This window comes from Ochotona curzoniae, unplaced genomic scaffold, assembly GCF_017591425.1.
Source record: "Ochotona curzoniae isolate NIBS_2020 unplaced genomic scaffold, NIBS_Ocur_1.0 contig_1302, whole genome shotgun sequence".
NCBI lineage: Eukaryota > Metazoa > Chordata > Mammalia > Lagomorpha > Ochotonidae > Ochotona > Ochotona curzoniae.
In genome coordinates, this window is record NW_024465035.1 from 8,699,554 (window position 1) to 8,987,911 (window position 288,358).

Genomic DNA, 288,358 nt, shown 5'->3' on the forward strand with positions numbered 1-288,358 from the left:
CTCAAAATCAGGCTTTAAAATCTTAGTTTAAAAATGCTTGCATTTTTTCCAATGTAAACTATTTTTGCTTCCAAACACTTTTAGAAACTGCTACACATCCAGCAACTTAGTATTATGCATGTACGTGTGTGTGCCTCTGAATAGAAAATGTACTGAGATCATAGCAGCTACAAATAAAAAGCTCGCAATACCTACGCAAAAGATACAGAAGAAGGAATCCAAGCATTACAGAGTGGTTTTGACAGCAAGGACAGGGCACTGGTATAGAACAGTCAATGGATCAGAAATCTCAGCCATAACAACACAAATATGTCATCAATCAATATGCAGTGACAGTGATGAGAATACAATGTGGAATGGACAATCTCTTCAAGAACGGTGTTGGGAAAGCTGGAGACCAGTGGAAAGAGACAAGCCACCATACCATTATCTCACATTGCATAGAAAAGTTAAAGTAGATTAAGGATTTCTATATCAGACTCAGGTTGAAGATCTATTGGATGACTGGAAATCCTAAACAAATAGAGGAAAATATGAGAAACCTTCCTGAGAGTGAACTTGGCAATGACTTTTTGGATATGACTTCCAAATCACCACAAAGATGAGCAACCACAAACAATTGTGACAGCATTGAAATAAAGCATTTTGCAAAGCAAATCAAATAATTAACTAAGTGAAGCATCAACTTACAGAATGAGAGAAAATGTTAGCTGATAAAGAGTAAATATATAAGGCAAATTAATAACTTGATAGCATGAAAAATTATCTGATTGAAAAATGAACAAAATACCTATAAAAATTTCTGAATACAAGTAACAGTTAACAAATATATGAAAAGAAAACATTACTAAATCCTAGGGAAATGCAAATTAGAAAATAATGAAATATTGCTTCACATCTATCAGGAAAGCCATTTTTAAAAAGACAAATGATATGTTGGCATGGATATAAAAAAAAGTCAGGAGGTAATTTGGTGTGGTCCCTACTAAAATATAGATAGATAGATATAGATATAGTTATAGATGGGAATAATTAGGTGAAGATGAATATACAAAATAAATGTTACTGAAATAAAGGGTCTTCAGATTTCAGACCAAGGTTTTGTGCAAGCTTGTTAAACGCACGGGGATTTTAGGATTTCAAATATGAAAATGTCCCTCAAAGCTGACTTCAGCCATGTGGTTTTGTATTTGTATTTCCTAATATTAGATTTTGCCAGCCGACCTTCCTCTACTCGTTTGAGCAAGTCTCCATTCCTTCCAGTCAACCTGATCATCCAACGCAATGCAGACGAAGGCAGGGCTAAATTCTAGGAACTCCATCCAGGGGAAACTCAGGGACTTTGACCATGTTCAAAGGCAAAGTTAGAAATGGCTCTGTCATGAGAGAGGAAAATCAGTATTTCTGTCTAGACGATTCAAATTCCAAGAATGTGTTCACAGCATTGTCTTTTACTTACCTACAGTAAGGATGGCTACGGTGATAAAAGCAAACCATCCATTTGAGGGCCTCTATGGCCCAAGTTGTGAGCCCCTGCTATCCTCATTTTCTCATTCTCAGTATGTCTATTAAAGTGATTAAGTAACACTAAAATAATAAACGTATTTTCTAAATAGATAGCTATTGATTTGGTATTGATTTGGTATCCTAATACTAGTGATGCAAATGGGTGAGAGGATGAGGCATTTAAGCTGGCCGGCTTTCATACAGCCACGTTCTTTCCCTGGTCAAATAAAAGTTAATTATCTTCTAAAGTCTTCTAATGAGTAAGCACATTTTAAGATGATACTGATAACTTCTATTTTAAAAGAGAAATAGTGCTTTAGCTGAAGTGAGGGGGATTTAGGATAGACATAATTAAGAATTTTTGTTTTTTAATTAGTCAGATATACTGAGAGGAGTAGAGACAGAAAGGAAGATCTTCTGTCTGGTAATCCATTCCCCAAGCAGCCACAATGGCCGGAGCTGCGCAGATCTGAAGCCAAGAGCCAGGAGTTCCTCTGGGTCTCACATGCTGGTGCAGGATCCCAAGGCTTTGGGTCTTCCTCAACTGCTTTCCCAGACCACAAGCAGGGAGTTTAATGGGAAGCTGGGCAGCTGGGAGCTGGGATTGGAACCAGCGCCCATATGGGATCCCAGCACATGCAAGATGAGGACTTAAGCCACCAGGCTACTGCACTGGGCCCAAGAAATTCTTATCAAAATATAATTTAACACTGAGATGGGACTCTTAGTCAATAAGTACATGATTTAAATAAAGTCTGCCTCTTTGAATCCCTCCTGTTTACACATTTGCTTATCTCTGGATTTAGATATTGGCATAATTGTCGATGGAAGATTTGTCTTTCAAGGAGTGGTTTAGCCAGTCCAAAAGACACACAGTGTCTCGTGAATTAAGATTCTCCTGTAAACTTTAACACCCAGTATCCGGAGCTGACTCACAATAGGAGAGATATCTCACTCTGGAGGTCAGTTGGGGTGTTTTAAAACCCTTGTGTTGAATGATATCTGCTAGCAGAAATTTACTGGGCATAGGACTAGAATGATAGACACCTTAACAATTCTAGCATTCATTGACAGAATAAAGAAATGCATTGAATTGTGTAAAACTTTCTAAAGGAATTCACTAGTCAGGGAAATTTTTTAAAAGCCAATTATTATGTCTCTGTATCCACTTTTGGTAATAAATGCAAAGTATTTAATACACATGACAAGCTAATAATTGCCCTAGAAATCTTACTAATGTGTTTACAAAGTGAATGCCAGGAGTTTTGTGTAGAGGTGTTTTCCATTTCCGGAACCCACATCCCTGTAGCAATGCTCACGAGAATCGGGCTGCTGTATGTGCCCCGGAGTCGATCTGCATGCGTAGCTGTCACAGGTCAAGAAGATCCTACAACCTGCTGGAGACTGCTATTGAACGTTATTGAGTGCAAAGCTACCACAGGTGCTGTACGTTAGAAATCTATTGTTTTGCTGTTAATTACGTTGTTCTAATTTTGCATTATCATGTAGGCATCACATTGATGTTAATGTGAAGAGAGCTGAGCGAACTGAATGTCCTTCAGGTTAGTGAAGCCACGTCACACAATACTCATTCTCAAAATGGGAGAGCACAGGGTGAGCAAGTGACATTGAATGGAGCGTTGTAGATGTTCCTCACATTACTTGCATCCCACCTCGGAATTAACTGGATTCAATCCCTGCTCCCGCTCCTAATTCCAGCTTCCTGCTAAAGCAAGGCTCAGGTAGTCAGGGTCCTATCATTGACTTAAGAGACATTGATTCAATTTCTGGTTTCTGATTCTGCCTATAGCTCCAATTTTGTCAATCAATGGCTTTTGGGAGTGGCTCAGCAGATGGGAGAAAGTTCCTACCCCCCTCCTTTCCTGATATGGAAATTTAAAAAGAGGGCAGATAACGGGGCTGCTATTCTAGATGATGTTTGAGTTAGTTGAAAACTTTCAGATCAGGACACAAGAACCAATGGGATTTGGGATTTCTTAATCAATTCCAGGGGCTTTGTTACGTCCATGAACAATTGAAAACATATCATTAAAATTGGGACACTCAAAAGTTATTTTTATGTAGCATTATATGTAAGTATTTTATATTTAGTCACTTAAAATTATGTAAAATAAATGTCGATTGTCTAGAACCCAGTTTGGTGGAAAGTCCTGAGAGACTGAGAGAGACTAGATGGTGAAAACAGTTTCTGAGATCTGGAAGGTAGAGAAGAGACCCCGTCTGGTTTGGGACAGAGTGTGATTTGTCTCTGAAGACCATGGTAAAAGACAAAAATATAAAGATATCCTTTATAAATCCAATATAATGGGAGCCGCATTGTGACACATTGGGTTTAAACCACTGTCTGAGAGCAACGTTTCCGATGGGCACTGGTTCGTGTCCTGGTTGGAGACTCAGATGAATCTCCTAGCTCCTGGTTCTGGATGGGGCCAGCCCCAGCTCCAGGGTCATTTGATGGGTGAAGATGGAAGATGGAGGTCTCTCTATTTCTTCATAACTCTCATCTTTTAAAAAGACCAATATAAATTAGTACCAGAATATTCTAGAAACTTCTCATATTAAAAAGGAAAAAACAAAGGGTCAAAGTATAGTTACAGAGATAAATACACAGTCCAGGAAGCAGAAGATGTAGTTGAAATTTGTGGAGTTGACATTCTGTCTGAATTGCTGGTATCTCGTATGAGTTCGGTTTGCAGTCCTGACTGCTCCATGCTGATCCATCTCCGTGCTAATGTATATAGGAAGACAGTGAAAGATGAAACTTCTTGAGTCTCTACCACCCTATGGATCACCAGGATGCAGTTCCTAGTCCCTGGCTTATGCTTGACTCAGCCTGAAGCCATTGTGGCAATTTGCAAAATGATCCACAAATGGAAGATCTCTCTCCCCTCCTTTCTCTCTGGATCTCTTCAACTTTCATGTACAGTGAAAATAAATTATTATTTTTAATGACACAACCATTCTGAGAATATATTTTGGAAATGAACAGTTTTTAATTTCTGCCTTTTTTCTGTAAGTCTGAGTTCTTAGGCAACTTTATTCTGCCTAACTGATGCTATGTCTTTTAGAATTAATACAAATAAACTTTTACCACAGCACAATCTTCTGTGATAGATACTATCTTTGTTCTCATAGCACTACCTGTCACCCACCGTGTTGAGTGGAATACGTGAACTCTTTCTAGGCTTCTGGATCCAAAATAGGGATTGGTGCTTTGTTAGGTGCTCATTGAAATTTGGGAGTGGCATGGTCCTATGGATTTCCCAAGATACTGGAGGCATATTTGCCTCTGAGTTTCTAAATAAAGTATCCCTCAATCTTGCGTTGTTAATCCAGAGCTCATTCAGAACCTTTTGCTTTTGCTTCTTCTGTGATTAACACATACAAATTATATCCTACTTTGTGCAAAGTACAGGTATTCCAGGTCACTTGAGTTCCACAAACTTCGGCTAAGTGCTGCTAGTGTGCACGAGTTGGGAACACAATTCCCACTGATCTCACAAGGTGCAAGTTTTTCTCAACTCCCCAATCTAAAGAATTTTCATTACCACTCCTTATAAAAACTCAGAATTATGACTTGTCTTTGAATCAAATAGCTGAAGCACATAAGGAACCTTTATGACTTAGTATACATTCAAGAGGTAACCCCCCCCACCCAGCTTGACTTTCACAAAAAGATTGATTTTTCATAGATACTGAGTAGACAAAATCAGAACTCTTTCACTGACTGTCATGTCAAAAAGAAACTTCTCATTAGGACACTAAACAAATAAACAAAAAAAAAAATGGAGGGGGGAAGGAAAAAGGAAGAAAGGAAAGAAATACATGCGCCTTGTATGTATTTATAGATCTTAAACTACCACATAATTTGGACTTTGAATATCACCAGGATGTACCTGTCTTTGACTTAAGCTTTTGCATTATGTATTTATGCAAAATACATTTAGCCAAAAGGAGCCTTTGAAATTCATATTACTATTCCATAGGGAGAAATGATAAACTTTCTCATACAAACTCAGAGAGAGTCGTGTGAGATCCCCTGCAAGTTAATTACATATTCTGAATCTTACCGTATACATGTCTGTTCCCTGTCTTGCCACCTGATTGATTGACATAAAATGATCTTCAGTTGTTGTAATTAATGGCTTTGGATCCCATGTTCTCCTTTGATTGTGCCACCACGGGATTTTAAATGCAGTCCGTGTGAATGGTTTAATTCTTAATATACTGTAGCAGAGTTTACCACCCTCAGAATTATCGGAGGTATTTTAGTCTCTCTCTCTTCCTTGTTCCTCCTCTCTCCTCTCCCTCACTTCTCTCTGTGTATTGCTGACTTTAAAATAAATAAATCCGAATGTTTGACTATGTGTGTGTGTGTGTGTATAACCTGAATCCAATGTGTTTACTTGAGCACATTGTTTTTGAGAATACTCATTTTTAAAGATTTTTTTTTTTAGTTGAAAGGTATGTTTTACACAGAGAGAAAAGAGATAGAGAGAGGGATCCTCCACCCAATGGTTCATTCCTCAACAGCCGCAACGGCCAGAGTTGAGCCAATCTGAATTCAGGATCCAGGAGATTCTTTGAGGTCTCTCCTATGAGTACAGAGTCCCAAGGACTTGTGTCATTCTCTGCTGCTTGTCCAGGCATATACAGGGAGCTCGATGGGAAGTGAAGCAGCTAGGACTCAAACCAGTTTCCATGCCAACACTGCTAGGCAGAGGATTAGTCTGTTGAGCCACCATACCAGTCTCATTATTTATTTAGTTCCTAAAAAAGCCAGTAGGTATATCCATGGAAAAGGGCTTGAGTCTTTTACGTGAGGGAGATGTGACTTTTTTCCCCCCTCCAACAATGAGGTAGTTTATCATAAAATAAAATACCAGTGACTTATTATCTTCCAACAAGAGTCCCACAGTCCTTAGCTTGCATACTCCTTATTAGTCTCCTTGGCAACGGGTAATCTCTTGTTTCCCTGAAATAGATGAGATGCCAACAAATATGTAATAGTGGTTTGATACATCAGCAAAGAAAAGCGCAGTAACGACAGCATAATAAATCTGAACATGAAAAGTTAATAGCCACATTAGTGACAACCTAACTATAGTGTGTGCAGTGCGTGAAGCCTGAAGTCTCTGCTTCCGCTTCATTCTCTCCGTGATAGTCAGTCCTCGCTAGACACACTTCCCTCCCTCCTCCTTCTGCAAAGGGAAAGTTTTCAAAATGAAAATAGACCTGTTAATAATTCCTTCTTTTCCTCTGAAAAGAGAGAGTCTAAGATTTATCTAGCTTCAGAAAAAGAGAGCGATACAGAGGGAGAGAGGGTTTTTTGTTTGTTTGTTTGTTTTATCATTTTTAGTCTCAAGCTAAAAAGGTAAGACTAGAAAATAAACAGATTGGGGAAGTAAAACAATTCAAGTAAGTGGGCCTGGCACAATAGCCTGGTGGCAAAAATCCTCAGCTTGCACTCGCTGGGATGCCATATGAGCACCAGTTCATGTCCCAGCTGCTCCACTTCCCATCCAGCTCCCTGCTTGTGACCTGGGAAAGCAGTGGAGGATGACCCAAAACCTTGGGACCCTGCACTGGCATGAGAGATTCAGGAGAAGCCCCTGGCTCCTGCCTTCTGATTGGCTTAGCTCCGGCCACTGTGGTCACTAAGGAAGTAAATCAATGAATGGAAGATCTTCCTCTCTGTCTCTCCTCTTCTCCATATATCTGACTTTCCAATATAAATAAAAACAGATTTTTAAAAAAAAAATTCTAAACGTATAAATACTAAGCAATATTAGCAATCATGGTATTATCAGAAATTTACTTGCCTTTTGTCAATTCGTGGTATACATTTTATATACTATTCCCAACAGATTTATACAAAATAGTTATAATTATCTTGATTTCACGGACATTTGGAGTTCCCACAAATGTTAAGCATCTTGTCCAGAGTCAGATAATCAGAATGTGGCAAAATCAGGGTTTAAGTGCTTTAGCTTGTTTCCACAACCAATATAAGGTTAAAAGGAACAATTTAAGCCAGTGAAAATTTTATTACAAAGTGTAGTCATCCTCCATGCAAAATATCTGGCTATTTCAAACTCCTGTCTTTCAAAACATATACCCTATCATCAAGAGGGAAAAAATAATTACTACCCGCATTACACTTGCACTGAAGTCAGACAATCTAGGTATGAACTGTCACTCCAGCATTTGTGTGCCTTACCATATTAGCTAGCTTATTTATATGGTGAGAAAAATAATAATACACATAATATGCAATTATGAGAACTAGATGATGCAATGTAGATATTTCTGGAGCGTATGAGAGCGCACAGGAGCTAGTCAACAAGTGTTAATTAGAGTCTTAGTTGTTTTTAGTGCAGTCAATGTGCTAAGCGGTCTACATATTTACATCATTTCCTTGTGTTGGTAAATGTATGAAGTGTGTGCACTAGGCGTCCTTAACTTGCTTAGCATGGGCATTGTAACTCAAAAAATTGCCTGCTCAGCAGATTCTGTGTCCTTGTCTGGTCAGAAAACAGGCTTCCATTTGTAAGGCAATCTCAGATATTGATTGCACATATTCATGGCTTACTTACATCACTAATCCATGAGGATATTCTTTCTTTTATCCACCGTCTACATTCTCCATCTCTTCTTATGTATCCCTGACCTAGAAATTCTTTTCATTAAAATTTATTAGAGACAATTGAGGTTGGGGAATGTACAAAGAAAATATTTGTAACCCAAAGGAAGCTGGCTTTTCATTACACATTTGTCCAAAAGCATATCTCGGACTTGGACAAATGCACATCTGTTTAGACCAACGCTTTCTTCTTGACGCTAAACAGTTTCCAAGAGGAAACAGATTGATTGTGGGAATTTCTCAGGAAATTATTAGAGAGAAGTGAGTTTTGTATTCCTCCTTGCCATTACAAAAAGAGATATAGGTCTCCAGATTTTACTTATTGGAGACTTTGAAGTGTTTTAGCCCGATGCTGCAAGGTACCATACAAACACAATACATGAAGACTACCTTTCAGGAGTCTGCGACTTAGAAAAGTTATGTCCTGTTGCAAATTTGTATCGTAGCAGCTTGCATATCTTTGGTAAATAAATGGTTTTCCAAATAACTTTATTCACTGAGGAGAGATATCAGGTTCTTGTCTGACAGTCTGAATAGCACTCAATGCTCTGTTCTTCCTGTGTTGAATCTAAAAACCACACCAATTTTCTTCCCCTCTGTAAATTATTATTGCAAGTGGAAAATGCTTTACTTTCCTGGGGATAGTGAAACATGGATTTTCACATTTCTCCAGGGTTATTAGAAAAACAATGTCAGAGGTGAGAGTTCGATTTAAAAGGATGGATGTTTGTCAGATACCATTTCTTCATCTCCTGCTAGGACATTGAATTGGCTAAGGATAGGTTCTGATTCAGTTTCCTGGCAACTCAGAGTTTGAATATTCTTCAGAATCTTGCAACCAAGTAGAAGAGGCTGATGGTGCATAGGAAAAATAAAAACACGATAGGGTATTGCACAAATTTTTGTCACATATTCTCCCGGCTGTGTTTTCTAGGCTCTATAATAAACAGGTCAAGATGGTCCAGGCTCATCTTACACTTTTTTCTCTATTTTCCTGGAAAACCTTTCCCCAGCCTCTATATGCAGATCTTCACCTTTCAGAAACATGGCGTTCTATTGCATATGATGACAAAAATCATCTCACTTTTTCACTGTTTGAATTGTTCCCTCATAGGACAAGTGTTCCCTGTCTTCCTTTCTCTCATTCCATCTAGAAATTAGAAAATCTGTTTTTTTTTTTTTTTTTAGCTCTCATAACATCTTGGTCATCTTCCTAGTACAATCTATATTTATTTATTTGTATCCATTTATGTTCTAAACTATGAGTGTCTTAAGAGACATATAACCTTAATTTTCTTAATTTTTATTTGCCAGCTTTTTAGTATCAATTGGTGGGCAATATGCTGCTCTAAGAATTGGTGGATTAACCACCATATTGACTAAACCAACATTCACTAACTAAAGAGATTACTAAATGGTGTGGAAATAGCAATTGGCTTCGAGGCAAGAAGACAGGGAATTAAACACCTGCTGTACTACTCAGTTATTCTTGGTTGGTATTTCTCTGATTGTTAAAATAATTAACTATGAGCTATCTTTTTCATACATTGGATCTAAAGTACTTGCCTCCAAGGAATTTCATAAACAGGTAAGATTGAATACATAATAGCTCTGTCCAATTACAAGTTCTCAAAATGACACTATTATTGTTTCTAAGAACCTCTTTATATTTTAACCTGTGTTCTTATTTCTAAGGAAGAATTCCTCCTTCCCAGCATACATAAATCCACACATCGCCGTTTCCATCTTAGCATTTTAAGACAATAGATGGCACAGCTGACCTACTTACATACACACATGCCCAGAATAATAAATACTGATATTTCCCTGAAAATATCAAAATTGGTCTATTTGTAGGAAGCATGAAAAAGAATAACGATTATAGACACATACTGGCATTTACATAGTACTGAATGCCAGATACTGGCTTAAGTAGTTTAGTTTCATTACGATAGTAAATTAACACCAGAGCATTATGCCGTAAGTATTCCCTCATTTAACAGATAAGGAAAAAGAGCCATGGGGTAATTAAATAAAAAGACTCAAGCCCATACAATTAGCAAGTATTATAAGAAATGGACTTGATCATTAAAAAGCTGTGACTGGAAGTTCCCAGTAATGAAGTAGGTGGCTTGAAAAGAGCTACTTGATATATGCAGAACAGAACATGCCCAACGGTATGTGATAAACATCGTGAGATAGAAAGCTGATTTATAGAAGCATACCCTGTTAGACAGAGATGTGCATGGCTGAAGCGGGAGTCATTATATTCCATCAAATGAAGGGTGTCGTTTTATTGCTTGAGTCTGGTGCTATGCGGCATACAAGTCTTCCAAACATGTTGGGTGGGAGACAGGGCCTCAGTAGAGACACTCAGAGTGACATTTGAATTTGCCCTCACAATTCCTTGTGTGCCATTTGACCCTGAAGTGGAATGCAGAGATCTCCAGGTCATATAAAGTTCCCAGAGCTGACCTCAGTTATATAATCTTATAAACTTCCATCTAAATCTGCTCATTTTGATTTATTGCTGCATGATTCTTCTATCTATGAAACACTATATATGAGTCCTTTGTTATGGAGACCTATGGAGGCATCAATGAAAATATATGAATGGATGTATAGTCCTGTATACATCCATTTGTACTCCAAATTCTTTGCTATCTGTGGAAGATGAATGATATAAAGGAATATAAAATTTCAGAGTAAAGCATTATCTCTTAAATAATCTATCCATTATAGAAGGCTTAAGCCAGAAACCCCCTTTTGCAAGAAAGGTAATACTCATGACAGTATCTTAGCTTTGTGTATCATGTGATATGTTATGAAAAATCAGGACTAGCATCTCTTTTAGGCAATTGGCTTATGTACACTACAATCACCAGGAGATGGAAACAGAAAAATTCCTTGGCACTAAAGAGCTTGATTTATCTCCAAAGCTCACATATTGTTTATCTTCCAGCAGCTGCTTCAATTCTGAGGTATTATTAATTTAATATTTGAAATAGAGGATAGACATGCTCTTGTCATCATTGAGAAAATGAAATGAAATGTTCACTTGCCTTAGAAGGCAAGGCACTGAATATAGCTTAGTCTTTCCCTCATTTAGTTACTGTAACAAAGGATGTATTATAGCTTCATTCTAATAAAGGATGTATGGTTAGGTAGATGGAGACAGCAACTTCATTTGTCATTGACATATCAACCTCTGATTCTGGAATAACAGCTGTCATAGCCCCACCTTAGCTCTTCAAAATGCAATATATTTTATTAAATACATGCACTATACAGAAAATTTCATCATTGGAAAGGACGCTACCATTATCTATTGTAACCTACTCATTTTACAAATTGGGAAAATGAGAGTACAAACTAAAGTGATACACTCTTTACCAATCACACTGTTCATAGTACTCTTTGAAATGCAACACCATGCAACAGGTGCGCATTGCAAGGATTACAGAGAAATCAGGATGACTGGTTGGCCTGCCTAACGAAGAACAGTGGCTTTCCAGTGGTCCCAAGACTGCTACCACATGTTGTCTACTGGAAAGCTAAGAGAAAGACATTAAAAAAAGTCTCATTCAGTGTCCCTAAGAAAGAACTGATCCTGCCAATGTCATGATTTTGGATTTCAGAATTGAGAGAGAATTCAGTTTTGTTGCATTAAGCCATCAACCTTCTGATCATTTGTTCTAGCAGTCCTAGTACAAAGAGTACACACTGGAGATAAACTGGACTTTTCGTCATAAATCACACTGTGTCTGCTCCTGTGTTCCTGCCCTCTGTGTATCTTACCCAGAGAGAACCCAGAGAAAACGTGACAGTGGCCAATATAAACTTACTTGTCTTCTGTTCAGCAAAGTGTGTGTTTCCCCTGAGTTTTGCATCTTTGGTTAAATAAATCACGGTTTTGAAAGGTTATGTTTTCTAGTCTTTCCCATCATAGACTAAGGCACTAGAAGTGTCCCGGAACTTTTGAAAACAATTCCAGTTGATAGACTGATAATTAGGTTTTGAAGGTGAGCTCTTGAACAGGAAATTAATGCAATAATATTGAAATTAATTGTTTCTCCAGGATCAGACCTTAAACGTCATTTGGATTTGGCTTCAGCAGAATGATTCCCAGGCATGTGTAGAAAGTTCACGAACAATTTCCTAGGCCTTATCCAGAAATTATTTACAATGCCTAGAACAAAGACTTTGAAAAATGTGAAATTTCGTATTATTAAAATCTAGCTCTGGCATGGGCTCCTGGCTTGGAACACTCAACAAACAAACAAAACCTTACAAACAGCCCTGGTTCATAGCAAAACAATGTGAAAAGAGATATTTGCTGTTTGAAAATCAGCAATTTGAAAACTTTGCATGCTAATAGTATTGGCAATTGGGTCAATGCACTGGCCAAGGCAGACAAAAATGATAGCTATTAAGCCTGCAATGGACAATCTTGTATTTTAAATGATGTTTCTAAATGTGAGTTGTAATGGGCTATTTCAGAAGTCAATAAGATATTTTTACACAAATTTTATTTAAATATATAAATAAGCTGTTATGTTCTACCACATTTTGGAAAAACCGGTTAAAACTGAAAAAACATTTAACAAATGAATGTTCGTAAACATTATTCCTGAATTTTTATTCGTATTTTATTTACTGAAAGAAAAAAGAGAATAGAACTTGTTTCATTTGAATTAAAGTTTGTTATTCTGAAAATGTAATCGGTGCTACTAGCAGAAGTCTGTTTGTATAGAAAATCTCAAACAAAATGAAAGGATCCCATTCTTGATGTCTGAACTAAGGATTTCCTGAGTGTTGACTTCAATCAAGTTCACATAAACCCCAGCCATCAGCTTATCACCCGTAAGTTCCTCAGGAAGAAAAACTAGCAAAGATCATGTTATAAAACATTTCAACTGAGTGAATCGACTTTCTAACACAAAGTCAAAGTCATGGTAAAATGAATCCAGCAATAATGAATTGGCAGAAGAGCATGTGAGACTTAAGAATACACAAGTCATGTTAGAGATTGCAGAACCAAATGCTTACAAAGACCTGACAGACCGCAGCACCTTGAGGCTCAACAACACAGACTTTAGAAAATGGCCAAACTTGGCATTGTCCAATGGGGAACCAAGGGTGATAATCACTTTGTGAATGTAATATAGAATACTCACTTTTTAAAAAGAGAAATAAGAGATTCTTATTTAGAAAACGTTTAGAAATATTTGAGTTACTTGGACCCAGAGCAGTAGCCTAGAAGCTAAAGCTCTCACCTTACATGTACCAGGATCTCATATGGGCACTGGTTCTAATCCCGGACGCCCTCCTTCTCACCCAGCTCCCTGCTTGTGGCCTGGGAAAGCAGTAGAGAATCGCCCAAGGCCATTGAGGCTGCTTGGGGATTGAATGGGTAGATGGAAGATCTTCCTCTCTGTCTACAAGATGGCATCACTGTGGTTGAGTAATCAGAGTCCCACTGGTAAAAAGTGACTCTATAAAGTCAATTGCATTAGCCTTCAGTTTTGTAGCTTCTTTTTTTTTTTAATTGAAAAGGTAGAAATACAGAGAGAAGAAGAGAGAGAGAAAGATCTTCCGTTTGCTGGTCCGCTCCCTAAGTGGCCCCAACGGCTGGAACTGAGCCAATCTGAAGCCAGGAGCCAGGAGCTTCTTCGAGGTCTCTCAAATGGATGCAGGTCCCAAGGATTTGGGCCATCCTCAACTGCTTTCTCAGGCCACAAGCAGGGAGCTGGATGGGAAGTGGAGCAGCCAGGACATGAACTGGCGCTCATATGGGATCCTGGTACCTACATACCAAGGACTTTTGCCACAAGGTTTCCATGCTGCATCCTATAAGTTTCTTTCTTTAAATCAAAATACTCATGTTTATTGTACCTCACTCCAATATCTTTGTAATATTCTTTCAAACATAAAACAGTATAATTTTCTGCTAAATCTTTATAAAACTTTTTGTCAAGAAGTTTGATACTGAACAAAAATATTGGACAAAGAAATAAGAGAAAAAAACACATGAATATTTCCTCTTGCTTTTTGCAGGGTTCAAAATGTGTGGGAAAATCTATTTTTTATTTAAAAATAGTGTTGATTTTTGATCCTTGTGTGCTAATGCCAATATTGCCAATAAAAAATATTTGATTCCCAAAAAATGGAAAAAAATTCAGATTAGGATCATTAAATGGATTTGTTCAAATATTTCTAGACTTTGAGACTAAAGTACAAATTGGTTAATTGTCAATGCACATACATAGTTTGTATTCATTTAATTTGATAAGATTTGTTGCTAGCTCCATTGGCCAAACATCCAGTTCTCTTGAGAGCGAACTATTTCATCATACTTTGGTTGATGCTAAATTTTCTTCAAACTGACACCTTTTGGAATAATCGTTAAGTTCCTTAAATTAAGTATTACCAAAAGAAATGACTGCTACAAATAAATGGGGATCTATTAGATCAGACTAATCTTTGATTACAACTCATAAAAGAAAGAGAAAAATATGATTACTATACTCTCCAGAAAAATCATTTCCTTCATGTATAACTAAAGGAAGATTTATCCCATGAGGTTTCCTCTTAGGAGAACACAGAATGCCTAATGTAGCTACAGAAGGCCTGGCTGGGACCCCAGACCGATCCCCTTTGAAGCATGCAGGCGTCTGGGCACTGTAAGAACACGCTGTGCTTTAAAAGGATTATGAAAACTTACAGAAGAATTGCCTATCTTTTGAAACTTTTCTAAGTTTAGCTCTCTAATAGCATATTTCTATATTATAATCAAACATTAGTTCAATTCTTTTTTATAGATTTATTTATTTTTATTGTAAAGTCAGATATACAGAGAGGAGGAGAGACAGAGGAAGATCTTTTGTCTGCTGGTTCACCCGACAAGGGGCCGTAATAGCCCGAGCTGAACTGAGCTGAAATCAGGAGCCAGAAGCTTCTTCCAAGTTTCCCACATAGGTACAGGGTCCCTAGGCTATAGATTGTGCGTAGCTGCTTTCTCAGGCCACAAACAGGAAAGCAGAGCAGCAGGGATATAGACCAGACCAATATCCATGTGGGATCTTGGTGCATGCAAAGCTAGGACTTTATCCACTGGGCTCTCATGCTGGGCCCAGTTCATGAAGAATCTTTACCCAAAAGTAGCCCTGTTGTCTTTAGAACTAGTATCCATTAATACAATTGTTTCTACAGCAATGTTTTAGTTTGGTTGACAAATGCTAAATAAACCTCCCTTTGTTATTTTCCCTTGATTGCTTAAACTTTCACTATGGATTTAAGAAAATAAATACTTCATTTCTCAATAAATGCTAAAGCTGAGACTTCAAAAATTGTTTATTGGAAAAATGCATTCTGGGCTTGTAGTACAGAATGAGCTTTTTGTTAAGTGTCTTTAGTCTTATTTTATCACGTCCTGCACATAACCTTAACTTAAAGAAAATGAGATAAAGGCTCAAATTCTTTCCTCAAATTTCTTAGCTTGAATGAAATTACACAATTGTAGCAATCAACGCAAACCGCTGGCATACTAATCTTGCTAGAGTATATTGTATTTTGGCATATTTACTTTCAATCTTTCCCACGTCTTTGAATAATAAAGATTTTCAAGTATGAAATTAGATGCTCTCTTCTTAAAGTAAAACCAACCTTAAAGTCAAACCAAAGTCATGGTTTAGATGACTTTGTAGAAACAAAAGTTAGAGACTACTTTGAGTCCAAAGTATTTTAATTCTGCATGCACACACACACACTTAACATTAGAATTTGTCACTGTGGATTTATTTTAGTTGAACACTGCTTATGGATTATTTTAGCACTTCTCTTGGAAAAATTACCCTTAGAATGGGCTTGATGTTTATGAAAAACATTTGACCCTATTCCTTATAATCTTGATAAACTTGCTCAATCAGATTATACATATGCATGATAAGATTCGACTTCACATGGATTTTGGCAGCTTCTAGGGTGAACCCTGTCTCTGAGAAGGACAGGCTTTCACCACCGCAAAAGGGGGAAGACTCTTACATTCAAGAGATTTCTGAGTGCTTTCACAAGGGAACTTTGATGATCCCGCCAAAGAATTCCGTGAACTCCGTGACTCGCATGACCTCCACTGACTAAGTGCCACATACAGGTTTTTCCCAGTGCAGAAACTATCTTCCGCACTGAGGTGTTTGTCACTCCATTCCTGGGAGAGCTTCAAAAATGCATATGAAAATGAGACATCACTGTATCATTTTTCTCAGGAAGCCGTGCTAGTACCCACAGCAGTAGTAACAAGGAAGGGACACATCACATCAATGACTGATCTCACTTCATTACAGCAACTTCTGCAGCCATGGAAGCACATCGTTCAAGTGTCAGAGAAGATCCTTTCAAGATGAATCCCCACACTCAACAACAACAACCAAGAGTGATAACGTGTGGGGGAAAAATCAATGTCGACAATCAGTGCAAATAATGTTTTGTAACAACGGCAACACCCCCGTGAGCAATATTCTTGGCTGTAGACTATCTAAAAAAGTGAGGTGGGAAGCAACTAAAATAAACGCAGACTCAGGGCAGAGATGACCAGTCCATTCTGCTGACCAGGGAAAGCACAGCAAAAGGCATATAGACGATGTAATGAGTGGAATGTTGCTCCATTGCACTCGTATTGCCAACTCTACTGATCCTTTTGAGATATTTTTTTTTTTCAGAACATCTTATGTTCTACACTGGAAGAAGAAAGACAGCGTATTGTTCATGACTTTGCCCCAAGTCTGGAAATAATAAATGAACTAGCAATGCTGTTGTTATTAATTGGTGAAGCTTACATTCTTTTTTTGAGTAGAAGAATGTGTAGGATACACTCAAGATAGACAGTGTGGAAAATGTTTCTGGACATACATAGGTTTTGGGTAGCTGTTTTGTTCATGAAAACAATCGTCTTCCTGACAGGTTGAGAGAGTTGTACTTTCAGTGATGAGATATTTAAATGTCTCAGTGTTTAATCCCCTTAACCATTTTACTGTTGAAGATATTAAGGGCAGGGAATTCATTGACTATTGAAATTTACCCTGCTTGTCATAGAGAAAAAAAAAATAAAAACGTCTACAAAGGATTCTAGTTTCTTGTAGGTACATTGCTCTCTCCATCACCCCATGACGGTTTCTTGTATATGTGTAGTTAATAACACAACCTCTTCTATGCCTGTGTACAGAAGGAGACTTTCATCCCTCAACTCAGATTTATAGGGAGAGGTTTCTAGGTCATTTCAGTCATCCGGTTTATCGGACTGGCTCTTTCCCTGCAGCGAGAACATCACATGTGTGCATGGGCAAACATGCTAATTTAAAATCTAACTGTGACCAAGTGAAAGCTAATACCCAAATCTACCATGCATTTGTTCCGTGCCTTAGGACTTCACAAGGAGACATATATAATATACTTTGATCTTTATTTTTAGAATGCTGTCACCTTTTAATCCTTAATCCATCATTTTATCATTCCCTATTAAGTTCCAAAAGAACACTCTCTGATAAATAATTCCATGCAACACCTTTCAAAAATGGAATTATGTCCCTGATGACAAGAGTAGTGAATTAACATGATAGACAAGGAGAATTTCTATAGTACCCAGACATATCAGTGGTTTCAGATGAGGCAGTGGGGATATAAATTGCCCAAAGCTAACTGGGTTGTCTGTGTGAATACAACCACTCTTCAAAGGTTAGGATCAGTTAGAGGAGAAATTCTTCATGAGTAATCACCTGTTTTCTCAGAGGAGGAATACAATATCTCCCCAAAGACTGTTTCTCATTTGTCTGGATGATGTGAGTAAGGTGCAACAGTGTGCTTTTTTTTCTGAGACATTTGGCTATTGCAATGCATTTATATTTGTTCCAAATGAAATCAAAGGTGCATTTTCAGTCATCTTCCTTGCCATAGATGTGATGCATGGGGATGGATATACAACCAGAAAGTCAGATCACCCTTGGGCAATTTCACAACAGTGCTGCTGACCAATGTGAACTGTCAATCTTCATTAATGAAAAAGGCTCCCTAGGGGAAAGGTTAGAGCTGACAGCAGTCCAAACTATAATAGATGCTGATAAATACACGGAGTGGGAGGAGAACAACTCACAGAGAATGACTCTCCAGTTCTGTGGTTAGGCTTCATCCTTTATTAGGTAGTGAGTAAAAGACAACTGATGCTTACAGCTCCAATTGAAGAGACCATTTAAACAAAAATGGTTCCATAGCGAAGTGAGGCAGAAGGGATCCAGATATTTCTGAGTTTCTCATATGGCTGATGGAGAAAATATGGCTGATTTGTTTGTTCCCAGCAAATCATTACAGTTATTAATGCCTGGTGACCCAGGAATCTGTGTGTACACAGGCCCTGGCTTCTAGTGGACTGGCTCATTCACTTTGGTGGAAATGGGGAAGAAGAGCAGAAGCACATGGCAAGAAGACTGCATCAACAAACATTTTCCAACAGAAAGAAGTTCATTGGGCACAGAGGTTAGGATAGGGATTGGGGATGACTACAGTAACAGATCGAAGTAGTTGACAGAGCAGAAAAACAGAAATGTAAAGTTCAAGATGGTTAGACACTGGTCACATGGAAAACAGCCAAGTTATGGGTAACTGTCCAACCAACTGAAGTAGAATTCATAGGCATATAAACGCAACACTTGCTAGAATCACAGATATTGACAATACAAGCTCATGGAGTACCTTCAAAACAAATTTCAGTGTTAACTAGTGTGTTTAACCAGAGAAGCATGGTTTGAAATCTACTAAAAGATGGATGAAATACATTTTCTTTTCTTCTTTGTTCCCTCCTTTGTTCCCCTCCTTTTCTTCCTTCCTTCATTTGTCCATTCATTCCATCCTTCCTCAGTCTTTTTCCTCCTTCCTTCCTTCCTTTCTTTTCCTGTTTTGTTTAGTTGTTTAACAAAAGATAAATAAATCAATGGCCTTAAATATATATATACATATATATATATATTTATATGACAAATTTCTACAGCTAGATGGTGGAGATGTACTCCAAAGACCATATTTCATGTTGAGCACCAAGCACGCTATGGTAGTTTCATAAATAGAAAATGAAAAATTCTAAGTATCTATCTCTCAAATGGTTTCATTTTGATTTTTCATATCTCTCTAAAGTTTACTACCATTTAGATAAGAGCATTTTCAGGAAGGCCACCCCTAGCCTTTCCTATATATTTTAAATTATCTTTACAAAACATTTTCAAAAATATTTTTTTTTTTCCTCTAAACCTAAATCATGTAGGGCTGATTTGTACAGGGTTTGTCATTGCTCTAAGTTTGAATGTTGTTGTTCTTACGAATGCAACAGACTGGCTGCATCAAACCCCACTGTACTGCCAAGTACACATTAGCTTTCTACGGGAAAAAGCAGATTGCCTTTATCAGAAATTAAAGGCACAGCTAATTTTGCCGTTTGTTACCAACTTCATGATAACGTGTAACACTGGATGGTTATAGAATAATTTTATATAGATTTCTTTTATAAGTTATTCTCTTAATCTTTCTAACATATATACAATATACATATATTTATATATACCCCTGATAAATCTTGTTTTAAAGGTAAAACATCAACTCCATTCAGCCTTCCGGTGCCCACAAAAGGCTTTGTTTCACAGCTCCATTGGAGAAGTGATGGTCCAGTGGACCTTACCAGCATTTTTTTTTTAATATTATATCATTGTTGTGCAATTAACTCAGTTTCAGTTTTTTTTTCTTGTTGTTATTATCATTTAAGTAGATATTAATTGTTTATATCATGTCAGTAGGAAATCTAAATACAACAATAAACCCACATCAATAGCTAATGCTTGATCCTACCATCACGCTTAAAGCAGTGATCTTTGCCTAAGAGACAACCCTACTGGTATGATATAAAGCGGCTATTACAGAGACACAAAATATTCTCTGTAGTTATTTGATATGTACTAACATGTAAGATCTTTAGTTTGCATTCTCAGTCAACGTGATGATTGTTCCTCATCCTGCAAACAGGACTTGCTCTGATTTCTCGCCAAATGCCCATGGCAAACGGGTTTATCTGTCTTCGGGTATAGGTTTATTATGAGCTCTTCCCTGTATTCAGCTACTTTTCAGAGTGGGACATCAGGATTCAGTGGTAAGTCACCTGATGAGTGCCTCTCCTGCCTCTGAGAGTAAACCCTACCCAGTCTTCAAGGTCAACGGGAGGAGCATGCTGACCAGGGACACCTCACTGATAGTATCCGATGTTATTTATTTATTTTTTTTTTTTGCCTGCTTACTGGTATGAAAGTTGTTCGTTCTACCTTTTGCAAATTTGTAAAACCTAATGGCATAGATTGAGACACAGCACTATTGTTTAACAAGACATCTACTGTATCTACTTTTGTTGGGATAAATACCCAATAACTGCTGTCATAGCAAGAGGACCAGCACGGGTACTACTACTCACAGTGTTGCTTTTGTTTTGTTTTTTTTTTTCTTTTTTCACATTATTTTAATCTACAGAGTAAATTGTCATATATACATTGGAACCAGTTAATGCCCTTAGACAATGTATAGTTGTTTTGTAGAGCAGGAAAGACAATGCAAGGGGGAACAGGTGCCCAAAAGCACAGTCACAAAGGCTTCAGGAGTTCTAGGTAACACTACAGGTCAATACTGGGGATCACTTCTAAAACAATCAATATTCAAGAGGAATGCTTTAATTTGGGGAAAATGCCACTCCCTCCCTCCTGTCCCTATGCCTCCCCCATCCCTCCCCCCCCCCTTTTTTTTGTAATAATCTTCTCAATTCACTATCAAAATCCTGGCTCTTCAGATAGACTTTGAAACTATAAATAAACACTGCATAGTTCTCTTTGTGTTTTTTGTTTGTTTCATGAAAAATTATTGCAGTACAACGATTCTCATTTGGGATTTAGTACGGAGCAAACAGCACAGGCGTGTGGGCCGTCCGAATGGGTCCAGGAGCTGGCCGCAGGAGCGCGGGGGGCAGAGCGGAGGTCTGGAAGAGCGTTGCTGCCGGGGCAGTTCGCAGGCTGAAGGGAGAGTTGGCTGCCACCGCAGCAGCGGCTGCAGCAGCTGCCAGCGGGTTTGGTAGAATTCGCGGAGCCAATGGCTTTGAAGGTTCTTTTGAAAATACCAATTTTACCTGAAGGGAAGAGGAAAATGTCGGCATTTGTTCTTAAAATTCAACATGGTGGGCAGCTTTAAAACAGAGCAGTAGGGCCCCACGATGAGGAGTAAGTACCAGGATAAGTTCCTGACTGCAATGCTGGCATTTCATAGACGCATCAGTCAGAGGCTGGCGTCTCATACAGGCACTGGGTTGAGTGCTGGCTAATCCCCTTCCAACCCAGGTCTCCACTAATACATCTAGAAAAGCAGTGGAAGGGAGACCAGGAAGAAGCTCCCGGAGCCCAACCAGGCCTGCCTTAGTTCTGACCATTGTAGCCATTTGGAAGAATAAACCAGCAGATGGAAGCTATCTCTCTTGCTCCCTGTGTAATTCTGACTTTCAAACAAATGAAAACTTTTAAAAATATATATAAAATTATAGCAATGAAAATTTAAAAAATAAATTGCCAGTTGGGAACTGCCCCCCCTCAAAAAAAAAACATCAGTGAAGAATATATTCCTGCAGAAAGAAATAAAAGGTGTCTGAAAATGTTGTACCAGGGATATTGAAAAGAATTCCAGAAAAATACTCAGTGAGAGTCTTCTGTTTTGTTTTGGTTGAAATTTATACTTTCAGTAGAAAGCATTCATCTTGGGAAAAAAAATGAAAGATCTTATACCAGTTTTTACATTGACTATCAAAGAGGAGGTTTTTAAAGATCACATTTATTATTATTGTTTTAAATTTGAAAGGCAAAAAGAGAGATGAGGCAAGGGCAGGGCTGGGCTTGAGAGTCAGAGCGGAGTACTGAACACACGGCTTTGGCTAGAGACCAGCAGCTCATCGGAAGTAGATTCTTAAAGAGACTTTCAAACTTACGCTACCAAGGTGCACAAACTGGGTAGCCAAAAAAAAAAAAAAAAAAAAAAAAGCTTTTTCCAGCTAATGATGCCCTACCTGAGTGAAATGAAAGTGACAAAGTCCACTTTCAATATCTTTACTGATATGTTTCAATTTTTCTTTGTGTAAGTGAAAACCATGTTCTCCCTGTCTTATTCTACAAATCCAGTTCATTCCCTGGCTAGTATGTATTCCTAACATATCTACTCATAGGGTATACTCATAACGTATATACTCAGAGGGAAAGCCATCAGCTGTGTTACAAATGACCTAGGAAGCAGAGATAGTTAAACAGGGGCGTTAGATGCTGCTACTAAAGGAGTTTCCACTGCTTGGTTTGTTTAGCAAATATTCACTAAATGGTTGAGGCTGTACCTATGCAGGCCAGGATAGCGCTCATGTTTAAGACAGGAATACAAGGTTTGCACAGAATTCACAGCCACCCTGTACAGCTGAAATTGTTCAATACAAGAGTAAAGTGTCCCTTTTTCTTTATTTTTATGCAATTTCTTTTAAATAAATATTTTTTTAAAGTCAAAAATTACAGAAATAAGTTTTGAGAAGGTAACGTATTGGTGTAACAGAGAGCAACCCCTGCATCCCTTGCTTGGCATTTCCTAGCTACATCCCACTTTTTCAATCTAGTAAATGACCAAATTAAAGGAAAAACAAACAAACAAAACCCTGGCGGAGCAGAATGAGGTTCATCAAAGAGAGTGTCCTGTGTGACGGAAAGCCCCCCAGACACTTACCCCCAGCGGATGTGCTGCTTTCTGCAGTTTGTTGTAAGGGCTGTACTTAGGTTTGGGGGGCTTCCCAGCAGCTCTGTCTTTGTGCCTTCGACTGCTGATGTGCTATTAAATGCAATTAAAATGACAGCTTAAAAAAAAGTCATACCAAAAAAACACACTTTCGTAAATATTGTTGTGACCCAGGGCAAGGAGAGCCAGCACCGCATGCGAGTCTCAGAAAGGCAACCTTGAAGAGCATGCACCTCTGTCCTTTCATCTGGGTGCCCTGAGGAAGTATATTTTTATGCAACCCATTTTAGTGTATTTTGAACAATCAGAAGAACCTTCTTTTTTTTTCTCTCTCCTAGTTTTTCCCCTTATCACTGCACACATCTCCTTTTTTAGAAGAGCATTTATAAAAGAAAGGAATGTCTGAAGGAATTTTATGGGCAAATAAACAAACATACCCAGGCAGGCATGAATTTATTTCCATACTAATATTTATCCTCGCGTTGGTACAGCCAAAGGTCAAGCCTTAAAATTCTAAAGATAAATAACTGAGGTGCATAAAATCAGCAAAATGTTGTACAATATACAAATAAAACACAATACGAAGGGCTGTGCCTTTGGGAGGAAATGCAGAACTGGTCTCTGAGGAAGGTTATTCAGGATAAAAATGAATGCAACCTGATTAGTCATCCCTTTAGCAGGTGCTGCAGCATTCAGAAACGCAGTGCAATAACACACAATAAAGTACCGAAGATAAAGGCAAAGCACAGAATAAAATTGGTTCTGGCGTGTTGTATCTAAATGAGTGGACATGACACAATGAGGTTGACCTTTACAGAATACCAACACACTGCAGTGGAAACTGCTGGAGGGAACAAAGATCGGATACCCCATCTCCTTCCAGTCTACATGTACGAACTCGTAGCCAACCATTTGTACAGCAACCTTACAATACAACCTTGTACAGATGTACAAGGCAGACAGATGAAATCGGGTGGAGGCACAGACAGATGCGTGGGAGGATGGAGACGGTAGTGAGAAGCGGGAAGGGACCCTGACACACCAGTTGCCAGGGTTGTTCTGCACCCCTTTTCCGTGTCAGCACGTGCTCTGCCCACCTGTTTAAGCTGTGTTTCTGAGTTGACGTGCACGTCGCAGATTTCACAGTGAAACGTTTTGTTTTGCAGGCCCGTGTTTGCCTTGTTGACGGGCCCTTTGCCTTTGACTCCTGCCCTAGGAAAGGCTTTGATAGTCCCACTTCCGTTCCGGGCTTCTAGCATTGTTTTGTGCTTTGTACCTGCCAGGAGTATTTAGAAAACAGGAAGAAAAAGAGGTAAAGAGAGAGAGGGAAAAAAAAAAAGAGCTTAGCTAGAATATACCTTCAGGAAACAATACAGTAATACAGTTTGACCCCTCATTACAGTACAGTTCTCTTAGACATGATGATTGGGATATGTTTACGCCCTACCAGGCTGAAACGTCATGCTGCCATCAACTTATATAACACTATTAAATTATCTGATTTTGTCAAGTGTTACACACTATCAACAAGCACCATCAATACAGTGACTAAACCTCAAAGTCCTACAGCTAAATGAAATGGGCGTGACTTGATTTCATTTCCTCCTGATGCTAATAAGACATAAATGATAGCTGATGAGGAAGAGTGATTTAGTTGCTAAAGGTATAGTTGGAGGTGATGTGTGACAAATGTCATCAATTTAAGCATGGTGTGTTTATAGAAGTGACACTAATTAAATACTTCCTAAACAGCATGTAAACATGTTTCCATGGTTATATAATTTAGGCTCAAAGAAGATTAATAGTGTATATATATATATACACTATTAATATATATATGTATATATACATATGTATATATGTGTATATATATACATATGTATATATATGTATATATATATGATTTATTTTCTTTTTATTGCAAAGACAGATATACAGAGAGGAGGAGAGACAGAGAGGAAGATCTTTTGTCTGATCATTCATTCCCCAAGTGATCACAACTGCCAGAGCTGTACCTATCCAAAGCCAGGAGCCAGGAACCTCCTCTAGGTCTCCCATGTGGGTGCAAAGTCCCAAGGCTTGGGCCATCCTCGACTGCTTTCCCAGGCCACAAGCAGGGAGCTGGATGGGAAGTGGAGCAGCTGGGATTAGAACCGGCACCTATATGGGATCCTGGCGCGTTCAAGGCGAGGACTTTAGCCTCTAGTTTTCTATAGCCGTCAGGACTAAGGTGACAGACACTGATCCAATCCCCACCCATCAATTTCATTAGCATGCATTCCTTTTCAAATAATCTACATACTATCTACAACAAATCAGGACAAAATAGATTTCATATTTGGATGACTGAAAGGAATAAATATTAGGAAGTTAAGGCCCATATGGAAGGCTTATACAATCTGAAATGTAGACAAATAACCATGAAAGTGATGGGTGGACTTAAAATAGAGTAAAACATAATGCTTATTTTAATGAACAATAACGTTTGTGGGATTTACACATGCTTTATGTGATAACAGCGTTTGTTTTTGTAAAATCACTATAGTTACATACATTTCATGATCCTCCATTCCCCCCAAATTTTGCTCAAAATTTCCTTTTTCTTAAAAGTTCATAAGTACATTTATTTTTTTCAGAGTCATGGGTTTTGCTGTGCAATTGTCTTTCATAATCATTTGTCTCGTTTCTGCCTTGCTTATTTTTGGCAAATCCTTTCTTGTAGTTAATCCATCCTAATTGCATTTATTAGATTACTTTTCAGTTCTGCAAGCATAAAAAATATTCATAAAGTCGGAACCATCGGCCAGAATTCCAGAATAACCGAGTACCAAGAGGATATCATGCTGGGGACACTGTGTTAAAAAAAAGAAAACAAACACAAAATCCAGGTATATAACCATATGTTTCATTCAAAGTGGTTATAGATTTGCTGAGTTTAACATTTCAAAACGGCAGACTCTTATAACTTAGAATATCCACTTTAAATATTCATATTGTTATTCAAAGCTGTTAAATGTGCGTATTTCAGCACGCTGGAAAGTCAACATCTTGGAGGAGGATGCGAGGACCTGAGCATGAAGCCTCACACTGTCACTGAGAGTGTCTAGGCCTCATTGAAACGTGCACTCCCTCTTCTTGTGACAGAGGAAGCCCAACCGCCTTGCTCTTCATTTGAAAGCATAGGGTGGAGACACGGGGGAAATAGTCTCAGAGAGTAAGAAGTGCTCATGTAGGTTCTTTCCAACTTCTTTATCTCAGCAGATGATTTTATCAAAACCATGAAGTCCCTTCAGCCAATCTAAGAAGGCAGCAGGAGATTAATTCTCATCCTGACTTCCTTGAGCAGTTTCTGATTGACATTGGGTTCATATCTTCTCTAATTCTGAAATGGGACTTGATAGGTGAGACAGAGATGGGTCAGAACACTGTGTTAATCTACTCAGCAATATTTACATAATCAATCTTGCCTGGGAAGTATATAAAAGAGGTCAGACATGGATTACACGACCTAGCATCGAGCTTCATATAAATTATGGAGATGAGAGGAAATCTGAAAAATGTGGCCCTAGCAGCAGGCTTCTAAATAGCACGAGAAGTCAGAAGAAGTGCTCCCCAGAACATATTTGGCAAGTTAAGCCATGCCTACGTCATTTCTTTAGAGAAATAGTGGAGGTACTCTTTAAGAAATTGGAGAAAAGCCTTCCTCTCTGGAAATCACTGGATTGTTGGAGCCATGATTTCAGGGTAGTCTCTCCACAGAGGTCAGGGAAAAAAAAAAGAAAAAGAAATGTATTAATCCATTCACATCTTATACAAAGACACACATGTGTGTGAACACACACATGCTTCAAGCATGGCACAATTGGGGGAGAAGTTCAACTATCACACTGGATTCTGGGATTATCCTTAATCATCATACAGTGTGCAATTTTTTTACTTCATTTAGTAACAGATTGTCAATCATTGTTAGCATTTAGAAACTTCTGCAAGATCTTGGGATTTGAATGTTAAGTAGCTGTATTTCCTCCAAATCCAGTTAAAAATTAGAATTTTAAGCCGTTTTCACTTTTGAGAATTGAGACATGCATTAATAATTTACATATACTGAGTTTTAGAGATCATATTGATCAATCTTCAGTAGACATAAAGTGGTTAACGTTTCAACTGCTCAGGGCTGATGTATGAATGAGGAGCTCTGATTCTTCCAACTTAGGGACAACAAACTAAGGTTTATAAAGATTGAGTTGCCATGGTCACAAGGCAGGAACCACTTGAAGTACTTGTCAAACAGAACACAGATTTTTACCTAAGTCACTAGAATATACTAAAGATTTCTCATCTGCATTCAGTTGCACACAACACCTTTAACTCCCTAGTTTATTAATATAGTCTTTTCTAAAGTTGGGTTTTCACTTAAGTCTTTAAATTCCCCATGTGCCTTTCTTTCCCCTCCTAATGTTCTTTTGTGCTTATCAGAGGCCCATGACTCATGATGTTCAGAAAAGCTCTCTAATGGCCAATGATGTCACCTCTGGTTCCAGCACCCTATAAGCATTGTGAAAGGCTCTTGCTTTCCTCTGTAACTGCTCAGCAAGTACTCACAAGTCGGACTCTTTTCTTCCAAGGAAGAGTCCATATGGAGCATCTACATGGAGCTAAGTGGACCATTTTCTTTTCAACGCTTCTGAAAGTTTCATGATTTCATAACAGTGAAAAATATTCCAACAAATTTACACTCTGCAGATTCATAAGGGTCTAGGAAATCCTGGAAATCATTCTTTAGGAATAATAACCTTTAGGTCATCAGCGAAATTGAGGAAACCAATAAAAACAAGAATCATGATTTCATCACAAAAGGTATATAAAATAATAACGGTTATTGCTAGTTCCCTACTTACATTGTTTTTTTTTACATGTATATGAACGCTTAATTTTTAATTTTAAAAAATGTATATGTGTTGAGAGACAGAGAAAGACAGAGAGAAAGGTGAAAGATAGAGAGAGAGTAAAAAATGAAAGATGGAGAGAGAGAGACTTTTTGCATTGAATCACTCCCCAAATGCCTGAAAGAGTCAGGGTTGGGCCAGGCTGAAACTTGGAGCCAGGAAACAAATCTACATCTCCTGCATGGAGAGCACAAACTATTTGAGTCATCAACTGTTGACTCTGGGTATGTCCTAGCAGGAACAGGAAATCAGAAGGGCCGTGACTCCAATCTAAGCATCAGGATATGGGAGCAGGCATCAAAAGCGATGTCTTATATAACAGACCAAACGCCAACCCCACTACCTACTTTTTAAAAGTTTGAATAACTTAGCTGAGGTGACTTTGCCTGAAGTCCTGAGAAATTATATACTTCCAGAAATGTGCATTGTATTCAATGACAGTATAGACTATCAATATGGATATATTTAACTGTTAACTTAATATTGGACATTTGCATAGTTTTTCTTTTTTATATAATTAGCTTGAAATGACCTTGCTACTCATTGTATCTTTCATCAGTTATTTGGTTTCTTCCTTAAAATAGATTTTCTTTCTTTTTCAGAGATTTACTTATTTTTATTGGAAAGGCATATTTACAGAACAAAGAGATGTAGAGACAAAGATTCTCCAGCAACTGGTCACACCCCAAACGGCCGCAATGGCCAGAGCTAAACCAATCAGAAGCAAGGAGCCTCTTCCGGGTCTCCCAAGCAGGTGCAGGATCCCACGGCTTTGGGCTGTCCTAGACTGCTTTTCCAGGCCACAAGCAGGGAGCTGGATGGGAAGTGGAACTGCCAGGTCCAGAACCAGCACCATATGGGATCTTGGTGCATGCAAGGCAAGGATTTAACCACTGAGCCATCGCACCAGGCCTAGCATCGATTTCTCATAAGTAATATTACCAGGACAAAAAATAAGACCACTTTTAAGCATCTCAATTCAAACTGCTAAATAACCTTATAAGCTTGACAAACAAAATCACAGAACTAATTTCATACAGAAATTCTATCTTGGAAAAGCCCGCAGAATTTGCCCCTACATAAAATGAATTCCAATGCCTTGAAATTTAATTTCGAGAAGGTCCATTAAATGATAATAGAGACCTCAAAATTTTTATGGAAAAAAAAGTGAAATTAAAAAGTAATGTATATTTTTTCAGGAACTTTTTCAAGAATTATCATACTGACTAAAGTTTGACAAACTCCTACAACTTCCAGTAATAACTTGTTCTCTTCTCATTAAATGATTTAGCTTATGAAAAAACCAAGTAGTCAGTCTTCATAAAAATAGCCAAGTGAAAAGATAACTCTTATATTCTTATTTTGTTATTTAGTATAATCACATTATATGGAAACTTTTTTGTCTCAAAAAAGAGTTCCCTTGATCTATGTACTAGCAGAGACCACCCACATGTATGACTACTTACCCTTTCTGCTGTATGTGTTTCTCATGTTAATTCAATGTGCATTTAGTCTTATATAACAACACTTTGAATTATTATTTTTTAAAGATTTATTGCATTTTTACTGGAAAGTCAGATATATAGAGAGCAGGAGAGACAAAGAGGAAGATCTTCTGTTCGCTGATTGACTCCACAGGCGGCTGCAACAGCTGGAGCTGCGCCAATTGGAAACCAGGAGTCCGGAGCCCAGAGACTGGAGCCCAGAATCTCTTCCAGGTCTCCCACACAGGTTCAGGATCCCAAGGCTTTGGGTTGACTTGACTGCTTTCTCAGCCCACAAGCAGCAAACCGGATGGGAAGTGGGGATGCCAGGATTAAAACCAACACCCATACCGGATCCTAGCACTTGCCAGGTGAGGACTTTAGTCACTAGGCTACTGTGCTGGGCCCAACATTTTGAGTTGTTTTATCTGTGTATCAGCATACTTAACGGCACCCAGAATGGTACCAACTTCCCCAGTGATTTTCCAAAGGAACAAAAATTGTGGCTGTGCCAGTCATGTCCCTAAGGTCCAATTTGCAGAGGAACGGAAAGAGGAAACAAAGACCAAGATAAATAGAAAAGGAGGATTTCATTGTTAAATCAGAAAAGGCCTCAAGGGGAAGGCCATGAAGTAGTGATGGGGTGCAAGACCAGTTTTAAAACACACCCAGTGATTACAGGAAACCCAGAGACTAGCTCTGCACGCTGGGGGCCCTGGTAGGCACAAGGCTGGCCATGGTGGGGCGATACATGTGTGGAATCCATACAGAGTTGAATTTTGCAATCCCAGCATATGGGGAGGAATATAGGCCATGTAGATAGTTTGATCAATATCCATCACACCTGGTGATAACTTCCCTGTGTTACTTTACACACACATTGGACAATAATTTTGAGCACTCATTACCTTAGAAGCAATTCCCATAATGGTCTGTGGCCCACAGCCTTTGGGACTGTATCATAAAATAATAAAATAAAAAATTGAAAAGGGCATGGGACACGCCATGTGACTTTTCCTTCTATGCTCCAAGACTTTTAGAAAAAAAAATGATCACATAATTAACACCTAATAACCAACAAGTGGACAAATGATTCATACTTCCATGGTGTAATTAGTGCATGATACTTAATTATTTATAAAATCTGTGGTTTTCTCTTTGCTAACGAATTTTACTTCCTTAAATTTAAAATGAAACAGGTGCTCCTTAAAAATATTTTATTTTTATTGTAAAGGCAGATTTACAGAGAAGGAGAGATAGAGAGCGAAGCTCTTCCATCCACTTGCCACTCCCCAAATGGACAACAATGGCCAGGGCAGAACTGATCAGAAGCCAGGAGTCAGAAGCCTCTTTCATGTTCCCAGGATTAGGGCCATCCTCCACTGCTTTCCTGGGCCATAAGCAGGGCTCTGGATGGAAAATGGAGTAGCTGGGACATGGAACTGCAGGCAGAAAATTAGGCAACTGAACCATTGCTTCAGGTCCAAGACAGAAGTTTTTAGCAGAAAATTCAAAGAACCCAAAATAAGTATAAAATGAAGAACACACGACTACCGTAAACCTGAAGCACTATAGCCTCCGTGGTAACACATTCCCATGTTTCAGTGTCTAAATATATTCTGAACACAAACGACTTTGCATGAAGTATTCTCTGAAAAAAAATAGCATAAGGAGAGCATCTCACTGGGTTAAAAATGAAACCACTAGAAGAGTCCTGCCAGGCCGGGTGGTTGGCACGTCTCTGAAGTCACTTTCTGTGTTGGCTAACAAATGAGACATAACTCAGTGTGAAATAACCCTGAATACTCCAGGAGGTGTAAGCATCCTTTTCTTTTGATAAGGTAACCCAAATCATGTAGTGTCACAACCCCACAAACATTTTACTTGTAAAGTAAAGCCCTAGTACAGTAGACTCCTGGTTAACAAGGTAGCCATTAGCCATGGGCCCCTTTTGAGCCACTGGCATGCGATACACATGAGAAATTGACTTGATCTTTATCCGAACATAAATATCTAGGCTAGCGCAGCTGTAGTGCTCAAGCATGCTCCACAGCAGGTGGAATTAGGCTCATGAGGGTTAACTGACACTGTATCATTTGCAGAAAACGTAAACAAGGCACAAGCAGAAAACTGGAATAGGACGACTTCTTTGTTTATTCCCAAACTGAATACTTAGCACTGAGAGTGCAGGGCAGGAGTGGTTGATAGTTTTGGAGTCTTAATAATGATGTCGTAAACACCTACTACACCTGACTGAAGTGTTTCTCTTGTTTCCGTTCCTAAGCACAGCTGGGATTCTTGAAGAGCATTACCTGGGTCTTGCTGAGAGGTGGACTCTCGGTGTGAAACATATAGTAGATGAACAATGAAAACCAGTAGAGGTGTTACACATCAATGAAAATCAACACACAAATGCTGGACTTTTTTTTTCATTTGTAAAAAGAGTTTCTAACTGAGCCTATGGACTGGTATGTCAGAACTGTCTCCACTAACTACGTAAGTCCAAGTTGCTTTTTCTGAGTTATGGAAAAGGAAATTCTTTATTTGATGCAATGGCTATGTTCAATGCATTAGTCATTTCCAGCATTTTTCCTTGACTGTTCTTTGTGCGCACTATAGCTATTGCCTGTCTTCTCTTTTTCCTTGCAATAATGTCTTGTTTAGAAATCTCCAACCATTTCAAAATTTAGTATAAAGTACCCTTTGCTAGTGTTTTGTATACTAGAGCTCAGTGAGGGATGGAATAAACTGTGCCTAGGGATTGAAGAACTGGAATGAATTGAATGAACAACATCAAATGTTAATACTCATGACCAGAAAAATCTGTCCAAGTTTGTATTGAGCTTCAACCATGAAGTACTTAGAAGCTTTTTAAACCATCAGAATTAGCAAAACCAAGAAGTATCTACTTGGATCTTTACAATGGGCGAGGGAATTCCATTAAAGAAAAGACAAAACACATCTTTTGTGACATCTGTTGTCTATAGCACGCAAATTCCAACGGGACTTCCAGATGCCTTGAAAAGAATATGTCTTCCCAAGGCATCTTAAACACTCTTGGATTGCTTTGTGCATGCCACCAGTCTGTTCAGAGGAGGTACTTGGCTTCCCAAACACTACCAAAAAAAAAAAAAAAATCCAACCAAGACTGTCTAATTTGCCATTTCGGAGTTACGTAGCGAATATTATTTATTTGTTGCCTCAAATGGTTACACCTTAGTAAAAAAAAAATAGAGAAAAAGCAAGTGAAATAATATTGTTGACTCCTAATTCTAGCAGCTGTAGTCATACTAATTAATCTGGCATCATTTTGGATCCTTACATATCGTCATGTGGCTTGATAACTCATCTGAAGACAGATGGAGGTCAGGGGGCGAGAGGAAGCTAGAAATGATAATCCCCTTGCCGAATTCACATAAAAAAACTTGTTTGCATTTCTAATTATCCTTTATTAATTAAGTTTTCAACTAATTTGAAAATCAGGTTTGGTCTCTTGTAATTCTCCTATTGGATCATAACATAAATAGTGACAAATGGAAATTGTATTCTCCAAATCTGCTTGTAGCCAGTTGTTTATAATTAAGATGTGTTTTCTAAGATTTAAAAAATTAAAAGTTTTGAAAGACTGCTGGCTCCCCAGGAGCAGGCCCTAAATGCTTCATTCTATACTCCATGGTACAGGTGTTATTTCAGGTCTCTACCTAACACGCTTCTGAGGAGCAGGGGAAAAGCGCCTGGGGAGTTATTACTCGGATGTAAGATGACTATCTTTCCGCCTGCAGACTGGCTGATTCCATCAGAATTGGCCTTTAAGCAGGTTCCTTGAAAAACACAACTCAGCATTCTCGGAGTTTCCTAATCTCTGACTCAGGAAGATAGTGTGCAATCCTAAGGAGTCATTTGGAAGGGCAGTGGTTCCTGCACAGGACAGTGAGGCAGAGACTGTGGTCTCCCATGAGTGCAGACAATAGGAGGGTGCTTTAAAGTGAGTTTAGAAAATAACAATTAGGGCCTGGCGGCGTGGCCTAGCGGCTAAAGTCCTCACCTTGAATTCGCCGGGATCCCATATGGGCGCCGGTTCTAATCCCGGCAGGTTCCACTTCCCATCCAGCTCCCTGCCTGTGGCCTGGGAAAGCAGCCTAGGATGACCCAAAGCTTTGGGACCCTGCACCCATGTGGGAGAGGTTCCTGGATCCCGGCTTCGGATTAGCACAGTACCAGCTGTTGCGCTCACTTAGGGAGTGAATCATCGGACAGAAAATCTTCCTCTCTGTCTCTCCTCTCTGTATATCTGACTTTGTAATAAAAATAAATAAATCTTAAAAAATAACGATTAAATGGACTAGGCAACCTGTTCTCCACTAGCTCACGAGTTGGACTCTTCAAATGATCTTACAGAAAGAACTCCATAAAAACCACTGTTGGGCTATATCCTAATGACTGGTGTGGGGACTAGTGAGATTACATTTTTATTATGTATCCTGTAATAGCTCAGGATACCTGTGTATTCAACCACAAGTTTTGTTTCATTGTAAGGTGCAGAGAATTCCTAATTCTCTGGGCTTGCACATTGTGCCCCTGTGGTCCTTCCTACATTTTTGTAAAATTATAAACAGTAGACTATACATACATGATGGTAGCACAATGATTGTAAAAGTGAAGAAAAAAAATCATAGTTGATTCAACTTTGGCATTGCGTGAAGCCAGCTGCAGTTTCTGTTTGAAACAGTGCAACATTGGAGCCCATATTGTGGGGCAGGTATATTTGTGCAATTGTTCAAGTTCCACCTGCTCCAATTCCAACCCAGCTCACTACTAACGTGCCTGGGAAAGTGACAGAAGATTGCATAACAACACGAGTTTCTGCACCCATGTGGCAGATCCAGAAGGAGTTGCAGGATCCTGGCTGTAGCCTGGTTCAGTCTCGGCCCTAGCAGCCATTTGGAGAGTAAAGTGACAGATGAAAGAACAATATCTCTATTTTTTTTCCCCTCCTGTCGCTTTGCCTTTCAAATAACAAACAAATCTATATAAAACAGAAGGGTTAAACTGCTTGGGCCATGAAGTTCAATGTTTTGTTGGTAGGCTCTGGTTGGGCACTGGCTAAATGATGCATCTCTTATCAGTTGCTGTTCTGTATGCTTCACCTTTTTGAAAGCGAAACAAACAAACAAACAAAAAACTCTTTGCCATTCAGTCTTGGTCTCAGAGCCTGCTTCTGTAGGAATCTCAGAAACAACCTGGCACCGTAATCCTTGTATGATTCGGGCCACTTCTGCCATGCTCCTGGCAGGAGAGAAGACACATATGGAGCCTCTCTCATCACACATAGCTCAGACGAAGCCAGTCTGCAAACAATACTTATTTGGATGCAGGCAAGATTGTATCTCATTCATCTGCAGCCAGAGGAAGTCCCCAACATAATGGATCTCCCAACACTACTGCAGCTACAAATAGTAGAGCTGACTCAAGCAGGCAAAAGTAGCACACACCGGGAGCCTGTGTGTCTTCATTTTCCACTTGCCACCTCTAGACCTGACACAACTTGCTAGTCATTAGGTCCCCAGCATGGCAGTGGGTGCTTTTTGACATTACGTACAAAGATCAAGAATTCTTGAGAGAAGAATGGGCTTCCAGTGATGCCCACATTTGCACAAATCTCTTGCATTCAGGATGAAATGGATTTGTACAAATAAACATGTGACCAATTTGCAAGGTGCAGAGTTTGACTTGGGACAAGATTATTTTCCATTTCTCAGCCTTTCCCTATTTGCAACCTGATGTTATATGCGAGGGAAAGATACATGCTGAAGGAATGGTTTTCTATCTGTAATGACTCCCTGGAGTCTCAAGGTCAATACTTGAATATTACCAGTGCAGCAAAAGGTTGGTTAGTGACTCAACATACAGCTGCACTGTTCACTCAGGACATAGTTCACAAATGATTCATCTTCTATCATAGCTCTGACAGTATCATGGCAATGAACTCAGTCTTTCAGAGGAAAATCCATCTTGGCAATGACATTGGTTTTAAGAGAAAATCTGTGTGTGCTTGTGTGTGCGAGCGAGCATGTATATATTTGAGTATTTAGGGAGAGGGAGGTGTGTCATATTTTGTACATTATACATATACACACATATATCCATATATGGATATACAGAGTATGTTTTGGTAAAAGACAAATGGACAGTCACACAGACACACACACACACACACACACACACACACACACACACACACACACCACAACAAAGAACTGCACAGAACAAAAGTACATTGGGAAAACATTTTGCCCTAACTTGTTTGAATTTCAGTATATTATGCTATTAAAATTTAGAGCTTAAGAGAGACTGAATTTGAATCACCATGATTCAATTAAGTGACCAATTAAGTGGTCACATTTTTTTTCTTATTTGAGCATCAATCAAGTGAAAAATAATGACTTCAAGCTGCTGGGAACAGCAAATTAAAAAGTTGGTGAAAAGTGAAATTAAAAGATACATTTAAATCAACACAGAAAAATTCAGAAATCCATGTAATATAGGAGATACCCAAAAATCACACAAAATGTATATCATGGAAAACTTCTGTATGGATTAAAAATTTCTTGTATCAGACTAACCCTATCTTTTAATTCCATTTTCCAAAAGCTTTTTGAAGCACCCTCAAATTACATAAAAAACCAGGCATCAACGGCTGTTCATAACATAAAGTTCCTTAAGTCGTGATCACAATTTGGAGCTAGAAAACATTACTTGTTTTGCAAACCGTAATAGAGGGGTTTTAATTACAAGTGTCTGCAAATGTTCAGTTACACATCTCAACACTATCATGGTTCAGTTCTAGGCAAATTCCTGTAGAAGCAAATGCACAAAACACATAAACAACAAAGAGGTTGTGTGAATGTAACATGTACTTTAGAATTTTATTTACTCTATCTTCTAATGTTAAGAAACACACACACACACACACACACACACACACACACACACACACACACACACCATGGCTTGAAAGTCCTGGAACTCTCTTACTGGTTATATATAAATGGCTCTTCGCTCATCAGTTTTATTTTTTAATAATCAATGTATTCCATGTAATAATTGTCCATCCCTCCCCACATTCCCTGCTGTAACATATCTGATCTATTCAGAGGAAGATAATTGCGGAGCTGTGGAGACAGAAATCTGTGTGTCTCACCACTGTTGTGCGCCTCCAGCTGTGAGGTGGAGTTGACAGCGACCTTGCATAGCGAACAGTAAAGGAGCCGTTTGGCCTTCTCCTCCTCCGTCTCCGTGGAAGGACATGAGCTGTTGCCAGTGGCTGTTGTGGGGCTTTTTTCCACTTTCGAGGTGATCTCAGTTGTCATAACACTGCTCTTGCGGGTTTCCACAGTTGTCGTCGTTGATATTGCTGGTGTCCCTGCGGTACTCTCTGCATTCAAAACAGCATAAGAAGGAAGGAAGGACAATGACATTACCTTTTCCTATATGGAAATGCATCACTAAAATTGCATTTTGCGAATAATACTGAGAACTACTAGTAATCGCTGCTTGTCAACTAGGCATCAGTCACCTTAAGGAGAAATGTTTCCAGGTAACCACACAAAATTCCATACCGGAACAAAATGTTCAAACGATTCTTCAAAATATGCACAAAAGACAATTAAAAAATGTTGTGCAGGGTAAATAAATATACACACAAATTTATTTGCTGACATATGGTCTTAGTAAAAGAAGGATTACAGTATGCTATACTTTACATGTGTTTATTTCCATACAGATGGCATTTAAAAATCAAAATAAGGAATAAATGCTTTTAATATACTTTTGTTTTTGCTTACTGCTGGTCTGTTGTATTTGTTAATTCCATCTGTTAATTAAAACACAAATGCAGACTCCTTCATATTTAATTTATGCAAAAACACATGGAATTCTGATGCCACAATTGTTTTGTCTAGATCAGCAGTTCAGAAAATCACTTCTCTATTTACCAAGAGTTACAATTCAATATCATGCATAAAAATCATCAATATCAAGTAAGAAGAATTTGAGTAGGATATGGTAATTAAAAGCATGTCGTGCTCAAATTCTTCTTACTTTGATATTAATGATTTTTGTGCCTGGATATTGAATGTGGTAATCTGTTGGCACAAATATCCAGGCATCCATAGCCACTATGTACCAGGAATCTGCAGACTGATCACATCATGTTTATGTCACATCATTTCAAGAATTTGATGACCGGGAAATGGTGCTGTAATCTTACACCACTCCAGCTCCAAAGTCTGAAACCAAATGTGAAGAGATTAGCCTTCAAAGTGAAACCACTCCTACTCCGACCTAACTTAATTTGGGTGCATATGGCTCTCTGCCCAAGGATGCCCATCACCATGTAGGATTTTTGCCCACTCCGGTAGTGCATTTTAAACAAGCTCTCCACTCAGACCTTGCCTACTCCTTTGATTTCATATCATCCGATCCAAACCATTTCCAAGCTGCCTTTCTAACTTCAGCTGCTTTTGGAAGTTTCATCCCACATGCCATTCTGTGTGCTATTATTGGTCACTCTTTAAGGACACACTGAAAAGTGGATGATGCAGGGATTTGCCAGTTGGTTTAAAGAATAGTGTGGTATTATGCCTGCACGAAGTTGGGGTCTGCCTAAATTCTTGCTTTGTATTAGCTGATACTATGAGCTGCAGGTACGGAATTCTTTTATATTTTGGGTATTCCCTTTAGAACTATGTTAGGGTGGTAAAGTGGGAAGGAGATCACTGCTTGCTACTTTCCTAGCTCTAAGAAACAGGAGGAGGAATGGGTCCCTGTGAGGGACTGGTGTATAAAAGGATTCACCTGGATCTTGCTTTCGTCGCGTGACACTTCACACACTTTGAATCATGCACTTAACTGAGAAGACAAGTAAGTCTCTTTCAGTGTCATGAAAACTGCTCACCAATAACAATGAAAATCAGAGTCTCATCAACAGAAAAATAACCAACACTATTTAACAGCAAGTACTGCCATTGTTGTGCAGTTACTCCCTTGACAATGGGAAAGCCCCCTTTCTGCTCAGTTTATACTTGCCTGACAAATTTCCAATAAACATCTGATAGCATCCAAATAACTAGAAAAAAGTCTAGAGATGTTAGACAGCATTACAACTTTAAGATAGTTTTGTAGTTAATTGTCCCCAGTAAATCAAATGATTGAAAGAATGTGTAGGGGCCGGTATGACGGTTCAGTTGGTTAATTCTCCATCTGCAAATGGCAGCATTCTATGTGGCCACAGCTGTTCCACTTATGATCCAGCTCCCTGCTTATTCCCTAGCAAAGAAGAGGCTCAGGACGTATATGCACGTGGGAGATCTGGAAGAATATCATGGCTCCTGGCTTCAGATCAGTTCAGCTCTAGTCATTGTGATCATTTGATTGAGTGAACTAGCAGATAGAGGATTTTTCCCTCTGTAAATCTGCTTTCCCAATAAAAGCAAGTAAATCATTTTTTAAAAAAGTGTATGTGCATGTGTGTCTATGAAAGATCATCATATGATCAGCAATAGCAAATTTAACATCATTGAGTATGCTTATAGTTTAATTGATCCTTCAACACACCGCTGTAAAAATGAGAAAATTCTAGACAGAAAATTTTCCCAAGATAAATGGCACACATGAAGTTTTTAAAACGTTGAAAGAAACTGCATGTGCACAAACTGCACAGATCTCAAAGTGATTTTACAGCAAAATAAACTTATCTTTTAATTTCATTTTTTTATGAACTTTTGGGAGACATCCTTGTAGGTCGAGTCAGGGTAGAATATTTTGTAAAATAAGTTTTGGGGAGAAAAAAATGCTATGCGTTACGCTCTTGGCCATAACTGATTCTCCGTAGTCAGGTGAGAAGTCACAGTAGGCTAAAATCACTGAAGTGGTCTTTAACTGCGTGTGACAAGCGTAAACAGACATCACCTCTAATCTTGCGATGGCCACATGCTGAAGCCAGAGTGTGATGCAGTGGATGTTTATTTCACTGCAAGCGACCGTGATAATACCCTGCTTGGAATAACCCTTCTTCTCAATTGACATGTTCATTTTTTATGCCTTGATGTGAAACTAGCACAGAGCATAGATCGCAGTCATCTTAAGTGAACTTTCCTATTTCTGGTAAATTTGGTAACATAAGTATAGAATAAATGAAACTATGGATCTTCTAATGTCTGTGACAGCTTTATTAGTGTTTCTCTGACCCCAGAGAATAACATACATTTATATCAAAGGTGCCATAAGATTAGAAGACATTAGATTCACCCTGCCTACGGCTTAGTCAAACACAAATATTCCTCCAGGCAAGTCCCTTGAATGACAGATTTGCAGGGATTAATATAAAAATGATTAACTTTCTACACTTCTACTTTGTAGTATGTTCCTGAACCTATAGTGGTATAGAAATGCTATTTTCTAAGCTTGCAGTTAAGTTTTAAAGAAGTTCAAAGTTACAGTTTTCATTTCAAATTTAATATACAGACATTGACTCCATAAAGGTAGGATTACAAAAGCTTATAACCCAATACATTTTTCATGTATTTCTCTGATGCGTGATAAAGCAGACTTTTTTAAACCAAAAGATAAGGCAAATACATTTTAACAGTATGCCTTACTTAAGGAAAGAAAAACTGTTCTAAATATTTCATGCAAAATTACATATAGCAGATCTTTCTTAATATGGCATATAAAATTACCAAGTATATATCACGCTTATCCATAAAACAGCATCTTAAATGAATGATTATGTTAATGACATGCCCCACTGATGTGAGGTGATGAGCATTTTCTCTGTGGTTTCCCTTAGTTCCAAGTCCTCACCTGTCTCATCTTGAAAAAAAATAAGCAAACCTAAATCTAAATACATTATAACAAGTTCCTGACCATTGCTCCTTAAAACTGTCCAGGCAGTCAAAACTGCTGAAGGCTGAGAGAGTGTCACAATTTAGGGAAGCCTAAAAAGATATGACAGTTAAGTGTGATGTGGGAATCTGGATCAAATTCTGGAGACAAAAAAGGGTCTTTGGAAATTTAGGAATTTTGAACCAAGTATGAAGTTTAGTCAGTAACAACACTGCTTATTTGTTCATCAGTTACAACAAACGTACCACAGTAAGGTGACATATTAACAATAAAGCCACTAGATAGAGAGTATGGGTTATATTGCACTTATTCTGTAAGTATGAAGTTTTAAAATTATGGTGCAATAAGTTTCAGAAAAATATAGTCAATCAGCAGATAGTGGACTATCAGTGGGATGGTTGTGATTTTGTTGCATAGTTTTCTTGATTCTTAGAGAAGTTCAGTAAATTTGTTAAGCTCGGGAAATGCTTTTAAGTAGAAATTTATACTTGATATTATAGATGCTAATTCCAACTCAAGTATCTGCTTTCCTAAAATGCAATGGCTCAAGCACTCGAAAGTTCATTCTGTCAGATTTATGAATCAGCTATTTTGTGGTAAGTCTTATGCCAAACCATTCAGGATAACAAAGCCAGTAAACACAGATTATGCATTCAGTGGGAAAAACATTTATGAGATACCTTATGATGACCTGAAATAATAATGCAGATCAATAAGTCTTCATCTGTTTTTTTTTTCTTCGCGTTTATATTGGACATGGAATGGACACTCAATACATATTTGTTGAAAGAAAACTATTAAAATACTAATAGGTTTTAAGGGAGACACCTCTCCTAAAACTCAATAAATGCATATTATTTTTATCCCACCTAACAAGAAATTGAGAGATGGAGAAAGTTGGAAACTTGCTCAATGCCGTTGCTGTCTGCAGACAACACAATGATTTCAAAAACAGAGAGAATCTAGCTCAGCCACACTTGATCTTTATTTAAATTTTATTACTAAAATTCAGGTTTTTCCTGATTAAAAAAACCAGAGTTTAAATTAGTCATGTTTCTTTATGCATTCTGAAAATTAACAACCTGAACACTGACATTCAAAAAAGCTAAACACCGTCCAACTTAGAGTTAATCATGCAGACTTGATCACCCATTTGTGCAACTATTATCGTTACCAAATTCCTTAAAGAAAAAGAGAAAATTCACAGTTCTTAAGAAACCTCTTGTGTAAAATAGTAAAAATAAGACATAGCTTCCTTCATTGCACCTTTCCCGTCTCCCAAAAACGTGAGAAAGATGAAGATAATGATGCATTTTTCTTCATCTTTCTCAAAGGCTGATTCTGATTTCAATGCTGTATTCAACCAGTGACTCCAGGCACAATATATGTGACAGGGAGTTGAAAATAATAATAGGAAGAAAAAGGATTGAGATGGTTTGGTGTTTGTATTTCTGTGCAATTTTTCTGCCAGCACCCTGTAGCAAATATTCATTATTGCAACTGTCAGTATTTGGCTTTGGCATCAAAACAGACTGCTAATACTTTCTGGAATGGTTCTTTCGTGGAGGATGAAAGGAAACATGCCATTATTCCAAGTAGCCCATTTGTGCCCCTCACTTGTATAAAAATAGTGTAAATACCTTTTTTAAAAAATAAAATTTACAAAGCTTAAGAAAACACTCCAGAAACTATCAACAACTTGAATTCTGGATAATAAAAGAACAAATTACAAAGCTCGAGTACAATGTGTATTCTTCTTGGTACTGAATCCACACTCCCAGGGAGAAGCCATAGGTGAATTATTTAAGTTTTCTCCCAGGTAATGGCAGTTAATGCTATGACTCCACATGCTTATCATGTTTCCCTGAGAACTAGAGATTCAAGATTGCATTGAATTTTTCTTTCCCTGTATGAACTAAAGTTTCATTCAAACTTGATACCAAGTAAGCAGAACAGCTGCTTCCTCTTAATATGCTGACATTCTGAAGTCTAGAAAGATGTTTCATGATCAAAAAAAAAAAAAAAAACCCACATATCTTTAGAAACTATTACTGGTAGTTTGTTTTTTTAAAAAAATCAATTCTACTTAATTTAACTGACATTTACTGAGCACAGTACCACATGCTCGGGCCTGACTGTGCAGTGGGCTCTGTTTAGTACTATTTTTTTTTTTTTTAAGAAGAGAAAGGAGGGGCCCGGCGCATTGACGCAAGTGGTTAAGTCCGTGCCTTGCAAGCCCGCGATCCCATATGGGCGCCGGTTCTATCCCCGGCAGCCCCGCTTCCCTTTCAGCTCCCTGCCTGTGGCCCGGGAAAGCAGTTGAGGACGGCCCAAAGCTTTGGGACCCTGCACCCGCGTGGGAGACCCGGAAGAGGCTCCTGGCTTCGGATCGGCATAGCATCGGCTGTTGCGCTCACTTGGGGAGTGAATCATCGGACGGAAGATCTTCCTCTCTGTATATCCGCCTTTCCAATAAAAACATAATAAAAATAAATCTTAAAAAAAAAAAAAGAAGAGAAAGGAGATGGAGAGGGAGGGAAATGGAGGAGAGACAAAGGAATAAAAAGAGTATGGGGGAGAGAGGAAAGAATGCTTTACTAACTGAATGTTTGCTGGAAGCCAGGAAACCTAATATACAGATCTCCCTTGTGGCAGCTGTCTGCACAGCCTCACAGGATCTGCTCCAATGGAAAGATGGAGTTAGAAGCTAAAGGTGCTAACCAAACACAGGTACCCTGGTTGGGACGGGGCCTGTACAATGAGAACTGAACCTACTAAACACCTGCTTCATCTTTCTGCTGTTGAGAGTTACATATCACTTCCCAACTCAATGAAATAAAAATCCCCTTCTCGTTTAGGATATTTTTGGTTCTGCAAGGACATATTTTGATAAGATTCAGGAACCAATGAAGCAAATGGGAATTATAGACAGAGGAGGAGGAGGAAGCTGAAGTGTCCTAAAGACCAGAGTAACAAGTTGAGAGTTCATGCGTTTGTGTGTGCATGTGTGTGTGTGAATGAGAGAGAGAGAGAGAGAGAGAGAGGGGGGGGGAGAGAGGGAGAGAGTGAATGAGAGCGAGAGAGATTGAGAGAGAGAGAGACAAGAGGGAACTTAGGTACTGAGGAGACAGAAATCACACATTCTACCTGAAGTCCACAGACCGAGCATTTTCTCATGCATGCATGTGGTTACCTGAAATCTTTAAGTGTTATGTCCAGGAAATATCCCCGAATTATGTCCCATCCCCCATTCCTATAGGTTTTAGTAAGTCCTTTGCTCTGGTTGGAAATACTTAGTCCACAAATTGGGAAGAATTCTAGGATCCCTTTCTACTTGGGAGCTGTTTGGTTTGGGTATGTAGAGTCACTCCTCAGAAGCCCTGACTGTGACCACAGCTTCTGCTCTGTTTCTGCAGAAGTTTTACTGCTCAGTGCAGCTCAGGGTTGAGTCAGGTGAAGGGACTCTATTTTCTGGGTCATCAGGCAATCCTAGCGAACAGATTGCAGGGCTGCGGATGAAACTTGACAAACACTTTAGACACATACATCTAGAAGCCCATGGACTCTAATTATACTCTTCCTCTGGCCCTGAGGAAATTAAAGGTGTGTTTCATAGATTTCTTCCAGTATGTCAAACCCTAGGTTAATTACTAGGGGTAAAGAAATAATGAGGCTATCGTAAGATTAGAGCAGAGCCTTATTTTCCAAAAGGCAATGGTGATTATAATTCTTAATCCTACAGTGAGTAAACATACTCCACAACACAATGAGAGAAGCACCTTCTAGACAATTGTTCACCTTTCAAAATACACAATTTTACCCAATTTGGTCTGTTAGGCATTTACCAGTTTTTCAAACTTTCGGGTTATGGTTATGTAAGGGCTAAAGTAAAAATTGTTACAGCAACGGCATAAGTTAGACTATCTAGTTTTTTTTCATCCTTAATCATTTTCTCCACCTCATTTTAAAATCACTGTTTTCTGTTCCACAGATTCTCCTATGATCCAAATATGAAGAGGCTTAGATTATGGGAATACCACAAGTCCACAGTACCCATGTTGTTCTACACCTGCTTCCCAGGGTGCATGTTAGCAGGAAACTAGAATCCAGAGCCGAGCTGAAGCTCAAACTCAGTCATTCTAATATGCAGTGTGTTTAAGTGGTATCCTAACTACTTCACCCAATGGCTAACATGGAATTTACAGGGAATTCACTTTCTAATCTGCTCACAGGCATTCATTATAAATCACAGTTTGTCCTGTTCAAACATAAATTAATCCAAAATATGTGGGTGAGCGAGTGCCAGGATGGATGTTGGCATGCTTAGCCTATGCAAGGGGCAGTGAGAGCAAGGTTTCAGTACATGTCTAGACATTCAGGACTCCCATCCCCGATGACCCCACACTTGGTTTCAGAGCTCGCCCATCCTGGCACTCAATGTGGGGCTTGAACCCATGACTCTGGGATTAAGAATCCCATGCTCTATTGACTGAGCTAGTAAGTTAGTTTAAGTCTAATTCATTGGAAGGCAACATTTCCAGGCCTTGCTCTGGTTACTTTTGTGCATATACAACTGATAAGTACCAAGATGAATGTGTGGGTTTTGCAGGGATGAATGATCATCCCAATAAGCAGCACAAAAGACAAAGAAACAAAGAGAATACCAAAGAAAGTCAACTTATTGTAAACTGTTTTAAGGGATGTGGAGTAGCAAGTTGCCTTTTCAGGCTTCTAATAGAGCCCTTTATGCTTCACAATAAGGCAGAAGAGAAAAAAATCATTCTTCACAGTCCAGGAAAGTACTGAACACCACAGTCACAGATCCTATTTCATCAGTGAGAGGATCTGTACATTGAAAACCTCGATTTACAATGTAGAAAAAGAATTGAAGCCTGGTCTTCCAGAGATTGCCATTGGCTGTGTATGTGTCGAATACATAGAAATAGCCTTCTTCTGACATTGTGCTTTGGATAAGAGTAAGGATTTGCTGGTGTCCTCTCTCCCTTATCTGCTAACTAAATTTGTGATGTGGAGGGGTGGCCCAGATACTGGCACAGTGCATAGGACACGGCTTAAGATGTGCACATTGCTTGTCAAAGTGCCTGGTTTAAATATTTATTGTAAAACATGTATTTATTTGAAAGAGTTATACATAAAGAATCAAGGACAAAAAGGAACAGAGAGAAGAGAGAGAGAAAGAGAGAGAGAGAGAGAGAGAGAGAGAGAGAATCTCATATCTGCTGATTGACTCCCCAAACGGCAACCATAGGCCAGGCTGAACCAGGACTCTTACATGGGTAGCTTCTGGTGCTGTTCCAAGGGACAATAGCAGAAAACTGGATCAGAAATGGAACAGCCAGAATATGAACCAGCCCCCAAAGGAGATGCCTGCATCAGAGGATGTAGCTGTACTCATTACATCACAACTTTGGTCCCCTGCTTCTACTTCTGATTCTAGCATCGTGCTAACAAGCATGCCTATTAGCAGGTGATGACTCTGGTATTTAGGTCCCTGCCACTTACATGGGAGATTTGGAATAAACTGCAGGCAAAATGAGGATTAATCTTAAACTGGTATCATTCTTGAGCTTTTCAGTAGTGGTAGTGTGACCCTAAAGAATGATAAATATCTTGAATCTGCAAAAGGTGAGACATCCCAGCCTTTGCATTTTTGTACAATTTCATCAGTCAAATAATGAGTCAACTCGGAAATTCATATTACAACTCATTTGCTGTGAGCACAAGCTCTGAAATTTTGCCATCCATTTTCTACACATATCATTTCAAATACAACTCTTAACCAGACTTTAGAAAAGAGCTATTGTTTTATTTAGGGTAGACATGAAAGGCTGTTGTTAACCATCAGTGTTCCTATAACTTTGATCAAAAGATTCCACTGTGAATATTCATGTTAAAAGTCTGCATCCTGAGCAGTTAAATAACTTTTGTCTAACAGATTTGTGGAATAGGTTCATTTTCTCGGTATACTGCATTGCTTGTTTTCTGCAAACCTTTTTAGAAGCCAAAGCAGGTTCCTTTGAAGATGTGTCTCTGGCAAGGCAAAGCTTCACCACACACATGTGACTAATTTTGTTCAAGTCTTTCCTGGCAGGCTCCTCTGCCTTGGGATGAAGCCAAACCAATAAGGCGAAACGGGCCAGGACTAGGGATGTGGAGTCCAAAGTCTGAGTGGACAGGGAGTGTGTGAAGCAGAAATCACATCCAAGGTTGGTTCTTGAAAGGCTGTTGCCAAGTAGTGAAGATCACAGCCAGGTCACAGCAGCCAATTCACAGGACTGGGCAGTAATGTCAGAGCCAGAAGCAAGCTGGGTGATGAAAAAAAAAATCCAAGGGTATTTGAGGACGAGGCTGAGAAACAGGGCAGGCAGACAACGGTGACCTTGTCAGGCTATTTTTAGCATGAAGTCCTTCCTTCTTGGCCAGCCGAGCTATGATTTTCTTAAGAAGGTTCATGGCCACTGTCCACACCTCTGAGAAGTGGAGAGGATGCACGGAAATGGATGAAGCTGGGAGTGTGGAGACCTGAAATATTGCCATCCATTTCAGGTGCTTTCGGATAGCAATGGGATACCTAGCTGAAGAGGCAATGAGGGCTAATCTTTTTTTTTTTCCTCTTTAGCTCCACGTATTCCCTATCTCAGAAAATGGGAATTAACAATATCAACAGATAAACAGCACATGGATGTATGCATTTCTCCCTGAGATTTTAATTTGTTCCCATAAATTGCACCCTCATTGAAACTATTTTTAGAGAAAGTGAATCCAAATCTTTCTCCATTTGCAGAGGAAAAATTAAAAAGTGACCACGGATCTGGCAGGTCAGTTAATGACATTGAGCCGTGTGATCTGATTTGGCGCAAACATCTTTTTTTCTCTGAAGGTCATCCAGAGAACACTGCTGCTTATGGCTTTGTTTTAGAAGCGTTCAATGCCTCTTGCCAAAATAAAGTCCAAATAAATACATCTAGATCATTCAAGCTCACAGATATGCTTCATGTGGGAGGACTTCTTCAAGAACGCTTAGGTATTTAAAATTGTTTTCATTTTCGTACAACATTGCCTAATTGCAGTACTTATTTACTTAGCACTTCATGAAAAACAACAGAAAACTGCACTCTGACCTAAGCAGAAAAAAGATTCCAAAGCCAATAGCAATCGCCTTTCTGCCCGACCTGTCGATCTGGAATAATAAATGTTTCTTCAATCTGGAATTTTAATTACCTTAAGTGAAAAAGATCTGAATGAGACAGAAGTTTTTGTATTTGCTTGCCATCATTTCTGTCTTTGCAAGATAAAGTAAAACTAGAAAATAAAGTAGAAAGAAAAGGCAGAGACACACGTTTCTCACACGGTATCCTAAAGCAGACACTTTATAGGGAGACAGTTTTCGAAAACTTTCAACAGATTTTATCAGTCTATTCAGATGGATTGATTTGAAGAACTACCACATGGGATTTGGATGAAAATCTTCTCTCAGTCTTGAAGCCCCATCACCCAGACACTCTGTTTCTACTGAAGGATGTATCCTGTTAGAGTTTCTGAGATGCTAACACAAAAGGTGCCACCAGGAATTGTGTGAATGAAAGCTGATGTGACTATCACCAAGACAAGCAAACGAATGGCACATGCCAAAGAAATCTACAGCCAATCTTGCAAGCTGTATTATTAAGTACATACCAGATGAGATTCTGAATCACTCAAAATGAGCTAAAAATGATTTCATCCCCACTTTTATCCCTCATTTCTCTCTCTCTTGTTGTTTTAAACGTTGCATGATGCTCTAGTTTCTCAGTGACTGAGTTGTCTAATTGTATGTGGCCTTATTCTAAATGCCAGCGTTATTACATGAACCAGTTACCAGGTGTAACAGTGCATTCTCAAAAAAAAAAAGTAGATGCAAATCAATACTAAGTTAAACAAGTGTGTGACAAATTGAAACTTAAGAACACAGATAGGGCTAGTATTCTACATGAACTTGGTCTCTTTTAGCTTCAAATACATTTTGTAGCTATTTTCGCCTTTTAAATATTTACTTTATTTACTTGAAAAACAAAATTAAAGAGAGAGCAGGATAAAGGAAGACATTTATTCACTGACTTTCTTCCCAAATGGTTCAAACACCTGAGGGTGGGTCAGTTCAAAGCCATTCTTATTTTCTCTCCTCCTCTCTTTCTCTCTCTCCCTCCCTCTCTGTCTCTCTAAAACTCTAACTTTTAAATAAAGTAAATAAATCTTTTTATTTATTTATTTATTTACTTTAGATCATTTATTTATCATTTTAGATCCAATTACATGGATTCCGGGATTTCCTCTCTCCTCTCCCACTGATTTACCCTCCATCATTATAATGTACACTCTCTCACGAACAGTTGTAAGTCCACCATTTTGCTATTTCAGTGTATCTTGACATTGTAGGCATGGTTAAAGGCAGAGTCTAGCATCCTATTGTCAAGATGGAGGCCAGAGTACAGGTATTAAATACATCTTTAAAACAAAGACAAATGTCAAGTTTTATCATTCATCTTCTCAAAACTTTCTATAATAGCTTTCTTCTACAGCGGCTTTCTGTTCTGGCTCATGTCAAAAAATGATGTCCAATTGAATGCCTTTCCCCTTAGATTAGGAACAAGGCAAGGATTCCTGCTAGTGCCACTGATTTCCAAAACTGTGATTTTCAAAAAATATGTTTCAGCCAGTACTACTCAGCAGCAAAAAGAAATAGAAGGTATGCATGTCAGAATGAAAAGAGTAAAACTTGTGCATATAGATTAAATTATCGTATGTACAGAAACTCCTAATGAGTCTACAAAAAGTAAAAAAAAAAAAAGAACTAATAAGCTCAGCAAGGCTACAGAACACAAAATTTAAGTAGAAATAGTAGGTGTGTCTCTACATTAGAAATGGACGATCTAAAAAGGAAAATTTAAAAAATCTTAAAGCATAAGAAAAGTAATAGGCACATTCAGAAGTAGGTTTAACAATGGTGGATGCAAGACTGAAAATTACACTAAAATGTTGAAAGAACTAAATATCTAAACAAACAGCAAAGAAACATGTGCATTGACTGGAAGACCTAATATCATTATGATGGCAATTCTGTTCTAATTAATTCACATAGTCAGTGTAATCCCTATAAAATGCCAACTACATTTTTGTAAAATTGGACAGGCTGACCTAAAATTCACAAAGAAATGAGGCCTCTTCAATTACCAAAATGTGTATTTCTGGATTGACTTGTATTTCTGGATTTTAAACAAACAAACAAAAAAACCACAGTAATCAGAACAGTGATTGGTATAAGAGCAGAATTACACATCATTGGAGTAGAACTGATTCCAGAAGCAAACCCACACATCCATACTCCATTTTTGAATGGGTCACAAGTCCATTCAATGAGAGAAAGAAGATTCTCCAACAGTGGTGCTGGGCGAGTGGTTGCCACATGAAACAAATGAAGGAGTGAATGTGGGCCCCTGCAGCACCACAGGTGCCACTGTCTACGGAAATGTATCTCATTCTTCAGCTTTGCTTTTCTCCCTTCCCTCACTTAGTGCTCGTCCAAGGACAGCCAGTGACTCAACCCCTCACTGTCCAGTGAGGTATAATCTTATCACCTTGTATAAAGTTGTACATAACCTCTCACCATCCAGCAAATTCCACTTTCTCTCTTCTGCTTTTTTTTTTTAATCATGTGCAAAAATGCCATGTAACAATCAAATATTGTATTTTAGTGTTTTTCTTTCTCAGTTTACTCTTATCATCTACACAGGTTCCTTAAACACAGCCAATTCTTAATAAACATTTCTTGTAGGAAGGAATGAATAAATGGAGAAGTCAATGAATCAATGAATGACTGAAACAACCCCAGAAATAATGGTGTTTGGGAAGGAAGAAGAGATGGTAACAGGAGTCAGAGATGCTACACCAAGGTCTAGTTGTATTTCTATGGAAACCACATTTGACTTCTTTTAAGTTCTCTGCATTCTTTATACAAGGGGGATTAATTGGTTGTTAAAAGAAAGTGGCTATGATTTCACTTAAATGAGAAGTTTTATTGTGCGATCTCTGCTATCCCTTCCAGCTATAAGTTATACACTGTGAAAAGCAGGATATTTACAAAAACTTCAGTCACGAGACCCATAGTTTCTAAATAAGTGACTAATAAGTTAAGAATTCCATACAAATAATTCTTCACAGATCTTCTGTTTCAAGCCCCCACAGCTCAATTAGGAAGGGAAATGTGGAAAATTAATGTTCACATTTGGAATGTTATGGCAGGAATTATAGGAAGGCATTATTACCGGATTTTTTTCTTTCTTTTATAGGTCACAGAGAAAAGGGTGATATAGTCCAGAAGGGAAGTTGCTGAGACTTTTTAGGAAGAGAAAAACCCAAACAGCACAATAAATAACAGTTTTAAGCAGCCTATCAAGAGATGAAAACAAACCCTAATTAGATTGGGGGTGAAGAAGGGTAGGGAAGCCTTAACTGTGTAAGATCTACAAAGTGCAACTCAGGGTCATAAAACAGATTAAGAGATTCACTCTCCAAAAACCACAGCTAAAATTATTAGGCAAACAAATTCTTACTTTTATAAATAGCACGGATATGTAAATATTGTTCTAAATAAGTTGTCTACATATTAACAGGACTGATTCATAGCTAAACTTTATCCGTTTTATTATTTTGTTTATAAATACACCAGCATTGACTTAAAGTTGCATAGGATTGTGATACTGAACAACTGGTGCGACACTTTGGAAGGATGACATTTCCCAAAAGAGTCAACACACAGCTACCACATAGCAGAGACAATCCCTCCTACACATCTTCGTGTAAACACAAAAGAAACGAACACCTGTGCCCACACAAAAATGGATGTCCGTGTTCATGGCAACAGTATTCATAAAACCACAAAAGGAGCAGCCAGTAAACGCCCATGAAGTCATCAGAGTGAAAACAGAGTGTAGGTTATCCTAGTAATAAAATAGCATGTCGCCCTAGAAGGAAGTCACAATCAATGCCACATCATAACTGAACTTAGAAAACATTATGTCAAATCAAAGAAAACAGCTGCAAAGATTTTGTTCACATGAAATATTTACCACGAGTAACTCTCCAGAGACAGAAAGGCGGAGATGAGTTGCCAGGGAAGAAGGAGTTGATGGGGGACTGCTAACGGGCGTGAGGGTTCTTTGGGAGGAAGAAGGCTCTGAAATGAATTGTTGTGAAGATTACACAATCCTATGAGTATGCTAAAAACAGCTGAATTGTAAATTTTAACTGGATGAATTAGTCAGTGTAGGAATATCTCAGTGAATTAGGGCTTAAAAAATAATAATAATAACATGCGAACATTCCTCTTAAATTTTAGTTCCCTTCTTCTTTATTACGGGAGACAAGGACCGCTTCCTGACTCCTGTCACCTGGCATATGTTGTTATCAATTCATATTGATAGAGCAGTGGATATGAAATGGGGCATGGGTGAGCAGAGACCTGAGGTCCCATCCATCTCATATCTTCATGTTCCCTTGTTGGGCAGCTGAGCCGTGTAAGCCAATGCGTACACACAAGATAATGGTTATCACGCATCTCATGTCAAAAGAACACGCTAAAATACAACTATAATCATTCATGGGCTAAAATCATTGCAAAAGAGAATCCAAATTTCTCTGTGCTTTGTATTACTCTGGCCTTGGGAATCATTCTAGCCTCAATTACAGCTACTCACCCACACACCACTTCTAATCCTCTTAAACTGCAGCACTTGCCCTAAAATCTATGCTCTTTGCTACTTTCCCTTCACCTCTTATCCAAGGCTAAGAACAAATGTCATGACAGAACTTGTAATTCCTTCCTCTCATGCTCAATAATACCTCATGTATATTCCCATTTTGTTACCAACTATGCTATATAATTATTTTTTAGTTAATCATCTTTTCCCCAGATGGTGAGTCTCAAAAGGACAGTATCTGACACATGGTAATTGGTTACCATGTGGATAGGTACAGGAAGGATTGAATATAGTGCTGCATTTAATTATCTGTACTTGAAATCTCTGCTTTACAACAGAAGAGGGGGAGATGGATATAATTAATACTCTATAAATGCAAACTAAGTTTAAAGTGTTTAAAATCAGACACAGTATAAATGGTGTGCACAGTGATGTGGAATAAACAGAAAATTAATAGAACACACCTTATCCTCAGCAATGAGCTTAGACCCCAACAAAACAGTGTTCTACCATGCTACACAGAGGTTAGAGATGACCCAGAAAGAACACCCAACGGATGCATCGAGCACCCATGCAATGTACCACATCAACTGTGAAATGAACCAAGTTGAATATCCAAGAGGAGGAATATTTGCTCCAAACCGCAATTGTTCCAAGATATGTTCAAGGATAATTAAGACATTAGCCAATCTTATGTGCAGTCAGAAACATGATCCTATGAAGTAGACAGAATTCCACTTTCATTTGGGGAATGTAAAATTCTGCTCGAGGTCCCAGACCAATTACTTACAACCTCCCATGTTGCTGCCTCATGACCTAGGGAAAAACAAGCATTAGCTCAGGTCATTAATATTAGTTGCTACTAAATCAAGTGTCAAACTTTCCAAATTTTACAGTCAATTTGCCCTGCATGCTAAGCTTGCTCTTTCTCGGCCCCATTTCTGTTGACGCACTTTGTACAAGGATTTCCCAAAAGATTCAGGCTGACCTCAGTTTCGTGCTCAGATGCTCTTTCAGGAACCTTTTTTTTTTTTTTCTTTCCAGTGCTTAAAAAAAATTCATATATTGAATTGTATCATAAACCCTGGATTGTAAGTTAACTGATGTCAAGCTTGCTATCTATGATCAAAATTCAAATATCCAAGTCTAACGCTGTCTGTGTGTTTATAGCTGCCGGAACTTGTAAGAAATGGAGCCCAGAACAAGAGAGCACTGGGTGGATTTTAGGCTTTTATCCTTCGGCTTCGCCTATCCCAAACGATATTCAGCATAAAGCTTTAACAACATGCCTAGCAACTGTACCTCAATCAGTACAAAGGCATAATGCAATTGACTTGGCTTTAGAATATTCCCTTACAGGAAGGTGAGAAATCAAATTTTTCTATATATTTTTTGTGATGAAGTAAAGACAAATGAATCTGTAAAATAACATTTTGGTATTTTCCAGTGTCATCTTTGTGTTATGTAAGCAGAAACTGTACTTCATATCTTTTACTACTACTATAATATCTTTTCCAGAAAGAAAATTCAACAAGGTTATTTAGGAGTGCTGTGTAATCTTTGAAATGAATGTTTTTAAATTTCATTTAGAATCACGATGCTGAACTTTCTGAAGAAATGAGAAATGAATTAGGGCAACTGTGATCTAGAGCATGGAAGACTCAAAGTTCATCTTTATTACAATGAAAACTTGAAATGTATGCTTTAGCAAAGCCTTGGATTTGTTTATTACCCTACACATAGGCCAAGTAATTTTGTACTCATTCATTCTCATGACATTTTTTTAAAGTCCAAGCAGGACTATTTGTGTCTCCTCGAAAATGTGGAAACTTTGAGCTTCAGTTAATGCATGTCTACCTTTTCCAACATGTATAATATTTCAGGGAATGGAGAAGAGGAAGGATGTTAAATGACAACAAACAAACGAAAGCCACTTTGTGTCTTTCACTTAAAAATACTTTTGATGTTTCACTGTTTTCCTGTTATCTTCAGCTTGAAAACAGCTCTTTTTTTTTTTCTTTTGAAATCAGGTATCTTTAAAATACATTTAAAATGCCTCTTTAAGTTTTTAGTTGGAAGCAGACTATTTTAGAGGGTAATTTTAGAAAAGATGTTATAAATTTAAATTATTCATGTTGGGCCAAATGTTAAATAGCAACTTAATTGCCTTCAAATTTCCAAAGCAATTCATTAGGCCTCCAGCCAGTTGAAATCACACATTAGCAGTGTGTAGCTGTACATTGAAATGCTCACTGAGAGCAGGCAGATGCTCTTTTGGGGGTTTGCTCACTGAGTAGCTGCACATGTCCAATAAGGTTGTTTATGGGTGCAAACCAGGACAAAAACACATCTTTAGCCACATGAATGTAGGCAGGCTTCTCTAGCCATGGGTTCTGAACCTACGCTTTCAACCAATAGTGCATCAAAAGTCTTTATATTTTTGAAAATTATATCCATAGTAAACATATGAAGAATGTCCCCTTATCATTATTCTGTAATACTACAATAACTATTTTAGATATGTCATTTTACATAAGGGCCTTGAGTGGGAGTGTCAATGGAGTTTTACTACTCTCCAGTCTTGTAGCTATCCCCCAGGGATACCAACTGATGACTTAACCAGCTTTCCTAGTTAGCTTGTATGGGGCTTTCCCTGGGATGGTGGTTCTTGTGAAAGGCCTGATTGCACAGCCTGAGTGTGCTCCCTGTGTCTCGGCTTCCTAGCTCACAATATAGTCATCCCTCCGTCAGCCTCTGTCCTCATGAATGCCAGAACTCACAGGGCTGTGAACCTCCAAGTTCTGACCTTGAAATAAACATTCTCATTTATGTTAGCTCAAGTCAAGTACTTTAGCTAGTGTAACAAAAGCTGATAATATTGGTATTGATAACAATGCTATCAATTTTCTGTATTAGCAAGCTTTCTGTAATTTAAAGATTTCTTAGAAATGCTTCCTGGGAAGCACACTAATAACTTTGACTTAGATTTGGAGGTTCCCAGTTCAAGATTCAACAATCCCATCAGTCTGGCATCTTTGGAGTGTAGCTGGAGGAAGAAGCGCATGTTAAGCCAGGGAGGGGAGACAGCAGCTGAGCTGAGCATGACTTAACTAACCCTCTCACAAAAACTGCCTTCCAGGGCAAGTTACCCCAGAAAAAAAGGCTCGCCAGAGATCACACCTTTGAACTGTCATTAATTGATCATGCCCCACCCTAATCCATTCATTGTTATCATGAATCTATTAACTGTTACCATGGAGACATTGGAATTTAAAGTGCTGCTTGAGTTTAGAAAGCCGTTTCCTGTCTACTCCATAACAATATTCAAACCTAAACTGTACATTTCCTATTTTAATTTATTTTTTTCCTCCGGAGATATGACACAGAAAATTCTCTGGTGTATAAAATTTCTCAGGTTACATTTTTTTATGAGTCATAAGTTAGTCTCTACACAACTTACAATGAGTGTCTAAGGCGTTCATCACAGAATTATCTGTGCAAGAGAGAGATTTGCTTCAGCGAAAACTCCTCTATTGGTGATGTTTATTCGCAATTAAGTCAGTCAAGAGGAGAAATGTAACTAGTAAGAGCTAGCCATATAGGTAACTTGGTAATATTATTTTAAAGTAGGCATTAAAATAAGTTTACCACAATATCAAATTTTATGAGGCTGATGATAAAAACATAATGTAGCTAAAAGACAAAACAAATTTAAAATCTGTAACATTCATTCTAAAATAAAGCTATAAAAAATGTGCTACACAAGTGTGTAGATGAAAATATTAAAGGGATTACACCAAGAAAAACAATCTTTTAAATACTACTTAAAATGTGGACGTGGAATGAAGAAAAATAGACATAGCTAAAGTGATATTAAGTATATTTCATATAATTAGGTTAAATGAGATAATTAAAAATGAATAAACACACAACTGTAAAATATATTAGAAAAGCAGTCAAAAAAAAACTCTGTAATACAAAGACATGAAATGCAATGTGACCCCACTTTTATGAAAACATGTATCGCATGCCTTGTTAAAGGGCCACTAAGATAAATTTATTAGACTTATTAGTTATATTTCTTCTCTTGACGTGATCCTTTTGCTTCTCCGTTAAAATACACTTGTGATTTATTGCTTTTGCAATTAGAAAAATTTCTAGGTACTTGGAGAAGAAATGACAGGCTGGGCAGGGAACAGCAGAGGTGAGGGGCTGAGACCTCGCATACACTATTGGAAGCACAGCAGTTCCGAGAGCATCCTCAAGGCCAAATACCAGGACAGAGCAGCGAACTCATGTCCCTCGAGCCCCCCTCTCCGACCTTAAATGGAGGACCATGTAACTGCTGGTCACCAATCCCTCTCCGTGACTCCATTCTAGGTCTTGAAAATCTTTCAAGGTTTTCTAAAATCATTCTAGGTTTTGAAAATCCCTTATTCTGAAATGCAAAACAAAAAATGTCTTCTTCCAGTTGGATCCGTGAACAAGTATACTAACTTCCAGAAACAAAGGTCATTGTTAATACACATATTTTTATATTGAAAAAGCATATTTGTTGCTGGGTGTCAATCTTTCGGTCCCATCTCACGAAGGTGGATGAACACACAGACACACGCACAGAACCTCAAGCTCTCCCACGGCTCTTGCTCTTTGCCCCCCAGAACATTATAATAGACTCAGATACAACACAGTCAACCCTTTTCCAAATAGCACAGTCTCTTTAACAGCAGTTTTTAAACCATAGTTGTTCCAAGCTGCAAAGTTATCATTTCTATGCCATGCTTTAAACTCAGACTCAAAAGAAAAATCCCTTCTTGGGAAAAACATAGAGATATACTTAATTATTTACAGCCCCTGGGGAATAAAATAAACACACACACATTTGTACACATGCAGAGACATTCATGAACACCATTTCTGCAATAGTTTCTGCATACAACAGAAACAATCCCAGCAGACGTGCAGCATACTAAAATGCTCGTGGAAACACAGCACACATGAAAGTGAGACACCTTTGCTTACCATACATCACACTGCGTATACTCTGGTCCTCCGTGAAGATGAGGGCAGAGTGATCCAAGCAAGTTTTTGAGGTCATCATGTGACCCCACTACCAGCCAAAGTGTCTGCCACTCGGCTATTAAATAAGAGGCTATAAATTTCTTTCCCATTAAATACTTAGTCATCTTCTCAGAACAACTTTATATCCAACTATCCTAGATCTTGTGTTTAACAGGTGTCCAAAGCCATCTGTCCCTCCAGAACATTTTCTATGAAGTATTTCTTTGCATGAAACCTTACACTGTCCCCTAGGCCACTTGAAATACTTCAGCCTGATTTTCATGTGGCAACTGCAAGTATGTCTAGAATGCTGCAAGTTCCTTTAAGAATACATTTGAATGCATCCACTTATGTGTCTAACACAAAAACACACTAGCCTTTCGAGCTCATTCTCTTCACCTATTACTTTTTGCTCAACAAAATCATGTATAACCTCAAATCTCAAATCATTTCAAGTCCTTAAGTTTTTCTCAGCGAGAAGAATAACACATGGAAATATTGTATTCAGTGCTTAGACATAACAGGTTTTTCTATTCCTCTCCATAGCTTTATAAATTCCTCCTATCCCTATCAAGAATTGCAATCACTCAATGCCTGCAAGAATGCATAGCAGAAAGAAAAAAATCCTAAAATAATGAATCAGATGCTAGATTTGCCTGTCACAGGAGCATGAGCACATGCTTAACTGAACCCTGCAATAACTGTATAAACAATGTCTTTACATCTATTATACCACACCAATCAATTCTAATATGTAAATGAATGATCAATTTTATATCTATTTGATACAACTGCGCTACCAAGAAATAAAGAGGTTTATTTACCACATATTGGGAAATAAAATACAGTGACCTAAATGTGGTTTACAGGGTCCTTACAGGTCTGTATCCCACTTAAATTTGTACACTCTTTTTTCACGTGGCTTGGTGCTTCATAAACTCACTTTGCCCTAGCGATGTTGAACAATTTTTCATTCCTGGAAAATCTATTCTACCTCAAGCTTTTGAACCCATGTCCCATGAGCCACATCATTCCTTATCATCATTTGGTAGCATTTACTTACCAATTTTTCAGGTAGTTTTCAAGGTTCTCCTAAATTGAGCTGACAACACCTACCTGTATTGTTGTCAGTCGATCCTTTCCCCTCGAACCATCATCAGTCACAAATGATACCCCCAGATAATCAACCATGTATGCCAAGATCTGATAAGCTTTATTCTCTTATTGTTTATATTTAGTTTAAGAAAACTCCATTTTTTCTATGCTACTGAATGTGACCCAATACTGTCTATGTAAGCAAGACAACTTAGTACATAAACGACCTAACACTTAACAAGAGTATATTCTGTTATCAACGAACTGAGTCTCAGTTAATCACAGCAGGTTTGTGTCAGCCAATCACAGCCCAGCTGTAACCAATCAGGGTGTTTTTGTAAGTCACTTCCTTTTCCTGTCTATAAATACTGTCTGCCTACATTGCTGACGAGGCAGGTTGGATCTCTTCTGGGTATGAGTGTTGCCAGACCTATGAATCATTTTTCACTCAAATGAACTCTGATAAATTTGATTTTTCTAACATTTTTCTGTAACAATGCTGAAGTATATTTTAAATCCAGCCATCATTTCTACCCCCGTACTGCTGTGGGTCACAGTCACTTGGCCTAGCATAATCATATGCAGCCAGTGTCTCATGCTTAATTTCTAATCCATTTCCTATTCAACCATAGTAAACATTTTTGAAACATGAAAGTGGTAACTTCCATTTTAAAAACTCTCCAGTGACTTCTTCCGAAAAGTTCAACTGTCTGTCACGGCTGGTTATACTGTGCCACTTGCCTGCGTGCATGCCATCATATCTTCTTTTTATAGGATGTGAAGACCTGGCTTATCTTCCATGATAGAAAATAGAGAACGAACATTCGGTTTACAGCATTCACTCACACGTTGGTCCTGGTTATCACTCAGCTTCTGCCAAGTACACCATATAATATTTAGAAGAACAGATTTAGACATTTCTGTTTCCTGCTTTCTCGAGGCCACGATGTCAAAGAAGGGTCTGTTTTTCTTCTGAGGAGGTTTAGTAGGTGTGGCTGTTTCCTAGTAGTGTTATGCCTTCTGGTTCTGGAAATGCCCAGTTCTACAGCTTGACTTTCAAGATTGTTCTTTCTTTTGGATTTCCTAGCCATTTTTATCCTGTCCACTCAAACCAAGTGGATTCTAAACTTTATGTGTAGTCCAGGATCCTATGTTTATTTCGTTGCCTTTATTGAAACAACTTATTATTTAAGGGAACAATCAAAAAGGATGTAAGGAGTCGTCAAATGAGGATGCCCCCTCTAGTCAGATTAAGAATCCAAACGTAGACCACAATTAACATAAAATCCTCTTTGGTTGAGGAAATTTTTTTAACCCCAAATCCAGTTCACTACCTGAAACTTAGTTCTTTCCTTAAAGTCAGCTTTGTGAGTTCCTCATTGTTTCCCACTTGTTGGGGTGGGGATTCCAGAGGGAACCACAGCCCACTCTAACTTTTCCATTACTTGCAGAACCCATAGGTCCTCTCTGGACTACTTTATGTCACCAATCACCTTGTCAATCTTTTTAACAATCCCATAATCGATTGAAGACCCTTCAATCAGTGACCTATAAGTCATCATCACCACAACCTTACTATATCTAGCAGATCAAATGTGCTTGATACAATGCCCATCCAGTCAAACCTTTTGCTTCCTTTCCTGTTAATACTCCCAGGCTCTGTGTAGACACTGAATCACATTTATAACCAACAACCCTTCAATCGTATGTCTCCCTAATACAGTTTTTTCTTCAAGTCAATGGCAGTCTCTAAATTCCCCACTGACTGTTTCCCTGACATAATGTCCCGAGTCCTTAATCTGTCCTGCCTGACTTTGCTTGGTGAAGTCTATCCTTTCCACCCACCCAATCTAACTGCTGCATCAAACACTAGAATGTTCAGTGAGCATAACATTCATTCCTGTTCATTTGTTGTTGTTGCTCAGTTTCTTGACCTGTCTCTGACATTACAAAACTTTACAAATGCTTTCCTAAATTGAAACACATCTCTCCCAAAGCCTCATCCTAGGATCCAAAGGCACTAAATATGTAAGGAACAGCTATAGATTTTCTGCTCAACATGCTGTTCCTTACATTTATAAAAGACGCAAGCCTATTGGTGACGGTAACTTTCTCTACGATTAGAACAGTCAAAGGAGGCAGCCTTCCATAACTGCCCAGAGTAATCTGGAATGTGCAATTAAATGTCCTTGGCTCACCTCTTGTTTATTCCTCATCATTAATGAGAGCTTTATTTTAAAAAGGCTACTTGTAGCTTCTGTGGAAGTAGGAAAAAATTTAATTGATACACTCTCCATATAGCAAAAGAGTCCACCTATCTCTTCATCATTCTAAACACCAGCATAAACTTCCATATGTATCAGAATTCCAAAATGTGTATCATATGATGAAGTATTCACTGTGTAGTTGGCAGCAACACTGTTTAAAATATTCAAACCCTCTTTCCAAGATTCTTCCCCAACCAAATTCTTCCCCATACTTCCATGCTGCATTGGCATAAGGTATCATCATATGACTAGTTTTGGCTAAAACGTATTGAGTGGAAGTGACCCATGCAACATACTGGCAAAAGGAGGAAATTTAACAGATAATGAATGCCTTAATAATTCTTTTTTTCCTTTGAACTTCAAGACAAACAATGCTTAATACACCTGTTCAGAATGCTATATCCAGAGATGAGGGCATATCTGGCAGATGACCAGCAAACAAAACTATTAGTAGTCCTTTGCTTCCAGAGTGTAGCCTTGTTTGAGCTCTCTCACATTGAATCAAATATTTGAAGTGATGTTATTCTCTCCTGGCTAAAAAAAATAAAGTGCAATCCTTTCTATTCAAGTTTATGACTTTTCAATACAGAAGTGATGCCTCGCTTAACACAAAAAATATTGTAAAGGAGGGATAGAAAGAAACATAAGAACTCATTTTTGCATTTTACATAGATTTAAATAGTCATAACAATAAATATGTGACAGGATATAGTGGCAACCATAAAATATTTATAAATATTAGGTCAACACATTTTTGTGATTTTTAAAACCATTTAAGAGTAATACATATTATCAACCAATGTTCTTTATACTAGAAATGGTAGTCTGGGTATTATTTTATATACTGAAAGCTTCAGAAGATTTTTAGATCTGTAAATTAATTCAATATTCAGACAGGAAGTGGATATCTCTGTGTAATTTTATCTAGAATAGCACTTGAAAAGTTTACTTTGCTTTATGCAACTTTTATGGAAATTTCCCTTCTCAGATCTGATCCATAATTTAGCATGTGTAATTAACATATGCAATGATGTGTTAATGATCTCTTATTTATACAGCATCTAGCTACAATGAACACAAAGTACTCCATTTAGTTAATTTATTCTCTAAACATATGCCTCTGGAACTATCCTTGGACTTAAATTAACTCTACTGAAGAGTAGATCTCTTTAGAAGAATTATTTAAGGGCAAGAATAAAAAATACGGCAGACAAATATTCTTTTGTATGATAAATTTATTTAAGGTTTTAATTTAGAATTAAAGTTACAAGTATTTCCAAACTCCTATCAGTGTTCAGCAGGCTCCTGAGGACCACCTAGAGCCTTAAATTTTAAAGCAGCGTAAGAAGAACTTAATTTGAAATGAAAGGCTACTTTGCAATTTGCAGCTAATTCTACATTTACCTGCCTCTATAATTTGCTTCACTTATGGCTGTCTCTTGCATTAATATTCATTACAAAACCCCCTTCTTAATATTAGTTGATTTGACAGAAATGCATTAGCGATGACAAATGCTTCATAATGTACTCAGACAGTATTAATGCAAGCAGAACCCACAGAAATTATTGCTATTTAAACACACAGGTTATTCTTTTTGGTCTGCTTCTTTAAAAATTCAAAATAAAATCTACAGCCATAAGAGATTAAAACTATCTGCTCTTTAAATACTTTATCTGAGTGTCATTGCCTCATATTTAAAAAGCCATAGACAGAGGGTATGGTGCATTCACACATTTATACTGAAAAAGAAAAGGCAAGAATGGACTTCTCACTGCAGGGTAAAAGAGGGACCACAGGAGGATGTGTGTTTGGTTTCACAGTCAAGGTCACCCAATGTCAAATCATCCTTCCAGAAGCTCCTTGGCAAACTCACTCCCTAGTCACACCAAATCCAGCAATCATTCTATCTTTTCAAAACGGAAGATACAGAACACAAAAGGGAGCTGTCTTAACTTAATTAAAAGGCATATGTCATATGGCTTGGTTCACAAATACGTTATTTCTTTTAAAAGATGATTTATTTGAAACGGAAAGAGAGACCTTGTGTGAGAGAGAATTTTTGACTCACTGATTCATTACCCAAATGTCCATAACAGCAGAGGCTGGGCCACGTTGAGCCAGGAAGCTGGGGCTCCATGTGGGTCTCCCATATGGTTGGGAGGATCCCGAGCACATAAGACATTATCTATCCTCCTAGGCTTTTTACTGGTAGAAAGCTCCCTTCTTAAGTGAGGAGTATCTGGAACTCCCCATCAGGTACTATCATGTGGGATGTATGCATCCCAAGGAACTGGTCAACCCAATGTGCCACAACACCTGGCCTTAATATATACTTTTATAATAGCTGATGTACTCGCTAAATTTTGTAAGTTCAGTACATAATTTATCTTGATTAAGAATTATGGATCAATTATAAAGCAAACTAATGTTAATGTGATAGATCATTCAAACATATTCACGGATACGTTTACCTGTTGCGTTCTCAACAGTTTAAACCAAATGATTCTGTCATTAGCAGTTATTTTACCATTCAAATGGATTGCTATCTGGTGGCCATTCCGCATCCCTGGGTAGCCGAGCAGATGGGAAGCTGGGTTATGGCTCCTGCTCTTATCTCTTATTTTCCCACAGAAACAGAAAGAAGAAACAGAATATGGAAACAATGACCACAACCACAAACATAATCCTCAATCCTTCCTAACATGATCATCTATGCTATCTAAAATAAAATAATAATAATAAAAAAACAACAACTTGATGATATTTACACAGTTGATTCAGGGTGGGAAGGGTCAAGTTCTAGGGGAAAGTGGGTGAGACCACTATTTTCACAAGTTCCTCATCTTGTTTTATAACTGGGGGAAGGAGGGAGACAAGGGGAGAAGCCACATCCAGCCTCCCAACTGCTCCAGTGCCAAGGGATGGGGAACAGCCACACAGTGTCATCCCAAGATCCCCGATGCGAAGCATTTTCTAAGGATTCCACTCATGTAGTTTCTGTCAATCTTACAGATCCAAGGATAAGGAAATCCTCCCGAGGTCTGTTGGCTGACACAGTCCATCTCAGAGTCTCCACTCGCCAAGAAATTTGCTGTCAAGCTGTTATGGGGTAGTTGGCCAATTTGTTCTGCCCTCCTTCCTCTGGTATGGTACCAGATGTCCTCTGCAGGCTCTGATGGATTGCCTAATCCTCTATGGGCATTTGGGTATGCTGTCCACTGCATTGGTAATCTTCAATATTCATAACTTGTTTTATTATTTTCATCATTATAATCATTTTAATATAGAGTAGTCTCTTACACTGTCTTAATTTTGGTGCACTAATAGCTAATGATGCTGAATATATAAGTGTTATTTATCAGCTTGGCATTTTACATCGAAATGTCTGTTTTTAAATGGATTTTTGCTTTCTTGCTGTTGAGTTTAAAGTGTCCTTCTAATTCATGGAGATGAGTGTTGATCCCTTTCATGGGGTGGGTGAGGGAGAAGGGATGTGTGCATTTATCAGATCTACTTGGATAACTGCGGCAGTTCTAAAGTGCAAAGTGCCCTTCATGTATTCTAAAAAACTGAAACCTTGCCTTTCACAAGCCAAAATTTTAAATTCCGATGGAGTTTAATATAGTATTGTTTTAATTGATGGTGCTAGTCATTCTTTAACAGTCAAAGACCAACCAAGAGAGAAAAACTACCTATCAGTTTGAATATAGGAAGTTTAATGTTACTGTAACTGAGGATTCACTAAAGACAACTGAGTAGTAAGACGAAATCTCTAAGGAATATATGAACGAAACGGCACAACAGCCACGACAGACAGAAACACGTAGCCTTGGAAGCGTCTAGACCTCCCAGTACTGAGCTCTAGCTTTTGCTGGAGAGAGTATGGTTCATTTTTACTGAATGGTAGTGGTCACTACACTTCCTAGATGTTACTTGCTGGAAATCTGTCCTTCCTCTTTAACCAGAAGAAGCCTGCCAGGGGGAAGCACTTCAACAAAGGGAGACATTGCTTCCTTGCACATGCTTCTAATTATCAGGTGCTGCTGGGACTCTCATTGCAGAGCTGGGCTTATGACCAGCATGGTTGACCAAGGCAAAGGACCTTTTCTTGTTGCAGTGTCTCTGCAGTGCCCTCTATTGACAAAGGTTAACACCAAGCCAATGTGTGTTAAGGAGACCCAAAGGATCTCCTTGTGTTTTCATGGGGATTTACTGTCCACTTGTATTAGAACCTGATGTCTTTATCTCTGCTGAGTAGAGGTCAGCAGGATTCTTCCTTCCATTTTCTAAAGTGAGTGTTGGGGGATGCTGGGCGGAGAGAGGAAATGTGGCTTCTTCGTGAGGTTTGCGTAGAGGAGGGTAGCTATACTTAAAAGCGTAGCATCTCACAGGGTTGCCTTTTTCAGGTCTAGACGAGGACCACAAAGAGTTTATTTGGAGGTGATTTTATTCACACCCATCAGCTGACCCATTTGGCAGTATTCTCAAAGACCCAGGTGTGAACAAAACAAACAATAGAAAAATCAAAAAGTAAAACAAACGTGAAATGGAATGATGCTCGCGCTGATCCACAATGTATGCACCTTGCCAAGAGACGAGTGATAATGTGGACATTAAAAAGACGCCAGTGACATATGAACAACAAGTTATATCAAATACTGAAGGAGACAGGAAAAGAACTTACATTGTCCTAACCTACAGACTGATGCTGACATGAGTTTCTGACTGAATAGCAACCTTTCTTGTATATGAGAGGTTATAGAATGCCCTCAACTCCCTTTGACTACGAGATCGTCTTTAGCCCTCCATGGGTTTCTTGTATAATCCTCTGTCCTTTTACAGAGCCTCATTTTCCATTGTAGATCACAGAGAAATCAAGATGTCATGCTCTTATCTGAAGATCACGATGCATGATTATAACAATCACAATTGATAGCAATGGGGAACTTTATACCACCGTGTACTACATTATATTCGATGTCATCCTCTAATCACATTATTGATTGTCCTCGCTATAATCCATTCATTGACAAGAGAAGAAAATTAAAAGGCATAGCAAGAATCAGAAACCCAAAGTCAGCTTCCAAATTTTAACTTCACTTAAACCAAACTCTTGCCTGCATAGATCATGTCTGTTTTGGTTTTTGCCTGCGTCTTTAGGCATACCGCATAATTCCTGAATTTTGATTTTATCCACTGAGAGCTTCTTGATGACAGTGACTTTCTTAAGGCATGCACCTGACAGTGTCCTCTGTGGGGCACTGAGTGGTTGGCTGCTGATTTTCACAGCTGCCAATTTAAAGGCTTTCTGTCAAAACTAACTCAGCAGAGAGATTGAAACTATTTATCTGGAAAGTCACAAATCTAGCCAATGCCCAGCTGGGTGGAAGGACTGTTCAGTGAATAATGAGGTTAATCTGACTGATGATCAAGATTTGGCCACACACAGATGAGTACACAACTTGGAATGAACTGTCACTGCATACACTAATTTATAACTGCATAGGAAGAAATAGGAGCAAAATATCATAAATACAAGTACATAAAAGCCTTTCAAATACATACATTTCCTGGACTCAAATACGATGATGATGTCCAATAAAGACACATATCAGTCATGCCTAAACCTCTTGTCCTGATTATAAAGTATGCACTGTCCGTTTCTCCGAACAGGATGACACCTTCTCAAAAGATGATAAATGACTTCACATGGATCAGGAAGGGCTTAAAAATGCCTCAAGTATTTCTCTGTGGTTCTGCAAGCAAAAAAATTTTTGAATGGATTTCCAATCTGCTGTGGAGTAAAAAGAAACGGCCTTATTACGAGGAAAATGTAAATATAAGGCAATGAAATTCAGAGTATTTAGACATTGGGGTAGATAGTATTGGGCCATATCTAGTATAGAATTGGTACTTCCTATTACTGTGTTATGCAGCCTGCTAAGGAAAAATTCCAAAACTAGAAAAAATAACTGGAATGCTTTATTTGATAAAAGTTCTTTTGCTGTTTCATTCATTCATTCACATATTTGTTTGACTACTATGTCATGCTTCTTTTACGATAGAAACTATGTGAAGATTTAAGAAACTTGTCATGAATAAGACAGGCATATTCTTGATCTGAAGGAACTGCCTTCTGTTCTATCAATAGTGCTAGATAAGAAATAAAATTAATAGATTGGCTCAACTCCAGCCATTGTGGACACTTGGGGAGTGACTCATCAGATGGAAGATTTTCCTCTCTGTTTCTCCTCCTCTCTGTATATCTAACTTTCCAATAAAAATAAAGAAATCTTTAAAATAATTTACCCTGGTCCTCAGCCCCTGTCCATGCAATGTCAGAGTTCCACAGAAATAGGACAGAAACATCATTAAGGAGATTGCAATTAAAGTAGACTTGAGCCCACTGGCAGTTGGCTGCTTTGGTCTTGGTTGTTTCCTTAGACCAAAATTTTTAGAGCATGAACAAATCCAGTCAGTTACAGCTTTTTGAAAGAAAGTTTCGGCATTTATTTGTTGAATATCTCCAAAGTAGTCCAAAAGCATTACCTGGAGGTGGAACTTAGAATTGGTTTTCTAGTCCCCGAGGACACCTCAGTTGCTGCTGGAGTCAGTCTAAAGCTCTAGCATGTAGCAAGTACATTTGCAGTTAGAGTCTATTAATAAAATGATAAAAGCTTACCAGCTGAAAGCTTAAGATCACTGCTGAATGCTCTCGTTTTACTTTTAATGGATTGAAATATATTAAAATGCTGCTAAAACAATCAGGTAATTTTTTTTTCTTACACTTGTGAGATGAACAGGAACAGACATATATTCACTGGTACACAAATATGCACACATACAGACATATGCACACATACAATGGTAAGATATTCCAAAGTGGCTCCGCACCAAGAAACTGCTGAAATATGGCAAAACCTATCATTTGCAGGGTCCAGAGAACCCTATAAAAGGGAATAGATGAAAATCAAGAGATTCCACTCTGATAGAACTCCAGGATTATGTTATCAGTTTTGCCGAGGCTACTGAGTCAGTGGAGCAGAAAACAGGCATATTTGGTTTACACATGGAGAAGGCTGCATGGAGCAAAGCAAGGATGAAAATGGCACGGCTGATGTCTCAGGTCTCTTGTATCGAGATGCATGCTTCGAAGGGCTCTTCTGGAGCCTCTGATGCAGAGGATGGCTTATTGAATAGAAAAATGAGAGCAATTCGGGGATGATGTTTTAAACACTTTGTTCATTCTTTAACTTCCCAGGGGGAGTATTTCCACCTACTCTTGGACTTATGATGTTAAACCAACCAAAGGATGCAGCCCTCTCGGTGAGATTTTTGTTTTGATGACACCTGTCAGAGTTCAGCTTCACCAGTCAGCGCAAGTCCTCTTGCAGACAGAGATGCTCAGCCCCCCAACGTTGTTACAGGTTGCACTCAATGTGCGATGAGCCCCAGACCTCCAGGACATCATCAGGCTTCTCACTGGGTCAGAAGATGGGCTCAGTGTCATGTATGACCCATTCTCTTGGTACGAACACTGTTTCAGATTTCCCACTGTTTCGTTTTTCATTTTGATTCACACTTTCCTCTGACCACCGAAGGCTCTCCAACTTCCTTTATATATATATATCCTAAATCATTCCCTTTGGACACGTGGGTCAGGTGCTCTAGACACTAGTGCTAAGGCATCTTTCCTATTGTCCTAAGTTCTCTCATGTTTTCAAAATTGTGCTGCTCTCGCTCTCCTGATGCTATTTTTCCAACCTCACTACCAAAAAATAAAATAGATAAAATATCATTCTGATAGATTTCATTTACAAAACCTGATTGTAAGAATAGCGCCCAGCTCACATGTGCTCCTACAATGTGACCCTGAATGTAACCATCATCAGATAACACTGTCTCCTTTTGCCAGTCTTAAGAGTTCTATGAACGGACAGTAGAAGTTTAGAATCTAAGTCATGATGGGATGTTCAGGCCCAGCTCTGATGTCTTCTTGTAACTGTGGAGAAGCCAAGGGAAGGCATCCAGCAAACAGCTCCAATGAGGATCCATCCAGCAGTCATCATTAGTAGACTAACAGGTGGCTGAGGGAGGCTCTGAGATGGTTCCTAGAACTGTCCTGACTGTAACACAGAATCTGCTCCCCCCTTCTCTGTATCAGGAAGGCCTTTCCTAAGTCAACCACTGGAATGATGAAGCTAAATATGTGTTTGGTGGTCTGTAATTTTTGATCACAAGATTTTGAATGCTTTGTGTTCACAGAGAATTGGAACTATCACTAAACAGCTCAATAATAGAAAATATCTAGATTAAGGGTTTTCAAACTATGACTCCTGGGCCAAATGAGGCCCACTGCTTGTTTCAGTAAATAAAGTTTATTGGAACATAGTCTCATTCATTCATTAACTATGAAAATGGCTGCATTCATGCCACAAACTCCGAATCGAGCAGTTATTACAAAAGCTAAAATATTTACCATGCAGGCTCTTGAGGAAAACAACTGCTTTTTAAAGCCAGAAAGACAGGGACAGAGTTAGACAGTGAATTCCAAATGCTGCTGCATCCAGGGCTGGGCCTGGATGAACCCAGGAGCCAGGAACTCACTTTAGGTTTTTCACATGGGCAGCAGAGACACAAGTACTTGAGCCACCACCTGCTGCTGTCCAGGTTACACATTAGCTGTCATAATGTGAACCCAGCACCCCTGCGTGGAGTTCAGTTGCACTAACCAGCACTCAGCCGCTGTGCCACATTCTTGTCCTTCATTCATACTTTAACAGTGGACACTTAACATTTTGTCATCAAGTATTCCATCCAGCCATGTAAAATTACATATTTTTTTTATTTGCACACCAAAAGTGAAGTAATATACACTCATACACACAGGCACTTCAATTTTTGTGAAGTCACATGGGTGATTTTCGCAGTGCTGATACTGAGCTGGGTACAGGTGGAGGTACTCAAAAGCAAATACACTCATTGACTAAACCTGGCAATTTGGCACATTAATAATATATGTTTCACTTTTTCTTTCTTGAATAAGAAGACGTTTGGTAAAATCAGGAACTCACGATTATACAAAAAACACATTAAATAATATTTTGATAGTTGGAGCAAAGGATTTTTCTTAGATTTTTATAGAAAGACAAATATTCTTACAGGCTAACAGCTCAACTGAACTAATCTAATGACACAGTATGTCCAAAGTGAGTGGGTGTGTTTTGTGGTTTTTCTAAATGTGTTTCTTGAAAACAAAATAAATAACAAAATTCCTATGGGACACAACTCAGAAAAAAAGCCCCTGAGTCTGGGTTCATCAAGTCTAAGCTTGGGGCACATCCTTACCTCTGCATTTTTGAATGAAGTGAAGAATAGTGGACAAAAGTAGCGAACAGATTTGACAGTCATGATGAATCAATTATCCCTATCATTGCTGTGATCGTGGATCTTAGATCAGCTTTCTAAACACAGAGTACATCATCTGGCTGGAATCTTGGATTACGGTGAAGAAATTGGTGTCACCTGGTATTGTCAGATCCATTTAACATCAGAAGCTTTTTTAGGGTCTAGCCATCCTTCAGGATGCTGGGTAGTTCTTCCTTACAAGCACAGGAAAGTCAAGCTATACTACTACCTGGAAATAACTAGAAAACAGATAAAACATGACTGATATGTATTTTCTACACTATTTAGCAAAGATGTATTATAATATGTTTCTACATATTATATAATAATCTAATCTTCAACAAGGAAAATTCTTTTCAAGTTGAAATTTTAATTACTTAGAAACAACTGTTTACATGCTTTATTTATTTGTTTTGGGGAATGAGGATAAAATCCAGTATTGCATTTTGTGGCATACTAAAGTTTAAAAGTTTAAAATATAAAGTTTAAAAGTTTAAAATATATAAACTAAATACATAAAATAAAATAAAATACATATTTTTCCTGATTAGGTAATTGACAATTTTGTAGGAAATAAGTATTTATGATGTATAAATTTTATCCACTTTAACTTATTTTGAAATACTATTACATATCGGACTAAAATATCTTAATAATATAAGAAGCATGCATTATGGACCATATAGGTAGCTAGATTTTTAATTACCAAAAGTGCTGCACTAAATATCATCTTTATTGTCTGAAGAAACTAAAACTCTTTTGCAAAGTGAAAATTTCTAAGAGATAGTACTTATTTTCTATTAATTTCATTCCTTCCGATGTAGGTGAGCTTAACAATGATATAAAAATTAACATTTAACTGCAGCAAAGTCAGAAGTATTTTTCTGTTGTAATTGAGTTTTGTTTTTTCCAAAGAATTTTCTAGACAGAGTTATGGGGAGACTGATCTGTTCAGATATGGAGACCAAGTGTCGTATCTCTCTATGCATCCAGACCAGACGGACTCCCAGTGAAAGAGTTGAAAATATCCTGACAGTAGGATGCTGCACTCTCTGACATTGTTCATGCCTAAAATGCATGAAAACAATTCAATAGCAGAATGATGGACTTGGGACTGTTCATGGAGGATATCTGGAGGGGAAATCAGTGTGGCGGGAGGGCGTGAGTTGGGGGAGGAGGATAGGAAATCCCAGAGCCTATGGAACTGTGTCATAAAACAAAAATTTTAAAAATAACAATAAAATAAGATATTGCATTATCCTCTATACAAAGGTACACATTGTGTGTACCTAAGTTAAAAAAACTTAAGAAAAAAATCAATAAGAAAAACCAAGGTTGAAAATATTTTCTGTTTTCACTATTTTCTACATCGCTATACATTTTATACAAAAATATCAAATGTATTGCTTTCTGAGAACTCATAAAGCTTTACTGTTTGGCATAATAATAATAGCAGCAGCTTAATTTTTGAAGATTGATAAGCACAGATATAGATATAGACAGATACGGATTAGCACAAAGCTCTGGCCCTGGCCGTTTTCCGTGTCCTCTCTCCCCAGTGTCCGTGAGGCGATAGGAACCACTGCGATGGGAAGAGCACCTGTTGTCAGCAGACGTACACATCGGAATTTCAGGCCCAAAGCCCGATAGCCAAAGACAACAATTTGTGGGAATGCCCTGTGAGACATTCGTTGGATTTGCTAAATGAGAGAAACTACTGTGATTAATTCAACAAAGATGGTGCTATGAGCTTCCACCTCAACTTGGGAGTAATGTCAGTAAGTATTCTTGAAGTGGGGAGGTAGTGGAATTGTTTACTATGTCAACCTGAGTGACACTAAATGAAATGCACTGTTGTGCCCCGTGTCCCTTAGATGAACATTCATTTCAGCTCTTCTTTCACAGCTCTGTCTTTAGTAATTTCTCCCAATAAATCTTTTCCTGCCTTGTTTCGGAAAAACAAAAGAAAAATACGAAAGGTTAATAATTCTGACTTTATTGCAGTTAAATGTTAATTTTTATATGAGTGTTCAAAATTGGTTGCTTTCAGTAGCTTATTAATTGGAACAATATGTATGAGTGTATATGAAGGAATGGATGGATAATGGACAAATACATTACCAATTTTTTATGAGTCAGACTCAAAATATTAATCTCTGGTAAAAAATGAAGTTCAAATAGGGTCAATATCATTTCCTGGACACATTTTGCATCTTAACCTCCACCTTGGAATCCGGCCAGGCACCAATTGTTAGTCCGAGGTCTACATGTTTGAGCAGTCATCTAACTGTAAAATATGTAAAAATTGCCCCAAAACACAAGTGATGCCACCCAGAAATTATTGATGCAATGGCAGAGTGGCATCGACTATCCTGTGGAGGGGCTGTGTCCTCTGTCCTCTACTTTCACCCGGTGCCTGCGTCACAATGTAAGGCTCAATGCACAGTCAGCAGGACTCAACGGAGCTTTTAAAAACACTCTCAACTCTCATTAGAAACTGAAGCAGCACAGCAGTTGAATGAAGAATCCTAATGCAATTATGGTGATTAAAATAACAACTTAATTTTATGCTATCTCTGGGAAATACTCAGCACATTCAAATTCTGAGTTAGACTGGTTAACGTGTCTGTTCACCAAAGTAGTTAAATGTAATACAAAGTCGTTAAATGTACTACAGTTCCAAATGAAATTTTACTGGCTGCATGTACTGAAACTCCTACTGAATGGGTGCTGGTTTTACTGCTACAAGAATCCATGAAATGATATCCAGTCAAAAATGCATAATTGATACTTAAAAATACAATTGTACTTAAAAATGATCTCTAATTGTACTTAAAATGATCATTTTTAAGTACAATGTTATGGCAAGATGTATGAGATGAGGATATGCTCTATCATGCAACTGAAATAATGAATGGGATAATTGAGTTTATAAATGCTCATAGATTTACACAGATACTTTAGCACAAAATACTTGAATTCTTCAGTTTATCATTATTCTCACAGGATAGGAGAGTATTAACCCATGAAAATGCATGGGCATATCCTGTCTTCAATCTTCAAGTGAGTTTGTTTGGTTGGAACTAAGGGACAATGTGGTAAACTGGAAGAAATGATGGGAAAGGGGTAGATATACACAAAGAAAAAGAACTAGGAGGGTGTTGCGGTAGAGTGAGGAAAACCACCATCTGGGAAATTTTCATCTTGGAACCAAGTGTCTGATTTGAAACCCCGCTATTGTACACTTCCAGCAGGGGAAAAAGTACATGATGGCTCGAGTGCTTGAGTCCCTGACAGCATGTGGGAGACTGAGACGGAGTTCCAGGACCGTGGCAAAATTACATTTGTGAACAAAATGCATCTGACCTAATGCAGAAATCAGAAGCTTTTTCCAGGTATTCAGAGTTCCAAGGATGTGAGCTGTTTTCTACTGCTTCCCAGGGCTATAACCAAGGAGCCGAATAGGAAGTGGAGCAGCCAGGACTAGAACCCATGTGGGATGCTGGCATGGCTGCAGGTGGAGGATCAGCCAGCTATGCTAGCACATCTGCCTCACCCCATTGTTTTTTCAATTGAATTAGTGCACTATATAAACTTTTGTCTACTAAACTTCCCAAGCTGGCATGAAAGTGGGGAGCAAGAGTCTCCCCATGAACATGCATAGAGACATACACCAACCCAGATGTTTCTAGAATTGTAGCATTTACAGACAAAGCCGCTGGGAGTTTTAATTTGTAAATGTTAGCCAGAGGTCTGGTGTATGATAGATACTAAGTATGCAGTTTGTCATTTATTTTTTAGATTTTTTTTTACATTTCTAGCAAAAACAATCACATGTGCATATTGTGTACGCAAACACATATAAACTAGTGGAGTTTAGGAAATGCTACTTGTCGTGCTGATTATCTCAATGTGTGAGGGCAAGAGAAAAGCAGCAAACACAAGGAAAGGCTTCCTCTGACTGCCTGTGTCTACCCAGGGTCACTCTCCCAGAGCAACTCTGTTGTAACTGATGATTCTGATGTTGTTTTTGCCAACCAGGGCAAGTTGACACAAGATGAAGACAAGTTGACACCACCCTCACACTGGCTTTGTCACAAGCTATTGTATTTTTTCCTGATGACTCACACATCTTCCTCCCAAACCACTGACTCTTTCATAAACTGCCCAGATTCCCATGCCTTTTCCCCTATGAAGAGTGTATCAAGATTTCTAATTTATTTGGGTTTTAGGACATTCACTTTCTTTTCATACAATATCCCCAGTGCAAATTATAAACTTATTTACATTTCTCCTGTTAATTTGATCACTGTCAGCTTATTTCTTAGACAAAATTACCAAATCCTTGGCATATAGAGGAAAAGTCATCTGCTTACTCTGTGTGTGTGTGTGTGTGTGTGTGTGTAGCGGACACAAGTTTTCACAAGTGTATCTGGATCAAGAATTTTACCTGCCTAATACTGCAAGGATAATATCATTCATCTTGATTTCTCATGCACACACGCAAAGAACAGAAGATAATATTTTCTGTAATTTCCATGTCATCTTGCATATATAGGTTCTCATTCCTGATTCACTACACAGATGAGTCATGTTCAATATAAGAGCTGGGAATTTTTTATTCTCCATCTGAATTTCCCTTCTCTTTCATTCTCTAAGATCTGCTTCCTGCACACACTGCCGGTGCTTATCCCACCTCTTGAGTAGGGAACACTTGATAAAATCTCTTTCTTTGACCAATCTGAAGCATGTTATGAGCTAGTGCTAAGAAAAAGCCCTTCAGGCATAAATGGTCTCACAATGGTGCTTCAGCTCCTGCCTCTGGATGCATACAGTCGGAGCCTTTATCCGGAGAGTAATTGTCCCAGGAAGTTTTGTGTAGGAGAATGGGTCAGGCAAGAAAGATCCCAGGAGCCAGCACAATTTCCACCAAGGAAAGAGGGACATTTATAAACCACTGCAGCAGATCTATAAGAGCTGATGGAAATGGGTCCCTTTCCAAATGATTTTATATTGCCTCTTACACTTGAACAGAGCTAGAGATTCATAACACAAAAGCATTCCCATTTTCCTGAAAGAAAATGTGCACTGAAGAGACCCCAGGGACAGACGTTAAAGGCAAGACCTTGAAAGTACCACAATATGTGTGTTTATATATAATAAAAACTATACTGCATCACATATATGTTACCTAATAAAATATAAGGCATATGTGGCTTTCAAGCCAAGACCAACTTGTATTCTGTAGATTTTTCCACTTGCTGATACTTGTTTGAAAACTAAATCAAGAAAACCAACTCTTTCCATCTTTTCTATGAATGGAAACCAAAGCTATTTTGCACTTGTCTTCCACTGAAATTCTTTGCTTTCTAAATCACACTGAGGATGGCTTATCTCAAAAACTAAATTATTTCTGCACTACCTTTATCACCTGTTCAACACGGCAATCTCTTGGCTTCTACCTAAACTAGAATGCAAAGCAAACAACAACAGTAACAAAATAAAACAAACAAAACAAAAAACCTCCAATCCGGATGTGTGTATCTTGCATGGACCTGATTTAAACAGTTTTAATTCAGGAGGAAAATGTGCAGGGAAGAGTCCCCCTGTGTGACATTAGGCTGACTTATACCCATGGGCTTTGGTTTACTGATGTGTTTGTTTTTAGTGGCTGACCACCATTTCATTGTTTATAAGTGCATTTTAATTAACACCTTGAAGACAATAATTAATTCAGTGCAATCAAGCATTCCTTAGCTTTCAAAGATCTCAACAATTGATGCAGAAGTATTTCACGCCGTCTTGGCAGCTTTGAATCTACTAAATACATCTCCAGATGACAATTTTACATAAAAAAGACTGAGTCACAAGTAGAAACTGCAAATGTGAATTGGAATTTGGTAGTTTAAGCTGGTGAATGTATTTACGAATCACAGAAAACTTAAAAAGAGAGCTATGTACCCTGCCTGTGGCCTGGGAAAGCAGTCGAGGACGGCCCAAGGCTTTGGGACCCTGCACCCACGTGGGAGACCCGGAAGAGGCTCCTGGCTTCGGATCGGCATAGCACCGGCCATTGTGCTCACTTGGGGAGTGAATCATCGGACAGAAGATCTTCCTCTCTGTCTCTCCTCTCTGTATATCCGCCTTTCCAATAAAAAAAAAATAATAAAAATAAATCTTTAAAAAAAGAGAGAGCTATGTAATAGGAGGGAGAAATGTTCTCAGATTTTACAATTAGATGACTCAGAAAAATCAAAAATGCGCAATAAGCTAATTAATTGCTGACTGATGATCATGGGAGGATTACTAGAAACATCAATTGCTCAAGCGACTACAGCAGCTCGAAAATTAAAACAAAAATACAAAAAAACTGCCTTATTAAAACTTACAGCTTAAATTTGATGGCCTGTATCACAGAACATTTTGGATTAGTAGAAATCCCTGCTTCATGGAAAATCTATACACAAATATTGAATTCTGAAGTTTCACTGTGCTTCAGTTCAAAAATAGACACAAAACTGATTACATCAAGCTTTAAAAGGCTTTGCTTATCATCCTTTATATAAATCGTATTGTATAAAGAAAAGTGAATAAAAGGATTAACCAGGTATAGTTTGTTCTCTTAAGGAGCACGCTGTGTGCTAGTAAGAGAGGACAAAGAGTGTTAAACTGTATTTTAGCCAGAGTAGCACAGACTGTTCTCACGGGCTTTCATTGACAGAAGGATAAAGAATAAAAAAGTACCTCCAAGAGAGAGATTTAGCAGTGCATCGTAAGAAACAAGCGATAATAAGAAAGGTGTGTGTGTTTGGCAAGGAATTTTGCAGGTGAGCAGGAAGACAGAGGCTTGAAAGCCTAAGTTGTGATGACAGCATGATCAGCTGTGACATCCTACACAAAAGTACATTGATAATTTCTAACTGGTGAAGTGATATGATTTATGAATTGTGCGGTATAAACCGGGCAGTGGCATGAAGAAGATGGTTGTCAAGACACACGTGCAATGAAAAACTGCCTTGCATGTTGGACAAGACACAGATCATCCAGGTCAGGCTATGACGAGAATCAACATGTAGATACAGCAAAGGTGTTTTCAAGGAATGGAAGGGGAACTGGATTGCAATGACTCAATGTGTTGATAAGAAGCAAAGACTACTAAAAGTTTTCAAATCTGAACGATAGACTAGAAACAAAACCACCAAAGGTGGGATGGAGGGAAAGTCAAGGATGAAGGTGAAGATATGAAACTTGTTACCGGAAATACTGATCCTGGCAAACGACCCGAGTAAAGGAGTGAAGGCAGAGGCCAGGGAGGAATGTGTATTTACTGTTCACTAACATTTCCATCCTGTCCTTGAAATCAGGCCCGGACATACGCTGTATCAGTGAAAGTTCAGAGAGCTGTTACGTGTTACTTCCATAAGCTTTAAGAGCCTGATGATTCAATACCTTAGTTTTTCCTTTTCCCTAGAATCGGTAATGAACAGCTCTTGACTGTTTCATCAGTCTGGCCCTCGAGTTAACACAGCATGGAGAGAAAAAACACAGCTGATATATGATGTGAGTGAAAAAAAAAAAAACATAATTGTTGCAAAGTCTACTAGGATTTGGAGAGTGCTTATTACTGTGATGTGATTTAGCCTGTCCTGACTCTTGTAAGATGTGGGAATGGATGAGATACGCCAAAAAAAACCAGAAGCAAAGAAAGAATATAGGATGGCCTCACACAAAATCAAACACTTGTAATTTCAAAGAACAGGGGGAAAAAAAAAGAAAAAAATCATTATGTGTGCCAAGTTATCTTGATAGTGAGTTCTTACAATTTTCCTGTTTTATTTTCTGAATAAATATTCAAAAAAAATCTTGCTAGATCAAGCAAATTATCATGACTGCGTTTAGAAATACTTGTTCTACAACTATACAGTAATCAATAGCAGCTATATATACATATATACATAGATAGATACAGATATATATATATAAACTGAGTGTTTACATTATTTTAAAGATATTGGATTAATTATTATAATTCTATGATACAGTGCCATAGGTCCTGGGATTTCCACCTTCCCCCCCTCTCCCAGTCGCTTCTGTCTTCCGCTAATTTTGCCTTTATTATTACAACGGAAAGTCCTTCATGTAAAATATTACTTTTGTCTATATATTTCTCTTTATGCAAATAAACCAACCCCAAAGTCTCATTGTATCACAAGAACCTAAATTAGGCCTTCATGTCAAGGAGCATGCACCTGCCTAGAGATGATGCACCATATGTGGTATTGTTTATGAAAACTGGCGTAGGAGAACGCCAGTGGATTCTCCTGCTGTGAACGTATGAGTTGTTTTCAAGAACTATCTCAAGGGGCCATTCAGAAACCATTATTTCTCCGCAAAGGCTCTGTTAGGAAGAATAATTGGCATCAATAACACTTACCTGCGTATGCAGAGGGAAGGTTATCCAGCCATAACAAGCCCTGGATCACACAGCCACTACTTAAAACAATGCAATGTTTGGAAATTGATGAGAAGAAATCCTGTCAGTATTAATGCCCTTACTGGGAGCTTCTTGATTCATTTGGCACACTTGGCCATGCAGTCACAGCTGCATCGAATCCACCATGCAGTCCTCAGCCAAGGCGCTGCATACAAGATGCAAACAATACATGCTGACAGACATATGTCTCAAATAAGATTTCAGGGAACGTGGCTTCAAATACTCGCATGACTACGATGTTCCTCCACAAAAGCCACGAGAATCTCCAAATGCAAAACTTGCAAGTGACTAGCAAGTTTCGTTATCTCTCAAGGGCTTAGGGGAAAATGACAGGAAACGCTTATCATTGTACAGCAAAAACATGGCTCAAGCATGAATCAGTTTGGCTGGTATGTACATCAACAGACAGGAGGTTAGACAAGGAAGGAAACCCCCACGCACAATGAGGACAACAACAAAGATCGTTGCTTAACCTGTTTTGTCAGAGCTGGTATTGATGGTATTGGTAGTGATGGAGGTGAAGGTAGTCTTTGCGCTGTCCTTGGCAGTTATTGATTTCTGCTTATTTTTCATGGCTTCCAGTGCTTTGAGCTTCTTGGCATGTTTCGTGCCTTTGTAGTGGGCCGCAGCCTGGCTCTACAAAGGAGAACAAAATGAACCATGCAATCAGGCTCATTTCTCTAAATTGGCATTCTCTGTATTTATTGTTGCAAATACAGATTCCCTTTCAATAACAGGTACCGTTCAAACTCATGCTGGCATTGACCAGGCCATGGGGTTTTTAGAATGATGCTAGAAAGCAGTGGGACTCGTGATCAAGAATCTAAGGACAGAAGGAAGAAATATCCCATTACCTCTCTTAAGAGAAGTGTAGCTGAACACTAACCCATCAACATTTTCTTTCAGGAGTAGGAAAAAAAGTTAAGAAGTTATACCTGTTTCTCTTTTTGTTCTGATGTAGAAAAATTGGGCTCCCAAAGATTAAGAAGACCCTAGAAAAGAGTGCATCTCATTTCCATGGGTCAGAAGGTGTGTTTTCTCTTCCTACAACGTGTCTGATTAATAGAGTGCTCAACAGGTGACTACAAGGAAAGTTTCACACCGAACAAGGGAATTGGGCACCCTGCAGTCTGAGATTGAAGCCTGGGAGCTCAAAAGCAAATATACTGCCTAAGTCTAAATGGAGTACATGGAAACTGGGCAATTTTCTGATTCTTTCTTTCTCCCTGCTTCCAACAGAGGGTAGTCTGAGAGCAATTCAAGGAGTGTCACTCTTTCAACACATTCATTTTTCACACCCTGGTCCTTGTCAGAAGGAACCAGTATGTTCTGACCACCTATTGGGGCCAAAGCAACTCTTTTGTGTGTGCCTTCTAAGATCTTTTATTTTTTTGACAGTGATATGCATTTTCCAAAAATTATGTTTTCTTCACTTTTTTGTGTGTATGGGGGTGGGAAGGGAGAAACTAGACAGTCTGCTCAAGCGAGGTGGGTTGGGGGCAGGTAGGGAGCGCCTTAGATCAAGAGAATTTTCTAGGTCAAAATCTTAAAAAAAATAGTCTTTTCACTGAAAATAAAACTCAAGAGAGGGATATTTTCAGTAGATTGCTCATCACTTCTTACTACTTATTTAAACGAAACATTCCATTATACCTGAAAAATATTAATCTTGTTGTCTTTTTCATTACAGCAACCATGGTAGGTAAGGCATTGTAGGATATGTTGTAATAAACAAATAACCCACAGCTTTATTTGCATCATTCTGACGAGACAGTCTCAAATAACTAGGTACCCTTATTGAAAGAACACTGGACAAGGAAATTGTATATTAGAAACAATTTGAACAGACTCTTCACGATCATGCATCGGTTACAAATTTTTGAACAACATGTAACATCAAAAGACAGAATATGAGTCAAAAAAGGAAGTTAAGACATGCTACAGTTAATTGAGGAATCAGTGCGAGATGTGATTGGTTTGATTCCAGATAGAGAATGACACTTTGATGAATAAACTTTACTCTTTTATTGCTCCCCTAATTCTCCATCATAATGTAAGTCCCATAACCATGTGTTTTAAGAGTCATATGATATATTCAGTTAAATCCGCGTTATAGCTAGTCATCCTCTTTAAGCAATTGACTTCACAGATTCCCTAAAACAAAGTTCCTTTCTTCTCTCCCCGCCCACTATTCCTTCCATTGGTGATAGAAATGAACATTTTACACACAGTGTATAATAAGAGACTGTCTATACTGACAATGTTATCTCCATTAACACTTCGAAGTATACATTCAAAGGACCTCAAGAAATCTGCATTTTCAGTGTCATTTCAAATTAAATGAGATTTGACCTTAGCAAATAACAGGATTAAATGAGTGTTATTATTTTTTGGAAAGTAAGGCGTTAATTCCAAAATAGTCCCCAGAACTTAGGGGAGTACATACACCAGAAAACAAAACCAAAACCTCTTGGTACATGTACAGGCAAGCCGACGCCCTAGAAAGAGAATGCTTGCAGGGTTTGTAGGAAGAAGGGTGTGACAAAATGACCATTCATTGGTGGAAGCAAATTGAGACACCTGCTATCTTAAAATGCAAACAACATGAAGATTGTCTTACATCAGAGAGAAGCTATGACATTTGTCCTTTTGGAACTGGCTTATTTCAATACAAAACAAATATGAATATGGGCAAACCATTAGACACCTATGTTCTCATAGATGAACTGTACACTGGAGACTAATATCCCAGGAAGTGAAGATACCTTGCAGTATCCATCTCTACTCCTGAATAAAAGAAGTACTCAGAATGAATCAGTTAAATATACCTTGACAGTATGAGATTGGATGTCATACACCTTTGCCTATATCTAAGAACACCATGTTACATTTGAACAGCAGAATGTTACAGTTGTAACTATTACTAAAGGATTAAACTACTGCAATACTGTGGGAAGAGGGGCAAAGGGGGAGAGAGGAAGGGAAAGGAAGAATACTTATGCCTATAAAATAATATCATAGAAAATAATAATACCAATAAAAAATGCAAATGACAATAACAGCAGAAACAAAGTGTATACTCACTTGCTCCTTGGTTAATAGTTTCAAAGCACTCTGAAAAGTTATTTTCATTATACATTATGTGATTTTCTAAAAGAGGCTGTTAAGCTTCATGCAAATTTAAAAAATAAAAGCATCTCTAAAGTGCAGAGATACCTCGATGTGCAAAGTTCAGGGGAATGGAGGTAGTAAGGGAGAATAGCAGAAGAAATCAATGTAATTGTGCTGATGTAAGATATATGATTTGGGTTCCAGGCAGGGATGCAGTCTGACAATCTAATGAGAATAGGTTAACCCTTACACATAGTAAACATCTTTATCCCTGAGTGTATTTAATGATTGCAGAAATCATTGTTCTTGTACTGCTCCTAGTACCATTCTTTCAAATCTATGAATATTGATTTTCTGACTCTTGGTTGGCTCTGATTCAAGTATGTCATATGTAAGGTATGTAAAACAAGAAAGTCAGCCGGCTCTTGTTATACCATTATGCCACGTGAACGGGAAGGATAGAAATCCAGCCGTTTATTCTTTATGTGACTGTGAAGAAACTTTCAGCTTAGCAAGGGTCCTGCTGCGACATTTATACAAAGCAGCCCTCGACCAGCGTTATCTCTTTGAGCCTCCTCTCTTCAACTCTGGGCATAAAGGTGCAGGATGATGATACTGCATATTCCCTCCAGGAGTGTCACCTACACCTTATTATTCCAGCTCTTAGATTCCTGGGAGCACTGATAAACAAGCAAATGGCTATCCCTTACTCCAGAATGATTAACTATGTAGGTGCATGACTTCATATCAGAATTCTGTATTTCAGAACAATAACAGAATTGCGATACATACACAAGTGAGAAAAATCAATCGGAATTGGACGTCAGCAGTTTAAAGAATGAGTGTAATATTAGGACCTTCCGTAACAAAAAGAATACTGAAGTATTCCTGAAATAGCGCTTGACACAGTGGAATCCAGTGTCATCCTACAGGCAAGCACTAACGTTAAAGTTCTGCATCCATACTCCTGTGGAACATCATGGTGCTGTTTTAGAGGTCATTTCCATGTCCTCATCTTTGGGAGCATTCCAGACTTCAAGCTTAAAATTTTACCTTCAGTATTTCAAAATAACTTTCAGTTTAAGTGTAATTGAAATTACAGGCTTGATTAAATATTCTTAAGTAACTATCATTTGAGAGATGGGTTTTGTGATTTGAAAACACATCATGGTTATTTTGCTTAAGAGGTTTATTTAGGAATTATCATTATTCTGTAAAATTCACTGGAAATTTAACATTCAAGCATTAATTTGCTCCATTAGCACCAATGTCTTGTAAATTTCCACCTACAATTCTTTTATGCATCTTGCCTTACCTTCTTAAAAACTAGGAAATTTACTATAATTATATACATATACCAAAATTTGCATTAATCTTCTTGAATGCAAATGATTTCACAACTACAAAAATGGTCTTTCTTAATTTGTGGTATCATAATTTTATCACGTACTGAATTTTTATTAAAATAAAATTATCAGATTGATGAGATTTTGGATATACTACCCCAAAATATGACCATTGCAGCCAAGAATACCATCTCAATTATGCCTGACTGGCATGAGAATAATTTTGAACAGACTGTCATATGTAAATAAAATAAAGGCTCTAAAAACAGAGTTTTCAATTTTTGTTAGTCACTCTTTGAGACATGTGTGTATAAAAGAAAGCATTCCCTTCTCAACTCCAAGAAAAGGTGGAAGAGGTAAGTTACCAGAGATTCCTGTGGTAAATGTTGTGGTAGAGCGGGTTAACAGTTGATTAAACTGGATCGGGACGCCCACATCTGATGTCAAAGTACTTGGAATTGAGTCATACTTGTACTACCCTTCCAGCATGTAGCAAATGTACTCACAGCAAGGCAGCAAAGATTGCGTGTGTACTTGGATTCCTGCCATCTCAGGTGGGAGACCCATACGATGCTCCTGACTCCTGGCTTCAGACTGGCACAGTCCCAGCTGTTACAGGCATTGGGGGAGTGAAGCAACTGAGGAAGGATCTGTCTCTATCCCTCCTCTGCTTCCCTTCGCCCTCTCTCCTCTTCCTCTATTATTCTGCCATCCAAATTAAAAAAAAAACTTTTTATAAAATTTATTTAGAACCTTTTCAATAAACGAGGCACAGACTTCAACTTTTTATTTTCTTTTTTAACCAAGGATGGGAATTTAAGCTGCAAGACAAAGCCATGTCTTTGAGTTTTACTCTTCAGATCTGTCAGTGTCTCATACATAAATTAAGTTTAAATCTTGATAAAATTATGTTTATTTTACTCTTGTCAATGTATCTTTACAGGGATTGATTCCAGGTAAGAGCTATAGAAGGTAGGAGAAGATTTTCTCTTTCTCTGCAATATTAAAATGCAACACAAGAGAAAGAAATAGTTACAGAAAAATTGTCATCTTGCTTGAAGAGAGGAGAGATCATATTTGAGCCAAAGAAATTCTCTTCTTTGTCTTTTATTAAAAAAATTATCTGTCTTCTTAAATTTTAGCTTCGTCTGTTTTTCCAGAGATGAAGAAAAAAATCAGCTGATCAAAAACGACATAGTAACCTGAACTCTAAGAAACATCCTTGCGAAACAGCAGAAAGAAATGAGCCCAGAAATAAGTTTAACATTTTGATTTATCTCTGTGCAGCTCTCTCCGTATGAACTCTGACAGGATAACGGTAAAAAGATCCATGTCTAACGATCAGGGTGCACTCTACTTGGTCAGTGGTTTGCTAAATAATTTGAGTATCACTTTCGCATTCAATAGTTCAGATCAACTCTCAGCTCTGTTTGCCAGGGGAGTAAGGCACTGGTTCTCCAAGAACAGTCTCCAGAATAGCAGCACATGTATACATTTCAATCAGGAAATTATTAAGAATATAAATTCTCAAATTTTGAGCAACTGAATCAGAAACCATGGGGCTCAGACTTAGCAATGGATGTATTACAAACCTTCCATATGAGTCCGGTGTGTATGTACTGTGTGTGCTGGTGTGTGTGTGTATGTGTGTACAGTTTCGGAACTGCTCATCTTAAGGTGCAACTGCATTTTCTCTTCTTTAATTGATTGTGGCATTCAGAAAGTGATACCCTTGACATGTTACACTTTGGAATACTTTGGCATTACTAGCTTATAAAGGGTTTTCAGATACTCTGTCTCCATGTCTCTCCTTACTACACCTCCCCACCTCCTCCAGGATGACAGTTGTGTGGTAAGGGCTGTTTTAAAATTGTCCCTATCAAACTACAGGCAATTCAGACTGTGAAATGCCACAATCATAAACTCTCTTCCGAGCATTCTAACATTCAGGGATGGTGGACTGCTACCATAGGGGAGGAAACCAAAGGTTAACGCCTGGCTTAGCCAAAGAGATTTCAGCACAGCCTGTTGCTGTTCTTCCGAAGACTGCTACCTGTTCAGATTCAAAGCATCATATGCTCAGAGGCGAGAGAGAGTAAGTCTCTCCATGCTTTACATATTAAAGTCTTGGTTTATAAAGATTGATGAATAATCATTTGACTGTTCAGTGTTTACACATGCACATGTGAACAATGAGCATCATTGGAGAAAAGTGCCCAAAGTTGCTTTACTTAAAAATAAGTAAACATGGAACCTGCATTGTGCTGTAGCAGATAAAGCCACTGTGTCGGCACCAATTTTGAGTCCAGGATGCTTCACTTTCAATGCAACTTCCTGCTCATCTGCCTGGGATGGTAGCAGAAGATAATCCAAGCGCTTAAGTCCCTGCACCCATGTGGAAGACCCACCTGAAACTCTTGGCTCTTGTTTATAGCTTGGATCAGTCCCTGCTATTAATGCCATGTGGGGAGTGAGCCAGCAGAAGGAAGATCCCTCTGTCTCTCCTTCACTGTCTCTGTAATTTTGCATTTTAAATAAGTAAAATAAATACTTTAGAAAAAGTACAAAGACCTCAAATAAATACATTATTGAAAAACGTCCAGCAGGATGAATGAACTGAAAACAGCCCAGGAAACACCCTTAAAAGTCTGAAACCACACTTATACCTGGTTTCCAAGTCCCCATGACTTTTTTCTTTTAGGATTTTCTCGTTCTACCTCCAAGATAATTATTTTGCAGCATGAACTCTGACCTCACTACTTTTACCTTTGTGTTGAATGCTTTGCCATGCTCTAGCTTTCAGGGGCTGCAGGAGCCCACAGCTCTAAAACAACAATCAGAAGAAAACATAAGCTATTTTGTTTTTCTTTTACAGGTACCTAATGACCTGACATGAGAGGTCTTTAGTGATAAAACCACAAACAATGCCTTTCAACTTTTTAAAGAACTGAGAAAAGTCAGAGAAAACACTTTCCCGTACCTACTCAACCAGTGCAGCAGTTCCCGTCAGCACATCACGCACAGCTGAGTACTTCAATGAGTGTGTGAGTGTCCCATTTGCAAATTGCGGGGAGGAATCAGAAATATCGTCCCTGATTCTTCCACGGGTCAGGCTGTTAGAGTTTCGTAGGAGGACACAATTATTTTGTAATGTGACATGTTTTCTCCACCTCTGCTCTCAAACTGTGTCCAACAGCCAACACCCCACCCTAACTCCCAATTTCTGCTGTCTAACAGGACTGCTGGTAGCAAAAATGACAGGAAATTCCTCCCTTGTACTCTCTTGAAGATATATAATATACATATTATATATATATATACGTATGTATGTATGTTTTTTCCAACCTAATGCCCCTTGCCTGGGGCAGTCAGCCTGCCTGTACACCACCTCCTTCATAAAGTTTTGAGGATGCCTGCAGAATAGCTCTTGCGAGTGCTTCAAAGTTTCATGAAAAGATGGAATTAAAAGACCCACTGATTTTGGCACAGCTTTGAAACCTATGTGCAATTCGTCCAGCATATGCACTTTTTCCTTGAGCATTTTAATGTTCCTTCATACGCCGTGGCCGTAAGAAGGGTTAAATATCTGCTGTTGGCAGTGAGAGTATCACACCAGAGAGGAGAACCTGAAATTACACCGCGTTCTATCCCTGGGACCTACTGCACATCTCTAAATAGTTGCCCGTTAAATGCACTTTGAATTAATTTCACGTTTTGATTTTAAAATGGAAAAACACATATGGTGTCTCAATGGATTTTGCATGTGAACAAGGTTCAAGTTAATTCTCTGCCGTTCTTTGGCACTTTGCCTTATTTGTTGAAAACACTTCAGGGGATTTTTATAGCACTTAATGCTGGAAAAGCATCTGGCACAAATACAAACTATTATTTTTTTTCACTGGGATGAAGCTCATCATCGACCACAAATTGTGCTATTTATGAGAACTCTCTCTGCAGCAGAGGATGCAGTGAAGGAAAAATATGAAGATTGTTTTACTCCTAAAAAGTGTGATGAATGAATAACAGGCTTTTCTAAAATCTGAGAAATACAATGAATCATTCTGGTGATGATGCTGTATTTTCAGGCTTATCTGAAAAACCAAACTCTTTCAAATATGGACATGGAAACACGCAGCAAGTGGGGGATGCTACTTCTTTGCTTGTGCTTTTAAGATTTCAAATTAGAAGACCGTATGCTTCACACCAGTATGGAGAAGGAAAATATGGTATCATTGATTATTTTCCCTCCCCAAAATTGCAATATAATACACGCCCTGTATTTGCTGAACAAAAAAAAAAGAATATTTGGGGAAAAGGTTAAATTTTCTCCTTTCCAATTCCAGTTAGAAATGGCTAGTGCCTTATTCCTATGTCTGAGCATCACTTTGGTAGCTGTGGTAATGGGCCTGTCCCAAAGATCACCTCCAGAACGCACACACTACTGACGAGATCCACCAGGTTCTCAATGCCCTGGTTTGTATTGTGTCAGTGTTAAAAGGCCAAAACAGTTCTTGCAACACTTTGGGAAGACTTGGTATGGAGGAAAAATGAGAACAATTTCAGGAATCAAGACCCCCTGAGTGGGCAGAGGTCCTGAATGGTCAATTTGTTCAACAGTTCATTTATTCCACAAGGATTCACTGAATCACTCCTGTGGGTCAGAGACTATTACAGAATTCCTCCACAAAACTGGGCCACATTCACAAATCTTTTCTCTTAAAAAAAAATGCCATGGGCCAAGTGAAACAATATAAAAACAAAATACCTTATATTACTGCTATGGAGAGTTTGCCAGTTTCGCAAAGAAAAGCCATCAGTTAGTAGAGGAAATGTTGACTACGTTTTCACATAGGTTAGTGAAATAAGTTACGTCAAAATATCTAAGGCTTCTTGAGATACAGTAAGGCCTCCATAATGAGAATAAATACCACCGTTGGCCAACATAAGAAAAAAGAAATGTCCTTTTGTATAAACCTGATGCCTAAGTTGAAACAATGGAGACTGAAAATGCACCTTTTTCATAGAGAATATTAATTTAGGGGCCCAGCGCGTTAGCCTAGCAGCTGAAGTCCTCGCCTTGTAATTGCAATGGGATCCCATAGGGAACTGGTTCTAATCCCGGCGGTCCCACTTCCCATCCAGCTCCCTGCTTGTGGCTTGTGAAAGCAGTATAGGATGGCCCAGAAAGCACTGGGACCCTGCACCCATGTGGGAGACCTGGAAGAGGCTCCGGGTTCCTGGCCTGATTGGTGCAGCTCCAGCCATTGCAGTTGCTTTGGGAGGGAATCAACTGATGGAAAATCTTCCTCTCTCTCTCCTGCTATCTGTGTATCTGTCTTTCCAATAAAAATAAATACATTTTTAAAAAATGAAAAAGAAAATATTAATTTAGGAAAAAAGGGAGAGTGTATAAGGACACTATGACCCTGGAAGGTCAGCGAACTCAGGATTATAATTGATTGGATATTATTTGTATTAGAACAACCAAATGGGTTCCTTTTGTATAACTGATTGGATATAATTTGTGTGAGAACAGTTGAGTGGACCGCATGTGAATGCGATATTTGGTGGAATATACAAAACAAAAGCAGTTACAAACAAAAGTATATGACCCTCAGTGTATAAAGTCTGATGCCACTGATAAACTTTCGACCATCAGTCAGAGTCCACGCGTGTTATTATCGGCTCCGTGCACCACGTCCTTTGCTGCAGGACAGCGACAGGAGAGGAACATGTTTTTAGATAAAAGCATGCTCAACTTGACCAGACCTCCACAAATGTGGGGTTTTGACACCAATAACATCTAAATTAAGTAAACATTTTATAGACAATATCTGGGGAAGTTATGCAATTTTCAGTTCATGTAATATGAAAAAATAGTCCATCCATAGGCTTCCTCAGTTTCCTGGTCACAGGCAGATTTCCATTTCTATGCAGTTTGGCAGTCTTGGCCAGTGTACCAGCCAGCACCCAGCCCTTAGAAACTTAAAACAAACCAAACTCCCATTGCCACGAGACTCCATGGTCACTGACTCATGCAGCTTTACTCACAATCCGCCTCAGGTCCAAACTTTGGATACCATTAGTATCACTCCATCTGGAGTTCGATTTCAATATTTTGTTTTTTGGAGTTTTATTCAGCTTTTTATTGTTTTTTTTTAATTGGAAATGTAGTTTTACAGACAGAAGGAGATGCAGAGAAAAAAAATCTTATGTCTACTGGTTCATTCTGCAAGTGGCCATGATGGCCAGAGCTGAGCTGATCTGAAGCCAGGAGTCAGGAGTTTCTTCTGGGTCTCACACACGGCTGCAGGGTCCCCTAGCTTTGGAACACCATCAGTTTTCCCAGGCCACAAGCAGGGAGCTGGATGAGAAGTGGTACAACCAGAATATGCCTGGCATCTATATGGAATCTTGATGCATTTAGCATGGGCCACTGCGCTGGTCCCCTCTACTTCAATATTTTCAATATTTATTCTAGCAACTGCTACAAATGTTCTAAACAGGGTGTGGGAAAAAATCTGAGTTTTCATTTGTGCCCCAAATTTGAAGCTGTAGGGCATTGGAAACTATCGTTAGGAATGGAAGGCAGGAGATGAGGACGTAAACTTTTGTACAGAGCATCTTGGCGGCTCGGTTCAAGATCATCTTTCTTTATTCTGTTTAAAAGAAAGATCGTGGAATGACTGCAAGAAAATCTGGATTATAAATATTACAAATGTAATTACAAATGTAATATTTGGCAATATCAAAGTGATTATAACAGAAGGTGGGAAGCAGCAATGGTGGGAAAGGCACGTAAGTTTATATTATTATTACAGCGGCTTAAATAAGAGACAGCCCCCTACAGAAGCATAAACAAAAGCATATATGTTTTTATGATGACAATGGGAACAGAGAAGAAAAAAATGCAAACATAAATTTGTAAGAATTGAAGGTGAATATGAATGTTGCTTTAAAAGATATCTGGGTGATCTCTGCCTCTTGAAAATTCATAACTAGAAATTCTATATTCTTAAAACAGTCAATATTCAGAGGCCTAGAGATTTAGGAATGAGCATAAGTTGGTTTAGGGCATACTGGATTTGAGAACCTTTTAAAACATCTGAAAGAAATGTGGTCTTTATGAACTAAGACTCCATAGGTATGGAAATATGTATGGAATAAAATATTTGCAAATTCTTCATTTGTCTAAAATTAGTTCCAGCCGTAAGGGAAACTCTTCCCCTCCTTCGCACACCACAAGGGGTTAAACCGGAAGGAATGCATTTCGCTCAGCCCTGTGGAATATCCTATCTCAGCATTTGGTCTCTAGAAGCTGACCTCACCAGGAGAAAGATCCTATCGCTATAATTGGGGATTGACCAAGTGCAGCTATTGAAGTCCTCGGTGAGGTGTTCTCCAAACCTGCCAGAAGGGCTGTGCTTTTTGACTTACAATTGGAGTAGATGGAATTAGTCCCTTACATAAAACTTATTAAAGGGCAGGTCAAAAGCAGGAAGGCAAAATGGGAGTATAATCAAAGGCTGACTAAATGCAAAAGACAGCTGTGCCCTAATGAATATTATTAACATGTCTGAAATAAAACTGCTAGTTGAATAGATTTCATCCTGGCATCCAGAAAAAGGAAGTTCAAACATTAACTTCACATAGAGTTCTCCCATTTCCTATAATAAACATAGCAGTAAAGTGACACGATTCAACTGAACTCATTCAAATGTGGTATCTATCTCTATTTCAAACAGAAACTGGTCTATTCTACATGACGCATTTTTAAAGTTTTATGAACACAATGTTTTAAGTCTATAGGAGTGGAAATACTCATTATATTTCCTCACTCATCAAAGGTGTCATTGCCAACACCCCCTATCAAAGGGCAGATTAATTGGAGAAATGCATAAAAAAAGTATCTGATCAAAGTTACACTTCACATGAGAGTCCTCAGAATGAACTTTCGAAGATCTTGGGAAAATGATTTTGATGCTTAAAGTTTATAAAGTATGGAAAGCTATGTAGTCACTTGACTGGACCTCAAAGTATGAATCAACATGACTGCATGAAACAGCAGGATCTCCAGGTCCTTCCTGGGTGGGAGGCAGGACCCCTTCTGCAGTGAGGGGCTCACGATGTACTACCAGACCAGGGACAGGTCAGAGAATTTCTTTCTGACCAACTCTTAGCAACGGCAGCAAGAGGACAGAGACATAGTTCTAAGGGAGAGGGATTCTAGTTTCTATGAGAAGTTCTTTCAGAACAAGGAATTCCAGTTTCTTTGGCCTGCCTTTGGGGAGAATAGGTAGGAGAGAAAAGGGCAGGGACAGATCACGCTTCAGGGTGGTTTTGCTTCGTTCCACGTACTCAGCACACCAAGGGACCATACTTACAGATGCCATTCTGTGAAACCCAAGAGCCTAAAAAACCTTACACTTTAAGCACTTTTTGGTTTCTACTTAGGAAGCAACAAGACAAATGCTGTAACTCAGCAAGGACGTTGAAACTAAAATTCAAGCTTGTATTTTCTTCAACATTTCTAAATGCCATTTTTTTAAAAAAAAAATTTGTTTATTAAAAGCGCATTTAATAAGGAGGCATGGGTTTCAAAACAGAGATTGCAAAGGACGCGTGCTTCTCTAAATAAGAATTTTTGGAATTTTAAGATGTAAAATATTAAAACACAATATGATTTTCTAAAATATTACCTGATATATAAATTGTTTGAGTTTACAAGGATCAACCTAAGATAACAAAGTTAGTAAGCATGTTTATTTTTCTGACAAGATAGATATGCCAATCTGAAGTACAGGAGTTGGTTAAGTGGTGCCTGCTAATCTCACTGCTTCCTCTGTTAAAACCAGCAACTGATTTTCCCCCTTGGGCATATATTAACAATTTGCTTTTTGCAGACAAGTGCACAAATATGATTAGCTTTAGCAAATTGCTCTTTATTCTGTTACTGGTAAGTAATTTTTATATTATTACAGTGTAAACAGATGCCATTTTCCACTACATATTCATCTGTAATGAGCTAATTTAATGTATTAAAACAACAAAAGAACTTCGAGTATGATTCAGTGATTCAAGTAGCTTGGAAATGGAGAGAAAATCAAGAACATAGTTTGTAGAAATATTGCACAATTTGATTTTCACTAAGGAATTCCAGCCCTTTTAAGTTGCTGTTCTGTAACTATACTCTCACCTTCACAAAGTTTATCTTGCAATTTATAAGCAGAAGGGTTCCATGAGTTCCCTGCTCATTGCTCTCCCATTCCCTGAAACTTGAACCACTAGTGTTATGCCTCTGAGTTGTAAACTAGGTGTATTTATTAATATAGACAGCTGCTCACTTAAATACATATGTAATAAGAGCCTTCTCCCAGCATGGCAGCTTCTGGGGACATCTGAGCTAGGTGAAACTCAACGCTTGGGGTGCTAGCCCCAGCCATTGCTGCCAAGCAGTGAGCTAATCCTTCGCCTGCTGGCTGCCTGACGGAGAGCTCTGGGGTCTACGGGTGTGGAATTTCTCCCTAGGGACATCTGTACATATAGGTCAGGAATGAATCATGAGGACCTCTCAATGACAGGGCCACTGTACTTACGGATAAGCAAGGGGACTAAGATCTGATGGACTGCATGGGAGAGACCAGAAGACCTGTATGGGTAAGACTGACACACCAACCCACATGGCAGTGCTTAATGGGGTTTGTTAGCATGGTATATTGCTGACTGCCACACACCAGCCCACATGAAAGCTAGAGCTGGGGCCTGTCTAGCAGGGCTAGATCCCGGTACCAGACTGAATGTCGGAACAGGGGATGGGTCACATTAGGCAGGGTCATGACACCAAGCAGCATGCAGGAGAACCAGGTCCAGGGGTAGATTTTGTGGGGGATATGTGGGCCATACCCTGGGGAAACACAAGTCCTGCTGGTTAGCTCAAGAGTTAGGGTCATGATGGGCTGAACTAGCTGTGACCATGGAACCTGCCACACTCATAGGTACAGGGACCAAGAATAGTCTGGGCAGGTTCAGGCTGCAGCCCCCGCATGTGCATCCTAAAATAGGGTGTGGGGTGGGCTGGGCCACAATGTTCATCAGGCCATACAAGGCTAAGATGGAGGGTTTAGGCTATGGTGAGCAAGAACCTAATATCCTCTGCATTGTGTGAGATCTGGGTCTGGGAGTAGGTCGAGAGGGGAATGTGGGAAACTCCCCTAGTGGGTCATAGCTCCCTGTGGTGGGCACATGCTCCAGGCCTGGGGGTCTGGCAAGCTGGGCAAGGTAGCTCCAACAGATGGCAAACGTGTGGATTGGTTTTAAAGAGGGCAAATGGGGCAAGGCCAAGCAAACCTTGGCTCACCAGCAGGTGCGAGCAGGTTCTGCAATCTAGCCCAACCAGCATGCCCCCGGCCCAAGCTTTCATGTTTGCCTGGGAATGGCAGTGGATGCTACTTAGTCCATTCCAGGTCTCCCACATGGGCGATGCCTTGGCCTTTTCCTAACATGCCTTCTGATTCCTTCTCTCAACACCCCATTTTGCTTCCTCGCCTACCTGCGAATGTAGTAGCCCAGTCCGTGGAAGCTCTCAGAATCACTGTTCCCCTCAGCTGCTCCCACTCCAACACATGCTCAAACAATTTGCATCATCCCTTCCTGGGGACCAGGCGCCTTTCAACTAACAAAATAAACACATATTTTGAAATGTACATGAAAATGTCCTAATGATAATAAAGATGACCAAATATTTTCCAAGCTGAAATATACTATGTACTCTTCAAGGTGCTTTATATAAGAGTCCTAATTTCCCCCCTGAATTAGACTTTCCAATGTGCATTTCATAGAGAAGGAGACTGGAATTTGCAATATTAAAATAAGTTGCTCAAACCTCACAGGAGGAAAGATGTAAAACCACGACTTTCTTCTCCGAAATCTATCATACCATTGAGAATTAAAAAAAAAAAAAAGTTTGCCTTCAATGCAGAAATTTTGGATCTTTTCCATTTTGTAGAACATTTGTACAGAAGAAATAATTTGCTATCTACCTAACTTCAAGAACGAGGTTCTTGGAGAAAATTCAGCATCTTACCAGCAACCATCTCCTGCACAAGTTAGGGGGAGAAAAAAATATATTGGTGGTTAAAATAAAGGGCCTGGTGTGATAGCCTAGTTATTAAAGTCATCACCTTGCATGTGCCAGGATTCCATATGAGCACTGGTTAGTATTCTAGCTGCTCTACTTCCCATCCAGCCCCCTGCGTGTGGCCCGGGAAAGCATTTGAGAATGGCCCAAAGCCTTGAAACCCTGCACCCTTGTGGGAGACCAGGAAGAGGCTCCTGGCTCCCGACTTCATGTTGGCTCAGCTCCAGCCATTGTGGCCACTTGGGGAGTGAATCATCAGATGAAAGATCTCTTCCACTGCCCGTCTCTGCTCTTCTCTGTATATTTGACTTCCCAATGAAAATAAAATAAATCTTGAAAAAAATAAAGAGAAAAAATATGATAGGCGTGCTTATATGATAGCTTCAAAGTGTTACACTAAGAAATATTCATCATGATCAAGACATATTTATTTTGTGCTCATTCCATGGGGCTTGAACAGTCTCAATCCTCTCTCCAGAGACCACAGAATACCAAGTCCACAATGTTCTTGAGTAGGGGGGTTAAAACTGAGGGGTAGCCAAATAATGGTAATGAGACTGTGGTACATCTATCTATGGAATATTACCGAGCTGTTTATAAAAACGAAATTGTACTGTTTGCAACAAAATAGTGCCAATTGGAGGCCATGATGCTCCGTGAAATGAGTCAATCCCTAAAGGGCAAGTATCATATGTTTAATATAAGAAAACCTCCATTGAAAACACAAAACCAAAAAACAAAGGTATACAAAGTCACACTTGTAATCTCACACACAAAGGATGTCATGGTGACCAGCGTACCAGGAATCAAAGAAAATTGACTAATAGACCGCATTTCTACTACTGAATAAAAGTAGGCTCCCAACAAAATATTCAACTTTTTACCATTGTTTATACCAACGGAGTCGTGACCCATGTAAAGAGCAGAAAGTTGCAGTCAAGACTACATCTGCTAGACTATTTTCCTATAAAACGTCAGGGCACAATGGGACAGGGGAGAGGAAAAGATGGGGAGAGGGGTGGGAGGAAGCCCTACGCCTGAAAAACTGTCAAATGGAAAATAAGAATAAAAGAAAGAAAAGGTAACTAAACCTGTCACCCTCGAAGAGAGATATAATAACCTTACATGCATGCTTTTCAATGGTAGAAGTCAATCTGAAAAGGATACATGCTCTGAGATTCCAACTTAAGTGATGTACTGGAAAAGGAAAAAAAAAATCATGGAGAACAGTAAAAAATTCATCATGAGGACCAGACGCCATCCCATTTTTGTATTCAGGAAATGTGCTTCAGTGAGTAAAGCAAGGCATTTTCTAAAGTCAAATAACCTACACAGTTCATGATCTTGCATTCCAACATACCACATGCCTGATTTTGTAGACTGCATATACTGCCTCACACCAGTCTAGGCATTTGAGAGTTAAAGATCTTATGATTCAAAACCTGGGTGTGTATGCCATGCAGACAGACACGATGGCTCCCGTATATTGACGAGTTATGCATAAAGCTGTGGTGACAAACAAGGCCACAAGTCATTACAGGTCCCTGAAATTACTGATGTACTATCTAACCAACAGTGAGTGAAAGAGCAGGTGGCCCTCGACCTGCAGTCTGAAGCCCTAAATCTTCCCAGTGGACTGGGAAATAAGCACTTCACCATTTCACACGAGCAGAGGAAGTCACTTCATCATTGGCCTGTCGAATGAACTGCTGACACAAGAAACTTTTCCCCATTTGGAAAAATCACAAGTACTGAGAGATTGCTTCATAGTAGGAGAATACCTGTTTTTTTGTCTATATTGTCTTCTTACTTGAAAATAAAGACCAGTTCTTTTTCAGGAACTTCTGGTGCACTCAGCATTTGAACTTTAGTGATTTTCCACCAATCTAATCTTATAGCACTAAATCTTTAGTAAATCAATGCATTTAAATTCACTTATAACTACATGTGTGCATCCAGTATCCATTTAGAGAACTCCAAATGTCAACTGATGAGAAGTATACTATTCGTTAGATTCTTTCTTTTTCTTTCTTTTTTTTTATTAATGTTAGGTCACGCCTACATTTATTACTAAAGATCTTATTGCTTAGGATTAGAAGGGAAGTGAGAGAAAACCCAGAATCAATCTGTCAATGACTAAGAAAAGCTAATGTATGTGATCTATCTGGATTTTAAAAATAACAACGAACATGCATATTTAATGCTTTACTGGAGGGCAGAATTGGCTTCTGGCAGAGCCCAATTAACATTCAATTATATCAATGAGATGTAATGATAGACATAGAAAGTCCCTTAAAAATAACCTTATATGAAAAATAAGCTTATTCTAAGGCAGAAATTTTTAAAATCCATATGCCATGTGTAGTTCTCCCCCAACAATACTTAGTTGCTGTGCAACTTTTGTGCAGTTTCAAAATGTATTTATAACAAAATAATTGTATGTTCTAATCCCGTGTTCCTGAACTATTTGAAGTTCTCTCACACAACATCTAGCAACCCTTGCCACAGTCATCTAATTTGAGATGTTGGTGAGACAAAGTATGAATATATTTTCTATGTCCATACCACTATGAAATAGGAAAGAATATCAACACAGAATACTTGTAAGTCTCCTGCTTTGCTTACCATCCCCTCTTGAAGCTTCAGAGCCATATTATATGATAGTATTATCACTTTAGGCTGCAAGCAAGCACCTGAGCTTCACAGAAGCCCCTGAAATTTGCACTAGCAAGAAGCACTGAGACTAGGAGTAGCCTATTCCAACTCTTAGTCTTCTCATCTAGTGATGCAGAAAATAATTAGTTGGAGGATAATTTCTTTCTCATGTCAACTAGATGCCAACTGAAACTTCTCTTGGCAATTCATTGAAGGATTACCCAACTATCTGAAGTTTTACCAACATTCTTACATGTCTGCTATGCCAGGCTTTTAACACAACCCCCAACCTTTTCGGAAACTGGAACTACACTCCGTTTTCTCAGCCACCATTCCCCTCAGTGCTGTCAGGAGAAGGAAGGAGTTGCAGTTGTGTGCTTTTCAGCACACTGCTAACTCTGATAAGCACAGCTGGGCTGAGGAGACCTGTTTCCTAAATCCTGCTGCCAAGCTGAATTTTATGATCTTTATTGGCAGATGATCAAATGCAAACTCTTAACTCACAGCCAAGTTATCTTACAGCAGCTGTTGGAAGAAATCATTTAGAATGCAAATCTAGTCCTTAATCTATGGGAAAACTGTTGCAATGATGAATGAGTTTTGAAGCAATAGTTCATGAAAGACACATCTGATGTCCTCTACTATTGTGAAGGAGAAAAGAATTGGTTGCCATTTGTATATATTTAGATTTTTCAAGCCACTTCTCAGTTCCTTGAAAGAGAGGCTTTTCCATGCAAGTAGAACTGAGATCACAAGACAAGCATGCTAACTATATCTTAGATGCTCTTACTAATACCCAGAACTTGACTAACTCTAGTCTAAATCAACTAAAACACATGACCAATCGGTACATGACAATTAGCCTAGAATTCTTTGTAATGTCAAGGAAGCAGCAACATTATTCTAGGTATGAATTATGAACTTAAATAGATACGTTCATTTTCTCTCTTTTTAACTATTTTACTGCCAACCAACAGTGACACAGAATCATTCAATATCTTTGCTCCCTTTCTTTTCAGTTGAACCAACATCTTGGAAAATAGTCCTGTTTAGAAGCTACTTACAAAGCTTTCCTTTGAGCAATACTGTGATCTCCTGGTATCCAAAGGGCTTTGGGCCCAGGGTTTCCAGGGACTATGCAAATGTACAAATGTCTCTTATATAAAATGGCATAGTGTTTGCACGTAACATACACATATCCTCTGTGTACTTCAAGTCATCTCTAGATCATTCATAATATCTAATGCCATGTGTATATTATCTGAATCATTGTTACAATGCATTGTTTAGGAAATAATGACTAGTAGCCTAGCTGTTGTCTAGTGAACTATGGATACTTTCCAAAAATATGTTTGATTTATAGTTCATGAATCCACAGATTGAGATTTAACTGTATCTATGAAAATCTTGCCTAAATTAAGGAAACAGAAAAAGCGCACATCTCTACCTGCTATTATTATTGTTATTATTATTATTATTATTATTATTATTATTATCATTAGTATTGGCATGGAGAATGATTCAGATCACCTCAAAGGACTATTACAGTAAAATAGAATTTTTTTTCATGAGTACAGGATTAGAAAAGGCAAGACATATTTGGTTGGAATATTTTCCTTTCAGATTGATCTTATACACAGCAGAAGTGGTAATCTAAACAATGTAAGTGAATATTAATCTCATGTACTTCTAACCCAGGGCATATCACCCATAGTCACGATTGCATGTGTTTGCTGTCCCACATGACCTGGAATGTGCAACAAAGCAAAATAAAGCAGTGTCATTAAACACGGTCATTTCTAGAACCTGTCTTTCTTTGGCTTCATCCCATCCCTGGTCACCCCCATTCTCCTTAAGCACACAGCTGCCTGTATCACTGGCCACATTAGCCTGTGGTAGAGAGGAAGGGCTTCAGTTGGCGAGGAAGATATCTTGGCTTTGCAACAATGAAAACAGTAAGCTGGAGCTATTTCTCTTATAGGGAAGTAAAAAAAAAAACTCCTCCATGTTTTTCAAGAATAGGGCAATGCCAAAGTCCTTCATCATCCACATTTTCTTGATGCCTAAACAGCAATCACCTATCTGAAAGCAAAGTATCCCTTTTTAAAATCTGACTATTGTGCTAGCAGACAGAAATTCAGGTCACTGGATACTAACCTTATTGGCTGATGCATTAATTAACGGATGCAATGTGCTTAGTACCAAGACCATGGAAAGGCAGGAACCATTGTGAAACTACAGCCAAGAACACATCAATTGCTGTGACACCGGGAAATGGGGAATGATTTCATTCCTTCACTATGAATTAACTAGGGCAGAGAAAACTTTTCCAGTCTTTCCTAAGAATGGCTTCCTTTCTTTTCATGGGATGTGGGCTTTTGTGATATGAGCAGTAAAATGGAAAAAAAGTCAAACTTGAAAGCAGTGACATAGAATACAAACATCATAATATTAACTGAATCATTACTCCATTCAATACATTTTGATTAATTATTGCATACTGTGAAAAGCTCTAATACTTGGGAAAACAGCCTATCTGTCCTGGTAGGACTTACAATCTCATCAGAGGCGGGCCGTGACCTAATACATAAATTAATAAGTAAACTGTAGTGTATTGGAAAGATAATTATTTCTTAGAAGAAATGAATGTCAAGTAAAGACAGTGGGGATGATTGGTGTTAAAAGTGTAAATACAGTAGTTAGAACACTCAGGGGGGATAACACCTGAGTGATTTTTGAAGAGGTCAACCAGGTAGACATTTGAGAAAGAAGAATTCCAGGCAAGGAGAAGAGCCAATACAAGGGCTGCATTAAAGGTTTAATAAAGACAGGGCACAGCTAAAGCAAGGTGAGCCAAGTACTTTTCTAAGAAATAAAAAGCAGGATACAAATTTCAGGGGAGGCAAAAGAAAACAGAGCCCTCAGTGATGGAGATAAGCAATATTAGTGGAACATTTAAAGAGGTTTAAATCAATGCAAAACGCCCCTGTGAACAAAATAGTAATATTTTAAATTAGAGCAGGATCTTGCTCTGCATTTGCAAAAACACAATTTCATTCACCTAGTTCCAATAAAATTATACTTACAAACACAGGCAGCCTGCCAGCCCATATGCCAACTGTATTTTTGTAACATCATATTAAAATATTTGTCTAAAGGCAAAGATTTTCTAGAATGGTTAAGATACCACTTGGGGTGCCTGAGTCCTTTATTAGGGAGCTTGGGGTTCAGGTCCAGCTCCCCTTCCACCCAGCATCCTGCTGATGCACACTTTGAAAGTTAGTAGATGAGGGCCCGACGTGATGGCGCAGTGGTTAAGGTCCTCGCCTTGCAAGCCCAGGATCCCATTTGGGCGCCGGTTCTAATCCTGGCAGCCCTGCTTTCCATCCAGCTCCCCGGACCGGCATAGCATCGGCCGTTGTGCTCACTTGGGGAGTGAATCATTGGATGGAAGATCTTCCTCTCTGTCTCTCCTCTCTGTATATCCGCCTTTCCAATAAAAATAAAATAAATCTTTAAAAAAAAAAAAGAAAGAAAGAAAGTTAGTAGATGAGGGTTCATATGCATAGGTCACTGCCTCCCATGTGAGAGACCTGACTTGCGTCCTGGCTTTGACTTGTGTGTTATGGCAATTTGGGGTGTGAACCACCAGAAAGGAGATCTCTCACCTTCTCATCTTATCCCCACTTGTCTCTGCATGTCTTGTTCTTTCTACCTCTAAAATCAATGAAAATAAATAAAACAAGAGATTGTAGTGGCTTGGATGGGAGGGATAGAATGAAGACATCGAGAAATGGTCAGATGATATTTTGGAATTACATTTCAAATTGTTTGTAGTTACGTCTAACATTCTTTAGCTGACATTGCATATACGGTGTGAGCTAAGGATAAAAGATGACCTCCAATGACAAATATGACCCCAGATGCAAATGTTGAGGTCATCTGGAGATTCATACGTATAGCTCTGACTTCCCCATTTCCATATGTCAAAGACTTCTTCTGTGAAATTCCAAGTAGGATCTTTAAAAATGCACCACAACATCAGCTTTGTGGGTCAGCAAGTCACCACTGTTTCTAAAACCAGCATTACATATGAGAACAGAATCAAGTTTTAGCTGCTATCTATCCTAGTCAACACCCTGCCAGCACAGCAGAGAATGGCCCAAGTACCTGGGTAGACTACAGACCCAAACCTGGCTGTTGTGGCCATCTGGGGATTGAACCAGATTAATGTGCTCTCTCTATCTCTCTCTCTTCTCTATAAGTTAGCCTTTCAAATAAATAAATAACTTCTAAAAACAAGACAGAAAAACCAAAAAAACAATCTCTTCATGAGAAAAGTTAGATTGTACAGTATATTGACTTTCATCGTTTCAACAAGAAAATAGTTTCATGCATGAAACATTGGCGGAGCCTCAGTTACTACTAACGTTTAAACTCTTCACATTTTCTCTCTCATTTTAAAGATTGGCAACTTGTTCCATATTGAAGATGCTGTGATTAAAATTTCAGGAACTGAATTTCTGTCCCCCCGCAAAATGTGTGGCTTCCCAAAATTTTTAGCAAATTTTCTACCAACATGTGTTGTGCCAAAAGAATTGCAGCATTCTAGAAGGAAGAATCAGGAGGGGTGGGCAGCAGGAAAAGAGTAGTAAACATATACTAGCTGTATCTTGAGATATTTGCTTGAAAGAAAGATCTGCTTCTACAATGACTTATAATAAATCTTTCAGCCAATGTGAGTTTTACAAATATGCAAACATTACCACTCATGTAAAGCTGATTTTCAAAGATGCACATTAGACTGTACACTGCTGACAAGTGCCATTAGAATGCACAGTTTATGCTGTGGCAAACCGTTTGTCTAGCCTCCGTAGCTTAGAAGAAGCAAATTCTTTTCAATTTGCCTTCCTGAGAGGAGCCTGTCTGCTGACTCCTCATAAAGATGAACAGGAGTTGGGGCAGCAGAGTATTCGTGTTAATTTTTTAACAGGATTCATGCTAGTTTCTAAACCTTCATCAATAAAAAGCACCCTTGATAGAAACGAGAAACTCCCATCCAAGAGATTCAAGGTCATATTAATATCAATGAACCAGTTTCTCAAATCCTGACAATTCTGGGCAGGCATTTAGCCAAGCAATGACTGTATCCACACTGAAATGACTTCCTTGTGCTGGCTCCCGAAGCAGCTGCTGACAGATCAAATAGCTGGGTTTCTGTCTCCATATAACAAACCAAGGTAGTTCCTGGCTCCTGGGGTTGACTTTTGCCTTGACGCAGCCCTTGCTGCATTTAGAGTATGGACCAACAAGCAGGACATTGTCTCCCCTCCACTCCCATGCCCCTGCTTCTCTCTTTCTCACCCCTGCCTTCTCTTTGTCCAATACACACGCACTAAAGTAAAACATGTTTTTACAAAGTAAAAATGTTGAAAAACCATTCAATACAATGTAGTTTACTCATTTTTAAAACAGATCACATTCTAATGGATGCCATGTGTCCCAATTTTATTTCATGGATTACAAGCAAGAACTAGTGATATCAAGGTGAAAATACTGGATGAAAATTCAGAAATCTTTTTTTGGCCTTTTATTTCATTCAAATACAGAAATATATTACTAATATAAAAAGTGGAGACATAATAGGAGTGTAGTTTTTTCTAAGTAAAACTTTTAATAGAAAGGATTTTAATCAAATTTATGTCATTCTGTAATTTCATGTACCATTTGCTTTCTTTGTACTGTCAATACTAAAATATCTTTAATGATTCCCTAAGTCATTCTTTCATATTTTATAAAGTAATAAGATACAATAAAATATAGAAAGAAAAATGCGTTTTTATGGAATAAACAAAGTACATAGTAAATTTTAACCAGATGTTTATTTTAAATTCTTTGTGAACTATTTTACCCTGAGAGTCTTTTATTATTGTTATAATTAGTTCTGTAACAATGTTACTGGTTTAAGAAATGTGAATTATACAGAAAAGCAAGAACTGCTTTTGCTACATGTATCATACATTAAAAACACAATGTAAGAAAAATGTAGACTTTGAACAATGATTTTAAAATATTTACTTCTCAACATCTTTTTAAACTCTTCATATACCTAGTTAATGTTACTTAAAGTAAAATAAAAATTAAAGATAAGTATCCCCTAGTCCAAACTAAAGCCCAAACAGAAACCTAACTTAGGAAACCATTAAAAATCAACAAAATTAGACTTGCAAACATTCTAGTAAAACATATGCTAAACTGTTTCTACAGAAGCACTGAATATTCATCAAATTATAATTCACATGACGTTAATTTTTACAATCTCTGCATTAGGAATCAGAAAAGGTTAATATGATAATGAAGATACAATAGATGCTAAGCTACTCTGTTGAATTAAAAAAAGGCAAAAGTGGAATAATAATAATCTGGAATACATAATCATGCAAATTTTGAAAGCTATTTTCACAGAATATTTTATATAAGAGAGAAGATGGAATCAAAGATAGACATGACAACTCAATGAGACCTAAATGTAAATGATAAAACCATCGACAAAAGCCTTGAAGGAAAATGCTTTTCCCATGGAGGGATGATTTGTGCTGGCCTCCAGGTGTAATATTATGTGCACTGATGAGCTGATCAACAGAACAGAACTTCTCCCCAGCTGTAATCAAGAGTGATTGATGGTTGGGACAAAAAAGTTGATTATCATGACAAGTTCACTGATGCAGAGAAAATAAGCCCTGTTTGGGAAATGGATAAGACCTGTTCAGAGACTACTCGGAAACCTTACTTACAAAGGACTCAAGGAGGTGGTTAAGCGTCGTGCAGACAGACCTGTTATCCCGAGGAACCTGACGAGAATAAATTTGCCATGCGTCAATCTCCGTGGATTTCCTACACAAGGAATTAAAAAGCTCATTCATGCTCAATAAAGAATAATCACATAGCAGGAATATTATGTACGTGATTATGAGAAGATCACTTTGCATGTCAAAGTATCACTGAAAATCACACATGGACAGAGAAGATTAAACTTTCATAGCATGGCATGCCTCCGTTTGCCCTCCCCAGCAACAGCCTCGCAAGGAATAGGTTCCCCAAATGACTGCAAACTTTACCACTATCAGATTCAATTTATATCAACACATAGATTTGCACTGAGACAACAGATCCCAGAGGCAGTATTTTACATTTAAAATGAGGTTTGGTGAGCTTGAAAAAGGTATAGCTGGGCCAGAATATTGAGTGTATCTGCAGTGTTATAAACCAGTACGTACACGGCACAGGAATGTTTGTGATATGCAGGAATACTCGTAAATACAGCTTTTGCTATGGTTCCAAAGCAATCTTGGAGATTCAAACAGCAGAATTCAAAGGCAGTGTGCAATTTATCTGCTGCAAGGCAATTTTCCACGAACCCACATTTGAGTCAAATTGTTACTCCTAACCCGACACTTGTGTGTGGAGAAGATAAAAATTAATGTGTAGGTTTATTTCATGTACCCAAAGTTTGGAGTCATGAATATTTGGGAAAGATAAATGTATTTCAGTGCAATTACTGTAGTTAACTAATACAGAGAATAGGACTGAGTAGAAAAGAGATAATTATAACTAGTAATGGTTAGGACAGGAAACATACAAATGTCTGCAAATCTAAGAATGACAACAGCAAAAGCACTAACATGAATGGCCTCACATAAATTCCTTCACTCCTCTCCCCAGGAACGAACTCTTTTTCAGTCCCAGTCTCTAGCGCTATGGTGAAATTGATGATTTTTCAAATGTTTAAATGAACTATAATGGCAAAATCAAATCAAAAGAACAGCATTCTTCAAAAAGCAGTGACTGGCATCTCTCGTTCTCTATTAATTCAGGTTCTACTACCATTTTTTACAAGTTTTAGTAGTATCTCATGGTATCTTAGTCATAAAAAGACATGCCAACTACTAGGTTACCACAAAGATTTTATTCCACGAGGAATAAAGTCATCAGTCAAATGGTACAAGAGTAGCTTGTGCATTCGGAGACCAAGTAGCATCATAAATCTACAGTGAGAGGATTTAAAAAAATAATAATGGTTGTATATGACAGGCAGAGAGAAAGAAAGTGAAAGAGAGAGACTTGTGTTTGTCGGTTCACTCCCCGAAATGCCCTCAAAGGCAAGCCCTGTGCCATACTGAAGCCAGAAGCCTGAATGTCAATCCAGGTTTCCTTCATGGCTGTCATGGACAAACTGCTTTAGCGATCACCCCTGCCACTCAGGTTCTCCTTGCAAGAAGCCAGAATCGGAAGCAGAGCTGGAACACGAACCCAGCACTCTATATGTGACACAGACATCTCAAGCTGCAATTTTAACTGCTGTGCCACACGCCACTCTATATTTGTTTCTTTAACCAAAAATGAACAGATTGCTACAGAGAAAGCTTCCAGAAACAGTTCTGAGAATTTTCAATCCTACCTCCACATATTAGTTCACCTGTTCAAGATATATGAATGTTGATTGAGCTGGAGGCTTCAGGAAACCATTTTCTTGTGAATTAACCTCTGCACTGAAGTGGATTGGGCATTGGGGCTAACTAAAACCCAGTTCTAACAGAATGTAGTAGTTATTCGAAGTACCATTAAGCAAGCTGAAACTTAGATAATCTCAGCCATTCTTGTTTCAACTCTCAGTTTCTGGGCTTGTGTGTTAGATTTATTATTTTTTTTTCCCCAAGATTTGAGTGAAATCTAAAACATACCGAACTTTCCTAGCGTTCAGGCTTCGTATCTCCAGGGGGCCTATAGACATTTGTTTTTCACTGAATTGGAAACATACTTCCTGCGAAGTACTACATACTATTCAGAGCTTCCTGTTCAATGACTTGCCCATGCAGAATCCTCTTCTCAAACTCTTTATTCAATGAAACAGACTGTTAGAACCAGTTCTCCCATATTCTCTTCAACAGCAATGCCCTTTAAGAGTCTATTTTGAAATGTGTCTCTATCTTCCAACAATTAATGGGCATACTACAGGTGTCTCTCCTTGATTAACCTCAGCAATTTGTGTAGCATCTAAGTGGTCAACTGCCTTGCTTGAAGACTACCAACTAATATGAAAGTAAGTCTCAAACTCAGCTTCTTTTGGGATATGCCACCTGACATGAGGAATAAAGGCATGATGCTGGAAGTTAAAAGCCCTGTTTCTTAACCACATCTCCAATTCATTAATCAAGTGAACTTGAAAAAGTTGGCTAAACTGCTTTCTCTATCTATGCAACCTAAAAACAGACCGACCGATTTTTTAGAAACCTTATTTACTATACAAAGAGTTTTTTGAGTTGCTCACCGCAGTCTGTGCAAAGGCAAGCATTCCTTTGCTCACAGGAGGCCGTGAACTGCATCTTCTGGTCATATCTGAAATAAAATTTCTCATTGCTTCAACGTTCAAGTTTCTACGTCTAGGAGAAGTTGATAGACAAATTATATTATTGTGTTTTTCTTTCCTCATTAAAAAAAAAAAAGAAAGAAACCCTGTGAAACATGGAATTTTTGACAATTCAGCTTTCCCACTCCTTTATCCTTTATCCCATTGCCAGATGAAATCCTGAAGTATCAAAGCTGGAATCAAAGAATCTTTTAATAGCCCAGTGGCTGGGGTTTTATTTTAAAAATACTGCTGAAGTCACAGATTGCCTTAAGTAAACTCTTGTGTTCTTGGCTGACACATTTTCTCCTGAGATCTCTAACAGCCGAAACCCAGGATTTCCTGCATGGTCCTTCTGTTCAAGTTTTCCTTCCTGAGAATTCCTGATGGAGCCAAGCGTTCCACTCAAATCATAGCAGTCTGCAAGACTGAGAGATGAAAGGTGTCCCTAATGCACACCAGAGGAGAAGCCCTTCAAAGGAGACCTTTCAGGCCCCATTTCCAAACACAGCCACAACCTACCATCTACCCCTGCCACCTGCAGAGCCAGACGTTCAGAAGGGAGGGGACTGATGGATGAGCCAAACATCATAAGCTTCCCAGACACATCTCTTCTCTTGCACAAGCAAAGCGGCCCTGTCCTAGAACTACCTCTAAAGAAAAATAATGCTTTCCCAGAAGGCTTCAGTGTTCAGGCCAAAGGTCCAAATAACTGTGGGTCCTGCAGACTAAAAGAACACACTCTTTTCAAAGAGATGTTTCAAAGACAGTTTAATTCCTGAATCGGTTCCTTTGAAGACCCTTTGGAAAAACAGCAGCAGCAACAAATCTGATGAATTAGAGCATTTTTCATAGATGGAACATCGCAAAGAATTTTCAGTTTTACGTTTTCTAATAGGTAAAGATTTATCAGATAGGAATATTTCATATCTTCACAGTAAAGTCCATTAAACACAAAGCTTTAAGGAGAATAAAGCTCAATAAATATGCCTCCTAAAATTTCTATTTGTATTTTAAAGGCTGAGAAACAAAGAGAGCAAGCCAAAGGCCTTCCTTCTGCTTATTCTCTCCCCAGGTGCCCACAACAGAGTTGGCTCACACTGAAGCCAGGAGTAGGAAACTCAAGCTAGGTTTCTCGTATGAGCAGAAGAAAGTCAAGCATTTCAACCATCATCTGCTGCCTCCAGGTGTGCCCGTTAGCAGGAATCTGAAATTGGGAATGGGGCTAAGACAATCACTGAGGCACCTAAGACATGACTCATCCGGTATCTTAGCCGTTAGACCAGTGTCCATCCTGAAGCAGTAACTTACAAACGTAGACAAAGTATTTGCAAACATTGGATTGTCTAAAAAATAATGTAATATCCACTGAAGAAAAATAACTATGTTATTTATCCCATGAAATCAAAGACCTTTCTATTTCATTCAGTAAAGAGTTCACAAACCAATTGCCTATATGTTATTTTTTTTAATTGTTTACCTATCTGAGAGGCAAATACAGGCAAAGAAAGAGCATAAAAGAAAAATCTTTTGCTCTGTTCTCTTCCCAAATACACACAATGAATAGTCCCAAAGGCAGGAGCCTGGTCTCCCTACAGATGTCAAGGACTCTGAGAATTGAGCCATTACTGGCGGTCTTAAATGGCATGCAGGCGTCTCAAGCAACCTCTTAATGACTGAACCAAAGGCCTGCCCAGAATTTACAAATGGAGATGAAACATGCAGTTAAAAGCTGTACCAGGCAGATACAGTAATTCCATTTAGACACCTATTTGTTTATTTAAGAAGCAGACAGAGAGACAGACTCAGACACGGCTCTCATATTCTTGTTGATGCTAAGAACAAGCTAAGCCACAGCCAGGGGAAAGGAACTTGATCCACGTTGTCCATGTGGTAGAAAGGTAACGAGTTAAGCTTTCACCTGTTGCCTCCCTGGATCTGCATTAGCAGAAAGTTTGAAGCAGAAGAAACCAGTACCAGATATCAAACCCAGGTCCTAGGATGTGAGGCTTGTTCATTCTGTGTTTTAAAATAAAAAGTGAAGCATTCTTACACAGATCAGGACTACGACTTGGGAATTGAAGCCACCTTCATTGCTTGATTTCACCACATTTCTGTGTGTGTGTGAGAAAAATAATGATGATTCCTATGTAATATCACTAGAAAGTTTGGCTCTCAGGTTTTTCTTAAAATGCCCACCTGGGCTGCCAGATATATTCTCTTTCTGAAACTTGGCTATCATGCATATTGCTTTAAAAAGAATAAAACCCACTAGAAAAATCCATGAATTATTTTGCTGAGCGTCCCCCAGAAGACGTTGGTGGGTGAGAAGCCTTTAGGCAATGTTATCTCCTAATGAAGTTTCTTCCCTTTCTTGTTTATCAAACAGTTCCCAGCGGTGATGAATGCTTTATAGAATGAGTCATCCTTTAGCAATTTGAATTTGCGTTCAAACTTTCAGCGCATTTAGTTTTCAATTATGGGATAAGAGCAAAGCCATCTGAGAGTCTTGGGTGTAACTGTGAGTGAACCCTGGTTACCAGAAGGCTTTCTATCACAGCTTTCACTCTGTGTACCTAGCTCCACAAGTGAAGGGACCCTCAGACCACTCTCCAGGACAGCCTGACAGAGCAGAAATCTCTGTCTATCTACTGACATCAGCAGCAATCCACTGTGGTCTCAGGGGACACTTGTCCTGCCCAGATCTGCTGAGGCATAAACAGTGGACAAGTGAACACTGTCCTTGTCCAGCCAGCTGCTGATTCCATGGCCTTGTACAAATCCCCTACACTATGTACCTCAGCTTCTACATGTGGGATCAGCCAAAGATGACCTTTGACCCTAAAAGAGTATGCATTTCCATTGTTAGGAGGATGCCTACAAACACTTAGATGCTACAGTTTTGTCATTCCTTGTTTTGAAGCCTGAGATCTTATTGCCTATTAAAAAACAATCATTACCTATTCATTCTCAACCTCACTTAACAATCTTACATCCATGTTTGCCCTGCTACAAATTGTCTTTCAAAGGCATGCTACTTACTTGCCCAAGTCATATGGTAATGTATGCATATTTTAAAATCCTGATAAAATAATTGCACAAATTACAGCCTTTCAGTCTTTAATTGGAAGCTTTTTGTACAATCCCATGTGTGAATCATATGAATGTTGAGAAGAGTTTTATTCAGGAAAAGGGCTGAACCAGGAGTAGGCAACCTAATTTAAAATGCAGGCAAAATAATTTATGACATTTTAAAAGCTGTCTGCAGGGTCAAAATGGAAACTGTGTCATATAGGAAACAGGTATGACAAAATACCAAACCATTCCACTTATGATATGAAGGGTTAGGAAAAGTAAATAAAAGCTTAGAGGAAAATAAAATGGAATTTTCATGATCTAGAGATGAAAAGAATGACAAGCTATTATTTTCATAGCAAGGGACAGAAGCTTTGAAATGTAAAAAAGTTCATGAAGTACAAATATTTTTCTATATGATAGGACTCAATGAAGCATATGACTGAAATATAGTGTCATTTTCCCAGAAATATTCTAGGTGTAGAAATGGAAAGAAGATGAAATTACACATTTAGACCAAAAAATTTAAAAAAAAAATAGTGGCCTCCCAAAGTTACTTAAAGCCTAATTCTATCGAGACTATGAATATGTTACATAACAAAGGAGAAATGAATGTTGCCCCAATTGACCTAATGGTAGGGAGGTAGCACCCGTGTGCTCATGTAGGCACACACGGAGGAGGCGGGCACAAGCATGAGTGTCAGAACGATGAGAGGGGAGAGTGGCTGATCCGACCTCTGCTGTCTTCACAGATGGAAGGGGACACAAGCTAAAGCATGAAGGCAGCCTCTACAAGCTGGAACAGACGAGGGGCCTCCACAAAGAATATCTGTCATAACTCTTCTTTGCAAACATCTTGTTGAAATCCTCTGGGACCCACTTCAGAAGGCTTTCCTCTGGAACTGTAGGCTGATGCATTTTTGGTGCAGCAGCAAGAGAAGACTAACACTTCAACCTTCCAATGAATGGGGAAGCTTGGCATTGTTTATGACCCAAATGGGCTAGTTGAATCCTCCAAATACCATGGCCTTCCTTTTACCACATGTCAGGTAAACCTAGAAGTAAAGTTCAGCCATTTAACTAATAAATATGTATTGATTCCTATGTCACCTTGAAATTTCCGTAGCAAAATAAATAGCCACTTTCCTAGTCGACGAAATGAAATAAGATTGTGTTTTAGAAAAGAAGTATGTTAATATGCCTTATATTCTTTATGCTATTATTAATGGTTATATACTTAATATATGTGCTCCCTAAAGCATATCTGATATATATTCAAGTCTCTGAATAAGACTTTGTTATCAGTTTATAAGATTACAAACACTTTAAAAAAAAGGTACCCTCTGAAAGTGGACAGTGATCTATTGCTGGGATTAACCAATGAAAAGACCTGGCCTTGATGTTTTAAATGCGATTCTGCTATTCAGAGGGAGGCTGGGTTCAATGACTTCGATGAGTCTTTCAGGCTCCTGGTTTGCAGGAATTTTTCTTAATACAGAAGAAAATACTGACAGTGAAATTGTTGGCAGGACAGAATAACTGAAAATGATCCAGTAGATATAAGAAGCAGGTGATATTGCTCCTTTTGCATCACTATCTGATCAGTTTCAGAAAGAAAAATCGCCACAATTTAAGGAGAAATGTATCTAAGAAGGAACCACTTAAAATAATAATAATTGTGTGACTATATAATTGTTCACTGATGTTTAGAAATGATTCAAGCTGCAATCATTGAGTTCTGAAGCTTGTTCACAACACCTGGAACAGTCTATTGTATAACATTCATCACTGAAAAGAGTTTATTGTTAATAAATTGAACAGCTCTAGGATAAACTTCTCAAAATTCAAATCAAATCAAGCTGCTCTTCATTGTAAAACAGAACAATACCACTACCAGCCACAGAAATAAAAAAGCAAACTTCCAAATAAAATGTTACAGTTATATTTGATGTTTTCTTTTTGGGGTATTTCATTAAGTGCCTTTGCAGTCTGAATGTTCAGATTTCTATCAAATTCATACATTGAAATTTTGTTAGTTGGTGCTTCTTAGGAGATTATTGGGACAGAAAGGTAGAACCTTCAAAGAAGATTAAGGAACTTATGAAACAGGCTCGAGAGAGCTCCTTCGACACCCCCACCATGTCAGGATACAACAAACGCCAACCAGGAGCCACAAACGTAGAACTGCCTCAGATGCTTCACTTGCCAGTGTCTTGATTTTCAACTTTCCAATGTCCAGAACAATGAGTCAAACATTTGTTTATAAGATACCCAGAATATGGAATTTTATTATAGCAGCCCAGGTGGACTTGGGTGCAATAGCAAGCATCTTCATTTCTCCTTTTTTTAAGCTAATAGTAGGAATATTTTAAGTTTACCTGATGTTTTCACCAGTAGGTGAGTTCATAAGACAGTGACAATCTTTACACAAAATGAAATGTTCTCTTTACAGAAGAACCATGCTACTTTATGCCGCATTCATTCCATGTGCTTGACTTTCTATACCATCTACTCATTACCAGAACATCAAGTGGGCTTACTTAAACACAGATGTTAAATACTTAGACCCCAGAACTATTTTGTCATGTTCTCACTGTTGGTCTACTTAGGACAAGACACAAAGATAGGAGCACTTTGGGGGCATCTGCTTTGGTAGGATGCGTCCCCTCTTTACTCAGCGCGAACTGCTCCCAGTTCCATTGCTTTGCAAGTCAGCATTTCCTCTCTGTTCTGAATTGCCCAATACCTACTCCACTCTAAAACAGAGGGCACAGATTTTTTTTTTTCATTTTTCACAGTCAATGTTAGTATAACTGTGATGGTGCCACAGTCCACACCAATTCTTAGTGGGAATAACTTCCTGAACAACCTGCAAAGCACTGATCAGTTCCACAGCTATCCCCTTACTATCATTATCTCCTCTTAAGTTTTATTGTTTCTGGAACTGAATAATTTGAACTCATCAAGGTTGCCATCCAAATGCAACTCCTGTGCTGTAACACAAATGAAAACAAAGACAAAAGGGCTGATTTGAAATTAGGGAGCAAAGTGTCAGACAAAGGGAGTTTACAAAATCCAAATTCTGGCTTTGTGAACATGTTTGGGTACCTATATTATTTTTGAGTTGCAAATTATTGAGAGATTCATCAGTCCTAAAATTGATTATACTTCAAAGAAAGGTGTGTTACATTTAGCATTCCCAAGAAACAAAATAAAGCAAACCATTACATTGGGAGTATAGGATTGTACCTGTGATATTTTTTCTGTAACAACCAACCAGCACAATACAATAAATTCCAAAATTAAGGCACATGTGGAGTTAAAATGCTATTTTAAAAGTTTGACATGCTCAGTTATTGGAGAAATATGTTTAATAATCTTTTCTCCCGGAAGATTAGAATAACATAATATGTTTCTCAGTGAATACTAAATGATAAACTTACATCAGAATTAAATCTCAACTGGCAAATGTTGCATGATATGATTTGCTTTCTTCGATGAGGAAGAGGAACCCCGAATGTATGATTTATTACAGCTTTCTGAATCGGGTCCATCTGTAATGAGAAAAAAACCACAACAAATAGAAATAAAGCTTGTCAGTTCCATTGGAATGTTGCCTGTTTCATTAGAGTCAATCTGCACAGCTTCAATCTACTGCTCACATTATAACGAACATTTTTAGTCTAAGAAATAGCATTTCTACTTTCTTGGAAAATAGATAACAATAAGCCTGAAGCACAGTATGATAAGAAAATGATAAATGTTTCCATTAGAGCCTGCATGCTAACTGTTTTTCTCATTTAGGATCAACAATAGTCTCAGTTTGATGGTCCTTAAATATAATTAAAGATTAATCAAAAGTCAAGTTATTGCTAAGACCAGCAACCCAACTCCAAAGTATGTCAATATTATTGCCCCAAAATGGACTTGAAAATAGACTTGAGAAACTGGGCAGCCATGAAAAGAAATTAAGCACCATTATCCAACATCAGCCTACTGCAATGTTTGTTTGGTATCATTTAAACCCTAAGAATGTAGCATAAAAATCTTGTTTTCCAAGAAGAGAAATACATCGATCTGTTTATTATTTCACTTAGCCAAAAATTACCACCCAATATATATTGTTAGTGTATTTTGTTGAGTTCAGAGAGTTTGGGCCAGGCATAAACATCTCTTCATTCTGTCCTTTTGACAGAAGCAGCAGCTACAAACACCTGCTAATTTTTGACAAAACTTACATCCTTACCAATGTTTTTCCTCTGGTGAACATTAGTTATTCTCAACTGTTTCACATCAAAATCTTAATCACTTCTTTCCTGCACAATCTGATTTCAGATTTATTACAGTTGTCCATTTCTTCAAGTTGTGAGGAAGTTTAAATATGATACTGTATGAAATGGACTTAGCACAGTCAGTTTGCACATGTGAAATGAATGGATACAGTCTGTCATGTTTTATGTATCACAGTGCATGAGAAAATCCTCCTAGTACAAGGGTGTTTACTGTCACACAAACCACTTCTCACATGGGCCACAATGCTGTATAATGATGTTGATGTTTTGCATATAGCTGTAACTTCTGTCAAATGCCTGAAAATTTAGGAACTGTTAATTCTTAATCATCTCCTATGAGAACTCTTACAATGACTGAAATTTATGCCACAAACAAGACTAAGAAATACTGGTCTAATATTCAGCTTCTGCTATATATTCCTTTTTTATTAATTCTGTTTAAAATGTCATTAATAAATTCCAATTTCTGTTGGCTATATCAAATCTTGTGATCTAGCCAACTCACTCAAGCAATTTTTGCATTACTAGGTGACATAACTTCATGTTTTTCTTTTCCTGAAGTCACAGCTCAAATTTGGTTGGGGAAAGCTTTATTATTTTTATTTTTTTGTTTCAATATTGTTCCAAATAATGGCAGTGGAAACAAGAATAAAAATGACAGCATTATAAATGACTTTTACATGCTAAGGATGAGATTAAGTTTATATCTACTAAGTAATTACCATCATCAAGAACTCATGAGTATAATCATTTTACCTTTAAGTTTCCCTTAAATTTGTTATCCGACATTAATCCTTTTGGTGACACGGGCTAAAATTTGGCTATTCCATGACTTTCCTTGTCACTTTAGGTTATTCATAAATTATAAGATCTTGTTTCTACCCCATCATCTTTTTAAAAAAAAAAGTTTACTTATTTCTTTCAAAGAGTTACAGACAGAGGGACACACACACACATACACAGACACACACAATCTTCTAACCCCCTTTCACTTCCCATGTGTTCTCAATAATGGACCAAGTTGAAGCCAAAGATTTCATCCAGCTCTCCCATATGGCTGGCCAGAGCCCAAGCACTTGGGCCATCTTTTGATGCCTTTTCCAGGGCTTTAGCAGGGAGCTGGATGGGAAATAAAACAGCTGGAACACAAACTGACACCTGCTGAGATGCAGGTGTCAGAGGTGGAGGTGCCACCAGCTATGTCACAATTCTGACCCCTCCTGTTTCTCCTTATTTGTGAAGTCTACCATACTTTCTTTTAAATCATTTTTATTTCGGTATAAATCATATTCAGGAAAATTTATCAGTGTTAACTGTACAAGTTTTGAGTTATGAATTTTTTTATGATCATGATAATCAGAAACAAAGAATATTTCCATCCTGAAAAACTTCCTTAGTGTCATGGAAGGGTCAATCTCTACTTCCACCCTAGTTCATAAACCACTGGCCTGCTTTCTGTCATTGTATTTTGGCTTTTCCTCTCAGCTTATAAATATGCTAGCACATAAGTGTGCTATTTTATGTCTTGCAGCTTCTCATCCTTAGAATATTTCTAGAATTCATGTTATTGCATGGGTCAGCAGCTTTTTTGTTTGTTTGTTTGACTTAGTAGCATTTTGAATACATATACCACAATATGTTTATACATTTAACACCAATGGATGCTTAAATAGTGTTAGAGTTTTTCAAAGACTTTTATTTACTGCCATTATTTGAAGAGCAGCTTTACAGAGAGGGGTGTGGGGAATACAGGGAAAGAAACAGAGTGAATCTTTCACTTGCAGGTTCGTTCCTCAAAAGACCTCAAAGGCCAGAGCTGGGCCAGGGAGAACTCCACACAGGTCTTTCTTGGCAAGGAAGCGCTTGGGTCATCTTCTGCTACTTTCCCAGGCACACAGGCAGGGATGCAGTTCAGAAATGGAACAGCAGGGACTCCAACAGACTTTGGCACATAATGTTCCATGGCACATCGTCTGAGCATTAATGGAACCTCTTTTGATCAGTGGATAGAATGAATGGTGCTTAAAACCAGTGAAGGAGGGCACACTGTGGTAGCCTAGTGGTTTATATCCTTGCCTTACATGCACTAGGATCCCATATGGCCCCAGTATGTGTCCTGGACACCCCGCTTCCCATCCAGCTTTCTGCTTGTGGCCTGGAAAAGCATCTGAGGATGGCCCAAAACCATGGGACCCTGCACCTGAATGGCAGTCTCAGAGGAGGCTCCAGGCTCCTGGCTTCGGATAAGCTCATCTCCAGCTGTTGTGGTCATTTGGGGAGTAAGTCATCAGATGGAAGATCTTTCTCCAGGTCTCTCCTGCTCTCTGTATATCTCACTTTCAAATAACAATAAATAAATCATCCAAACAGCAAATAAAGGAAGTATACACACTTTTGATAATTGCTTTGAAATAAAAATGAACCGCAAACTAATATCAAAGATGCTCTTTGAAATCACCAAAAGCTGAGTTTTTATCATGCACTGGTTAGGAAGTATTATTTTGATCTTTTGGTAACACTGGGGAAGCAGTGACCAAATTTGATTTAAATTTGTGTAGAAGATATTTTTGAACTAGACACTTCATGCAAATGTAACATAATCTCTAGATTATTTTTTTGTTTGAATTGAACGATGCTCTCGTTAAAGTGTCTATAAAATCAGATTTCAAACTGCACAGTGGTACATCCTCCTTTAGAGATCATTTTATTTCTCAATATACTTTAAAAAACACACGTGACTGAATCATATGTTAAAGATGGATTTCTCAAATTGTAGGTACTCCACCAAAAGTAAATCTTTAGAAATCTAGTGTAATACCATGGTAAAAGTATAAACCTTTATTAATAAAAATAATTTTTCCCTGTTTATAAAATACACCATATGCTTAACACCATGCACATGTTTAACAATTTTAAAAAATATATACACACATATAATTCACTATAATGAATTATTAAAAGTGCAAATTGTAAAGACCAATGGTTTCTATTGTTAAATGCTTAGTTAGCTCTCACATACTTCCTATTAAGGATCTAAGGGTTATCAAATTGGGAATCACAGCCACTTTTAATAAGGTATTATTATCTTAATAATGCCCATACTTAAATAATTTAGCCTCAGATGTCTTATTTTTATAAACAAAATCATTTATGTTGGTTTTTATCTTTATGAGTCTGTTAATTGCATTGTGGGGATGATGCTGTGGCACGGCAGCTGAAACCGCCGCCTACTGTGCCAGCATCCCATACAGGTGCCAGTCAGAATCCCAGCTGCCCCAATTCTGATTCAGCACCCAGTTAATGTGCCTGGGAAAGCAGCAGAACATGGCTCAAGTTTTTTGTTTCCTGCCTCTCATGTGGAAGACCTGCATGGAGCTCCACGGTCCTAGCTCCTGCCTGACCTAGCTGTGTCTGTTCTGGATGAGCCAGTGGAAAAACAAACAAAAACAACCAAACAACAAAAACAAAACAAAACAAAAAAACACCTCTTTCTAGCTATTGCTCCTTTTTCCTCCATAACATTACATTATAAATAAATGAAAAAATAAATATTTAAAAACATAATCAGATTTTAACATGTGTATGAATATTATCATTAGGATCTTTTCTGTAAAATAGTCACTCTCGAGAGATGCCAAAAAACATGGCAAGACAAAAAAAAAAAAAAAAAAAAAGAAAGGGGTAATTTGGGGGACTGGTGTTGTGGCATAGCAAGTTAAGCCTCCTGCTGTGGTGCTGGCGTCTCAGATGGGCCGTGGCTCTAGCCCTGGCTGCTCCATTTCTGACACAGCTCCCTGCTACTCTGCCTAGGAAAGCAGCCCCTGGGCCACTGTACTTACTCAGGAGACCCAGGAGGAGTTTCAGGTGTCTGGGTTTGGCCTGGCACGGCTCAGGTGCCATGGCTATTTGGGGACTGAATGGAAGATCTCTCTCTTTCTGTCTCTCCCTCTCTCTCTCTGTAAATCAGCCTTCCCAATGAAAATAAATATTTTTCTTAAAAGAGGCAAAGGAGGAAAAAAAAGAGGTTCTTGAGTCAACCATACTCAAGAAAAGCCAGGTACCCAGGTAGCAGAGCCACAATACTCAAACTGTACAACAGCATGTTAAAATACCAGAGACGTTCTCCAATATGAATGTCTTCATAGATGATTTCTAAAATAACAGAATCTTTTTTGTTTGTTTGTTTCAAATGTGTCACCAGTGCATACAGTGTTGAAAACAGTGAGCTAAGAAAATCATTATGGAAATGCGTAAGGTGTGAAGATTCCAGTCCAACAGTAAGAACATTAAACTAGAGATCACATGCACACCCCATCAGGCAGATTTACCTCCTATTCTTGTTCCACTGTATTCAGAAGGAAAATAAATGGGAAAATCCATATATTTAAAAACAGGGCTATCCAAATTAGGAGTTTTGAAAGCTAGAATTCGCTCCGTCTACGATTCAACTCCCCAAACCAAAGCAAAGTGAAGATTGAGACACCATCTATTGGTATGCTTACCCAAACTCTAGTCTGAAATTCAATTTCAACCTCAGCCTATGGCCTTATTTAAAGCCTAACAAATATGCTTTTCTTCATTTCAGACTAAAAGATTTTTGCATTTCTATCCAGGGCACAGGTTTTCACTTCTTCCCCTGTGGACATTGTGCTAAATTGATTTAGAAATGAGCCGACAGAGGCCACGTCTCAGACACAACAGCTACAGCTCAGGACTCGGACTCCAGCATGCCTGCCGTGTTTTCAGACAGGACAGAGCTTAACCCTGGGTTTTTACTTTGAAGAGAACCTCTTTCCCTGCTCTGCTTATGGTGACAGTTTTTAGATCCAATGTCAGGAAGAGCATAAATTTGGAAATGCAAGGTTTTCTCTTGAGCTGGTATTTTTATGTAATAGTGACTACTTACAATAGCCCTCAAGGTTACACTTTGGGGGCACTTCCTACTTGTTTTCTGTTTGGAAGCATGACTAGCCCCCATGCCATGCTCAGGTGCCAGAATCGTCATCATGTACATTAGCGTCAGATATGAGTAACTGGGCATGCGGCATCTAGGACTCTATGAAGCGACACTGAATCCTAAAGTATCTATTACAAGAAGTTCAAAATTTAAGTTCTCATTTATCTTATTTATGTTAACTCATTAAAAAAAAACTGATTAAAACATTTCTGAAGATTCTACTCTGACACAAATTTGCCCATGTGAGAAATGTTCATTTTAATAGTTCTTCTTGAAAGTTTAATTAGACACATAATTTATAGAAGAATTTTAAGTATATCATTTGTTAATTTTCAAAAAATATGTATCACCATGTTATCCCTGTTCCAACACAGAAACTTGAACATTTACAACTTACAGGAGACAGTATTCCTGCCAAGACACTACCCTCAGTGGTAACTCCTATTATTACGTGCTATCATGGTTTTCGTTTGCCTGTTTCTGCGGCCCCAGAACTTGAACTGGTACTTAGATGGGATCCCAGCAGAGCAGCCAGCAGCTTAATACTCTGTGCCACAACACCAGCCCCAGCAGCATCAGCACAGGCTTTGTTCATTCAGCAACCCAGAAACCCATCAAAAGAGAAGTAGATAAAGAAATTGTGGTATATCTGCCCCATGGAATTCTACTCAACTATTAAAAAGAAAGAATTCTACTATTTGCAACCAAATGGTCCCAAATAAGCCAAACCCCAAAGGACAAATATCCTATGTTCTTCCTGATACATGGCAACCTTCATGTAAAATACAAGATCAAAAATCTTTAATAATATTTTTGCTACCTCTCATGGGTTTTGATAGTTTTGTTTTTATTTTCATTTCTTCAAAATAGTGGGATTTTTTTTAAATTAATTTTTTTCACACACGCATGGTCATAAAGTAACGTCATTTGCTTCAAGATTTTTTTTATTTTCTTTCTCATTTCTTCAGTAACACAATGGTCGTTCAGTAGCATATTATTTAATTTCATGGTGTTTTGAATTTTGTATTTTTCTTTCTTTTGTTGGTTTTGCTTTATGGTTTTTCATTTAAGGGGATATATGGTAATTCTGTAATTGAGACTATTATATCCAGATGTGAGGATACAATGCAGTATACACATCTACTTCCAGATCAAAGATGGACTGCCAGGAAGTTGTTAAGTATATCCTGACAATAGGATGCTGGAGTCTGCCATTGTCATGCCCACAACGTTAGGACACACTAAACAGCAGCATGACAGCAATATCACTGTGCATGAAGGACTATGCTACTGTAATAATTTAGGGCAAATCCATGGCAGGGATGGGCCCCCGGAGAGAGTGGAAGGGGAATCCAAGAGCCTATGGAAATGTGTCAAAGTAATAAAATAAATAAAAATCTTGAAACATCTGCATAAATAAGATGAGCAAAATTCCAACTTGTGAAAACTACCAAAACAAATGGCATGATAATTTGAGCAAGGAAGTAGGTAGACTATCCTTGGTGGAAGACCTACTTAAAGACACTTAAGGGGACAAAACAGCTAATTCTAACAATGGGACTTATAAGCATTAGGGATCCAAAATCTAAAACAATTACGAACAACTATTAGTAGATGAGTGGAGCAATGTACAAATGGATTTTTATATTAAAGATGATACTGCTGGGCCCCATGTGGTGGCCTAGTGGCTTTGGGACCCTGCACCCACATGGGAGACCCGGAAGAGTTCCTGGCTCCTGGCTTCGGATTGGTGCAGCTTCAGCTGTTGTGGTCACTTGGGGCTGAAATCATCAGATGGAAAGTCTTCCTCTCTGTTTCTCTTCCTCTCTCCACATATCTGACTTTTCAACAAAAATAAATCTTTAAAAAACTGATACACAAATGGTTACAATTCATACAGAATAAAGCAGTTTCAGATGAAAAGTAAAATCTTCAACTGATTTCCAAGCTCAAAGATAAATATTGGAAATGTTTGTTATTATCATTATTATTTGCATTTTTTCTGCAACATCACATTTACATCTCTAGACATTCAGCAGATGATTTAATATTCATACATCATCATATTTATTGGCTTTTTTTGAGTACTCCTCTAACCTTCCAATTTTCATTAAGTTGAATATTCTGTGATATTTTACATCTGTTTTACAACCAAACCTTGTTTATTTGATTCCTTTGAGTCACAATCCCAGATTCCTTCTCTGTACGCGTTCATTTTATGACATGTCCTCTGCTTCAATTCCTGTTTCCCAAATTTTCTCAAATGCACTTACACATTCAAACGTTCAAAATTATCTGATTGAAACATCCTCTCTTAAGTACAATCTAGAGTTTATAAGTGACTCAACGTTTTGAAAAGTAGCACTTCCCCTGAAATCTTGTGGGGACTCGGAATAATTCCCCTCCATCTTGGAATATGTAGTTCTTCTGGTCATGGAAAAAAGTACATGACTACGGAGGCGACATTTTCTTTCTTGATGGCTCAATTTACCCATCATGTTAAATAACCTTTCCTCCATCAATGCTAAGACCTTTATGGATAACAATTTCTATTTCGTGAAGGACTCACTGAAAAAAATATCACATCAGCAACAACAGGCAATCACAACAACAACAACACACTGGTACTAGGAAGTCTTCTGCTAATTACCTGGCAACATAATCTGGTTGCTGGCATACTTGTGGGAATGTTAACGCTTAAGGAAAACATACGATAGATCAAGGTGAATTTCAAACAGCCAAGAACGTTCAGCCTCAGCCGACCATGTGGCATAATTTAGCAAGCGTTCCTAGAACCATTTGTACCTTATCGTATAAATTCACACAAGAATGAAGTAAAGACAGCGCAGAGTTTAAACAGGTGCTGAAAGAGCCAGCTGAGTATGATAAATGGAGAAATGGCATTCATTCTAAAGAACAAGTTATTTGCAGTACAAATTGGCCTTCCAATATGATCTCCTACTAATCTTGTGATCTTGGGAAAGAGTACTTGGAAGATGAAATGATTGAAGAAATGAAAACTTCTTGAAATAGATCCAGGCATATTTACGATGTATTACACTGCAATGTACTTTCATATACTACCATCTCTATTGCTTTTCAGGGCCACATACATAGGAAGAAAAATAATTTGCTAACAATTTTGTTTATTTGTTATATCTCCAATGCTTAAGACCATGACAAAAATCCAAAACCATCAAAACATCTGTACGGATTATTGAGGGATTAGTTCATATGCTGAGGAAACAAAAATAATGAGCTGAAAATAAACTGGAAGGGTTGACAAATCTGATAAGGATATAAAACAGAAGTTTAATATTTTCGGCATTCTCTATTTGAACAAAGGCAGTTCTCAGATCGTCCCACAGTTTTGTTCAGGGATGGATATGTGTTCTGTGTGCTCTGGCACACAAAATTCAAAGCTAATAGTTCTGAGTCTCATGTAGGAACTCAGAACAATGAAGGTTAGAAAAAACATGAATGTGACTTTAATTCAATTTAGCAAATGAAATAAGGATAGGAGCAAAGTGCCATGGAAGCAGTTTGGGTGTTTCACACAAAACTAGAAATGTATGATAATATTTGAGCTAGATGGTTTGGAAAGGTTTGGATGGAGAAGGGGAAAAGCCAATGAAGACAATTTCAAAAATGTCAAGAAAAGGTTGAATTAAAAGATGAACTTCTTTAAACTGGAAAATTTTTGGAACTTATGCATATTTTCATAGTATATTCTTATATGCACTTTGAGAAGACACTCTTACATAAACTGTGTAAAGGCACTACACAATGTGATGTTGTCAGGAAACATTTATTGTGTAGGAATGACAGTAGAGACTACAGTACAGTGAGTCCCCTCTTGGAACGTATACACCCCACGTCAGAATACCTTCTGAGTCCTAGCCACTTCAGAGCCTGCAAACAAAGAATGTACTTAAACATTTACATTTTTTAGGATCCCAGCTTCCATCCAGAAGATGGACCTATGTTTAAAAGACACAATAGTATCAGCAACAGATGAAAATGCAGAACAATGAAAACTCATACCTCTAGGTAGACTTAAAAATTAGGATGATCCCTTTGGCAACTTCAGTAAGCAGAAATAAAAGATAAAACATTCTTAAGGTTGCATCAGAAAAAAAAATTAATTGCATCCCTTTTATCCATAGCCTTTTATAAATTTTTATCCTGGAGAATCATTAAAAAGTAACCTGGATGATTTAGTAATGTACAAAACTTAAAATTAACTGAATGAAGGCAGTGCTTCTCTTCCTTCCTCATTTGCTGGTAAAAGATGGGCAGAGAATAGAAAGCATGCGGTTGTCGCTCCATAGCAAGCAAACAAATGGTCTACAGCCATACCACCCTGAACGTGCCCGATCTCATCTGATCTTGGAAGTAAGCAAACAAATGGCAATAAGATACCTGCAGTCATCTCAACTCCATTTCGTTTTTTTAACATATTGTTTACTCAATACTATGTCAATTAATTCCATAACGTTGTATACTGATGCTGATGTTTTGTTGGGGCTTTTAACTGACCGGAACTTTACTCTGTTAGCTCTACCTTCAGACCAGAGAAGGTCTCCCCAAGAGGCCACTGAACTTATCTGGACAATAAGATGCTGGACTTTATGCTAGGTATATGCTTGCAATGAAGGAATCTCAACTGAACTTGAACTGTGGTTATGCAGCAAGGTGGAGGAATCTACTATGGGGGGAGAGGTGTGGGAGGGGTGGGGGGAATCCCCAGTGCCTATAAAACTGTATCACATAATACAATGTTAATAACAATTAAAAAAAAAGAAAAAAAAAGAAAGTGAATTGAAAGTTTGGTATCTTGGTGGCTGGCATTGTTTTGAAGTGGGCAAGGCCACTGCCTGCAATGCTGCCATTCTTGATGGGTGCTGGTTCCAATCCTGACTGTGCCAGTTCTGATCCAGCACCCTGATAAAGTTCTGGGGAAAGAAGAGGAAGATGGTCCAAGTCCTTGAGACTCTTCCAGCTATGTGGAAGCCCCAAAAGAAGCTCCTGGATTCTGACTTCAGGCAGCCCTAGCCATAGTGGACATTTGTGGGGAGTGAATCAGTGCATGGAACATTCTCTCATTCGCTGTAACTCTGCCTTTCAAACAATCTTATAAAATTTTATGTTTACGTTATCTTATCACAAGGTGCATATTGTAACTCAAATACCACATAAGCATAAAAGATTCAGGAAGTTCCTTACATGTTCTGAATTAATTGTAGTACATTTAGAATTTATGTTTTCTTTTCAAAGAGTGATTCGTTTCTCCCTCAATAAATCTAAGTGCTTTGGGAGGAAAAAATTATTTTCACTTTATTGAAATAGAGAGAGAAAATTTTCATCTGATGGCTCACACCCTAGATTCTTCTTCTCTATCTTCTTCTTCTTTTATTAACATGTTTTGATTAATACATTTGCTCTCTATCAAAAGGAAAGAGTCCACTTGCTTCCTTCTTATTTAAATACCCTTCTAAGAATCACTGAATTTGCTCAGAGAATTTGGAACAAAGAAAAATTCAATCAATTTCTAAAACCATTATTTACTGAAGCTAACTTTTCATGAGTTGATTACATGATTAATGTTTAGTTTTAAAGGCCAACACCATGATGTCCATATGCTCATAAATTAACTTGGTATGCATAAAGGTTTTCATGTAGAAAAACCACACACACACACACACAATTTAGTATGTAACCTACTCTTAGGGTCACATCCTGGACCTTGATTTACAAGAAAATGTCTCATCAGTGAAATCCTAAATGCATCAGGTATCTTGGTCTCAAATCTTTCGGACCTATCCCATCATCCTCTTACTGTACCCTCTTTTTAATCTCATTAAGAACAATTCTTTGTAAGTATAGACACTTCTGCAGTGACTATTCCAAATGCCTGTGTGTTTCATCCCAATGGCATCTATGCTTTGGCTGTTCCACCTTATTTCGATCATATTTTTTGTTACTGTTGTTGAAAGTGCTCATCATAAATGAAGAAAAGTATCTGAATATGCAGTGCTTTAGATTATTACTATTCATGTGTATCAGCAACTCAAGCCTAATATTCCTTCAAGGCACCACTCCTAATTGTTACTAGCAGAGAGATATCACGCAAGTTAATTAATCTCTTTAAGCCTGATTATTTGTAAATGAGAAAACATGTGGTATATAGGTTTGCTATAAGGATTAAGTGAGATTATACTTGCAAAGAACATAATTGTGACATTTCCAGGCACATAAAAGAGTCTCATAATTATCAATTATGATTATTCATAGTTTTCTTGATTTATCCAGCAAATGAAAGCCTGTCTGATTCCCACACACGTGCTCCTTAACACTTGCGATTGCTAATCTCTCCTTACAGACCTATTCCTCTACTCATTCCTTAAATCATACCATTCTTCAATATTACCTGTGGATTCTGATTGGCTGATTTACCCAATGTACTGTCTTGCCAAATGGATGCTATTTTTTTTTAAATTATAAACAAAACCCACTGAAACAAAATGATTAAACAATCAGAAAAGGAATTATATTGGTGTGTCTGGCTTTATTAGGACTTCTATTTTCTCATGAAATCCTTAGTCATTATCTTTCCATGGTAATCCGTTATGACCTTGCCCTCCCAGCAAAAAACAATGATTGCCTTATGTATGATGTTCTGCTCTTTGAAAATGAAAACTCATAAAACAAATCTATCTGCCATAAAACATTGGTTTGTTTCAAATCCCATTCTCAATCCAATCTTTTAGATGTGAAAGAAATGGCAACTTCTATTTTAAGATTTCAAATCCCAGCAACAGGTTCTTTTCAAGAATAAAATCCATTCCATTTTCCACTGAGTAGAATGAATCTGTCAATCAAGGCATAATACTTCCACAAAGAAAAAAAAAATTCTAGAGCACAGAGTACCAAGTCAAATAAACAGGTGGGTCTCTAGGGAGGTCCTTCTTACAACTGTCCCTTTCTTCTCTATACATGGTGAAGGGCTACAGGGCTAGAAATATGATGTGCACATCAACTTGCTGACTGACACAATGCTATATGTCCCCTACACATCTACTGTTACTTGGGAATATAGGTCACCGAGTGCCTCTGCTTCCCTCTGTTGTAGCTTGTGTTTCTGTTTGTCTCACTTTGCTGCTCATGTCCAACCAATCCTACCAATTCTTTTTTCCCATAAAAGTGTCTGGTATTCCGTGTTTGAAGAAAGAGCTGGTAGTTAATGGCAGGGTGTGATGACCAAATGTGTGTTCTTAGCATTGTTTCCAGTTCTTGTTCCATAGCCTAATCCTCAAACAAATCATTTTAATGTCACTCTTCACCGATGGACAAAAAAACAACTCTGGGCCAAAACATTAAAAAAAAAAACTGAAATACAATGACTTTCATTCCAAAATCTTTGTGAACACGCTCTATGATTAACAACTTAATGTAAGAATTCAACTAGCATGGATGGGTGAAGAAGGGACACACACGTAATGTAGAACCATTTGTTATCGCTTCCTTTTTGCAGTCATAGTAAATCTTTCTAAACACATCCCAGACTTTCTTCTAAACCCTCCGAATATTTGCATATGCAGACACATGTAGATAAGCATACACAACACATCTTAAAAATGTGAAAAGATTTTAATTCTGCCTCTGCCTGCCCAGACCTATATTATAGACACAGTTTAAAATCATAATGGACAATAGAAAATAAAATGTGCAATGAAACCACTGCCAATGAAAATGAGAAGTTAAAAGCTAAGTTGCCACAGGATAATCAGAGAAAAACAAGAGAACAGGATCCCGAAGGAGAGAAGTTCCAGAGAATGGAGCAGAGCCAAGAGCCTTTCTGAAGAGTTTAACAGGCCAGGAAAGCCGCCTCCCACTGCTGCTCATTGACTTAAATCCAGCTTCCTGAAGCAGAGTTTACCCTGTCAGGGAGGACTTGAAATATTTAAAGCAGAATAATTCTACAGGGAAAGCAGGCAGACAGCTTGTCATTGAAGCTGCTAACCCAGAAGACCAAGAATGGAAGACAAGACGCGACTCCAGAAGACAGGGGTACCGTGCGATTGGGAGGCTCATTCGGGCAATGCTCTAATACTGTTCTTTCTTTAACTAAAAACATGGTGCTTCCCGGACAATACTTCAAAGCAGAGCAAACTAAAGTTATTTTAGAAATAAACCTCCTAGACCCATAAGGACGAAGTACAGAGGACCGGCGCGGAACACTTCATGCTTTCTTCTTGATACCAGCGTTCATTGTATTGTAGCCTCCATTCCTCCCTCGTAATGTGATTTTCTACTTTTAAAAAGCATAATCTCTAATTATGAGTTGACTCTGTTAAAAACATGAATCTAACTGTAAAGATATCAAAATTGCGTTTGAGCAAATTATTTAATAGTGTCTCAATTTTTCATAGGAACCGGCAAAGTATCCTCTTTGAAATACAATGCACAGTAGGCTGTAAAGTTCATAGAGCTGCTTTCTAATCATCTCCTAATTGAAAGAAAAAAAAGATGATGCAGAAAAATTATTATGCAAAGAAGCTCTGAATTCTCAACTAGCAGCTTCAAGAAGTGAAGAGGGTGGTTTGCATTGCATGCTCCTGCCTCCAAACACTTTCGCAAATTCATCTTAAAAAATTAAAAATTAAGTGAATTTTGCAAAGAAAGGATAAGATTACAGTCATAAAAAAAACACTGCTTATTTTGCAGAGCTGGAGAGAAAAACGTATATAAAAACACGCTCTGCTTGAGAAGGCCTCCATCCTAAGTTTCAAATAGTTTATACAAACTCTAACACACCGCTGGACTATGAAGTCATCTTCTGTCAGACAGCCCTTCGGGTGTTCAGATAGCTCTAGGAGGAAATGAAAGCCCGAGGTACCACACAATCAGGGTGCTTCTGCAAACACTTTAAATTTCCTGCTATGATCCTGAGGATTCCAGCCATTTCTGCAGCTATTCTGCGTCTTTCCATACCAGAACGTAGTAATGTACCATAAGAATACATCTGTCTGCTAAGGTATTCTGAAAAGTTGCTATCTTGCTTTATGGTAGTTTTATTCAGGTATCAAATCATACCAGCAATCTTAATACTCAGATCATGTTTTCATCAATTGATTACATGTAGATTTGAAATAATTCTGACCACTGACCTAAAAACAAAGCATTTTATTTAAATAGTATTTTTGCTTCAAAAATGAACCTAAATTTTATTTTAAGGTTTCATCAACCAGCTATAATTTATAACCTAATTAATTAGCAACTTCATTTTCTTGCCTGGTGGGAACACTTTCTGGACTTACTTTCAAGTGCTATTATCCTGTGATTCAAGACACAGTTCCTACTGTTAAGTAGAATAAGCATTGGTTAATAGAGTAAACAAAGGACCTACAAACAAATTCAATGTTAGTTAGGGATTGTTATTTAAAAAATGAGGCAAATATTACCTATACCCCAACAAAATTTAGAAACAGAACACCACCAGAATAGCAAATAACATACAAGTCAAATGGTGAAGGAGTTGAGAGGGAATAAAGAGAGAGGATGAAGAGATTTCTCAGTGAAAGAAAGGGAACATCAATGGAAAGCAGATACGAAGCTCAGAATCAGGGACTGAAGGAGGAACAAGAGAAATGAAAGCAGAAATGAGAGGCACATCAGATAAGGCAACTGCCCAGGAAAAAGGAATAGAATGGCCAAGGTATAGACGTGGAAAGGCATTTTTAGTCAACTACATGTTTTGTGATTGATCTGGAGGACTGGGTGCGCGTAGGTGTGAAACCTATGAAGATTGCTTTAAGATTGATTCACAAAGACCTTGAAGGCTGTGTTGAAAGGGTGAAAAATGGCACCACAGAGTCTGCAGGTGTTTCAATTCAAGGTTTTTACGGAGAAATGACTGAACTGGAGTGGCACAGAGAAGACAGAGAGATCTACTAGGACAACAATCCAAGCAACATGTAATGAATGGAGAAAAAGGGGTGAAGGATAGGTAGAAGAGTTGCAATGAAGACTGAAGACTGAGATTATAAAGAGAATGAATGAAATAAAGAAGAGCTATCAAAACACTTTGCTTTGAAGAGAATCTACCACCTTATAGAATTAGCTAACACATTTACATTACTTATTAGCTAACACATTGGTCATGATTCCAAAGGTCCAAATCATTGATAATCAAAACCTGTGATAATCATAAAGTACTCTTACAAGCAAATGCTCATTTTGAATCATTTCTACAATGATTATATTTAGGGTACATCTGGATTGACAAATACACATAAAATTATTTATATACATAGACACACACACATATATAAAATCCCATTTCCAAAATATTTACAAAGAGCTATAGATTTACAAATTTTTTTCACATAGATAATGCTAGAGAATAGTAGAGAACTGTATGCACATAGATTAAGCTAATAATAATTTTAGAAAACACAGAAGCAGTTTTAACGTTGGTCATAAAGAAGGAAATTTAGGACAAGGAGATGGCAAACACTGCAAACATTACATAATAAATGCCCAACGAGAACATTTATATGGGAGTAACAACAATACCAGAGCAAACACAACGACTGAATTTAATGACACTGAAGCAATGTCCTGGATGAAAGATGAACAGAATGGGATTTCTGCCCAGTAGACAAGAGACTATTCTCAAATAATTTATGTTGACTTTGATTCTAAAAAAGAAAAAACAATCTCAAGGATGAATTTTTCTGACCTGTACTGGAAGGAATCTGCAAGGTGCTATGTAGGAACTGTCTTCCCTGGGGCACCAGCGTCATGCACTGAGCCTGAAGTGATTCTGCTCCTAGCTTAGAACATGAGTAGCTCATTGCTGTCCCTCAAGTCCAACAGGCTTTGCCACACTAAACAAAATGGCACCTGACATGGCACGGTGGAGATCTGGGTCTGTTGGCCATTGGGTGTGGAGGCCACCTGGACCTGTTTTGGGTGGAAACTGTGGGATACCACGCTGGAACAGTTTTCTCTGGGGGACCACTACAATGTGCTGAGAATTGAAGTGATTTTACTGCTAGCCTAGCACAAGTGCAGCTCAAACTTGCCCCCGGCTATCCCACCAGTCCCACAGACTCGTCCCCACTACACAAAAACAGCACCTGACGTGGCGCTGGCGGCAGTCTGAGCCGTGAGATCCACCCTGATCCTGCACCTTAAAGTCTGCCACTGTGTCTTTGCTCATGGTTGGATCAAAGAAATCAACAGGATGGGCAGTTCTTTGGCTGCGTTCGCCTCCTGAACTCCTGGTGAACTCTTTCCCATCTGGCTGCTGGTGGGGCACAGATCACGGCTCATCAACCACTACAGGGTTATCTGCTCACTGCCACACCACTCGGTTGTCTCCACTGCTTCCCTGTGCCCTAGGCTATCCAGGTACCCCTCTGCTGTCGGCCTGTCCTCTATTAGTTCCTAGAATCTGCCATCTGTGTTTCATCCTGGCTAATGATTCTCCATTGGTTTAAACCTGTCAGCACCCTATACTGTCATCTTACCTTCCAGCCAATACGGTTCCCGCCGGTGTATTCTAAACAAATGATCACGTGGGTTCTTCCTATTATCAGCACCAGCAAAAGCCCTGCTCTCCAAACTGCCAGGGCACTGCATTTTCTGAGTGTGCCCGAAGACACCGAGGTCTGCAGTGGTGATCCTGGAAGCCTGAGCAAATCTGCTCCTAAAATGGTGGTGAGGTGCTCCAATACACAATACTTAGACTGCCTTACAAGGCTCCAGTTGCAATGCTCACCACAATGTTTCCATTTCTTCACTTAGTGTATTATTCACGTATTTTATGTTCAGAAAGGATTAAGAACCGACCCTTCTCCTTCATTGTTCCAGCCCGATCTACCAGCAGATTATTTGACACATTTTCCCAAGTGTGTGACTGTTGATAGAAACAATGATTGGCTTAGTGGACATTTTTTCATTTTGCAGAAGAGCAAACGCTGATGTAGAGATCCAAGTACTAGCCCTGGCTCTGTTAGCAGATCAGCCATAGTACATCACAGGTCTAATTCTAAACTACCTGCACAAATTTCTATAGGACTGTTCGGAAGATGGGCAAGATCTGCTGACTCACCCACTCTTGCCTGTGAGTCTGAGGCTTTTACGGCTATCAGCAATCCCCTGCTACTATATTAACCCCAAACCTACAATCATTCCAGTCCAGTTTAAATCCATCACTTGAGGCTGGTGTGTAGCCTGCCTGTCATGCCAGCATTCTATATAGTTCTGGTCACGGGCGCTCTGCCTCCAATTCAATCCTTTGTTTATGGCCTGGGAAAGCAGCAAAAGATGGCTCAAGACCTTGGGCCCTGACACACATGGGGGAGACCAGAAGGAACTCCTGTCTCTTGGTTTTGGATCTGTTCAGCTCTGGCCATCGATGACATTTGGATAGTGAACAAGAGGATGGAAGATCTCTCTCTCTCTCGTTCTGTAAATCCACCATTAAAATAAAAATAAAAATAAATAAATCTTTTAAAAAATAAATCCATTGCCTTCAATGACAAAAATGAAATGAAATTAAATCACCACACCAAACACTTCCTGTTACTCAGCAATACAGGAGATAAGAATATGAATTATAAATAGATTCTCTGAAAGAAGCATCTAATTTAACTGGGTTATTAAAATGTGATAACATCTGATATTGACGAGAATGTAAGGAAACAGTCACCCGCAAATGCTGAGGCCAGGAATGCAAATTAGTGCCACTGCTTTGCTTGGCTTTGGAGGAATGGCATGTGGCAATATTTCTCCAGATTAAAAGTACTTATTCCTTGTGATGAATTCCTCATTTTGAGATATTAATATTTATGTTTCTAAGAAAAAAGGATACGGGTATATAATATCTCCATAAAAAGCAAATGTGGCAAAATGTTCAAATTATTACATTTCAGCATATCAGTTCCCAAATGATATATATCCTATTTCGTCCCCGATTTATGGTAATGAATACAAAGAATACAAAAAATGCAATGCATGTGAGTGAAAGTGACATTTTCCTACTTGGCTACTGTTTTTAGCTCCTGTTTATATATTTTGGTTTTTCCACTTATTGCTGAATTGTTTAGTGGAAGCTTAAGCTTGTGATTATAAAATAAACTGAATGTATGTCACTGTAAAATTTAAAAGAAATATAAGGAAGAAGGGTGTGGGATTGAGGGAAGGAGGGAGAGAAGCCGGACTCCTCTTTCTGTTCTTAAAATCATATATATGAAACACATAAAATCTGTTCATATTATCCAAATAACAAATTGAAAAAATAAATACATAAGAAAATGTACTCATCCCTTTAAAACTGAGAATTCTACTTCTGGCAGCATTATAGGATAGTCTCCTATCTTTAAATATGTTAATGATGATAGCTGTAGTCCTTTAAGATGACAAAATGATAAAACATCCATCTAAGGGATATGGATACTTAAATCAGCTTATATTTATACTGATGATGGTGTTTTATTTGTGAAAAGGAGTGAACTAATTTTCTAGAAGATGGTAAAAAGTCAAATGTGGATGAAAACAGCAAATGTAGAACAGTATGTCTAATGTGGATTATTCCATTTGTTTACAGTCATATATGTATATTCATAAAAACACAAAGAGAGATCAATTTCCTGTATGAGTAGGAGTGTGGGTTGGAAATACATTACTTCCCATTTTTTTATTCTCAATTATTTGGATTTTTAAATGACGCACAGATACATATTCATAACTGCTTACTAATGAGAAGATAACAGGCTTTGGCCCACTGTTGTGGTTCAGGGTGTTAAGTCACCACTTGTTACTCCGCCAAGCATACCAATCAGAGATCCAGTTCAGATCCCAAGTGCTTTACTGCTTATCGAGCTTCGTGCTAACGTACCTGGGAAAGCGGCAGAATATGGTGCAAGTATTCATGTCCCTGTTTCTCAGGATGGAGTTTCTGATTACTGGGTTAGTCCTACCCCAGTCAACCCTTCCAGCCATTTGGTGACTGAAGCAGCTGATAGAATACTCTCTCCTTGCCTCTCTGCTGCTCCCTCTCTGTCAGTCTATCTTATAAATAATCAGCAAATCTCAAAAAGTAAAATATTTTCTTTAAATCCTATGTACATTTGCCTAGCTGAGGAAGGGCAGGATTCAATGAGATGGTGACCTTTCATATCTGCCTTGAAGTGTGCGTCGTGGTTCAGCAGGCAGAGGTGATGCAAGGACCGCACTTTCCAGAACCAGGTGGCTAGGGATGGACAAATGATTAGTTCTGATCAACAGAGCAGGAGCACAAGTCACCCACCTTCAGAGACGTGGCAGGGAAAAGCTCCTGCACAGTCTGATGCGGTCATAAGGAACTTGTGTTGAGCTGATGAAGCAAGACCGAAGTGGGACAGATCTCAGAGGGGCTGCAAGAACGGCTGTCCTTGTGCGTTACACAGATCCTTAACAGTAACAGGTAAACTTGACGCAAAATCACTGTGATTGGGGGGGTCTTTGATACTACAGGCAAAAAGTCTACTGATGTTACTGTCAGCAGAGGGAATAACATCAGAGGACAAAGTTTTCAAAGTGGACATCCGTGTTCACAACAGTGCATGCCTACTGTCTGAGTGGACATAGATGGAGGGAAACGCTTAGAAAGCGCCCTGGAGCTAAAAGATAAGTGAAATCGATTTTCAAGTGAAGAGTTGGATTTACTTTTTTCTCATAAAACGAGATGCTAAGAGGTTTTTTTGTTTGCTTGCTTGCTTGGTGAGTTTTACTTTTGTTTCTGATCTGGGAATTGACATGACAAAATATTAGGAATTTCAATGACTTAAATTAGCTTTTAAGTGCCATGTATTAGGAGAAATAGAAGACACATAATCATCCAAACCCGAAAACGGTACATGAAAGAGTATTCCATGACCAAGAATCCACACACAAAAGTACTGTGAGGCAGATGCTACTTATCAATGTGAAATTCAAGGTGATTCTAGTAATTAATGGATAAAGTTAGACAAAGTAATTAGTGGAAGAGGGTAGAAAGAAACTAGGCTGAAAGAGTCTGAGCAGTGAGGAGGTGTTAGGGAAATCAGGTCACTTACTGCAAGGAACTCTCCAAAGAAATGCATGCACAGAAGAGAAATGAGAACAGCCTCAGGACATTTCTTTTACATTTGAAGAGAGAGGTTAGTTGTTTGTTTTATTTGTTTGACCTTTTGGGTGGAAAGGGAAAGGAGCTGTTTGTGGTCAAAGAAGAGACAGTGCATGAGGCTGGGTAGGATGACAAGGGTGGCTAATTAACGGCACTCCTTGAGCTGCACGTGGCACCAATCAGTGGATTCAAAGAGACAGGTGAAGACCGCAGCCCTGAGCTTGCTCTGATCCAACAGTGAGGCCTGAGGGGATGGGTGCAGACATTGAGAGATGTGGAGGTGAAGGTTGGAGATGTTCCGTGGAGATGGATGTGAATGTAGGACTGAGTAGCAGTGGGGAAAGTCATGCCCCATTCATCAGAGCATGGAGGCCATAAGGAAAGTTAGATGTGAGCAGGGTGGATGTGGTGAAAGGGAGACATTTATTTTTAGGATCAGGCTTGGGAATAGGAATAGAGAAATACAAGGATACTGGAGCTCTCAGGCACCACTCCCAGGGTTTGATAAACTTGTCCAGTAACACTCAGAGACCTGCGGAGTCAGAGAGGACACTGAACAAAAGAAGAAAGGAAAGTCTTTCCTGATCAGCTTATAAGAAAGGGATCCTTCCCTCCCGTGCCACAGTTTCTTCATGTACAAGATGGGGATAATAACAGTAAACATGCTCCTGTTATGTAACCATCACTACAACCAAATGCGTTATAAGATCATAGAAAAAGAATCAGGAGATTCTTAACCTGATCTGATCTACAGTGATTCAACAAGACATCCAGATGCCAAGCGGCTTAACTTTACTCATCAGTACCAAACATCAGGTTAGCCACAAGCAATGTATCTAATGTATACAACATACTGGAAAAGCACACCACACGCATCTCAAAATGTGCAGTCTTGGTCGTCTTTTTCCAGATATCTAAGTACTTTTAGTCTTGCCTCTTCTGTCCCCAGAGGGCTCACATTACAGACCCCAGCCCCTGTGTCCCTTATAATTGACTTCTGACCTAGAGCCAAAGAAGGCCCAGACAGAACTTAAGAACAGAGATGACCGAGGTCAGATTCCATCTTCGCTGATCATTGGCACCAACTGAAAAGACTTGCTTCCTTTTTTTTTTTTTAATTCGATAACTCAAGCCTTGCAGCTCCTCCTGGGCTCCTCCTGTTGCATCTCTGGCCCCAAGGTGAGAGTGACACCACCTGCTGGTTCCTCTTGTCCTCTCACTTCTCTGAGTACAGTCCTTTCAAGAACTCTTCTACTCAATTCTTTGACTAGAGATTTTTCTATTATACCCTGACCGGCCATAGTGCATACGAAATATTAAACATTTTATATCCAAGCACAGAACACCATTAATAAACACAGATTTACATGTGATTTGGGTTGCATTTGAAAAGGATGAAGAAACTTAGGCTAGGAAAAGTAAATTGGCTCCAAGTCTGTAAAACTTGCAAAGGCAGAAACAAGAGGGGCTCGGCCTATGACTCCCAGAGCAACCTGCAATCTCCCTCACAAAGGGACCTGAGCTGCAAAACAAAAGGTTTTGATTACAGGCAGCATCTGCAGAAAGTATCTGTGGCTTCTATTAAATAAATTCCACTCTCAGACCCTTTCACCCCATTGTCAGGATTGTTCTACCGTCTCTCTCTCTCTCTGTGGAGATAATTAGGACTTAACCTCCATGTCAGAGGCAGAAAGCTGCTAGCTTTCAAAAAGAGATGTTACTTCAGGGTCAAAACTATTTTCTTCTGATCAATTCGGCTGCAAATGGATAGAGTTCTGACAGCTGCTCCTTCTTTGGGGGTAGGAAGGTGCCTCGTTCTCTCTCTGTTTCTCTTGCAAAGTGTAGTCAATCGGTGGCCACCAGACAGAAAAGGACAGTCTTCTAATTGAAACAACACCTCCTCCTTCTGAAGTACAGAGCAGATATTTTAAAATATTAACCAAATAGGACTGTCTAGCTTTGTTTTTTCTCAAAATTATCCTAAAAATGATAGTATGCGCAATAATCAATGCAATCTCAAACACACACTAGTACATATATCTATGTATATATCTGTGTATAGATGCATATGTATCTATATATACACAAATATTTACACAAACAGAGGAAAGGGAAAACTAACATGGAATTGACTCATTTAATGTATAATGAAGAATGACTAATGTTTGTAATTTAGATAAGAAATCTTTTGCAATAAGAACTGTAGTTGATCCTCCAGGAATGGTGGATAGCATTTAATATTACCATCATGTAACAGTGGCAAAATGGAAGCATATTTTAACTAGTGAGATCAGGTTTCAGGTAGCACAGCTAGTAAGTGGAGATATGTCAGTTGGAAACTGGACCTGTTTGTTTAATAAAATATACGCAATTTCATTTCCATGATGCTCTGTAATCAATAAGATTATAATTATCCAAATGATTTCTTCTGACAATCACTTCTTTTCAGTCGCTTTATCTTCTTGCGAATCCATTGTGCCCTGCAATTTTTAAAAAGTCCATTTTGTTGCGTGGGTTTGGAGTTGGGTCTTAGAGATTCTGGTTCATGTCCTGTTAGTGCATGAATAGACCCATCCTGGGGAAATAGCCTAGATTAAAGGCTACGGTGCTTACTGAGGCTTGGCACGTCGGCTAGACAGGGAAGAACAGTCATTTGTGGACAGAGGTAGATATACGTGAGAGACTGCTTAGTACTGAGAAGCAGATAAATAGCTTTATTTTTTAAAAGATTTATTTATTTTATTTCAAAGTAGGAATTAGAGAGACTGAGATCTTCCACCTGCTGGTTCACGCCCCAAATGGGCACTTTTGCCACAGCTGGCCTGGTCTGAAGCTGGCGGCCAGCAGCTCATTCTGCGTCTCCCTTGTGAGTGCAAGGACCCAAGGTCTTGGCCCATCCTCCATTGCTTTTCCAGGTAGTTACAGCGATGCTGGGTCAGAACTGGAAATTAGAACCAGCGCTCACACACGATGCTGGTGCTCCATGAGCATGATTAGTTTACTATCCCAACACACCAGCCTGAAAGAATAGTTGTCGGATAGTTTTTGTCCCCCTTCTAAGAGTCCTAATTGTTATTCATGCCTTTGAATTCTATGATGTGTCCCTAATCTTCCAGGAAATTACCTCTTCTTTTAATTTCCATAAGTAGCTTGGATAATATTGTTACTTGTAATCAAGTAACCGTAAGACAAAATAATTTTTGTTATAATTGTGTGTCTTCCAGCAATATCATGAGAACATGAATCAAGACTTGCAGACTATACAATCATAATAACTAATGTAATGTCACAAGACTGAAAATGCAGAATTATCCATTAGCTGTTCAAAACTCAAGCTCTGAACTCATGTTAGCTAGGTACAGCCTTCTGCAAGTGTCATGTAACAAAGCTTATTTTTGACATATTATGCCTCTACTTCCTCTGCTGTGAAATATGAAAAATAATTACCTGTATAAATAGTGTGAAATGGATTACATACGATAGAGGAAGAGAAGTTACCAGAATTCCTGACCCAGATGTAAGGCTCAAAAACTATTCATTATTTTTGTTGTTATTTTTACTCTGATCATCTCTAAGGTAAATTTATTATGCTGTACTTGCTGGATACTGCTTTATTTTTGGTTTAATGTATAAAAGTCAACATTCCACCTGCAAATGAAAGTGGTCCCAAATGCAGCAGAGAATTGAAAAAAAAAAAGCACATCAGGAACACCAATGTGAGCATTTATCATCCTCTTTCATCTTTGTTTAAATTTCCAAAATGTTCATTCATACTCATAAGGCGTGAGATGATAAAACTTCATTGATACAAAGAAGAACATAGGGGGAGAATTCTTTTTAAATATCTTTTCAATGTGAACTCAAATTATATTCAGATTTAATCAAGTATCTAATATGGAAGTAACTAAGCTTTCTTCTGTAAATGCAAATCATGATCAGCCATTTTCAGAAGGAGTTTCTTCCAGCTGTGTTAAATAGAATTGTGCTGAGTAGCTTCACTTCGTTTCCCCTCATCTCCAAGCTAGTGTTTTCAGATTAAAGAAAGCATAGAATGTATTTTCCAGAATATAGTAAAACCTACTGGTCCACACAGGGATTTGCCCACCACATCAGCCTCATTAACACAATGAGCTCCAGCCAATTGAGCTAAATAATTAGGGTCAGCTATACATAGAATCACCATTAATTGTTTTCAGATTTCAATCTCTAGGCCTTTCATTCTGGACTCACTAATTAAAATAAGAAGAAAAGGTGTTCAGAAGTGTAGAATCAATTTATGCTTCATAATCATCTGTTAGCAAGCCAAATGGCTCACTTGCAGAGAACTCTATCCAAATCATGTTTTCCAGTCGTAAACATTTAAAATCCAGGCACTTGATAGAAATGGTGCCAATAAATTCTACTCATCACTGTTTTGTGTCTTTAACGCGTCTTCTCACCATCCTTCCAGGAGTAAGTCCATCCATTTTCCCTACAAATAGGAGTGGGCTTATCATAGTTAGTCTTCTAGAATATTCCAATCCATAGTGGTAACAATCATGGGGCCATGGCTTCACACAGAACAGACTGGCAGCGAACACTGAACTCTGGGATTCATTTCAGGTCGACTGAAAGAAAGCTTTTACCCCTTGGTGTTTTTCTCATGTTTTCCTCTTTTAACTGTTCACACACACACACACACACACATACACATATAAAAGAATTGTTATAGATTATATGATACCATATACTACATATTATATAACTGTATATACATGTACACACATATACATACACACACATATATATGATAATAATATTTTGGATATGGTCATTTCTAAAGGTACATCAATACAAATAAAAACTACACAGAGAGAAATAGAAACAACATGGAAACAGAAAACAAATATGAGTTCTTAGGCCATTTGAATCCCTCCTTCCAGTTATCCTTAGATATTCTTATGAGAAAGCCAGGCACACAGAGGGAAGGAGATACAGGGAGAAAGAGCTTCTGCCCACTGGTTCATTCTCCAAACGGCTGCAACGAATGGAACTGCTCCAATCCTAAGCCAGAAGATTCTTCTGGATCTCCCATGCGGGTGCAGGGTCCCAAGACTTTGGGCCGTCCTCTGCTGCTTTCCCAGGCCACAAGCAGGGAGCTGGATGGGAAGTGGAGCAGCCAGAACACAAACAGGCACTCATATGGGATCCCAGAGCATGCAAGGTGAGGATTTAGCCACTAGGCTATTGTGCCAGGCCTCCTTAGGTTTATCATTATCATTTCAAACCAATCATACAAAAACATTTCTCATGTTTAACTAATACAACTTTGGTTTTTGTCACTTATCAAAATATCTTGAATGCTAAATGACTAAAACCAAATTAGTTCTTTAAATTTTATTGAATCTGCCCTCCTTTCAAATACTTTAGGTTTATATATAGGGACACATCAGCAATAATCCCATCTAGCAAAAAATTGTACACATATGTTAATGTATGTATGCATATACATATTTATTATGTATAAAATGCATACTATACTCACATTGAGGCATATCTTTATAAAGAGATATAAAATATTTTAAAATATTTTATTGCTTGACTATGACATCAGTGGGACCTCCAAGGGGACTCAGTCTTCCATCCCCTGACCATGACATAGTCAGGATTTTTGGTAAACATTAAGATCAACATAGTAGCATTGAAATAATTACAGAAATAAAACGCCAGTAACAACACTGGGCAACAACATCTCTGAAGGAAGACGGTCCACCCCACAGTGAGAGAGAACCAGGAGTTGGGTGGGCAACTCCAGGCACTAGAAGAGATCATGTGATGACTTATTACTGGAGCAAATTCAGATTTTATGGGGTCTATGGTTGAAATCAGTTTGGTTTTAGTGAACATTTTTTAAAAAATAATACATCCAACTGCAAAATCAGTTTGGAAAGAGATCATCACAGCGATGACTCACAGCAAACCTCAAATATTCAGAAAACCTTGACAGGCATCACAAATATTTAAAAATTCAGAAAATAACTCATATGTTTTACTAATCCATCTTAATAAGAGGCTTTTTTTTCTGCCATATTTTTAGCTAGATGGTCTTTGATTGCCTCTTCATATCACAATGATTTTGAATTATAATTTCAATAAAGAGAATAAAGAAGCAAAATCAGTCTTTCTTTTTCTATGATTGACTGATTTTTTTAAATAACAGATTTAGAATAATTTTTCTTTCCGCTTCAAAACAATTCAACATTGGCATCTGCATCATAGTATAAATTTTGAGACTTGTTGTCAAGTTCTTTTTTATTTGAAAAGTAAGATTTAAATGTATTTCTGTAGTCTAGTCTCTGTTCCATGCAGCTTAAACTAACTCTCTCTCTATGTATATATATATATATGCATGTGTGTGTGTATGGATTCATATTGATATCTAAATCTGATATGGGTGAGTCTGAAAGGAAGTAGGAAGAATATTCCTGCAAACTCTTTCATTTTATTGGGGTGGGGGGAAAATGGGAATTACCAACCTCCTTGTACAAGAAAGTTCTTGAAAACCACACACAAAAAAATCCATTTTACTAAAGTCATTTTTCCATTAGCTGAATTCTAAAAATGCCTGGAGCTATCACAAGGCGTGAGACGGTAAATGACAGCCGTCAGAAGTTAAGGAACACCAGTATGAGCTGATGGTATTTGTTTTTCTTTTTATTACATTCACCAAAACATGTGCCTCTGAGAGCACACAGATAATAACTCTCCTGAGTCCACCATGTTGTGCAATGGCAGGGGGATGCGAGAGAAGCTTGCTTCTGATAGCCCCAGCTGCATTACCGTTGGACAGCGTCAGCAGCAGTGCTGTTGCACAATGATGACCTCAACAGGCTCAGGCAGGCCAAGATGGACAGCTGCAGGCAATAAGAACCTTGACAACTGAGGCAGAACTGACCAGAGGACTGGCCCTACCGGCTAACCCACAGCTCATGCTGGGCTTTGTCTGTATCGTATGACAGCCCTACCCATGCCAAAGTGAAAAATGCTTTTCTGTGCACAAACCTAGGCTCCATTCCTGTGCACCACCCAGCCCACTGTTCACGCAGCACAAAACGCCCCCTTCCCATGCAGAGGACACCACAGATTCTGCAATTTTGCAAGTGCAGAACCATTTCCAACTGGGAATACCCAAAGTGACTGCAAACTGTGCCTGCTCCCATAACACCCCATGACGTTATAATGAAATTACCACTCGCGTAATGCACCTAATATCATAACACTTTCAATATTTCAAAAAAAATGGTGTGTGGGGCAGTTGGAAATGCAAAGTGTGCAATTCTTACTGTAAACTCTACCCTTTTTAAAAATATCCTGTTGTGCTTCACCCCAGACATCATTCTTTTTTTGCCTTGAAATGACAGAAAGGGCAGCCCTAACGTTCTGGAGGGGACATTTTCCTTTGTTGAGGGAATTTGTTGTTGCGGGTTAGTACTTGATTGAAGAACTTTTTTGTTTGCCCTCTTTTGCTGTTAGTTCACTTTCTCTCTCTGCTGTTTCCTCTATTTCTCATGGCCTTATGAGTATTCACTTTCACTTTGTCCTAAATAAATTCAACCTTGTCACACACCTTTAGAACTCTGCTTTTGAATTAGTTCGAGTGTAAAGAACCAACAGGCTGGGAATCCTGCTGCCCGCAACATATGGAAACCACTATTACAAGTGAAGGGGTCCTGAAACAAATTATTTTTCTGTATTATTATTTCACAAGACCTATTTTCTGTATGTTATGGATAGCAAAGAAGAGGGCTCAACACCCCGCAATATTTGATTGAAAATACTCATTGTCAGTTTCCAGTGATGTAATTACAAAAATCTCCATTCATGCAATTAATGTCCATTTAAATAAACACACTTGCAAAATCATCCAGAGATATAATGAGAATGCTGTTGCTTTTAGAAGCATATAAAACAGTCATTGAAACACTGATTTGTAAGGGAAGAGACCCAGGGGCCTCAGCTCAGCTCATTTCCATGCATATTAAAATTTATTAAAGAATCTCATCCCTGTGATTGTATATTAAGAGTATCATGTTCAGAAATAAGCTTCACAAAAGTTGGGGTAGACAAATTTCTCTAACAGCGATATTTCAAATACTGAATAATTCAAACCTAGTGAAGGTTTACTTGTTCTGCCTACATGATGCCAGGGAACATGCAGGTCTCAAATGAGGTTTCCATCCATGCGGTCATCAGAGACCCTAGATAACCATGTGTCTACCACACATTTACCTTGCATTTTTCAAGATCATTGCATAAATGTGTCAGCACTGTCATATATGATATCACAGACCGGGTGGCGTGAACAGAAGACATTTACTCGTCAGAGGCTGGAAATTCAAGGTCAGTGTGTGGGAAGGTTTGGTTTTTCCTAAAGTCTCTCTTCTCAACTTGTAGGTGGCTGCCTCCGTGCCTTGTCCTCACATGCCCCTCCCTCTGTGTACACAGCCTTCTGGTGCCTTCTTTTGTATGTCATAATCTCCTTCAAGGACATGAGTCACACTGAAGCAGGGCTCACCCGAACAACCTCATTTTAACCCCATGACCTCTTCAGAGACTATTTTTAAATATGGTCATACTTTAATTTTTTTTAAGATTTATTTTTACTGCAAAGTCAGATATACAGAGAGGAGGAGAGACAGAGAGGAAGATCTTCTGTTCACAATGGCTGGTGCTGCGCCGATCCAAAGCCAGGAGCCAGGAGCTCTTCCGGGTCTCCTGCACAGGTACAGGGTCCCAAGGCTTTGGGCCATCCTCCACTGCTTTCCCAGGCCACAAACATGGAGCTGAATGGGAACTAGGGCTGCTGGGATTAAAACTGGTGCCCATATGGGATCCTGGTGCGTTCAAAATGAGGACTTTAGCCACTAGGCCACCATGCTAGGTCCGAAATATGGTCATATTCTAAGACACTGGGGATTATGGTTTCAACACAGGAACTCAACGGACCACTCAGCTCTAATGGCGACCCTGAGAATTTCCTTAATTCTAGCCATACAGGAGCATGCGCATTCAAGGTTTTTATTTATTTTTTCCCAATCATGTGTAAAGTATAGATTTGTCACTTTCAAACACATAATACTAGACTCTTAGGAAAGCTAGGAAGTACAGTAGCTGTGTAGCAAGCTCCTAGGCAGACCGCCCCAAAGGAATGCGGACACATTTCATGGATAATAGGCATCACTTGGGATGGATGCAATCAAACCTGCAGGCTCGTGGTGAAGCGCAGAGCAGGAAATCGACATGTTTGACTTCATTTAAATCTGCCTCTTAGTTTCTACTAGAAAACTCTTGATCCTGTCCGCTAGCTGTGTTTTCTCTAATAACCTTCTTTGGTGACATAGAAACACTACCGTTTCCTGTTGCTACAGAGGTCTTTCTTGCTTCACTTTAATTATGTACTTAAGAATCTAATGGTTAAATTTTTCAGGTAGCCAAATGATCACCCAAGGCCTCCTCTATCCAACCTCTTACAGAATAACTCTGTAAGATGTGGGGACTGTGTGTGTGTGTGTGTGTGTTGAGTGGTGGGGCAAAATCCAATCTAAGGATCCAATTATGGGGCCCAGAGCAGTAGCCTAGTGGCTAAAATCTTCGTCTTGCATGCACCAAGATCCCAAATGCATGCCGGTTCTAATCCCAGCAGCCCCACTTGCCATTCAGTTCCATGCTTGCATCCTGGGAAAGCAATAGAGGATGGCCCAAACTCTTGGGACCCTGCCCTTCATGGGAGATCCGTATGAAGCTCGGGGCTCCTGGCTTCGGATCAGCTCAACATCGGCCATTGCAACCACTTGGGGAGTGAGTCAATGGATGCAAGATCTCCCTCTCTGTTTCTCCTTCTCTCTGTATATCTGACTTTCCAATAAAAATAAATAAATCTTCAAAAAATCCCATTATGCAGTGTAGGAGGGGAGACATAGCACGTTAATCTAAACAGAGCTGCAGAAGTTTCAGCTGTTTTATTTACCTAGAATAGGAACCGCTGACTTTCCGAAAGGCTAATCAGAATTAATGAATAGAAAAATGAAGGAATAGAATTAATGCATGGAAAACAGGAAAAGAAAAATTATAATCAGGCATCAAATGTGTTCTATTTAAATCAGCTGAAATCTACTCAGATTAAAAAAAAATAAACAAAGCTACCTTAACATTACTTTCCCCCTGAAGATTAATAAAATGATTCAAATGAACAATTTCAAAAAGAAAAGATAATCTAACAGCAATAATATTATGTAAATGAAGCAATGGAAATAAAGGTCAATTGGAGGGAAAATAGCACAGAGTACCAGGTGATCTGAGAGTCAGAGTGGCTACGATGTATGCTGTTTGCTTGCAAAGGAACCTGGGAAATAGAAATAGGCCAAGGAATGGCTTAATTCTTGTTTACTGCTGGGAATATATAGACATCTGATTCAGTAATAGCGCTAAATTGGTTGCTTTTCCACTGATGCTAAAGATACCCTTCAGTACCTTCCATCAGAAAATCAATTTCCTGGCAGGAGAGTTTTTGAAGGAGGCTAGGGGACCTTGTACTGTTATGCTAAGTAGCTAGTCACAGCAAAACACATTCTCATCCCTAGAATGACCTCTAAAAATCAAGAAACATTTAGATTGCAAACCACAAACACTTCACCAGTCTTTAGTTCTAACTGGTGTTAACACAAAACAAAACAATAAAAAAATCTAATTACATTGCTCATTTCTTATTGCTTGTTTTACGTCGTATGTAGATTGTTAAAATGTCTCTAAGTAGCCCAGTATGCTGGCTCAAAGGCTAAATCCCCCTCTTGCATCCACTGGATCCCATAGGGGTGGTAGTTCATATCCCAGCTGCCCCACTTCCCATCCAACTCCCTGCTTGTGGCTCGGGAAAGCAGACAAGGATGGCCCAAAGCCTTGGGACCCTGTACCCATGTGGAAGACCTGGAAGAGCTCCAGGCTCCTGGCTTTGGGTCGACTCAGCTCCAGCTGTTGTGGCTACTTGGTGGTGAACCAGCAGACTGTCTTTCTCTCCTTCTCTCTGTAAACCTTATCTACCTTTCCAATAAAAATATATAGATCTTTTATAAAAGTCTCCAAATAACACTGAGACAACCTGGGAAACAGTAAACATTAACAACAATTACAATGTCTAAATGCTTAGAGAAAGTGCTTATGCTTTTGATTGGTAAGATAAAGATAACCAACATGGGTCACTTTGAATCCGGGACCTCAATGTGTGACAGAAAAAGGTCCACATTATCATCACACATTTACAATAGAGTTCTTTACAGTAACAGATCTCCAATCATTATATCCCTTTCCCTGATTGTCTTTCAAAGGTTTCAAAAAGTCATAAAGTATCTGTCTAAATCACAAGTGCACATTGATTTTTGCCACTTCTGCATGTCTTAAAATACAAACCTGACATTTTTCATGTAAAAGCCAAAATTTCAGCAGTCTCCTCCATGTCCTTGGAACCTGTGCGCTCAATGACAATTTCTGTGTTTACAATTTTCAGTGTGGTAAGTCATAAGAGAATTCTGGCTTCTCTAGCTATGAAGGATACCAAATTGTCATTGTGAAGCCCAAATTTAATGAAATTAATGGTAATGTAGCTTACCTCTCTCTTGCTCAGAACAGTAACTTCTACTAGTGGCAAAAACTTTCCCGACAGACTGAAGGGTGTAAGATGAAGGCTTAGTACAGAGAACTGGGTTAGATTCCAGAGAGCTGGGTGCACACCCTACCTTAGCTGCTGTCTATGAAACTTTGTGGCCACCCAGGATAGCACAGTGCGCAGCTCACAATGTGAATCAGATACATGCTAATGATTCCTAACAGTGCAGGCTGCTCTGTGGTTCACATTCACCCCCCGTGCCTTACATATATTATTTCCTTTCATCCCCAGATAAAGAGGCTTTTGTAATCTTTGCTCTACAGATATAGAAATCCAAGACACAGTAAAGATTTTTGCACAAGATTCAAACAGCAGGAGATTGCAAAGCATATTGAACACAAGATCCAATGCTCTTGGCAACCTCGTTAATACTGCTAAAGTCCTTGATAGCACTGCTGGCCTCTGATTTATGCAAACCTCTTGTACGATGCAGTCAGCTACAGTGCCCTGGGAAACATATTTGAGAGTCTCCATGGTGGTAGGGACAGAAGTGTACCAAGAAATAAGAGTCTTCCTTCCCTCCCAAACCCTGAAGTTTGTGTAGCATCAGGTGCTTGTCAAAGCAGTTATGTAGTTTGGGACATCCACATCTAGTTTCAGAATGTTTAGATTCAAGTCTCTTCTCTACTCCTCATTCCTGCTAATTATCAAATTAATACAATGCACCCTGGTAGGCAACTGGCAGTGGTAGGGTTTGGGAGGGGAGAGGAGGCTCAGGTGGCTAGAGCCCTGCCACCCATATGAAAGAGAATTGAGTTAGTGGTGGCATTTAGTGAAGCAGTGGATGGGAAAAAAAGCAACATACTCTCCTTGACTCTCATTCTTAGTACAGATCTATTTCACTTATCTGCAAGTCACAATTGCAAAGAGAAGAGACAGAACAGTTTTGTATCTGCTGTTCCTCTTCCCAAACAGCTGCCATGGGCCAGGACAAAGTCTGAAATTCTATGTGCTTCACACATAGATGTCAGGAAGGCACACACTTCGGCCATCTGCGGCTTGATTTCCAGGTTCATTAGCCAAGTAAATGACTCAAAGAGGAGCAGCCGAAACTCAGACAGGTGTTCATATGGACTTTGGAGACGCAGGTGGAAGTTCATTCCAGGGTGCCACAAGGTCAGCCCATCTCCGTATTTCTGTCTCCATTTCCCCGCCTTTCAAACAAACATAATTAATTAACTTAAAATTGAAGCTGTACGCATTCCAGACATTTCTTGTAAGTTTATAAATTCTTGAAGTACTCTCTACTTCTCTGATGCTGAGCTATGAATTGTCCCATCACATTGAACTGAAGATGATATTCATAAGACAATTATTTCTTCCTTTCAGACGTTGTGTGAACTTTGTCCCTTCTTTCCAGAAATAAAAGGTATGTGTGTACTCCTAATTCCTAAATATTACTTTATATAGCAAGAATTAAATGTTACATCCAGCTGAAGTATCTTTGTGACATTATTGTGTTAAAAATATCCAAAGATGAAATAGTGTCCTGAGTTATCTCAGTGGGTATAAATGCCACTCAATGGGTATTTATAAGATGGAGGCGGTGGGAGATTTCACACATGGATACTCAGAGAAGGCCAGGTGAAACACTGGAGTGATTTGGCTGAAAGGCAAGGAGCTGCCATGGATTACTAGGTGCCAACAGAAGTTGGGAAGCGGCGAGCAAGAAATCTTTGCCCAAGCATTCGGTTGGAAGCCACTCTGAGGATACTGAACTTCAGGCTTCCAGGTTTAAGAACTATGACAACTTAAGTTCCTGCTGTTTTTTTTTTAGCTACCTGCTTACTCCCATTGTGTCGCAATTTTGTTACATCAGTCCTAGAAAACTCATGTGCAGAATGAAATGTGTGAAAAGGGCAGGGTGCGACTCTTCCTGATTGCAGAATAAGTGGGTAACATATATATATATATATTTTACATATAAAATCATGACAATAAATCTGTACGATGTCTTTTAAATACCAATTGGGAAAGACAGTAAAAACTGGAATCTTCAATATGGTATATATTCTCCTTCAAAGAGTCATTGCAAACTGCCTTGGATTTAACCTATCCAATGCCAGGATTATTTTCTTTTAGCACACAGTAGTCTTTTAGCATGCAGTAGACCTGACTATCAAGCAAAGTATTTGAATTTCAGCCCACTCCCCCCCCCCAGTGTAATGCCCTTAGGTTTTTAAATTTTGTTTCTGAGTTACAGTATCTTGAGTCATACACCCCACAGACGCATGGATGGCTGTAACAGAATGCTTGCCAGTACTCTTCACTTCTAAAGTGACTCAGAAAGAAGCAACTTTCCACAAAGGGCTCAAGAAGCAGAATTACCAAAGGACTCTGAGACCAAAACTGGAAATCTGTGTAGGAAGACTGCTAATGGTGTGTTATTAGCGTGCAAATCCACTGTAAGTGAACTCATCATGAATCACGCATGGTAGGTTAGATTATGTGTTTGTACTCTGCATTTGTGAATACACACACACACACACACACACACACACACACACACACACACGGTCTCCAAAGCAGTAAATATCTTGCTTGGATTAACCATCAAGGTATAGGAAGTAATTATTTTCTTATTAAAAACTGTGCTACATCCCATGCTGTGAACAAGGTAGCAAAAGCACAACTTCTAAAACTGGACTCCTCGTGCAATATTGGGTGGCTTTTTCCTCTGATAATTATGCATTTGCTGTCTAAGATTAATCAGAGGAGTTAATGATGCAAAAAATTACATTTATAATCCAGTCTGAATACAGCTGTACTGCAAGCTAAGTTCTGAGTCCTATTAAAGTAAATGGAATTAATGGGCTGTCACTGGCAATCTTTATATCTATCAGTTACTAATTAACATTCTTCTGTAAAGAATAGTTTGTGGTGGGGAAAAAAATAAAGCACACGTTAGTAGCAGCTAATGGCAAAATGTAAGTAAAATCATGAAAAGCAGACCACAACAGTGGTTACCATGCATGATAGAGCAAAATGTTGACAATCTGGAAGCAAGAAACTGCCATTTGGCCATGTCTTCTGTTACAGAGAAATCTATGGATGAGCATGCTGCCTGTTTTGTGCATTTGTGCATGTGTGTGTGTGTGTGTGTGTAATGTGTGCTATGCAGCTGCAGATCATCACCACTCAAGGGGACCCTTCTGATAGAAATGTGGTTTTCAGCTAATAATACAAGAACAGAAGCATGTGAGCTGTAAAAAATAGTAATTAAATCAGCTACAGAGAAAAATGAATGTGATGTGTTATCTTCTGAGATACTCAGGCCCATTTACTGCTCTCATCACAAAAGCTCAGCTTTATTGCTAATTTTATGTCTTCTGTTCTTGTGTTAATTTCAAGTGTTCTTTCCAATCCTTTACCACTGTGTATGTATGAGCGTGCGTGTCTTTGTGGTGTGTGTGTGTTCTCTGGAACTCAGTATCAAAAGAAACATATTCTTCTTGTTTATTTTAACTTATTTTGTATTTTCTTTTGCTTTTATTTCCTTAGCCAGGAACACATGCTTTTTGGCTTTACCATTCGGAAGAGATGTGTCTTACTAATAACAAGTTCATTTTCTTTTACAGGAGGCACAGTGAGCTTCCATTAATCTTTTTTTTAAAACTACTCACAAATGGAGAATCTGATGTCAGAAAATCTCCCTTACATTTTAGCTTGAATGGAACATGAATCCCTTTTAACAGAAAACAACATAATTGAAGAGGCAGGTATTGAAAAACAATGCTACAAAGACATTAAGTCAAGAATAATCACTGTCAACATTTCACTACCTTAATCGAAACAGTTACCACTTAATCAGAAAAGATCATTTGCAAATTTTCTAGATGTTGGGACTTGGACATTCCAGCACAGTGAACCTCACAGAGCAGAGGAAAAGTGCCTGCCTGAGAAGTCAGGGAGGAATAGTGGCTAAATTTTGAAGGAAAAGATCAGAGCTGAAATTGTATCTTTGCCATTTAAGAAAAAAAAAAAAAAAAAAAAAAAAAGGAATCCTGACACTTAGATTCTCATTGGCTCAAAGAAGGCAAAGCACATGACCTGCATTCCTGCTAAGATGTTAAACCCTTCATGCGAGACTACAGGTCGAAAGGTGTTGTCATACATGTAAATCCATTCTCTGTTTTGAATCTAGTCCATCTACGTAACTCAAGGATATGTGTTCTAGATTTCCCTTGGACATGATTATGATTCAACCTTGTGGTCCAAAATAACCGGTATAGGTTGCTTAATCCTTACTTTATTTGATCATGGCTATAACGTTTCTATACCCTAGCTCATTTTAACTAAGATTCCTGTCAGCTAACTAATTCAACTATTCTTTCAAAATGATTTATGCGGGTGCTCCAAGCAAAATGTAATGGTAAAGGGAAATGAGAATTTAAATAGACTGACCCCAAATGACAAAGAAAATGTACATTAGCCTTTCTTTCCCAGCTTGTCACTGAAATAAACTGATGATAAAATAATTATCTCGATGAGAATAACAGTGGTTTTGCACCGTGACAGGCAGTGCACAGCTTCTTTGAGGCACAGAGCTCAGACTGAACATTCTAGTCACATAAGGATTCTGCTCTTGGGTGGTTGTATGATTCTGTCACTCCTTTTCTCCACCTGTATAGAATGACAGCACAGCACCTGCCTCAGAGGGATGTTCTAGAAGCCCAAAGACATGCCAAACACCACGCACTTAATGCAAAAACAGTGAATACATTCATGCAAGTGATCTTCAAAAGATTAATAGAAAATGTATTTATGAAGAAAAAATCTATGCATGGATTTCAAAATGCTTTGACTCACATAACTTACATTTCACTTCCTAATTTTTACGAACTATTGAAGTACTGTCGTCTACCGCATCTAGAACCTTGACTGTTTAATAAACACAAGTTTATATACCAATGATCATAAAATGACGTCTTGTAGTAAAAACACTTTAATTACACATCAATTTAATCTCAAAGAAAGGGATTCCATGATTTAACACATAATACCTATAATACCAATATACTGTGGTTTCAAGTACCACAGTAATTTTGTTTTGTTTCTTTTTTTAGCAGATAGCCATACAATATTAATTTTAAATCATGACTACCTGAGCTGAAGTTGATGTTTTGATTCACTCTCCAAGTGGTCACAATGGCCAGAGTTGCACTAATCTGATGTCAGGAGCCAGGAACCTCTTCCAGGTCTCCCACATGGGTGCAGGGTCCCAAGGCTTTAGGCCTTTCTCGACTGCTTTCCCAGGCCTCAAACAGGGAACTGGTTGTGAAGTGGGGCTGTCAGGATTACAACCAGTACCCATGTGGGATCCTGGAGCATGTAAGGCAAGAACGTTAGCCACTAGGCTACCACACTGGGCCCTGAAGCTTCTCTTTCTTGCATACATAAAATGCAATGACACAATTTTACATAATCATGTTGATGGTTTTTGTGTGAAAAACAGAATACACTAAACTAACAGGAGTATACTGAGAAAAAAGGAAAGAGATGGCTTCAAGGTGACTTTAGCTTTCAGTTTGTTTTGAGTGGATTTACCTATATAAATTAAGGGGAGGTGGAACCAAACACAATGAAGAAATGTTAAAACTGTTCAGTTCAATTTCTTATTTACATGTATCATACAACGAATTCACATTAATTAAGTTATGGAAACAACACTCTAGTTTAAGAGCTACCCCTATGCATCGAAATGTTGATTGTGAGTATAATAAAGCTTTAGAAATTAGAGTTGGGTTTGCCTTTGCAGTGGTCCTGTTTGACTCAAATCTCAGAATAAAGCATGGCTTTCCCCCACAGCGAACATCATCCTGACACATTTCCGCTTTTCTGGTTGTCTCCAAAATGACTCAAACACTAAATATCACCATGACATGTAGTGGGATTTTTAAATTATTATTTTAAAAAAAATACAGCAATAAAAAAGTGGCAATCTGCTGCCAGGTGATCCATATAAAACATATGTTACATGAACTGGAAAAAGATTTATTCTATATTAAAATAATAGAAATCTGGAAAATAATAACAGTCTGAGGCCTTCTGACTAGTACTGACAAGAATTCTATTGGGGGGAATCCAGACAGCTGGGAAACTGCTCATTTTTCAACTTGACAGAGAAACCTTGAATCCCTACACAAAATTCAAACAGGAAACCTTCGCTGCCCAACTCTCACCCACTAATAGTACAAGACTCAACTCAAGCATCATGCAGGACGGGTTCTGCATGTTCCAGGAGCCAAAAACCACCTGCATCCTCAATACTGGAGCATGAAGAAAGAACACCTGATTTCAACTGAAAACATGTTGCACCTGCCAAACTCTTTCCTAATTCTGAGTTGAAGCCAAATTTGAATCTGCTAAAGAGTATAGGTAAAAATTTCCTTTCCCTCTTAAGTATCCTGCCAACTTATCTTAAAGAGTCCTAGCAAACTGCAGACTACAAAAAGAAGAATAATGGTGCCATAAAAAATAAAGTTAGTAAACAAGCATTTATGCACGAATCGTCTCATAATATATTTCCTGCTTCTTGCTCAAGTATTTTCTTTTACTCATTTTTAAAGGGAAATGTGCTGACCATCTACGGTAAGACTGTTTAGAGAGGGTTATATTTTACACAGAACTAAATAACTACAAATATAACCTTTACCCCCTCAGAGTTATGTCTTTTGGTGTTAAAATATCTTTTCAAAGAAAATTATATCAGCGTGTCAGGTCTTCATTTTAATGTCCTTGAAAAAACTACTGACAAACTCATGCCATTGTTGAGAATGTGTGTATGCGTGTATGCTTCCATTTGCTTTTCACAGCTGGCTCCTGAAGACCACATGTGGGGTTCACTGTGCTGTGTGAGAACTAGTATGAGCTTTGGGTTCAGTCTCTACACTTTAAGTCCTGCAACATGTTCCCATTTGCAGTGGGTTTTGACTTTTATAAAACAACCCTTTGCGGAGTATATAATTTCTGTTGAGAGAAGCTATAACACTCAAAAAAAGCTATTGTTGGGGTTGATAATGCATCGGTTAAGGCACAACTACAATTCCACATACAATACTGGAGTTTCCAGGTTCAAGTCCTACCTCCCCTTCTGACTTCAGCTTCTTGCCAACGTGCACCCTGTGAGCAAGTGGTGCTGGCTCAATCACTTGCATCCCTGCCACTCAGTATGGGATCTGGATGAAGTTCCTGGCTCACAGCTTTGGCCTGTCCCGACTGTAGCACTTGTGGGCATTTAAGGAGTGAAATCAGTGAATGGTAGACCTTTCCTTATCCTTCTGGTTTCTATAAAATAATAATAATGATAATAATAAACAAATTTTTTAGATGGTGCTGCTAAAATTAGATGCATTAATCATTACTGGTCTAAACCCCTCCTGCTATTAAAATTCTATGTTTCTTTTTTATTGGGACTTCTAGGCCAGGTAAATGCAACTTTTCCACAAACAACAGAACAGCAGCAGAAGACAATCCAAATGGAGAGAACGTTTAGAAACACCTGCCCTAGGCAATGCATAGTTGTAAGAGGAAGACACAGTTTTGCCTGGATATGCCACTCCAAACACGGTGGGTAGCTAGAGCAAGCATGGCATGCAGGTTGTCTATTACCCTGGAACTGTGGAAAATCTTGTATGAAAATAGCATTGCCCAAGTCAGTTAGGAGGGAAAGACTGCTAGTCATCATACTGCCTTTGAATCAAGCAGCAAGACGGGCAGTGTTGGAGTTTGAGATTGTTTTGAATTTTGTTGTTCAAGCAACAAACAGAGCAAAAAACTATATTAATAATCCTTTTAGCTATGATTTGAATGACAAAACAATAACACTGGAAAGATAGAAATATTCCCATCAACTATTGTTTTCATTCTGTCCTAACACCATGGACCAGAGCCTGTGTAATGACTGGTTACAGGTTTTTAGAAGCTTGAAGAACTCATGGGGTAGCAATGTGTTTCTAAAGGAAACCAGAAGCTGGAATAGAGTAAAAAGAAATTGTCAGCAGTTTTCACCCCAACACAACAGGCTTTAGGGTGACACTTCACTACCAGGCTGGTGCCAGTTGAATTGCTCACAAGCAGCAGCTCTGCTGAGGAATAGCTAAGGAAGGCTGGAGTGTTCAAAGGGAGGAAACACAACGCAACAAAAGGAAGAAGCATCCCTGAGCCTGACCAACGTTGGGTTACTAGAGGCAAGCCATTTCTGTTTCCTTAAGAGTACTCCTAGGAAAGATCAGAGGTAGTTTATAGGGGCAAACTAGACAAAAGAAAATAATAAAGTAAGAAAAGAGATGTTGAGCTTAGCAATTAAATGGCCAATATTCCACATCATAGGAAGCCGGATTCACACCCACCTCTGTTCCTAATACCAGCTTTGCGCTAATGCAGCTTCCAGCTGTGGGGGCTCAAGAGGTTGGGTCCGTGCCACCCACATGGGAGACTTGGATTGAGTGTCTGGGCTATTGGCATTGGTCCAACCCAGTTCTGGCAGGCATCTGCACTGTAAATCTTTCTCAAACTAATTTATTTTAAACAAGTAGCCCTTTACTTTCTACAAGTCTCAATTAATTCCCTTCTAAAAAATATAGATAAGTTAGTGGTTTCCAAGTTCCATTTTGTGGCTTAGTGCTGACTACCAACTTTGGAACCTTCTGGGATTTTACATGTACCACATATACCCGGAAAGCTGTAGTACTCTAACTCAGTGATCTGAGGAGGAACCACAGAATCTGAATTGTTATAAGTACCAATATATAAGTAAATGTGAGAATAAAAATACTAATAGTAATTACAACAAAAATATTTAAATTTCTCCAGCACCTGTGTTCCTGAGATGTCAACTAAATAACATGCACGTTATCTTCAATAAAATCTGTGTGGTTCTTTCAAATCCTTAACTTCATCCATGTATCTTTCCATTCACATTTGCCAAGTAAATATTTACTCAAAAGAGCCAATATTTTTAAAGAAAATTCCTATGACAACCAGTACTGCACATTACAAAGAACAGATTTTTCAGTTATGATTTGGTTACTTAAAATGCTGAACTTCAGATTAATACCTTTGTATTTTTAAATCTATGGCCAGATGCCATCTTACAGTCATATAATCATCTTTTCTTGTTGCGTCCAACTCACTTGCTGTATAAGCGGAGAACATCATAAGGGTGATACTTCTTAGGTCTGGCCTCCTTCCACCTCCTGATGATGGCTAGGCCTACATACACTGGTTCTCCGCACAAAACACCCTCTGATAATCCACTTCTGATTTCCTTCTATTTCTCTATGTGTCTATTGTCAGGTAAGAAAGTTCATTTTTAAGATGGAAGAAAAGTGAAAATACCTGTATGACTAGATTCCATTTCCCTTTGTTTGAGAATGAAAGGAATAAACACACAAAAAGTGAACCTCTACCCATGTAATAGGAACTCTTGCATAGACTACTGTATCAGGTACATACAAATGCTGTCTGCCCATGCAGAGTTTCTCTCTCTCCTGTTTTTTGTTTGTTTGTTTGTTTTGTTTTTAAACCAACACAGTGTGTTTCTGACTTGTTTCTAGGAAACATAGTCTCAGATTCCACCCAAAGATGGGGGACTCTTGCACAGACTACTTCTCTAAGTTCATGGTGCCTCCTTAGCATGCAAGTGGCTCCTACTATTTGCCAGAGAGGGCTGTGTGTGCAAGAGGCAGCACAGATCACAGGTTTATCATGCTCTTGAATGTCTAGGCATCCATTAAGCAGAATGATGCAAAAATGAAGCACGTTGTGCCAGCTCACCCTAGGGAAGCGTTGATGACATTGTGTTCTGACATCATTTCATTGATCTCAGTGAGATAAGGTGAGGAAATGCATCACAATATTAGCTGCAGGGATGTGATTAAATATTTATCATGTTGTGGTTTTCTCTCTGGGAGCACTCTTGGAAAAAGTGCCCCTCTATAGATTTTTCCTCATTAGTGTCATCATATGAAGTAGGTTTTATTACTGACAGAGACATCCGATACAGAGGAAATGAGAGATTATAAAATTTAAGAATTTTTCTCATAATCACAAAGCTAGCAAATTGTGGAGCATTCAACAGCAGGATTATCCAAATCCACAACCTTTATTTTCAAAATTGTAATCACACTTGGGAAACACCATCTGTACTTCAGTTTCACTAATATGCTACATAAACTTAGGCAAGTCACCTCATTCTTTGAGTTACACTTTGTTTATTTGAAAAACAGGGACATGGGCTAACAAAAAGACCCCCAACGATATTAAAGTTTGGATATTATGATAAACTTTTGGCAACTATCATCGTGATGAATCCAAAAGTCCTTTTCATTCTCACATCGTCATCGTTTCCATCACTGCTGCTATTGAGCATACATTGTATTTTGCTCGCCAAGTGAGAGACTTTTTACCTCTCCAACCCACCAAGAATTTAGGTACTACTATTTTCTTTAACGATGGGGGAAGACAGAATTAGAAGCATGGAATAGTTGCACAAATCTACATAACTGAAATATGTTGAAGATAAGGTAAACATTTAATAGTCATAAGTAGATACCAGGGAACAAGTCTCCTGACTCATAGAAAGAAACTCTTAAAAGTCATTCATATTTGATGTTGTGCCAGTGATGTGGAACCTCTCCATGTGTCAGTGTGTGTTTGGGGTTGCAGGGTGACGCGTGTCAGTGTCATACTGTGTCACAGGTGCGAACTCTTCAAGACCCTCTGTCAGCAATTCCCTTTCTATGAACTGAGTGTAAAGCATCCCATTCCTGTTCTCAGGGAGCATATCTCTAATGGTGAATAGATAGATGCTTAGCAAGCAAGGAGGTAAAATAATGACATTTTCGTAAGCATCATGTTAGAAAAGTTATGTGGAGGAGCGAGCAGGACATACTTGTGAGGTAATGTAAATTGGAAAGTTGTAACTAAAGTGACCAATTTCATTCCGGTTTTCTCCAGTTTTTTTCATTGACTGATTTTACACCATTATTTTAAAGCCCTTAGGAAATATATGAAATTTTAGTTACATCTCATGATGATTTTTGTTAATTCAAAGCAATTCTGCATGAAATGAATTATGTTAATTTTCAAAAGACTGAAGTTAAGGATGAAAAAGGCAATATAATAGCATTTTTTTTCCCTGAGATTGAGCAATAATGTATGATATGAATTGGATCCACAGAGCATATTCTTTAATGAAGGAAACCAGAGAAAGGAGACATAACAAATCTATTTTCAGACCGAGTTAACAAGGACTGCTGCCTCCTAATTTGCAATGAAGCATACTTCAGTTCCATTGGATTGGAAGAGACTGCGTTTGAGGAAACAAGATAGAAACCTTTGTTTTGCATGAAAACTGGAATAAGCTACATTGCCAAATAATTTGAAGGTCAGAGAAATTAATTTTCATTTATCTCTGTAAAATATCAGATAAGCACATGTGAAGTATTTGCATTATAGCTATTTTATTTGATGAATTAATTTGTATGAAAGTTAATATTATCCCATTATTTCAATGTATTGGTTTAAATTAAATCTATGCTAACAGAATATAGTTTTTAAAACTTGACTGACATGAAAACACATACACAAAAGTTAAAATTCAGTATATGCAAGAGACTTGCAAACTTTTTTTTTCTTTTTCTTTCCTTTCTTTTTCTTTCTTTCTTTTCTTTTTTTCCCTGTAATAGTCTGGCACAAATGCTGAGAGAGGGAAGAGGGAACGGAACTCACTCATTTGGTTCTTTATCCTATGAGAATGAAATTAAATCATTACAGGGGGAATAGTTCTCATTCACCTACAATTCATGATTTTTCAATTACCTTGAATAGCAGCTAGCTACAGCACTTGAATTACACAATGGCAAGTGAGTGTGAATGTTAAAATGATGGATCTTTACATGGGATTTGTATGCATATTGGTAAAACCAAACTGCCTACAAAAATAGAAAATGGGAGTAAAAAGGTGGAACACACAGAGTAAGTCAATAGTTTTCCCACACTATTTTGCCTGGAGAAATCATGAGTAGACTCTTCATGTTACAGAATTACAAACACCTTTGGTCAAATTTTTTTTTTCAGGCCACTATGTATATTAGTTCTGAACTGTACTTAGAAAACTTCACTTTGTATCTTAAATTATTTAGATATAATCTGAAAATTATTAGGCTTTTGAAAGGTGGACATTTTAACATTATACTTTTTCAATGGTTCCAGTAAACAGAAAAACAATAAATCAACTGTAAATTGCATCACTTCCAACTCCAACCTATCCATAATCCACGTATGCAATATTCATAGCATATTGACAAAGCATGAATCAATGATACTCCAACACTGTGTTACTGTTTTAATCCATGGTACTGGTGGACAAATGAGAGGAAAATAGATCTTTTTAATTCTATGATGAAAATACATCATAAAACCTAACATAAAAGAAATCCAAGCTGCTGACATATGAAATATCACCATATGCTATAAAACTGATCTTTACAAACATGTATCATATTTTTAGTATTAAACTTGAGAAGTATTTGTTAAAATTTAATTCTCATTTTTTATGCAATAAAATAATGGCTATAAACCTAATTGAACAGAACATTAAGGTTAAAGAAACATCTTTCCAACCATACGGTACATAGGTTATATGCTGTGATGCTTTTTTAAGTATTCAAATATCCAACCAATAAAATTGCATGCATGTAAATCACTATTCTTAAATCAGATATTTCGCTTCAATATATTGTATGGATTGAGACTTACGCTGTGTGCAGATTGTACGAGGTTTATATTTAATTTCAACTTAAGGAGACATAGCAACTGTCACTTAGGAGGAATGTAATTTAAAATGTGAGTCAAGAAAATGAAGCCAGCATACATATCAAGGTAACTTGTATCATTAGCTTACAATTTTAATGGTAGGAAGCCATGGCTTAATGTTTCAGGTCTCACTTTGCCACCAAGAGGCACATCCTAAAGTCAAAGCTGAGTTTATGCAAAGAGAACTGCATATATACATACATCATATAAATATAACACCATACAGAAAGTCTGGATATATTCACTTACTTAATAAATATTGAGCAAATGTCTACCTGGTACCAGATATTGTGATTTGAAACAGCATAATGGTAAGCATTTGCATTTGATGGACTTGTTCCATGTCCACGTACGATGGAATGGATTCAGAAAGCATCAAGATTTTCTTAGGGCCTGGCGTGATAACCTAGTGGCTAAAGTCCTTGCCTTGCATCTGCTGGGATCCCATACAGGTGCCAGTTCACGTCCTGGATACTCCACTTCCTATCCAGCTCCCTGCCTGTGGCCTGAGAAAGCAGGAAAAGATGGCCCAAAACCTTGGGACCCTGCAGCTGCATGGGAAACCTAGAAGCTTCTGGTTCTTGGCTTTCAATCATCTTAGCTCTGGCCAATGTGGTCACTCAGGGAGTGAACCAGCAGCTATGAAATCTTTCTGTCTCTCCTTATCTCTGTAAATCGGACTCTACATTAAAATTAATAAATATTTTATAAAAAGTTTTCTAAAATCCATTGCAAAAAATTCACAAATTCAATGATGTCTAATAGCTAAGCCTTAGAAGAGCTTATAATGGACCCTTAACATATGTAAGCTGATATAATAATCATCATTGTAATCCTATAAGTTTTGCTTTATTTTAGTTCCCATTATGTGCACAAGGAAATTTGGCATAATGTTAAGTGGTTTGTCCCAAACCATGAACCTCATATGGTTCCTGGAATGGTATTCAAGCCCAGCTAGGTGAGTCTGTGTCCTGTCAATGCTGTCAGGCAATGCATGACCCAGAACACTCATGACTTAGTGACCCCTAGACACAACCACCACCAATCCATATTTGCTATGTAAGTCACAAAGTGGGGTTTGTTTGTTTGTTTACAGATATATGACTGCCAAATAGTTCAGCTGTCTCTATTCTGCTTTTCAGCTTCAATTCTCTCCCCACAAAAACTAGATTCTAAACTATAATTGAAATAGATTGCTTTCAGAGAAAAAGTGCTTCATGGTTAAAGAAGCAACTAAGTCTTTTTTTTTTTTAGCAAATTTTTGTTTGTTTTCATAAATCAAAAACCTTTGCCAATTAAACAAATTAAACAAATCTGACACTTAGCTCTGGGGCAGATATTGTGGTTTAGTAGACTATGCTGCTACTTGGGATGTTGATTGGTTAGAATTCCAGATACTCCATTTCCTATCCAATTTGTTGCTAGTCCACATATTGCAAGAAAGATGATGTTGACTCAACTATACAACCATCTGCATTTAGGAAGTGAAGCTTTACATGGGAAGTTTCTCTCTGCTCTCCTCCTTTTATCACGTTATGCACTGTCTTTCAAACATTTTTTTTTTTAAATAAAGGAACATGTGACAAAATATTTTAAAATTTTAATTGTAAAGCATGTCTCCCTCATTCTCTACAAAAATCCCAAGCAATGGTCAGAAAATCTAAAGAAACTTAGCAGTAAAGATAGTTATAAACAGAACTTCAATCAGCATACTTCCTAAGCATATACTTCCTAAGCAGTTTGAGCAACAAGATAAGTTTTTTTTATTGCAAATAACTCACAAAAGCCTTGATACACAAGATTCCGTTGGAAGACAATTCTCCATAGGTTTCAGATTTCTGCACTTTGAAGCAAAAGGCTTCAGCAGCTGTGTTCTGGATAGCCTTTCAAGGATGTTTATACAGCAAATAGCCTTGAAGATGAGATTGTGCTTCCCTTTGGGCAGGTCGTGTTTTGCTTTCCTGATAAGTGTAATGCAGATCATGTCTTTCCTCTAAGACTAAGGTTGTGAAGGTGTTTTGGAAACCTTCTTTAAGGTATGTTTCTATAAGTTCAAGAATCCTGAGGGCAAGGGTGTAAATTCACTATCCCCATTCACTACCCACTCACGGCCACTCTACCTTGACTTGGAAAGCAAAAGGAAGCAATGAGAACTTGAAATGCACGGTGCCTGACATAATAAACATTGTAAGGTCATTTGTCTCTGACCTAAGAGTCTCATGTCTTCTGTCAGCATCTACAAGACCATGGCAGAATAAGTGATTAGTTTGCAAACATTGTGACGTTGGCTGTGTATGGAGAGCTATTATAACTGTACATCATTTGTGTGTACGTTTTTCTCAGGTATTGCTTTCACTTTATATAAAAGGCAGAGACAATGAGAGAAATACAGAGATCTAAATCTTCCACCCACTTGTTCAACAATAAGGGCTGGACCAGGTGGAAGCCAGGGGTCCAGAACGCAACCTGTGTCTCCTTTGAAGGTAGAGGGGCCTGCATACCTAAGCCTTCACCATCCTTCCCTGAGGACGCGTGTTAGCAGGAAGTTAGATTGGAGACAATCGGAAGCAGAGGAGCCTGGACTTAAGATTGGCACTCCAAAATGGGACATGGGTGTTGCAAGCCTAAGTTTTATAACTGTATTACATAACCTCCTTTTAAGGTATGTTTTCATTTCTCAGATTTATCTGGAAGAACCCATAATGAGTTGTAAGGTTATACTTGGATGACACAAGAAATGATCCAATGGGAAATGCATATGAACTTCTCTGCACTGACATAGTTTTATAGTGGGTTAAGCTATGCCCTACAATGTCTGCAGCATCCTAAACCACTACTGGTTCAAATTCCAACTGGTCTGCTTCCAACCCAGCTCCCTGCTAATGTGCCGAAGGAACCTAAGATTCTGACTTAACTAGAATTTTTAGCACACATGCAACTCGTGATCAAAAATTTTGTGGAAAATTTTCATACATATATAGCCATATGAATGAAACTTTATATCATATCACATATAAATCACAGCTTCCAGAGGTTGAGGCATTCTACTGTGTAAAAGTGACTCTAGCATCTGACAAAAATAAAATTGTGTGTTTCATCATCATCTTTATGAAATGGCCAGCTCAGTGCCTGCGTTATTTGCAGAGCTTACAGAAAACACTTAAAACTGGTCACTTTTGTAACTATTTCTCCTTGTGCATATCTTATGATAATAATTAAAATAAAAATTGTAGCCTGAGAAGAAGCCAATTCCCCATTCCCTGAAATGACAAGGCTGAAGGGAACATTCATTCAGGCTTGCAGTTTAAACACCCATGTACCAGCTTCAGCTACTGACTCCAGCTTCCCGCTAATGCAGACCCGGGCATGGCAGCAATAATGGCTTAAATAATTAAGTTCCTGCCTCTCACCTGGGAGACCTAGTTTGGGTTCCTGGTTATCACCGGAAGTGAGGCATTTGAGAGGTAAATCGGCAAATTGGAAAACCTGCTCTATTATATGTAAGATAAAATGGAAAAACTAAAATAGGTTAAGATCCAACCAACTTTGGATGTTTCTACTCAAAAAAACTTGGCATCTGTTTGATGCGAGGATCTCCGAGAAAGCTCTGTGAATTCCAAACTGTAGATTGTATCAGGTTCTTGTCCCCATGCTCAGGGCCAGAATTGGCAACAGCTGTACTGTCAAATTCACACTAATCGGTTAGCAGTTGTCCAAATCAAATTGCAGCCAAGGTTGTCAGAGTCACTGATAAAATAAGCAGTTGCTGAGAGGGCGTGGTGCAGAGCTGGTGAGATCACCCCAGCAGCTGGCACTTGGGGTGTAGAATGCAGATAAACCAAGGGTAAGTTGAGACCCCGGAAAACTACCTATTTGCAAGTACTGATTTCACTAGCCTGCTAGTCCTTCTGCTTCAAACTCTCCTAATGGTGTAGGGGATCTTAACTGCCTCAGGCACTGGCAGAGAAAGCAAAGGTAGATAAGATAAGCTGCAAGCACAATACTCCTAGTGTGTAGCCTAAGTTTGTTAGGGTGGCAGCAAGGCTTAGAAGTCAATTGTAAACCTCTGAAATCTCTGGCAGGCTCACTGGGGGATTTAAAGCTAGGCTGGGAATTTGAGAGAAATAGAGCTGTTAAATTAGTGAGTGGATACAGCTTCCACAGATGTTACTGTAAGCTATGAGCTTCTGGCAAAACTCAAGTTCTCTGCAAACCCCTGAGTACCTCCCAGGCAGACAACATTCACAGCCAGCCAAGTCTCATGCCAAGGGTTCCTCTGTAGGAGAAGGTACCACATACACACAAAAATAAGCAGGCAACGGTAAAATGACTTCACTCCCAGGAGCCATTTTTCCTGCTTGTTACCTGCTGGGCACAGGTTTAAGTTTAGCTTTTCGATATCCGTGTTCAGCACAGCATATGGAGAGAAAAAAAAATGGTACAGTAATAAAAATTGAGAAATGTCTCCCCAGTAAGAATGTTCACTTTGTACATGTTTAGTTCAGAATTTAATATTGATAAATTTCAGATGTTCTGCCCTGGAAGGTAAAAACAAACAATTCGAGTGAGCTGGGTTAAGTGAGTAAAAATTCCATTAAAAAAAAAGTTCACTACTAACTGATTGGGACTGAGTAAATATCTAAAAGAAAGTGATTGCTAAGGCCACAGGGTCTAACACATTGTTTTGTTTTAATTTTATTTTGTTTGTTCAAAGACATATAGGCAGAATGAGAAGCACACACAGGAAGAGGTGTCATCCACCGGCTTATCACTCCCAAATGCCTGCGACAGCCAGTTCTGACTCAGACTACAGTTGGAAGCTGGTAGCTCAATCCAGAACTTCCCCAGAGATGATGATAACCCAAAAGCCATCCCTGCTGCCTCGTAGCATGCACCTTGTACGGAAGTGAAATCGGGAGCTGGAGTGATGAATCAAGCCAGGCACTCTGTCTTCGGATTTGGTGTCAGAAGCAGTGTCTCCATCATTACATCAAACATTTGCCCCTCAAATAGGTCTGTCTAACGGGAAATTTCACAGAAATTTTCGACAACGGTTTTCCTTTTCAAATATGGATCAAAAGAGATATGCAAAGGCATTTCAAAACATTCATTGAAAGAACTGAATTAAAAATAAGCTTATTTTGGTGCAACAAAACTTTTGAAAGCCAAACAATTTTTTTTTTTCAAAAGACACCTTTCCCATGAAATGTTTGAAGAATTCTTGTATACCTTTTAGGATGCAGAAGCAGGCTATGCAAGTCAATGCCAGTCATGGACTTGGCAATGATTTAGAAAGTGAAGGATGGATGACACCAGAAGCACTTCTCTGGGATCGCTTAGTAGGACTTTATAAGCATCGCCTGAATCTGCCTAGAGTTTACTACTGCATTTCAAACCATTACTGTTCACAGGAGTGAGTGGGTGCTAATGAGCAGCAGACAACTGGCAGGGCTACTAAATAGCAACATTTGCATCTGAACCTAGGTCTTTAACTTCCAAGCTCACTAACACATTTGAAAGAGGACTCAGAGGTTACCTGCTATGCTTAGGTATAATTGACTGTCCTCTAGGCACTGGCTGTTTCTGTGGTAAAAGCACTCCTAATACATTTTAGAACAGGGATATCGGAAATCCAGCAACAAATGGAAAAGATGGGAACTCTTTGGACTTGTTTACTTGTGAGGCTGTTACCAAGAAAAGAAATGGGCAAGAAACACACACACACACACACACACACACACACACACACACACACACACACACACACACACACCTTCCTTTCCCTTCTCTACCCTTAGAGGCCCCAACATGCCCTTCCATTTGCGCTCGCTCCTTACATCATCCCGGCAATGTATTAACCTGCATTTAGAGCCATTAGCTTTAGTATGTTAGCTCACAGACAGAAGCAGTGGAGACTCCATTGCCTGTAACATCAGCTCTAACCAGCCTCACTGTCTCAATATGTGACTTACTGAAATCCCAGCTACACAGAATAGAGAACTCATCCAGGGCACTATTGCAATGATCCATTGTTCTATACTAAGAGGGATCTTTTTCATTGGAAATTAGCTTCTTAATGACACAAGCAGTTCCTTGTGTTTAAGCAATTCGGAATGTCAAAGAGAACAGCAGGCACAGACAGATTGAAGATCCTTTGTGCTCTGTTTACAAACAATCAAAAAGTCCAGGAAAATTCTCATTACGTGAATTCTGAAACGGACTTTACATAAATTAAGGTTGTTTACAAGCATTTGTATGATAAAGGGATCCCCTAAAGAATATATAATAAAAACACAAAATCTCAATATAAGAGATTCCTTATGCTTTACTGTAAGCTATTTCTAGGCATACATTTCTTTAGAATATTCAAGAATGGCAACATTCTTGAATAGGTCTTTTCATCTCTCACTTCCTCCTTCCTTTTCTTTCTCTCTCCTCCCCCTCCCCATTTTTTCTTCCCTTGCATTTAATTGCTATCTATGCAGCCTATTTCTCCGGAGCACTTTAGGCCTGAGGAATATCGGGTAACAACACATCTAGTTAGATAACAGTCAATCGCATTGTCCAATTCCTGAAACTACAGTTTTATTCCACTTTTTAAATTCCTGAGTCTGTTCTTCTACCCACAGAACTGGTTGAGATGTTAAGACTTATTATTCCTTTTACATTCTTGACAAAAAAAAGTCTTATTTCATTTTACATGCAGCTTTTAGAAACAGGTTAACAACTGCCTCCATTTAACTGCATATTGTGTATCTTATAATATTATGTTACACATTAGCAATTTTGTGGGTTTAAGAGAATAAAATAATTATTGATTTTTTCATATAAATGCTAGAAAGAAAACATTGTAAACCACAACTGATTAAAATGTTACTTAAGATGCATTATTAAAATTTATTTTTAAATAGTTTTGTCATCAGGAGTTGACAAAACTGGAGAGCCCTTCATTAATCTCCTTTATGAGGATGTTTCGCATGCAAAGCAGAACTGAGACACTATGATGTTTGGGAAAGGTTTTTGATTGTCCAGTTGTGTGCAGGGACCTACAAGCACCTAATTCTTGCTTATCTGCGATGCAAGTTGCTCCTTGTACAATTCAAGGTTAGAAGAAAGAGGGGAAAATCACAATCTTGCTTATAGATTTACCCTTTTATCTTTTTTTTTTGAATCTTCAAAGTAATGGGAGAAAGGAACTACCGTTAATTAAAATTTGTGACATTCTGCAGATATCTCTTGTGTGCTTGATTATAATATCCCAACATAGGTTTTCAACAGGTTGGAAGAATGTTAGAATGTGACAGGGGAATTGAGAAAGAGTCATCAAAAAATGACAGGGAAGGAATCATCATTGGTATCATTGAGGACATGAAATTCTTCTGTACTATCTTACTTAGCCAACATGTAACCATGACACAGCTCCTACTTTTCATGAGCATTTTGTTTTTATTTTTATTTATTTATTTTTTAAGGGCAGTTCTATATATTCCCAATTCTTAAATTCTAATTTTCAATTTCATTTTACAAAAGTCAAATTATTAAAACCAACTGTTAGATTAAAAAAAAATCAGTCTTTATCAAAACTTTGCCTCATAGTACTAAGATATTACTGAAATGCCCACCTTTTCATCCCAACACAAATATCACATAGTATGACCTGCATATATTACTGAAACACAGGTTATTTTGTTTCTATACAAGCATCATACAGCTGAGTCTATAAATGTTATCTATAGAGCTGGTGTGTGATGCTGTGTTAAACAGCCTCTAGGGACACAGGCATCCCATTTATTTTCATGCTAGTTCCAGTCCTGTCTGCTCCACTTTCACTCCAGCTTCCTTCAGATGTACCTGGAAAGGCAGCCAAGGATGACCCAAATGCTTGGGCACCTGCCATCCGCATGGGAGACTAGGATAGAGTTCCAAGTTTCTGGTTCAGATAGGTCACAATAGGCTGTAAAAAGGCAGAAGGAAAAAAATCTCCTTCTCCCACTCCCTGTCTCCCCTCTACCCCCATTTCACATTCTTTCTCCCTCTCTTCTCCCCTTTTCTTTTGGCTCTCAAGTGAATGAATGAAGCAATGACTATTTAAATGCTATATAAAGTGTTGGGTATCTTTCTTGTGTATCCTTCCTGATAGCAAATTCACAGAAAACAAAGTCTGCCACCAGGCATTGTTGTTAATGGCAAAATGAAACAAACAGTAACACAGCAAGTATAAAGATGTTGTAAAGAACAAAAATAATATTTTTTGCATATCTTTCTCCAAATTGCTTTCATAATTCCTGCAATGTATCATGTAACTGGGCCATCGTTTTTTCTACTTTCTAGTGAAAAAAAAAAACACTGTATGTCTATTTCCAAATAGACATAGAATAATTATAGGAATAATTGTATTTTTATTAGTAATAGATATATACTACTCTTCATCAAATCCATGATTATGTTGTTTTGCCATCAGTAAAACAACTTATAGGGGAAAAAATGAACTTGACTGTGAATAGCAAAAACCAATATTTCTTAACCCTCATAACAATTGCTAAAATTTCCGTTTTCTACACTAGGCATTTGGAGTAGCAGCTGAAATACTACTTAAAATGTCCACATCCCATATTAAAGTATCAGGATTTTAGTCCCTGTTCTGTTTCTCACTCCAGCTCTCTGTTAATACCAACCTTGCCATGCTACCTAGCTGGGAGACAGACGGAATCCCTGACATCCGGCTGCAGCCTGCTCCAGTCCTGGCTATAGTAGATGTCTGGGGAGTGGACTCCCAGGAGAAGCATGTTTCTATCTGCCTCTTTGCCTCCGAAATAAACACAAAGTATATATACATATATATGCACATATATATGTATGTATAAATGCTTAGTATTATGTATTTACAAATATTGGTTTCCTATGCTAGTTCATTAAACGAGAACAAGGACTTTTAAACAATTTCTTGAAACAGATTCCACTTAAGAACATTCAAGAAGGGAGGTTCGGGCCTGGCGCGGTGGCACAAGTGGTTAAAGGTCCTCGCCTTGCACGCCCGGGATCCCATATGGGCGCCGGTTCTAATCCCGGCTGCCCCACTTCCCTTCCAGCTCCCTGCCTGTGGCCTGGGAAAGCAGTCAAGGACGGCCCAAAGCTTTGGGAACCTGCACCCGCATGGGAGACCCCAAAGAGGCTCCTGGCTTCGGATCGGCATAGTATCGGCCCGTTGCGCTCTCTTGGGGAGTGAATCATCGGACGGAAGATTTTCCTCTCTGTCTCTCCTCTCTGTATATCCGCCTTTCCAATGAAAAAATAATAAAAATAAATCTTTAAAAAAAAAAAAAAAGGGAGGTTCTACTAATTTTTTAACTGAGTTCATCATATTACCACATGTTGACTTTCAAGATGAAATGTAAGATTATGTAAGATTAACCATTATGTTTTAGAGAAAGACAAAAACTACCTTACTTTTTACTTTTCTGACTGTCTTGATTTATAAACCTAAGAGTAAGCCATTTGCCATGGCGACACACACCGCTGTTAATAAAGGAAACTGAGTGACTTGGTAAGAAAATTAGAATGAACAATGTTTTGTGGCTTTCAGCTGCACAAGGTGCCAGTTTACAAAGTCCCTTTCATTTTATCTATACAGATGTAACTTTGAAATCTTCATCACTTAACAACAGTGCTTCTTCAACTGCCTTTGCGGAAGGTCCGGCACTAACCAAGATCAGTTGTAGACAAACATTTTATGAAATACAATAGAAAGGAATGATAAAAAAAAAATACATGCCAAACACAATCATTTTACTGGCTTCTAAAGATGCATAATCCTTCTCCCAAATTGCTCTAAGGACTTCCAAACAGTCTCCATTTCTGTATTTATCTCACTGCAGACCTGTATGTGGTTCTTGGACCAGTTTGAGGCTATAAACCATGCTTTTAGAAGACTGAGTCATGGAGTAAAAATACTTGCTGGCAGAAGGGCCTCATTCCTTCGAGTAAGGGTAATGAGAAATGGCAGCAACCTTTCCCTTTACATTTTTGTTGGACGTACGGAGGAAACACGTTTCCTCTAAGAATCTGAGGTTATTATTTAATATGCATTTATGAAAATAGATTTCTCTATCAATTTTAGCCACAGGAATGAATGTCAAAATCATCAATTTTTAAAGGATGGACATTCAGCTTGAAGAGGTAGAGGGAAATGTGTACTAAGGTCTCAATATCAGAAATACTGGATGCATTATCTTCAGTGTCTTTAATTACTACAGCACTTTCCACCTTGAGCATCTTTGCACACTGGTATGAAGTTGCTATAATTATTCCAGTTCCTTATCTATTAAAAATACAGATTAGAGATTTTTGCCTTAGGACACAGAAAAAAAATACTAGGCATAGAACTCAAATCTTCCAGATTCCAAGTGTTGTGTATTTTGCTCTTACACATATCACTTAGTGAAGATGGATGTTGAGTACTAATTTGCCTAAGCAGTTACTTGGATAACTCTGCATTTTTATGCTTACCACTGAAAGTAATTTATTCCCTTGATAACAATTGCCCCCATACTTTTACAACATGCATGACTGTGTGGGTGACAGGACATACAATGCTTTGTTGGCCTAGACAGCCTCATCACAGTCAGAATTATCCTCAGGAATCACAATGAAGTCTTCTGGGGGATTCAAGATTATTTAGTTAAGTAGTTTTTATAGTTGACTGAGATTCTGACAGCTTATTAAGGAAACTACAACCGTTTGTAGACAACAGGTTATCTAGTATGTCATGAACTAAACTGCACTGGGTTTGGATCAAATAACTTCAAATGGAATAATGCTTCAGTGATTCTTTGTTTGGGTCATTTCGGGAAAATAAATTGGTATCTCAGAATTCACATCCACATCCTATAACAACCTGCTCATACCTATAAAGTGCAACAATTTTATGAAATAAAAAGCACTTTACTTGCAATCGTTGTTACCTATTAAATAATTTTTTTAAAAAAATCAAAACACCAATATACCTATATGACCCTCCTCTGTAGCCCAAAGAGGCCTAAACTGGCTCCAACAGAGTACTTCCTTAGAACATAAATGACCTGTAAAACATTCCCTCCCACAGATGTAGGTATATTTACTGTCACTGGAGATGGCCAGAAAGAAATCTGGATTACTAGTCGTCAGATGTACTGTGGAAGAGATCCCAGCAAGTGGCTGTAGGTAGATCAGATGACTTCAAGATTCCTCTTCTCACAAGAGTTACCACAACAATGTGACAAACTGGGCAATTTAAGCCCAAGAAATTTATTATCCCATAACCCTGGAGACTAAGCCAAAAGCCAAACTGTTCACAGAGTTGGCTCTTGCTGAGTGCTGTGAACGGGGACTGTTCTGTGTCTCCTGGCCTTGTAGGGGGGGTCCCCTATCATGTTTGTCTCTTTGTGTAAGCTGTCATTATCAACCAAGGCCCTCCAACAACCTCATCTTAAGTAATGGCATCTTCTATGATCCTACTCCTAAAGAAGCGCACATGACATTCCCTGGGAGGTAGCACTTCGCCATCAACTGTCAACGGATACAAATTCAACTTCTAGGGTTCAGTGATTAGCATTCCCATGAGAAATGCATGTCAAGGATCCTGGGTTTCTCTTGGCTTTGTCACATGCTGGCCATGAGGGCTTTTGAGGCAGAATTTTACAAGGTTCTTTTTTTCTCTGATTTCCAAAATGGTTATTGAAATTACCAAATGAGTGTGAGCTTAGCTATGTTTTTTATCCAGGTACACTTATTTGGCCAAAATCGCAATTAATAAGAAAGACTATCAATCAAAATTACTAAGAATAAAAAAAAATCAAATATATCCTTCACATAACTTATTTCCTTATGATTATATTAACTATATAAAGGTGCATGTATGCACATATATTTATAACATGTTTATGATGTCTCTATATTAAGTGAGAGAAATAAATGACATATTTACATATCAAATCTTTGGACACATAGAAATAAGGAATTTACTAAACTGGATGTCATTTAAGAGAGGAGAATCAAGGAAAGAAGAGTAAAACAGTTTTTCATCAAATTCTGAATCACAAGAAACATATATGCAGAATAAAGAAAGTCATTAAAAAGACTAACACTCACTTCATTATTTTAATAAGAAATAAATAGAATATTAATTTTGTTATTCATCTTGTGCATTTGTTTTGGCTTTTATTTCCATGTCTGGATAGGCTAGATGGAATTTATTTTGCACTTTTGGAGCCATTATAATAATTTGGCTTGACTTTCTGTAATTGGTTTCATGGGAAACTGTAGGGCTCAGGAAACAAATTTAGATACTTGTTTCAGCGCGAAATATACAATGAAAGAAGATTTAATAAGCAGCTGTTTTTGAAGAGCATTCTGTTACACCAAGATGACATAGTTACTGCACAGAACCAAGGAGGAATCTGCTGTATCTGTCTCCAGAGGACAGGGGATTGAGCCACCAATACCATACTTACTGTGGCAGATTCTCCTGAAAATTTCCCACCCCTCCATCAGCTGTGACTAAGAAAGACAGGTTTATTTTTCTACCCACAATTTCACCCTTACTGCCTAGTTATTTTAGCAACAGCAGCAACTGTGAAAACACGGTAAGAGCAGTTATTAACAAGTACACAGAATGTAATTAATATCTATTGGAATGAAACAGATGGACGTATTGCTTAACCACTATTTCTAGAACTCGAATCCCTGGCTGGGATGAAGGCATCTCCACAACTACAACAGGTAACAAAGCACAGAGGCACAGAGACAAGTAGTGTTCAAGAATAATTTCTTAAGGAAAGGAGGTAAAGCATGTAAATAAATACAATGGGATACGTTGACTATTTCTGATCTAAAAAGCCTGGGATCAAAAATGTTTCAGAGTTTAAGTGTCTTTAGATTTCTGGATAAATACATACATACATAATGAAATGTCTTTGGAATGGAAAATTGAAGTGTAAACATGAAATCCATGCATGCTTCATATGCTCTTCATCCTAATTTTGCTCCTCTGACTTCTTTTTCTCCTTCCTTATATTACAGTTGTTGCCGCTGTTGTAATTCTACTGTGTACTATTGTAAGTACACCGGTGTCTAATATATGGGCATTAACTGGAATAGTAAGGCATTTATTACCTTTGCTGCCTCATCTTACTCTCGGCTCTATTCCCTAACATTCAGCTTATAACAGATAGTTTGGAATGAAGTTATTTTCAGTAGACACATTTTTTTTCAATATGTGTAATTATTCAGTAAGATTCAAAAGTTTGCACAAAGAAGAAACCATTAAATAAAGAGCGTGATAGTCATCTATTTTTCTCAGCAAGATATTTGAGATAATAACATACAGAAAAGCTTAGAAAAACTACCTGAAAGACATGTTCAGGTTGAATTAGTAGGAACACAAGTGATCATGCCGGAAGTCTGGCATGTAATAATGATGAGTAGACAGCAGGCAGAAGTAAGGTCGAGAACAAGGCCATCCTGTCAATGTGGCTAAGTGTTCCTGGGAACTAAACGACAACCACACAGGATCAGGCCTGAAGTTCACACAGCTGTGCTTACAGCTACTTCTCGAAGCATCACACAAACACTGGAAAGCAAGTTCCACAAATGCAAGAACTGGGCCTGTTTTACTGGAGAATTCTAAGGGCCTACCCCACAGTGGGTCCTCAATGTATATCTGCTTAGCAAATGAAAAACATATTCTTACACTGCCAGAATAAATTGCCTAATCCATTTAATCTTTCTCCTGGCTTCCGCCACCTCCACGTACATACATTCAGTTCCCGTCGCAGAACTGACTCACAGTCTGCATTTTCATGGGATTCCCTATGTTTCAAATGAAAAGCATTTCTATAAATATCATAAACTCCACTTTCCTATTTCTAACATGATAAAAAAAAATGCTAAGCAGAAACCAAACTTACACTGAGCTCTAGCTTCCAATACTTGGTGCTTTTGAGAAAAAGAATGTAGGAATAAATACAGTGAGTGATGTGCCTGGATTTTATTTTCTCTCACTTTCTCTGTCAGTGTCCATGATTCTATCTATTACCTATATATCATCTATTTTATTTATTACCATCGTATCTTTCTCTCAACTATTTCCCTCCTGTCTGTCTTATTTTTGTCTTAATTTCACTCTCTACTTCTTTCCCTCACTTTTTTTTTTTTGTTTATTTCCCTGCCATTCTCCGTTTTCTCCCTCTCCATAACGGGGTGATATAACACTTACTAAGCGTCCTTTGTGACTTTTGCCCTCGATATGTCCTGTCTCCTAGAAGGGAAGAGGGCTCTAGATCCAGTGGGTACGTGGAATTGGAAGGTGAACTGTTCAGTTTCCTCATCTAAGTCTCAAGCCAACAGGAAGTGCAGCCACAGAGACCCGGAGTCACATTCAGCCAGTCCCCATAGACACTTTCACCTGTGTTACATCATTCCAACAACATTTTGAAGGTGCTCTCTTGTCATAATTCTAAGTCAGAAAAAGGAGGATTGAGGATCAAAAGGGAATCTTTGGGACCCTGGGGAAAAACTTTCAAGAAAAATAATCATTTATTAATGATTATCTCCTTTCATAAACACCATCCCAAAGTCTCGTCCATCCAAATCTCGTCTCAACTTCCACGGCCAGCATTTTATAGCTCAGCTACATCTCTGCTAATAAATTCAGGGACATTTCGTTATTCTCATTTCATGATACACGACAGAAACTGAGGGTGCAGTGAGTAGATTCTTCTGAATACAGCCGGAGACACCTTGCAGCTTTTCCACCCTGCCAACGAATGAGGTCTCCAGTGGACAGCTTAGCACAGCATCCTCACCTTGCCATACAGGCAATGGTAAGCCCAATGGTGTTTATATTTATGCATCCTTGCCTGCAGATACAGGCTTATTGGGTTCCACTACAGAGAAGCATCTCATGGGACATTGATGAAAGGCAGTGTGATTACTGCGTATACTGGGTCTCTACTGGGTCTCTTCCAGGAAAGCAGGAAGAAAATCTGAGAGCTGGCGACAGACTTCTCTCACCATAATCATTTCAGCACCTCAAAGACTTTACACGTTTTTAAAACTTTATATTGTATTCTTTCCTGTTTGCAATCCAAGAATAATTTCAATTTTTTTTTCTCACAAACTGTCATTTAAACAAACAGCTTCATATTTCTGGCCTTAAATGTTCATTATATCCTACAAATTTTCCTTCAGAAAAGCATTCATGCCTATACATATATTCCTATTTGCTAACTTCTCCTTTACAAAGTGATTTTCATGGCAGGGATCGCAGCATAATCTCTCTTATTTTTTAATCTTTATTCCTGGCTTATGGTAGATGCACAATAAATAGCTGTTGACTGAACGGAGATGCTAATGCTACCTTATAACATTGCTTCTGTCAACATTACTTGTCTACAACAAGGATTAGTTACTTTCAAGAGTTGTAGATCCACTAATGAGCCACAAGGATCAGAATGGCTTTAAGCATTGAAAATCTGCCATCTCAATTGGGAGAAATTTTCTTTTAAATCTGGTGCAGAGGCAAGATGTTGTAACAGAGTCTGTAGGATTTCTGTCCCTGGACGTGCAATGAGCTCTCAGCTGAAGCCTCTTTGTTTTGGATACGCTGACATTTCCTGCCATTGCTATGCTTGGAGCTGCCTAGCCGCATGTGCTGGAAGCCGAATCAGGTGATAGTCCACAATTGTCACTTAATCCTTTGTAATTTTTTCAATATCTATTTCAATTTGCATTGCTTTCACAGCATAAGAGAGTGATGGATATGATCTGCCTACTTAGAAAGACTGGAGCAACTACAGTAAGGAGTGAAAGAAAAAAAAATATGAACACAGTTGTTGTCCGGGTCATGGGGTGTTTCAAGTTAACTAGAGGAAAAACATGGTATGAAAAGTAAAAGTATTATCATTCTAAGAGTATTATCATTTATCTGTTTTAAATTAGAAAAATAACAGTTTTGGCTAGTGTAAGACTCAAAAAACAGACATTTCATTTGTTTAATATCTAACTTTCAATATGCTCTCTAGCAAATATGTTATCAATTAAACTCAATGTGTACATACTTCAACAAAATGACAAAAGAGTCATAAGACATTAGCTCATGATCAACCGCACTGTATTAAACTCATTTTCTCACCTCCTTGAAGAGACTGACCTTGAGGGCTTTACATAACCCCAAGACAACAAGCTTCATCATGACTTTCAAACCACAGAATAAGCAAAACTGGAGACAGCAACCTATTTACTCTAGCTTCAGCTTTTGTAGAACTTACGACTCTGACAAATTCAAACATGGCCGTTGTACTTACCGCATTAAAATTGGGGAAAAGGTTGACTGCGGCTGCAGTATCAAGAGGAAAGGGAAGAAATGGTTTAATATCCAGTGAAGGCTGCAAAGGAGGGGCTGGCGGACGAACCAGGGCTGGGAGAGCAGGACTCTGGCATGTGCCACCTGTGCAGAAGAGCACAAAGAGAGAAATTAAGGACACCCAGTACGGACAAACCACCAAGGACTTTTCTGAGACTAAAAAGGAGTTTTGTAGCTTACTGGAAAAAAAAACATGGAGCCCATTTGCCTCCTCTAGGTAATGATCTGTATACAGATTTGTCATTAGGCGAAGAAAGTCAGTTGAGCTGTTCCCTTACCTTGGATTTTGTCTATCTGGTTATGTATATAATAAAATAACACCTCAAGCTTATCTTTCTTCCTAGAGCGTTTGATCAGCTCAGCTGTTACCCACCAATAAAGATCTTCAAGCTCACAAGGAAAAACCCCTTCGTTGCTCACCCATCCCTCCTGGAAAGCCAATTTGGACCAAATTACACATTAAATCTCAGTGATTTTTTTTTTCCCACAGAACTGTTCCTCACCCTCACATTCAAAATTTTGGCAGTAAAATGACATGAATTTGGCACAGAAAAGAAACTTCACCACAAACACAGGCAGCCTTCCCTTATGGCACAGCCACTCAAGTATTAAAACCAGCAAACCCCGTGCTATAACCCGAGTTCGGCGTCCCTTTAGCTCTGAGTATTCAGCAGCCATCTCCGTCCACGCAGCCATGAGAAGGCAGAACATACGTACAGGGCCACCAATGAGCAGACAACAAAAACACTATGCCTACAGAAACACTGCTCTATGTACTGTAGACGACCAGACGTCTGGAAAGGAACAGCCCTCCCATGGGCAGAACTGGCTGCACGCAGGAGCTGGAGCCACAGAGCTCATTCTAGGTGTTCAGTCTCCAACATGTTGGTAACATTCCAAAACATCAATTTGCTGTTAATTAAAGCCTGTCTGAGTCCTAGGAAACTGCGAAAATATGTCAGCATTCTTCTAATCTGAGAGACAAGCAACAGACTGTATAAACCTGCTGCTGAGAATCCAGGAAGCATTAGGAAAACAAAATGTAGTGAAAACTTTTGTTTTTTTTTCTTTCTCACAGAAAAGCATTCTAGAAATCAGCTTGGAAAAAAAGATGATCCTGTCTATATGCTGTACGTGCCTGAGATTTGTTTTAAAAATAGTAGAGCAGAGACCAAAGGTATTACCTTTACAGAAGTAAAAGCACTTGGAATTACTGCACAAAATCATCGCTTGAGCCCAGTCAACATTTAGAAAATAGTTCCCAATGAAACAACCAAACCTGTTGGACCAGAGGATCTACCAACAAGGTGGATAGCTTAGTACCTAAAGCAGAAGCCATCAGCACTAGATCTAACTAACCACCAGTCCTCCTGTGTCCAGCTATAAAATCAGCTGGAGTCAAATTGACAAAAACAGTATTTTTCCCACTGTTTTAATTCCCCTCTGACAATACTCCTCAACAACAGCAAGGCCAACAACTGAAGCTTGAATCAGCACACCGATTTTTAAGAAAGTAGTATAAATCAGGGAATAGAGAGGGCAGATATATACACAAAGAGAGATAAAAGGAAAAAATATATAGCAAGTCTGCATTCACCAGAGAACACTGTAAACTTAATTTATTGTCCAGCTGGTAATGCATTTAGTGTGGTGGTGTAGCCTTTTCCAGCGGGCATTCATAAACCTTTGGTGACAAATCTGTCCTAAGTCTAGTATTGGCAAAAATTTCTATTTTAATAAAAAGTAAAAGAATCAAAATAAATTTTTGTTGGTGTCACTGTAGAAAATTCAGAAGTAAAAGAAGTTTCTGCTTCTATCAGTGGTGTTTCTAATATGCATATAAAATTGTTTTTAAAATTTGTTTTAAATTGCTAATCATAGTAAGTAATTTAAAATCACATGGAAAATCATTCCTACATTTTCCAAACATTCCAATTGCAATTTTTCAGGTTACCTGAGGAAGAGTTGGGCTCGAATATAAGGAAAAGACTCTAAAGTATGCAAAAGAAAAAAATTAATTAACATATAGAGGAAACTCAGTCAGTCTCACAGCTGACCTCTCAGAGGAAATTCTACAGGCCGGAAGAGAATGAAGATTTCCAGATTTTAGAAGGGAAAAATTGTTAACCCAGAATGATGTACCCAGCAAAGCTTTCCTTTGTCTTTAAAAATGAAATAAAACTATCCTATATTAAAGAAAAGCTCAAAAAAAATTTGCCTCTCCTAGATCTGCCCTAAAAATGGCACTTAAAGATATTCTATTGACAGGAAAAAGGAATAGCACATATAAAAACCAAAGAGAAATGTGGAGAGCATCTCAGTAAAATAATAGCAGTAGACTAAACCAAGCAAAGCCCAACTCATTACTGAAATGACAGGACCAGATCACGATCTGGTGATATTCAAACAATGTAAACGGCTTAAAATCATCAATAAAGTATCATATGCTAGCAGTCTGGATCAAAAAACAAAATTCAGTTTTCTGTTATCTACCAGAGATACATCTTACCAATAAAGGTATGTGGAAGCTGAAAGGATAGAAAAGATATTCCAGGGTAATGGAAAGGAAAGCGAAGCTGACATAGCCATTCCTATAGCAGATAATGTAGACTTTAACAGCAAAAACATCAAAAGAGATGAAGGATATTACGTAATGATGAAAGGATCCAATCAACAAGAAGAGGTCACCATAATAAATGCATATGCAACAAATTCCAGGGCACCTAACAAATATGTGAAACAAATATTAATGGACTCAGAGTACAGTTACAATATATGAAGGGGAGTTAATACCACATTACGTCAATCGACAGATCAATGGGACAGAAACTCAGCAAGGAAACAACAGAGCTCATCCAGACACTAGAACAAATGGCCTTGATTGATATTTACAAAACCTTTCATTATACAGAGAAAAGGCATTTTCATCAGTACATTGAACTTTATCCAGAATTGGCCATGTTATAGGACACAAAACAAGCCTTAGCAAGTTTAAAATAATCAAAATTATGCCATTTATTTTCTCAGATCATCATGTAGTGAAACTTGAAACCAATACATCAAAATATCCCAGAAGAAATGCAAATACCTGGAGACTAAATAATATAACATGAAATGAACAATGAGTTATAGAGAATAACATAGCAAGCACTCTCCAGGACACAGAAATAGGGAAAGACATCTTAGAAACGTCACCAAAAGCATTGGCAGTCAAAGCCAAAGTAAACAATTGGGACTACATCAAGCTGAGAAGCTTTTGTACAGCAGAGGAGATGATCAACAAAGTGAAGAAGCAACCAATAGAATGGGAGATATTTGCATATCACACAATTGATAGGGGACTAATGTCCAGGATTTACAAAGAGCTTCAGAAACTCAACAACTGCAAAACGGCAATACTGCGAAGAAATGGGTGAAGGAAATGAACAGACAGTTTTCAGAAGAACAAATTCAAATGGCTAACAGACATATGAAAAATGCTCAGACTCCCTAGCTGTCATGGAAACATAAATGAAAAACAATATAGAGGTTACACCAAACTCCAGTGAGATTGACCTACATTCAGAACTCATTATTGGTGGGTGTGTAGGCTAGTACAGTCACTATGAAAGTCAATATGGAGAGTGCTAAGAGGACTGAAATTGATCTGCTGTATGACCCAGCTATCCCATTTCTGTGAACATATCTGCATTTGAGAAAGGGATCTATAATCCTATATTTACAGCAACACAATCTACAATAGTAAAGTCATGGAAACAACCCAGATAACCATCGTAAGATTGGATAAAACTACTATGGCATACTAGTAAGCCATTAAAAGAATGAAATTTTACCATTTGCAACCAAATGGTGCCAACTAAAAACCATTATAATCAGTGAAATAAATCAATCCCAAAAGGAAAAATTCCATATTTCTCTCTGATATAAGGCAATCATTACACAAAATGTAAGATTAATAACCTTTTCAGTATTGTTCTTGCTACATCTCATGTGTTTTGGTAGTTTTGCTTTTACTTTTACTTCTTTAAATTTTTTCTTACTAATTTCCTCACTGACTCATTGGTCATAAAGTAGTGTCATTTGATTCAAGGAGGTTTTTTACTTTTTCATTTTTTTCAGTGACATATTTGTCATTAAGTAGCATGTTATTTAACTTGATGTTGTTGTAGATTTTCTATTTTTCTTCCTATTGTTGGGTTGTTTTATGGTTTTTCATTTAAAGGTAACTGTGTAATAGGGACTATCACATCCAGATGGGAAGATACAATGCACCATGCATCTCTAATTCCAAATCAAAGATGGACTCCTAATGAAATTGCTAATATATACCTTGACAATAGGATGATGGAATCTGTACCATTGTACATAGCAACAATGTTAGAACAATTATTAAAAAAAAGAATAATAGTTTATAATTATAATAATATTATTATATTATATATTATATGATATGTTATAATATATCATATAATATATATTATTATATTATATTATCATTATAATAATAATTTATGGAGGATTATGCTATTATATTAGCATGGAGGTTCTGTCAGGAATGTATTGTAATTTCCAGTTTACACGTCCAAGCCAAGGTGTAAGAAACAAAACAATCTTAGCAGGAAGAACCAACCTATGTAATCTTGTTGATTTTCAATGCACCAATGCTGTTTGTCATTGAATTGGAACCATTTCAACAGTAACACAAGCAAAGTCAAATAACAACAGCCAGAGCAAGCACTCCACTGGATATCATTTTGTCAAAATAGGCAAGTTGGTGAGTTCTCTTGCATCTTGTATCTAGAACACAACATGTTAAAAGCAGTAACCTTATGAGAGCTTTTATTATTGTTCAGGAAAAACAAGGAAAGAAATAACAAGAAGAAATAGAAGGCACATTCCAAAGATAATAAAGAAACATCCAACATTTATCCCTGATATTTGTCTACCATGGGAACAGTTTAGCATTGCCCTCCGTTTGAGACTTTTTAAAAATACTAATATATAAAATGTGATTCAGAAGTCCTTGAGAATATAAGATTTAACAACTCCTCCCCAAATTAGAAAAACAAATGTGTGCTTGCTCTATTTCCTGATGTAACTGCCTGCAAAACACTAAAGGTTCTTGGAAGGGGATTACAATGGACAGCTTTGCTGGTACACATCCTTGTCTAGGATAACTCTCTGCTTAAATCTTTTCTTAAGCTTCAGTGGCCCAAACTTGGATTCTGTTTATTTGTCCTCACATAAAGTATACAAGTAGAAATGTAATCTTCAGATACAATTGGAATTCTTCATAGCTACAATTTCTTCTTGCTGTCTTAATTTGCTTCTTCTGTTTCAGGTGTCTGATTTACTGCCTACATTTTTTTTTCTCAGAATGAAACTGTACATTGCCCTACAATGACCTGCCCTTGGCAGGTCAGTCAAGATGTTAGTCTAATGTCTGACTCTACACAGGCAGGTGGGCATCAGTGATCCATGCCCACTGCTGGAGGACTGCTATCTCACACATCCTGTAAGAAGTGGAGTATGACTCAGGGTAACTGGAGCACCACTCTGGAAACAAAAAGCGTTTGCCCAAGGGATTTGATCTTTACCCATGAAAAGAATCACATGTGAATGACCTGCATTTATTTCTTGCACTAGTTCTTTATCATTTATTTTAGGCAGTGACATTTGTACATTAAACCAAGTCACCTGAAACCTTATTATGGAGGAAATCCATGAATAAATACAATTTTGTCTTATTGACACTGAATGCCATGACTAAAGGCAAAAATGCTGATGTCATTCACTGGTGAATATGATCAGTCAGGTTGTCACTTAGAACAGAAAACCAAAAGAATTTTACTTAAAAACGCCTCTCAGCTCAGCAGTCAGGAGATAAAATGTCAACCATCAGGGTGGGTATTAAAGCACCAAGGATTAAGCCACTGTTTGCGACATCTCTGTCCCATTTTGGCATACCCCAGATTAAGCCCTGTCTTCACTTTGGATCCAGCTTTTTGCTAGTGTGCCTGGGGAGCAGGCAGTGATCAGCCAGGTACAACAGTTCCTGATCCCCGTGGAGGAGATGTAACTGGATTTCCTGGCCCCTAGCTTCAGCCTGACCCAGCCCTGGCTACTGTAAGCATTTGCAGAGTAAAAGAGCAGATGGAGCTTGTCAGTCTCTTTCTCTTTATAGCCACTACCTTTCAAAATATAAATACAGTTTAATAAAATATATAAAATCACTGAAGAGGAATGTCTAGGTGTTTAAATTCACACAACGCAGTGTGAGAAAACAGACCCTTCACTAGCAGGGGTTTCAAGTGGTCACTGAGTATAACACATGAGTGTCTTACATGGAAATTAAGGAAAACTAAAGCTTCCATCAGACTAGCCGTGTTTCAATTATTTTACACTCACATGTCACCAGAGGTGACACCACACGGTATATCTGAAAAATAAATAACTCTCTCAGGAATCTCTACTGGATTTTACAGCTCTATTGCAAAACCAACATTCTTAAGCAATGAGAACTTATGAAGTACTTGATGCTGTCTGATTCACATTTTCTTGTTGACAAGAAAGGAACTACTGGTTTCTTCTGGGTCCTTCTTCTTTTAGGACTGAGAATGGGACTTCTCAGACCTAAAAAAAAAAAACCACTGTCAGAAGCCAAATGAATGCTGTGATTTTGCCAGAAAAGACTAGGCATCCACTGTAGAAATGATACGGTCATCCACGAAACTGCATGTGTGATAAATGATGACAATATTTAGGAGGCAATTTAATTTAAAACAAAAACTACTTCTATAATAAGTATATTTAGTGCTTGAGATAAAAAATGATCCTGTTTTCAAACCAAGGATAAAAATGAGCCAGGCTAGGGCAAGGAAATGCTCGTTAACATGTGATACCTCTTGAGAATATATGCATAAAGCTTTTAGTAAAACAATAAACTGAATAAAAGTGCAGTCCATCATATCTTTAAGTCAGGCTAATGTAGGCAGTTAAAGCTCCTTACTACATTTGTATCTCTGGGTAATTGCACTTGTGACTTTGAGGTTTCGGTCTTGTTACATAGTTCCGTTCAACATGACATATACTTCTTGCCTACATGAATTTCTCTGGGTTGGTCAAAACAGAAAGATGTTTGTTCCGAAAAAGGAGGGGTGGTCAACATCTAGGGCTGTACAGGAAACATGCAAGGTGGTAGTGTCTGTTAGATTTAACCTCTGGGAATGTTGGGTGACAGCTATGAGCCATGTTAAATGCCATTATTTTTGAGGAGGGTGAAGGTTAAAACACATTTTCACAGTAGAGACCAATGAAGAAAACTATATCGAAAATTTATAATAGGAAAGAAATAAGAGCACTACTAATCTAGCTATGGATTAGTTGTTTTTATACGATTATATCAAAGAACTGATCTAAACCAGAACATCTAATATAACCTACTTTTGCAAATATATGTCTACTACCAAGTTGATCCAGAAAATAAGTCATAACCCATGCACATTAAAACAGTGTAATTTGTGTTTATATAAGTTATATCTTCTTATTCCACACCTGCCTGAAACCTACATCAAGTTATGTAGAAAATAACTAAATAATTATCTATTTCTAGTTCAAGACACAACTCAAATATAACTTCCTCTTTTGGAAATATCTTTTGAAAGTTTTCATCTCTGTGCTGTATACTCTGCTTAGGCTTCCTGTATGATTAGATATTTAAGCTTCTGTGCCTGCCACCTCACATGGGGATGTTTATTTTAAAGGAGGATATCAATTTTACAATTACTTGTTTTCTATATACCAGGGAATTCATGCAAAATATATAATGATCTTTTCATGTATGTTTTTGGATGGATGGACAGATTGATGGGCTGATGAATGGATACAACAGGTGGGCAGACCAATATAAATATAATATGTAAGAACAAACGAATGAATGAAATAAATTCTCAGCCTGCTTGGGTTCTATACTCCCTCTTTACTGTGCCCAAACTAACAAAGGTGTCCATTTCAAAACTATTAACTTCCTTGAAGAATCAGAAAAGAAAAGGAGACTAAGCAATTGGTTTGGTGTGCTAAAAGGTGAAGAACATTTTATCCTACATGTTTAATCTAATTATGCTACATTACTACATAAAATTATTGCTCATATTACATTTTAAAACTTTTTTTCTAAGTTTCTTACATATGCATTTTATCTCAAGATATGACAACATTTGAACATCTCTTACTTCCACAGGCCTAAAAGTAAAGATAACTCTACTGTGATACAATGGGCACTGTCCCAGGTCCTCTATGTAGCACTGTTCTTTGATGCTTTCAAAAACTTACAAATAAAAAAATGGAGCAATAAGTTTTCAAAAATTGTTCAAGTTCCTACAGTCTGTACAGTCTGGATTTGACACCAAATATCTTGCTCTTAGAGACTCATATATTTTTACATAAATATAGATAATCACCATAGCTGAAAGACCATAGAGAAAAATATTCAGTAAACACAATGTGGGCTTCAATTAAACTCTCCCAAATAAGTTCCAATCAATGTATACTAAAAGTCATTCATATATAGGCCATTGACTGTTCCAGAAACAGTGTCATGTGTGTCCTGCCTCCACTGGGGATTTATCTCAGTATAGCCTAAGATTATGCATGTACAAAGTCTACCAGATAGCATGCACCAAGCCAAAGGGATCATGGTTCTCTTCCATTTGAACTGACACTAGTTCACTTCTTCTTTTCACGTTTGTCCGCATATGATAGCGAATCAAAGTAGAAACTATTCCTAGCCACCATAACCAATTATATTAAACTTAGTAATATTCCCTAGAGCTTTTGCCTGATTCTGATCTTCTTCATACTTCAGTCCAGCTTTTCATCATAATGATCACAATAAAAACTTCCTATGAAATCCTGTTGGTATTGATAAAGGATGGAGAATGAATCATAGATGAAGAGGTAATAGAACCAACACCATTACCAAATTAAAAAAAAAAAAAACACACATTCAGGACACTAAAGGCCACATTCCTGTATCTTACTCCTGCTTAGGCATTCTTAGCATTTATAGCTTCCATTTGCTTCCAACGTTTAGCAACTCTGAGCTTTGGTTTTTATTGCTTTGGTGAATATCCCTACAAACTATATAATTATAAAGAGAAATTCTAATTTCATTTTCTTCAAGAACATTCCTCGTGGAGCTGACATGTGCTCTGTTTATTCTTGGGCTCAATGTGATTATTTCTTCTGGCAGGTTTTGCTTAAAACAAGTCTAAGCTCATATTTTGTTTTAATTCTGAAACATTTAGTCCTTGGAAAAGATATAAAATTGGTGACTAATGGAATTGTAGTAATTCTGAAATCTCAAAAATTATTTGCCTTAATTGAAAAAGAAATAAAATTATTAAATAGAAACAAACAAGTTATACAAAACATATTTAATGTTTATATAGGTCCTGCCATTTTAACCCTCATTCTAATTTAGGAGCTGTTCACATCAATTTATACTATGTAATCGGTGAAAATATCTTCTTTTTGCAAAGTTACAAGTGAAGAAATTATTTCCTTAAGATAAACCAATTTGCTAAATTTTAGAACTAAAAATTAGAAACCACAGAAATCTGAAGTCGGTGTTCATTTTTTTATTACAATATACCTTTCTTGTTCTCAAACATCTATACAGTGGTAATTTCCACAAATCACAAGAATAATCCAAAATAGCCAAAATTGCCTCTAAGGAAGGCAATTTTTTCACATTCAAATAGTCAGGGGGCAGCAGATGCAAAATCTACAAATATAGGACAAACTACTTAGATCCCCAAAAAGAAGAAAGATATCATACTGAGGTGATATATAAACCCATCTCTAAAGTGCAAGATGTGACACCAAGGGCTATATACATTATGGTTTAAAAAAAAAAAAAGACACATAACATACCGCCACAAAACACAAAAATAGGAGCCATATACTAAAGATAGAAATAATGGGAGCTGTTAATGCCAGGAGCCACATTAGCGGAGATGATGGGAATTAAGGATTAAATCTAACTTTTTTGGAGGAGCCTAGAGCTCCAAGTCCCAGTACTGGATGCATCTCAACGTTACAGAACAAAACCAATGAGAACAATAGGCTTTGCTGGTTGTCATTATCGTGTTCCTGTTTGCCTGTGAATCCTAGTCTAAAATGGAGAGATTGGGGCAGGAATGTAGCCTCGTGGTTGAGATGTCTCACTCCATATTAGAGTGCCAGCTCCCTGCTTAAGTGCATCCTGAGTAGCTGAGTCGTTGGCAACCATGTAAATATGCTGCATTTATTTCCTGCATCTCAGCTTCAGCCCTTCCCACTTCGCCTCCTATAAAGGTTCCTAGAGAATAAACCAATGGATGGGACACTGCTTTCTCTCTCTCTCTTTTCTTTCTCACTCTCTCACTCCCTCCCTTCTTCACACCCATTAAACTAATTTAAGTTTAAAAACAAATAAGAAAAATAAACTACACAGATCCTGGACTTATCATGAGACACGTAAACATCTTGTACAACTCATTCCAATTCCTTTTATTCAATTTAAACTGGACCAAAATTAACTGACTGATATAGCACACAAACTTCTCTGGTTTTTCTGTAATTGTAAATTTTCAGAATATCACATTGCTAATATTTCTTAGACTTAATGTATCTGGGGTCCAGTGTGGTAGTCTAGTGGATGAAGTCCTCTCCTTGCACGCCGGGGATCCCATAAGCGCACCGGTTCTATTCCCGGCAGTCCCGCTTCCCATCCAGCTCCTTTCCCTATGGAAAGGCAGCAGAGGACAGCCCAAGGCTTTAGGACCCTGCACCTGTGTGGGGGACCCAGAAGAGGCTCCTGACTTCAGATGGGCTCAGCTCTGGCTGTTGCAGCAGATGAAAGATCTTCTTTTCTATCTGTACTCATTTTTGTATATCTGACTTTCCAATAAAAATAAATACATCTCAAAAAAAATTAATGTATCTGAAAACAGGACCTAAATAAATTTCTGAGAAAAATGTAATTCAGCAGTAAGAATGATGCATTTAAGTAATTAAGCTGCATTCTATTGGTGTGTGGTAGACCAAATAAATCAAATTTTTCAGTCACAATTTTAAATAATAATTGGTAAAAAAATTATAACCCATATTCATCTTTAAAATATTTATTTACTGGAAAGACAGAGTTACAGAGAAAGAAGGGAGGGGAGGAGAAAGGGTGGGAAAGACAAAGAGAGAGAGAGAGATTTTTCATTAGTTAGTTCACTCTCCAAATAGTTATGCAGGCTGGAGTTGAGCCAGGCTGAAGCTAGGATGCTGGAACTCCATCAGGGTTTTCACATGGGTGCCCAGGATCCAAATATTTGGATCATCTTCCACTGCTTTCCTAGGCTCCTGAGCAGAAGGTTGGATAGGAAGTGGCGCAGGCAGGTTGTGGACCAGAACTTACATGAGATGCTGGTATCACAGGCAGTGAGTTAACCCATAACAATGCCGCAGTGGCCTCTACAGTAACTATCTCACGGCATGTCTTTTATACACAGGCTTTTAATTATCACAAGAACTCTGTTCTTAATAACTTTGTTTTTCAGTTATGGGAACACAAGGTCTACCAGATTAAGTTCCTTGTAGTTCATTCCAAGTGGAGATGCATTTATAGGTTGGCTGGATTCACAATCCTTGCTCTTGGAAACATCAAAGCATCTCCACTTGGAAAAGGCCTTCCTGTGATTGGAACCTGGTGAGAAAACTGAGAACGGCATTTCCACCAGAGCCTGCCCAGGTCAGAATAACTGGAAGTCTGTTCTTGCTCCTCAATAGGCAAGAGACTGCCCTCCTAAGCGCTCTGGGCTCACCCCACGACACACACGTGAATCAAGGTCTTGAGATCTCATATCTTCCTCCTAGCTCTTCCGTCTCATTCATTATGGGAGTTTGTGGAGTGACCTAATTAGTGCAAACACAAAAGCTCTGTGCAAAAATAAATCAACTACTCACCCTAAAAGGAAACTTGAGAATGAGTTCTGATCACAGCCTCAAAGAAGTACATGGAATCCTCTTAAATTGATAGACCTGTTTGCCTCACATTGCAAAGATTATTTTGTACTTTTGAAAAGACATTAATCCTTAAGGAAGAACAAAACAGAATGAGTCAGATTTCTTTCAGCAGGAGTGCTTGTCGAGAGAGGAGAAGAATTCTGTAGGAAAACTGTCTTCTGAAACAGACCCTGCATTTTCCTGAACAATTCTCTTCTGTCTTGTATTGAGCTCTCAACAGTCATTATGTCTACTAAAATGCGAAGCATCTGTCTCCGTGTTATCAATGTCACCGCGACCTTCTCTTGCTTAGAAATACCATTTGGAGTTCTCCTCATACAGCTAAGATAAAGAAAGGTTTTTTCAATTTTTCTAATTTTGTACCATTTCTTCAATGCTTCCTCTGCCCTTCCGGGCTCAGCCGAAGCACACTGTTCCTGTCCTCTCCCCACCTGTTTAGCACCACGATCAGATTTCTGCTCCAAACGTTCATAGCAGACTGTAAGCAGTTGAGAAAGACCACAGGCATTAACAATACTCAGCTATAGGAACTACTCTTACCATCTCTAAATTCATTATTATAGTTATAGGAGATGAATGAAATATATCTTATCAAATTTGATTTTATTCACATTATTGCTTAATTCATTTATCAATATTTCTTTTATGGTCCTTTAATAGCAGGGTTATTTGGTTTTGGTTTCCCCTTTTGCAGAGGAGTGTCTATATCTGTGCCATCTTATGTTTTTTCCCATGGTGCCCAGTGAAATGTTTGGAAAATTATTGGCACTCAAGAGCTCTTGAGTAAATGAAAGAATAAATGAATGAGATACTTTTACTTTGATTCCTACCTACAAAGAAAATTATATATAATTTCCTCAATATTCTTAGGCTGACTCCTTTTTTTCTAAAATTTAAAAAAAAATTTTTATTGGAAAGTCAGATTTAGAGAGCAAAGGAGAGACAGAGAAATACAGATATTCTATCTGCTGGTTCCTTCCCAAGTGGCTGCAACAGTCGAAGCTGAGCCAAACAGTAGCCAAGCCTTCCATGTCTCCCATATGGATACAGGGTCCCAAGACTTTGAACTATCTTCCACTGCTTTCCAGGCTATAAGCAGAGAGCTGGATGGAAGTGGATCAGCCGGGAAACCACCTGGTGTTCATAGGGAATGCCAGCACTGATTAGTGAAGGATTAATCAGTTGAGCCACCACACCGAGCCCTAGGTTGATTCTCATTAAGAATAAGAATTCTTCACTGTTGCTCGTTTTCAGCATGAACATTGTGAAGCACAGGCATAGGAAACAAGACTAAAGAGAGAAAGAGAAATTAAATCAAAATAGAAAAGAATGAAGGAAAAAAGGGAGGGGAGAGAAAAACAAGTAGAAGCAGTACAAAGATAAATCCAAATCTGACATTCAGATAACTCACCTGACCTAAACAGAGGTTTGACTGACAAAGCATATAAGCAGCATGAAAACGTCTCCAGATGAATCCTGTATGGGAAAACTCACCCACGAAAGATCTCATAGTATTTGCATCTTTTGCATTGAAAGTACCCATCCTGGAGTCTGGTCTAGTAGTTAAGTCACCAGCTGAGACTCCTGTGTACTGTATCAGTGAACCTCTGAGTCCTGCCTCTGGCTCCCACTTTGAGTTTCCTGCTAATGCAGATTCTGGAATGCCTGATCGTGTTTTCCCTGCCTTTTCCTGTTAATGCACATGGGAAAACAGAAGAAGGTGGCCCAAACATATGGATCCCTGCCACCCATGTGGGAAACCAAGGTGGAATTCCTGGCCCAATCTTCACTATTACAGCCATCTGGAAAGAGAATCAACAGATGGAAGATCTCTTTCTCTGATTCTCAGAGTTTCAAATAAAATAAAATATATCTTATAAGGATAATAAAAATAAAAATTGTACTAACCAACAGTCTGGTCTCATCTAATAAATTCCTGGGTAGGATATAAAGCAGTTCAGTACATAAGACATGGTAGATTCTTATAACATGACGACTGAGTTGGAATATCGATGGAAATAGTTGGCATTACTTTGATCCACAGAACAACTAATTCACCTCACCCTTTTTTGGTTCTGTGTCAGTTACCTGCCGTATCATCTCTCCTCTCTCAGCTGTCCCACACTGTTCTTTCATCATTGATTTCTTCTTTGCTCATTTATTCTTTTTTACAAACATCAATAAAATTTTTATTGGTTGCCCACTCCCTTGAATTCACAGGGAAGGATCCAATAAAACTAAATATGATCACAAGCCCTTTAAATAAAAACAACAGCAACAACAAAAAAAAGAAGCAAGGGAATAAATCAGCAAACCTTTACCCTCCTCCATCCCCACCCCATGCCATTCCATTCACTCCAGGTCTTCCTTTGGAACAATGCTTCTCTTTTACTTAATAAAAACGAAACTCCTTTCAAACCCATGCATAAGTTTGACTTTCTTCTCTATTTTCAAATAGTTCCAATTATAGATTTGAATATCCCCTTTCCAGGGAACTAAGACTCTCCTAGCACATTTCAGAATAACACACCACAACAAAATAGCTGAGGTCCTTTCCTGATGACAAGGGAATGTGGTATGCTGGTAAATCCTCTTACAGAACATGTTATTTTTATTTTCTATAAGTCATATGCTCAGAAAGCTTACGTGAATGCATTCTGTGAGGGAAAAAACCTAGGTTTTGGGGCCACATGTGATGTAAATTTGATTGGCGGGTAGCAAATTAGGTTCTTCATTATGTTTCTGGGAAGGTAAAGGCTATACAATTGGTAAATTAAAAGTGATTATTCTAGTAATGAGATATTTCAAATAAGCAGGCTTTAATCTGCTAAAGGAAATGGCAGGTTGCACCTCAAGGGGCAGGCTTACGAAAGCTGGCTGCCCCTCAAAGAAATCCGTAATAACCAAGCACAAGTGTATGCAGCAGATAAAACGGATGCAGGAAGACCAAAGGGGCAGTACAACAGATCTGCACATGTCTGGAACTCAGACACACACGATTTGCTAGAGGATCCAGAGCAGGAATGATAAAGGAAATATTGACAACAACAAAAAAGAAACAAAACAGCTAAACAACAAAAAAAGATCTTTTATACTCAGCGCAACAAGTCAGAAAACATCAAGTCCAAACATTGAAGAATGTGATCAAAGGAAGAAAGGAGAAAGCAGAAATTATATGGGTTGATCAATTTGCTGATCAATTGATAAGTACTGAAAACACAAAAAACACATATGATGAAAAAAAAATGTCAAACTCTGGGTAGGCATTGTGATGCAATGGATAAAGCGTCTTTGGGGGTATTTACATCCCATTATCTAAGTACCTGGCTTTAGTACTGGCTTCTCCACAATGCATCTGGGAGACAGTGGATGATCCAAGTATTGAAATGCCTGACAACTGTACTGGGGATCGGAAGCAATTCATGACTCTCATCCTCAGCCTGGCCCAGCCCTCGCTGTTGTGGGTATGTGGGGATAAACTAGCAGACAGAAGCTCTCTTTCGCTCTCTCTCTCCTCTCTGTCTCTCTTTTTGTCTTCCAAGTAAATAAGTAAATCTTAAAAGAAATTCATAATTAGAATTTTGTTCCTAGTGTAAACAGAATTAACTTGTCAGACGATGCACAGTATTATATACCAGGGAAATTTTTGTGCATGTAAATGTTTGACATCATTGATCTCAGTCTCAGAAAGCACTAACCAAATTAAGTCTAATTTTTGTAGTTACTTTGGAGAGAAAGGAATATAAAGAAAGGACTGCAAGCCACAGTTTGCAGACAAAAAAGTATGGTCAGAAAATGCACAATTATGTAACCTAACAAAAGGACCGGATCCCAGACTATCGAATGGTTTAATATTTGTTTGAATGCAGAAGCCAGAAACAGTGGTCATATGTGTTCACAGTCTAATAACTTAGTCAAAGCAAAGAAACACACAGTGAAAGGGTAGGAAATTAGAACAAAGTAAGAAGGGGTAAAAACTAAGAGGTATTTGCAATGTTTTCCTAAAACGAAGAGACTCATTTGACTTAACAGACTTCAGCTATTTAAAAAGCAATAAACAGGTGTCCTCCATATCCACTTAAGATAGGAAAAGCCGAGAAAGGATGGAAAATGCAGAAGAAATGTTTAGCTGCAAAGGTCTGAAACAAAAATCCCCTTTCAGATCCTCTGGAATGAGCTGCCAAATTTCATGTTGTCTTACAGAAGTCACATGGATGTTGTGCCCAATGAGAACATACTAGCATTGGACAGATCCTTAGCAATCAAGTAATTTACTTTCCCAACCTGGGGAGGAAAGCTTTGGAAAATGACAGACTTTCTGGAGTCTATTGTGACTGCGAACACTTCCACAACAGAGATAATAAGTAAACAAGTAGGGCTGTCTGTGTTCTGAAATTTACTCATTCAGCCATCAGCCAGATTTGGGTGTCTGTTCTGGCTGTAGTTTGCAGATGGTCTAGGTCACTGATTCTCAAACTGTACTGAGCACGCGAAATACTTGGGGAAGGAAAGATGGTGGTCAAAACAGACTGTTGAAACTTATCCATGCCCGAAGTTTCTGACTAATTCTTGAGTGGGAACTTCTAATTTGCATTCATTACTAATTTCCAAGTGACATGGAGGTCATTGGTCTCAGAATCACACACCAAGAACACCGAGCTGAGAACAGAAAGGATATATACAAGGCCCAGTAAATAAGGAAGTACACAACTGCACGCATTAGACAGTCTCTAAGGTTTCCTGCCTCCAGATAGATACACTCTGCAACATCCTAGGATTTCATGGAATCTGGTCCCATGACTAGTTTATACTAAATATCACAGATGACATGAAAAATGGAAGATTAACTAGGTGGGCATGATAGAAGCACTTGAGATTTTCAAAGGCAAAGAACATTTTCTTAGAGAGAGAGAGAGAGAGAGAGAGAGAGAGAGAGAGAGAGAGAGAAGATACTATTTATCTGAAGGCAGAGTGACAGAGAGACCAAGAGAGAAAGAGCTCTTGCATCTCCTCATATGGCTCGGACGGCTGGGACTGGTCAAGGTAGAAACCAGGAACCTGGAATTCTACTGGGTGGCCAGAGTGTATTCTCTTGCCTTCTCAGGCACATTAGGAGCTGGATCAGAAAAGAAGCAGCTGGGACTTCCGCTGTCATTCCAACACGAGATGTTGGCACTGCAGGCAGCAGCATTTCCTGCAGCACAACACCAGCTCCACAGAGAAGTTTCTGCAGATGACGGCAGAAGTTGGAGGACACCTGTTAAAGCTCGCAAGTGGTCTCGAGCTGGAAAGAGTAGTGTCAGGCAGACAGTCAAGTCTGAACTCAACTCTGCCAACAGAAATGAACTTAGGAAATAATGTTCTCCCAGTCTCCAACTTCACAATCGCCAGTCATCATCTTGATGTCAGACATAGGATATATTAAGCAGAGAACAAGTCACATCAGTACTGAGATCCAATCTGCAAGTCATGGCCAGTGAATGAGTGATGTTTTAAGTCACCACGCTTCTGGTAATCACGCAACAGTAGACTTAGATGTAGTTATAGAGGATGCCAGTGTCACATGCTGGGGACATTCTAACGTTCCCCAGCTGAATCAATTACATGTCCACTTACAACATTATCATCAACTCTATCAACTTCCAGCCACACTGTGTTCCTCTCATTGGCTCCTCTACTCTTAAAAGCACCATGTTTTTGAGTTAAAATGGTTTCCAATTGTTCATTCTCCTCTTCTTGCTTGAAGCTCAGAAAAATTTATGTTAAAAAAAAAAAAAGCTTATCTGCCCGGCAAGTTTAACCACATGAAGCCAAAAAATAGTTAACTATTATCCTTTATTTCCAAGAAACTTTAAATCCTTTAGCATCAAATGGAACCAACCCAGACCATTTCATTGAATTGTTTCATTGAATCACTCCATGAATTGCCAATAAGCCCAAATTTGCAAAAAGTTCAAGAAATGCATTCAACAGTTAAGTATTATAAAATCACATTAATTTAAAAGCCTTACATTTTTTTGACATTTAAAAAGTCTCTGACACGGCATATCCATAGTTTGATTTTTCTAATGTTCTTGTAAAGGTCATGTTTATGGTATAATAAGCACACATTTGCAAGGGTTATTAATCAGAGCAAAGCTGGGTTGCAAACAGATTTTCAAAGAATTTTTCACTTTTATTCTGAACATGCTAGCTACTTAAGAATGTCACATTTTCTAAAGCCTACTTGTAAAAAAAACCTTCATGATTAATTTTGTTCAAAGAGATACAGTCATTTTAAGTGAAGCTGAAGTGAAACTTAGAAAAATAAGTGTTAATTCAGCAAACTTGCATGACAATTTAGGAAACTTAGTTTTTAAAGTTAATGCTTTATAACAGGTAAATTGCCAGTTAGCAAGAAAAATACTTAAGTTTTACATTTTAGTAAATACCCAGTGGATATAGGCAATCAGGTCTTCTAATTTACATTCAACTGAAAAAAAAAAAACTTTTATTTAAGAATTTTTTTTTTTTTACTGGAAAGTCAGATATACAGAGAGAAAAAGAGAGAGAAAGATCTGCCCGATGATTCACTCCCCAAGTGGCCACAACAGCTGGAGCTGAGCCCATCAGAAGCCAGGAAGCCAGGAGCCAGGAGCTTCTTCCGGGTCTCCCACACTGGTGCAGGGTCCTAAGGCTTTGGGCTGTCTTCGACTGCTTTCCTAAGCAGGGAGCTGGATGGGAAGCGAGGTTGCCAGGATATGAACTGGTGACCATATGGGATCCCAGGGCACATAAAGCAAGGACTTTAGCCACTAGGCTACCATCCCAGGGCCCAAAACATACCTTTTTAAAACTAGGTTATGCTGTAAAAACCTGGTCCATATAGTTGTGAAACTTTATTATTACAATTACTTTCCAATTTTGTCTCAACCAGAGAGATATACTATTGCATAGATTCTTCTTGGATGTAGAAATACATTTGTTATAATAGTCAAGAAACGCCAACATGAGAATCCCTGAAGATTGTGAAGGGACAGTTACTTGCAAACAGCATTCGCCTGGTGACAAGCATGTAACCCACACTTCAAACACAAAGCACACTTTGCTTAGCAAAAAGAAATACCCAGTATGGCTCAGACTAGCATCTCTTAAGACTCAGCAGAAGTAACAGACCTTCAAACATTAGATTTTTGAATTTCTGTTGTCTTGCCTCTGTTTTTCTACAGGAGCTGATCTAACCTTGTCTGTGATGAACTTTACAGATAGAATAGACAATTTAGCACATGCAGTTTTGCTCCAATGGCAGGAGATATCAGTGGTTCACCTGATGGTGTTTAAAATGAATGCTTCAGCCACATCTGAAGAGCTATGCACAACATGGCTTATACAAAGACAGTGTACTGGTCCATTAGGAGATGACAAAGTTAAGTACTGTTATCACCTAATCACTAATGATAAGAGAATTCTGTGAAGCTCTGCTTAGGAAGCAATCTATCCCTTAATTTAAGAGAATGATGAGTTGGAAGTATAAATGACCAGTCACCTCGAGGTTCTGGCCAAGAGACAGAATAAAGTAATAAACCAGCATGAAAGCAAGACAGCGAATGGCCTGGGGAACTACTGCTTCAACACAATCAGAGAGGGAGAATGGAGAGGGGGACAGCAGTGAAAATTGGGGGACAGTCACCAATGTCCAGCTTGGATTTCCCAGAAGATAGGAGATGAAAGTAAATTGAAACATTCTGGTCTTTCTTGTGACCCACATAAAAATAATTAAAGATAAGTAAAAGATAAAAGTGAAAGAGCAATACAGTTGAAATTTAAGAAAGTGATTTTGAGTGGGTGCTGTGTGTTAAGAAAGTGATTTTGATTTTTTAATGTAATATGATTTGCTAATTCTAACACTGGTCAAGTACGATATTGTGTGAGCCACAGATGTGAGTTACAGATGTAATTTTATATTATCTAATAGTCACAGAAAAAAAAGAAATGGGTAATAACAATTTAAGATTATACTGTATAGTTCATTCAATGTACGTAAAATACATTGCGGGTGTAAAAATAGTAATGAGCCATTCTATACCCTCTTGGTATACAACATCTTTGAAAGAGAACATATATTTAATACTGGCAGCACATCTCAATTTAGGTTACCCTAAAGATTTATGCCTTTTTATTGGAAAATCAGAGAGAAGGAGAGACAGAGAGGAAGATTTTGCATTTGATAGTTCACTCCACAAGTGGCTACAATTGCTGGAACTGAGCCGATCTGAAGCCAGAAGCAGGTGCAGGGTCCCAAGGCTTTGGGCCATCCTTGACTGCTTTTTTAGGACACAGGCAGGGTGCTGGATGGGAAGTGGGGCTGCCAGGATTAGAACCGGCACCCAAATGGGACCCCAGCTTGTTCAAGGCAAGGACTTTAGCCACTAGGCTACTGTGCAGGGTCCAGATTATCTTTTTTAAACTGTATAGAGCCATATAGGATAAGCAGCTGTTGTGCTGAGCAGTGCAGCCACAGAAATTTGAAGACCAGGCTCCTAAGTTAGACTCTTAATTAAAATCCTTTCTGCAAGATTAACTAGCAATGTCCGAGGTAACCTAGTTAATATTTATAGCCCTAATTTTTCTTATCTGTAAGGAGAAAAAATATATACAGTTTTGCATTGTACCCATAGATTCTATGCCTAAAAGTATTCTGTGGTTTTAATGATATAACTCATCTAAAATTAATGTTAACTAACTTGACATTTAACAATTACCCAATAATTTTTATTTTAGTAAGACTATTTTATTGTAACATTCAAGCTACTTACACTCTCAAGACTTTGAAGTTACACAACACTATTTTTAATCAAACAACTTAGGACCTTCGTTTTAAAAATTTGGCCACCCCTTGCGCCAATTTATGGCAAACACTAATATTCGCCGTTTCTCCCATCCTGAAGTTCTGTGAATTGCCACTGGCTTCATGACTCGCCATGACATGCAGAATGTGGTACAGGAAATACAATGTCCTCTCCACATTGTTCAAGAAGCCTGATGCTTCTGCCCTTACTCTCTGGAAACACTTTCTGAAGACAAGTAGCAAAGGAAGCTATCGAGCCTTCAACATGTTGAGAAGCCACGCAAACGGAAGCCAGATTGTACAGTCAACAGTGTCAAACTCGCATGAATGGCTTTTAGACTTCACAACCTGGGTGATCCTGCAGACAAATGCTGGCTATTGTATGAATGTATAAGGAAAACCCAGTACAGAAAGTTATCAAATCCAGAATACCAAGGAAAATCACTTAATGTGTATTTTGAAACTGATTTGTTATCCAGCAACACATAATAAAGCTACTACATAGGACATATATTACATTGTTTCATTACCCGACCATTTTTTTTTAGTTGCTTTAGCTGAACAAGCCATCTTGGATATAGATGCGCAGGCATTACCTAGAGCTCCTTTGCCCCTACAGACAGAGCCTCTTGCGTTGCCAGCATCCCTTACCAGAGTGGTACATTTACAATAGATGAACATATGTTGACACGTTATTGTAGCCTGCAGTTCACGGTTTACATTAAGGTTCACTTTGGATGCTGTTTAGTCTATGGGATTGGATAAATTACCACATTTTTGCTGCTATGGTACTGATTTGAGTAGTTTCACTGCCTTAAAAAGTAAAAAAGTCAAAGATTACTAGTTAGAGTAAAAGGTAATTCTAACTTTACAGGGCAAGAACAAGCAAAAGGGTAAAAATAGCATTCACACATAATGATCATGTGATATTTAGATCTATCCTGGTTGTAAAATAGTCAAATAGCTTAATAAAGACAAATATTAATTGCAGAAAAGATACACAGTATAAAGAAAGGATATAATTCTTTCATTGTAATCATATTACCAGAAGTCACTCCTGGTTTTGTTGTTGTTGTGGTTGTTTTGATGATGTCTATGCTGCTTTGCCTTGTTTTCATTATTTACAAAAGCACCATCACTTGAAACTTCCTTTGTCCTATTCAAAATAATTTTACCTCTTAGTAACACCATTTTTATAAAAGCAAAGTTTTGAAACTTTGTTTTAGAGGCCAGAGTTGTGGCACACTGGGTTAAGCAGCCATCTCCAACACCAATATTCCGTTTAGGTGAGTGCTTGTATCCTGGCTGCTCTGCTTCCAACTGAGCTCCCTGCTAGCGGCCTGGGAAGGCAACAAAAGGTTGTACAATACTTGAGCCTCTCCAACATGGAAGAGATCTGAATCCTGGTTTCAGTGTGGCCACAGCCTGGCCTTTGTGGACTACTGGGGATCTCTCCCTCTGTATCTCCCTTTCTCTATAACATGCATCTCAAAAAATAATGCATACATCCTTGAAAAAATAAACAGAAACCATTGCTTTCATATCTGACAAAACTTTGCTTTAGGGATCTAAGAACTGATTTAAATATTCCTCACCAATATTAAATATTAAAATACCTAAGGTTGACATAAAGATAGTTGACTTTATGATAAAGTAACCCATAACTGTGGTTATTTCAACTGAAAGGAAATATGACTACAATCGATACACTGGTGAAGGAAAAAGCAGGACACACTAAGAGACATACCATGACATCATTCATTGTGTCTGTGTAACAAAACTTTGAAACCAAGTCTTTATGACAGTTAGACATAAAAAGCAATTCTTTGAAGTTTCTGATGTTTTAAGTCTTTGTCAGTGTCTCTACCTCATTACGCAAGGATATCCAATACACTGTCTTCTGCATACATGGTTTAGACATAACTATTGTCCTCTGATGAAATTCTAATATGCATCCAATCAATAACTCCAGCGACGCAACATGAAAACTAAATACCAAGCTGTATCATCTTAAAATGACACAGGAAAGTCCTCAGCTTCTGCTCCACAGCTTTGAATGTACCATATGTTGAGCAAATCAATTAGGAGCACATGAGGAGATCTGAAAACAGGATACATGTGCTAAGCAATTATCATAATGTGCTTGTGTTTCCAACAATGCACTTCAACGCATAGAGTCCTCAGACAGGAAGACTGCCATCTATTTAAACAAATAAGCTAAGCAGCAACATTCTCTGCGACAAAGAAAGGACATTTGCATGTATAAATCATAAGCAGTGCCTCTGGTTGAGGCTGTGCTTGCAAACAACTAAGGATTCTTCTGATGGCCAAATTCTTGGAATCATATAGTCTGCATTACGTTCCTAAAGCACAAAAGACGGCAATAACTTTGAGAGGAGGAACTGAACACCAGGACAGGTGAACCAAGCTAACTGTGTTATCATACAGTAATACAAAGGGAGAAGCCATAGAAAGAAATACTGCTTCTTAAGGTATGCAGAGGAGGCTAGCACCAACTTTCACAAACTGCTAAAATTTAATAACTGGATGTCTGTACCTTGCAATAAGGCAGTATGTGCCTTTCAATTTATAGTGTCTAGATGAACCCCCCCCCCAGTCTTAACGTGTGTTGGTGGGTGCTGCAACCCAATCTGGCATAGCCTGTCTCACCTCAACATTTGCTGGCATGTGCTGCTGCAGGCTGGCTCAGCCTGGCCTGCCCCCAGTTCCAGCTCAAGGTGCTGGGTGCTGCAACCTAGCCCAGTCCAGCCAGCCCCCAGTCCCAGCCCTAAAGTGTACTGGCTGGTGTTGCAGCCCAACCTGGCCTGGCTTGCACTCTGTCCCAGTTCTTACATTTGCCAGTGGGTGATATAAATTGGCCCAGCATGGTCCATCCCTAGAAATGAGCCACACCTGGTGGGTACTGGTTGCTCCAAGTCTTGATTCTTACATTCGCATGCAGGGACTACATCCTGAGAGAGGAATTTCAAAATCATTCTTGACCTTAGCCGGACTTCTAGCTATGCCCAGATCAGGAGATCTTAAAATCCTCATAATAATTTTATCCTTGCTGGTCAAACTGAAGGTGCTATTAAATATACATTATACACAGATAGCATACATGGAAATACTTTATTCCTTTAAAAGGCCTCCCTTTTATCCTAATCAGTGTTGCCTCTTGGTAGGATGAAAGAAATTTAGTCTAAACATTAACATTTCTTTCTACTCTTTTGTTGTAGTTTTTGGCATCATCACAGCTTCCCAGTGGCCGACCCTGTGCTAAGCCATGCCTTACCACAACAGTTCTAGTGTTATCCTAGCCCTGTAGTACAAGCAAGAGAAGTGAGGCTCAGGGTGTATGAATCATTTTGTACAATTTGCTTTAGCTGTTAAACATCTAAGTCAGATAGGCACTTAATCCTGTTTGGTCCAAAGCCACCAGAACGCATTTCCTTTGAAGTTTCTTCAGATTCATGAGACTGATATGTCTCTCTGTGAATCTGCCTTTAGAATAAAAACAAATAAATCCTTTTTTTTTTTAAGAGAGAAGACTGAGAACCAGTAAGTCAAGATGTTTAAAATGCAAACTGAGAAGTGGGCATTTAGCACACAGGTGAAAACACCAACATCCCACATTTTTGTGCCTTGGTTCAGGTAACAGCTGTGCTTGCCATTCTAGCTTTCCGCTATCACACATTCCTGTGAAATAACTCTGATGGCTCAAGTGACGGAGATCCTGCCACTCATGTAGGAGACCCAAACCCGACTTTTGCCTCCTGGAAGAGGGAAGTCAACCAACAAATGGACATTCTCTCTTGATCTTCGTCTCTCTGCTTCTCAAATAAATATTTTTTAAATGCAGTGGGTTGATGGGGAAGTTGAACCTGAATCATAAAGTTTAGATTTAATATACAAAGCAGAACACTAATATTTAGCAGGACTTTGAGGAAATTATTGAAGCTCTCCATGCCTCATCTGTGAAACAGAACACAGTAAAGTCTCCTGCTTAAGTATTCTTAAAATAATCTCCAGTCCTTGACACACCTGGCCCAAAGAGATCATACAGAAAATGCTGGTCATTACTAAGACACTATGGTTGTAAAGAATGTAATTTTTATGTGCATATAGTCACAAAGATGCTGCCAATATGAGTGAAACAGATAATAAATTCAGCCACTATTCCGAGCATTTAAACAGCTTTCTTTTACACTATTCAATAAATACTAGGCTTTCTGATCTAATCACCATAATTGTGCGTCTACATAAACAGCCACATCCATCAAACTGAAGCACATTTAAAAACTGATCAATGTCCATCAAGCCTGTACAGCGCATTTAGGGCAAATCATCTGACAAAATTAAGAAAATTTGGCTTCCTTAAAGCTATGCATTAATGTGTGGGCAAATCTACCATGGGGCCAGCTCCCCATGAATCAGCAGAACATGACGTTTCTGGGATCAGAAGAAAATGAGCACATTACCACTGAATCTACCCTTTTTTTAACAGTTAAGTGGGACCTGAAGTTAGTATTTTTTTTAAGACATTTTATTTGTTTAAAATGGGCGTGGCAGAGAGGGACAAATGAGTTCTTTCATGAACTTGTTCACTTCCCAAATGACTGCAATGACCAGGGCTGGACCAAGCTGAAGGCAGTAGCTCAGAACTCCAACTCCATCCAGGTCTGCCACACAGGCATAGAGGCCTAAGGACCTAGGATATCTTCTGCTGTATCCCTAGCCACTTTGGCAGGTTGCTGAATTGGAAGCATGGCAGCCAGGACTCCAAAAGCCACCCACAAGAGATGCCAATATTCCAGGTGGCAGTATAACAGACAGGACCACAATGCCAGCCATAAAGCTGGCATTTTATTTGGGAGTTTATATAATACTTGGAAGAAAATGAGGTAAGAAGAAAAATATTAAAAACTGATAGCACATTCCTTACCGTCATCAGTGTGTTAGGTTGAGGGGGGTCAGCAGAACAGCATGAGCAAATTTTGTGCTTACATACGTAAGCATTCTTACACAATTTAGAAACAAAAACATCAAAAATTAGCTCTTGATACAGATTAACAAGGACCAGCAAGGCTCCTATATTTATATTTAAAATGGTCTCTTATGGAAAAGGGTTCTACACGGTAAGTGAAAAGTTCACAGTTAATTGACAACATAATTAAAAAACAAATTCTACTACGTTGAAAATTCAATGACCACAGTGACGCAGGGCTTTGTCATCCGTTTGCAATGTGCTTCCTCCTCCTCAATAAGCACTGTGGACACAGAACGCAAAGGTGAGGGGAGCTCCTCAGATGCCATTTTATAGCTGAGAGAGGGAGAGTCACGCTGGGGTCATGTGATGGGAGAGCTGGAAGCAGATCCTTCCCATGTTGCCTTGCCTCCTCCTACCACCTGCTCCGCTGTGAGCCTCTCTTCTGGACAACGTGTCCTTGCTGTGCAAGCATCTATCCTTTTGAAGTTGGAGTCGATGATAGTTGCTACAACCAACTATTCATCCTTCTACAACTTTTGACAGCTCACCTGTCTTATAATTGGGACCGGTGGAAAAACATATGCTTACAAGAAAGTGAATGTTCTGGTAGAAAATAGGGTGAAGCAAGATAGCATAGCATCTGACTTAAGGAGACAAAGAACATCTTTGAACATTCTCTAACCACACTGTTGTTGGTGGTGTCGTTTACACTGTTTGCATCAGACAGAGATTTTACTTTTCTACTTGTTCAAATTTAACTTTCTGGACTAACTCTTCCTTCCTCCCTCAGTTCCCGCCACTCCCGCATGAAGCCTGGGACAAGTGCCCGGATGAGCTCAGTCACCAGGGAGAAGGCATGACGCGTTTCCGGTGATGGCAGAAGTGCAGGGGGGAAGGCAGTGGAAATTTACCCTCCCGGTCACCCCGGAGCATCGGATGCCCTGCTTTGCCTCCTCCAAAGGTCTAAGTCATTGCCTCGTGATGACTCGTCCTTACTCACCATTTTGGAACCGATAATGACTAAAACATTCCCTCACTTGCCCTGAGGATAAAAACAGAACAGACTTCAACAAGGCCACAAAAGCTTACATGATGACATATGGACTCACCATAAAGCTCTTGTCAAACATGTGTCCCTGTTAGCTCTTTTTCCTCCTTATAGTTTCATAGACATGCATTTCACAAATCATCCCTTTTTTGAAGATTTACTTATTTTTATTGTAAAGTCAGATATACCAAGAGGAATAGAGACAGAGAGGAAGATCTTCTGTCTACTGACTCATTCTCCAAGTGGCTGCAATAGCTGGACCTGAGCCATTCCAAAACCAGGAGCCTGAAGCTTCCACTGCATCAGCCATATGGGTGCAGGGTCCCAAGGCTTTGGGCCATCCCTGACTGCTTTTCCAGGCCACAGGCAGGGAGCTGGATGGGAAGTGGAGCAGCTGGGAGTAGGACCAGTGCTCATATTGGATCCTTGCATATTCAAGGAAAGAACTTTAGCCATTAGGCTGCCGCACCGGGCCCCTATTTTATTTATTTGTTTTTTAATTATAACAAACTATGGAGAGCTCATCTGTGACTCCTAACATGTGGGGGAATTGAAAAAAAAATGTACTTCTGAAGGAAATGCATTTGATGGTAGAAAACAAGAAAACGGGAGTTAATTTTGTACAATCATAGCTTATTTATGATGGGAGGGGACAAAAGGGAAAATGTTGCTACTTGTTTTCAAAGCTATAACTAACCCTTTGTAAAGACAGACATGCAGGTTTTAGGAAGATGTTCTCAAATCAACACCCCACTTTGTGATTCTATCATTGGACGTGATCATGTTCCAGAGGGACTTAACACACTTTCTAATATTCTTAGACATCAAAGATTCCATTAAAATTAGGACCAACCCTCAGAAACCTGTTACTCTGTCTGCATCACGCACCATCAAGGCATCTGTGAACAGGCTGCGGCATCCTCCTAGAAAAGGGTCATTTAAATAGATAGATCCAAGTCAGAGACACAAAATCCTTCCAGTTTCTCCATCAGCCTACATTCAGGATTTAAGAGATCGACGGAGTTCAAGTTCAAAACCTTTCAGTAACTGACCTTTAATAAGACACACATATGATTCCAATCCGAGTGAGCCCTATTTGATGAGAATATTTGTGATGATTTGAAGAAAAGTCATTGAGTGAGCCGACATTCTGAATCACGTTGAGTAGAGGAATGCTTAAGTAGTTATTATTCTGTTTTTTTTAATAACTCCTATTTAGAGTGGCTTCACTATGTGACTTACAAATCACATCTTTTTAAAAGGCATTTAAAAATAAGCAACATGCAACAAAATTCCAAATGCTTAATTTACTATAAATTGTGCACAGGTGTGGGATTCTTCACCGTTCTTTCGCATTAAGGCAGGGATTCAAGGCTTCCTTTATGTTTCATGGAGAAGCAAGAACCATATAACTCTGAAATGTTAAGATCACAAAGAGGCTTAAAATATGGCGCAATTGTCATTGCAGATCCAATTTTAGACTCCTCCTTTAACAACACAGCAAGTGCTCCTTCGTCAGACATATGAAAGGCAAAGTCCGATCCTCACATAAAGGAATTATCTAAATTCCCAGATGATCTAGGAAGAGCAAAGATTATAGATTAGACAAGTGTATTTTAATATGGACAAACCTGAAAGGAGTTCTCTTGGGATAGCAGCATTTGGAAAGGGCGTGACCCACTTGAGCACCGCTATAAATTTCTTTTGAAGGTAAAATCATTTGAGAACGTGCTGGTCTCTGTAAATGTCTTAGTTAACTTTTCCAATTAGTAGTATCTTTATCCCTTAGTGAATCCTCAGAGACTGGAAGAAAGTAAGCTGTAGAAAAGTAGCAGCCATTTAAAAATCTTTTGAGATCAGAAATGAGTGAGCAGTGTTTTACCAAGGGTCTTTTAAAAGTTTATGATAAGCACACGATATGAAAAAAAAATGCATGCATTTCAAAAACAGAATTTTAACACAAATAAATTTATCTTTTATTCTATTTCTCAAAAAACATTTTTAATTAGCTGATTTGAAAGGCAGAGTGTCAGAGAGGCAGAGGGAGAAACAAAGAGAAAGAGAGAGAGAGAAATCCTTCATCTAGTTGGTTCACTGTTCAAATGACCTCCACAGCCAGAGCTGGCCCCCATACACAACAGGAATCATGAAATCCATCCAAATCAGTAGTTGGCCATCTCACATTGCCTGCCTAGACCCACTGGCAAGAAGCTGGATCAGAAGCCCCCTAAACAGGGCTTGAACCAGCACCCCAGTACGGCATGCCAGCACTCTAAGCAGTGGTTTAAAACCACTGCCTGCGATACTGCTCCCTTCTCTGGAACTGTTTGAGCTACTCATGCATATGTGTCTGTGTTTGGTGACTTGAAAGCATTTTACGGTGCTGTGACAGGGGAGCTAAGCTTTGCACAGAGAGCTGTGTTTTAGCACTGGGTCAGTTCCTACAGGTATGTAGGACCCCAGAATGTATTGGTGCCTACGTGACTCAGTGTCGTTAATCAAATGAACAGTTGGAATTCACATCTGGATTTGCTTTTAGCTCCAAAATTCCATGAGAATGTGAGTTCTAAAAATAGGCCAAAGATCCCGAGTCTTAAAGTTTTGGTGCTTGAAAGGAAAACAAGAAAGAAAGGGGGAAAAGAATGTTCCCCTGGTTTAGTTTCAGTTACTAGTAAGCAAAGAGACAACAGTCATAACTAGTGACTGCTTCTCGAAAGAACAAGGCAGACACAGGATTCCAACCCAGCAGATGTCAGGTTACCCCTGCCGAACGTCACGGCTCAGAACCACTTGTAACTCTGAACGCAGTTTGTGATTCCTGGATATTCTAACAGTCTCATACCCAGGCCACATTCTAGCCTTTCTAGCTTCAGAGAGCAAACACATTTTTCTGTTATTTTATGATTTCGCTTAGAATTTAAAAGATGTTTTCGCTTTTTCTTTATTCACCTGCACATGTTTCATAGATTTTTTTCAATATATGCAAAAAAAAAAAAAAATTCTGCTTTAGTAGAGGCTGATGAAACGGCATAGTGGGTGATGCCCCGGCCTGCGAAGCCGGCACTCCATATGAGCGCTGGTTAGAGTTCTGCCTGCTCCATTTCTGACACAGCTGCTTGCTAGTGTTCCTGGGAGAGCAGCAGAGGACAAGCTGAGTGCTGTGCCAGCCCAACTCTGGCCATTCTGGTCGTTTGCACAGTGGATGGGTAGATTCTGTAGGTGTATAAACTATGTCTTTTGAACAGATAAGTCATATATATATATATATGTAGAGAGAGAGAGAGAAGTTTTGTTGACAAAACAACAGGATGAAGGAGAAAAATAAAAAGCCATGGACATTCTTTAACATCCTTTTCTATTCCCAAATCATTCAATTCTTTATTTCCTATTTTTTTTAAGATTTATTTTTATTATTTTTTTATTGGAAAGGCAGATATACAGAGAGGAGAGACAGAGAGGAAGATCTTCCGTCCGATGATTCACTCCCCAAGTGAGCGCAACGGGCCGGTACGATGCCGATCCGAAGCCAGGAGCCTCTTCCGGGTCTCCCACGCGGGTGCAGGTTCCCAAAGCTTTGGGCTGTCCTTGACTGCTTTCCCAGGCCACAAGCAGGGAGCTGGAAGGGAAGCGGGGCTGCCGGGATTAGAACCGGTGCCCATGTGGGATCCTGGGCGTGCAAGGCGAGGACTTTAACCACTTGCGCCACCGCGCTGGGCCCTCCTATTTTTTTTCAATGCAAATAATTCTTGCATAATACTGGAACCAAAAGCTTCAAGGTTGCACAGACAGTAAGAGAAAACCTTCACATACTAGACTTAACAAAAGAAAACTCATTAATGGGGAAGAGTATTGTAATACTTTTCAATATTTATTTGGAAAGTAAATTAAGTAGTTTTCCAGACATATGAAATTAATTATACACTTAACACATGATCCATCTCTCTTACTCCTGGGTATTTTGCCAAGCAAAGTAAAAACTTCACACAAAATTTATTTGAGAATGTACTCAGCCAATGTATTTTCAGACTGGATAAAAAAGGAAAAAAACAACAACAAAAAAAACCGACTTTGACGTACTGGGTGATAGATTGACCATCTGTGACACCTATTTGGGAAATACTATTCAGCAATAAAAAGGAGCATATTCTTGGTAAATAAAATGCTGATGAATCTTAAAGCCTTTAAAATAAGGAAAGAGAAGGAAGGGCGTCAATTCAGCAGAATGCATACAGTATATTTCATTTACATGGCATTCCTAAGATAAAACTACAGGGACAGAAAATAGACCAGTGATTCCAGGGCCAAGGTATGGGTTTACTTGATAGAGGTATGGAGATGGCGGAGGTTGTGGACAGGGTTTAGAAACAAAATTGAACAATTTTATATTTTGATTTTTGTGGTAGTTAAATGTATTTGTCAGCATTTGTAGACCTGGGTGCAGCGTTGTGCCCGCTGTATTAAACCACCATTTGGGTAGGATGTTTGCATCCCATATAGAAGTGCTGGTTCCAGTCACATTTTGGATCCAGCTCCTTACTGATGTGCCAGCCAAACAGCAGGTGATGGCTTGATCACTTCAGTACCTGTCATCCATGTCGGAAATGCGGGTGGATTTCCTGATTCCAGGCTTCAGCCTGCCCCAGAAGCAGAGTGTGTGGGCATTCCCAGACTGAACTGGAGGAGGAAAGATCGCTCTCTTTCTGGCTTTCCCTCCCTCCCTCTCTCTTTCTGTCACTTCATCTTTCCCTCCTTGTTTTTTATTCCTCCCCTCTTCCCCTTTTCTCCCTCTTCTTCTGATACTCTCTTTCAAAGATGCAAATAAATAAACCATAAAAGTCTGCAGAACTAAAGACTAAAAGTGGTAAATTATACTTTGATAAGCATAAATTTACAAGTAATTACTTTTTATATTAATTTGATGAGTGGGTAACTTACTCATCTAATTCGTGAAACTCATTTTGTCATTCACAAGATCCAGCTGGCTGGCTTTTGGGTGCCCCCTGCAAAGCACCAGACCTCTTTCTATCTGGATCATAAGCCTCTGCTAACCCGAGAGTCATCCAGTTCCACCATCCACGTCGGTGGATGATGTCAATTCTGCACTGCATTTTAAATTAATGTTGCACAGTCCTCCCATTTTCGCAGTTTAGATTCTCAGTCATCGTTGCCAACATTCAGGCATTCTGAGGACAGGTTCTGTTAAATTCCAATACAGAAAAAATTCTGTGCCAACTCCAGACTCAGTGTTGGAAGTGACAGGTAAGGTGTCTAAGTCATGAATGCTCAAATATCCTCACTACGTAATTCCCTCCAACAAAGGCTTTACCCACTTAGGAACTATATCTAGAGTGCGGGATGTGTCACTACAGGGGCTAAGCTGATTAATTTTTCCACAGCTTGATGGTGACAAGTTGTTCCCCAAATCCACTAATTCCCCACGAGCAAGATTCATCAAGTCATTTTGCTAACCTAAAACTGTCTCTTAATCTTTCCTCTACCATAGCGAAGGAAACTGTCTTTCAGCAAGAAAAGCTTCGTTGGATATCACTTTCCTCGCTTCCCTAAATGTTTTCTATAAATGATACCACTCCCGCTAAAATGGTTTCTGAATTCTTACATTAATAAGTTTTGAGGAATTAGAGAAATGATTAGGAATATTGGGAAAGAACCTGTTTCTCATTCACTGGAATATTCTAGGAGAGCTCTGTTACAAGCGAGACCATGCTGACAGTTCCTCAGCCCACACATCGCCGACCCACAGTCTGTCACGAGCTCAAGACAAGGAAATAGATTTTTTTCTTAAAAAACACACATCCATTCTGCCTTGTTAAATAAAGTAACTTAAGTATGTAGCTTCACAAACATAGTCATTCCCAAAGATGTTGAAAAAACATCCACTCCAAATTCCAATTCCCCCAAGAGCTGTGAGAATTTTTAGATCCAAGGAGACGGACAACAGCATTGGTACTGGAAGCCACTCTTCGAAATCCACTTTTTCTATGTTTTCCACATCACTGGGAATTTTCATATCAAGGCTTGTTTCAGCCTTGTATGTTACCTGATTCTTAAAACAACTGTGCATTGTTTTAAAAATGAATAAAACCCTCATGAAATTTAAAAAATATCCTATTTAACCCAGAACCTGTCCTTTTTTACCAACCACAACTTATGGATCAAAATAAATTATCTTGTTTTTCTGTTAAAATAACAACAGGTCCCAGCGCAATAGCATAGCAGTTAAAGTCCTCACTTTGAACATACCAGGATCCCATATGGGTGCCGGTTCTAATCCCAGATGCCCCGCTTCCCATCCAGCTCCCTGAAAAAGCCTGGGAAAGCAGCCGAGGATGGCCCAAAGCTTTGGGACTCTGCACTTGCATGGGAGACCTGGAAGAGACTAATGGCTTCAGATTGGCTCAGCTCCAGCTATTGCGGCAGCTTGGGTAGTGAACCATTGGACGGAAGATCTTCTTCCCTTCTTCTCCTCTCTGTATATCTGCCTTTCCAATAAAAATAAATAAATCTTAAAACAACAACAACAACAAAAGTTAAGAAACTACAGAATTGTAGTTCAAGGTCATGTTAGCATGGTAACACAGCCAGTAAATCCATCACCTTCAGTGCCTGCATACTATATGAGTAATGACTCAAGTCCCAGTTGGTTCGCTCCCAATCCAGCTAACTCTATGCTAATGCACCTGGGAAAGCAGTGGAAGATGGCTCAAGTGCTTGGGCACTTCACTTACTCCCACGTGGGTAACCTGGCATAGGCTCCTGGTTCCTGGGTTGGATTAGCTCCTCTCTGACAGTTGTCGCCTTTGGGGGAGTGAACCCAAATGGGTTTACAGAAGATCTCTCTCTCTCTCTCTCACCCTCTTTCTGTGTATACCCTATCTTTTAAATAAACTAATAAATCATTTTTTTGTTAAAGAAAAATAAAAGAATTACAGGTCAAAGAGCAATCTGAAAAATGGACAGTGCCATGAAAGTCCATTTGCTGATGCAAATCTACCAGGATTCTCTATGGATGATTATAAAAATACCACTGAAATTGATCCACAACACCATGAAGGCCATTCTGCTAATTAAAATTTTTCAGGATTCCCGACAGAAGATAATAGGAATACTGACTACACTCGGGGACTTTTGAAAGGCACACTGCACCATTTCCAACCTCTCCGTCACCACCTGCCTTCATGCTCCTTTGGCTCTAGACAATGGACAGAGTCAAACTCTCAGACCTGCCGTGTTTTGCCCCAAAATATAATCATGCTTCTTGAAAAATCAATGAGTCACTCTAATTCTCCTTTTCTTCTCCTGGATATCTTTGCTTTTAAGGGATCCTAGCAAAAACATGATAGTCGCGGTAGAGAGCAGGATCTTTGTCCAAAACAGTGGTCTCCATCCCTCCTTTTCCTGATGCAACACAGCCCACTGGTCCCTGGCTCCTGTTTGTTCTTCTCCTACCTCCTTATGCAGAACGCCAGCCCCCTCCCCACTCTGACATATAACGTATTTACATGCTATAACATCTTCCCGTTTTCTTCTCTTTAGCCATTATGAAATAACGCTACTTTCAATAGTAGAAAAGTATAACTTAAAAAAAGATATCTCACTCATTTATATACCCTTACAAAACTCTACTGATTCTAACTTTAAGCTTGAACAACTGCACATTCTACATTGGCATCTACTAAGAAGTTGTACAGAAATAAATGAAATTAATTCATTTAGAGGATATTCTAGATTACAAATAGATATGTACTTGAAAACATGGGTTTTAGTGTTGCCTGGATATAACATATTGGGTGTCTATCTACTTTCAACATTTTTTCCCCACCAAACAGTCATTTATTTCTTGAGCCTGTAATATTCTTCCAGCCTTCTACTAGTAGTGACTTCATTCATTCTCCATTTATCACTGAAAATATTGCAATAGAATACTAACCGGCTTTGATCCTCTGGAAGTCACCACACACAAACACACACGAGGAGGTATACACAAATAGTCCGTATTTTTAACTTGCCTTTGGTGTCAGTTTTTCTGAATGATAAGAACCGCTTTTCAATGAAAAAATTTTCCTTTCACTTGCCCACTATGCCAACTTGGCCATCCTTCAGGCCTCCTACAAAGCAAGCCAGGAGAGTACTTACAGAGAGTTGGAACTCTTCCATATTCATGGTTTTACATCTGCAAGTTCTACATCCATGAGTTTAACCAACCGTGGATCAAAAATAAATCAAAAAGAAAAACTGCATGTGTACTGGACATGTGCAGACTTTTTACTCATCATTATTCCCTAAACATAGTGTAACAACTGTTTGCATAGAATTTACATTATAATACGCACTGTAAGCAGCCTGGTGATGACTTAAAGTATGAGGGCGAGTGTGCATAGGTTTTATGCAAATATTACAACACTGCAGATAGGAAACCTCAGCCTCTGTGAGTCTGGAGAGGGGCAGCTTGAAGCAGCACATCCTGAGCAACGTCTGTACTCCACCTAACGCAGCTGCTCATATCATCGTTGGCTTAAGTCAAAGGCAAACCTGCATTCTTGGAATGAGAACTCCTTCCCATGGGCCTCTAAAGAAGAATTACAGAGCAAACAAAAACCAACCAATGAACAAAAACCTGGTTTTTTTCTCAGGAGAGCTGCGGTTTGAAGTGAAGCTGAAGCCCCCACTCCTGTACGCTCCTGCAGACCTCTGCTGTGATGCTTCCCATTGCATCACTCTGAGGGCATGCTACCCTAAAATCCATGCCAGGACCCAGAGTCCTAATGGACATGGTCTCAGCACTGCTCGTTGCCATGTGTGAGCATGCTGCTTTTCCCTACGCGCCCCGATTCTGAGTTTTACATCTCCAGAGTTACTCCTTCGCACCATTTTCACTGACCCCAGTTTATTCCAACTCTTTTCTTGACAGCCTGAGCACCTGCTTTTCTGTCACTGTCTCCTATGCCACTTTAGATGTGATTTGTTTCTGATATACCTACAACACTTCCAGTTAATTGGAGCATCTGATCCTTGACCTTCTGCTGTCAAGAGAACCGAGTCCTAACCTACCTCATGCCCTTCCAATAACTACAGTTTGACTACAGCCTCACTGTCAAACATCCTCCAAACACCCCCAGGTCACTTGTTAGGCAGACAGCCCTTCTGGGCATAGAAACCATAATCTGCTGATTCTTCATCCTCTTCAGGCCTTCACCACCCAGCTTGAATCTTTCCTTAGTCATTACTGTAAAACCCGGGCACAAACTCCTACTGTTTCGTTCCCTTCGTTACATGAAAACCTATTTACATTGAAATCTCTGCCTAACGGTGCCAGTGCCCATGCGGCTGAACCTCAAGGGAAAGCAATTAAGTATGTCCCAAGTGAGCGCTCTCAATCTGAATCCACACAGGTTCACATCGAGTGTGTGCCTTGCTGCCACGCACACAAATGACTTCCTAACCTTACCTGAGTCTGCTCGCCGCCTCCCTGCTATCCTCAACAATTGATTTTCCTCCTTTCTCGGCATCCTTTGTCTGTCCACCCTTGAGCCAATGGTTTTCTTCACATGTTACACACACACACACACACACACACACACACACACACACACACACACACACACACCAGAACAGCAGAGGACAAAGATGACAGAATTCTGTAACCTCATCTGTGCCTGCATACTCTATTGCTCCTGCTTTCGAAGCATAAGCTGTTTGTGTTCCAAACTAAGACCATCATATTCATCACTCTGTTTAATCCACACTACTACCACCCTCAACACTCGACCTTCACCTCTTGCCAATCTGAACAAATCTCATATTAGCCCTGCCAGGGTGGCCACCATGCTATTCCCCTAGGGTTCCAGGACTGTTCTCCAGGACTTCCACATTTGCTCTTATCTGTTTGGAATATTTAGCTCAGATACCTGCCAGGCTCAATTCCCAAGTCTCTTAGGCTCAGCTTTTCATAGAGCTCTTCCTTGGTTATTAATCCTCACTCCTTTATTCTGCCTATGACAATTATTCCAACATAACATAGAAGACATTTTTACACATTTATTTTGTTATATCTCCAATGAACATCTCTAGAATTTCAGTTCCATCAGGGTAAAAAATTTGATTTGTTTTTGCTCATTGCTCCACTCTCAGGCCTTTAAAACTTCCTGTCACATTGCAAATCTAAATTAAATACTGAGTGAATAAATAAATGTATGTTTTTCCCAAGTAACAGTTGAGAAAATGTAATTCCAAGTTTTCATAAATATATTTATGTCTTTAAAAGTCATAAAACCCTTCAATACATACAGAGCAGGGTAGAACAGAAGAAATCCTGATTGTTTTTGGAATTTCCAAACTTTTATAGCATTCTGAGCAATGTGGGATTTTCTGATCCCTCGTGATGATGTCCTGGTTCTCTCTCTGGTCTTTGATCCAGGGACTGTTATGAGCACTCCTCTGCTCTGCCAAGGCAATCTTCCCAGAAATCCCATTCTGCTTGCCCACTGGCTAAAAGGCTTTCACAGTACTTATGCCTGAGTGGTAATTCTCAAATTTCCATCTGCATCATCAGATTCACCTGGTGAGTCGCTTAAAGTACAGACTCCTGGGTCCAATCTTGAAGGGTTGTTTTTTTTATTGTTGGAAAGTCAGATATACAGATAGAAGATACAGAGAGGAAGATCTCCCATCCGATGATTCACTCCCCAGGTGGCAACAACGGCCGGACCTTAGCCAATCTGAAGCCGGGAACTTGGAACCTCTTCTGGGTCTCTCACGTGGTGCAGGGTCTCAGGGCTTTCGGATGTCCTGCTTTCCCAGGCCATAAGCAGGGAGATGTATGGGAAGTGGAGCCGCTGGGATTAGAACTGGTGTCCATATGGGATCCCGGAAAATGCAGGCAGAGGACTTTAGGCACTAGGCTACCGTGTCGGGGCCCCCAATCCTCAAATTTTAGATTCAGTTGCTATCTAGCAGAACGAAGGAATCTACATTTGTACCAAGTGTCTTGATGATTCTGGTGTTGCCTGTGTACAGCACATTTCATGCCTTCTGATTAAAAACCATCCAACAGGTTTGCTTGCTAGGTGAGCTTCTGTCTCTAGTCAAGCCCCCGGGGAACTTCTCAGAAATGTCCTTCAAAGTTAGTCCTGTACAGTGTCTTCAGTCTCTACTCAGTTAATTTCACTCCACAACTGCCTCTCCGGTATTAACCTGAAGAATATTTCTGATCTGGGCTTCAGGGCACCCCTCCCAGGGACATTCCTGAAAGCCAACACAGAGGACCGAATTCTGGGAACTCTTGCTGTCTCCCTCACTCAGCCAGCTATGGCCGCCAGTCAAGGAGGTGAAACTGCAATGAAACCAAATATTTACCTAAGTGGCTGAGCATTTGCTAAGAGTTTTACATGTATTGCCTTATTTAATCCTCTCAAAAACACGGTTAGGACAGTGTTACTATTATCTCATAGATGAGAAAACGGAGCCTCATGAAAATTAAATGTTGAGCTCATAATTAGATAGCTTGTTAGTAGGAAAGACTGAACTTGAACCCAGACTATGTAACTCCAGAGGCCCAAATCATGGCCTTGCTGCTGTACTACTTTCTCCTAGTATGAAATCAGAAAAGAAAAGTGCTAGAACAAAGTCTTCACTTTTCAGCATGATTTAAGAAGGTTCAGGAACAACTGAGAAAAAAAAAAACACATGATTGTATAAATTTTCAAAATAGCATGGCAGGTTTGGCTGTCTCTCAATCGAGACAGTGGTAAAGGTTTGAAGAAAAAAGGGAAGTTTCACACAACAAAGTCCAGGTGTGGCTAAATTCCCTGACAACAACCACACAGTGTCTTGTAACTTTCCTGACCGGTGAGCCGGGTACCTACAGGGAAGGAATAGCATATTTAGTGCCCACATATTATACGATAACTTTGCGTAGAATTTCTTTTTGGATATTTTAATATATGTCTGATTACCAGAAGAAAGTTTTTAATAGACATTTTCCACGAGGAAGACTTTATGTGGAAATAAACTCTGTGGTTTATAATCCTGAAAGGGTATGACCACCTTCTCCCATTCCATTCAGTGGGCGTGAGGCGATGGTGCGGTGAGTGAGGGACAGTTGGTATTATTATAGTTTAAGATATGTATTGCACTGTGATATTTTTGAGAGGGCTAAAACATTGAATTGTAGGAAAGTGTAGGATGGTTGGGTTAAGGTGGATGGATGAGATTGTTGTGTTTTGTTTATGGTTGATTTTTTATGGTTGTGTTGGTTGAGTTTGATAGGATGGGATTTGTTTTTTTGTTAGTTGTGGAGGGTTATGAGTGATAGTGTAGTAGTTGATAGGATTGGTGAATTTTTTTTTGTTAGTGTATGATTTAGTGATGGGTTTTTGGATGTTGTGTGGGGTGTGGTGTGTTTGGTTGTTGTTGTGGTGTGGGGTTGGTGGAGGTGTGGGGGGTGGTTGGGGGGTTTTGGGTGGGGGGGGGTTTGGGGGTTGGTTTTGGGGTGGTTTGGGTTGGGGTTGTGGGTTGGGGGGGTGGGGGGTTGGGTGGCGGGTGTGGTGGGCGGGGTATGGTATGGTGCTCTAAATAATGTTCAGCAGCGGTCCCAACGTAACATAGTGGCCGCGGCTCTCTTTTGGGGGTGCCAGAAGAAGGGGCTAGCTATTGGTCGTGCATGCGAATACGTTGGGTGGTGCCCAACAGAAACGCCCTGCCGCCTATTGCATTTTGTCTCCCTTGGGTTGTTCATAACTCACTATGTGTGGGGTTTTTGTTGGATTGGTTCTTCTGCTGTTCGTTTGGGGTGTTGAAGAGGGAGGTGGGTGTGTGCTATTGCCATGTTTTGTTCTAGGCAGTCTCTCGCGGTCAATCTTCCGTCTTTCGCTTCTTTGTTTGCCTTGAAAATCCAAGCAGTTCAAGATGGCTAATGCATCAAGCCCTTACCCACTCGTTGGGGCCCCGCATAATGTGTTTTTCCTGCAAGCATGGAATTGTGGAAATTGGCGCTCTACTCTCAATGCAGCCCCTAGGGCCTGGTGGCTCCAGGTGTCCAGGCTGGAGGATCACAAAATGCATAACTTTACTTGCCTATTGGGGACGTGCTTCGAAGGCACAATACTGCTAGTGGCTCTGAGAGGCAATGTTGCTTTTCATTACCCCACTGCCTCCTGGGACCCATTAAATCCATGCCTCACACCTGAAACTGCTTCTCTCCCCACGTGCCCTACAGTCTCCAGGCAACCCCTACACAAAAAAAAAAAGGATGAGAGCGGTTTCTGCAGGTCCCAAACCAGTTCAAAAGCCTGCTGGCGCTCAACAAAGATCCTGATACGCCCAAGTGAGGCTAACAGACTCCAAATCTGTGTTGCGGGCTTCCTCCAACAGATCTGCCTGTTTCCTGGCTTCTCTGCCACGCCACGCACCTGTGTGAGCTTGTTCCTGCTTTTACCTACTGCGTCTAGGATCTGGTTCCTCCTCATTGCTTCCTGTGCACAAGGTTCTGATGCCGCATAGTGTAGTCAGTTCAGATTAGAATCCAGGGGGTGAAATACCAAATCCCTACTCTACTAGTCTGGCAGGATTTTCTTCCCTAGGCTTAGGTTAAAACAAACAAACAAAAAACACACAAACACACAACAAAACCAATGTTTTAACAGGATATAGATTCAAGGCCTTTGTGACACCTTCATAGCATTTATACCCACTTCAAAACAAATAGGAACACTCTCTTGAGAAGTTATTTCATTTGTCCTTTTTAAACTAAGGTTTAGACAAGCAATGGAGAGGCTACAGGTTTCCAGGGATCCAGTATACAGTGGGTGCTTTTCCATGGTTAATCTCTAGTTAGTCTCCACCTAATATCATCAGCTATGTATTTTTGCAAATCGCAAGAGGGGAAGTTCAATCTCACTGTGGACAGGGGTGCATCAACTAGGTAGTGGCAGGTGGAGCTCTGCTCATTTACACTGTATCTCAATGTGACCTTGTTATTGAGAGCTTCTTCTGGACTTTACAAGTTCTCCCTGGAACTTTAAATAGATAAATAGATAGACAGACAGACAGATAGATAGATAGACCATATCCTTACTATATTCTAACATGTTATGCACTTTATTCCTAATGTTGTTGTTGTTTAATGCGTGTCTCTTTCCAGGACAATAGAAATCTTTCACCAGCACTAATTTTTGCCCCCTGATTCTTTCCAGTGCCTGGAACGCTGCCTAGCACATGGCAGAGCTCAGCGTCTGCAGCAGTCTCTGAACACTCACACTACTCATACTGCCCTTCAGTGTGGCCCTACAAGTGCAGAAGCACAAAGCTGTTTTCATTCCACGCAGAGCCTTGCAATCAGGCAACAATTAGGGCAGGCTGAGCACGAGGTCACCTGCCATCATTCCGGTCTCAAAAGTGGCAAAATCTAAGTGAAGTACTCAAATCTGTCTTTACACCTTGAAGTATAAACATTTGTAGCTAGCAAGATTTCCCAACAACAATAACAATAAAAACCCATTACCTATTATGGCTTATTTCTTTAAATATTGGTTTGCTAGTCTTTGGCTTAAAGCCCTTCATTCAGGCTGTTTTAAGACTACGAGACAACTTATATTGCACAGTGAAAACAGATTACCATCCCACACCAATGTCTTTGAAGGTAAAAACTCTCATTTGTAAAACCAGTGGAAGGCAATGTGACTCAAGGAGTTTGGTAATCTTGTCTAATCCAGTGGAATCAAAGTCTTTTTAAAGACAAGGTTTCAGATTCACCTAGTACCATACAAGGCTGGCTTTCCATCATCTCTGAATCAGTACTGAATCTGAACTGGGTTGTCAGTGGACTTGGGATAAAGGGACGATGTGGTTTCAAAAGGAAACAAAGCAGGTTTAGAAAAAGAATGACAGCCCAGAAATCCATGTGATACCTTAATAAGTCCAGGGTATGATACAATGTATGGAACCTGCCAGACACCAAACCTACAACAGTCAGCCAAGGAACAAGGAATAGACACTTAAACATCAGCTTGTGGCTGGAAGGAGACTAATCATTTATCTTGTTTAGAGCAACTCATTCACTGAGTTTTCATTAAATTCCATCCACAGAGGGTAGGGTGGCAAATGTCACCGTGCTCCTAAAATATGTATTATGAACTTTGTTCACTGTGTATACAGAAAATGATTTAAAACACTAAATAAATAAAACCTCACTATTGCAAAAGAATTCAATTTCCATGTTCATTCACAAGAAATAAATATATTGAAAGAAAAATCCTGTTTAGAGTAGTAACACACGGTGTCGCCTAGGAGGACCCTCTGTGACAGGTCTTCATTTCTTCACTCTTTCCTCATTCACCAAACTTTCACTGACTAAACACTTCCTGCTAGATATCAAAATGCTGCTATTTAAGTGCACAGACGTGTTGTGCTTGCTGCAAGCATCATTTTATCTAACGGCTCACCTCTTTAGAAATTGAGACACAAACATAAGATTTGGCCAAGATCATTCAATTAATAGATACCATCATTGTTACCAAAACTGGGCAGAGAACACAGGAGTCTAAATCAGGGCTAAGCACTAGATAAGTGATGCACCTCCCAACAAAGTGTAGCTGCCTAAACACAGGGATGTTTCCAATCACGAATGTCTGCCCTGAAATCTGAGACAGTTGTCAAAGAGGAAATGGTGACACCTAACCCAACCCTCCAAAGTTGGATGCGCAAAAGAAAGTCCAGGAAGCATAGACAGATATTTTGTAATAATTTTCAAATAGTATGTTCTTTAACCTTTTTACTGTAGAGTCATATAAACAATAGAAAAACAGTGACTCATATAACCATGGATGAGACAGAAAGAGTTGAATATTCATTCTACGGTTTTGAGAACCTACCGTGTGCTGGGCACTCATCATTATGATGCTGAGGGTACAGAAATACTAGCGACACAACAACTGGACAACACATAGAATTTCTATCCACAACAGAATGAGATGAGGAAAGTCCTAATTCCTGGCAGAGGTTCATACCTTTACTTTTGGAAGTGAGTGTGATCAACATAGTATAGCTATGGAAGACCATCTTGAAGTTTTACGAAACAATTTTTAGCCTTCAATTTCTTTAACTGGTGCTACACTCGAGATTTGTCTCTTTGTCTCCATTCCCAGACGTATGCATCGTTTTCATGGCTGTACTTTACTCCATCATTTTGACTGTGCCCTAATTTTAGTTAATATGTCTCCTACTGATGCCATGTTTTGTTGTTTTCACTTTGTATTTTAAAAATCAACTAAGTATTTAATGCCCTTAGAGACATGTCTGAGTAACCTTTGGGGAACAAACAGTTTATTCTTAGCAAACACTTGTCAAGATAAAAAGTATTCACTATAATACATATCACAGATATAGAGATAGATGTAAAGACAGAATACTGAGATTGATGGTAGAAATAGCTAACATATTGTTCTCTGTAATATTTGCAAAAGTGTATTTCATATACACACCTGCCAATAGTTAAAGCCCACTCCAAACACTTATCCATTGAATTCTTAAAAAAAATTGTCAATACATTAATTGAAGGAATATGTATTTACATATAAGTACATATGTATACATACATATACATTCATAAATATTGAGTGAAGGTGTTACTTTTATTAGTAACATGTTGATTTATGTGCAACCTTTTCATTACTCTTCTAAGAGATTTTATCTGACACAGCAGCTTTAAGCTCACAGCAATATTAAACAACATACAGTTATCTTCCATTTTCAAAATTGGTATATAGTTGGAATCATGCAGTATGTAGTGTTTTCAGATTGACTTCTTCCATTTAGTAGCAGTCATTTATAGTATTTCCTTATCACTGCTTGTTAGTTCATTTCCTTTAAGTGCTTACACTGCACTGCCTGGATGTACCACATTTACAGTCATCCTGGCTGGAGGCAAGTTTGGGCAATTATGAAGAAAGATCCTATCAACATCCAGGACCAGGTTGTTGTGTGTGGGCCTAAGTCTACTCCTTTGGGTGGATACTAAAGGCACCAATTGATACAGATTATTTGGTAGTATGTTTAGTGTTTAAGAAACTGCCCAACCATCTTCAGAAGTGCCTCTACCACTTCTTTTTATTTCCAAAGACAATGAAAGAAAGTTCCTGCTGCTGCACACCAGGCCTAGCATTCGCTGCTGTCAGTGTGGTGGAGTTGGATCATTTGGGTAGGTGTGCAGTTGTTGTAGTTCTAATTTCCCCAAATCACACGCGGTGGGACATCTTCTCCTATGCTTATCACCAGTTTGCGTATCTTCTGTAGCAGATCATTTGTTCAGATCTTCACCTCCCTTTTCCCTCTGTTAAGCAACCAATTTATTTTCTTATTCATGAGATTGAAGAGTTCTTTTGGAAAACAATCATTTATCAGATAAATTTTTTCCAAGTACTTTCTCACAATTGTGATAATGACTTTGTTACCATCTTGTCAATGCATTTTACTGAGATAAAAGTTCTTAAGTTTAAAAAATGCAATACATATATTTTTAATAAAAGTGACTTTTGTGTTATAGCCTAAAATAAATTCTTATATCAAAGGTCTAATTCTTTGTTGTAATCTGCAGGATTTGTTATCTTTGGAGTTATTTTTTGTTAAGGATTAAGATCTAAGTTTAAATAGTTATATAGTAATTCAGAACAGTTTTTTTTAAGACTATATATATATATTTTTCCATTTTATTGTCTTTGGTTCTTTACTAAAGTCAATTGACTATAATATTTATGTGGGTCCAATTCTAGGATCCCTGTTAGGGTCATTATGTCTCTTCACCAACACCACACTCTGAATCACTGCACCTTTAGAGTAATATCTGCAGAAGAGTTATGCAAGTCCTCCAAATTGGTTCTTCATTATTATAGTATTGGCTATACGGGGTTTTTTCAGTCACCTTAGGAACATTACAATAAGTTTTTCAATATATTTTTTCATAGTTGTTTGTCTTGTTGGTGCTTACAAGGCCATTGTTAAAGTGGTTTGCTTTTATCTGATATTCGTATTATAAATATTATTTCCCAATTTTGTTGTTCATTTTCATCTTAATTTCTGGGTTGCTTTTCTTAAGAAACAGTTATTAGTTTAATGTTTATTACTCCTTTCCTTTATGCTTCTGGGTTTGTGTGCTGATTGGAAACACCTCTTTGAACTACAGGTGTATAAATTAGTTCACCGACTTTCTCCTATATATTTATAGTTTCAATTTTACGCTTGGATTTTTGTTCAATCTAAAATTTATTTTGGTGTTACGGTGGAACAAGAATCTACTTTATTTATTTTTATATATGTTTATCTAGCTGTCTCTAAGCCATTTGTTTCCCTTCTTGCTGATAAATTGAAATGTCATATTTATTATAGCCTAAATCCCCACCTGCAAAAGTGTTGAAATTTACTCCATGATATTCTAATCTGTTTTTATTACCAGTTTTTCAGACTAAATTGTTACCTTTAAAGATTTATTTCTTCTGAAAGTACTACAGAGGGTACGGGGAAGGAATAAAAGAGGGAAGGAGGGAAAATGAGGGAGAGAGGGAAGCCAGGAGTGTAGGATGAGGAGAGAATGAGGGAAAGAGTTGGGAAAAGAATCTTCCATCCATTGCTTCACTCCCCAGATGGCTGCAAGGACCAGTGCCTGGCTAGGCTCAAGCCAGGAACTAAAAATCCTAGTCAGATCTCCTACACTGAAACAAGGGCCCAAGCACTGCAGTCAGCCTCTGCTGCTTTTTCCAGGATATAAGCAAGGAGGATTGGAAGTAGAGCCATTAGGATATGAACTGGACAGGCTGTGTCCCTACTCACTTTCTCATGACCCCAGGATGCATTATTTAATTATTGTAGCTTTGTAATACATTATAAGATACATTTTGCTATGTCTTTCATCAGAACATTCCTTTTTCATAGTTTTTGGCCTGTTCATTATGCTTTTTCTTTTTGCATAAGTCATGGAATCATTTTATGTAGTTCAAAATTAAACATTACTGGTATTTTCAGTGCACTTATACTAAATGTATGGGTTAATTTATGAACAACTGACAATGTTGTGATGTTAGATGGGAAGTGGTGGGGCATAAGTATTTTTCTCTGGACTTTCCTATCCTATGCAGTTTCTGACTCAGCAGATCTAGAATAGGGAATAGGAAATCTAGGACTTTTAAGACATCCAAGATTTCTGCTTAGATGTGGTTGAGAAATACTACATACAAAAAGAGAGAAAGACTATTAAAAAAATTAGATAATTTTTGCAAAAGAGGTACGTTTGCAGCAGTTTCTAAAAGGTTTATCTGCTTAATATATTCTTAAATAAAAATATAAAGGTAAAAGACTAAGACAATTGGAGTAGTTCACAGGGTTGGATCTTAAGATATATATAATAAGGGGAATTTTAGAAAGAAGTCTTCAGGGTCATCTAAACTGATGACAGAATCTGGGCTCTATTGAACACCTGGGCCTAAAGTTTGGACTCACACATCAGGAAATGCGGATATTAACAACACCTGCAAAAATGTGCACGTGTTTTTTGTGTGCTGCACAAGTATCATGTCTATGACTTTTCCCTCGGACAGTAAAATAGCGGCTGAGTTAGAAACACACAAGAACCAAGTCAGCATATTCATTAGGGACAATTACAACACATCCCATCGGAGACAAATGACATGCACTGCTGACAGTGAGGAATGGAATGAGGGAGACTTGATGGTGCCTTTGGGACTCATGAGGCCTGTGGTGATTTATTACTCAACGAGCTCCCCGCTTTTTATCCCCACATCTTTTGCAGGAGCAGAGAATTCTAGAGCTGGGAAAGATCTGTGCAGTTTATTTAAGCCCTATGAAACAGTGCAGGGATGCATTCACATCCAAAGAATGCAAACAGAGGAGACAGAGATTCAACCCCTTGCTCTTCTCATCTATATAATGGAAAGCACACTATTCATCCCTTAAATTGCTCTTGAAGCAGATCTAATGACACAAGGACCACCTCTTATATCCATAGCAGAGCAGGTGTTACTAAGGATCAACAGAACTCAATTCTAGGCAGCTCCAGTGCCATTCACTGACTGTTTCTTTGGTTTAGACATAAAATCAATCAAACTTTACTTTTCTCGCCTTCAACATAAGGTCAGGAACATGAGGATATTGTCTGTCATGTGAGAGTCCAAGCTTCCATCTATCGATGAGATTCTTCTAGCATGTTTTTATGAAAGCTTGCATGGTTACCACGTTAGGAGGGGTGGTGGGGCACTTTCCTTTTTGCCGTAAAGACATGCTACGGACTTTCTAGTCTACTATGTGCTAAGTCTAAAGATATCAAAAGATAATGGAAGACTATGCCATGAGAACAGAAGAAATATCCCTGAAAACATTGAATGATTCGACGGTATGTGTGCCTTTTCGTGTCTACGAGCTCTGAAAAACAGGGCGCTCTCTAATCGTATTTGGAACCATGTTTGGTTTTGGATTTAAATGATCTAAGATGTCTCTCAACGACTCTCTCCTAGCTTGGAAGCAGGAGACTAACATTCGCTTGCAAGGTGAATTCTTCACGTTGCATTTATTCTCATCCTTAAGGCACAGAGCATCAGTTTTATGGCACCACTGTGATAGAGGTAAGACAGAAAAGTAGACAGGGAAGGGAATGCAAGCACCAAATGTAGCAAGCCAGCAGCTCATGTGATTCTGCCCTGAAAATTCATATTCTAGGAGGTCTATAAAACAGCTTTCAAATTAATGTGTTTGCCACTTTTCTGTACTCTTTAGTGATGGAATTGTGTACAGAAATTGATCAGTAAAAATTTTCATAGGGCACATTGGCAATACCTAGGGGAAATACATATTCCAGCTCTAGTACTTTAACTTCCAAAAATTTACTAGATAGCTATAGGAATGCGCCAAGGGTCTCAAAAAAAAAAATTTGGATTAGTATGCGCTAACAGAAGATCATCCATATGGCCTGATAAGCTGAGAGGAAGACAGCGAGAAGTCTGTTATCCTGTTTGGATATGTGTGGTCTCTACATCAGGTACAAACACATATGTGGAGGCCAAAGCATATCCAGGCATATGACAAGCCTGAGAAGTTACTATCATTCCGAAGTTTATAATAGGATGGTTGATGCTGCATGTTGCATAACCAAGGTCTAACATCTTCTGTGTCCAGATGAAATTCTGGAAGGGAGCCAAAATCTATCCCCAATCTGAGCTTTGGGAGTCCCCTGACCTTGGTGACTGTGTGGCTTCCTGGTCTTATTTGTGCATTGGTTTATTCTTTATTGCCTTCACAATCTTCTTCTTTAACAATGAGGATCCTGAAGCAGGGCTTTTCGGGGGTGCCATGGACTGATTTGGAAGCTGACAGTCACAACAAGGCATTCAAATTCACACCAGAAAATCAAGACTTAGGTTTTGATTTTTACCTTGAGTATCTGGTTAAGCCAGATGTATTTATTTGCACATCGCTTGACCTGTGCTTTCCTGTCTAGGAAATGGAGACATTAAGCCCTGATGTTGCACACTCTTTCTGAAGAATCCAGTCATGACTCTAGAACAGATATAAACCTCCCAATTTTGCCTCTAAAATGGACACAAGCAACAGTGTGATTATATTGGGCCCTTTCTGCAATGGTATTTTATGCTGAAAGAAAGCAACGGTAACTTCTGCTTTGTTGTTCGTTTGTTTTCTTGTCTAAAACACCAGGCAGCAGATTTCACTCCTGGTAATTCCTACTGTGGAATAATTTGCTGCTTGCAGCTGCCCCACTTACTAGTCAGAATAGAAAAACAAAATTGCACTTTGTTTCCCACCTAGTAGAGGCATATCTGACAGACTAAATGCCTCGATAAGTGGATGGTATTTGACAAGAGGTGTGTGAAATGGCCTTTTTAGGGAAGAACTGGCAGCATTAGCCTCATTCACTCAACACCAACCATGTGGGGAAGAGAGAGTGCAATCTAGAACTTTATGGTTCGTCATTTGCATCAGAGCAAGATCCTCTTAGCTTGGACTCACACTCAATAATAAGTTATGAATCCGGTGTCCTTGTGTCACCTTTTGTGCTGGAAAGTTCATAAATGAAAACATCTTTCATTTTCCTTGGACCCTTTAAGAGGGAGTTGTGGCAGGGATACTGCTTTGTAGGTGCCTTGCTCTTTCAGGATATCAATTGTTAACACAATGGGTCAGCAGAAAGAAGGAGTGGTCACTAGCTTCACCTGCTCTTATACAGGGATCCAGAGTTCAAGGAAACAAGAATGGATTAAAGACAGTGGCCAGAACATGACAGGCACGTCAGAATATCCTTATGTGTCAAAGCTTGTGCTACACTCTTGTTTCCCTAAACAGTAAACAAAACTTATTCCATTGAAGTTCAGAGGAGGCAAGCCATACACTCTACAGAGAGCTACTTCATCCCAGCTAGCCAATCATATCACAGTGATTCACATCTTCCATTGCTGTTCAGAGATGATAATATAACGGTGTTGCATGAACACCTGAGCTTGCCCTTTGGGATATTTCTTCTTTGTAGAAGAGCAGAGTGCTGAGTGAGGTTCAGGAATGACTGGCAACAGGCATCGCCAACATCTGGGGGAGTGAACATCATGAAAGCAGGACCAGTGCTTTACACAGACCATCTAATTTACTCCTAATGTGATCCTTACATTGTTAATGGTACAGAATATTATTTATTATTCATAATTAGCAGATAGGAAAATTAGGGTTTAATGAGATTAAACATTTTTACCATAGCTTTTCTCACTTGAGTATTGAAATTAGAATCCAGACCTCTGTCAGTCAGAACCATGGTGGCTGACACATCCAAGTCGACATGAAAATATTCGTTTTAGCACTGATGGTCCCACATCCTAGGAGTCCCTTCCATCTCAGCAAAACAAGACTGTTGGAAACTCAACTATGCACTGGTGAGTATCTTATAGAATAAATTTAAGAGTACTTAGGATGGAGAGTTGGCCCCGTTTTCCCACATCTACAAAAAGTGACAGTTCAGTGAAACAGTCTCTGGATAATGACTAGTCAAAGCACATCACGGTGGAAGAGTAGCATCTACATCGCCTGGGAGCTCATTAGAAAGTCAGAATCCTGGGTTGCCCTTCAGAAACAATAATTCAGGATCTGCATGTTAATGTGATACCCGGGGGATTTGTATGAACATTAAAGTTTCAGGAACACAGCTCTAAAATACTTTCCAGAACTATCAATGTTGATGCTCCATCAACTAGTGTACACAGACTTCTGAATGCCAGCTACATCAATATCCCCTAGCAGCAAGAAAGGGTTGTCATCCTCAAGGGGCTTTCTGGGAATCAGTGGTAGACAGCACCACGCAGTTTGCAGTGAGGCCCAGACCACATGTCATACATGAACTTTCCTGAGAGGAATCACTGTATTATAGGGGAAAGAATGCAGGCTTTGGACTCCAACCTACCTGTGGTGGAGCCTCAGCTGTGCCAACTGCTGCATTAGTGACCTAAGTAAATATAGAAATCACCGGACCTCAGGATGCTCTGTGTGAAGTAGCAAAGCCACCAGTCTCAGTGGTCCTCATTCTGGCAGTCTGTCAAAACCAACTTAGTTTCAAAAGAAAATGCAGATACCTGGCTCTAGTCCCGAGAATCAGCTTAAGTGGGATCGTAGAGGCCCTCTAACCTATCAGGACCATTTCCAAGTTCCTCAAGAAATGACTTGGTATAACCAAAATTGAAAGCTACACATCACTCTCCTACGTCTAGGGGCGAGGTTGCCAATGAGACACATCCTGACAGCCTTTACCACAAAGAAGGCTATATCATCTGTCATCATCAGGGTTGTTCACAGGGGACCTGAGTATCCTCCGTAGAAACTGAGAGGCTCAGAAAATCCATGTCATGGGTTTTTCACCATAAGAGCCTTTCTTACTAACCAATGTAAACGTAAGGAAAATCCAAATGGCATCATCATTCAAAGACAAGTGAATCATCAAAATGTTTTCTGGGTTGTAACTATTTTTTTTTAAAGAGATATAAATAAATAAATAAGAAGTAATTTGCCTTCTAATGTGTCCTTTCAGTTGATAAACCATCCACAGGACAGGAATTCTAAGAGTCCACACAGACCTGTAAGTTATGACTCACCATTTCCCAGGGCCTCAAGTGAACATGCTGGTGGTAATCAGCACCCTCCATATCACACACCACATGCAAAGGCTTCCCGCCCATTACCACGGCCTTACCACAGTCTATTAAAGGGAGCTGCGTTTCCATCTTAGCTCTGGAAGCCTATGGAACTGCATCGTGGGGGAAAAAAGTTGCTCTAGAAGAAATGCTAATGATTCCAAACAGCAAGGGTAGAATGTTGTGCTCCACTGCCCTTTATGCCCATAGCACATAGTCAAAGAGCTCTGTTCTTAAAAAACACCCAACAACACAAAGCAGGGATAGATTAAAATCAATAGCAACTCTCCCTTCCTGTTTGACCAATGATTGATAAACTGTCCCAGATTTTCTTTTTCTTTTTTTTTTTTTTATTGTTGCTTACATTGTATTATGTAGTACAGTTTTATAGGCGCTGGGGATTCCCCCCACCCCTCCCATAACCCTCCCCCCATGGTGGATTCCTCCACCTTGTTGCATAACCATAGTTCAAGTTCAGTTGAGATTCATTGCTTGCAAACACATGCCTAGCATAAAGTTCAGCGTCTTATTGTCCAGATAAGTTCAGTGGCCTCTTGGGGAGACCTTCTATGGTCTGAAGATAGGTCTAACAGAGTAGAGATCCGGTCAGTTAAAAGCCCCAACAAGGCCTCAGTGTCAATATACAACATTATGGAATTAATTGACATAGTAATGGGTAGACAATATGTTAAAAATAATGCAAGTTCCATTCTTCGAAACATCTGGGTTGAGACAGTATCAATGACAGGTTCAGAAAATAACCAACAACCAAACAAAAAATTACAGGTTAAATCAAGGCAAACATGTGGTATCTAATCTTTTGGGATTCACTCATTTCCCTTAGCATTATAGTTTCCAGTTGTGCCCATTTAGCCACAAAGAACTGCATTTTGTTTTTTTTAATAGCTGAGTAGTATTCCATGGAGTAGATGAACCAAAGCTTTCTTATCCAATCTTCTGCTGATGGGCATTTCGGTTGCTTCCATGTTTTTGCAATTACTGATTGTGCTGCAATGAACATAGGGATGCATGTTGGTTTGTCGTAAAACAGGTGTTTTGGATATATTCCTAGGAGTGCTATTGCTGGGTCATATGGTATGCAGATTTTGAGTTGTTTGAGTGTTCTCCAGACTGATTTCCATAAAGGCTGTACCAATTTGCAGCTCCACCAGCAGTGGAGTAGGGTTCCCTTTTCCCCGCATCCTCGCCAGCAAGCGTCGTTGGTGTTCTTGTTTATGTGGGCCAATCTTACTGGTGTTAGGTGGTACCTCATCGATGTTTTAATTTGGATTTCCCTTATTGCTAGGGAGCTGGAACATTTTTTCATATGTTTGTTTGCCATTTGGACTTGTTCCTTTGTGAAATGTTTGCCCATTTCCCGTGCCCATTTCTTGAGTGGTTTGTTTGTTTTGGTTTTTTGGTTGTTTTGAAGTTCTTTGTATATCCTGGAAATTAGCCCCCTATCGCCTATATCGTGTGCAAAGATCTTCTCCCAATCTGTGGGTTGCTTTTTTACTTTGTTGATTGTTTCCCTTGCTGTACAGAAGCTTCTTAGTTTGATGAGGTCCCATTTGTTTATTCTGTTCTCAACTGCTATTGCTTTTGGTGTCCTTCTTAGAAAGTCGGAACCTACTCCTAGGTCTTGCAGGGTATTTCCTACATTTTCCTGCAAGAGTTTGAAGGTTTCTGGATGTAGGTTTAGGTCTTTTATCCATGTAGATTGGATCTTAGTGTATGGTGATAGATGTGGGTCTATCTTTTTGTTTCTACAGGCTATCAGCCAGTTGTCCCAACAACATTTACTAAAGAGGCCTTCCCACTTGCTTGAGTTGTCATTGGTCTTTTTGTCAAAGATTAATTGGCTGTATTTGTGTGGGTTCCCTTTTGGTGCTTCTATTCTATTCCATTGATCTTCCTTTCTGTCTTTGTGCCAGTACCAGGCTGTTTTGATAACCACTGCTCTATAGTATGTCCAGAGGTCCGGGATTGTGATTCCCCCTGCTAACTTCTTATTTTTCAGGATGGTTCTAGCTATTCGTGGTTTTTTGTGTTTCCAGATGAACTCTTGAATCATTGTATCCAGTTCCGTGAAGAATGTTTTGGGCAATTTTGTCCCAGATTTTCATGCATCTTTTAGCATGACAGTATTGGAGCGGAAGGGATATGAAGCATGGAATGTCTGATTTCTCACCCCTTTCACTTTCTTTTCCTTGTCTCTCCTTCTGTATTTCCCCTTGGTTATAGAGCATTAATAAAGAAGTGATAAAATGTGGTCTTAGGCATACTGAAACTCACAATGCATGGGGTTATTTGAGAAAGGCACCAAAGCTCCCTTCCCAGTGCCCTTGGAAATCCCTGCTGGAATGCTGGATTTCACAGTTGAACATTCATTTCCAAGTTTTTCAATCTCCCCTCTTCTCTTTCTAATCCACTTGGTTTTTCATATCCTCATAATAAAGCCCATTTATATGGTGCTTTGCAGATTATGAAGCTATGTTCAAATCTTACTGAATTTTACTTTCTCGGATTCTTTAAAAACATTCTATAAAGGAATCACATGGTGCAGAGATTCATTCCCAAGTCCAAAGTCACACTGGGTGACACCTGAATAGGAAGATGTGCCAGATGAGCTTCACCCACACTCCTGCCTGATATTGTGCCTTCCTCAGCCAAACTCTCACTGACCCTGGAGATGCCTTTGTGGAAACACTTTTCTACTGAAAGTGCTACTGGCAGTGGTACTGCAAGAGCGATGACGAGCTCCTCCATAGAAGCCTTAAGTCCTTCTACTGCTTTTTCCCTCTTCGTCTATAACTAGTACAATCTGGTGGTTACTACTTGCTACGTTGCCTTACAATCCTCCATGTGTGTTTCAGTTCATCCTGCAGCTATGGAATAAATTACAGGCCTTGAAATCCCTTTGTGTGATTCACTTGGCATGGTTCCCATTTCCTTGGTGAACCTCAGCACACAGGTTTCTTAATTTTTTTTTTTTTTTTTTTTTACATTTGTATATGAGCTGATGAAAGTAAGGAAAAACTGGAGTCTGTGCATTGGAGCACAGTGAATTAAGTCACTTCCTGTTAAGGGTCCCCGCTGCTCATTATGGTTGAGCTCCTTATAATGCACCTTGTGAGAAACCTAGATGAAGTTCCTGGCTCCTAACTTCAGCTGGTCCAGATCCTGCAGTTGGAAGGGAGTGGTCGGAGAGGCTGAAAGGTCTAACTCTTTGTCACTGTGCCTTTCAAATAAAAAAAAATGAAATGTTTTAAAAAGAAATTCATAAAGAATTAAACTTAAGGACTGATTACCATGAATTTCCTTGAGTTAGGCATTTTTATTGTAAATTTAGTCCTTAAGATAGAACTATGAGAAATATGATCCCAACCATTATTATTCTCCTTTTACAAAACACACACACAATATGAAAACTGTTTTGTCCTTGCACCAGGACATGGAGCCCATGCATGGGACAGCTACAGCTGTAAAAACCCATTGCATTCTTGTTTGCTAGATATGAAATGAAGAGGTTGGGTGTCTGTCTTAAACAGCAGATCCTTGGAAATATCAAATGGCCAAATAACACACACGACTTGTAATTTGGGGAGTGAGCACTGAGTCAAAGAGACAGACAACAGAAATGTGTATCATAAAGTTAATGCAAGTTGTAACACCGAACTGGAAAAGCTGAGGCAGCAGAGAACGCGTGGATCCTTCCCAAAGTCAACTATCTTAAAGAGCTCTGACAGTGACTAAAAAAACACCAGAGGTCTGTTTTACATGGTTTTCTTCTAAGGCACTGATTGCATCCCAGGTGCTCGACCTTCATTCTCAAATCCCAACCTAATTACAACCCAAAGCTTCCATACCCCATTAGGCAATAAGACTTCAAACACATGCATTTTGTGGAGGGGACACATTCAGTTTATAACACTGACTCATGCCTTCTGAGCAACATTCTTGTTTTACTCTGAACACTAATAATAGGATACAAAAAAAGATAAAATAAATGAAATGACAAATTATTCTTAGATATCTATCATTGTAATTCTACAAACTCAAAACATGAACATATGTTAGATCCAATGATGTGCATATATTTCTGTCGCTATTAGAAGGAATATTTTCTTCAGTGTAATGAGTTTATCATCTGTTCAGAGAGATGTCCTCCATCTGTGTCATGAATGAGAGTCTAAACTTCCCATTTGCTAGCTTTGTGACTTTCAGAAGTTGTTTCAGTCACCTGAGAAGCCAATTTCTAATCTGCAACTAGGAATGAATATATCTTGCCTACATCCTGCATTGGATCATTTCCAAGATTTGCAAAAGCATAATGCTGACAAATATTGTGAAATACAAATTGCTATACAAATATAAAGGATCGTGTTTATTAAAGTATATTTACAATCAAAATTGCATTTTCATCCTCTAGGTAATCTGCTATAGGTACTTTGCCTTGTCCGTAAGATGCACAAGTATGAAAAAAGTAAATGACACAATTTTATAGAAGAAGCCTTGCAAATGGTAGTGAAAATTATCTCCATTCCTCCTGCCATCACAAATGATAACACTCTTTCAACTCTGTGTGTACCTAGAGTCCTTCCCTGCCTCTCCCAGCCGCTTGGCAAGAAAATGTCAACAACTCTAGTGAATTCCCTGCACCAATATGAACCTGATTACTGAAATTGTCATCAGGTGAGTTGTTTCAATGTCTAGTTTTCACATCTTATACAAAAATTTTGCATATTTTCCTGATAGTTTTGTGTACTGGTCCTAATATTCTATGGCATTATCCCTCTTCATACTGAAGAGCCTGTGGTGAAAGAAGCAATTGAAAATAAACAAACAAAAAGGATGGGTTCCATTACGTTTAATTTACAACTAAATTTTAAAGAACTAATCCTTACTCCTATAGATTAAAAAAAAAAAAAAAAGTAGGGGCAGGCATTTGGCACAACAGGCTAAGAGACCAGCTGACCTGCCTGCATTCCAGCTCCAGTGCTCCCAATCTCACTTCCTCCTACTGCGCAACTGGTAGGCAAGATGTGATGATGACTCACTTAGCTGAGTCCCTGCACAAGGGATTTCTGGACTGAGTTCTAGGTTCCTGGATTAGGCCCGGCCCAGCCCCCAAATGTCCAACTTTTGCAAACATTTGGGGAGTAAACCAGAAAATTGAAGATTCTATCTCCTCCCTTTACTAATCTAAAATAAATGATATGTAATACATACACTACATTTACAGAGACATGTAAATATATTTAAAATAGCCAGTGATAAAGATCAAACAGTATTGCTTCTCTAAGCATAAATACTAGCTTTCAAGGGAAACATCAGTCTTAATGGATGTGTCAAGGAAGCGAGATTTCCTTCCTCTCTTATCTCCAACACCCACTCAGCCTTGTGTCTCTAACACATATTTGCAAGGGTCTGGCATTGAGCATATAAATTAAACAGCACTCAACCATGAAGATGCTCCACTCATGAACCCCATCCCTTTACCCACAGCCCCCATCTTCTACCAAATGCAACGCTTTGGGGCAGAGAGCAGGAGGTCTGAGTGACACTGACATTGCTGCTGGTTTCCTTTCTGACCTTGCCCAGGTTACTTTTCTTCTCCCTCTCCACTTACAGAAATGTGATCTTGCAAGCGAGCAAAAACAAAAGGAGAAAATTGAAAGACTGATGAGCAAAAGCAGGGTTTATGCACCCCCCTCCAATGCTGCCCGAGAAGTGCACGTGCATCTGGGACCCTGGAATGGTGAATGCTTCGTGGAAACACCTTCCATCTTAAAATCTGTGCAAAAGCGGAGTTCACGTTCAGTGAGGGCTGACTTGCAGCTGCTTCCTGATGATTGGAACGCTACGACAGAGCAAAGCGTCTTCCTATTTTCAACCCTAGCAATTTGGTGCAAGAATGATCTCAACCGCTTCAAGCTTTGATATTTCTCGCCACTTATGCTGTTTCTCTTAATGCCACCAATCATGTGTGAAATTCTGTTGCAGAACTAATCTTTGTGGGAAATGATATGTAATGGCTTCTTTAAAGAGAGACAGACAGAGACAGGACACCGACTATGACCTTGGCTGCTTTTTGACATGTTTTTCATAGTGTAACACAAACGCAAGCATTCCTTTCTCAAGGTCAAAGTACAAATAGGTTCTGATTATACAAGCATCACTCTTTGCAGGAAAAGCCTTGAAAATTAGCCTTCTGACTTGCTTTTTTTTTTTTTAACTGTTCATGTACAAATGATTGTAAAACTTGAAAGCTGGCTGTACGAAAACAATTCCTTAATCTCCATCTAATTAAATCAATCGCTGATATATTGCATTTCCAATGATGTGAAGAGGTTTAGGAATACAAAACCAGCCGTTAATGATCTATAGTATTGGATATTCATCAATACAGTAGTGTGTAACTTCTTAGTTTTAAGCACACACATTATCCAACACATCTCATCCCACTGAGGGTGTTTTCAGTCAAAAGCAACTGTGATCAAGTCTTCTGGAATCAACGTCAGAGACCACTAATTTAAATTTTTCATTTGTTTTCTGGAACAATTATGCCACCCACAAAAGGGTAACTTTGCAAGTCATCATTATCTCATGAATTTTGGAACTTGTTCCTTAAATACACCATCTTATTTGCATTAATTATAGCAACTAATGAAGTCCTTAAAAAAAAAAAACAAGAGAAAACTAGCTGTAAATCTAAGACTAAAAGATGATCAACATACTGGAATATTGATCAAATTTAGCTGGCTTCTTTAAGCAAGCAATTCAGAAGAATTTTAAAGAGAACTGTCTTAAGAAAGAAATTTTCATGAAATTCAAAGTCCTCTTCTATTTCATGTGCCTTTATATGCTCTGCTTCAACAGTATCCACCTGTCACATCTACCATCCTTCTGATGTAGTTAATTGCCGCAGGCCATTTGGAGTAATTTACAAGCAAATGTGAGGTAATGACTTCAAACTTTAAAAGGTATGTTCACACTCAGACATGAATTATATTCTCCCCATTTTTTTTTTGCCTCAGGAAGACAGAAACTCCTCCAGAGGATTTAGAAAGACTTGGTGGGTCTAATTCCCCACAGCAGATCACTCAAACTAATCAGATGAAGTTAAATATTTCCTCCAAAAAAGCTGTAACCAAGGGATGTTTTTCTCACCTCCTTGCTGTTTTCTGATCATTTCCTTCCTCACAACCTTACAGTTTAACTCTTTGTAACATACAGCTTTGGAGAGAAAACTTCACGGCTTAGGCAAAACCAAAAGTGTAAGTGCTAACTGAATAAGGTTTATGCACCATTAGAACAGAGAGAGAGAGAGAGAGAGAATATTCAAGACAGGCAAATAGGATTCTGATCTATAATTTTTATCAGTTTTGTTTTTCTTTCTAGGTATTTCATTGAAAGCTCCCTCAAAGAAATCTTTTTATGTTATGGCAGGCACAGCCCTAAGTCCATTTCCAATTTTTCTTAGTCATGTTGAAAAGGACAACTGACCCACAATTAACACCAGGCAGAACTTGAATGCCTCATTCACACTTTCTAAATTTTGCCTGCCCTTTTCTCTGGGTTTAATTTATACCTCATTAATAGTAACATTGAGGATGAGTGCTAATATTTGTATCTCAGTTCTGCTCATTTGTTTCAGCTGCAGGATTTCATTATTTCAGATCTTTCCTCATGGAGCAGAGCTCTGTCACATGTGCGCTGCACGACCCTTCTGATGTCCCCCTGGTTCATGTGGGCCTGCTGACATACGGCTTGTCAGCCACACAAGTCCCTGAACCCCATCAGCCTACCATTTTCTCTCCTGAGGGCCAAGGGCAAGGCATAACATCTCTGTGGTGAACCATGGGCAATTTATGTGGTAGACGTGAGCACAGCAAACACTCCCCAGTCCAACAGAGGAGAACGGTGTAAGACCAGTTGGGAAGAAGGAGGTGAAGGGGAGGAGGGGAGTAGTGACATTCAGAACTGGAGAAGGCACATGGTTCTAATATTCTGCCAGGTGCTGTGTGACTGCCTAGATGCAGTCAGGCGAGGAATACGCCCTTCTTACCAGCACGCGCCTCTCAACCCATCGGTAGCCTGGCAGCTCTGTCTGTTGTACTGACAACCACCCACAGACTCTTCTGAGAAGCAGTCTCCCAGCTGCCTTGCTTTTATTTCTGGATAAATTATTAATTCTGCTCATCTTTGGCACGTGTGAGTTTTAACTACGTAAAGTATTTCTGGGGGTGGGAAGGGTAAGTTCCTAAGTATTTGTTATTTCCCCTTGTCTTTACAGGAAATCCCATTCACTTTGCTGACTAGGATTTTCCCACTCATTTCTCCTGTGTGAACCTTTAACTCCAAGTAAGGAATGCAAGATCAATAGAATAAGTAACAAAAGTACCCACGGTGACTGAACAGTGAACTCTTAAGTCACTACGCAGTAAGTGCAGATGAGCAATTATTGAAACACTGCATTAAAATCTCAATAGGAGATAAGCGTGAGGCTTAAGTCATTCAAGGAGTCCATTGGTCTTTAAGTCTGAAACAGCGCACTCAAAACACGAACTGGAAGTATTACCAATTCCATCAACTTGCACATAGGCACCTAAATCCAGTCGAGGCAGGGAAGAGTCCAGCAGTCCAGTCCCTCAAGGGAACAAGGCTTAAAAACAAGCACATAGACTGAGCCAGCCTATTCAGGCAATGATTAGTCATATTTGAAAAGAGGCAACACTGACACACAGATACCCACAAGGGAAGCAAACGTCCTGCGTTCCTACCAACTGACACTGTGTCAGAGCATCACCATGCTGCTTATCGCTCCCTGCTGGAGACATTCACAAAACACCTCTGCCGATTCCCTGATTCCCCACTCCCACCAACACCGCAAAGAATGCAGCACGCCGTGCCTTTTGCACCTGTTCTGACTTGAGAAACCACTTATGATTGAAAAATGAAGAAAGTAATCATTAAGCACTTGTGAAAGCACTGTTTCCTTGAAAAAAAAAAATACCTGAATCATTGGATATGCATATACAAATCACACATGCAACACATGTTCACAACATGTACACACATGCATAAATGCGATCTGTGCATACAACGTCTTGCACACATTAGGATGCTTTTGAATTTTAAAATGCTTGGGGTGTATTCCTGGATTCTCTTTGCCCTAGCTCTTGTATCACGCATTTTATTAAAGGCAGGTGAGCTCCCAGAGTTCTGGCTGTCTAGACTGCACAATACAACCTAAAAAAGGACCACTGTTTCTGAATCCACAGGATTTCCCACTGGAACAGAAAAACACTTCTCCTTTGGAATTATGGTGGAACTTACGGTCACGACACAGAGGGCAGTGTTAGCCTTGTCCTGCATAAGACAGTGTCATCTGAAGCAGGCAGACCATCACCCCTCAATTTGTACTATTAAAAACTTGCATTACACAACGAAACTAATTGCCCTGTGAATCATCCTGGTTTGCGAGATGGCTAAAGTAGCAGACAGTTAATAACCTGAGCTGGCCCAGTGAACGTTTCACTGGCAGTCACGGGATGGCTAGTACAGCATGGACGGCCTCCGACCAACACTTCCAGACTTCCTGTTTCACCAGTCCTACTTCTTACAATCACACAATTGTAGGACGTTGAAAACTTACAGTAAAATTATAACCTACTTCACCGACCCTCTGTGTGCTCCTGATGCTGACATTTTATTTTGTCGAAATGACATATTGTCTTTATAATGTTTTTCTCTTCGTCAAAAATATAAGCATGAAAAACACTTTAATCAATTACCAGTGAACAAGCTGACCTTGCCCATCACTGTGCTCTGAAAGGAAACGTTGTTTAATTCTTAATCCTGATGAGATTCCAGCAGGAAATGAAGACTGTTTCTTTCAAATCAATTTTGGTTACATTAAGACTTCTAAAGTGATACAAATTGTGGGGAAATCAAAACCACCAGCAAGACAAGCGAAGCATCGAGCTTCTGAAACTCCGGTTCCGTCCATACTTTTCCTAAAACATTTCAGGGGCTCAGGAATACAAAACAAACAGTATTCACAGAAATAACGCCACATCAACTAATACTTCAACCAAAGTTTACCCAAAGACCTATGCAAGCTTAAAGAAGACTCTAGATTTAACACAGAAAGCCAACAATGCAATCAACCTATAGATCTATATTCACCAGTCTCTCTCCAGGTGCTTTCAAAAACCTTTTAATACCAGACAGATGCCCTTAAATGATGTTGCTGGATGGGACTTACAGAAGGAGAGCATAACTTGGGCGAGGAGGAAAGAACAGTCGGTCCTAATCTTTGGCTTCTTCTTGCTTAGGGAAGGGTTTTGTCTTCTCTCTGAGCAATAAGTTGCAGCCTCACAGGGCAAATGTACAGCTCACATCCCACTTCTGCCATCGCTCCAGGGCAAGGCTGAGCCTAGCCGTGCTCTCTGGGAATGCAGGCTGCTCGGCTGAACACCTAGGAGAGGTTTCCACCACGGTACAAAACTAAGCTGCACAAATGCTTTACAGTTCAGAGACCTCTGAAGGCTTAAAATAATCTGCATTTTGTGTTAGGCTGTTCCTTAGCCAGAGGGCAGCCAGGAGGAGGGTTCTCACTGCTGTTCAAAGGCTGCTCCCTAGAGAATGTTTCCTTTCTCTGCCTGGCAAATAGGGAAAACTAAAAGCGTCCAGAAACGCCAGTATAGACAACGCCTGCACAGCATCAATAGAACGGGAACTTTGCCTCACCTCCAGTAAGTTAGCCCCTGACTTCCCACGTCTCCTTCACCTAGCTTAGAAACCAACTTCAGGAGACACATCAAGGCAAAGTTTATCTACCCTCGCTCTCACCCCCACCTCCACATCTCTGTTCTTTCCCAACTTAAACTCATCCCCGATCATTCCCAGCCCCTATGGCAGCACAAAGGAAGCTTCCAAGGTAGTACCAGCTTGGTCCTCCAGTTGTCAACCCGAGAGAAGCTTCACGCAAAATACACGCGCGGCTTCAAGATTATTTTAATGGCCTGTCTGATCCAGAGCCAGGCGCCCCTAAAATGGCATCATAAGTCAACACTCACCAAAATACATTATGTTTCTCATTAATCAAACAGCTGGAACCCCACCGCGGCGTCTTCAGCATCGGCTCGCACCCCCGGCTGGCACACCGGGCAGAGTCCTTTCATGCTATGCTCGGAGGCAAGGTCCCCGGCGGAGCGCAGCGAGCGTCCTGCGATCCAGCCTCTTCCGCGGGATGGGCGCTCGCAGCCTGCCTCTCCAGTGCTAGGATCGCCGGCGGCCAGAGCTTGCGCTCGAGCTGCCTGCTGCACTGCCCATCCTTACTGTAATCCGACTCCTCCTTGCGATGTCCTTGCCGCGCCTGTGACATCAGGACCGAGAGTACTACAAACAGAACCCCCCCACCCCATCGCACCCCACCCCCGGCGAGGAGCCGCTCCACCAAGTGCTGCAACTGCTTGCCTGGACCAACCATGGCTCTCGGGAAGCTTTGACGAGCCTAGAGACCTGGGAGGGGGCGGAGTGAGGGGCACGGGAGGCAGGCTTAAAGAGAGAAGGGTCCCCGATCCACGCGGGAGCATACAGGGGAGATTGACCAGGGTATGTGCAGCGGGGCGGGGAGGGGAGTGGGTGGTGGGACATGGCTAAGGCTAGTTCTGCCCTGCAGGTGAAACTAAAGGCTCATTTTATCCCATTCCCTTCAATGAATTCCATCATGGTTTCCAAAATTTAGTCTCCCCTCTAAGTAAAAAAGGCATTGGCAGTATGGTTGGTGCCTTGCGACTGCGTTGTCTTTTCTCTGGGCTTTAAGGGTTGTTATTGTGTGTGATGTTGCTATGTAGGAGGAATGAGCCAAACTCAGGGGGACATTGATGGGATAATAGGGGTTTGCTCTTGGAAGCTGGTAATGGGAGAGGGGTCATTTTTATTTCTTGAGAGTTTCCTGAGCTGGGGTGGTAGAGAGCTGTGAAGAAAAAAAAAAAAAATGGTGGTAAAAGTCACTTTCCAGATGTAAACCTGTCTCCTTTAATGGCAAACATACTGTGTGGCTGCAATGTTATTTGAACCTCTAAACACTACAGCTACTTAGCCTGAAAAGCAGATCAAATCTGGTCACCAGCCACATGCTGGAGTTTTACACACACACACACACACACACACACACACACTGCTCTTACATTTGAGATCAACAGTCAAGAGAAGCAAGCTTAGCAAAGCCTCTGGCTCCTCCATTGGTGTAATGAATTGCAGTCCTTATCTTACATAGGAAAGGATGTTGGAAAGAAATCTCTGAAAGCTATGCTGATTAATATTAAAATGTTCAGCATGGAAAATAAATCCACATGGCAAGCCAGTTCCCTAAACTCTAATCACATTTGGTTCTAAATTACTCCTGGTTTATTTTTATTTTTTATTTCTATTAAAAAAACTGAAATTAATCATAAAGAATAAAATGAATATAGTAGCATATGGATAGACATAATTAATATATATTTTTAATCTGGGCTTTTATAAGCCAAGTGAACAAACATTTCACCCGTTTGAGCATTAAGATATGCAATGCTTTTTCTTGACACAATTCTGCTTCATGTTGATGGGTTTCATGTGTATCAGAAGGCGGGAACTGAATTTTCTGATTAACAGTTCACTGTGCAATCTTGCAAAAAAAAAAAAAAAACCTTCCTGTTACCCCACCATGAAAAGATTATGATAACCAATATCTCTTGTAATATTGGCTTACTATTAATTTAGTGACTGTGACTAGTTAGTCACGTATAAGTTAGAAACTTCAGCATAACTCTTCAAAGGAGTCTAGTACTGCTACAGAAATATTCTTCATTGAAAGTCATTCGAAAGTAGACAATTTAAATAGCAAAGGATATTTACTTCTTTGCCTCTCTGTTTTAAAGAAAATTATTAAAATAGTGGCAAGCAAATACAGAAGAAAATATTTTTAAGTGGTTTTCCTCTTGAACAGATGGAAATCTTCCAAAAGCACAACCAATGTGTTTCCCTCTGGCAGAGCACACTCCAGAAGCCCATAAGCTGCCTTGACCGTCTACACGAGCTAGGGGGCGCTGTAGGTTAATGTTAGCAGTTCGGTCCATCTGAGATCTTGTACTTGGAAGATACAAGCCCGAAAGTTGAGATTAAAACACAAGATTTGAAACCCCAACAAAATATCTGACTCATCAATTACCCTTTTCAGCTGCATGGAACTTGATAGCTATCTTCATTTGTGATTTTATTCAGTGCCAAGTTGAGAGAAATTAGGCAATGTTCTTCTGAATACAGTTATTAAAATAACAGTTGTCTTGCATTTATGTGAATTTTTGCTTAAGTATCCCAACAGGTTTTCCTACTCAAAACAAAAACAAAATCTCATACAGCAGTTCACATAAAGGTTTTCCCCCCCAAAAAAGCCGTGCTCCAGGGTAAAATAAACCTATCCGGTCATGAAGTTATAGCAGTGGTAGCCCATGCTAAACTTGGCTTGTTCTATACAAGATTTTCTAATGAATATCTCGTGTCCCTGGAGGTGTGGATGTGTAATGGAAATGCATTCAATCAAAAAAAGAAACTGTCCAATTTAAAGCTGTGCGCTCACCTTTCCCTCAGGACCTATTTCCGACACAGCAGTCTCAGATGAAAACTTAAAATTAAGAAATGATTATTTTTCTTTGAATTTTAAAGCTTTTTTTGTTTCAGTAAAAATGTATCTTCATATGGCATATTTATCAAAGGAAAATGCAGCTATTTTTTCTAAGTTAATCAATATTTTCCTAATCCCCTCACCGCCACGTCCCTCATCCCGTCTCTGGTATGGACCGTTGTGCTGTTTCTTTGAGTTCAGGTTCTTGATGTTTTACATGCGACGGGAAAGGATACAGGATTTGTCTTCTGTGTCTGCTTTATTTCACCTAATATAATACCCTGCAGATGTCTCCAAGTGGTTGCAAATTTTAGGATTCTCGTCTTTTTTTTTTTTTTAATTAGGGCTAAATGGTATTCCATTGTTACGCATGCCAGTTTTTCATTAGCATTCACCTGTTGGCAGATGTCTAAGCTGAGTCCATATGTGAAAACTGCCACAGAGAAGATTCAAATGCAAATATATCCTCATGTATATATATATATATATATGTGTCCATATGTATGTATGGATTACATATAAAGTTTTATTTTGAAGCACAACAACATCCAAATGAAACCACAGCTGGTGTTTGCTTCATGTCACCTTTGGGGGACATCCCAACATTTTCCAGTGAAGGGCATGACAGATGTCCTTGAGCAAGAGTTGTCCTTCAAAAATTTTTAAGAACATGTGATCTTCTAAGATGGAAACAGCTCAGTTAATCTGGGGATAGCTGTGACATGTACCTAATTACCAGAATTAAAAAAAAATACCTTTCACAATTAAAATAAAAATTTTCTCAGATTAGTTATACATTTGGGGCTCTAAAGTCATGATGAAGAGAGGATCTTCCGTCAGTTTTTAAATCCAAGCAGCTTATTCCTCAATCTCCCTCAAGCCTTGCTCCATGGTTGATCGGGGCAGTCTTTCACTCTGCCTCTTTAGCATTTTCAGAGTGCCTTTGTCTTTCCTCCATCCTTTCCTGGCCCCCTTCTCTCCCTTAATTTTTTTTCTCTATAGCAGATTTTATCACTTGATATTCCATTATAGATACATACTTTATTTTCTTGGCATTGGATTATGATCACCACACACAAGGACCCACAAGGACAAGAGATTTTGCCTGTTGAGTGCTCCCTTCACAGCCTTGAAGGGCTTCATGCGCTTGTTGCTGTTCAATAAACATTCAGGCGTGAATGAATGAATGAGTGAGTGAACACAGTACATCTGCAGGATCTGTAAAACGCTGCACTTTTGCTGGGTGCCTGCAGTCAGTTATTGGAGCTACATGGTGCTTTGTGCAAAATGTTTACACAAATTGAATTTGTCCATGCTTGGCAGCAGCTGTTCTTAAATCCCATGCAATACAGATGCCATGTGGTACTGTAGGCTGGTTGTGAGCTTATTTGTCCTTTCAAATTCTTACTGCTCTGTGCAACAATGATTTAGCACTCGGCTTGTATAGCTCACTTACATCTTCCATTGCTTCCTCCTGAAGTTCAGTTTGCCTTTGTCTCTTGTCTGTAGTGTAGAAATAAGATTTTCTCCAAGGTTGGACCCAAGACTTTCCATGTCCAATCTATTCTCTACATAAACCCATTATCTTTTTTTAGGTGATTATAAGCCTGTCTCGTTTAGGGCTTTCACTTTTCACTCTTACATCTTCCCTTTCAGCACCAACAAGGCCTTTCCTAACCAAGCTGCCATTTACTTCCTCATTTGTCAATGTTTTTCTTTTTTTCTTTTTACTTTGCACTGCGATGCTAACACATGACCACCATTCCCCTAACTTTTGTATCAAATTGAGGACTGTATTCCCTCTCATATGTTCTTTGTATTGGTACAGGTTTCATTCAATCTCTGAACTTCTGTTTAAATGTTATACCTCTTGAGAACACTTTCCTAAACATAAGACTAAAATGAAAGATTTGTTATTGTGCAAATTCTAATTGCTACTTTAGCACTTACACATAGATGGACACTTGCCTTGACTTATTTCTCACCAAACTGAACGACTGTGTTCCTATTTGTCTCCATGCCCTAATGCAAATCAGTTGTTAAGAAACTGATTTCCTATATAATCATTCATTTAGTATTTGTTTTAAAGAAGTAAGTGCAATACCATTGGAATGTCCACTAAGTTCCAGGCATGCTTCAAAAGAGTGAGGAAAAAAAATCATGAGGAAGGGCAAAGGGGAAAAAAGCTTATTGGGGCCAAGAAGATCATCAAGACTAATATACCACAGTAAGAAAAGGCGCTAAAGAGGGAACTGGGAGGTAAAGTCAAAGAGGTCACATGGTGACAGAGTCAGTAGCACTTGTAGTCCATTATAAGGAATTTGACTTGCATTATAATTTCTACGGCATGCCTTTGGAGTGGAGTGATTTGACATGCTTAAACAGGCACACTAGGTCTGACGTCTGGTGAATGGTTTAAAAGGAGCAAGGGTAGAAGCAAGGTGTCTGATTCAGAGTCCCATGTCACAATCATAAAACACATTGTTGCTTGAACAAGTGTAAGAGCAGAAAAAGGTCATTAAAACTGATCAGATTTCCATCTCTGTGTTAAACTGCATCAGGTAGATTTCCTAACAGATTGTTGGATAAGTTACAGAAAAGATTGAGCATTTGAAAGGAGGACTTCTAATAGCTTGATATTGCTATCATTTGAATATAATTTGGCCTCTTAACTCATGCAGAAACTTAAACTCCAAAGTCATAAGTTAATGATACTAAGTAGGTATACACTGAATCCAATTATGGTCTCCCATGAAGTGAGACCTAGCAGAAGGTCCTTAAATCACCAGGGACATGTCCTCCCAAGGTAGTTCTCATGACAGAGCTGATATAAAGCCCGGGCGTTGACCCAGTTAGTTCCACAGTTTCTTGGCACATCGTGTGATCCATTTTACTCATATAGTCCACCATTGCAAGCTGCCACACTCCTCAGACATGCAGCCAATGGACCATCCAATCTTAAACTTGATTCATCAAAAGTCTGACCTAAAAAAATTTTTTTCTTTTACAAAGTTAATTGCCACAGGTATTTCACTGTAGCAATGAAAATCTGGCTAACAAAAACATGAGATCAACTGGATTATGAGAGATAAGCCAATGTGGGGCATAATGAATTTGAAATCTATCAGACATGTAATCTGAAATACCCCACAGTAATTTGGCTAAGTGTGTGCATGTGTGTGTTGCTCAAAAGAACTGTTTGGATCTTAGATTAAAATTTAGAAGTCATCAGTTTATATAAATAAACTAAAATGGCAATTAAATCCATAAAGCTATATAAAATCTTCCAGGGGGATGATCAACATTACCCTGGGGCATTATAAAATCAAAGGGCAAGCATGTGGGTGTTCAGTGATTTTGTATTTGTTGAAAGCTTAATGATTTGTTGACTGAATGTTTGTCTACATAAATGACATGTGATGGAAATCTGGTTATTGAAAGCCTGAGTTTGCCTCTAATATATCAACATCCAAAGTCAAAAGAGGTTGAAAAGTGGGGTAATAATTTGTTTATGTGAGGACAGAATCTCAGTTCAATTTAACCATGTAATGATCTAATCAGAACTTTTAATTTGTGTAGAAACTGCAACAAACTCATAAATCATTTCATCTTTAGATTTTTACTTGATGCTCATTTGAAAATTAAAGACCCAGCTCTTTGTTCCTGAAAAATAACTTCCTACAAGAAACAATGTTTTGACATTGTGTAAAAAATAAGCATCCAGTATATATAATCTTTGAGATTCTACCAATTTGGATTCTTATGATGTTGGAGAGGTAGAATAAATTCCTTAGATATGTAGCACCATCGGTTTAGATATCCATTTTGGTGACACAATACTATGAGTTAATATGCCTTGTGTAACAAGTTGAAAGATCTTATATACTCTAGAGGTTTCCAACTTTTCATAAAATAAAATTCATTTATGGTTCCTAGCAGCTATTTGAGAATCAGCCTTCCCTACCCCAGAACCACAACAAATATGCCTGCAAACAAAATGGAAGAAGTCAACAGCATGATATTGAATTCCAACTATGACACTGAATTTCTTCTTTTGCTTTAAGAAAAAAAAGGAAGGATCTTTCAAGATAAATTGAGTACAGTTCTAGTAAATTTGAATGCTTTAGGTCACAGACATTCCATTTATATATATATATATATATATATATATATATATATATATATATATGCAGAGAGATACTGTAACTATGCCCCAATGTGGCAAGAATTCACAAAGTAATTGAAAGTGTCTCCAAGAGTGTATAATTCTGTGCCTCCAGTCAAATACAGTAGGTGGAAGTATGTTCAGCTTCCTCTGTCAAAATGTCTAAAATGTATGAAGGCAATGCATAATCAGACAACAAAATATTACAGTTTCAACATTCTGTTAATTATGTTTCATTCTCATCTTGTCTTTGCTCAAATAAACTAATAATCCTAAAGGCTTATCTATGATTCTTTTGGTGGTTAAAATGACCGGATGCGAATTTTACCCTTGACTTAAAAATGTCAGTTCTGGAAATCCACAGTATTTGTCACCATGAACACCATTTAACTGCTGCTGTACCCAAAGGAACTCTGCACAGTCACACGTGAATACAACTGAAGGAACTTAATTAATCTTGCTGTCACTTCCACGATGCTTTTCATTAGTTTTGCTGCTATCTGATCAACCAGCGTTCTGCGTATTGGAAATGGCTGCCACAGCTTCTTGCAAAAGTATTGCAGAAGGTAAACAAAGATTCACCTTGGTAATAGGGAGCTGGTATGCAGATGGACATTATTACTGCTATACTAACATGGAGAGACAACTCTCACTTTGCATATTAAGATTACAAAGTTACAGAAAGCATAAATACCTACTTTGACTTCAAAGCAAATGTCAATTTGAAATAAAAGTTGATGCTTCACCTTGTATTCTTTATGTCAATATCAGTGCTTAGCCTACTATCAGTAATATATCAAGTAAACAAATACTTCATAAGAAATCTGAACCAATTCTCTGACCATTAGAAAGCAGAGTAGCTGAAATCATATAATTTTTCAGGATGAAGCAAGTGTAATTGCCACTTGCAATGCTCACATATTACATGAAAATGCCTCATTCAGTTTCTGCTATTCTATTTCCCATTTATACTCATGTACTCATTACTTGAGTCCCTGCCGTCTACATGGAAGACCCTGATGGATTTCCTGGCTCTTGGCTTCGGCCTGGCCCAGCTCTGGCTTTTGGAGCCATATCAGGTGTGAACCAATGGATCAATGATATTTCTCTGTCTATCTGTCTTTCATCTGTCATTCTGCATTCCAAATAAATACATCTGTATTCTGAAAAAGCAAATGATAATGAAAGTGTTGATACTTTTGGAATCATATTTTCTCTCTTTAAGAATTATTTTATTTATTTGAAACATAGAGCTACACAGAGAGAAACACAGTGAAAGAGAATTTTCTACTTGCTGTTTTATCCACTCCAAATGACTGCAGCTTCTAGGGCTGGGCCAGGTAAAGCCAGGAGCCAGAAGCTTCCTCCCGGTCACCAACATGGGTGCAAGAGCCCAAGCATCCAGGCCCTCCCCTTCTGCTTTCACAGATAATGAGCAAGACATTGGATTGGAATTGGAACAACTGGGTTTGAACTGGTGTCCATATGGGATGCCAACATTGCATGTGGTGATGTTACTCATGAAGCCACAACCCCAGTCCCATGAGTCATACCTTCAATGACATTCTTCAATATATATGAACAAATTTTGTTTATATGCATCTTTGTGCAGTACGTTAGTCCTGCTAATAATTTACTAAAAGTCTGGCATTGATTTTGTAAAAAAAGTTACAGCATTTTAATTATATGAAAGTCAATTTATACTTATTGACTACAGGGAGAACCAAAGAACAGATTTCATTGATGGCTGAAGAGATGCCATGAACCGCAAAGACACGAGTTGTGTGGCCTCACTGTTTAATTGTGGAAGGCAGGCTACAACATAGTCTCTAGGGGTTTGTTTTTTTTAATTTCCCTAGGGCTTACCTGGCTAACCAACAGGATATTCAAAAATGACTGAAAGCAATTTTCACAATTATGTCATAAAAATTAAAACCACCTCTGCTTCTCCCTTCTGCCTCAGGTTTCCTAGGAAAGCCAGCTGTCACGCTATGAGGACACTCAAAACCCACATGAAAAGGTACATTGCAGCAAGGCACTGAGAAGTATGAACCACAGACAGAATCAATTTGCCTGACATGTGAATAATTGACCTTGGAAATACACTTTCAAATGATGTCAAGACTTCAGATACCTGCGGCCTGACCAACAGTGTCAAGGCAACTTCAGAGAGAAACACCAGTCAAAGCCACCCACATGAGCAACTCCACATTCATCTGGATTAAACATTAAATGTTCCGTGCCTTTGTAAATCTTTAAATTGGAGGTATTTCTAAAATACCAACAAATAAGTATTATAGCATGAATCTTTGGTTGACTTTTGCCAGTGGCTATTCAGTACTCTGTTGATTCTTAGTATGAGCAAGTGATCAGAAGTAAGATGAGAGAGAGAGGTGTGGTCCTAGAGTAATCAAGCATCCTCTGTGTGTCTTGGGTGTTCTTTTCTTTTCTTTTCTTTTCTTTTCTTTTCTTTTCTTTTCTTTTCTTTTCTTTTCTTTTCTTTTCTTTTCTTTTCTTTCCTTTCCTTTCCTTTCCTTTCCTTTCCTTTTTTCTTTTCTTTCTTTCTTCTCTCTCTTCTCTTTCATTTCTTTATTTTTAAATGAGGAAGACCATTTTCTTTTCTTCTTTTTTTTTATTTTAAAGGTTTGTTTGTTCCTTGGAAAGGCAGATATACAGAGAGAAGGAGATACAGAGAGAAAGATCTTCTGTCCTCTGGTTCACTCCTCAAGTGGTCACAATGGCAAATCCAAAGCTAGGAGCCAGGAGCTTCTTCCCCACCTCCCATGCAGGTACAAGGTCCCAAGGCTTTGGACCATCCTCTACTGCTCTTCCCAAACTAGAACTTAATGCTATACTACTAAGTGGCAGTGTCTCAACATTAAATTCCCAGCTAGAGCTGGATTGGAAGTGTAGCAGCTATAATACAAACCGGCATCTCTATGGGATCTCAGAAGATGCAAGATGAAGATTTAGTGACTGGCCTACCGCAATGGGCCCTAGGACTTGGTTCTCAACCCAACAAAATGATGATACTTGAATGAGTGAGGGCTATTTATCAATTCAGTAGCCTATAAACAGACGTAAGGGTGAAGAAACTAACACAGCTATATGGGGTGGGCTTTATTTGTTTAGAGAAAATATTAGACTTCAGAGGATTGAAGAGTATGTGTCAGCTCTCTGTAGGGTGCCTGTTACTTAACTGTCATGAAGAAATGTTGATTTCATGTTAATGTAATCAGGTTAATGTTTTTTTTTTCCTACCTTTTCCCTTGTATGAATACAACATAATGGAAGTGATAAAAACCTAATGTAACTTCAATTTAAAGCCATGATGGCTTAGAATTCTTATTGAAACAGGTTCCTTTTCATTTCCCCATATCTTTGACATTATCTTTCAAGATCTCTTCCTATAAATTCCACTAGATCCTTCCATTTTTCCTCTATTACTTCTAACTGCTTATTTTTTTTTCTCGAAATCAAACTGCCATGAATCTATAGGTACTAATCCTCTTTCCCTGGTATCATGCTAGTCTTTCTTTCTATAGTTCTACTGCATATTGTCTCAGTTGAAAAGTGACTCATCTCTGAGTGATCCATTTGTGTCATTTCTTCCAGAAAGCTTTCCTTGATTGCTATATAACTAGTATTCCTCTTCCTCAAGACTAATTCTCTTTATTCCTTGATTCTTACTAGTTTTTAAGCTTCTCATGTAAACTCTCATTTGGCAAAATGAATGTCTCATTTATTTCACTGTCACTTAGCATTTTCACAAGGTCTGCTGGTCTCTCTAAATGACAACTTGTTGATCATCTAAGCAAGGTGTCCAAGCCTTCCAATGTTAATACTTAAACTATTGACTCAGTTGTAGAAAGCATCCTTATCAGGGTCTCACCAGTTGGGGACAGATCACATTTTAACAATCAATATGGAAGAGAAAAGCCTGCATATCATGAACCAATTTAGGATAATCTGGACAAACTGAACTAGTCAAGTTCTTGGGCATTCAAAGGTTTGCATCAAAACACTTCTCTACGCCATCACGCTTCTCCTTCCCACATTCCTGACCATCTTCTAAACATCCTGCATGCTAGATTTCACCTAATTTTAAGACACTGCCACTTGGTAGTATAACATTAAGTTCTATATGACTGCAATTAAAACTAATTTTCCAAAGACAATGGGGTTGTTACTAGCCCCAAAAGTCTTCAAATTATGGTATAATTTAGTAAGCTCCTTTTTTTCTTATGGAGATTTGTTGATTTTAGAATTAATCTGAGAAAGATGAAAACCAGTACTTTAAATGGCCTGCTGGTCTGAGTGCTTTGCCAGCTATAGTGATGGCTCAGAGCTGTCAGTCCACAGAGATGCCAATAATGGCACCATTCTTGCTCAACATTTTATCTTTTCTAAAGGTATCGTTCCTTTGAAAAGACAATGGAAATCTCACCAGAGCTTTTTTTTGTAGGAGAATGTTGTCTGTACTTTTGAGGGGAAAAAACAAAGGATAAAAAGACTCTAATTAATTTGCGCATGAACAAATATATTAGCTTTATGAAACTTCAGTAGCTTTGAAGTGCAAAATTTCTTGGGAAATTCTTTTAAATCATGTGCTTTAGTGCCAATGATATGTGTGTGTGTGTGTGTGTGTGTGTGTGTGTGTGTGTGTAGTGTTTAGAAAAAAAAATTGCTCAATTTTAGTTAAGTACTAAGACTACTTTTAGAGAAGAAGAAAAACCCGGGAAATGCGCTGAGATTGTACTTTAAAATTGTCATCAAGCACTTGTTATCCTCTGCCAGTCTTATAAGCATGTGCAATAAACAAGTAGTTCATAAGTTATTCTTAAACTCAGTGTTAATCTGGAGTCACTTAAACTATTCCTTACATCATTGTTGAAGCAGTACCCATTAAACCTCCATTTGTAAGCATGGAGCCAGTGGTGAGAGTCCTGGTAATGATTAAAGCATATCGTTGGTATTTCCTGTGAAAGACTGCTCTCAGACAACTGCATGACTTATCAAGCAGATGCAGTGATGCTGTAATCCATGGTGCCAATGAACGGTTTTCCTAACTTGTACTTTGTCTTCGCATCCAATGAGAGAGAGAGAGAGAAATGAAGATTATTTTGCATACCTGATTTGTTTAACTTGGAACCACCAAAATCAACTAGCTTTAGAATAAACAAGCTTTCTTAGTTGTTACGTGAACTAAACATTGAATACAAGAATGATAATGAAACAGCTCATTGTTTGAAATTATTCAGTTAAATCTTTAAATGTGCTATTTGAACTAAAATCTGTATACAGACATTTTCAAGTTCATGGAAATAAAATATTTAAAAACTATATACTTTGTATATGCATGCATATGATGCACAGAAGGGAATTTTAAAAGCTCATGGTATGTTGTATATCTTTTATTTACAACTTCCTTAAAGATTTTGAAGTCCCTATGTGTCTGAGTGTATGTAAGAACAATGGAAAAAAATTAGGACAAAAAAAAAAAAAGCCATTGTGAGGGGCCCAGTGGGATAGCCTGGTGGCTAAGGTCTTTGCCTTGCATGTGCTGGGATACCATGTGGGCACTGGTTCATATCTAGGCGGCCCCATTTTCAATCCAGCTCCCCTGCTTATGGCCTGGGAAGGCAGTCAAGAATGGCTTAAAGCCTTGGGACCTTGCACCCATGTGGGAGACCCAGAGGAGGCTCCTGGTTCCTGGCTTCAGATAGGTTCAGCACTGGCCATTGTGGCCACTTGCAGAATGAATCAACAGATGGAAAATCTTCCTTTCTGTCTCTCCTTCTCTTTGCATAGCTGACTTTCCAATAAAAATAGTAAATAAATACATCTAAAAAAGAAACCTGTGGGGCAAATACTGTCATGCTGGGGCCAGTGTTGTGCCCCAACAGTTTAAACTGCCCCCTGGGATGCCCATTTTCTCCATCTGAGCTGGTTTCCATCATTCCTGCTCTGCTCCTGATACACTGCCCTGTGAATGCTCCTACAGAAGCAAGAGAAGATGATCCAAGTACTTGGGCCTCTGGCGCCATCATGCAAGACCTGGCTGGCGTTCCACGATTCTGGTCTGCAGCTTGGCCCAGCCCAGCCAATGAGGCCTTTTGAGGGGTGAATTAGAGGATCTTTTTCCCACTGTTTCTCCCTCTCTCTATAACTCTACATTTCAAATAAATAACTTTTTAAAAATACTATATTTTTTCCATTGACATGCAAGTTCCTATTCGATCTAAGTTTGTATTTTTTTTCTCTCTTAATACTTCCAATCATCTGCTCCTTCCTTCCTAAAACTTCCTTGATAAACTTCTGCCACTTTATGGATAGTCTTGGCTTTAATGATACTCAAACACTGAAAAGAATACTTAAGCTTTAGTTAGAATTACTTCAAGTAAATAAAGTTGTACAGATCGGCTGTGAGCAGTAATGACATTTCTTATTTTTCATAGGTGAGGATCTCTCTAATCATAGTAATATGTTCCAAAAATAATATTTTTGTCTATTTCAAAAATATAACAGTAATCGTCTCCAAAAGATCACATATACATAATTCCCATGAAAATGCACATATAAATGTGTGTCAGTTTGTCTGTATTTTTATATAATGCATTTCACTCTTTCTAAGAAATGTAAGTAAGACATGAATGTTAACTGGGAAAAAGAATAACTCAGACACATTTCAGAGCCACCGCAGTGATTCTCCCTTCTGGAGAATTTGTTTCCATATGAAATACTGAGGAATTACTTATCCCAGGCCACCACTTATTTGATTATGAATACCTCTAGATAGAATTTTTTTTAACGCATGACTCATGTATCCTTTTTTTTTGCAACAATGAACTGAGACAACCCTGTTTGCTCTCAGAACATAAATTAAGAAATGAAGAAACCTGTCAATGGAGGAAGGGGCAAGGTTGCAGCAGATCATATATACTCAAGTCAGACTGGAGCAAGAAGCAAGAAAAAGGACAAGAGGCACAACTACAGTTAGATACAGCGAAGCAGAAGAAAGGGGGCAGCGAGTGAGAGAGCATACTAGATAGATAGGGAGGCACATTTTTACAAATAAACTTTGGTTACTCAATGTTGTCTTTCACAAGTACAGTCTCAATAACCCTCTGTCGCCCCTTAGGAAGTGTTAACGCAGCTCTATTCCTCCAATAGCAATCTCTTTAATTTCATCCTTAGCTGACTGGGCGAGATTTCGTAGAGGAAGAATAATGGTCAAATAGCAAATTCTAACCTTGCGACCACTTGTCCAAACATGAGAACACAGAAACCAGTCTTTCACACAAAAGAAAGATGGCAGCCTAGCTAAAAGAAAAAATTGGTCATACTGGGAGAAGCTGAGGGATATAGAAGTTAACCAATAATTATTATTGGATTATTTAAATTTCCTATGAAAAAATGGCTCAAGATCTTCAAATAGGTTCAGATTGATTCTCTTGTAAGTTCTAGCTTCTAATTACATGTTGTGATTTAATTTGAAAGTTATTAAAGTTTTTTGACTATTGTGCTGATACATGACCTGTATTCATTACGTCTTTCAATGACTTTTCTGAATATCAAACTTTTTCATTATTACAGTGCTGAAAGTATTAATAGCAAGACTAAAGTATTAATAACAAGACCATAATAAAAACAAGACCACTTCTGTCTCTTATAAATGAGACGATTCTTACAACTAACACAGAATCCCAAATCATAGCTTTGGTTCATTTTTGTTATACGGTAAAAGCATCTTGCATCTTTCTTACAGGCACTTTAAGAAAGAGCAGGATTATGGTATATTGTGCCCCTCGCCATGGCTGAGTGGCTAAATCCTTGCCTTGCATTTGCCTCTGGGATCCCATATGGGCACCAGCTTGTGTCCTGACTGCTCTACTTCCCATCCAGCGCTCAGCTTGTGGCCTGAGAAAGCAGCGGAGTGTGGCCTAAGAGCTTGGGTCCCTGCATCCATGTAGGAGACTCAGACAAAATTCCTGGCTCCTTTGAATCGACTCAGCCTTTGCGACCACTTGGGGGGTGAACCAGTGGATGGAAGATCTTTCTCTCTGTATCTCCTTTTCTCTTTATATCTACTTTTCCAATAAAAATAAATAAATAATAAAAACTTTATTGAGTACTACTTGCCACAAGTAATACAAATCCATTGAGTCTGTAATTTACCTCAATTTCAAATTGCTCACTCCACATTTCTTACATGATATAAATATGGAGGGAAATCTTGCAAGAGAACATGTTATTAATGGATATGAATTATGGCATAGAGGAAAACAAAGTAATAAAGTGTAAGTCTATAAGAGAAAGGTATAATGAATAAAGCTTGAATTGATATTTCAAATAGAGTAAAAGCAGAATGAGAAGATATAATGAGTTAGGAGGAGTAATGAAGCAGTGGACATCCTTGATGTCAAGGACATGCAGTTCAAATTGTATTTGCTGGAAAAATCATTTGTAGTTAAACTAATGTACTTGAGAGGCTTGTTGGTTGTGGGTAAAGAGGGTAGCAAGATGGAGTTCTATTAATATAAATCTTACCTAATCTAATACTCCACTCAAGTTGGAGGGCAAGTGACCTTATTCAATGTAGCTATCAAACAGAATATCTTTTCAGATAAAATCTGGTCTTTGTGCTCATGAAAAGTGGCTAAGGAAATACACAGACAACATCTTCTCCTTGCCATATACACACTTGTAGTTATACTTCTTCCCAAGCCTACACGGAAATAATACATTGTCTGAGAATATTATAAAAACTATAGGCTGGAGAGGAAAATGCAAATGGTGTGAGATTATCCATCTTGAAACAAGACTGATGCCAGTCAGCCTCAAAAATACATATACACTTTTAGTACAACTTCTTGTTTGATAAATTCTCCTCATTCACCACCTTCAATGCGTTAACATCATTACTTTCAGGATTTCTCCTATCCTTCCCCCTCCACTCACTGAGTTCCCCTATATTATTACTATAGTATAGGATTTCACAACTTGGTCCTAACTTTCCTCCTCTCAGTCTACTTGTTTGGTAATATGTTTTAATCACCTCCACCGTTAGAAAACAAGTCACTAAATTTTACTATTCTTGAAAGCAGAAATCATAGTGAATTAGCCAGTATACTTACAATATATAGTGTTGTAATTTACAGTAGTTAACACACACATACCTGGTGTATAACTGCTTGGGGGGTGGAAGGAAGGATGGATGGTAAATGGAGGGAACGTTCCAGTGGGCTATGAGAGACAGGAAGAGGGAAAAGTGCCTTGAGAGAAGGAAGAGATATTATCATATACTATAATGTGTATATATAAAATGATAGATCAATGTATTTGACTAACAAAGATATTTTTGTTGTATATTTGTGGAATATTGCATATAATTAACGAATGGGCTTTCTTTGTAAAGCTGTAGTAAAGCACAAGAACGTATTCATAATTTTATATTGCCATAAACTTTTGTAGCCTATCCAAATGGAATATCTGTTTAGCATAATTTCTAGCCAAAAATTAAAAGAATGCTTCTTTTTACATTCTTACATTTGCTGCAGTTTTTCACGTAAGTATACTCTAAGCATAGGAGGACTGTAAAAAAACATGGGCTTGCTGCGCAATCCAGCCTTCCTGTGTGTACCAGGGTTAATTGGTGGGCGATATCTTAGTGGGGTATGGAGACAGATGAAAGCAGTGAACAGAATTCCCAGGGTCATTCATGCAGTAAGTCACCTGCCTTCTGATGATGGGCCACAATAAAGGATGCTCTTGAAGACAGCGTCATGGCCCATTTTACAAACAGAATAAAAGGTTTTAAAAAGAAAACTTAAAAGATTAAATTTACAAAACAGGATGTTAACAGTAACAGCTTATTTTTAAACTGAAATACTGCACTTTCTTCTCACTAGCTTCCATTTCCTCGCTATTTCAAGAACCAGAATGAAGGTGCAATTAACAAGTTTGCCTATGCTAGGCAATTTTGTAATCAAGAATGAAAATCTAAAGTAATGCTTCCTTCTTCATTCTTTTCCCAAGGAAGAGACAGGAGCTTGACCTTTCTCCATTAACTTAAGAGCAAACACAATTCTTATGAAACATTCACTTTAGTGTATGATGCATCTTCGTTTCAGTGGTTTTAATTTTCTCTCCTATACTTGGCATTCATTAAAGAGGTAGATGCTTTCGTCTCTATGTTACCTTACCCATATCTATACCCATAGCACCTTCAATGGCATCTAGGACATAATGAATTCTCAACAGATATTTTTTTTAGTTGAATGCACTAGAAATATAATTACTGGGTTTAAGAGTCAAATTGCTCAAAAGAATTTTGAAACACTTGTTCAACTGAATCCATAAAGGGTTTCACTGATTTACAATTGCATCAACACCATATCTATTTCCTCTTTACTACTGATATTTGAATATTATTCTTAAATGCAGAAATGCGTATTTATCCTATCAGATATAATTCATGATTATCATCCAATTTATTTTTCTTTGAAGACAACTTTTAGACAAGTGTGTGTCTTTCTCCTCCTAACTTGCTCATTTTTGTTGCTAGTTAGTATTTTTACCTTGCGTAAGGTACTTCTTGTAATTCAGAGATGAGTGAAAACAATTAACTTTATTTGAGCTTGTGGAAATTTAACTCTCTGAATGGAGCATCAGTCATATTCATAAAAGGGAAAGCAAAACTAACCCAGGAATATATAGAAGCAATACTTATGAATCATTATTAGAGAAACTAGAAAGACACAGTAGAACCCCATGAAAAGCCACACTGGCTATCCCAGTGGAGAGACACCTAAGTGTTTTACATTTTTCCAAGAGTGCAATTAGGTTATAGATTGAGACCAGTTCCAAAAAGGCTTCCAGTTCCGTTTCCAAGACTGATAAACACTGCTACAGAAGAATCCTTGCAAACACGTGCTGTGAGCTTTAGATACGATTTTCTAATTCTCTCTTGGCACCCAAACATGCTACTTCCTCAGCCTTTTCCTCACTTGGGATCATGTTGCCAATAATGTCTTTGGGATAAATTTGAATTCATCAGCCTTGAATTTAATTACATTATGTAAACTAGCAAATGTCCCCAGTAGACTTTGAGGGAATAGTTTCTGTACGCAATGGTGGTGTTGTGTTTTGCCTAAAATATTTGCATTTTGATGAATCCACTCTCACTCCAATCCCTTTTGATTTTTTTCTAGCATTAAGTTTCATCACATTGGGTTGAATTTACTTTTCTGAAACAAGTATTTGTAAAATTTTGCCTAAGATCTTTCTCCCTACTCCACATGCTCACCAAATGCCCTCTTGTAGTTCCTTCCACTAATGGGCATGCTGCATTGCAACCACTGCCTAACTTCGGTGTTGGTTTGTGGCAATAGGGTAAGGTTTCCTATAAATTAATCTTGCTATTTTATGTCCCGACATCACTATGAGAAGAATCTAACCTGGTGGGCATGTTGATTCAGAGAACGAGGGGCACGTGCAGCACAAGAAAGGAGCTGTCTTAAAAAGCTGTCATGAGAAGGAGAGGTTCTTAGACTGAAGAAAATCATCAAGTGAACCAAGCGCCAGAGATGACGCAGTGTCAAGTCCAATCAGAGAGATAACAGGCAACCAGTGTTTTAAGTCATTGACTGTTGGGATGCTTTGCTAAACAGTAATCCCAAATTAACTGACTGTCTAGCAGTTACAATAACTTACATATTCCGTGCACAAATCTGCAAAGCCTCCTTGTTAAGGAAAAAGTCCATCAGTGCCCACCATTTAGAAAAAATGATATTTAATAATTTCAAATGCCTTGGGCCCAGCACAGTAGCCTAACAGATAAAAGTCCTTGCCTTGCATGAGCCAGAATCCCATATTGGTGCTGATTCTAATCCCGGTGGCTCCACTTCCCATCCAGCTCCCTGCTTGTGGCCTGAGAAAGCAGTCAAGGACGGCCCAAAGCCTTGGGACTCTGCACCTGTGTCGGAGACCCAGGAGAGGCTCTGGGTTCCTGGCTTTGGATTGGCTCAGCTCCGGCTGTTATGGGTGCTTGGGGAGTTAATGAACGGATATAAAATCTTTCTCCCCATCTTTCCTCTTCTCTGTACAACTGACTTTCCAATAAAAATAAAATAAATCTTAAAAAAAATAATGATTTCAGATTCCTATCTATAGCTACGGAGAAGTGCCTCCTACTGGAAACTTTTTATTTATTAGCTTAAAAAAAACAAAACTTCCCTACACAAAGACATGTCCCCCTTGAGCATCCCTAGCCACCTCACTCTGAGCACCTCACAACTGCCTCACTTTTTTCCAATCCACAGTGATACAAAGAGCCTGAGCAAAAGGTGGCAATGGTTGAGTTCAGAAATAAAAGCTTCCCATTTCTGATTCATTTCACACTGATAATTTACACACTGAAGCATTCTGTAGTCCATCAGGCAGGGTCTCGCAGCCAGTTCCTGAGTGACTCAGAGGAATAATTCTCTGATTCAGGGCACCGGCTCATAGAAAACAAAATCTGCAAAGAAAACCGTGTGTCTACACTTCTTCTCACATGAGGCAGGAGAATGACATTACACATCTTTGTCATTTTCTATTTCTCACAACACAAACAGAGGATCTTACTACTTTTATAATTTAAAATGAAAACAAAATGTGAAAAACCCAGATTCAAACTGCAGTTGATCATATTGTGACTCTATTTCACAACATCAGTGACACTTGCGGCTACGTGTTTTATAAACAGCCAACAAAATCAAGGGAAAATATTGTGATGAAAAGTCTATTTTAGTGAAACAAAATCACCATCTGGCACATGGTCTGGAACATTATTACATGAGGACCAGATTCTATTAATATCCCATGATTTTGTAAAGACAACAAACTTGGATTATTCCAGTAAGGCAGAAGTAAATCTTCCCCCATGGAGAAGCAGGTTGGAGAAGGCAATATTCTCCCAGGAAGCCTTGTTGCCATTGTGATTTGGACATCAGCTGGAGGAGGGAAAGCTCCCCCAGACGCCTCAGGAGAGCAGGGACAACTGCCCAGGGATTAGCCACCTGTCCCTGTTACCTTCTCAGGACAGAGCAATAAGCATCATTGTCATTAATCAACGCTGGTCTTTTCAGAATAGAAACCTCTCAAATGCAATGTGTTCTCTGACATGCAATGGATCTGATGATGCACATCACATCGATATCTATTTTCAGGGTCATATGCCCCAGACAGTTCCAAAGTGTGTCACCTGGAACATCTAAAGAAAGCATATAGAGAGAGATGCTTCCTTTTTTTGTTGTTGTTGTTGTTTTTTAAAATCAGGAGGAAATAAATGAAGAGAGTGCACAATTGTCTCTTATAAATTTTATGACCCACAGCATAACTCAAAGGTTAGTATGTTGTAGTAATATAATGCAATTTAAACATATATCATCATTAGCGAAGGTAGCTCATTGAATGAACAGTAACATTTTCTGAAAATTAGAAAGAAAAAAATTGCTTTTCCTGACAATGTCCACCTTTGTAATAAAAGAGTTGGGTGAGAAACTACCATTTACTGAGAATCTTTTGAAATGTCCTCCACTCACCACAAATAAGTTCACATGCTCATGCATTTCTCCTGCCCATGTATTTCCTTAAGCTTAGCCCGAAAATAAAATTTCAGGTATAAAATAGAATCGAAAGAGCCTGTGGTTCCAAGTGTAATTTCCAGGCAATGCCTTATAAGGCTACTTTGCTGTTCAGAAGGATAAGAGATGGGTTTTGGTGTAACTGTTAAGTGGTAGCTGGGACTCTGCCATCCCATACTGGAGTGCCTGGATTTCAAGTCTCTGCTCGCTTCTCCCTGGTCCAGGTTCGTGCTCATACACTGCACAGGGGAAACAGGGGACGGTTCTATTAACTGCCTCTCTGCCCCACACACGAGAGATGTGGATTGTACTGCTAACTTGGATCTTTGGGCTGGCCCATGTTGGATGCAGTGAGCATTGGAGGAGGGAATGAGAAGACAAAATATTTCTCTTTCAAAGATACAGTTATCTACTATGTTATATGAAAGATCATTTTCAGATATTAATGAACAGCACACATGCAAAGCACAATCATCTCTCTAAGTAGTAAATAACTGGAGAGAAAATAACAATAAAAATCCAGCAGCAAAAACATAACGCCGTGTGCCAGGCTGTTCTGAGTATTTTATTTATATTAACTGCTTTAATCTTTTTAACAATCCTTTGAGAAAAGTGTCACACATTTCAAAGGCAATTAACAGATGAAAAGTATGCTCATTGACAAAATTAATACTGAAATACTATCACTGTAACTTATACCAGGGGATTCATATCACAGTTTACTGTATTTTGTAGCTACATACCATATTAAATCTCTTCACAAATCTAGTCATACATATATACATATATTTGAGAACCCCGGAGATAGAAGCAAAAGAAGAGACAGATGTTGTATACATTAATTCATTCATTTCCCAAATTCCTGCAATTGCTGGAGCTGGGGCTGCAGTTATGTTCCTGGGCCAGACCTAGGAACCAGGAACATCACTGAGGAATTCCACATGGGTGGGAAGCACTCAATGACTGCTCATCACCGCTCTCTCCTAGGTTTTGCATTTGCAGGAAGCTGCAACCAGGAGCTGGAGGTGAGAAGCCACCCCAGCTAGTCCAACGGTCAGTACCTATGTTTGCTTAGAGTCTGCCTGTAGATTGTTCTTTCTTGATGTCTCCTTTTAAGATAACTGATACATGCATACCATCTGTTCACTAAAAAAAGAATAGTTTTTCTTTTGATATTAGGAGTAATTTTTTTTTAAATTTCACTTAGAATGCTTAAGATACTCTAGGGACCAATAGTTGCTCCCATAAAAAGTGCTATCAGGATATGTATTTATAGTGTTTGTATTAGTCCTTCTAACAGCATTGGAGAAGGATAGCCCAAGTTCTATCCTGCTAGAGGTTACTGGATTGTACTAAAAAAGGTAGGTTTTCTTTCACATCAGAACGTATGTTCCGCAACCTTCTTTCTCAAGTGAATAATAGCGACATTCAGATATTCAACAATAGCAACAGCAAAATCAAGAACCTTCTTTGAGATATAGAAAGGCAGTCAGGCATTATTTCCAGTACTGACTTACCCATTACCTAAGACAACAGCATCTAAACTAAACCAGTTTTACATCCAGCACAATGGAGAAATATTACAGCAATGATTTTATATCCTGCTCTCCCAACCTGGGCTGGGAAAGCCACAAGATTACATGCACAGGGGTCACGTAGAGGGATAAATAACACAGGCTATCATACTGTTTACGAAAAATGAAAATAAAAAGAGACATACAAGTAAATGTAGGAATAAGGTATCTACTTCTTTTTTGAAGGAAATAGAGAAGAAAAATAATATATTTTGGACAGAGGGCAAAATCAAATAATATTTTCAGTGAAAATTCTGTCAAAAGGAGAGAGATGGGAATTTAGCTCCCTTGCCCAAGCAGGATGGTGTCTAGGCTTCTCTACATCTAAAATGGAAACAACATGAAATGTGTTTAAAATTTATAAATTAGTTTAAAATTTCTGTGGATTTCATCTGGAAATAAACTGTGTTTCAGAAAATATTAACTGTATTGGGGGCTGTGCCAGAGCGTCAAGGTTTTGAGCATTCATACCATACATGATATTTTGAGAAAGCAAGTAATTCTTCAGGGGAAATGTTTTTGAGTAATGGCTCTTTTGTAAGTCATTCGGGACAAGTTCATGAAACTCAGCTCCAACAAACCTCACATAAATTCAGAGAATGGCTAAGGCACCCTTGTTGCTTTTGACAACGTAATCCAGACACGTTGAGCAAATGCTTAGGTTTTGTTATGACTCCAAAACTGACGATATTAAACTTGTAAACATCTAAGCCACATGGGTTTAGGAGTCTTATGCCTTCACCAGCCAGGGAGAGAAAAGTTCTTACAAGCACAACTCTGGTACTCAGGTGAAACTGAACCTAAGCCTTGAATTCTCAGGCAATGACATTTAACTGAGAAATTTTAGCAATAAAGTGAAAGCTGGAATAGATAAATGGGGGTAGATCAGCTAGGAATTTTCACCACTCCTCCAACTGATGGAAATCACCTCTACCAAAGTGAGAGGTCTTTGTTGGAATTCTTTCCACAGACAACAACCCCACGCTACACCCTCCTCTGCTTCTGCCCAGGAGCGTTAGGACTCATGGCTTCCAGCAAAGACTGAAGCTCTCTCTTCACCTCCATTCAGAGAAGATGGTGCTCTGATTTCCAGGAAGTGGAGAACTGCTCCGCTTATGAACTATGGATATGATTCTGTGAGGGCTCAGTTTCAGAGCAAATGAGGAAGATGCCCAGTGTGGACTAATGCCTGCAAAGGAGGAGGCACGATGTGAACACACACCCTCAGGAGGCATCCAGACAGAATCTCCGGACTTGAAGTTGAAAGAATCTGTTCCCTAGAGGGAATGCAGGAATCAGATGATTTAAAGATTTCTTGAAGTGAGGAAACTGACTTGGAAAGAACCAAGAGTTCCACTTATGGTCACCGGTTGATTTCAGAAAATGAGTCTAATTCACTCATCATGATCTTTTCATCTAGATGCTAATCATTTTTGTCGTTATACTGTGCATAGGTCATCAATCTGTGTCTTCTTTTGCAGCGTCTACTTATGTTTAAGTATCTAGATTTGTGAACTGTGACTTTAAGCAAACTTAAATTCTTTGAAATTAGTCCCTTTTAAGTAAAACCATGCAGAATAATATGATGACTAATGAAGCTTTCATCTTTACTTAGGATTGTTTGGAGAATGGAATTAGTCAACATTTTTAGAAAAGACAATCCATTGCTTATTCTGTACAAAAAGAATGTGACAAATGTCAGTTCCAAATCATTACTCTTGGAGTGAAGGTGATAAAACAAAATGCAGGGGAATTTAAAAAATGTAGGTTCATGATGTGCTTTATCCGAGGATAAAAGCAGAGTCAGAACAAGGACCTAATTTAACCCAGCTATATCATATCCTTGACAATTAGGCTTACTCACCTGAAAACTTGGTTACTGTAATAAATTCCATCAAATTTGGGAAAACATGACTCACATAAAATATTAGCACCTTAACTGCATTTCCTATTTACAGTCTTGATGCTTAATTTATTCTGTGTGCTAAATCTGTATACTCCATAATTGATGATGATCCTTTGTGATTCAGGGTTCAATATTTCAAAACCACTATATATGAAAAACAACATTTATTTAACAAGCTGCATTTAGTAATCCTTCTGTATTGTGATTTTCAGAGTATGAAGCCGCGGTATCTCAAGCAATCTAAAAAATAAAGGACCTTGATGAGTAATGATGAAATCCTGAACTCAGAATAAATTTTTATGGGCAATAGGTTTAGCTTGGTCAGGGTTTCCACTATTTTTTTTTTCAAAATTAAATTATTCTAGAGACTCTAATGTTGCTCCTGACATAGTGACTAAAGCAGGACCTGCAAGGAGAGAGCCCATGAAACGTTTACCATGAGGACGAGGAAAATAGCACATTCCCTAAGGAAGACCAGTAGATAATACCAAACAGTGCCCCAAAGTCAACATAGAGTATCAACCAAGAAAAAACACCGCCAGATACCAGGATACTCTAACGGTACCAGGTGGTGTAGTCTGATCAGAGTATTTTCTGAATCAGCGATTTCTTCTAGGTTAGGTTCCTCATCTGGCCTTTCTCACACAAAAGGGACAACATTACAGAAACACAAAAGGCATCAACTAAGAGAGACATTTTTGAAAATAAGTAAAATAGGAGCTACAGGAAAATGAAATTGATCTTTTCTAATATATATGTGGGACATTTATTTGAATAAGAACACATTCAAGGCCTTATACGATAGCTAAAGAAAGTCAAGCTTTTCTTAAAATATCTCAGTTGACATGTACTCCCTATGTCAAGGCTGAAAACACAGCAAGTAAGCAAGTCTTCCAGGAAGTCATGGCATTGGCTTCTTTTCGTTTGCTCTTTTTGTGTCACATTTCATAGATTCCCGTGCGGTGTTATTGGGATTGCCAGACTAATTCAGTGGGCACCACACTTTTGCTCGCATCTGCTTATCAGTTTCTTGTAAAAAATCTGCCATTCAGTGCCCCGTGTGCATTAAGACTGAGGAGAAAAGTATGCAAATATATATATATATATATATATATACAAACAGCCAATAAAGAAGACGATTATTACTACTTCAAAAGCCACATGCTTTAAAAGGAACTAAGATTGGCCATTGTGTGGGTGTTTTTTAAGGTTTACTTATTTTTATTGGAAAAGAAGATTTACAAAGAAAAGGGCAGACAGAGAGAAAGATATTCTGTCCACTGGTTCACTCTCCATGTGTCTGCAATGGCCAGAGCTGCACTGATCTGAAGCTAGGAGGCAGGAGCTTCTTCCAGGTCTCCCATGTGGGTGGTGCAGGTCCTCAAGGCTTTGAGTCATCCTTGACTGTCTTCCTAGGCCACAACAGGGAGCTGCACAGGAAGTGGAGCAGCCAGGACATGAACTGGCACATATATGGGATCCTGGCATCTGCAACACAAGGATTTAGCCACTAGGCTACCACACAGGGCTCTGTGTACTTATTCTGAAAATGGAAATGTCTTGTCTTAGCCAAATCTCACACTTGTCCACTCATTGGAAGACCTATCTTGTGTTGTTGTTTTTAAATTCTCAGATTAACCATTTGGTTGCAACATCAAGTTTCTAAGGTTGACAGTACCTCCCTGTACATATAGATATTTAGTATATGTATTTCACTAAAGGATGCTCAAAGAAATTTGAAATAGTCAACTTTTAAATTTGATGTAAATAGACTTACATGTTAGAAAAAGAGAACCCAGGGCATAGATACGCTAAGGACAGTAAGGGATCTGACTTGAGTATAAAATCTAGCTGGACTCTGTGCATGGTACAAGCTTACAATGAAAGAAACAAGACTGGATCTGAACTGTAATACTGCAATAAGGTGGAGTAATCCACCATGGGGGGAAGGTCCGGGGAGGGGTTGGGAGAACCTCAGAGCCTATGAAATGATGTCATAAAGTGAAATGCAATAAAAAAAAATCTAACGAGAGCCAAACGTTTCAGTAATTCAGATATAGACATACCTAGACTTTATTTTGCTTACTGAAGGAACAGAGTATGATGTTTTCAACAAATAGTTCTTTAATTCATACTTTAAAATCAAAATTACTGCAGGAACAAACCTGCAATAAGATACATATATTTTTAGAAGAACATGATCCATTGCTATGAATCTTGTGTCCTACTTTAGGTTATACATGAGTCTGCATGGCACTGCTAGTGTTGATGAATTTTACTGAAAATCTTTTACATTTTTTCATCCTTGAATTTTCGGCATTTTAATATTTTAAAATGTTGCATGCAGACCTTTAATGTTGCTTGCAGACCTATGATGGTTCTGCAAGCCAGCCATGTGGAAAAGCCTTGAATGTTGTGAACACAATCAGTGCTCACTGGCGCCCTCTATCATAGCCCTGATTATAATGCTCAATCTTCTGACAAACCAGCCCAACTCAGAGTAAGTGGAGAGCCCAGTGCCTTCCCCACTTATCCCAATTAACAGCAACAGTTCAAAGGCGAACTCTCACTTACACCATGTCTGAACCCTACACATTTTCCAGCCTAATGGAGGAATAACTGATCATGGTACATAACTTGGTGATTTTATATATGTGCACTGTGAAGCAATAGCCACAATTAAATTATTCATCTATTAGTAACCCTCTAACTTCCATAAGTAAACACGTATTAGGTGAGCACAGTTCACAATGTTCTTAAGATCGGCCATCTCCTTTCTTTGAATTTGAGTGTTTTGGATTCCACATAGAAGTGAGAGTATGCTATACTTTAAGTGCTCTGTTCTTGACCATTTTCTACTCATGAGCATCACATTTCAAAACCAAATTCAACTTAGCAAATACCTATTGTACACCTACTCCATATTTTATACAACTTGTCTAGAAAAGCTTTAAGAAAAACACAACATTTTTGTTTCAGCATGCTCGTGGTCCACTGACAAAACTGTTTGCTGAAAAATACAACAGGTTTTAACACACTTACACTTTGATGCACAAAAATTCATTACCCCGCTGCTATAAAGGCTGTTTTGCACATAAGTGTAAGAACCAAGCTTGGTTTTAATGTGAGAAAGGAGACAGAAAACAGTGTGGGTAGGTAGCCTAACAAACATCTGTCATTCAAGGATTTTTCTTAATGATTCATTCATTTTTAAGGGAAAGGAGGAATTACTAGAGAGAAGAGGAGACAGAGAGAAGAGTCTTCCATCCAGTTCACTACCCAAGTGCCAGTAACAGCAGGAGTTAGGACCATCTGAAGTTGGGGAGCAGGAACTTCTCCAAATCCTCCCACGTGGGTGCAGTAGACCAGTAGACTGGGGCCAGTCTCTGCGGCCTTTTCAGTCCATAGACAAGGAGCTGGATTCAAAGCGGAGACATGTACCAAAAGCCTGGACGTGTACCACCACATGTGGTGTCAGCATCAGTGCTGGGGCTGAGTTTGTCCTACTACCTTGCCAGCTCTCCCTCTTCAGGATTTTTTAAGGCCTCGCTTCATAAACTCTGGGTGTGAAATTAGTGCCTGTATTCTAAGAAGTTCTCCAACGTCCATCACGTGTCCGAAATCCCAAAAGTAAGTAGTAAACTGGGACTCAAATTTGACTCAGGATTCCTTAAGGAACTTGACAAGCTGCTGTTAGTATTTCCTATGGTTCTCCTGAGTGTACTGGGAGGACAGGGAGTTGAGTGCTGGACACTGTATACCAGTAAATGTTCTGTCTGGAACTATTTTGGACAGGACCAGTCAAAGAAAGACAAGAGAGGCTTGGAAATACAGTCCTCCTCCAAGCAAGTTGGATTTTAATCCTCATGGTTTGCTCATCTTTCTTTCTGATTTTAAAAATACACAGTTCACAGAAAATGGGATATAATACCTCTAGCAAAAAAATTATTCAAAAGTTTTTAATCAGAAATCTAGCTATCATTCCCAATGCCCTAAAACTACATATCTTCTCCTACCCATTATCTCTGAGGCAATCTATGCTGGGCCATAAGTAAGGGAACAACTTTTGAATACCACCCATTGTGCCAAAATTATGATCTGAAACATTATGGCATTAATGGAGACAGAATAATAAGGCCATTTATACTTTTCTGCTTGGTAATTCATAAAGACCAAGCTATCTCTGAATAATTCTTTTAGCACTAAGCTTTTCCGTGTATGTGGACAAATGCTAATGAATGAAATCAACATTTTTTTTTTCCTTGTATAAACAAACCTTATCTTTTAAACCAGAAACAAATTCCCAAGCTAAGTCTCCACATATATTTCCCTAAGCTCATCTAAAATGTTCCATGATGCTATTTTAGGAAATATGCTACCAAGGGGAAAAAAATAAGATAAAATGAAAGAGAAAGAAATTACATTTATTTAAGCCCGATAAGAAATTGTGGTGGATTGAACACATGTGTTTATCTTCATTGTGACTTCAGGGAACACAGAGTATGAATGTATAACAGTAAAGAAATAAGAGGACAAACAATAACATATGAGTGATATAGACTTAATTTCAAAGATAAAAACAGATCGACAGAAAAATATCTGATCAAGTGAGTTACTGAGTTATGCCAAAAAAATCTTCATGAGGCTACTGAATGCTGAATGCAGAGATTCGATAAGGACTTGGGAATCGGAGGGGTAGGGCACCACGGAAGATGCAGGTGCGGACAACGGGCAACCCAACTTGTGCAGAGAAAGCAGACTTCAGAGACTCACCAAGGGAAAACAGAAGATACATAGAACAGGTCTGGCAACTGAGTTAGTAAACTAAACACAGTGCATTTAGTGAAAGCCCAAATCAAAACCCCCAAGACTCTATCCCTGCCCCTTACTTAGACACTAGTCCCTAACACACCACAATCTAAGCTCATTGCACCACGGGGATGATCATTCTCAGAGCAATGCCTTTCATAAATTGACATGTTGGAGATGGCAAAAGAAAAGCCAGTTTACCAAACCAGCTGTGTCATGAAATATTTACCAATTAGAATATGAACGGAAAAAACACCACCAAATACTTAAGGAAAGTCTCCATCATAAAGATGAAAAACAGAACAAAATCCTAATAGAGTAAGTAGTATGGGCTGAGCAGATTTATTTTTTAAGGCAATAATCAGTAACCTTAGAGATGCATAAGTAAATATTGCATTTGCTAAAAAACAATAATACCAAGAAAATGAGCTAAGAGATCCAAGATTTTAAAAGTATAAATGGAATAATGAAACATGTAGTAATTGGATAGGAAAGTAAAGGGCTCAGGTATTTGTGGCACAGTGGGTTAAGTCACTGCTCATTGCAAGGGGTACAAACTGGGTTTGTATCCCAGTTGTTCCACTTCCATCCCAGCTTACTACTAGTGTGTCTGGGAAAGTAGAGGATGATGGCCCAAATCCTTGGAGCCCTGCCTTGGGAGGTTGGACCAAGTTCAAGGTTCTTGGCTTCCGCCTGCCCCAGACCTAGTTGCTGTAGTCACTTGTGTTTAGAAGAGCTCTCTCTCCAAAAAGCAAAAAACAGAAACAAAACCAAGAAAAGCAAAAAACACACCCAACCAACAAACGAAACAAAAAACTCTCTCTCTCTCACACACACACACACACACACACACACACACACATTCTTTCTCTCCTTTTTCTGACACTCTGCCCTTAAAACAAATTAACAGATAGATAAATCTTTTCAACACAAATGTAAGCATACCTTCTGAGCAGCAGAAATAAAGACGGTGAGACAGAAAATGGAGAGAGAAATAATAACAAGAAGAAAAGAAACGGACATGATTTTATTTCTGCCAAAGAGGAGACCCAGAAACAGCATTGACAGGAGCAAATGGTCACAAGAACAGCAATGACACCCCTCCCCAAACAGAAGGACATGGGCCAAGTGTCCAAATAGGTATGGCCAAAGAAAACAAACAAACAAAGGCAGACTGAGTTTTCACACCGTAAGCACAACATGTACACATCAGAATCAAAACCTTCTTGAGATCCTACATTCCACAAAGACTAAATTTCTCCCCATTGCAGAAAGGGCAGCATCCAAGGGCAGCAATATCCTCCAGAGCCAACATGGAATTTAATGTATTCTTGACCTCTGCACATTTCCAAGGGGAAGGCTAATGGGATACTGTACTAAAACAGGTGCACAGGAGGTTCCAAATGTCCCTGGCCTGGATTAAGGCAGGAGTTGAGCAGGCATAGGAAGGAGAAACAAAATGAGAATGTATCAGATGAATTATTCTGACTCAATAAAATATACTGTTAAAACCTATGGGGAAAAAAATAATGTCCTCGAAATTCTACATCGGTGAAAAAAAAAATCAAAAGAATTTTTAACTACAGGAAAGCAGGAAGAAATTGAGCAACAAAGTAAAAATAATTGTAGCTAAATATTTGGCTCCACCACAATTACAACTTTAAAAATAAACGAAATAAAACATAAAATATTGGTTTAATTAAATTAAGAATATGTCATTCAAAGATAAGAGATAATTACCTTTGGAATGTGTATCATTCTTATTTAGGAGTTTAGATATAGTGTCAAGAATTATAAATAAACTAAGAATAATATACTCCTATTATTAGTAAGAATAAGAGAAAACCAAAAAGAAATATCTGAGAATTGAAACTGGCAGATTTTCACGAACAGAACTTAGAAGCAGAGGGCATAAGAGCAAATGGTTTTGGAGGTTGCTTTTCTGAATCTTGCAACATTACCTGACTTTAGAATTATGGGCATATATGTACATATTAAATTAATAAAAAACATTAATGATAACCATTTAGCTGCACAAGTGCAAATAAATCTCTCTAAAGAATAATAGTATACATCACCGGCTTACAATGTTAGAAAAGAGCTTATTTTGCCTGTCTTTGGAAGATTATAGGTTTATAACTATATGAAAACAAAAAGAAGCAAATCAAATAAAACCAAGTGCTAAAAACAAAGAAGCAAAATGCTTAAAATGGGTAACAAAATTGTTGCATCCTTTTTTCACATCTTGCATATACAATAGCATATTTGGGAACATAACTGATAAATAAGCTATCATCATGCCTTCTTGGCTTTAATTTGTCAGTGCTATCATAGTATAACAAGAGTCTTGCGTAAGAGGAGTGAAGGTGTTTCCATAAGAAATTGGTCAAGTACAATCAGTTGTTATCATGAACCATTTTGAAGCCATCACTAGCCTGAAGAGATTTATTTCAAGATCTGCAAGAAATATTAAGTGAAAGGACCAAGATATAGGGATATCTTATATATGTATACGGGATGCATATTCGGATAAATGTAAACACATGTTATCTGAGCCTGTACGTGCACACACAAATTTAGGAGGAACACGTATTAAACTGCCAACAGCACTGGTCTCTGAGGAAGAAGTCTCAGGGGAACAACTCTTTAAAACTTTATTTTGTAACAAAAAATTATGTATGCATGGCTTTTTTCAATAAAGCGATTCATAAATAACATTAAACACCAATTCTTATGCTGTTCTATATTCAAATAGATGGCTTTGAAGAAGAGTGGAAAGATTGGTCACAGATTATGATCTGATTTATGTAAAACTAATACATAGCCCTTTGTTGCTGACAGGATTTAGTGAGATTGCTTTTTTATCTTTGTAGCTTTATTTACTTTTTTTTTAGGCTCACACATATCAACACTTAAGCGGTACCTCCTTTAAAATAAAATAAGAAACTTCAAAGAAGAAAGATGAGAAATTGCCATTGATCAGCTCTCCAGGATAAATGGGATGGGATGGCAGCATTTCGGAAAGGGAAGGCAAACATGACATTTGCAGATGAAATTTATACTGAGACAGCGGGAGAGGGCAAGGGGTTCTCCAGGATGATGGCTGCTTCAGAAGCTAGAGTTGCTACTTAAACCTTGGCAAGCTAAGGTTTAACTCTTGTAGTGTCTGACTTTCCTTTCCATAAGTGAATGGGCATATGCTCAGATTGTCCTTAAGAGATTCCCCATTAATATTCCCCATAACTATTGTAAATTACAGCATGTGAAATTTGATACTTTGTTCTTTTTTTGGGGGGTGGGATGTCCTTTAGGCATATTTTCCTGTTGCTTCCTGTGTCACCAGATATGTTCAAATAAGGGCTATAGAAAACAAAACAGAGCATCGTAAGAATGAAAAAATATGAAGATATATACTGAGGTAGTAACACTAGGGTGGGCAGAGCAGAACTTCAAAATAATAAGCAGCTTTATTCTCAATTTACCAGAACATATAGCTCTAAAAATTACAAGTACTTTTACTGGGATATAAATGCCTTTATAAAGGTCAACACAGAATTTATGTTTCATTGCATGCTTTCTGTCCTTTTCTTAAGAATACAATGAAAGTATTCTTTTTTTTTTAATGTCTTTTACTTCAACCAGACAAGGTAGAGCAATTGGTTTGCTTCCAAATCAATAAGTTGTTCTGATCTCATATATGTCCTCTTTAACAAAAATAAATAAGTAAATGAACATTTCTTTAGTGGGTTACACTTTTTAAAAAAATGAGACAGAAAGAGGAAGAAATAAAGATATTTACCCAAGCACAACAGTAACAGAAACAAAAATGTCTTTACCAAAGGTAGCTGGTCTTTTAATTTTAGGATTTTAAGTTCCAAGCTTTAAGAGGAATTTCCACCGAGCAAATCTAACTTTTTCAACTTTCTACCCTGCTTGGGGACAAAAATTTGAGCCCCTGCCAGTGGTGAGAGACTTCAGTCCCTAGGGCATACTTTACAAAACATTACCAACTCTAATGGTTTTCATCATTTAATGGCTGTTTTTAACATTATGTTTCAGAATGCAAGCAAAAATGAAATTCGGAAAGTTGAAGTTTTAACAAGTCACAGTCTACATACTGGGGCTGGATTTAGACATTTTCCTATTCTGTTTGGGCCTTTTCTGCAAAAAAATGTTGGATAATCAAATGATTGTGATACAAAATGTTAGGTTTCTTTCTTCAGTAAGCCGATGAACCAATTAGTTTGCTGAGTCTACTTTTCACAACCGAAAAATGTAGCAAAAACACAGATATGCTTTGATATTTTTTCTGACATTAATATTCACTAACAATGATATGCTGTTCTCCTCTAACTATAGAGTACTTTGTTCCCTCTGCTAAAAATGAACACGGGAATGTATAATACGTTGATCTTCAGGGAAAAAATTCAGGGCACGTGTGTATGAGAGCAGGGTCAAAACACCTTTTACAAGGTTATTTCCCATTCTGTTCACCCTAAAAAAAATCAACCCCAATCCCAGGTGAGAATTCTTATATCCAGATTCTTAAGATTAAAAGAAAAGCTGTCAGGGGGATCATACAGCTGTTTCAAATGAAATGTTGCTAACTTTCAGAAGCTGCCTCCTTTTCTCTTGCTTTGTATCTTTTACTGAATCTATGACCAGTATTTACAATTTTGGGTGGGTCACAATCCTTTTTAAAAATTAAGAATAATTCTAGGGACCTTCTTCAGGAAGATGCGCTGACGTAACACAAGCAGCATTTTACATTCAAGTTCCAGAGAGTGTAGGATGACTACAAAACAAAGATACTACCATTTCTAAGTGAGGGAATTTTTCTCATAAACCCATTATGAAGGCTGATGTTTCTATGTGGAAATAAATAACATTATATAATAGCAGAAAGAATATCAGGGAGGGGCCAAAAACATACTTATTTATTATCTCAACCACTATCCCCCCAGTTAGAGCCATGATATGTTCAATGTACTGGTTTTTCATTTATTAAACAGTGAAAATAATAAGCTTTCTATTGATTTCACTGCCTATGATAAGAATAAATTCAAATGTTGTTCAAGAGAAAAATACTATGAAACATGCAAGTGTGGGCATTTGAACAGTGGTCATTTTGGTGATGCACTTCACAGATGGAAAGGCAAGATTCCCAGATCCTCTGTTTTCATGTTGTGATCCATGTCTCAGCTTTGCGGGGAGGGTTCTGTACATACAGATTCCCAAACAGTGCTGCAGAATCTCCATTTTAGCAACATCTCTAGGTGACCTGTGCAGATGTCACTGTCTGAGGAATGATTCCATAGAAGGTCTGTCTTCCATCTACAAGCCATTTCATAAGGATGATTTCCTTCAGAAACTGGAGGCCTGTGGAGCTTACAGCATGTGCAACGATTCTGCACAAGTGACATTTGGAAAGAGCTAGCCATGACAGATACAAAAATTAGACTTTAAAAGCTACTTTCCCTAATATTCCTCCCTATAAAGTCTTCAAAAGTATTTGCATCAAGGACATGGGAAAAAGATTAAAAAGACAAGAGTGTTACAAAAGATGAACAGAGTTACAAAGAGCTGCCACTGACAGCATAATCAAAAAAAAAGACAATGAAGGAGTATTGAGGGAGGAAGTCACTCTACATTCCATTTCAGTGTCGGAGGAATGAGTGCGATGGTGAGAAGTGTGCGAATGGAGAAGAAAGCTTTCTAACCACTGAGAATTGAAACTGAGAGGGAAACAGATGGGACTTAGGCCACTGAGAACTTCTGCTCTTGTATGGTTAATAGATACTCATGAGAGTTTCAGGATCTGAGACATGCCTTGAAACTAGAGATGCCAGTAGCATTCACACGACAGAAAAATCAAGAGGACAGAGGCACATGCTAGTCTATTGTGCTGCAATAAGATGCCATGGCCTGAAGAAATTAGTTTACACACCCAGAAACTTATTTTTTCATAGTTAGAGAGATTTGTAGATTCCAGAAGAAATTGCAAAAAAGACTGGTTTCTGGTGATGACATGGCTCATGGGTCGCACTTTCCCACTATGTCCTTACTTGGTCAAAGTGGACTTGTTGGATGGCACTGATTGATCTCAGTCATCCCTAAGCATGAAAAATGGAGAAGGAGAAGAAACCCAAGAAGTGACAACAATTTAAAAAACAGAAAAACCAAAACAAACAAACAAAACTGATAACATTGCAAGTTTATCTTGAGGGAGCCACAGGAAAGGAAGACAGTCTGGAATAAAAGGCAACCTGCATTTGAACCACAGCAACCTATCCTTACTGCGTGAGGAATTAAAATTATTAATTCCTCACATCACACACAATGTTATTTTGACAACTTGATGGAACAATGATCAAATATGGAAAAATTACTGGTGCCGATGACAATCATGCATTCTTAATTTATTAGCCCATACTTTTATTGCCAGTATCCACTGTGTGTTAAATATTGTTTTAAACTACTCGTATCTAATCCTTAATTAAAACAAAATGAAAACATTTAAAGAAACCAAAGAATTGAATGCTTAAGTTTGAGAGTGCCACCTCAATTGTCCTCAGCTAACCCTTTCAGATGTAGTTATCTAACAACAGTATTTGCCTTGCTGTAAGATCACCCAGTGTGAATGGAAAAATCATCTTAGCCTTTTCGTGTAATTATGTACACAGTTGCTGTAGGCCCCAGGGGCCCCATTGGACTTCTAATAACAGAGGAGCCTGGAAAGTCTGTGCCTTCTCAAATTATAGCAGTGACAGCTACAGACTCGCCCTGGTAACAGATGGTTTTATTAGTAGCCACTGCCAGAGACTTGGCCGAGTGCAGCGTGCGTGGTCATTAACGTCTGTTCCACTTTGGTGGAGTGGTCGTTGTGGGCACAAGCTGGGTCTGGAAACAATGGGCAGTGGAGAGGACAGTGCATTTTTGTTGTCACTCAGGGAGAAAACAAACTAAGAGAAAAATTGCAAATCCCTTTTCTTGGCTCCTAAAACAGGAGAGATAAGCCCAAGTAATTACGCTATTTCCATGGAAGTAGAAGGTCAGGATGTCTCCTAGTGGGGAAAAAATAAAGCAAGGAACAAGATGTTCACAGGTGCCTAACACAAAGGTAAATTCGTAGGGAGAATTCTGACTCGGGCTATTTGACAAAAAAATACAAATTTAAGTAAAAGCTTCTCTTTCATCACTGCTTCTTCAAATTTTAGGCACTCAGACATGGCAAAAGGGATCTGGGTGGATTGAGAGTTTCCACTACAAACTTTCATATATCATTTTTTTCCCAGATTTTCAATTACAGAAACAACTTACAGGCAACTAAATGTAAAGGTGGCTAATGTCATCACTACTGAAAATCAAAGTGCATGGGATGGACATTGGGCTTTGCAGTGAATAACCCGTGTCACACATTAACATGCGTAGGTTCAATATCTGGCTGAACCCCTGAGTCTAGCTTTCTCTCGCAGGAAGTGGCAATGTCTCAGTTAGGTCCCTGCCATGCTTGGAAGAATCTAGATGACAGTTCCAGGCTCAGTCTTGCTTGAGCCCCTGGCCTTTGGGATCTCTTGGAGGGTAAACCAGCAGGTGGGAGCTTTAAATTCCTTCCTTGCCTAGTCTTCCCTTTTCTTTCCTCCTTCCTTTTCCTGCTCCTCCTCCTCCTTCTTCTTTCTCTCTCTCAGATGCCACTGCGGGCTATCCACACTTACATTAGAGAGCTCATGTTTGAGTCCCGTTTTCACGAAGAATCCAGCTTCTTACCAGCTGAAATCACTAGTAAATGAGTTTCAGCATTCATGTCATCTGAGTTTGTGACTCCTGGCATCACTTTGATCCAAATGAAGCTGCTGGAGGTATCTAGGAAGTGAATCAATGGATACAAGATTCTCTCTCTCCCTCTCTCTCTTGCTCTCTCTTTCTCTCTCTTTCTCCTCTCTCTCCTTTTCTTTCTGTCTGCAGGTCTATCTTTCCAATACATGAACTAAAAAGTAAACTGCATTTTTAACAATGAAAATGCTTGAATAAAATTAAGATAAAATAAAGCATGTTTGGTGTGATTACTTTTGTAAACAAAATAACATTTTATACACCATAAGCCTCTTTTTAAACAACCATTACCCTCTCCTAACTTTAATTTAAATTACTTTTCTTACATGATGAAATGCAACTGCCATCCAGAATTGGAAAGGCTTAAGTCCCTATTTGCCAGCTGCAATTAAAATGAACAAACTTGGTGATGGCAGTTGCCAGTGGAATCAGGTTTTCAAGAAATCAATGAGATGAAAAATTAGGTAAAATATCACAAACAAGTGCTTCAACTTCTCCAGGGGATGAAGGAGTCCTGTGAAGAGCTGATTCCAGAGTACAGAGAGACGTTTCTTATCCATTTATCAAATCTTGCCTGAGGGGAGTCAGTGCGTGCAGAAAGTGCATTTATATAACAAGGAGACAAGTATTCGCATCGCCCCTTTAATCCCTGGGTAATACGTTTTAACCTCTCTTGTCCTCATCTCCATTATTTTCTTACTTTGAGTGTCTTTTACATTGTTAACTTAATTTTACAGGTGAAGAGACTGAGTGTCCAAGAGGTTAAGCATTTCTTTTAGGATCAGAAATGATGGAGGCAGCTCTAGTCTAATTCAAAGCTATTCTATTTATGCTGCTGCCATTGTCTCATGCTATTTACTTATATCATCCATCAGCAAGAAGTGAGGTAGGCATTTTGCTTAGCCTAGCATTTAAGATGTTGGTTATGACACTCATATCCCATATTAGAATATCAGAATATCGATTCCTGGCGACGGCTCCTGGCTACAGCTGTCTGCCAATGCAGACTCTGTGAATCCATTGTGAATGTGCTCAAATTGCTGGATCCCAGCCACCCATTTGGGAGATGTAGATTAAATTCTTGGCACCTTGCTTCGGTCTCACCTAGTCCTGGCTATGTATGAACTGCATTTAGGAAGGAAACCAACGTATGGGAGATTTCTCCTTCTTTCTCCTATCCTTTTTGCCAAATACACGTTCTCTTTGTCTCTCCGGCAAGTAAAACAATTATTTTATAAGAATATTGCTTGGAAAAGCAATTTTAACAATGAAGATTAAATGACCATCATCATTTATTTTGCCCGGAGTGGCATCAAATATGCTTAGATAGAAGCTGATATGATTTCTAGAGGCCGAATGAGACCAACCTGATAATGGGGAGTTTTTATCCTCCATCATTGAAGAGATTCTAATCACCCACCTTTTGTTGCTTGAACAATCACCTCCTGCTTTATGAATTAAGTGGGAGAAACATTACAAGATGACATAAGAGCAGGTTATCTGTTGCATGATATTGCAACTCTGGGTGATCTATCTAAAGTAGGCTAATTTGAATGCAAGTACAATATGTGTATGAAAGGCAGAGAAAAAAAGAGAAAAGTCATGTTTGCATGTGCATAGGGAACATGTAAATTTACTCTGAATGTGGGTGTCAAGTATGAAAAAGAGGTCACTGTTAGTTTTCAGTGTTTGGGCTCAAATACAAACCATCATCTGAATATAAACCTTGTTTCTCCTCAATGTCACATCATGGACATCAAATACATCAATGTACAGCAGCTCCGTGACCCAGTTCACATCAGAATGTTCCCCTGTGACTGGGAGAAGGAACAAAAGACCCCTCGGCTTAGAATTCAGAGACTTGTTTCTGACCACGTGACCCTAACCTGAGGACCAATTTTGTTACTTAAAAAATAGACAGTAGGGTTGGGTCCTCTAGCATCTGACACTCAGGTTCCTCCTCAAGCTGCCCCCATCCTGCTCAGAGTCGCCAGAAATGACACGACTAAGATTGGATTTTACCTTTCTTCACCTGTTTTTTTCTGAAGTCTATGCCAACCTCCCTCTTATTTTAATGATGTAAATCTGCCCCACTTCATATCCCACACCTTACGGGAAAACAGATAGACAAAAACACAAGAAATAAGGAAATACCGATAGTACTGCCAATGAAGATATAACACAAATCCAATGCACATTTAATTTTCTAGGTGCTATATTTACAAAAGTAAAATTTATTAAAATTAATAAATAGTAAAGCTAGGTAACCCAATGTATCCCAGATATTTCCATTTCAGCACCTGAGTTGTGTAAAAGCTAATGAGGTCTTTGTCATTCCAGAAGCTGTAGTGTTATGATCTTTAGCTAGAATACAACTTTGTTTGGAGTTAACAGTTTTTAAATGCTCCATGACCACCAAATTCAGCATAGATTTAGAATATATCGATTTATGATAGAATGAAGGTTAATAATAACTTTGTCTCATTCATTTATCCTGTGAAAAAGTTACAACTCCTTGTGAACATTCAAATAGAGGTTGAACTGCAAAGGTAAAATGGAAAGACATAAGTGAGAACACAATTTCCTAACACGATTTCATTGGCTTTGGGTTTTCTTGAGAATAACACGTCATTTTCCTTTTATGAAAGAAAACATGACCTTAGAAGTAAAACAAAGACCATTTCTAATTCTCATTAGTAAATATTGACACTAATTCTTAACATACTAATAAAATATTCTAGCTAAGACATATCTAAATAATTAATATTAGCACTTACAGAATGCAAACACAGAGAAAGCATTCTTCAAAAGCTTTCAGAGGTGCATGCTGGCCTAGCAGCTGAGACAATCTCTAACAGAGCCTGTCTGATACTTAGGCATCAGCAAGAAGGTCATGACACCTGAGGTGTCAGGCCACAACACTACTTAAATCCTTTACAACGCAGAATAGCTTGGTGCACGGTACCTTTTTGTTTTAAACTTCTGAGAACATGCCTTCATCTAGCAAAGACTAGTGAGCCTGTGTCTGGACAAACATCAGCCCTTTGATCTCCAGAGTGGTGAGCAAAGGAACAGCGTTGCACTTTAACAGTAGTGGAGAACAATGCTGGAATTATGTTGGGTACCAACGGTCATGGATTATCACTCTGCAGCAGCCTAAAACAACCCACACTTGAAATTGTTGTCCTATGAGAAACCAAGCTCCCAATTAGTCTTCATAAGCATATTCATAAATCTGATAAGCGTATGAATATGAGGTCCCAGATTTGGGTTCATAATATCAGGGAAAACTGCTAAAGTTAATTGTATATGACTATGCATTACATCATAAATTACATTTTCTGACTTCTTTCACCTAAAGCTGAGATTAGTTCATGTACCAATCTATTCTTAAAATGTGAAAAATTTCTAAAAAAAAAAAGGAACATTTCTGCTGAATATATTCTCAATAATATCATTTCTTTAAAGGAAAAAGTAGCCAAGTGATAATGATGTTTTCTCCACCTCATGACAGCTGTCTCAAATATTAGAAACACTAAAAGCGGTACCCTCATTTCTCATTTTTAGTATAGAAAGCTACTGTCACTGGTATAACTTTATTGATGGACATTGGTCTGTGTCTTATTAACACATGACAAGATAAAATTACGGGGTAGAAATCAATTATGAGGAAGAAAAGTTTTGAAAGCTGTCATAGGGATTAGAGGGACTGATAGGGTCGTCTTGACTTTGCTAAAGCAATGAGTTGAGAAAGCCAGAAAGCAGTTCACTTTGACTCAAAAATGTGTGCACATGCTGTCAGAAACTTCCTACAGTGTCCAGAAACGGGAGCTGCATGGCACTGATAAGAAATAGAAAGTAATTTCTTACATATAATATATAAACTCTTTAAATTGATTTTTAAATCTGCTCTTTCTGAATTGTCTATTCCACAGCTCACGGTGAGAGCCTCATTGCCTAGAAAGCCAGCTGTGATGGCTGTTGCATGCCAGGCACACACTCCTGTCTTCCCTTGACTTCCAAACACACACAAGATTCTTCACATCTTCACTTAAAAATTTTTTATCAGATTTTGGATCCCACAGGGGAGATGAGAGATGCTGTCAATTGACAATTTTAATATGCTGTTTTTAAAGATGGATTTTGCCACAACCTACTAAATTTCTTACTAACCAAACAATTTATGTTATCAAGAATTCTCATGTATGAGGGGAAATATTCGTAGAGAACTAACCATTGTAGAAATAAAAGGCAACCATGTTTTATTAAACAAGATGAAGTTTAAATTAGGAAAATATGAAAACTATTATGTGAGTTAGAATATATTATCAAGGCTCTTTTTTATTCCTTTAAATATTAGATAAAATATTACATGTTCTGTGTAAGTCAGTGTATACTTAAGTACATTTATTTTAACATGATTGGATCTATAGATAAGTCAACTACATAAAAATCACATGTATGTCATACTTAATTGGTATCATCAACCAACTGAAAAAAAAATGCATAGCATATACTCAGACCAATAGCTTTGGGTCCAAATCCTTGCTTTGTATATGCCCTGGGTTCCCATATGAGTGCATTTCATGTCCCAGCTGCCTGCTTCCATCCAGCTCCCTGCTTGTGGTCTGGGAAAGCAGTAGGGGATGCCCCAAGGACTTGAGGCCCTGCACCCATGTGTGAGACCCAGAAAACTCCTGGTTTCAGATTGGCCCAGCTCCAATTACAGTCACTTAGGAGTGAACCAGCAGGTGGAATATCTTTTTCTCTGTTTCTCCTTCTTTCTGTAAATCTGACTTTCCAATAAAATTTATACATGCTCTAATAAATGTATATGTAACCAACTAAATAAAGCACAAAAAAATATCAGGTACTATGAAAAGCATCAATAAACTACTTCACATACAGCTTAAATGAACAGGATACAGACAGAATCTCAAAGCTTAAAAGTTTATTGTAGGCTATAAGAAATTGTACCATAAAATTCAAAAATTCAACACAAAAATTTAACAAAAAAATTTTTTTAAAGTTTATTGTAGGGCCCAGTACAATAGCCTAGCAGCTAAAATCTTTGCCTCGCCTGAACGCATTGGGATCCCATATGCACACTGGTTTTAATCCCAGCCACCTCACTTCCCATCCAGCTCCCTGCTTGTGGCCTGGGAATGCAGTAGAGAATGGTCCAAAGCCTCGGGATCCTGTACCGGTGTGGGAGACCCGGAAGAGGCTCCAGGCTCCTGGCTTCAGATTGGTTCAGCTCCTGCCACTGCAGCCACTTGGGGAGTGAATCAACAGACGGATCTCTTCCTGTTTCTGCTCCTCTCTGTATATGTGCTTTCCAATAAAAAATGTCTTTTTAAAAAGTTTATTGTAATCTTCAATAAACTGAAAACAACAGAACGCTCATTTGTTCACTATTGACTGTATTTTGCAATGGATTGAATGGTCCTTCAAGTTCCATACATTGAAACCTTAAATGCAATGTGACATCATTTGGAATGGAAGCCTTAAGGAAGACGTAATTCTCACAAAAGGAATTCCTGACCTCAAAGAAGTCAGAGACCAGTTGTTTCTCTTTTCTACCATGCAAAGACACAAAAAGCCATCTGCCTGCAACAAAGAAAGGCCCCCATGAGAACCCAACAGTGCCGCTGCCTGACACTGGAATGCAGCCTCCACAGTGATCAGAAATAAATTTCTGTTGTTTTGAAGCCACTCAGTCCATGGTATTTGGTTTCAGTAGCCTGAACTGCCCAATACACACACACACACACACACACACACACACACACACACACACACAATACAAGTACATGAATATGTGAATTCTTATGAATGAATGAAAAAGGAGGATGCTTGAATTCTTGAATTAAATAAAACTTAAATTTAAATAGTGAAAAGAAAATCTGTCTCCAAAATTCACTTTCTTTATAGAGCTCCTATGGGATGAAACACCTCTGAATCTATTTACTCTATTGCAGAGAAGCATTATACACTGTGGCATTCCTTGCTCTGTTCTGTGGTTTCTGAGGCTGTAGAGAGGGGGCCTGTTGACCGTTGCTGTTCTGAACCAATGGGATGAAAGAGAGATGATATCCTTCCCATTTGCTATTAGATGTGGCAGGTGCACAGCCAACAAAGAGTCCTGTCGGCTACCTCGTCCCTTCACTAATGCAAGACCCCATGCTTCCTCTCCATTGAGCAGCATTGTAACCATCAGGGCTATTGTATGAAACATCGTCTGCTCTTACATCACTGACAGTAATGATTGCCTCACTCTCCCAACTGAAAACTGGGGAAGGAATGTGGAAAGGATTGGGCCAAGTAAAGCAATGTTTTGAATCATTTATTAAGTCCTGGGGTACGTCATTGAAACTCTAATGCATAAAATCAACCAGAGTCAACACAGGACAGCTTTGTCCATACACTGTGGAGTACAGCATTGCCCAGTTTTCATACTGGCATCTGGGTATCATCAAAATGGAACATTTTTTTTTATTGGAGAAAGTAAAGACACACATACCCTTCCGCCCTGTGATTCTCACGCATTTATGATGTAGAAACTTGAACAAAAGTACAAAGGTAACATGGACAAAAAAGATGGCAATGACATTCTTAACAGACAACCTGTGGAGACAAGGCAAACATGAGTAGAATTTGGCTTTAAGGATGTGGTAAATTACAGATTGGAACAGAGCACAATGAATGAACTAAGATGACATGCATTCATACAGAAGATTCTTCAAATACTGGGTGAAAATTGACAAAATAATGCATGTGGAACCACACATTTATATAAAGATCTAATGTGAGCTGGTGAAACCGTATCAAACATTGTCAAGGTATATGTGCATATGTTATGAAAGTGTAAATGGAACCAAGATAAAGGATTAACACAAATTTTGGAAAGTAGTTACCTGCAGATGGAGTAACAATGCAGACTGCAATCATAAAGTTAGCAAAAGGGATTTCAAATATAATGAAGTCTTCTTTATTTTAATCTATGGAGGGAATACTAAAGCCCTCTTTCTGTTTTCATAAGGAATCTAGGCAAGATATCTGTATCTGTTGATATTAATGTTATGCTGCATAAAAGTCTTGTACTCTGGTACAATTTGAGATTGGGTTAAAATATGAGATGTGCACACATACTACAAGCCAGCATTACACAATTTGAGAGAAAGTCAGGCTTGAATCATTGCAGCTGAATATCCAATATGACAACTTTCCAGGTGTTGGCAATTTCTGTCATTATTCTAGCATTTTGATTTACTGGACTGTTCAATTATCACATTTCTAAATCATACAGAACCCTACAAATCCCCACCTCCTCTACAGAATATGTGTACAGAATATATAAACACATTTTGTTTTAATTCACTTCTGTTTTCACGAAGCATTATAAGCTCTCTCTGGGGATGAAGTCAAGCGTTGCTATGTTCAGATGAATTTTCTGGCCCAAGGAGATAATTTTGCACACAGTCAATAGCAATATCCCAGAAGTGAACCAGAAAACTCAACCACTGAAGCAAAATTCAATAGCAATCTCAGAACAGAAAACTTCTGAAACACAGAAGGTATGTTATCCACATAACATACCAGCAGATGCAGGTGCAATGCACAACAGCTACAAGTGAGCTTGTCAGATAGGGGATCTCTATTGCTTAGGTTTATTGAAGTCCATTTATGTTAATGGATTGCACAGAGGACTGCTACAAAACCTGGCTGAAGTTGTCACTGTATTGAGAAATCATTAAATTATTACATGATTTAATGATGCATGGCAATAAAATGCGATCACAGAGCAGAGCATTTGGGGAATAGCCCTGTGTGCTTTAAAATGCAAAATCGTGCATTTCTGTTAATTCCCCAAACAGCATGGCCGTCTGTGCAAACCTGAAACTGAAAGAAGATGAAAAAAAGGTGACAAATTAAAACATGACTTCTTTCAAAACTCAATATATCACAGTGCAGTGCACCACCTGAGGCCTTGAAATTTCTTATCAAACACTGAAAGCTTGCTTTTCAAGTTGTTTAAATCAGCTCCATGCTTAAAAATCTATATCTCCGAGATTTCTTCTTTAAGTGATACAAAACGGTCGTGCTTTCAGTAAAGCTCAGTGGTTAAATGCAGGAGCCCATATGGGCACTGGCTGGTGTCCAGGCTGGTCCCTGCTTGTGTCCTGGGAAAGCAATAGATAGTGGCCCAATGCCTTGGGATTCTGCACCCACATGGAGATTCAGAACAAGCTCCTGGTTCCTGGCTTCAGATCTGGCCGTTGCAGCAACTAGGGAGTGAACCAGGGGACAGAAGATCTTTCTCTGTATCTCCTCTCTGTAAGCCTACCTTTCCAATAGAAATAAATAATTTTTAAAGAAAGAAATTGCTGAAGAATTGAAGCAAAGCTAAGTGGAAATGAAATCAAAGTTGATATGACTCCAGTTGATGGTATGGTCATTGTGGGAATCCTTGTTATGAGCCATGAATAAAAATGCAATGATTTAATGTTTTGAAATAGGCTTTATAGAGTGTCAGAAGGGAAAAAAAATACTAAAATTTCCAGTTGAGAAGACATGATGATGACTGCTTTTACACATATGGAAATGGTGGGGGAAAACTAGGTTGTTCCTTTGGCACTGTAGTGTAATTGTAATTATAATATGATAAATTGACATTTTTAATTACTTTTATACAAACATTATGTAGGAGTGTTTTTCATGAAGGTAATATTGTTTCAATGTTGAAATTATAACAGAGATTCTCAGATCATTTAATCATCAACCCAATTATCTAAGATTTTCCATTGTTCATGAGTATCAGTACCACATACATCCCTGGCAAAGATCAATTTTCTTAAAATGTATAAGATGTTCTCCATCAATATTTTAGTGAATATATGTATTGATCCATACTAAAAACGGAAAGGGATTATTTTCTGTGTAAAAAAATGTTCAAAAATGGCAACCCCCTCTAACTCATATGTCCAAAGGAACTTGGAACGAGGTGAACACACACATTCTCTAATGAAATTTATATCTAATGTGTCATATCTGTTCTCTTTCACAGCATTTATTATCAGAACTGCTTTGTCATTGAGTACACACTTTTTGTCTTTTCTAAAAATGTTTTGTTCTTTTACTCCAACTGCTTTTATCTTCCAAACTTGGAATGTAAAATGATAATTGGCCCAACAACATGTTCTATTCTTTAAAAACAAGATATGAAGGTTTGAGGGTTGTTTTGGTCAAAATTGCTACAGTAATGCAAGCACCAGGTCTGCATAAACGCTGGATAGATGTTAGGAGAAGTCAGAAAAGGGAGGATGAGATCATGCTGCCTCATACCACTCCCCTGGGCGCAAGTTGTGCAGATTAATATTTTACACACTTTGGCGGACTTTCCCAATGCCCCATTGACCACAGACAGAATACATGATCACTTCCAAGTGTGACTGAAGCTGGAAAAGCAAACATTTGGCTTTTGATTTATCTATCATAGAAAGTTGCCTCTAATAATAAGCAGATGGGACAGGGAAATGCCTGGGGTGTAGAAGACCCATAATGTATGCCATAGCTCTGACCTCATGGTGTATTAACCAAGAATTTGGGCTGGAGAATACTTATACATTATGCTTCCAGGAGAGTGGCCCTATGTAGTGTCGGCAATCTAGCACCCACACAACTACTGCTACAGTTCCTGCTATACTCCTGACTCCAACATCCTACTAGTGCAGATCCTAGGAAGCATGAGGTGATGGCTTGTGTAACTGGCCACTGCCCCTCCCATGGAGCACCCTGACTCAGTTCCCAGCTCCTGCATCCAGACTACCTCATCCCTGACCATGTGGACATCTGAGAAGCCAACTGGCACACGCAAGCTCCTTCTGTCTTCCTCTTTTTTCACAGGCAGTCTACTGCTTAAAGCAAAAGTTGGTAATACACTTAAGAAAGGAAGGGTCTTAGCGCATCCTCCTGACTTACCTTAAACAGAGGCTAAAAAGGGAAAATTAACACAGATTCAAGAAAACCAAAGAAATATCTGCTGTCAAGGCAAGGGTGTGCAAGTCTGAGTCATCTTGCATGGCCACTTGCAGTGAAGAACATGGATTCAGGAGCCACATGTCTGAGCAGAGCTGGCTCTGTCCCCTACTGAACTGTAAAGGTTTCCTTAATTCACATCAGGCTTCGGTGCAAAGATTCCAGTAAGATACATCTCATATAGTTTTTGTGAGGATGAACTTAGAAAATCCAGGTAACATATGTTGCTCAACCAACACTGTCAAGACCATGATACTTTGAAGAAACATGCCCCAGAGTAGGGAGTCCTTCATGAAGAGATTTCAAAAAAAGTATCATAACCTCCCGAAATATTGCCTTCTTTATGTTGATACATCTTTAATTCAGCTGTTGAGCAACTATATTTAAATATATACCCCGAAATACACACACATACAAGTAATAAGCACAGCACACACACACACATATGGTGATTTGGATCATACTAGGCTTTCATGAGTTTAGTAGAATCCAGAGAATATTTTTAAAAACTTCCCAAGGGATCAATCTGGCCCTTGTGGGAAGCAGTATACATCATAGCAGGTTCCTAGTCTGTTATGACATCTCACACTGCACTAAATCAGAAAGTCACCTATTTAACAACATTCTTACATATTCTAAAGTACTTTAATGTCTAATTGGGATTATGAATAGAAAGATCAGTGGTTATGCTAGCACCTCCTTATCTTAATAAAATGAAAATGGTTTTGAATCACTGCAGGTACTGAAATGTAACTATCCCAGGGGCATCCTTTTACTCAACACCTGCATTTGACTGTTATGTAACTTCTGTAACCAACTTTGCTGATACCTTTTGGGTATGCTTAGAAATGCCTCTGAATCTAATTTGTACCAATGGTTGTTTGGTGTCAAATTGACTCTAGTCAAAGCTGTATTTGCCAAGCCATTGAGATTCAATGCTTCTTTGAATTGCCCCTTAACTTCTGTGCCTCTGTCTGTCAGCAATGAGGTTACACTCAAGCTCACATCTTGCTCACAATATCCTTATTAGTACAGTTGAGGAGTGTGTCTGTCACATTTTAAGTGGGTGTTCCATGTTGTAATTTCTTTCCCTTAGCAAATGTTTGTGTCTGGAAATTTTGCTTGCAGTGTACAAATATACTTTGTATTCCTGGAAGAGAATGAAAAATAAACATGTCCATGTTTGCCACTGAATTGTGACAGAAATCCATTGATATTTTTTTTTCACTGAAGTTCATTGAAAGGTGTTATGACACAAGTTGCCTTTCAAAGCCTTTGAATAAAATATTCAGTTTAAAACTAGTATTTGGATTTCAAGTATAAAGAAAAGGAAAACTAAGCAAGTTAAATTCCAGTAACTCAGGATTTATATTCACTGTGAGACTGAAGACTGGATCAAAGACTGAAAGGAAATGTTTTCTTGACATTTCTTTTCAAAACAAATCAACACTTGGGGTTGTTTTTAGAGGCATGATTCAAAAACTGTAAAAATATTTTACTTAACAAAAAAACACCTCCTCTCCTTGCTACCTGGATTGCCCTTCCTCTTATGCTTTATGAGCTTCCATGAAATTCAATAATTTCACGATTATGCCATTATGAATCTCTCTGGTAGGTAAGTAAATAAAAATCATGCTTATTTCATGGGGTGCTATAAAGCAAATGAAACCATATCCAAAGTAGGATGGCCAGAACAGGTACTGAAAATACGTTTTCCTTTTACATTCATTCAATCTGTTAGTAGTTAATTAGTTGACTGGTAAATCACTCCTGGTTAGGCTTGGATAGGGAAGACTAACTAGGAGTGATAAGATAAATATGGCTTTATTCCAAGTAAAGTAGTGTTTAAACCTAAACTCAGAGCTTTGTACACTCAACTCAACTTTTTAAAAATTGTTAAAAACAGCCATACCAACTAGCTACACATTCATTCAAAATGCAATTACTGAGCTTAAATCTGATGCACGTGTCCTCACTCTATCAATAAATCTGGACTTTGGGAACACAGATAAGGGGAAACTTCTACCTTTCTGTCCATCAGGGTGGCAAACTGCTGCCCTCTCCCTCTCTGTAGGCTAATACACGTGTGCAGGACTTCGTCATAAGCCGCAGTTCCAGCTCCAGACTTGCATCACTGAATCTGTGAGGCTTTCCCACATATAATTTCATTTTTTTTTTCATTTTTGATACAGTTTAGTTGGCACTGAGGTGTCCCTTCCCCTTCCCCAAAGTTCCTTCCCTTCCCTACTTTTCTCCCCTCCAGTCTCACAATGTGTCTTTGGTGTATTTTCACACGTCCTATCCACTCCAATGTTGGAGTGTCTTCCAACATTGTAAGAGATGGTCAGACATTTAATTGTGAGTCCATTCTTGTATCCAAGGTCCTAATGAAGGTACAATGAGGACTAGATCTTCATTATTCATGGGCAGTACCAGTAACAATGATAAAACGGACACTAACCATCTCATTATAAACAATCATCTAATTATGAACAATCAGTCTCTTATGGATGGTTGATAAAAGAAATACATCATAAGATCTTATTAAAGATACATTTACTTAATTTTTAAAATGACCTCACTTCGCACTCAGACCACAAGAGAATAATTCTTTAAAAATTATTTGTATATACTTATATTCAAACATCTGATGAGAAATAGATAAATGTTTTCAAAATATTATGTAAAAATCATCAAAGAATAAAATTTTTAAAAACCCCAGAATACAACAATTGGCACTAAAACAAACTTTACTTTTCATTTACAATAATCTCTGCACTCCAGATTAACATATGAAAAATATCAAGATCAATTCAAGAAAAGAATTTAAATATTTACTTGATTGATTTGAAAAACATAGTGGCAGAGAAGGTCAAAATTGATTTTTCAGCTACTGGTTCATGCCCCCAAACATCCGCTACATCTACAGTTAGACCAATCTAAAGCAAGAGCCAAAAGTCTAGGGCTCCTACGTTGGTAGCAGGAATACAAGTAATTAGCCTTCATCAACCACCCCTTAGCAGTACTGGAAGCAAGGAGTGGCCTGAGCTAGAACTTGCACTCTTATGCTGGATGTGGCTCTCTTCAAAAACTTCTTAACCTGCTATACCACACTGCCCGACTCATCCTAATAACTGTTCCAAACAACGATGTTCAACTCATCTACTCTGCATTTTCTTTCTTCTACAAGTTTTTATGTTTAACTTTTTAAAAACATGCTTACAAACAACACCTTATTAGACTTCTTTCCTTCAAATTTGCCTTAATTTTTGAGTTTCAATAAAAATGAAGAATGCTATATTTCTATGGTCTTAGCGGTCTTTGATTAAAAAGAAACTGATTGTATATGGGATAAATCATGATTTTTTTTTTCCATTTGACTATTGTCTATGACCGGTACCTGTGTCATTGTTGAACTAGAGACTTGTTTATTTATTACTAGTTGACCCTTTAGTTGAAAACTAGACCCTTCAGGGTCATGCAAATTAAAAATGTTACCTAACAAAGAAAGAAGGAAAGAAAAAGATAAAAATTAGAATAGAAGAAAGGAAAAAATAGGGCAGAGGGAGAGAGGTGGAAGACGGAGAGATAATATTTTCTTAGAACTGTATCTGGACTTTATGAAGTCTGTTCTTTCATATCGCTAGCACATTAGCACAAACAATAATAAAATATCCTGCGGGCCAGAAGAAAGAGGAGGAGGAATAAACAAGAAGGATCAGAAGAGGGAGGAGAAAGGGAGGAAGAACAGTGAAACTAGAAAATAAAATATGATGATATTTTCTCCAATGTAACAAATCCTACATGAAATAGACACATGTACATAATCTTGTCTGTATTTTAATGTTTTATTATGTTACACTTGCACACTTTGTATCAGTATCTTACATAAACGCTGCTTTCAAAAAAGTTTGAAAACTGCTAGGGCTTGGCTCCTATGTGAGAATAGAAATTATGTTCTATGAGAGTTCTTCAAACAGTTTGTAGAAAATGGAATGAAAAGAATCCTCTTGATGTCTGAAATCCATGCCAGCTGACAGTTAAAAGAGTGCCTTGCATGCCCCATGGATCATGAAGAGAGCAGGAGCCTCTCAGGCCTGCAGAAACTTACAACATGAGTAGTTGCTCTGCCATTTGTTCGGAGAACTTCTGCAAATGTACAAGTCACAGCTGCCAGAGAGAATGTAGTTGGAAGCTCTGGGATGCCTACCTTCACTCTTTTCAATAAGTTTACAGAAAAAAAAAAAGAACTGAAGAGTTAGGTGTTCTCAACCCTGGGAGCATGAGAAGGCAGCACTAATCGATACACAGCTGTGATCATTTGCTGCTGGTTGGGCGCTTGACGAGACATTTCAGATTCTTCCAAAACCAAAAATCACTGAATTCTATGGATTTCCTCTCTTTTTATCCTCTAATGTTGAATATACACAGAGGAACCATGCACCAGATTTTTCACTTACATCTTTAATGCCACTTAGGAACAACCTATGAACAAAAGCACTTTGATGAGAAGATCTCAACATTTTATATAAGATCAATCTCATTTCCTTAGCTTTGCTCTTTATCCACAAATCATTTCCAATGGTGACATGTATCAATTATATACATGCACTTATTATGACACTTGCTACATTCATTGGCCAATTCTCCAAATGGTTATCGGCCACTTATTATGACATTATTTTCTTTGGATACCAGAAACACTGCAGCAATTCAAAGCATCAGAAGGCCTGTACATCTGGTTTTTAGGCTGGTGTGTTTAGTGGACTAAAATATGGTCACAAAAATGTATGTATTTCATGGTCTCTGGAATCTGTAACTAATACCTTACATGGAAAAAGAGTGAATATTAAGAATCTTGGGAGAAGAATCTTGGGAGAATTACCTAGCTAAGTCTTAAGTTTAATCACTTGTATCGTGTTAAAATAAGGCAGTAGATTTAACAGCACAAGAAGGCAGTGAGCAGACAGAAAGGTTTGCCAAAATCTAAAGAAACTAGAAGGGGCTTATTTCCCCAGAGCCTCCAGAAAGAGTGTGGCCTCCTTGTACCTTGATTTTGGACTTCCGGTCTCCAGAACCATGAGTCACATGGTTCTGAGAGCTGACGTCAATTCCACCTGTGCTGTACAGCGTATGAGTA

The 288,358-nt window shown here is 38.6% G+C and overlaps 1 protein-coding gene across 1 annotated transcript; it reads right to left on the reverse strand.

Annotated features, from left to right (window-relative positions):
- Positions 1-21,087: 21,087 nt before the first annotated feature.
- On the reverse strand, positions 21,088-237,104 carry ZNF385D (zinc finger protein 385D). Its single transcript, XM_040965263.1, has 8 exons — positions 236,675-237,104; positions 174,407-174,549; positions 112,587-112,697; positions 78,887-79,049; positions 36,628-36,861; positions 24,094-24,272; positions 22,988-23,089; positions 21,088-21,368 (listed from the first exon to the last, which is right to left on the reverse strand). Exons 1-8 carry the CDS (start codon positions 236,694-236,696, stop codon positions 21,135-21,137), a joined length of 1,188 nt encoding a protein of 395 aa, XP_040821197.1. The 5' UTR covers positions 236,697-237,104; the 3' UTR covers positions 21,088-21,134.
- Positions 237,105-288,358: the final 51,254 nt, after the last annotated feature.

Coding starts and splice junctions, on each gene's coding strand:
- ZNF385D (XM_040965263.1), bottom strand. CDS start 236,696: ATGAGAAACATAATGTATTTTG. Junction 174,550..236,674: donor GAGAAACATAATGTATTTTG/GTGAGTGTTGAC, acceptor TCTTCTGCACAG/GTGGCACATGCCAGAGTCCT. Junction 79,050..112,586: donor AGTTGAGATTTAATTCTGAT/GTAAGTTTATCA, acceptor TCTCCTTTGTAG/AGCCAGGCTGCGGCCCACTA.